Source organism: Balaenoptera musculus, chromosome 3 (genome assembly GCF_009873245.2).
Source record: "Balaenoptera musculus isolate JJ_BM4_2016_0621 chromosome 3, mBalMus1.pri.v3, whole genome shotgun sequence".
NCBI lineage: Eukaryota > Metazoa > Chordata > Mammalia > Artiodactyla > Balaenopteridae > Balaenoptera > Balaenoptera musculus.
In genome coordinates, this window is record NC_045787.1 from 74,024,071 (window position 1) to 74,312,428 (window position 288,358).

At 38.4% G+C, this 288,358-nt stretch overlaps 2 protein-coding genes and 1 long non-coding RNA gene across 6 annotated transcripts in view; 1 reads left to right on the top strand and 2 right to left on the bottom strand.

Moving 5' to 3' along the window:
- Nucleotides 1–41,014: 41,014 nt before the first annotated feature.
- On the bottom strand, nt 41,015–183,697 carry LOC118891796. Of its 2 annotated transcripts, none has more exons than XR_005019171.1 (5): nt 183,540–183,697; nt 168,304–168,425; nt 167,000–167,101; nt 75,066–75,155; nt 41,015–41,264 (listed from the first exon to the last, which is right to left on the bottom strand). It is a non-coding gene; the product is annotated as an uncharacterized LOC118891796 (long non-coding RNA). The 2 variants fall into 2 exon arrangements; XR_005019172.1 differs by lacking the exon at nt 41,015–41,264 and adding an exon at nt 68,594–68,657.
- Nucleotides 183,698–198,623: 14,926 nt separating this feature from the next.
- NR2F1 (nuclear receptor subfamily 2 group F member 1) lies at nt 198,624–208,297 on the top strand. 2 transcript variants are annotated; one of them, XM_036849375.1, is made up of 3 exons: nt 198,624–199,171; nt 201,624–202,151; nt 207,239–208,297. In XM_036849375.1, exons 1-3 carry the CDS (start codon nt 198,712–198,714, stop codon nt 207,517–207,519), a joined length of 1,269 nt encoding a protein of 422 aa, XP_036705270.1. In that variant the 5' UTR covers nt 198,624–198,711; the 3' UTR covers nt 207,520–208,297. The 2 variants fall into 2 exon arrangements, with proteins under 2 accessions (XP_036705270.1, XP_036705271.1); XM_036849376.1 differs by having other exon boundaries at nt 198,643–199,171; nt 201,627–202,151.
- Nucleotides 208,298–228,585: 20,288 nt separating this feature from the next.
- The window catches only part of FAM172A (family with sequence similarity 172 member A), a 421,563-nt gene continuing 361,790 nt past the window's right edge, over nt 228,586–288,358 (bottom strand). For both annotated transcript variants that reach the window (XM_036846745.1, XM_036846746.1), the window contains one exon: nt 228,586–234,622. In XM_036846745.1, the coding sequence (XP_036702640.1) occupies nt 234,480–234,622 (143 nt within the window). In that variant the 3' untranslated portion in view covers nt 228,586–234,479. The remainder of the gene's footprint in view (nt 234,623–288,358) is intronic.

Here is a 288,358-nt window from a genome sequence, read left to right on the forward strand (position 1 = left end):
AACGTACTAGACTCAGAAAGATAAACAATTGAGGTTATACTCTCACCCCACCCAATGCAGCCCCCTGTACCTGAGTCAACAGAAATCTGAGTGATAACACAAAGATCACAGTGTGGGGGATATCTGCATGCGTAGCTGTAGGAGGCCTCTCTTTCCTTTTTCCTGTTTATGTTGTCAATTACGAAATGCTGAGTTGGAATGTTCTTATATTTAAGACCTGTTCAGCGTTTTCTCCTTTTCCTCACATTTACGTTAGCCTTTTCCTTTAATTATCTTGATGTTGCTATTCTTGGCAAGGCTGCTCTTTCCATTATGGTGTGTTTACCTTCCAAACAGTTCCTACTTCCTCCTTATCTTTGTGAGCTTATTAAAATTTCCAGCCCCAACTGCTTACTTCCCCTCTTCAGCGTATCCTCACCTTCACAGCTCCCTTCTCTTTCTCTCTTTTCAACCCTTCTTTCAACTCTCACCCCAACCCACTCACCCCTCTGGAATAACAAGTTATTTCCTCTTTCATTTCCCCTTACAGAAGACGTTTTTGGACCCATTCCCAAAAAGCTTTGGCATGAAACCATACCCATGCCGTCCTGAGTTTCCACTGGGCACACTTCCAGGGTGTTTCATCGGCCTGGAGCCTGTGGCCTTCACACGAAGTTAGGCCTGCCTTTGTCAATCATGTCCATCACTGACCAGCATTCCAGGCACCTGCACTTGTGGTAACAGGACCAGTGGGTCTTGCTCGCTCTGGCAACAGGCTCATGTTTTCATATCATTTTCAAAAAGTCTGTTTGAGGTACGAAAATCTGGACTTCTTTTTTATTGCGGGTGAAAATGTGATTCAATGAAAGGAGGGAATGCTGAGTCAGCAATATTTGCCCAGCTGAGACATGTCTCTCAATTTATGGAATAACTGTATTTTCCAATTACTTTTCATTCTTTGTAGGTCAATCCAGTGGCATCCAAGTCAGAGGAAAAACTCTACCTAAAATTAAATGTTTTCTATTTTAGAGTAAAAAATATTGAGGCAGGGAGAGTCATATTATTATAATTTGTCCTTTAATGGAGAATCAACTGCAATGATTAAATTAAACAGACTAAAAACTTTACCATTCATTACTTGATAGTGTGTTAAAGTTTCATAGCACAGTTTGATATTTGTTCTTAATATTTATGTATCACTAATACGATATATTTAAGCGTTAGAGGACTCTGTCTTGAGATGAAGGTTTTTCTCATGTAATGAAACAAAAAGGCAAGAAGTCAAGACAGTGTCTTGCATCACATAACCCTAAGCAGTCTCTTCCACATTTGATATCTAGTGCTTTGGCAACCATGTAAGTAAATATGCATGAAAGCACACATGCAAATTAATGGCATTGGAATCCGGTACCCATAAAGAGACACACTAAAAGTGAACAAGTAAGTTATTTCTTTCGATTCAAAACATTCTAGATTCAAAACCCAAACCTGGTCTTTTCTGTGAAGTTTGATTGGTTTGGTTTGGTTTGGTTCAAAGGACGAAGGGCAGAGACTGAAGAGTGAAGTTTTATTTTATTTTTTAGTAAATAAGGCTTCAACTGGGTCAAGTTATAAACATTTTCTAAGTCACTCCAGTACATTGTTGTTAATACGATTAAAAGTGCAAAGTCAAAGAGACTTCCAATTAAAAATGACATTGCCAAGCAGTTTCAATAAAGTGTCTCCCTTCAATCTGATGAAAACACTGATGAGGGCCCAGAAGACATCATTTTGCTTGATAGGCATTAGCTCAGCACACAAACCAGCCCACAGGCAGGGAAGGAGGAAGAGAGAACGTTTGTAGATCAGAGGGGCCACTAGTGAGCACCAGTTTGAAGGAGGATGACTCAGTGCCCGTAAATCCACCTCACAGCCTGAGAGCTAAGGAGGAGATCAGACCCCACATGAGGGACAGCGAGCAGGGCCTGGGCCAGTCCACTCATCCTCTCCACTAACAATGTCCAGTCTGCAGAGCTCGCTTCCTGTGTGAGGCCGAACAAAAAAGGGGAGGGAAAAATACTGCAGAACAAGGGAAAGAGAGCAGCTTCCGCAAGACCCAGAGAAGAGAAGCTGGCTTTGAGCTTATCACTTGCTGGCCACCTGAACTTGGACAATGTACTTAAACTCTCTAATCTTCAGTTTTTTGTGAGAAATGATGTATAAAAAGGAGAAACATGTTGTGCCTAAGATATGGTAAGTACTCAATAAATGCTAGTTAATATAATCATTATGATTACCAGATAGTAAGATGTACTTTCAAGTTATTCATTCATTCAGTGAATATTACTGAACGCCTGTTCTATTCTGACATTAAAAAAGACATACCATGTTCCCTTCCCTATAATCCCATGCTGCTTGTATTCTATTATAATAATTAACAATTAAAATAGTTCTGCTCCAAGAATAATAAACTAAATGAAAAGCAATATAATAATATCATCAATTGGGTTCAAGGAGAAGGGTCAAGGAAATCTCCAAATCAAAGTCAGACTTTAACTACTCAAACTATGTTAAAACTGGATTTAATATAAGCTTATGTAATTAGATGTTTACATCCAATATTTAAGAACATAATTTTTACTGTCTACAAAAAATATAAAAATAGTATAAGTGCAACAGTCTCTTAGCATAGACACCACATAAATAGTTTAATGTGGACTATAAAAAATTGAAAGAACTTAAGTTATTCAGATTTGCTATAAAAAAGTACATAACTGATATAACAATATCAATTCTAAGATAATAGCAGTCCTGATGTTCTAATAGCCATTACATTAGAATTGCTTTATCTTCTCCCATGCATAACTCTAATTTTAATATCAGAGGTTTTTGTCATTTCATTTAGTGTTATCAAATTTGTCCTTTTACAATAATTCTGCTAATATTAATATATTTAGATTTTGGGGGGGGAATCACAATAAGAACACAATTTTTCAGCTGACTGTTGGAATATGGTCTAAATTAACTGATCTTTTTTGTCCACGTCAGGGCTGAAGAAGTAAGTTATCCGACCTAAGATGATCATGCATTTGACTCCAAGTAAACCCATTCTTGGGGTTGCTTAAAATGTCATATGCTGCTATTTCTATTCCTAATTTAACAGAACTAGCTGATTTTTTTCCTAAAAATCCTTGAGGATACTTATTTTGTTCTGTTCTCCTCAAGCAGATAGTCACCCTACTAAAGTGCACTGGCATCTTGCAGTCAAAGTGTTCTTGAGGTAAGCCTGCTAAAATAAACTTGGGTTTTCATCCTGACTAGCTCATCTGAAGGGAAAAAATAGGGATTTTACCTGTGAACATTGAAACTACTTCATTTTATGTCCCCTTATAAATTCTGACTAAATAGATATTCATTGAAATGTATCAGACTGTGTAACAATTTCCAAGCCTAACACTGCATCAGATGATGAAATAGAATCCTCCTTTGTTTTCTAAGATGACCTGTTTCTCCTTATTTAGAGAAGCCAAAAAAGAAAAATAACTTTTCACCCCACACTAAGTACCTTTAAACTCATGAAAGGCAAGGCCACCTTAGACCATCTCCTATCTTTCTGGCTCCCTCTCCGCCAGTAAAGGCTTTTAAAAAATGGAAAGGAATATCTTTATGTTCTTCCTAACTGTTCCCCACTGCCTCCTTCTTTTTGATGGGTAGGTTGGTGCTACTGTCAGCAGTCCAATTCTCTATCAGCACATTTTAAACTACACTGAGAAAAAGAAAAAGAAGAGAAGAGGTATGTCAGAATCCAGAAAGCTGACCACACTGGCCTCAACTTTGCTAATTGAAACACGACTCCCTGGAGCCATTTGTCCACAACTTTTATGCCCATAATTGTGTCTGATGAGTTTGGAGAAAGAAAAATAGCAGGAGAAGAAATACCAAATACTCAGATACAAGTAGCTGACCACAAAAAGTTTCCAGATCGGTACCAGCCAACATCCTAGTGATGTATAGACTAGCAGGCAAAAATAATCTTTGGAAGCAAACCATGCTGAGTTGTAACCATGGTTCTATCCCTGGACAAGTGGCTTAGTTTCTCTGAGCCTGTTTCCTCATCCATAGAATACAAATGATAATACCTTGCTATTTCTGTTGTTATATAGGTTAAAGTAAAATATGCAAAGTACTTAGATTGGTAGCGGGCCCAGAGTAAACACTCAAAAAGTATTAGCTGTTAATATCATCATCATGATCATTTCTTTTACTTGTCTCTTTGTTATGCATTTCTTGTTTTCCCAAGTTATGTCAACTATTTCAATAAACATGTTTAAGTACATGCCATGTGCCAGACAAGCACCACAGAGGGAATTGTGACACAAAGAATAACTGAAATGTAGAGTTTCTGGGTACAGAAGCTCACAATCCAGGAGACAGGACAGAGATAAACAGATAAGCACTCTACCTGCTAACAGACACATGATACCACTGTGCCCTTATTTCTGCGTACATCTGCATTTGCTAACAAACTACATACCCCTCAAAGCCAAAGCCACATCTTAGTCTTTCCTATATCCCTAGCGCCTCATCTGGCCCATGAATACATGTTCAATAAATGTTTACAAAACAAACAAATGAATAAATGAATGCTTTGCATTCGGAGCAAAGAGAGTTTACACCACCTGGAGAAAACAGGGTGGCCTCACCAAGAAGGTCACATTTGAGCTGGGTCTTAAAGAATAAACTGAAGTTCAATAGGCAGTGTGTGAAAGCGCTTTCTGGGAAAAAGGAACTATATAAAAATTCAATTCTAAACTCTCAGAAGGTTAGACTCCTAATTTTAAATTCCCTTATAACAGCACATAGGACCTGAAGAAAACTTAACCATAGATTACTGAATATCAACAATAACTAATATATGTAGAGCACCTAAACATGCCTGGCACTGTCCTAAATGTTCTATAGTATGAACTTATCTAATCCTCACCACAGTCATACGAGGTAGGTACCCATTTTACTTAGGCACAGAGACATTAGGTGATTTGCTCAAGGTCACATAGCCAAGAACTAGCAGAGTCAGATTTCAACCTAGATGGTCTGGATCAAGAGCCTACTGGCTTACCCACTGGCTCTCTCTCCCCTGTATTCACTCACTCCGTCTTTGGATAAATGCTGATTATCTTCTTTGAGCTAGGCACTGTTCTAGTGCTCATCCTTGTGAAGCTTTTCATTCTAGTGTGAGAAGACAAACAATAAGCTAAACAAATAAGTAAATGGTATAAAATATGAGGAGGTGATGTGTTATGGCAAAAAACACTAACCAGAAAAGGGGAATACGGAGTGTCCAATAGAGGGGAGGTGTTCAATCTTAGCTACTGGGGTCAGGTAAGGCTAGCTGAGAAGATGGCATTTGAGCAAAGACTTCAAAGAGGTGAAAGAGTGAGTTTGGTGGTTGTCTGGAGGAAGGGAATTCAAGGCAAAGGGCAAAGCGAGTTGAAAGGCACTGAGATAGGAGAGTACCTGGCCAGTCAAGGCCAATGTGATTGAGGTAAAGGAGAGTAGAAGAGATCAGAAAAATAAGAGATGGTGAAAAAAAAATGAAAAAAAAAAAAAGAGATGGTGAGATCATGTAGAGCCTTCTAAGACACTAGCTTTTACTCAGTAGAAAAATATTGTATAGAAGTTTTCTTTGCATCAGTACCTACCCAGCCTTCTTCCCTAGCTCGGGCTAAGAAATGAGACAGATTTTACAACTGGCCTCCACCCATTCTGTTCTAGGCACCCGAATAGAGTGAGTCCACTTTGGAGTGCTCAGAGACCTATCCCACCTTCTTTAGATCCCTTTTTGCATTCAATAAAATAGAACCGTGGACCACACAGAATCATTACTGACATGGAAAAAGTCCCTGGACCTTTGAATAAGATCACTGATCTAATAGATCAGAAGATTAGGGGTAGGATGGGAAAAGGATGCTTATATAAAACAGCTACTCTGAGCCTGTAACCATTTTCACATGACAACTTCCATGACTTCATCCACCCCCTACACAGTACTTGTGGGTTGTAAGTTTCATATAGTTTTTTTTTTAATTCATGTACTTTACAAATGTTCCAAAGAAATACCAATTTTTCAGCTCCAGAACTTAGATTATATTGTTTTATCTTGATTTTCAATTTACAATTTGACACCAGAGTCCCACGTTGGGTGAAAATACTCTCCTATGAAGAACCCCATTCAAGTCTCAAACAAAACAACAAAGATTAAATTTGACAGGGAAACTTCATAATAAGATAAAAGCAGATGTTAGTAACCAAGCAATTACTACTCTTTAAATCTATTTTCTTAATAATTATTACTTATAAGAAATGTGAAATCTTTGAATCAATGAAAGTTTTAATTTTATTTGGTAAAATTTACATAAAATTAAATCCTTAAGTGTATAGTTCAATACATAAATGTAAACACCCAGGTAACCAACTAAATAAAGATATAGAAAATTTCCATCTCCCCATAAAATTTTCTCACATGTCCTCCTACTCTATCCCATCTACCACAAGACAACCACTGTTCTGATTTCAAAATCTCACAATATTGGTTTTACCATTCCTTGAATTTCATATACATGGAATCATACAGCATGCGCTCTTCTGAGTCTGGCATATTTTGCTCCACAAATTGAGATTCAGCCATATACTTAAGCGCTATTAGTTCATTCATTTTTATTGCTAAGTAGTAATATATTGCATGAAAATACCACACTTTATTTATTCTCCTGTTGATAGACATTGGGTCATTTCCAATTTGGGACTACTGTGAATAAAACCACTATGAACTTTCTTGTACAAGTCTTTTGTGGACAGGAGTTTTCATTTCTCTTGGGTAAAAAACAATGGAGTGTAATTATGAAAATATAGGGGTTATTTATGTTTAGCTTTGTAAAAGGTACCAGACAGTTTTCCAACCTGTTATACTATTTTGTTTTTTTTTCAAGGAAACTTTTTTTTTTGTTAACATCTTTATTGGAGTATAATTGCTTTACAATGGTGTGTTAGTTTCTGCCGTATAACAAAGTGAATCAGCTATATGTATACATATACCCCCATATCCCCTCCCTCTTGCGTCTCCCTCCCACCCTCCCTACCCGACCCCTCTAGGTGGTCACAAAGCACTGAGCTGATCTCCCTGTGCTATGCAGCTGCTTCCCACTAGCTATCTATTTTACATTTGATAGTATATATAAGTCCATGCCACTCTCTCACTTCATCCCAGCTTACCCTTCCCCCTCCCCGTGTCCTCAAGTCCATTTTCTATGTCTGCATCTTTATTCCTGTCCTGCCCCTAGGTTCTTCAGAACCTTTTTTTTTTTTTTTTTGATTCCATATATATGTGTTAGGATACGGTATTTGTTTTTCTCCTTCTGACTTACTTCACTCTGTATGACAGACTCTAGGTCCATCCACCTCACTACAAATAACTCAATTTCGTTTCTTCTTATGGCTGAGTAATATTCCACTGTATATATGTGGCATTAAGCATTTTTGGTTTAAACTTTGTTTAATCATTTCAGATGATCTAAAAGAACCCCAGAGACAATAAAAGAAGAGCACATCTGTAATCCTCTCTGTTAGTATAAGTGTCTGATTGTTTCCTGTCCCACAAGGCATATTCCCACATAAAACATGACATGGAGAATGGGTAGTAATGACTGGAGTGCAATGACTGGGCTTGTGAACATCCCACACAATGATCACAGGTTCACTTATGAGATGATGTGCTAACAACACCAAAAATGAGCAACGTCAACCACATAAGACTATTTAACAACAGAGGGGGACATTTCGACCCCAAAGCCTTATTGGAGAGAAGGCATTTACTAAGCTTGTCCCTAGAGGACTCCCAAGGCCTCAGAATATAGTTCACAGCACATTTTTCTCTTCCTCTGTGTGCAGGTTGAGAACACCAATTTCAGGACAACTCTTGAGAGCAGCATGAGAATTTTTAGGTGTACAGTTTTTTGAGATGGAGATATTTTGAAGTTGATTTTAAATAGGTAAAGGAACATTTCTGGATACTGATAGTCTTCACACTGCACAGCAGTATGGGACCATACAAATGACCATGCAAGCTAAAACCATGCAAGTCGTCTTAATAATCAATGAGAAATTATGATTGTTTTGTGACCTCTAGAAGTTTTTGTCAAAACAATAAATCACCTCTTACTGCCAATTATAAATACATAGGGGAATTTAAAAAATAGAAAAATTAATATATATTCTATACACTGTAATTTAAAACATTAGAAACATTGAAAATTAATATGTTAAAAATTTTTGTAAGAATCTCATCAAAAGTTGTTTAAACAGTGCTTGCCTTTTCATTGTGTAATAGGATATGGAGCAAATATCTTTTCTGTCTTACTGCATTATTACACTCTTTTCTAAGTTTGGGTCAGCTTTTAACCTTTTGCTCTTTGTTATTTGATTTAAACATTGTATAATATCTCTAAGAGTTCTTTAATGTGGAGTTTTTTGTTTGGGGTTTTTTTTTTTTTTAACCAGTGTCACTTCCTCTGGGACATCTTCATCCTTTTTTTCATAACCACTTTCCAATTTTACTTCCAGAGTTATCATTTTTTTGTTTCTTTGCTGCACTTCCATTGTTCACCAATTCCCTGTTTCAAGGATCTATTTTTGTAAAAAGTCACGTGAGCTTATCACTGGAAGACAAAGACACAACACCACTATGCACTTTGCTGTCTGTGCATGAACTGAATAAAAGATGCACAGTGAGAGGCACTGAATAAAGTGATGTGATTTTCACTGATCATGATGTGCATCTGTTTCATATATGTATCTGAAACATTATAACTCAACACCTGTATACACTACAAAGTGAACCTCACCAGAAGTCCAGTTATCATCCATCGCCACACACTTGACCCCCGCCACCCATTTTGCCCCCCCCCAACCCCCTTCTCCTCTGGTAACCACTAACCTGATCTCCATATCTATGATTTTTTTGTTTTATTTTGTGTTTTGTTTTGTGAGATTCCACATATGAGTGAAATCATATGGTATTTGTCTTTGTCTGACTTATTTCACTTAGCATAATACCTTGAAGATCCATCCATGTTGTTGCAAATGGCAGGGTTTCCTTCTTTTTGTGGCTGAGTAGTATTGCATTGTGTTTATGCACCACATCTTTATCCATTCATCCATCGAAGGACACTTGGACATTCAGATGGCCAACAAGCACATGAAAAGATGTTCAACATCACTAATTATTAGGGAAATGCAAATCAAAACCACGATAAGCTATTACCTCACAGCTATTAGAATGGCTATTAACAAAAAGACAAGAAATAACAAATGTTGGAGAGAATTTGGAGAAAAGGGAACACTTGTACACTGTTGATTGATAAATTGGTGCAGCCACTATGGAAAACAGGATGGAGATTACTCAAAAAAAAAAAAAAGAATAGAATTGCCACATGACCCAACTATCACTAATTTGAAAAGATATATGCACCTCTATGTTCATTGCAGCATTATTTACAATAGCTAAAGCATGGAAACAACATAAGTGTTCATCAATGGATGAATGGATAAAGAAGATATGACATATATACACAATAGAATATTACTCCTCCATAAAAAAGAGTGCATTTGTTTTTTACGTCATGATTTGTGGGCTGGAGAGCTAGCAGCAAAGTTTGTGCTGTGGAAGATTACTTGAGATTAATACTGAAATTTGAACCATTTTGTTGGAGGGCTGGTGTTATCAAACTAAACTAACAGAAATTCATGCATTCTAAACCATGCAAAATGAGAATTGCCACTATTGGTTTTCCCACTGATTTGATTTGACCTCAATTTAGCCATTGGGTATTTTCCTCCTGCTTTAATGGATTTTATAAAACTTCTAAGCAAAGGGTTTGGTGGGCTTTTTGGAGTTTAGAGGGAGTAAATCTCAGGCAAAACTCAGGTGTATAGGATGTAGGACTGTTCTACTTTTCAGAGAGCTTAATTTCTATTTCAAACTCCTCTCTTACAAAGTGGCAAATCTGAGTATTCTATCAATGGCTCTCATACCCGAATTAAGACTCAATCCAAAAATCCCCTTCTCAGGACCTACCAACATCCCTTTAGCTTCAGCTTGATTCTCTTCTTTTTTATACACAGTCCCTCTCTCACCAGCAAACATTACAAGAGTGGGAGGATCCTGGCTCTGATAAAGAAGTATCCTTAGTACCACTCCACATCATCCCATCCTATGCCTGGATCTTTCTGAAACTCAAAAGCCAAGAAATTGATTCATTTCCCATGGCTACCATGAAGGGTTTTACTATAATGACCCCTTCCCAAGCAGCAAATGCTACAAGATTGCAACTTGAATGGGAGAAGGACCATGGGATAAAAAGAAATGTAAAAAAAAAACAAAAAAAAAAACAGCTAATTTGTTTCCTAAATTTTATCCCACAGCAAGAGAAGAAGCATAGCACGGTGTTTAAACAAAGGTCTGTCAGCTTCCTGAGTTTAAATCTAGGCTTCGCTGCCAAAAATTACTTTATCTCATTGGGCCTCAGTTTCATCATCTGTAAAACTGAGATAGTAAAGGTTCAGACCTCTTAAGATTTTTGTGGAAATTAAACTAACTTTTTCATGAAAAGCATTTAGCATAGTGCCTGGCAGATAGCAACTGCTCAATAAATGTTAACCTTTGTTACTAAGGGAAACAGCCACCAGTGGAGGATGGAAACTCCAATTTTTGAGGTTATATATCCCCCAAATACCCTTAGAATTATGCCACTTATTCTCAGCTGGGTTGTGACTGCCATAAGCTTTTCAAAAATCAATTAGCCTACAATTTTGTTTTAAGCTAAAAAACTAAAACTTGCTTAGAATTTTCCTTACACAAAATTAAAAGAAGAGGATTTGCTGCTTTTTAAAAAGGACTCTATGTGATTACACACTGCATGCATCCTGTGGACCAGGACAGGGTAATGAAGTGTATGAATTCCAGTAAAAAAGCATTTTTTCTTTATCATCAACAACGGAGTCAAAACTGCCAGCAGGGCCAATCATGCTAAATCCATGTGAACTAATCCATTGAGAATGAAGGGTCAAGAATCACAAAAATTCAAATATTTTCCCTCCTATTCTTTGATGATTAATATGCCTGTGGGCACCTGGGAAACAGTCCTAACTGTCATCGCCTTCACTGTTTCCACCATGTGTCTGGAACTACTTCCCAGAAACGTGTGTGTGCACGCACATGTGTAAGTGAATACAAAGGTTGGGCAAGGAAAAAGAAATGGTTTTGAAATGACCAAATAGGTTATTATTTATTGAAGCATTAAGCAAGGTTATTGGCAGCTTTCCTTAGTTTTCTTTACAAAGGTGGCAAATGTCCTGTATACAAAACAAAATCAGATAAAAAAATAATCAGCATCTCCTCAGCAGCTGTACCCACTGAAAAATGTAACACTTGTTAAAGCTGAACACATGAGCAACGCAGTTAAAGAGGCTCAGCCGCAGAGCCCAACGACTAAATTATAGACTCAAATCTATCCTGCGATGGAAAGAATTGAGGAAGAACCGTCTTCTCAGCCCCTGCTTATTCTTTCCAACTTTGTACATCTGTTATTCTTGCCCACTTGACCTCTTTCCTTCTCCAATGGCTGCACCTCAATTTTGTCTTCCCCAAGGCATAAAGTCTTTGGTGCACAAAGTGTCTCCCACCATCTTTAGCTAAGGACATGCTCCCTTTTGCGGGAATTCAATCTTGAGCAGAAGGATGCAAGGAAGGAAGTCAGCTGGGCTCACTTGTTCCAGCAGTGATGCCATGAGACTGCTGCCCAAACCACTAGAGCTGCCCTGCACCTATTCTTTTGCGAGCTTGGGATTTCCAGGCTTACTGTTGAACCTGTGCATCCTCTCACATTTTTCCTATAAATTCCCTGTTGCTCAAATCAGCTAGGGTCAGTTCTGTTGCTTGCAACTAAAGAACCCTAGCTCATAGGCCACTCACCCTGCCTTCTGCCTAGACCCAGCTTAAAACTGTCTGGGGTAAAGAGAGAGTCCTTCCATGATACTTCCTCTGAGTTCCATGCCTCATTTAGGGACAATGTCACCAAGAGAAGAAGGAGGTTAAGCTTCCATTTCACAGGTCAGCCAAGGATGAATGTTAGTAACAGGAAGTAAACCTATATGGTCATAAATATGTATAAGTGAAAATTATAGGTATATTAAAGGTATAACACAAATGCTAACTTTTGTTTAATAAATTTAGGTCATGATATAATTTAAAATCACTTCTTAAAAGTTTGTTATTTTCTGGTCTTTAAATATTACCTGCTATAGATTGAATGTTTGTGTTCTCCCAAAATTTATATGCCAAAACCTAATCTCAAATATGATGGTAGTTGGAGGTGGGGTCTTTGGGCAGTGATTAGGTCATAAGGGTGGAGCCCCCATGAATGGGATTAGTGCTCTATAAAAGAGACCCCAGAACATTCCCTCACCCCTTCTGCCATGTGAGGACACAGCAAGAAGATAGCTGACTATCAACCAGGAAATGGACCCTCACGAGGCACTAAATTTGCTGGTACCTTGATCTTGGACTTCCCAGCCTCCAAAACTGTGAGAAATAAATGTTTATTAAGTCATCCAGTCTATGGTATTTTTGATATACGAGCCCAAACTGACTTTACCAGTTATTAATCTAATATTATGCTTCCTTAAGAAAAATACTTAGGTTTTTTCCACATTAAAACAAACAAAAAATAATACCAACAACAGAAAACACTACCTGTCTAGAGATTGATAGTTTGTGGCAACTTGGTCAACCATCTTGGACTAAGGAACTGTAATAGCAGTTTTTGATTCATACACAGTCACGTAAAGAAAAGAAAGGGCTTGAGGTCCCTGAGTCTTGTCTTAGCTTCCTGGATGGATGTCCCTTTGTGCCTCTTTTTGCACAGACACACTTCTTTCACACAGCTTGACTACCAGCATTTCCCTTTCAACTGGCCAAAGAACATTGTGAGACAATCTTCCACCAACCCCCATGAGCAGCCCAGAACACTGTGAAAACCCAGAGCACCCTCTCTCTCAAACAGCAAGAGGAGCCCCGGACAATAAGTTTTTAATCATTCACTCCACAACCCTTTGAAGCTGTAAAAGTTACTATTATTCCCATAAGAGTAAAGATTACTAATTAACTTCTCTAGAAACTTCTTTTAAGCCTTTTAAAGGGGCTACACCTTTTTCCTAAACTTTCAACAAAATTGAACCAAGCAAAAGTTGAGGTTTTTTTTTTTTTTTTTTTTTTCTTTTTAAACAGAGTTATGCAGTAGTTTTCTCACGTTTTCCAGGGTTACTGCCTTTGGTAACTAATTCTGATATTTAATACCTCTCAACTTGGTTTTTCTCTTCAACATCAAGGACAGTGTGGGCCAGTATTTAACTAACTTTAAACTACAACAATCCCCAAGTCCTGCTGGGTGAGAAGAAGTGAGGCACCATGCCAACCTACCTCTCCCCTGACAGGCAGAATGCTAGCCCTCTTAATGCACAGACCTCACATCCTCATTCAGAATTGTTCCCTAGTGCAAATGATCATTCTTACACCACTGTGGGATTCAGCAACCAAATTCCGTATTAAACACCTCCTATGTGTCTGACACTACTTTAGGCACTCTGGAATATATAAAAATAGTAGAAGGTAAGGTTTGCTCATAAACATTGTGGTGACAGCACCAAATTTGAAAGCAGATATCTGTTTTCCTGTGAAGACCACATCTTTCTCTGAGCTCAGAACCTCCTTGGATCTTGCAGACTGAATTGTCTTCCCAGGCTTTGTAAAAGAAACAAGACATAGAAATGGCAAAGGCACCTGTGTCCCCTGCATTGGCAGGCAGATTCTCAACCACTGCACCACCAGGGAAGCCCTGGTCTGGGAAGATCCCACATGCCACGGAGCAACTAGGCCTGTGAGCCACAACTACTGAGCCTGCGTGTCTGGAGCCTGTGCTCCGCAACAAGAGAGGCCGCGACAGTGAGAGGCCCGCGCACCGCGATGAAGAGTGGCCCCTGCTTGCCGCAACTAGAGAAAGCCCTTGCACAGAAACGAAGACCCAACACAGCCAAATAAATAAATAAATAAATAAATAAATAAATAAATAAATAAATAAATAAATGGCAAAGGCAAAGTAATGGTAATAATAATAGTGAATAATGAGTCTTGGGAGAAAGGAACCACGACGTGGAAGAGCTGGCTCAAAACCCTTGCTGTCCCAAGAGATCATAAATTATAGTGACTTGAGTCTTTACGGTGAGACTCCCGTTTACCTCTGTGATTATTTATTTCATCGTCCCTTCTAACTGACTTCAGTTACCCCCACTTTTTGGATACAGAATACCCTGCAGAGTTTCTGAGATGGGTCGAAGTCACAAAGAGGGACAGAAGTCCACAGTCTTGCTACCCAAAGTGCAGCCCAGGACCATCAGCACTAGCATCACCTGCGACCTGTTAGCAATGCTGAGTCCTAGGCTCCGCCCCAGGCCTACTAAATCAGAATCTGCATTCTAACAAGATCCACTGGGAGATTCCTCCACACTTTAAAACTTGAAAAGCTCTGGTCTATAGCAGTTGATAATTTGAAAGAGCTTTCAAAACTACCTGCAGTTCCTGGTTGTAATTTCTAGAATGTGAAAGAGAATTTAGAATGCATGTACATGTCTTCCCTGCAGTACAGCATGCAGCCTTTTTTATTTGTGACTGAAATAAGACATCTTATAAGATCTGAAAATAAAATTTAAAAAAAAAAGATCTGTCTCTACTGATATGAATTGTCTGACAGTGAAGTTTTTCACGCCATATATGCTTCCACTGAAAGAAAAGAATTTATGTGCTTATCAAATTTAAAATAGTTACATTTATTTTAATAACACTTAACATGAATATGAATTATGCAACCACATTAAGGAAAGAATTAGAAAAGTAAAACCAGTTCCTGTAAAATAACGTTGTCACCTAAATGTGCCCAAAACAAAATCTTGGGCCAACATGACTTTTCTTTTTCTCTTTTCCAAAATATCCCATTAAATAGGTTTAACTTTGTCTTCAAACTGCCCTTACCAAAGAATGATTTTGCCATATGCTTAAATCCATATGGCTCATTCCATTATAAAATGGCCATGAAAAATGAAGGGAAAGAACACAGTTTTCTTCTGAAGAATTTATTTGAGGTGACAAAATAGACTAAAATGAGACTATTGCAAGGGTTAAACTTACATTCCATGTCCTCCAAAAATCTAATGAAATTTGGGCCTTCTGGGAAGGATGGAGAAAATTTTATAGAAAATGAAGACTCTAAGGAAACAATCTCCGTGGGTAGTTCAAGAGGAATGAGAACCTATCTATAGCATTCAGGATTTAGGTTAAAAATGAGGAAAAGTTTCCTGACAATTAAGATTATTAAATGCATAAATTAGCATTATATGGAAATTTAAGAGGACACAATGTTAGTAGCGCTTGCTTCCTTGAAGTCATGAAGTTGATTTATTCTTATTGAGGCTCTTGTTTTAAACATAATAATTGTTGTTGTTGTTGTGATCTTTATTATTATGACAACAGTGACAAAGGAGTACTAACAATATATCAGGCACTGTGCTTTGTACTCTACATGCGTTACAGGTGCTATTATTATACTTATTTTATAGTTGGAAAGAACTGATTCTATGAGAGGTTAAGTGACTTATCCAAGGTCACAAAGGCAGTTTGTGGTAGGACCAGGGTTCATAAAAGGCAGTTTTCCTGCAGAGTCAGCACACTGAGCCTCTATACTATACTATACTGTCTCCTGATACCCATACATAGTGACAAGCCAGACTGGGACCCCAAAGTTGGATTCACTTAGCACTGTGGCAAATAGCCTTTCAGGGGAACTCTCGTCAATATTGGGAAAGGCATTAGGAGTATAAAGATAACATCTAGTTAACCAGGTGGGTGAAATATCTAATTTGCTCCTCGTCTATTTAATGTGTCATCAGTACCAGGCAGAGCCCACCAAGCTGAGAGCTGATTTAGGCTACCTCAGGGTTTCCATATGCCATCCACATGGCTGTCACCATATCAACACCCAGAAACAAAGCAGTTCTGGAGACATTCTGATCCTCACTCCCCATTGCACTAGCCAACCATGATCTGTCAACATATAGGACAACAAACACACCCTCTCCTTCTCTCTCTCAATTACATACAAACCAAATGACAAAATTTTTCATAAGAAGGACCATCAGAAGAGCCTGAAACTGAGCTGATGCCATCATTAGCATAATATAAATGCAGTGGATTTAATGTCTCTAGTCTCTACCTAGATCAAATAAGATAGCATATGTAAAGCCCAGCCAATGTGCAGAACATCAGAGGTACTCAGCAAATGTCAGTTCTTTCCTTTGCCCCCTCCTTAATTACATGGCTCTCACATATTTTATTTTACTTCTGAATTCGAGAATAGAAGGCATGATCCCTTTAGAAAAAGCCAGGTGATATCCCATTGTGAAGGAAACAGATTGGAGTTAGAAGTGACAGGGCAGCAATGGAGATATTTATAAGGTGCCTCCACTTTATAAAAAGTAGCTCAATTCCACAAGAGAAAAGGAAGGTGAGTACACATCAAGACTTAACACAAGATAGCAGAAAAGATCTGAGAGCTAATGCAGAAATTTTACACCTGACTGCTATAAACTGCCTTGTGCTATAGGAAACCATGAATTATTTGAAGACACTAAATGCCTAGGGTTCAGTGTACTGTTACCAGTAGCTTATGACAAATAGAAAATACCAACCTGCCCCAAAGCCATGAAGATGACCCAAGTGTTCACAGGAAGGTCCAAATAGACTAATGATTAAAGCAGGTTCAGATAACATTCTACCTTTGAAGATACCTCACCTGTACTTAGAAGTTTCAAAATGGATTTCTTGGGTATAGGAGAAATTATCAATTTATGTATTAACTTTTAAAATTAAAATTATATTAAAATTAAAATTATATTGTAATTAAAATTATAATTTTTAAAAGTTAATTATAAATTATAATTATAAATATTATATATTAAGTGTTACTATAATAAGTGAGATGCTTGTTTTTCTCAGTAACTCATCCTAGAAGCAAGTCTAACATACATGCCTCTGTACTCTAGTGAGTCAGTAGAAGGCAAGCAATCTAAAAGGAATGGAAAGTTTCTTTAGCAAAGCGTTTTTCAAATTTTTGAAATTCATATCCTCCTTTGATATGTATCAACATCTAATGCTTTCTTTTAATGCTCTATAAAATTCAAAGCAAAATGAACAGTATTGTTTGCATTGAATCAAAACAATGGAAATAGTAATGCTTTGCTTTCAAACCACGTGGTCCGGTGCCACCATCATGACACTGGAGCTGGCAGTATAAGGGAGAGTGTGATACTGCTCACGTCTGCCTGAAGAATCTTTGCTCTCGTACTCATCTGGAAATATTCTCATTGATCAAATTTCAGAGTTCCAATCTGCTTCACTCTCACTGAATACTCATGGTCTTAAAAGAAGACTAAGTAAATTGCGAAAAGAAATATGTAAACTCTTCTAGTTTAAAAATAATTACATCTTAGAAATTGTATCTGCTACTTTTGCAAGTTATTTGTTAGTCATTCTAAGTCGTGAAGCTTTAATAACATCACCCATCTTTTACAAGTTGTTGGAACATTTTATAGGTTGTCATTTTCTGTCATCATCTGGATTTAGCCTTTTATTTTCCTGGAACATACTCAACACATAATGCCTCTTGTGAGCTACCATCATTTGTTTACATGGAGTGAGAAGGCAGCATGGTAATACTTTGGAAGATTCCAAAGGCTTTGACAGTCAGATACACTCACATTCAAATCCTGAATCTGCTGCTGACTATCTAGATGACCTTGAGCACGTTCCTTAACCTGAGCCTCTATTTCCACAGCTGTAAAATGAGCTTAACAATTCCCCTCTGTCAGGACTGTTGTGAGAATTAGAAGAATACATTTAAAGCCCCTTGCAGAGTACCTTGGCACACAGTAAGTACTTAATGTAATTTTTTAGTAACTCTCGAGCTTATGGAAAAGATTTTGTTATTTACATTATGATTTTTAGTACGCATGATATTGGGTATTCCTTTAAAAAAGAGAAAGATTTTGAGTTTTTAAAATGAAAAGTACTATGTGTCTACATTTAATGAAATTTGATCTCTACTATCATAATAGTGATCATTTTGAATAAAATTGAAATATAGTTACCTAGGCAATACCCTAAAGCTAATTCCCCAAGACAGAGTGAAAGGAGATGCAAAAATTACTTCAATAATTACCAATATGTTTCCAAATACTAGTTATCTTGTCACATTATATAAATTAACCATACTGTGCCTGCCACTAGTGTGTCAGATCTTTGTTTTTTTCCAATATACCAACTATGGTTAATTTAGAACAGTTACCTAATATTATCAAGATACCACCAGACTCAGGAACTCTGATTTTCTTTATTTTAGCTTCTCCATTCACAGGGTTTGGACTCTCATTGGTCGTGGGGGAACTAATTCTCCTGGCATGAATCCTTCCCTTCTTACCCTGACCTGCAGGCCATCATGCTCTGCTCAAGAGCAAGGCGGGAAATACCCGCTGAAGGAATTCCTCTGCAACTCCTGCTTACCACACCGTAAAGTACCAGAAACACACAAAGCATGACAAAGATAGAATCTTACTGTTTTAACCAGTGAGAAAATTTTAAGTGACAATGTTGAAACATTTTCCCATCAACCCAGATAAACTACGATTAAGCCCATGTTTACATATTGCTAAATGTCCAGAAGAAAAATGACAAATTCAATCATCTTGATATTTTACTATAGGAAATTAACCATTGTATGGCAAAAACAAAACAAAGCAAAACAAAAACACCTTCGATTCTACTCCACGCTAAAAGACAATACCACACAGGGGATGGGAAAGTATGCTAACGTTTGATTAAAACACAACAGAGAAATAAGTATCAATACAGATTCCCTTAGAATTTAGAATTTCACATATGTGAAAGTTCCTGGCATGGTACCTAGTATAATTGCTTAACAGACAATATTTGAACACCAACCCAAATTTATCTTCAACCTGTTATCCTATGTCTGATGTATTAATTTATGTAATTAATCTTACAACCATCTAAATAGTTTTTTTAACATTCTGGTAAGGACCTATCCATATTCTTGTGCTCTGAAAAGAAAAGAACTCTTAGAACAGGAATACACTGAAGTGTTCACATTTCAGTAAAAACCAGTAACGGATATGCAATTTCTTATGAATGCTCATGGAACCGGAAATGTACCAGGTGCCTTGAACTTTATCTCAGCACAATGATGCATCCAAAATAAAAATCTAAGTATATAAAACACTAAAAAATAATGGTAGTTTTTACTGTAGGTCTGAAGTTAGTAGCATAGGGGAATTGCATTACATAATATTCAGCAAGACCTAATTCCTTAAAAATCTTCTTAACATATCCCAAAGTTGCTCTTAAAGGCAGCTGTCCTCCCCTCCTTTCTCTCCACAAATTCCCCCAAACTACTTTCCCATCTCTCCCCTGTGCTAATTTTCTTCACTTCCTTACTTCTCTCTCTTCTCCTTTACCCTCTTTAGAAGAGAACAAAAGAAGAAAGATTGCAAACACTGGTCTGAGCTCCCTTGTCTGAAATCCTTGGGGCCAGATGTATTCAGAAACTTGTAACTTTTCAAATTTTAAGATTAGTATAATGCATATACTGCATATTACATTCAGGGTCTGGAAAAGCACCCTGCAATCAAGCACATTAATATTTAGGCAGTGAAATATATGAACAGTCATATTAAGTGAGTTAAATAAATATTACACAGAGACTATACAAGCTCAGGTCAGGTTTTGGGCAAATGAATTTGCCAGAAAAGAAGAGAAATTTTTGTTTTCAGAGCTTTGGTGGTTTTAAAATCACAGAAGAGATTGTAAATCTATACTTCTAAACTAACATTTTTCCTTTTATTCCTGACACATTTAATTTTATTAATAGCCAACTAAGGTTATTAAGAATGATGGAATAGTGTTACCAAAGGGAAGGGTGATCCACTGAGCACCTACTGTGTTCCAGGCGCTATTCTGGGTTCTGTACCTAGTGAACAAAATACATAAAAATCCTGCTCTCATGGGTCTTGCTTATATTCTGGAAGGGAGCCTGGGGGTGGGGGGGTGGGGGAGACAAATAACAAACAAACAAGCAAATGAAAATATAATCTAATATTTGATAGCTAAAGGTGAAATTTAAAAAAGTAATAAAGCAAACAAAAGGCATGAAGAGTGAGAAAGGGAGGGTGAGGAGTGGTCCAGGAAAGCCTCTCTGGGAAGTTAGAATTTGAATGGACACTTGAAAGGCATGAATGACTTTCAGGAGGAAGAGTATCCCAGGCTGAAGGGATAGCAAGTGCAAAGTTAAGGCAGGGAGGTGGTAGAGGTGCTGCTTGAGGAAGCAGAGGTAGAGTGCCCCGAGGGATAGGGAGAAACAGGGGAAGTGAGGTCAGAAGAAAAGAATGGGACCTGGAAATGGCTCTTAAAATGAGAGAAGGACAGGCTGGGGCAGGTGATTGGAGCCGTTGTTGACTGCAAGTGATGGGAGGAATACAGCCAGACAATGACTGAGGGCGAGAGGTGCTAGTCAAGCACGGAGAAGAACGAGGTCGGCAAGGGGCCGCCATGCTGCTGGGGAGGTCATGCTGAGACTCTAAACAACCACAGTGGAGCAATGCAGGAGGGCAGGAGCACAGGCAGCAGAGACCAGAGCCCCTGTACTGTGAAGGATGAATGACGGTGGGGGAGAGAAAGTGAACAGACACAGCTTATGGAGCTGTTGAACAAACTGAAGCCTCGGCAATAGGACAAGGCAGAATCCATTGCCCAAAGATGGGTTCTTAGGGAGAACAGGTCTGGCAGCCTGGAGAAAATTAGTACTAAGTTAGCCAAACACTTACTGTCCTCCTAAACAGAACCGGTATCAGCCCTGCTAGCTGGAGCAGGACTCAGGCATGTGGGGAGTGGGATCATTACAAATCTCCTCTCCTGCTTCTGAGTCCAGGGATAGAGTTTCTTAATATGTTGTCCTTTCACATATCCAAACAGTCTGAAAACAGTCATAGAGCCCTGGGAAGACAAGAAAAAGTGCTCTGCGTCCACTAATGAAAAATGCCATTTGACAACAAAGTACGGAAATAGCTGTAGTAGTAATACAGCAGGAAGGATGGATCTTTGGAAAGATAATGCTGGTCCATAATAATATAGGAAAGAAAAAAAACTTGTCAGCCCATAGGAATAATGATGCCCCCATGACCATTGCTAGTAATGATTGCAACTGTGACAATGATCATTATTATTAACTTCCACTTCTTTAATTACCACTATTTGCCAGGCACAGTGCTAAGGCACTTCACATATGATTTCCAAACCTTAAAACTATGGAGAGGTTAGAAGCACAGATAGATGTTATTATTTCTTGGTATTGTTTACTGGCTACTGAGTGTGGACCCAATTAAGAAGTAAGACCCAAGGATCGTACCAATGTAGATTAAAATGTCAGTTTTAATCCTGAAAAATAGAACTAGAAAACATGACTGTCAAAGGGGGTTCTCACTGTGTATCTCCAAAAGGGATGGCTTCTTCCACAAGTGTAAGACCTATTCCTGATGCATTCTACAGAAAGGAGGGAGAGAGAAAGGGAGAGAGATCAATCAAACTACCCAATCAATAAATGATTCCCTCTTCCAACTGGAAACATGAGAAAAGAAAAGTTCCTCCTTCACAATTTTTCCTAGGGAGGGCAAATTCCCTCCTCTGTACAGAAGAGTAGGGAATAATAACCATTTTGGTCTTATTATGCACATTTTATAGACAAGCCAACTGCAGCTCTAAAGTGTAATTAACTTTCCCAAGTCATAAAGCTGGGAGGTAAGAGAGAATTCAGGATTTGAATTCAGGTCAGTCTGACTCAGAAGTCCTAACTCTTTCCATTATGTCACTTAAGAAATTACTTATAGAAAAAACAATCCTAAAATTCATGTGGAACCACAAAAAACCCCAAATAGCCAAAGCAATCCTGAGAAAGAAAAACAAAGCTGGAGGCATCATACTTCCTGATTTCACACTGTATCACAAAGTTATAGTAATCAAAACAGAATTGTACTGGAATAAAAGCAGACACATAGATCAATGGAACAGCATCAAGAGCCCACAAATAAACCCATGCATATACAGTCAACTAATATTTGACAAGGGAGCCAAGAATACTCAATGGAAAAAAACCCAAAAGTCTCTTCAACAAATGGTGCTGGGAAAATTGGATATTCACATATAAAAGAATGAAACTAGACCCCTATTAGACACCAATCACAAAGTTTAAATCAAAAGGAATTAAAAACTTAACTGTAAGACCTGAAACCATAACTCCTAGAAGAAAACATAAGAAAAAATCTCCTTGACATTGGTCTTGGCAATGATTTTTTCGATATGACACCTAAAGCACAAGCAACAAAATAAAAAATAAGTGGCATGATATGAAACTAAAAAGCTTCTGCACAGCAAAAGAACAATCAATAAAATGAAAAGGCAGCCTACAAAATGGGAGAAAATATTTGCAAACCACACATCTGATAAGGGGTTAATATCCAAAACACATAAAGAACCCTTTCTCTGTCTGACAATTCACTAAGCATAATACCCTCCAGGTCCATCCATGGCGTTGCAAATGGCAAAATTTTATTTGTTTACATTGCTGAATAGTATTCCATTATGCACGCACGTGTGTGTGTGTGTGTGTGTGTGTGTGTGTGTGTGTGTGTATCACCTCTTCTTTATCCATTATCTGTTGATGGACACAGGCTGCTTCTATATCTTGGCTCTTGTAAATAATGCTGCTATGAACAATGGAGTGCATGTATCTTTTTGAATTAGTGTTTTTATTTCTTCAGATATATAGCCTGGAGTGGAATTCCTGGATCATATGGTAGTTCTATTTTTACTTTTTATTTAATTTTATTTATTTATTTATTTATTTATTTATTTATTTATTTTTGGCTGCGTTTTGTCTTCATTGCTGTGCGAGGGCTTTCTCTAGTTGTGGTGAGCAGGGGCTACTCTTCGTTGTGGTGCGCAGGCTTCTCATTGCAGTGGCTTCTCTTGTTGCAGAGCACAGGCTCTAGGCACATGGGCTTCAGTATTTGTGGCATGCGGGCTCAGTAGTTGTGGCTCACGGGATCTAGAGCACAGGCTCAGTAGTTGTGGTGTACGGGCTTAGTTGCTTGTGGCATGTGGGACCTTCCAAGACCAGGGCTTGAACCTGTGTCTCCTGCATTGGCAGGCGGATTCTTAACCACTGTGCCACCAGGGAAGTCCCTATTTTTACCTCTTTGAGGAACCTCCATACTGTTTTCCACACTGGCTGCACCAATTTACATTCTCACCAACAGTGTACAAGGGTTCCCGTTTTTCCACATCCTCACAAACATTGGTTTTTTGTGGTCTTTTTGATGATAGCCATTCTAACAGGTGTGAAGTGATATCTCACTGTGGTTTTACTTGCATTTCTCTGATGATTGGTGATGTTGAACACCTTTTCATGTGCCATTGGCCATCTGTATGTCTTCTTTGGAAAAATGTCTATTCAGATCTTCCACTTACTTTTTAATCAGGTTGGTTTTTTTGATATTGAGTTGTATGAACTGTTTATATATTTTGGATATTAACCCCTTATCAGTCATATCATTTTCAAATATTTTCTCCCATTCAGTAGGTTGTCTTTTTGTTTTCTTGATGGTTTCCTTTGCTGTGCAAAAGCTTTTAAGCTTAATTAGGCCCCATTTGTTTATATTTGTTTTTGTTTCCTTTGCTTTAGGAGCAGATCCAAAAAAAATATTGCTATGATTTATGTCAGGCAGTGTTCTGCCGATGTTTTCTTCTAGGAATTTTATGGGTTTTGGTCTTAAATTTAGGTCTTTAATCCATTTTGAGTTTATTTTTGTATATGGTGTTAGAAAATGTTATAATTTCATTCTTAACACATGTAGCTGTCCAGTTTTCCCAGCACCACTTATTGAAGAGACTGTCTTTTCCCCATTGTGTATTCTTGCCTCATTTGTTATAGATTAACTGACCACAGTGCATGTGTTTATTTTTATGCTCTCTATCTTGTTCCACTGACCTATGTGTCTGTTTTTGTTCCAGTACCATGCTGTTTTGATTACAGTACTTTTGTAGTGTAGGCTGAGGTCAGGGAGCATGATTCCTCCAGCTCTGTTCTTCTTTCTCAAGACTGTTTTGGCTATTCAGGGCTTTTTGTATTTCCACATAAACTTAAAATTATTTGTTCTTAGTGATATAAGTCATATAGAGAAAGATAAATATTGTATGTTATCACTTATATTTGGAATCTAAAAAAAACCAACAAATTAATGAATATAACAAAACAGAAACATACTCACAGAAAACAAACTAGTGGTTACCAGTGAGGAGAGAGAAGGAGGGAGGGGCAAGATAGGGGTAGGAGATTAAGAAGTGTAAACTATTACGTATAAAATAAATAACCTACAAGGATATATTGTACAGCACAGGAAATATAGCTAATATTTTATAATAACTTTAAATGGAGCAAAATATATGAAATTTTTGAATCACTAATATGATATTGTAAATCAACTATATCTCAATTAAAAAATAAATTTAAAAAAGAACTCATAGGGACTTCCCTGGTGGCGCAGTGGATAAGAATCTACCTGCCAATGTAGGAGACATGGGTTTGAGGCCTGGTCTGGGAAGATCCCACATGCTGCGGAGCAACTAAGCCCATGCACCACAACTACTGAGCCTGCACTCTAGAGCCCGCGTGCCACAACTACTGAAGCCCGCGCACCTAGAGTCCGTGCTCCGCAACAAGAGAAGCCACCGCAAGGAGAAGCCCATGCACCGCAACAAAGAGTAGCCCTGCTCACCACAACTAGAGAAAGCCCACGTGCAGCAACGAAGACACAACACAGCCAAAATAAATAACTAAATAAAATTTTTTAAAAAAAAGAACTCATATAACTCAACAGCAAAATCATCATTATAATCATCCAGCTTAAAAATGGGCAGAGGATCTGAGTAGACATTTTTTCAAAGAAGAATTCAAATGGACAGCAGGCATATGAAAAGGTACACAACACTAATCATCAGGGAAATGCATATCAAAACCACAATGTGATATCTCCCTCACACCTGTTAGAATGGCTATTATTGAAAAGACAAGAGATAAGAAGTGTTGGTGAGGATGTGGAAAAAAGGGAAACTCTGTGCACTCTTGGTGGAAATGTAAATTGGTGCAGCCACTATGGAAAACAGAATGTCTTTTCTCCATTGTATGTTCTTGCCTCCTTTGTCAAAGATTAATTGACCGTAGGTGTGTGGGACAATTTCTGGGCTCTCTATTCTCTTCCATTGATCCATATATCTGTTATGCCAACAATACCACACTGTTTTTTTTACTGTAGCTTCTGAAGTATTGTCTGAAGTCTGTGTGGGTTATGCCTCCAGCTTTGTTCTTTTTCCTCAGGATTGCTTTGGCAATTCTGGGTCTTCTGTGGTTCTATATAAATTTTAGGATTATTTGTTCTCATTCTGTGAAAAATGTCAAGGGTAATTTGATAGGGATTGCATTAAATCTGTAGATTGCTTTGGGTAGTGTTGCCATTTTAACAACATTAATTCTGTTAATCCAAGAGCATGGTATATCTTCCCATTTCTTTAAATACTCTTCAATTTCCTTTATCAATGTTTTTTAGTTCTCACCATGTAAGTTTTTCACCTCCTAGGTCAGGTTTATTCCTAAGTATTTTATACTTTTTGATGAGATTTTAAAAAGGATTTTGTTTTTTTTACTTTCCCTTTCAGATATTTCATTGTTAGTATAAAGAAATGCAACAGATTTCTGTATGTTAATCTTGTATCATGCTACCTTGCTGAATTTGTTTATTAGTTCTAGTATTTTCTGTGTGGATTCTTTAGGGTTTTCTATATATAGTATCATGTCATCTGCATATCTCTTTGGCAAGTGGTGTTGAGAAAGCTGGACAGCTGCATGTAAACCAATGAAGTCAGAACATTCCCTCACACCATACACAAAAATAAATTCAAAATGGCTTAAATACTTAAATATAAGACAGGACACCATAAAACTCCTAGGAAGAGAGCATAGGCAAAACATTCTCTGACATAAATCACAGCAATGTTTTCTTAGGTCAGTCTCTCAAGGCAATAGAAATAAAAGCAAAACTAAACAAATGGGACCTAATCAAACTTATGTCTTTGCACAGCAAAGAAGACCATAAACAAAATGAAAATACAACATATGGACTGGGACAAAATATCTGAAAACAATGCGACCAACATAGGATTAATTTCCAAAATATACAAATAGCTCACACAACTCAATAACAAAAAAAGCAAAGAACTCAATCAAAAAATAAGCAGAAGACTTAAATAGACATCTCTCCAAAGAAGACATACAGATGGATAATAGGCACATGAAAAGATGCTCAATATTGCTAATTATCAGAGTAATGCAAATCAAAACTACAATGAGGCATCACATCACACCAGTCAGAATGGCCATCATTAAAAAGTCTACAAATAACAAATGCTGGAGAGGGTGTGGAGAAAAGGGAACCCTCCTACACTGTTGGTGGGAATGTAAATTGATGCAGCCATGATGGAAAACAGTATGGAGGTTACTTAAAAAATTAGAGTTATCACAAGATTCAGCAATCCCAATCCTGGGCATATATACAGAGAAAACCCTAATTCAAAAAAATACATGCACCCCAGTGTTCATAGCAGCACTATTTATAATAGCCAAGACATGGAAACAACCTAAATGTCCACTGACAGATGAATGGATAAAGAAGATGTGGTACTTATATACAATGGAATACTATGCAGCAATAAAAAAGAATGAAATAATGCCATTTGCAACAACATGGATGAACTAGAGATTATCATATTAAGTGAAGTCAGACAGAAAAAGACAAATATCATATGATATCGCATATGAGGAATCTAAAATATGATACAAATGAACTTATTTTATTTGCAAAACAGAAACAGAGTCACAGACATAGGAAACAAACATGATTACCAAAGGGGAAAGGGGAGGGGATAAATTGGGATTAGCAGACACAAACATCTATATATAAAATAGACACAAAACAAGGTCCTACTGTATAGCACAGTGAACTACATAAAATATCTTGTAATAGCCTATAATGGAAAAGAATATGAAAAAGATATATATATATATAAAACTGAATCACTTTACTGTACACCAGAAACTAACACAACATTGTAAATCAACAATACTTCAATTTTAAAAAATAGAATATAGAATGGGGTTTTCTCAAAAAATTAAAAACAGAACTACCATATGATCTAGCAATTCCACTATATATCCAAAGGAAATGAAATCACTATCCCAAAGAGATATCTGCACCCTCATGTTCATTGTAGTTTTATTTACAATAACCAAGACATGCAAACAACTTAAGTGTCTATCAACAGATGAATGAATAAAGGAAACATTATGCACACCCACACACACACACACACACACACACACACACACACACACACTGGACTATCATTCAGCCATAAAAAAGAAGGAAATCCTGCCATTTGTGGCAACACGGATGGACCTTGAGGGCATTATGTTAAATGAAATAAGTCAGATGAAGAAGACAAACACCATATAATCTCCCTTATTTGTGGAATATAAAAAACCCAAATTCATAGAAACAGAGAACAGATTGGTGGTTGCCAGAGGTGGGGTTTGGTGGTGGGAAAATTGAGTAAAGATGGCCAAAAGGTACAAACTTCCAATTATAAGATAAATAAGTTCTGGGGATATATTGCACAGCATGGTGACTATTGTTAACAATACTGTATTATATATTAATATTTGAAAGTTGCTAAGAGACTAGATCTTCAAAGTTCTCATCACAAGAGAAAAAATTATAACTAGTGAGGTGTTGGACGTTAACTAAACTCATTGTGCTAATCATTTCACAAAATATACATATACCAAATAATTATGTTGTACATCTTAAACTTATACAATGTTATATGTCAATTAACCTCAATAAAACTGGAAAAATCATTTTATAAAGAAACTTAATTTAATTTCTTAGATTCTTACAAATATAACAAAGGATCACTGTATAGAATACAAATAAGAAATGAGAAGAAAATTAAAAGCACCTATAATCGCCCATAGCCTTTGTGTATATTTTGGCGTAGAGCCTTCCTGCCTTTATATGAGGTGGCCTGTCTGAGAAAGGTTTAAATCAGGTTGTTACTGGGAAATTTCTGAAGGAGTTGGAGGACAAGAACCATCAGGAAAACAGGGCTCAGGGCCCAGAGAAGGAAGCTAGTAAATAGTTCCTGCAGTCTCAGGTACAGCAGTCCTCAACATCTGCCTGCCAGAAGCCAGGTCTCACCTTGGCAAAGCCAGCATCCAATTCCCTCCCTCTTTGCTCCACCTGGGTATCTGACTGAGGTCCCTCCCTTTCTCTGGCACCTGAAGTCAGAAAGCTGCCTCATCCATCATAGTCCTTTCAATTTCCAAAGCCTCACACCTGTGCCCCTGCTTGTTTGGCCATTCCTCTCCAGCTCTCCAGGTGCCGAGTTGCTGGCAATTGCCTCATTTTGGACCTCTCCCTCATTTGGACATCTGGAATGAGAGGCTCCCTTTTTCTTAAACGTCTACGTAGCATCCAGCTCACTGCTTGCTCGGATCCTCATTCTTTTTTGCTTCCACGGATAATTCTAACACCTGGCTTTCAGAACTAGGACATCCCCATGCTAGCCTGCTGATCTCTCAAAACCAGGTTTTACCCAGAGCCGAACCACACCTACCATCTATCCGGACTCTTATCCAGACCTGGATTTCACAGTCCTAATGTTCATTCAACGTCCACAATAAATAGCTATCAATGTCCCCAGGTTGACACAGGTCTTTTCCACTTCTACCAATAGTCTGATTAGAAACTAAGGACCAAAGACATTTCCAAACCCATATATCTTATATAGTAATTTGTTCTTATTGAGAAGTGGTATCTATTGCCTATCACCAGGAGAAGTCAGAACACTGCTGCCCACTGCATCCTGGTATCTAAGTCACCATGGAAAACGCAACTCAGTCAGGCATTGGAAGGAACAACACTTTACTCGCATAAAAAAGAGACAGAGCATAATCAGCTTGAGGAGTGGGCATTGGTCTCCCATGGCCAGTGGCCATTGGCCTACATGAACCCCTCTTGTGCCGCAGAATAAAGGACCCCATCCTCTACGGGGACAGATGAGTAGTGGGGTTAGCCAGGTACCACATGACACACATGCTTAAGCAGAACAAAGGAGCACACATAGAGTCTGAAACAGGGAAAGAGTTGCCCCCCACAAAGTGACCAGTCCAGCACAGGCTGTGAGGACTCTTGCTCTCTTGGTATGGAAGGTTCCAGGCCCAAGGCCCACTCTTATGAGGATGAGTGAGGTCCAAAGACTGCACACAGGAGACTGCCTTTCCCAATAGTTCTACTTTTCAGAGTTACTCTACTTAGAAATATATTATTTATATTGTCTCTAAGTGTGTTATCATTCATCTTCCAATAGCAATATGAATGTATCTCAGCGACTGGAATATTTTTATAAGATATGGATTTAAAGAATTTTTTTCTGAATTTGTTTTCAGCTCCCACTCTGTATCATATAGATTCACTTAAACTTACCTGGGGCCATACCTTCCCCTCTTCCTGAAAATAGACCATCAACTTGTCATGAAACTGTAACCCAAGTGGGCTGTCACTTACAAGATTATAAACACTAAATGAAATAAATCTCATTGGACAAATTAGAATGATTAGAATCAGAATGATTACATTAGAATCAAAACAGTCAAGTTAAAATTACTGATTAAAATTAAAAATTAGCTATGAAAAATGTTCAAATCAGTGCCTGCATTTAGACTTTGACTAAAACATCTACAAGGTTTCTAGATAGAACTTAAAAAATCAGTCCCTAAGCCAACACCATAACTGTGTTCAATGCCATTGCTATAGTAATGAAGAACTCCTCGGCTGGGCATTTCTAGTTACAAGCAGATAGGGAGCCAGTGCATATAAACTGCCCTCCCCTCACTGAGACATGCTCTCGTCCAGATAGTGAGGGAGATTGGACCACAGATCTGAATCCAAGTGGAGGAAGGGGGACGAGTATTGAATTCCTTCACTGTGCAAATGTTCAGATGGCTTTGGGATATTTACCAAAGATCTTAAGAAACCTGGAAAAGATCATCAAACCACTGGAATGCACTCTTTTTTTAAACATCTTTATTGGAGTATAATTGCTTTACAATGGTGTGTTAGTTGCTGCTGTATAACAAAGTGAATCAGCTATATGTATACATATATCCCCATATCCCCTCCCTCTTGCGTCTCCCTCCCACCCTTCCTATCCCACCTCTCTAGGTGGTCACAAGGCACCGACCTGATCTCCCTGTGCTATGCGGTTGCTTCCCACTAGCTATCTATTTTACATTTGGTAGTATATATAAGTCCATGCCACTCTCTCACTTCGTCCCAGCTTACCCTTCCCCCTCCCCGTGTCCTCAGGTCCATTCTCTACGTCTGCGTCTTTATTCCTGTCCTGTCCCTAGGTTCATCAGAACCTTTCTTTCTTTTTTAGATTCCATATATATGCACTCTATTTTAAATTCAATTTTGAAATCACTTCTTGGAACTACACTAGATAGGAGCACCTTCAAACCTACAGTATATGACCACATATAATTAGGTAAGTACCAGATTTGTTTAGGTTGTAGCAGAATAAATTAATAATGTGATTTTACTGAGTTAGTACATCACTTATTAAAGTCTTGGTCCCCCAAACATCACCAGCAGTGTAACCATCTCCAGGGTGGTTACAGGTTAGCAAGGAGCTAAAAACACAAGTTTTTTGAAACCAGTGAAGAATCAGAGATCTTTGCAATCTCTCAGGAGGTTAATTTGTCCTCGGGCACTATTGAATTAAGCTGAAGAAGGACCTCAAGGGATATGTTTATCACTCCTGCAGTGTTCTTTCAGTGCAAAGCCAGTGACCCAAGAGACAGGAGTGGAGCTCTAGAAAATCATATAGTTTTCCTGGCCAGGAAAGTGGCCCTTGTCCCATGATCTAACACCAACAGCACAATATTCACCCACATAGTAGGGACTGATATACAACAGAGGCTTTTCTTTGTGGCACACAAACACACACAAAAAAATAGGTCTGCTTTTCTTTCACCCTGTTCAAATGTGTGGGATTTCATAGTATGGTACTAGACCAGCTCAATACCTGATGGAAATAACTCAAGAGGAGGATGCAGAGGGAAGACTGAATTCAGAATGCTCTGTGAAAGTACATCTGTTTCATATGAGACACACAATCTGTCTCATTCCAACCTGCATTTCTGGGTCACTTGAGACATTTAAACTGCACTTATAATTAACAGCTATTTTTAAACAGAGAAAAAATAGAGCACTTGGTAAGGTACAAAAGCATTAAAATTGCCCCAGTTTCGCTTTTCAATAGGACACACCACCGCAATATGCTTCAAGATCAAAGAGAGCTCAGAAAAAGAGAGAGAGAGAAAGAGAGACAGGCCGATCAGTGGGGATAAATTGTTCCCATTATGATGGTGTAAGAATAGGGTTCTTTCAATTGAAACAATTTAATAACCACATTCATTACATTGGTGTCCACTTGGTTTTATCCGAGCAGTTTTTGCGTAACTGGGGAGTAAGTTCAATTGAGCTTATTCTCTAGAAATTAAGATGTGCAGGGTTTGACATTCAGAAATTAAGCACTAATAGTCGACCAAGAAGTTGTCTCGAGATTGTCCCTGGATGTAGTGAGATCTGCCTACCACTAATTATGGCAAATGCAAATGCATTCTCTAAAAGACCTGCACCAAATTTTCATTAGCTCATTTAAAGGCAGTTAAGGTTATATTAGGGTGATGATGGGATATCAGAGTCTCCCCTTTGGAATATGTTTATAGAATCACTTTGCAAAGCATCACTTGCATAGCATAAGTATAGCATTGCCATCTGTAAACTTGTTTTTCCCTCAGCTATCAACGGAGGAAATCTTTCAGAGCACTCTTCTAATATTCTGTGAGATCAAGACAACCAAACAGAATCACGACAAACACTGGAAGTGCTGATTTAATGAACAAGGGTATCACTGATTTAGGAGGAAAAAAAATCACTAATTTTCCAGGGTTGACTTCAGCTTTGGATATGTATATACTAGAAAAAGTGGTGGATTTTTTGCCAACCAGCTTTCCTGAGAATGGTTACATTGCCAGTTCTCAACTGCACTATGGAGCATAATGTGTCATTTGAAGTGTAGTTTATCCTAAAGTGCTATTTAAAAAAAGATATTAGGAATGGAGCTGTAGAAATGCATGCAGAAGAAAATCCAGGGTTTACATATGATGTATTAGATATACACAGTCCATTCCTGTTTGCTATCCTCACTCGGATCTAAATCGTGCACAGGAAAATTTAAGCGTACACTAAATCCTCCTTTGTTTTCCTATTACTGCCAAACAAGTGGAGAGTAAAGAATTGTTGAAACATATATTGGGTGGCAACTTTGTAATAGCTGCACTTCTTCTTTTGTTCTTTTTTCCAGAAGACAAAGTGTAAAAACTGAGAAGTTACCCTTACCTCTACAAAAGCTTTTAAAAATGGCTTTTCCAGGGGCAACTGCACTTCTCTCACTAGATCATTTCCCCAGATGGAATTTGCAATATAAAACCACCATAGATTGGCTTATTGAGGAAAGAAGACAGACTTGTACAAATCACTGGGAAGATAAATAAGCTATAGCAATCAATAAATAAAAGCCAGGCGGGGAAAAAAAAAATCAAACTCCGGCATTCCAGACCAATTAAGATGTTATTTACTGCCCATGTGATTGTAACTTAGATGCTCTCCTTCCTTGTTTTCACACCATAGGCATCTGTTTTGCTGAGAGAAAGATATATAACTGATGTGTAAATAGAAAATGATATAGATAGATTTTATGTCCCATAAAACTGTTAATCTGTGCTCCACATTAAATATAAAATACAGTTTTTATTTAGACACTGCACTGGTATAATTAAAATAAAGTATGCTAGCTTTATTTTTTCAGTAGTCATTTCCAACCATAGAGATCAAATAACAGTGCAACAGCAGCATGAAATGTGGTTATAATAGCCTGAGACCACATTTCCTGAAACTAAAACACTGGAGATAATAGTGTGAAGGTACAAATTAAATGCAAATAAAACAGATTCCTTATGGTTGCTAATCCCTGGATTGGGTTTCAGTGGGGAAATTTAGCAGTAGTGGTTAACTTCTTTGTACAGTAATCATTGACACGTTAGCAGTTACATTTTGAGATCATGGATGGAAACTATCAGCGAAGGATTTGAGAAGACTACCTGTCCATCTTTCAGGAAGAGAGTGGAAGTGGCCTGGGGCAAATCAAATAAAAATATACTGCCCAGACTGCCTCCGGGACACTTACGGCACTTGGCAAACAGTCATTGATTTGTTTCCTAATTGATGTACATTTTTGTGGCAACCTACTTTCATTCGCCAGCAGAAGCTCTTTTTGATTTCAGAGGTGTGTCAGCATGTCTTAGCAATATCCCATTTTCTAGGCTGACTGTTCTGAGAACATCTCAGAAAATAACACAAGGGGACTTAACATAGTCGGCTTGTGTTACAACTTCTGGTTTTCCTACACTGTAATAAGCCTACATGCCATGGAGATCAAATGTGGCTGGTGTAATAGAGATGTTTTTTAAACTCAAAAATATGATTTAAAGTAAACGTAACAGAATCACCTTTTCCCTCAGCCCAGTTTCATATGGACCTTACTACTATCGTTCAAAACAGTCGTTGAGCAATTACGTTTCTTGGGATTTTCAAGTACACTGACATGAGTAGCTGTTCTGATGAGATATGGCCTTATTCTAAATAAGTAACTAACTCATGTTTTGGAGATTTCTGGTAAACAACCTCTTTCTAGTCTTTTATAAAATAGCATTTGTCTCGTAATTCTATAATTTGCATCTCTCAGCTTTCAGGACAGTTTTGGGCATGTTACATTCTATACTATTACCCTCTGTAACTACAAACAGCAGTAATAGTGTAAGCAAAACAACTCACTTTCTTCCTCACTTCCAAACACTATCAGAGACTACCCAAAATGTCTCTGCAGTCCCTTCCTTCCTTGAAGCCTTATATGTCTGAAAGAGTCAAGAACTACATTTACACAAGCTAATCCAAACTTCATCCTTTTCCCGTCTTCTCCAAAATTAGGTGCACACAGCCCTAGGGGCACACAAGATGATGCACTGGGGTGCAAAGAAACCATTAGAAGATCTGCTTTTATTTATTTATATATTAAAAAGAAATGAAGTTTTACTACTAGTATATACATTATTAATGTAGATAATATTATAGTTTAGAAGGAAATGTACATATATTGAGGTGCATACTCAAAAACTTTAAACTATTTTCATGCATGATTTTTAAGGTTTGGAGACTACTAGGCTGGCAACTGCTATTAATCCTTCAAATATTAGTATGAGAAAGAATTCTGAAACTCCATGTAGTAAGCACACTAATGCCCTGCTCCCTCTCCAAGGATTTCCAGGTCCTCTTCTCCAGAACCTGTGAATATGATACCTTGTGTGGCAAAAGAGACTTTGCAGATGTCACCTAAGGTATGGGCCTTGAAACGGGAAGAGCATCCTGGATTACGCAGATGGGCCCAATCTAATCACATGAGTCCTCAAAGGTGGAGAACATTTTACTGGCTGCAGTGAGAGAGAGAAAGAGATGTGACAATGGAACAGGGTCAGATAGATGCCACATGAGAAGGATTTGACTCATCATTGCTAGTCTTAAAGACAGAGGAAGGGGCCACAAGCCAAGGAAGGCAGACAGTTTCTAGAAGCTAGGAAAGACAAAGAAAAAGATTATCCCCTAGAGCCTCCAGAAGGAATGCAGCTCTGTCAACAAGTTATCTTAGCCCAGTGAGACCTCTGACCTACAGAACTGCAAGATAATAAACTTGTGTTATTTTAAGTCACTAAATTTGTGGTAATATGTTATGGCAGCAATAAGAAACTTACATACTCCATCTGCCCTAATTCTGAATGCTAAAAGATTAAGACAGATCTAAGTACTACACCAAATGGATTCAAGAACATTTTTTGGTCAATGTCTCCTGAGTGTACATCACTAGGGAACAAACAGCAGCAAAGTATGTTATAAGTTGATGAAATATTATTTGCAAAAAAATGGAAATAGAACAAAAACAAGCTATTTGGTCAAGAAGAGGTAAGAGTTTTCAGATATGATTTTTGCCCATTATCTGAACATTATCTACAGTGCCACCAAATATCAAAAAAGAGTAAAAAAGCCGACCTTAGAATAAGTTGCATTTTCCCCAAAACTAAGGCACTTAGAAAAAATTTAAACCCTTTCCTCAATATTTGAACTTCAGAAGGTAAAATTCCCAGGAATGACAGTATCGTGCTGGAAACATTAATGTGCCAGAATGAAATAATATCACCCTGTAGGAGGTAATAAAGGCATAAATTACGTCAAATTGTATTTGGTTCATGGATGTTACTGTGCTTCTTATGGGCAGATAGAGCTAACAGGCAAAGAACACCTTCTTATCTCCCTCAGAAAATTAAAGTCATGTGCACAAACATCAGTCTAAGAAATTAGGGGACCCGTTTGTGGCAAAATGAAAATGTGCCATGTTATAGATACACCTCCTAAAGATATGAAATCTCTTGTTACAGCAGAATATACTTTTTCTCCTGGTCTTGGTCATCATAGAAAGAACCATTAAGTCATTTACATTACAAGTGGTGGTTCCTACTCCTGTTAGGTAATATAATACACTAAATGAACTTGCTGCTAGGCTATATAGTGCTCCATTATGGACTCTAGCTATTAATTGGTTTGGGGTCATTGGCCATCTCGGTTATTGTGAGGAATCTATTCTTCTTTAAGTAAAATGTTCAAGAGCATCTCCTATTGAAATGGGCCGGTTTCAAACAATATGTACCATTAGCCATGTGCCAATGTACATGTGTATGGGATTCCCTGCATTTATTTATTTAGGATAAGAAAACAGAGTCTATTTTGCAAAGTTTAAAGAAAGTAATTACAGATGCCATTGTGTACCAAAGTTGTTTAAAAGTCTGAAAAAAATGTGGCATGAGGAAAATGCAAAACTCTATAAGCCACATTTTGATTTAACCCTTTTGGAGCTAAAGCACTAAGGGGGGAAAGCTGCTTTTCTCTTCTTTGCCCCTGTTTGAAGATGCATATAGATGACACCGCAAACAGAACCATCTCTTTTGCTACAACCTGGGTAATAATGTGCTCAATTAATCTATACAGCATAGAGTCATCCTCTCAAAAAGTAATTTACTTCTTTAAAAACCGGAAGGAAAATAAATATCGTGCAGTAAAATTGTTGAGTAACGGAATCTATCTGGACATTTCACAAAACATTTCATTATGCTGACAATTCCCAGAAGTGCTCTCAAGAGTGCTTTAAGCTGAGGATTACTGCACTGGAGCTGATGGACTTTTTTTGTAGCCCCTTTAAAAGGCAGTGAACCATTTTTCTATTTTATTTAAATAATGCCCCTTAAAATGGATTTTTAGAGGTATAATAACTTCTTAAGAGTCAGTTATGCTAAACAGTTTCTCTTGATAGAAATGTTGTAAAACTCGTTAACTGCACAGTTTCAGATGCCAGCTTGGTGAACACTAACTGACATGTGAATGACCAGAGTTAGTAAGATAAATTGCAATAGTTGTCGTTATCACACAGCTAGCATTGCACAAGCTGGAGGCCACAAGGGTCTCCAACCTGACAGAAAATTACTTCAAGATGAATGAAAAATGCTTGTTTCTCTTTATTAGTTTTTAGAGAACAATGAAAATGTTGAACTGTTTACAGAGGGCTGATTAAATGTGGTCAGCGGGGCCACATCCCTACTGCTAACTGTCGGCCTCACCCTCCCACTCGCCCTAACCTACATACTCACACACCACACCGTTCCAAGCGCCCGTCCCCACCCTTTGCTCCCTGCCACGTGCATCTCCTTAGAGGCTATTACGGCTGCACATCTGTGTGAGAAGTGTGCTCAATCTGACATCTGACATTCCACTGCTGCTCGGTGCTGCAGAGGCCTTTGTTAGGTAAAATACTGTTGTCAAGCCTAACAAGCAGGTCATGCAATTTGCTGGACACTGCGGCAGAGAACAGCCCAGGATGAATTGCTTCAGCTTCAAACAATGCCCAGTTCCATATTGGAATACATATGTACTTCTTTCATTGTGCCGCACTACAAAAAGTCATGACATTCTGGTTTTTTAAGGCTTTAATTAAAAAAAAAAATGTTTCTAGGGTTAGACTACCACAAAATAGCCTTTTTTTGTTGTATTAGGATAACTACTGTCTTATGGCTAAAGGAAACGGCATGAAGTGCTTTAATTGGCATTTGTGGTTTAAATCCCATTTATGTTTTACCAGAAAGCACAGTGAGAGGAAAGGCACTAGCTACTATTTCAGCTGACTGTTTGGTGTACTTAAAGGGGTGGTCAAAACCAGGGCGTTTAGGAGAAAGATTCTCACTTCGTATTTCCACAAAGTAAACAGCCCTTGATGGAAAGAAATATGAGAACTCATTAATAAGCATATGCCAAGCAGGAAGAAAAGTTTTTTTAACCAGACCAAGCCAAATGAATCAGATCCAGAACATGTTTTGGTAAAGTAAAAAATTAAGGAGAAGCAAACCACTGCCATTTCAGCTCAACAAACAGCTTTCCATGGCCCATCACCTTCCTCACTCCTAACCTCTCCCTCTCACACACACACACACATCAGGGAAATAAACAGTAATAGGGAGCAGTTCAAATGCTATTTGTGGCATTCTGACACAATACAGAGTGCACACCCATAATGTGCAAGCAGGATTCTCTTCCCCTCTGTGCAGAACATGCATTCTGAGCCTATTATGTGTATAAACAATGGCATATGTAATTACCTTTCTAGGGTGGCAATTATTCCTCAGAATCAACAACCAGACTTAAAGCATGTTCCCCCAGAAGACATTTGGGGATCAATTCTGCATCAATTACATCTGGCTTTGATTTATCACATGGTGTCAGGCTATGTTAAAAAAGAAAGTTTACCAAAAAAAAAAAAAAAAAAGGATATGAGGTAAAGGCTAAAGGTTTGGCTCAAATTGGTTTGTTTCCAACTTTGCTTTCTCCCAATTGCTCTGCCCTCCCCCACTCTCAAAACAACTGTGATTTGCTGGGTTTTATCCGTTAAGACAGTTTGCTGTTCAGGAATACTAAATGCAATGAATCTAGACTATGTCCAGAGTTGAACTGTCCCCCACCCCCAAGCAGTGGGAATTTCCCCTGGGATGCAGCAGAGGGTAGGGGTTAATAGTTCAGGCTTTGGAATCTAAGAGATCTGGACTTAGATTCCCCATGACTTAAGATACACGCCTGTGCAATGGATAATACCCACTTCAAATGGTTGTTGTGTGGTTTAAATGAGATAATTAAGAGGCTCTGTGAAAAGCACTAAGCTCAGCACCTGGCACATCATGAGTACCCACTGAATAGAATGATTGCTCTTCTATTGATGGACAACCCAGAGGAGGAGAAGCTGAGCAGCCCCGCCCCTGTGCAGGGGAAGCAGAGTGGATGTTGGTATGAATGACAGGGCTGAACTGGTGAATCCAAGACACCAATTAAGAGGACCAGTGGACTAGACAATATACGAAGTATCCAGCTGATCTGGACTCATTCTAAGTACACTGAGGTAAACTACAAACTAATAGAGGTGCTACTCTGTTAGCAAGACCCCTCTGTCCTTTACAGAGCCTTACGAGCCACAGATGAAAAAAGCTACTTTACGTGCCTTGATCACCAAATATTTACTGAACACTTATCTACTGTGCACCAGGCACTGTCCTAGGTACAAGGAATACAGACGTTGTCCCTCTAAAAAATCTCCCAGAACAGTAAATAGATATCTACAATTTAGTACACTACAGGTTCATAACTCAGACTTCCTGGAAGCTACTTCATGCAAACTGAAAGTTTATATGATTCATCCTTAATAGGATGCATTGCCCCACCCCCAAACTCCTGATGGTGATACTGGATATTGGTTAACATAACCAATATCCAGTATCACCATCAGGAGTTTGGGGGTGGGGCAATGCATCCTATTAAGGATGAATCATATAATTAAAGTCATTGGTCAAATTAGAGTTATTCCTTAATGAGGAGCAAAATAAAAGTTTTTAGAAATTAAATAAAAAGGAATGATTTGAAAATTCTCCATAAATTCTTTAGGGAGCCATATAATGCTCCATTCAAAGAACACTTTACATCCATTTTATAGGGAGCAACGTTGTTTATTAAATGAGAGAAACAGCACTGACACAGTTCATTTCTCAAACAGCACATAGTGCTATTGGCAGCTTAATTAAGAAGTCTGTTGATGATGTTAAAAAAAAAAAGCTGGCACATTTTCAATTCAAATGTGGACACTACTCAAGACAAAGACATGTCTATTGTTGGCTCATACATACTAAAATGTGTCACAGACACCATGTCTACAGTCATATTAGCATCTTAACACTGGAAAACTCATGATTTATTCCCAGATCAGAAGTAATTTTTTGGAAAAATTGTATAGTCATCCAACTTATGGAATACAGACAACACAATGAATACTGAAATAGCCAAATTTTCATACAGAGCCTTTGTTCAGGTCTGTCTTGCTCCTTCCCTGCACTTTCTTGGGTCCATGAACAACACCCCCAAGCTTGAGGCAAACCTTTCCCTTCTCCATGCTAATAACTCACTTGGAGAGGCGGGCCCCTAGGGCATTGAAGGCAGAGGCCTATAGAGACAACAGATTTAATTTACCTCCCTACTTTCCAAGAAATGTACAAACACAATATATTTCTCCAATATACAATCTACACCTAAGGGGGAAAAAGGATTTATGCAAATTTGCTCCAACTATAATGTATTAATATCTCTAAAGTCTCCTGAATGTACATGGAATCAATAAAATGGGTCCTAACTATCAGAAGTCAAAAAAAAATGGAATTAAGATGTCCTGACTTGCCCACATTAGGAATTTTGTTTTGTTCTGTTTTGTATTAAAGAGATTTAAAATACTTACAGAATATACTTTTCCATTTGTTTCCTGTTTTAGGGACATGTTGAAGAGCAGAAGAGCAAAAAAAAAAAAACAAACAAACAAAATGTATGCCCTGAAACTGATTGTAAATCCACTGAAGGCAGGGACCACATCTTATTTGTCTCCTCATTTTCCCTCCCCTGTTTTGTACAGTGATTCACACATAGTAAGTACTCAATTAAGTTGAAAAGGCAATGCATGTTTCAATTCACTTTAATTTGGAGGGGTTGCATTGATTTAAGAAAGAGCTGAGACTAAAAGGAGAGGTTCAACCTTTCCTGATTTCTGGCTGGTGAGGCACACTGTCTTGAAAAATTCCTTTGCTGAAGCTTGCATAACGCTGGCATCATTAACTGCTGGTCATTCACTGCGGCATTCTATCTATCTATCTATCTATCTATCTATTTATTTATCTATGGCTACGTTGGGTCTTCGTTGCTGCACATGGGCTTTCTCTAGTTGTGGCGAGCAGGGCTACTCTTCACTGAGGTGCGCGGGCTTCTCATTGCGGTGGCTTCTCTTGTTGCGGAGCACGGGCTCTAGGCGCGCAGGCTCAGTAGTCGTGGTGCATGGGCTTAGTTGCTCCGTGGCATGTGGGATCTCCTGGACCAGGGATTAAACCGTGTCCCCTGCATTGGCAGGTGGATTCTTAACCACTGGGCCACCAGGGAAGTCCTTCACCGTGGCATTCTTAATGTCTTGATTTGTTTCCATTTTTGCTGACGGTAACAAGATGATTCTCCAACAGTTGCCTTTCCAAAAAGAAAATGTGAAAGGTGATCTGAAGCCGGTATTCAGCGAAGCGGGTATTCAGTCTATCTCCATCCTACAGACAGTACACCTGTGAACAAAATGGAAACAAATTATTAACCTAAGCCTTTTGAAGAACAACTTTTCAGAAGTACAATGGTTGGTCTTTTGTTGATCGCTAAAATTATTTAGTTCAACATTTTAAAAACACAACCAGGATCTTTAATGGTGATAATGCTGTTTAAAGTTTTCTTTCTTTACCTTAAATAATGACTTTGAAATCCACACCACCCCCAGGCACAGATCCAAGCCTAATAAAATCAGAAATACCACATATCTGTGCATTTTGAAAACTAAGGTTCCTTCCCTACCCAGGTAAAGATTCTGTGTGTTTTCCCTTGCCTTGATAAACAGGAATAAAACCCCTCATGAGATTCTGAGCCCTACCCCTTCATGAACAGTAAAGTTCCTGCCTACATCCCATCAGGTAGCACCAAAGTGTCTGGCTGGGAAACAACAGCTGCAGATAGAGAAGCCCATTGTGAAGCAATTTGGGCAGGCAGGAGCACACTTTCTTCAGCAAAGGCTCTGAACTAACCAGGTGGGTAAAAGAAGAATGCATGAACACTTCAAAATCAGCTCCATGGCAAATGCCACATGAGAGGAGCCTGGAAGGATCCAGGTAGGTCCCACCTTAGGCTTTTCAGTCATACTCATGCACGTGTATATTAGTAACACAATCTTAGACCAGGAAAGAAAGACATCTTTGCAAGAAACATTTTTACTCATTTACGTGCTCATGGGCTACTGTCTCTCTGAGATGTCCCACTGCAGTGGGATATAAAGCAAACCAATACTCAAGTAAGATTAGCCTTAACACAATTTATTAACTAATTTATTTTATTTATTTGGGTTTCTAAAAATTGGTCAAAAGTAATTGCATATATGTTTAAAACACCTTTCAGCTCATGAGCAAAAATGTCATACTACATGAGCATTTAAAATCCACCTAGAGTCATTTTAGGTTCTTCCTTCTCTATCCATTACATCAAACTTGTCACTGAAGGCTTTTACTTCTTCATTTGAAATGTCTTTTGCAGACCCCTTTTCTTCTGAATTGCTACTAAAAGTTCCCTGCTTTGTCAGGCCCTAGTCTCCTCAGCCTGGACTACGACAGCCTCCCAGCTATGCCAAGGTCTCCTCTACGGCAGTCTCCACTCCTTCCAAGTGATGCTACTTCCGCTGGGCCTCCACTTCAGCCATTCATTCCAAGATCCCTCTGAGCCAGGACCCCTGAAATCTCCACTTAAGAGGTTCAGTGTAGCTGTGACCTTCAGCCCATCATCAAGCAGGCAAAAGAGAAGCAAACTCAGCCCCTTTTTGGCCACAATGCACTGAATTGCAGAGTTTACTCTAAACTGCTTCATCATCATTTTTCCCTTTGTTTCCCTACCAACCCCAGACATGCTGGCCCAATCTTCAAAACTGCTTCTGCCACCTAAAGGGGTGGGATAGGGAGGGTGGGAGGCAGACAGAAGAGGGAGGAGATATGGGGATGTATGTATATGTATAGCTGATTCACTTTGTTATACAGCAGAAACTAACACACCATTGTAAAGCAAATATACTCCAATAAAGATGTTAAAAAAAAAAAAAAAAAAAAAAAAACCTGCTTCTGCACTGACTAGCTTTCCCATTTCCGACAAGGCTTTGTGCCTTGCCCAGAACCCAAATATTCTTGACGAGGACCCTGATACAACTTTTCCCCAGATTCTATTTCAGGACTCCAGCCACTGGCTGGGATCTGGCTGTGAATAAATTGCCCACTGCCATGATACCACTATTCCTGACTCCGAATCTCACCTGCTGTGTACATTCTAGTTGCCCAAATCTCCTGCTGAATTGCATTTCCTCAGATCCAACAGCTTCCCTGAACCAGTCCCAAGGTCATCACATCCTCTTGGTCTCTGAGGACTGGACTGCTAGCTAACCCTAGTGCAGCCAGGCTCCCAGACCCTGATACACCTAGTCTTCACTTCCTGCTATTTCCTGGCAACCTATGTTGCTGAGGTTCTGCATAGGAGCCCCCTTTTCTCAGCCTAGACAAATTAAACACTATAATGTTTTTATAACACCTATCTTTTTATTCATTTATTCAATTAGTCAGTCATTTATTAATTTATACTCACTTCATTCCATAAAAAAATAACAAGGTTAATACTAAGTTTAAAAAAAAAAAAACTTACATGATTACCTGTAGCCTAACCACAGCCTGATTTCTGAAGTTTTCCACTTCATTTCCTAGTCTCCAACATGAAGTCTCTGCTTCAGGCATACAAGTCTACTGACCTCTAAGCTCATTCTGAATCTTTGTTCACCCCCTCTTTTCTTCCTTCTGAATTAGCTCCTTTCATCCTTTGGCATCTCACTCATGACATGATCTAAGAAGCCTTCCCCAAGAAACAAATTCACTTTACCTTTCCCTTATCTGGATTCCTCTGGAATAATCAATATCACACAGTTTAAGTGTTTGGTTTTCACTAAATGTTTCATATACATTAGCTCCCCAGACAGACTGTTAGTCTTTGAGAACTGGGATAAAGGCCATGTCTTGTAGTTGTTATGGTGCCTCCAAAGTACTTGATGTTGACCTCTAACAGGAAGGCAAAGCTCCACTTCCACCCTTACTCCACTCCCCAGCCCCACAGCCATGGAGGAAAAGAGACCAGGTAACTGAATCAAGTTACTGGATTCAACCTTAAAAGGAGGTGGAGCTTTTGGTGTATTGAGAGGAAAATTTAAAGTTTTAACCTGTAGGCTTCTGTGTTTTCTTTGGAGTTGTCTCTTGTGGTTCTCACTCTCTTTGGACTGCTTCTATTTCCATGTGGCCAATGAGGCAAAAGAGGTCCGGAACCACCTCCCACTTCAGACATGCTCCTCAGCTACCACCTACCCCCAACCCAGATAAAGCCTAGGGCAGAATAATTAGACCAGCTCTAACTTAAGCCTTTCCTTTCTTTTTTTCCTTCTGCCTCATATAGCCACTAGTGAAATATGATCTAAAGAGCAGGACCCAGGAGTAAGGGACCAAGGAGGCTTATCTGTGTGCAAGACACAGTATTTCCAAGCAGCTCCATAATGGTAGCTGAGCTCATCAGGAACTGCGTTAGGTTTGAGGGAGAGGTGAGGGCAGGGGGTAGGGCAGCACCCAGGTAATAAATAAGAATATATGGGGGCTTCCCTGGTGGCGCAGTGGTTGAGAGTCTGCCTGCCAGTGCAGGGAACGCGGGTTCGAGCCCTGGTCTGGGAGGATCCCACGTGCCGCGGAGCGACTGGGCCCGTGAGCCACAGCTGCTGAGCCTGAGTGTCTGGAGCCTGTGCTCCGCAACAAGAGAGCCCGCGGTAGTGAGAGGCCCGCGCACCGCGATGAAGAGTGTCCCCCGCTTGCCGCAACTAGAGAAAGCCCTCGCACAGAAACAAAGACCCAACACAGCCATAAATAAATGAATTAATTAAAAAATAATAATAATAATAATAATCTTAAAAAAAAAAAAAAGAATATATGTGTATGTACTTGAGGTCTAACCTATGTTTATCTCCTCCCACTATTGTAGCCCCAGGGGATACCTGGATAAAATTCTGTGGGTCCATCTCAACATAAGTACTAACCTAAGCATATGCTGAATAAATACTTGTTAATTTATTTTTCTATAGTAAATGTCTAAACTTTATCAGGAGAGACCAAGAATTTTAGGAAATTTTGAAGTTCTGGGTCAGAGTTTTTTATGATTTATGTATTAAATACCTGCCTGACTCAAAAGCTTAAAGTAATTTTTTTTTCTATAAATCCATTTCTCTACAAACACAGGTCTTACAACACAGATCTCTGAGTCTGAGATCTTTTTGAGAGTGAGGATGCAAGCAAGACAGATCCTGGGGGTTTTACAAGGCTTTCTGCCAAAGATTAAAGCAAGTGGGCTTCTTCTAGTGTGAAATTTTGAATTAGCACTTAGAGATGACCAAAGTCCACTGTAGAATCATGTAATATTCATATCATGTATTTTGAATATTTAAACATATCACATACACACACTATATATGTGCATATATACATAACCTTGATATATACTACTTGGAAAGAAATGGAAAATGGATGCAGGTGTATTCCAAAGTCATGAGATCACTTGTCACTTGTCCAAGTCTGAAACAATGCTCTTAACTGGCATATGAAACAGAGACTGCCAATTGTCCCCTAATACCCATTCTCCTCTTTTTCCTTTATTAATAGAACTCCTGAATGTTGAAAGGTACATGACCATAAAGGTTATATTTTCAAGCCTTCTTGGCAGCTAGGTATGGCTAGTAGGATGTGAGCAGAAGTTAGGGGTGCAACATCTAAGGAATGCCTTTAAAGAGGATGCTTATAAATCTTCAGACATATGAATGAAGCTAACAAGCAGGGATAGCAGAATAGTAAGATAGAAGTTTATTTCTTCCTTACTCAACAGTCTACACATAAGCAGTCCAAAGCTGATATGGCTGATACGGCACCTCCACTGTGTCAGGGATCTCCTTCTAGCTTGTTTAAGCTACTATATTTCAGTGTAGGTTAGGCTGCTATAACAAATACAGCACTATAATCTATCTCTGCTACTTACTAGCTATCCACCCTCGGACAAATTATGGACTTGTTTCTAACATGAGGGTGTGCCTTTTTTTTTTTCTTCCCATTATATCCCCCGCTTCTAGCACTGTTTGCATACAGTAAGCATTCAATAAAAATTAGTTATTACTGCTGTTCCTGTTGTTATGCCAAATCTAGACAAATAATGCCATACCTTAACAACTAACCATTAGATACTTCCAGTAAAGATCTGAAATAACACAACTAGTCAACATGGCGTACATTACAGTGATCACATTTTCTGACCCAAACTTAGAAAACATGGTCTGACAAAAGGTTTTTTTCTGACTTGTGAATTTAGTATTATGAAAATTTGTATATGCTAAACCATTGGTTGCCAACTTAATAAACTGACTTCACTTTTCTACAATTACCTGCCTAAATTGGTCAGCCCTGGAAAGTCAAGCCATATAGCCCCAAGAGTATTATTGGTTCTGTCCCCTCTAGTTTTTATTACAAAGTTCCACTGCACATGCATATGATGCACAAAAAAAACCTGATTACTCATTTATGGTTGTGAATTTGTATTGTAATAGTTCAGAATCTCCAAAAAATAATTCTTATATTTTTCCCAAGGAAGAAGAACACTTCCTGCTTCTACAAAAATAGCATGGATGAGAGTTTTCAGTAAAATACATTTCTCCTACTGACGAGCATTTAATACACACACACACACACACACACACACACACACGCACCCCTGGCTGCTTGGATTTCACCACAAGTGGTACCATTTGCCAGTCATCGAAGTAATTCAGTCTGATCTGTTGAGGTGATGGATTCTGACAACCTACGTAAGCCTGTCATTAAGGGGAGGATAGATTATAGTCTCCATTCAGGACATTATCGTGCTTACATTTCTCATCCATACAGCCTATGAACCATAAGGGGAAAGCAAGAAGATGGAAATAAAGTTGAACAAGGACTTACTGCTTCTCTCGCCAATGAATGATATGAGCAGATCACCAGTCCACACTTTCTACTACGTATATATAAAGTTCTATTTCTTTCTGGCTAATATAAAGACCTTTTACAAAGAACAAAATGATTATGCACAAAAGTGACTATTCAGTAATTTAAATCTACCTTGAGACCTTGTGCTTCCACTTTTAAAATATTATTTTTTCCTCTTTCACCCTATGTATTTAGCCATTTTGCTTCTCTATAATTTTTTTACTTACATACTTAAAATTCTCATCTAGAATGGAGATTATATCTCGAATGAAATTCATTAATTAGGTGAACTGAAAAAGACAAGTCTGAATTAATGAAAAGTCTACACTATGGACTATTGTCAAAAAGATCATGATAATAGCAACAGCTGATGTTTGAGAGTTTACAACATGAAAATCACTGGGCTGAATACTTTACAAGCATTATCTCATTGAATCCTTACAAAAGTCCTGGAGCAGGTATTACCACCCCATTTTTACAAATTAGAAAACAAAACCTGAGAGATAGTAAGTAACTTGCCTAAGGCCACATAGCTAATGAGTGATAGAACTACTTTCAAACCTTAGTTTGTCTGACTCCAAAGTTCATGTTCTTTACCACCACACCAAACTGCTGGGGTTTCCCTTTAATCAATTATAATAATAAAGCAATATCTCAGATTAGGTTAACAAAACTCTGAAGTGCCGAGGAACCCTGCCTTACTTAAAAAAATAAGAAGTATTTGAAATTAGCTCACCAATTATTTTAGATTGGTAATAATTATCTGCCATTTATGAAGTACATACCAGGCACTTTGTATTAAATCTAACCCTCACAGCAACCCCATAAATTAGATAAATGTCTCCATTTTATAGATGAGGGAAAAGATACTCAGAGAAGCTAAGTAAAATTTGTCTAAGGTCACAAAACTAGTATGTGGCACAGTCTTTGCACTCTGCCATCTCCACACTACCTTATTACCTCTCCAGCAAGGCCTCTCTCTAGAGTGCTAGAAAAGGCTGCTTTAAAAAGTAAGAGTGCCATTCCCCTGTGATTATATGTATACTATTTATTAGCTCAGCAAAGCTTTAGTTCACAGACAAAGCAAAAGTAAACTTTAACCCAGGCCCTGCCCTCATTATCATAAATTCCAAATTTAGTGAGGTCCACGTTAATGGGTTTTACTGTGTATAGAAAAGAGTTTAATAGTCACTTAGCCCTGCTCTATCTCCATTAACAAATCTAAAAAGCCACACAAAGGTGAAGGAAGGAAGAACAATGACCTCAAAACTAAAACAGATAAAAAGTGCCTGTAATTAGCACTCTAGAAAAAAGTCATAATACATAGCATATGCCAACACCACAATACAGTACATATGCCAATATGTAACAACAAGTGCAACCCTACAAGTGTAAGTGCTCTATTCATCAATTAAAGAAAATTAATCCTAATCAGATGTTCATATTAAGGAATACAGCCATAGCAAATCAGCAATAATAATTAAAAGTCCATTTCAAATCTCTTTGGTGAGCAGTGAAATGATCTGACATAGCCAGGCTGCCTGATCCTTTTTGCAGTGTTGTATAAATGTGCAATTAGGTGAAAATTCCTAGCTGTTTAACATGGTCGTCTTTACTACTCACGCTGCAGTTGTTTCTAATGAAGACATGCTTCCATGTGCACTCCAAGTGGGAAAAATGTGTAAGTTGTAACAGTCAAGAACATGTCCGCTCTGAGAGACAAGTCCATAATACACAGGGTTTTGCCACAGAGGTCATCATGGTGTTGCAAAGATTTTAAACAAATCGTACCTGCTTTGGAGTGGGCTACCTGAAACAGTCAGGATCCCACAGCTCTGTCACGTTACATCATGTTTTTTGTTTTTCTTTTCTTTAGGTCAGCTTGTAAATGAGTTGTCACGTGCCTCTCTGCAAGGGAAATAGCCTTGGGACACAAGTGAAATAATCCAGGTGAATGGCAGCCCAACTATGTGTTCAGGTATGATGCACTGTGGGGTAGGTGGTGGAATCAGATTTAAGATCATATGTAGTCTGGCTAGACTCTCAATAGGTCACCTGCTTCCTAGTGATAGAGCCAAGGCTTAAAGTAGGGGCCCGTTAGCTGAGGGCCATCTTAAGGGATAGGTTTGCAGTCTTGGACACCCAGAGTGAACTAACCTCCCATTGCTACTCTACATGAAGTACAAGGTGCTAACTTCCCTACTATATGAATGTTAATTGATCCAACTATCTGAAACTGCCATAACTCTGATAATGCTGCATCTTGTGTTGCTTGACTGGCGTGCAAACCAGGCTCACCAAAGTATATATTACTTTAGGATTCTGTCTTTCACTTTAACTTCCAACTCACTCAGCCACAGCATCATAACTATTACTGTTTCTTTTACAGTTGATTTCAAGTCATTGTAAGGCATTCCTGAAAAAGAGCATGGAGTCTCGTTCTCTGAACTTTTCAACGTCAGAGTGAGAAGAAAACATCCTTCCCTGTGAGCATGGGATAAACTCTGAGTTCTCTCAGAATCCTTCCCAACCTATGAGTCTCTGATTGTTATTAATCAATTAAATCTTAAGAGATAGCCAGCAAGTCCACTTCTAGGAATCTTTCCTACAGAAATACTAGTACAAGTTTATAAAAATAAAAACACTACCATGTTCACTACAACATTGTTTGTAATTGCAAAAATGTGAAATGATCTAAATGGCCAGCAGTTGAAGAATGGTTTATTAAAGACCATCCAAACCAAAGAACACCATGCAGCCATTAAAAATAATAAGATATGTCTTGAGAAAAGGAATATTTCCTGCCATATCAGTAAACAAAGGATGGCACACTCATCAGCGATTGCAGTCCTCCACTGTGAGCCCCCGTGAGCCCTGAGGAAACTCAGGAAGAAAAGAATACCTGCCATCTAGCAGCCATCAGACTGTAGCCACTCCCTACAGTGGGCCCTGAGGAAACTCAGCATGTGAAAACACAGGATACTGGCCCCAGATAGCTGAGGTGCATATCAAAGGAATTATTTCAGTGAGCCCAGACTCTTGCATCTTCCCATACATAGAAAAGCACTAAATTCCTTAACTTGGGATATCTCCTTTTCTTTAATTTACAATAATCTTTTGATGTTCCTGACTACCTGCCCTTTGTTACAAAACTTCTGTATAACCTGGCTCCCCCAACTCGCCTCCTCAGAGCAGTTCTCTCAGGGTTACTGGAAATGCTGTCTCTGGGGCTTGAAGTCCTAAAAATTCCCACTGAATAAAACATAACTCTCAACTTTTAGGTTGTGAACAATTTTTTAAGTCCACAGTCTCTTTTGACATGAAAAGGAGTTCAGTGAATAAAGGAAGATGCAGAACAAAACATATAGTGTGTTACCATTTGGGGGGAAAATACAACTGTGTATGTGTATAAATAAATATATATATGGAGAATGTGGAGATATATGAAACAAAAAGATCTGTTTTAGAGAGCTATAAGTATAAATATATAGCTATGTATATTTGTTATGTGACATTCAGGTAAAAGTATTTCTACTATATACGTATACATACACACATTTGCACATGCATAGAAAAATCAGGAAGAATAAGTCAGCTTGGGCTGCTATAAGAAATACCATGAACTGGGTGACTGAAACAACATTTATTTCTCATAGTTTTGTTGGCTGGGAAGTCCAAGATCAAAGTCCTAGTAGATTTGGTTCTTGGTGAGGACTTGCTTATAGACAGCCACCTTTTTGCTATATCCTTACAAAGTGGGGAAAGAGAGAGAGACAGAGGAACCAAGCCTCTGGAAAGTGAGATCGGGAAAGGAGGACTTTAACTTTTTACTTGTACACATTGTTGTATTTATTTAGATTTCTAAGCAATTCCCCAACATTGAGACACCCTTCCTCTCCTGCATTCCAAACAAGTTTAGAAGTAATACAAAAATAAAACAGATGAGAGGCTAGAATATAACCTTTATTACTTACTGATTGAGACCAGGGTGAAGGAAGTAGCTTAGTGTGAAAGCCAAAACAAGCCTAGCTGTCTAAACTACAGAATCAGGCCATCTCCACAAGCCAAGCCAGTGCTGGGCTGGGGTGGGCTCCCAGCCTCAGGGAGAATGTGGCTCTCAGTAGGCAGGCCCTTCTACAGCTAGAAGGAGGGTGGCAGTAAGCTGAGCTGGCTCACTTATTTACTCCAAATTTACCCATTAGGTAAGTTGCTCTCCTTCTAGAGCAGAGTGAGAAAAGTGGTCTGTTAAGAAGGAGTATAATCTTTGTCTGAGAAAGTAGTAGTGGTGGTGGCTCAATCTACCTTGCAATAGGTTAAAGAGTAAATGGTGAGAAGCCAGAGCAAGAAAGTAGACAAGTCAGGAAGAACTGAAAAGAAAGGAAACAGAGTAGGGAATTTAGGAATGGTTTGTTTTTTTTTTTAAGGATGAAGCAAACAAAATGTCAAATGTGGAAAGTAGAAGACTCAAAATAATTTACAGCAAGAATCTAAGCACAGTGGTGGAATCATGGACACAAGTGAAGTTGGATGCCTCTTACTGAGACATAAGTAAAAGGGAAGAAAGAGGAAAAGCCACAGTGATTTGAGGCAGAGTTGAAGGAAAAAATTGAGTTCATATCACAGGATCAGCTTTATAAAAAGGTAGAGATATTCTAGGGCTACAGCCAGACAACAAAATTAAACTTGCAAAGTGCCACAGGATTGGCTGTACTAAAGTCATGACAAAACTCAGAAGAACCAAGACCTACCTGTAAATGTTTTATCATACTGTGAAACCTTTGAGAAATTATGTGATCTACTATTTATAAGACACTGCTTAGATTACACTGATGTATATATACTCTACATCATTCAACATCATGCATCATAATATTACTGATTCACGTGCTCCTTTGTCCCTGGGAACACTAAGGAATAAGGTTTTGAAGAATAACAATGGTTTAAGCTTGACCAGCCCCGTGCAATTTTTCATTGCAGTTCTGGCTACCATTACACCATATTCCCCAAATCACAGCACAGTATAAAGTAAAATGAAACAGACCAAAGAAACTGGTGGAAAGATTCATAGTCTAAAAGTCTGGCTCCATACTTTTAACTGATAGAGACTAAAATTTCTGCACTGGAAAAAGTTTCTGTTTTCACTGATCTATTTTCATGCCATGGTTTCAATGGCCACAAAGGTCCTTCTGGTAAACAGATTCTTCTGGTAAACAGTTTTCTGTGAGTTTAAAAAAAGATGGAAAAGCTTTATATCTTTCAACAGTCCCCAAAGTTATATCCTTCATCAGGTTTTTAAGTTACATTCCTAGTCTCCATGCCTCAGTGTGGTTTGATTTTACAACCAGCTGCCCTCTCTTAACTAGCAGTTTTGTTTTTTGTTTTTTTTTTTTTTTTAATTTATTTTTGGCTGTGTTGGGTCTTCGTTTCTGTGCGAGGGCTTTCTCTAATTGCGGCAAGCAGGGGCTACTCTTCATTGCGGTGCGCGGGCCTCTCACTGTCGCGGCCTCCCTTGTTGCGGGGCACAGGCTCCAGACGCGCAGGCTCAGTAGTTGTGGCTCACGGGCCTATTTGCTCCGTGGCATGTGGGATCTTCCCAGACCAGGGCTCGAACCCGTGTCCCCTGCATTGGCAGGCAGATTCTCAACCACTGCGCCACCAGGGAAGCCCCTTAACTAGCAGTTTTTGACATCATTCAGGTTTTGTAAAATGTGTGCTACAGCCCTTACTTGGGCTTCTCGGCTGCTACTGAAGTTATAGGGCACTTGGCTAAGTGTGGAGGCTGGCACCAGAGAGGATCCATAATGGTGATTATCATGCAAATCAGCCTGCTGCAACTCCAGCTCCTCCGGAGGACTTCCAGAGCTCGGCTTCCCCCCGTCGCTTCATTGTCTCCAGGATAAAGCGAGCCGTCTTAGCTGCTAACACTGGACGTGACTGAGGTTGGTTCTCCTGACAGAGATTAATGGGCAGCAATGAATCTTTCACTTGGGGTAGAAATACGATTTTATTTAAGAAAATAACCATACATAATTGGGCTGCTGTCATTTTAAATTTTAATGGTGAGAGTAACATGGAGGCTTCTGGAACTTTAAATTACAACTTTCAGAAGCTTCACACTGAATCTTTCAATTATTCTCTGTAAGTGCCTTCTCAAAGCATGTGCCACCATGACACTGATATCACAATTCAAATCTGAATTCAAAACTGACGGCAAGGCTATATGAGCTATGTGCTGGCGTGCTGGCTGCCTCATTTTATCTTCGAACATCTGACGAGGCGAATCAGGAGGCACTCTCCCAGGGCCCAGCCAGCTGTTTCCCAAATATTCAAATACCCTGGCCTGCAGAAGAACCTTTCAGATTTCCCCACATAAAAATTCGTGAAGACCCCCTATTCTTCCCATTAGTCTCTGGCTCACCTACATCCTTTCACACAGGCCCGCCTGACTCACTCAGCTAAGTGGCCGCTCTTGCAAGCTCGTTCGCTCACTCACCTCTCGGGTTCCCCCACTCCAGCAACTGGATCCAGTGTGCTGCAGAACGGCAGCTAGTTCAGACAAAACCATGGGGGAGAGTTTTTCAAGTCTGCATTTCCATTGAAGTGGATCTGAAAGAGGGGCTGAGCTGATATTTGTAGTAGTAGGAAGACAGAGAGCAAAGAGAGTATGTGAATTTTATTTAAAATACATTCATTAGACTGGAGCGAAAATGGAATTGGGAAGACAGTAGCAAGGGAAATGTGAAAAGGCTTCTTCCTCTTACTTTTACTTTGGTGTCTTAACTCCCTTGTTATATACCTATTTTCTTTAATCATTTTAATATTTTTTATCTCCATATTAAAACAAGTGGAAATGAATAATTATTTATAGGTTTAGCTTTAGACTGCTTCAATTATTTTAAAGAGTCCCCTACCTCAGTAAAAACAGTACCAAATTTACAACTGTAAATAACTAAATCCAGCTGCACTAATGAATCCACAGTAAAAGACAACTGTTATTTCACATTTTAAAGGTCCTGAAGCAATTGTCCTCAGCTGGATGACTTAGAATAGAGGCTATGGACAGCATGTGGGAAGCTTGGAAGGAGAAGGGGACTAAGGTGCCACAGACAACAGCCTCTATCCAAACGGCTGGTCAAATTTCCTGGACACCAAAACCCGGGTTTCCAGCTGGGTGAGGGGTTCTCGAGTCCTTCCATAAAACTTGAGTCTTTACTCGTTCGTTTCCTGTGATGCGTTTACACTTGGACAGAAGGGGCACAGCAGGGATGCTTTCAGGGCACATCTAGAGGGAAGCCAATCTCACAGGAGTCATGGATGCCAGATGTCAAACCAGTGTGTACTGCTGAGCGTGCTCTGAGTATCCCGCATCGGCACCAAATCATGGTCTGAGGAAACTGCTGTCCTGATCTGCTAGAAATTTATGTCATTTTAAGAATAATCACAGTCATAAAAGAAGCTGCTATTATGAATGTAAAAATTACCTGAGAGCCAGACAGGCCAATGGCGTTCCTGTTCTGCCAGTCAAGTATATTCACTCCATCAACCCAAACCATCATAAGACAAACAATTTACTCCTGGGAGCCATAGGTGGGAAAGGTTAGGAGACATAAGCGTGGAGTGGCCGTAACAAGGATGCTGACTGACAGTATTTCTTGAAAACAGCCTCAAACATTGTTTTGCACTGAGATCAGGACTATGGTGCCCTAGTGGGCATATATCTAAGTCACTGATCATGGACAGAGAAACAAAATTTTTAAAACCCACATCGATTTTGGAGCCCAAAGCAGTACAAGTACATATCCTGTCTGACTTGAATACTTAAGGCTTGTGAAGTGTTTCAAACACAAAACAGTTCTACACAAATCATTTACCCAAACATTTACTGCTCTCCTATTATATGCCAAGTACTATATACCGTGATAAACCAGTTTTGCGTAAAGAATAATCTTCAAACTACTGGATTTCTCTGCAGAATTTAGTACCATGGCTTGTCCCTTTATCTTAAAGTTCCTTCACGTATGTAAAAGTTCTCTCCCTCTTAGAGGAGTCTACTTCTTAGCCCGCTCTGTCCCTTTTCACTAATTCCTTTTCCACAGCCCTGTCCTCATCTCACACTAAATCAAGGAGGAGTGAAGGGTAGTGTATCAAAATCGTATGGGGGACATTTTTAAAAACTATACAGGTACTTTCCACCCCCGTTTGAGAATCATTACCTATGTGAATCACTATTTCTAGCTGGAGTAAATCACATCCCATAAAAGTTTGGGGATGAAAAAAACAAACAAGAATAAGCTGAAGATCTCTGTACTAAACACTTCCTCTTGATGATATTATCACCTACATGTCGATGATTTCAAAAATAACATTTTAAGGGAATTCCCTGGAGGTCCAGTGGTTAGGACTCGGCACTTTCACTGCAGTGGCCCGGGTTCAATCCCTGGTGGGGAAACTAAGATCCCACAAGCCACATGGCTCAAAAAAACATTTTACATGTGCAAATGCCTGGTGGGCCTCTGTTTTCAAATGACCTATTAACCCAAACTCAGTAAGTGCAACATCAGATCTATTACCTTTATTTTTTTTCTTCTCTTCCCTTTCTTACTAGTACCCACTCAGTGGATACTTCACACTCCCCATTCCCACCCCACATACAACAAATCTGTTTCCAGATACTTCCTCTTCTTCCTCAAGAATACATCTTAGTTTGTCAACCACGTGCCATACCCCATCTGGACCTCTGCAGTAGCCTCTCCACTCCAAATTATTCTCCTCATGATCCTGATTCCTATTGATTATAGCAGGAAATCCTAGAATGCAGCACTCAAAATATACAAGATGATTTTTGATACCAAATAGACCAACTTTTTATATATTTATATTTTTAATAGGTTTAAAAAAGTAGAATTAACACATCGAACTGGGATTTTAAGTTAATATTAAGTTTGCATTTAAAGTAAATTGTTGTATAAAAATTGGACAATTTAAATAAAAATCTAACTAGGAGTATGCAGGCATTTTTAAAAATTTATTTATTTTATTTATTTACTTTTGGCTGCTTTGGTTCTTTGTTGCTGTACGCAGCTTTCTCTAGTTGCGGTGAGTGGGGCTACTCTTCATTGCGGTGCGCGGGTTTCTCATTGCAGTGGCTTCTCTTGTTGCAGAGCAAGGGCTGTAGGCACGCAGGTTTCAGTAGTTGTGGCACGTGGGCTCAGTAGTTGTGGCTCGTGGGCTCTAGAGCACAGGCTCAGTAGTTGTGGTGCACGGGCTTAGTTGCTCCGCAGCATGTGGGATCTTCCCAGACCAGGGCTCGAACCCGTGTCCCCTGCATTGGCAGGCAGATTCTTAACCACTGCGCCACCAGGGAAGCCCCAGACATTTTTTAAAAGATAAAAGTGGTACATGAGTCAGTGAAGTATTGGGAAGCTTAGTCCTACAAAATAGGTCCAAACTTCTTAACGTGATATTGCAAACGTTACACATCATCTTCAGCTACTTCTTCCTACATTCCCTGCACTTTACTCAGACCTTTTGTGGATTAGCTTAGCTGATACAAAACACCCCAAACCTAATGGGTAAAACATTTTATTTAGTTCATAATTGTGCAACTCAGGTGGGTCATCCTGTCCAGGCTGACAACAGATTTCCCCGGGACTCTCCCTGTGTCCATGGTCAATGGTGGATTAGCTGGTAACTAAATAATCCAAGATGATCTCACTCACAGGTCTAGTGCTTAGCAGACTATCAGCCAGAGCCTCTGCTCTCCTGCAGGTGGCTACTTATCCTCCAGGAGGATAACCTGGGCTCATTCACAATATGATCTCAGGGTTCCAAGTACAGAAGCCCCAGTGCATAAGCACTTCTCAAGTCTCTGCTGGTTTCATATTTACTAATGTCCATTGGCCAAAGTCAGTCACATGATCAACCCAAATTCAGTGATGGGGAAACAGATTCCACTTCTTAATGGAAGGATTTTCAGTATCACACTTCCAGGAGTTGGATGCAGGAAAGGGAAGAACTTGTGACCATTTTTACAATCTACCACTCTTACCACAATCCAAACATGCCAGACATATTCACACATGTGCTCATGCTATTGCCATCACCTGAAATGAATTATCAACCTCCTTCTGTCCTTCTGGCAAATTCTTACTTCTTGCCCTTCAAGGTTCTGCTCAAATATAACATTCCCTGACATCTTCCCTCAAATTAATTATACCTTTGTATGCTTCCATGATCCCTTGTATATGCATCTATTATAGCATTCAGTGAATTGTATTATAGTTACTTATAATGTCTCCCTAACTAGACTGTCTTTGTACCATCAGCATAGTACCTGGAAAAGAATAAGCATTCAATAAATATTCACTAAATTGAATTTAATTGAAAAAATTCAAAACAAAGATTAAAGTCTTCCTCAAATAAGACTACATTTAAAGACTTAAGATGCAACTATACAAAACTGACCTTATGAGTTAGGAGGACTAATTAGATCCACCTCATCTAATTTGAAGGGCACTAGGGCAATGCTTCCAGTCAAAAGCATTTTTCCTGTGGAACTGGCACAAAGTCTGAACTTCCAGCATAGATTATCCTAGGTCCTAAAATGTTTTGCTGTAGTGCAAAGAGCACAGGCTTTGGAGTCTGAAACACTAGGATTCAAAACCTAGCTATTTGTGTGATCCTAACAACTTACTTAATATGTTTCTCTGCACCAGTCTTTTACATCCATACAGAGTTATCTGTGTTGCAGTAACATATGTAAAGCACCTAGCACAGTGCTTGCCATACACCTCACACACATCAAACCCCAGAGTCTCCTCTTAGAAAAGCAAATGGCCTGGGATGGAGTAACCTCAAGCCTTTATCATTAACATCTGAGGAGAGTGGGGGAAAAAAGGTAAGAAGAAGAATAGTGTGGAAGTAAAGAAAGGGATAATAGCTTAAAAACTTCACAATTTAACCGAGAGCCAGACCTGCGGCGAGTAATTACACAGTTGCATCAGTATTCAGGGACCCCATGATGGAATAAAAGTACCCCCCCCCCACCCCCAGAGTATACAGTGACTATATCTGGTGAGACAGGACTTAGGAATTTCTGCATAACTTTACCGGGCATCAATATGGAATCAACATTTATACATATACTCAGGCAAGACTACTGGGGAGAGAGTTAAGGAAAAATAGAGTTTTTTAAAATGATGTTACGCTAATCTTTTTAATTCCCTCACGTTTTTCCTTCTACATTTAACAGGGGTAGTTGTGGTAAACAAGATTTTTTTCTCCCTACCTAAGGAAACAATTTTTAAATGAAGAAAATGAAAAGCACATTACAAACACACAATTCTAAGCTTCAAATTATATCACTTCTAAAGAAAATGTTACCATTGAAATCAATATAAAGTGAGTTTAGACACACTGAAGTCCTGTTTCAAAGTTAAGCCAAATTTACTACATTTTAATAGAATCTTTAAACCTCCAAAATCCAAGTAGGAACTTGTCTCCTATAAGAAGTCTCTACAGTCGTCCCTCCTGAGGCTGTTCTCACACCTCAGTGGCAACTCTGGAACACTTCTGCACTTAATGTGCACTAGATCAATCTACATTTGTTGATATCTAGCCCTATAAATGAATCTCCACTATTTTCCTGCTTTCTTTCACCCCAGCTTCACTGTAAACTTCCTGGTACCCAGGATTCTCCTAATCCACCTCTCCCCACTCCCAGCACCCAGACTGTACTCAATAAATATTAATTTATGGCTGGCAAGAAAATGTATAAGTAGCATTTGCTGATGGTAAATTCACTGGTCCATTCAAGTTCAGATTAAGACTTCTAGAGACCCTAAGAACTGAAAAATTACGGTGTCCCACACACACAAATCAAAATCAAAATAATACTAAAGCAGAAAGCACAAAACTTAGACATATGTTCAAATTAAAATAACTTACAGTGGTAAAATTTCAGATAAGCTCATCAAAGGCTGAACTCCTCTCTCATTCTTTCCCCTGTGAGGTGAGTGTACGAGAGAGACAGAGAGAGAGAGAGAGAGAGAGAGAGAGAGAGAGAGAGAGGAGAGGGAGGGAGAGGGAGGGAGAGGGAGGGGGAGGGAGGGAGAGAAAGTTGTTGTCTCTGATTTCCTGGTGCTTGGTCTGCCTTACAATACTCCAATTCTTGGTCCACTTCATAAAACTATGTCAGAATATTAATTATGAATATATATGGCTACAGAGTTAGAAAAAGGAATCAGATAATTGCCTAAATCCATATGTATATTAGCTGTTCCCTTGCAAGTGTCCAAATTCTACTACAGATATGTAGCAGGACAGCTTAAAATAAATAGAAACAACATAACATATTGTTTTGCCTGCTGTTACAACTGTATTGTAGTTGTGTACAGAAAAGGAGGTGTAATAAATGATTCTCAGCAAGGACTCAGAAGCACAAGTACCTTGCATTTTATTTCATTAGACTCCAATATTTGATAAAAGCAATCACAGTAGCTTACAGTGAGATTACAGTAGCTTATAGTGAGATTTATAGTGTCCAAATTATATTTGAATAAACCTTTCATAAATAATGTTTTCACAGTCATCACAAAGTCTAGAATGCAGAGACAAATTGCAAGCCAAAGTAAAACCACGATAGTTTTCTAAAACTATGCAATTAAAACTAAAATATTGTCACTTATACTGTGATTCTCATATTCATAGTAACAGATATTGGTTAATATTTTCATTAAATTTGAACACTTTATGCTTATATATAATTGTTTCAGCTAAACTTTTTCCACTTTTATATTTTAAAATCTGAATGTGTTCGGTGTGAGTTGAATACTTTATTTCAACATAACAAGTAGACCTTTTCTAATGTTTGGATACCTAGGAAAACAGCATAGAGAAATCAGAAAATTCTTGTGAGTGATTATAAAGGTACTTTACTTCTGATTATATAGGTGCCTTAAAACAGGAAGTTTTCAAAACCCTATACTGACAGTAAAATGCAACAAGAATGCAAATTTAGGAATGAAATTAAATAATTTAGTAGCTTGTCATGTGATCAGATATGATTGGTCTTTCCTGTGTCCAATTTTTCTTAATTTTATTTTTTAAACAGCAGGTTATTAGTTATCTCTTTTATACATATTAGTGTATATATGTCAATCCCAATCTCCCAATTCATCCCACCACCACCCCTCGCCCGCTTCCCCCCTTGGTGTCCATAGGTTTATTCTCTACATCTGTGTCTCTATTTCTGCCTTGCAAACCGGTTCATCTGTACCATTTTTCTAGATTCCACATATATGCATTAACATACGATGTTCGTTTCTCTCTTTCTGACTTACTTCAAGCTGTATGACAGTCTCTAGGTCCATCCACATCTCTACAAATGACCCAATTTCATTCCTTTTTATGGCTGAGTAATATTCCATTGTACATATGTACCACATCTTCTTTATCCATTCATCTGTCGATGGGCATTTAGGTTGTGTCCATGACCTGTCTATCGTAAATAGTGCTGCAGTGGACATTGGGGTGTATGTGTCTTTTTGAATTATGGTTTTCTCTGGGTATATGCCATGTAGTGGGATTGCTGGGTCATACGGTAATTCTATTTTTAGTTACTTAAGGAACCTCTATACTGTTCTCCATAGTGGCTGTATCAATTTACATTCCTACCAACAGTGCAAGAGGGTTTCCTTTTCTCCACACCCTCTCCAGCATTTATTGTTTGTAGATTTTCTGATGATGCCCATTCTAACTGGTGTGAGGTGATACCTCATTGTAGTTTTGATTTGCATTTCCCTAATAATTAGTGATGTTGAGAAGCTTTTCATGTGCCTCTTGATCATCTGTATGTCCTCTTCGTTGAAATGTTTATTTAGGTCTTCTGCCCATTTTTTTCATTGGGTTATTTGTTTTTTTAATATTGAGCTGCATGAGCTGTTTATATATTTTGGAGATTAAACCTCTGTCCATTGATTCATTTGCAAATATTTTCTCCCATTCTGAGGGTTGTCTTTTCGTCTTGTTTATAGTTTCCTTTGCTGTGCAAAAGCTTTTAAGTTTCATTAGGTCCCATTTGTTTATTTTTGTTTTCATTTCCATTACTCTAAGAGGTGGGTCAAAAAAGACCTTGCTGTGATTTATGTCAAAGAGTGTTCTGCATATGTTTTCCTCTAAGACATTTATAGTGTCCGGTCTTACATTTAGGTCTTTAATCCATTTGGAGTTTATTTCTGTGTATGGTGTTAGGGAATGTTCTAATTTCATTCGTTTACATGTAGCTGTCCAGTTTTCCCAGCACCACTTATTGAAGAGACTGTCTTTTCTCCATTGTATATCCTCGCCTCCTTTGTCATAGATTGGTTGACCATGGGTGCATGGGTTTATCTCTGGGCTATCTAACTTCTTCCACTGATCTATATTTCTGTTTTTTTGCCAGTATCATATTGTCTTGATTACAGTAGCTTCTTAGTATAGTCTGAAGTTGGGAAGTCTGATTCCTCCAGCTCCACTTTTTTCCCTCAAGATTGCTTTGGCTATTCGGGGCCTTTTGTGTCTCCATACAAATTTTAAGAATTTTTCTTCTAGTTCTATAAAAAATGCCATTGGTAATTTGATAGGGATTGCACTGAATCTGTAGATTGCTTTGGGTAGTATAGTGATTTTCACAGTATTGATTCTTCCAATCCAAGAACATGGTATATCTCTCCATAAATCTGTGTCATCTTTGATTTCTTTCATCAGTGTCTTACGGTTTTCTGAGTACAGGTCTTTGACCTCCTGAGGTAGGTTTATTCCTAGGTACTTTATTCTTTTTGTTGCAATGGTGAATGGGATTGTTTCCTTAATTCCTTTCTGATCTTTCGCTGTTAGTGTATAGGAATTCAAGAGATTTCTGTGCATTAATTTTGTATCCTGCAACTTTACCAAATTCGTTGATTAGCTATAGTAGTTTTCTGGTGGCATCTTTAGGATTCTCTATGTATAGTATCATGTCATCTGCAAACAGTGACAGTTTTACTTCTTCTTTTCCAATTTGGATTCCTTTTATTTCTTTTTCTTCTCTGATTGCCGTGGCTAGGACTTCCAAAACTATGTTGAATAATAGTGGCGAGAGTGGACATTCTTGTCTTGTTCCTGATCTTAGAGGAAATGCTTTCAGTTTTTCACCATTGAGAATGGTGTTTGCTGCGGGTTTGTCGTATATGGCCCTTATTATGTTGAGGTAGGTTCCCTGTATGCCCACTTTCTGGAGACCTTTTATCATAAATGGGTGTTGAATTTTGTGAAAAGCTTTCTCTGCATCTGCTGAGATGATCATATGGTTTTTATTCTTCAACTTGTTAATATGGTGTATCACACTGATTGATTTGTGTATACTGAAGAATCCTTGCATCCCTGGAATAAATCCCACTTTATCATGATGTATGATTCTTTTAATGTGTTGCTGGATCCTGTTTGTTAGTATTTTGTTGAGGATTTTTGCATCTATATTCATCAGTGATATTGGTCTGTAGATTTCATTTTTGGTGGTACCTTTGTCTGGTTTTGGTATCAGGGTGATGGTGGCCCCATAGAATGAGTTTGGGAGTGTACTTCCTCCGCAGTTTTTTGAAAGAGTTTGAGAAGGATGGGTGTTAGCTCTTCTCTAAATATTTGATAGAATTCACCTGTGAAGCCATCTGGTCCTGGACTTTCGTTTGTTGGAAGATTTTTAATCACAGTTTCAATATCGTTACTTGTGATTGGTCTGTTCGTATTTTCTATTTCTTCCTGGTTCAGTCTTGGAAGGTTATACCTTTCTAAGAATTTGTCCATTTCTTCCAGGGTGTCCATTTTACTGGCACAGAGTTGCTTGTAGTAGTCTCTTAGGATGCTTTGTATTTCTGCATTGTCCATTGTAACTTCTCCTTTTTCGTTTCTGATTTTATTGATTTGAGTCCTCTCTCTCTTTTTCTTGATGAGTCTCGCTAGGTTTATCAATTTTGTTTATCTTCTCAAAGAACCAGCTTTTAGTTTTATTGATCTTTGCTATTGTTTTCTTTGTTTCTATTTCATATGTTTCTGTTCTGATCTTTATGATTTCTTTCCTTCTACTAACTTTGGGTTTTGGTTGTTCTTCTTTCTCTAGTTCCTTTAGGTGTAAGGTTAGATTGTTTGAGATTTTTCTTGTTTCTTGAGGTAGTATTGTATTGCTATAAACTTCTCTCTTTGAACTGCTTTAGCTGCATCCCATACGTTTTGGATCATCATGTTTTCATTGTCATTTGTCTCTCGGTATTTTTTATTTCCTCTTTGATTTCTTCAGTGATCGCTTGGTTATTTAGTAACATATTGTTTAGCCTCCATGTGTTTGTGTTTTTTACGTTTTTTTTTCCCTGTAATTCATTTCTAATCTCATAGTGTTGTGGTTGGAAAAGATGTTTGATATGATTTCAATTTTCTTACATTTACTGTGGCTTGATTTGTGACCCAAGATGTGATCTATCCTGGAGAATGTTCTGTGTGTACTTGAGAAGAAAGTGTAATCTGCTGTTTTCAGATGGAATGTCCTATTAATATCAATTAAATCTATCTGGTCTGTTGTGTCATTTAAAGCTTCTGTTTCCTTATTTTCTGTCTGGATGATGTGTCCATTGCTGTAAGTGAGGTGTTAAAGTCCCCCACTATTATTGTGTTACTGTCGATTTCCTCTTTTATAGCTCTTAGCGTTTGCCTTATGTATTCAGGTGCTCCTATGTTGGGTGCATATATAATTGTTACATCTTCTTCTCGGATTGATCCCTTGATCATTATGTAGTGTCCTTCCTTGTCTCTTGTAACATTCTTCAAAGTCTATTTTATCTGATATGAGTATTGCTACTCCAGCTTCCTTTTGATTTCCATTTGCATGGAATACCTTTTTCCACCCCCTCACTTTCACTCTGTATGTGTCCCTAGGTCTGAAGTGGGTCTCTTGTAGATAACATATATATGGGTCTTGTTTTTGTATCCATTCAGCCAGTCTGCATCTTTTGGTTGGAGCATTTAATCCATTCACACTTAAGGTAATTATTGATATGTATGTTCCTATTACCATTTTCTGAATTGTTTTGGGTTTGTTTTTGTAGGTCCTTTTCTTCTCTTGTGTTTTCTACTTAGAGAAGTTCCTTTAGCATTTGTTGTAGAGCTGGTTTGGTGGTGCTGAATTCTCTTAGCTTTTGCTTTTGTCTGTAAAGCTTTTGATTTCTCCATCAAGTCTGAATGAGAGCCTTGGTGCATAGAGTATTCTTGGTTGTAGCGTCTTCCCTTTCATCACTTTAAATATATCATGACACTCCCTTCTGGCTTGCAGAGTTTCTGCTGAGAAATCAGCTGTTAACCTTACGGGAGTTCCCTTGTACGTTATTTGTTGTTTTTCCCTTGTTGCTTTTAATAAATTTTCTTTGTCTTTAATTTTTGTCAGTTTGATTACTGTGTGTCTTGGCATGTTTCTCCTTGGGTTTATCCTGCCTGGGACTCTCTGCACATCCTGGACTTGGGTGGCTATTTCCTTTCCTATGTTAGGGAAGTTTTCAACTATAATCTCCTCAAATATTTTCTTGGGTCCTTTCTCTCTCTCTCTTCTCCTCTGGGACCCCTATAATGCAAATGTTGGGGTGTTTAATGTTGTCCCAGACGTCTCTTAGGCTGTCTTGATTTCTTTTCATTCTTTTTTCTTTATTCTGTTCTACAGCAATGATTTCCACCATTCTGTCTTCCAGGTCACTTATCCATTCTTCTGCCTGAGTTATTCTGCTATTGATTCCTTCTAGTGTATTTTTCATTTCAGTTATTGTATTGTTCATCTGTGTTTGTTTGTTCTTTAATTCTTCTAGGTGTTTGTTCTTTAATTCTTCTAGGTCTTTGTTAAACATTTCTTGCATCTTCTTGATTTTCCTCCATTCTTTTTCCCAGGTCCTGGATCATCTTCACTATCATTATTCTGAATTCTTTTTCTGGAAGTTTGCCTAGCTCCACTTCATTTAATTGTTTTTCTGGGTTTTATCTTGTTCCTTCATCTGGTACATAGCCCTCTGCCTTTTCGTTTTGTCTATCTTTCTGTGAATGTGGTTTTCGTTCCACAGGCTGCAGGATTGTAGTTCTTGCTTCTGCTGTCTGCCCTCTCGTGGATGAGGCTATCTAAGAGACTTGTGCAAGCTTCCTGATGGGAGGGACTGGTGGTGGGTAGAGCCAGGTGTTGCTCTGGTGGGCAGAGCTCAGTAAAACTTTAATCTGCTTGTCTGCTGATGGGTGGAGCTGAGTTCCCTCCCTGTTGGTTGTCTGGCCTGAAGCAACACAGCACTGGAGGCTACAGGCTCTTTGGTGGGGCTAATGGCAGACTCTGGGAGGGCTCACGCCAAAGAGTACTTCCCAGAACTTCTGCTGCCAGTGTCCTTGTCCCCACAGTGAGCCACAGCTACCCCCCACCTCTGCAGGAGGCCCTCCAACACTGGCAGGTAGGTCTGATTCAGTCTCCTATGTGGTCACTGCTCCTTCCCCTGGGACCTGATGTACACACTACTTTGTGTGTGCCCTCCAAGGGTGGAGTCTTTGTTTCCCCCAGTCCTGTTGAAGTCCTGCAATCAAATCCCGCTAGTCTTCAAAGTCTGATTCTCTGGGAATTCCTCCTCCCATTGTCAGACCCCCAGGTTGGGAAGCCTGACATGGGGCTCAGAACCTTCACTCCAGTGGGTGGACTTCTGTGACATAACTGTTCTCCAGTTTGTGAGTCACCCACCCAGCGGTTATGGGATTTTATTTTTTGTGATTGCGCCCCTCCTACCATCTCCTTGCGGCTTCTCCTTTGTCTTTGGATGTGTGGTATCTTTTTTGGTGAGTTCCAGTGTCTTCCTGTCGATGACTGTTCAGCAGTTAGTTGTGATTCCTGTGTTCTCGCAACAGGGAGCGAGAGCACATCCTTCTACTCTGCCATCTTGAACCAATCTGTCTTCCCTGTGTCCAATTTAAAAAAAAGAAAGAAAGAAAGAAAAGAAAAAGATTTCCCTTGGTGGCTTTGGTCTAGGAGTGGATGGTGTATTATGTCCATTAAATAGGAAGCCAAGGATTACATGAACAAATAATATCACAGCTCTGTGGAATGACTGATGGTCTTTGCAAAGGCCTACACTGGTTTCATCTTCCTTGAGATTTTATCACTGATTTGGTCTTAGTCATGTGAAGTCACTAAGGCCAGCAGAGGTAACAAGTGCTTGATATATGATACTTAAGCCACTTTTGCCAGACTGCATTTATTTTAAGCTACACTCATACTTGGTACTCTTATATGTATACATTCTTGGGCTTTACTTTTTTTCTTGTTTCCATTGAGATATGACAATTATAGTAACACTACCCCCTAAAGCTCTACAAAAATAACATATATCTGCTTCTGTGCAAGGGATGCCTTTTCATTAAATAAATGTGTAGAGCAAGCACTTTAATATAAGGACTTACCCTTTGTTCATTGCCTTATTTGCACAGTTTACAACATATCCCTTACCTTTTAGCATATATTATCCATTTCAATTCAATCCATTCTTTACAATCTGCAGCAAGCCACAGAAGTTCTCTTTTAGTTGAAAGGAAATTTCAAGGGAGAAGGGGTGTGGAAAAACACACTTAATTTATCCTATTGAAAAGGGACCATTCTAGATGATGTCTGAGCACTTCTGCATTTTCTTACACACTGCAAATCAGCTCAGATATCTTAATCAGGGGCTAGAAACATATCCTTATCAGTAACATATTCATGAAAGATGGTATGTGTATGAGCTGCAAAATGTTTGGCAGAGACCCAGGAATAAAAAAGAAAGAAAGAATATGTAAAGAGTTGATGGAATAGCTTTGTGTTTCAACCCTATTCATTTGGGGAATTTTCTATCATCTCTGTTTGTTCTGTATGGAAGAATAATAGACCAACCAACAAAATGTCAGATTTCTATTACTTGATTTCACCTATATTTAGATATACTTACTGTACAGTAATCCAGGATAGAAGCATATCTATACACAGTTGTGTATATAAGAACATACATACATTCTCATGTCTCTTTCTAAATTTTCCTATTCATGATACTATCTTATACAAAGCTTATAGCTTTTCTGTTTTGACCAGCTAAGGCACTGTCTAAATAGTATTTCACAAAATCAAGAGTAGTTCCTGACAATTAATTTCTGCAGTCAATGGTCTACTCAAACTGGGCAACTCCCCTTGGAACTTAGAAGCCACAACAGCAGACTGTGTGCATGAAAGAGCAAGACAATTCATTAGCCGATTCTGCAGCAACTCAAAGTGGCGGGGGGATGTCAGCCCCTGTTCTGGTGCTTCAATACTAATGAGAGTCATTGCATATTCATAACCTCAAATACAGTCAGCTTCTTGTAAAAACTTTTGTCACCCAGGCTTCATGGCAAGAGCAAAGCACTGCACAAGTCGTGTCGTGGCACTTCCGCCAAGTGAGTGCAAGAACAAGACTGACTGTTTGCAACGCAGCCTGATGCGGAACTAAAAGATGCTGCCCCAAGGGTCCTAAAACTCTGCTTAGTTTGACTGCAAAGCCCTACATTATCAAAGAAACAAAAAGGAGGCAGTGGTGGTGGATGCGTTTGTCTATATATACATATACCCACATATACACCATACATAAAAAATACAGAAAAGAATACTTCAAACAAGGAATCTGGCTTATTGAGTGCTCAGAGTAATTATCTGTTAGGAATGTAGCACCACTCACATCAATTCTTACCATGTTGAAAGAAGAATGGGGTGCCCCAGTAAACTTGTTGTCAAGTTGCAGAAACACCACAGCATAGCTTAATAGAAATAGATCTCTAAAACTGTTCTGAAGTTTCCTGTCATTATCAATACCAAAGCTTAGTGAACGGAACCTGTCAGCTCTGCCATATCTAGAGCTACCTGGAATCCAATTCCTCAGGCGGCTTTTTATGTTGTTGTCACTGCCTCCCTTGCTTTATCATCATCATTATTATCATTAGTTTCCAGAACTGAGCTGTTCAGTGTGCTTGCCAGGAAATCCTAAGGGCCTGGCACTACACCATTTGACCCCAAAATACCTGTCTGTTTGGGGTAGCTACCAGCATCCCCTGGAGTCAGAGAAAGGAAATGTACGTTTCAGCACCCACTTTGAAAAAGCCTTGAGCACTTTTTCACTCATAATGATGTCTTCAGTGGAAACGCCAGCACAGTTCCACATTTCTCTGACAGGCATACAGTCTATAAACTACCATAAAAATTAAATAAAACAGGACAGTGAAAGAAAAGTTTCTAAATTTGATCACACTTGAGTTGTTAAAAGTTATTTCCAGATGCATAATGTGTATACATATCTGCATAGATAAAGACAGATCAGGAATATTAGGAGGATGGTAGGGTTAGATGACGGGGTGTTGCGGGGAAAGGGACTCACCAAACGGTCTTATATCTTTAGTCACAGACACACAAGCTTCGAAAATAGAAGGATTTGTGTTTATGATTGATTGAGGTAACTGATTATCCCCAGGTATTTTAAGTGTTGAGACATTAAATTGTCAGCTCTATCAGTTTGATTGCAGTAAAACATGAAAACATTGACTTTTGTCTAGTTAGAGAAATTTATTTTTCCCAGAATGACAATCCTTTAAGTAGAAGCCAGGCAGCTTGCCAGCTTTCCATGTCATACACTGAAGTTTGCAAATGCAACCCATATTTTCAAGTGTTTTTCAAGGTTCAATGAATGGTGCATAGGTCTTTTGCAAATAGTCTTGTAATAAACAGATTCCTGCAGTACTCTTCATTCTTTAAACCCGAGAAAAGTATTTACTCATCTAGAAGAAAAAAAAACATTGTAGCTTTGTATTCATGGAAAATATGTTACCAGCGCTCTTCAGTTATTTAAAGTATCTCTCAAAAATAATATAACCCCTCTTTGGACCACCATACTGTGAACTAGTTTGATTAATATGTTTTATAAGCCTGAAATAAATGCTCATCATAACTGCCAGTAAGCTGTCAGCTTTCAAAAGTCTTTGTTCCCAGAATGAGTAATTTGTCTGATCCTCTTTAAGAAACCATATTCCAACCTAAAAGGAAGATGTTACAATCAAGTAAATTCTACTAAAATTTGATTGCCGTTAAACAGCCTTATATTCTAGATTCTTGTGTGTACTATATGTGTCCATACTATTTTACACAATAAAAATACCACATTTTATTTGCTTTTATTGCTTGTCAGAACACCTGTGCTTTTCACTGGGCAGAACTGTAGTTTCAGTGTTTAAAACCTAGTCCATTAAAATAATCAAAAATGTCAGATGTTATATATAGTCAGTCTTTTAAATAAAATCTGTGACGGGGAAATCATTTAAATGATGATTAAAATGAAAACACCAATCAAAAGACAGATGTGGTCATTAATTCCACTGAAGCACCAACATTTCTATATTCTCCAAGCATTTATCATGATCATTAAAATACAGGATGTTCTAAAGACCAGCAAACCATTGAGTCCTCCATGTCTGAGTTCTACAGACAGCAGCAGGTAATACCTGGAGAAAAAAGGGTCCCTGAAGAGCCAAACAAAGGTACACCAACAAGAACAACTTCTTCCCAACTCCTTTAGCCAATCATCTTGTGCCCTGGAGTGCTGGATTTGGTTGCCCTTAACATAACTCAGAGGGTAATAACTATTATTAAGTGGTCATTAAATGATCCATTCTCCTACTCCTTTATTCCAACTACCACTGATGCTGCATTGCACAGAACCATTGCATTGGTGGTTCTATGGCAGAACTTTACAAAGCACCCTGTTTATACACTGCCAAGAGTTACAGTTCCTTTTGTCAACATGCTTTCCTCCTCGGTTTACTTCTAGCTACTTTCATACCATGCCCATAAAGATTAAAATTACAGATAATTCTCCATTTAACATCCCTTTTTAAATTTATATTTCTCCGAAAATCTAAGAAAAAGTCATTTTTATACCAATTGTGTTTTTTTACTTCTATATCACCTTTGTCCATAAGAAGCCATTTTTCATTTTATTATTTTCCAAATTGCCAAGAAACCACAGGTTCTGTATATACAATCATTTGTATACTGTAAGCATTACTGCCCTTCTTCATTTTGATGTATGCATAATTTAACTTTTAACAAAGTTTATTTTCATTCTTTGTCTGCTCTCTATGCCATAACTACCTCTTATAATTTCAATATACTGTGGCAGTTCTAAAAACAATGTTCTTTCATGTCTTATACACTAATTTTCCCTCTTTTGTCATTTCTCATCTCACAAGGTTTTAGTATTTAGCTCACAAATTAGGTCAAAAGTAGATAACTTATTTTGTTCCCCTTTGTTGTTTTTTTTTTCCTTTAAGAAAACTAGAATTCCCTTGTAGACAAATTAAAATGATCTATCTGCTATTCACATCTTATAACAATTCCATAATTTCAGTAGTTCCAAAGTGTTTTCTAGACCTTCAAATTCTGTTCTCCTTGAAGTACTATATACCATAGAAGTTATGTTGTTAACTTTAGTAAACACAGGAAAATAATACCTGGCTCAGGTAGGGTTTCTCTCTGACGTTACAGATGCTATTTACAAGTACCTAGATGGTACTAACTCAGTACCACTGCTGAAGTGGCCACAAGTATGATACTTTTAACACTGCTCCTTTGACTGCTCTCTTATCTACCCTGAATCATTTTTTTCATCATCTGTCCTCAAATTTACAAAGTTCACTATGACCTTGTCATTTTAATGATGGCAGCCCCCCTTACCATGATTATAAACATAAACTAGAATTTCCACGCTCTGAGCCTTCCTAAGCCTCATTTCAGTTGCACATATAAATCTAAAGAAAAGCTAAATTTTATTGCAGCTACCTTAAAAATTTCTTCCTAACTACCTACAGGCAGTCACTCTTAGAATTCCTCGAACCCTTGGGCCAAATATAGACTTTGCTCTATTGCTTAAATTTTTTCCATATGCTCTTTTTTTAAGTGTCCATCAATATTTACCAACAATCTCTGCATGTTAGCAATATTTAAAAGAGCAAGTAGTCTCTTCCTAGAGGTAGTGAAATATTAGATATCTCCTTCCATATATAAAATCATTATTACATGTAAAACTTTCTGCTTTCTCTGTTTTCATAGCTGGAAGGAATGATCATTTTAAGAGCAGTGATTTTCAGATTGTATTCAGGGGTGCCTCAGAGGTTCTGTTTAGAAGAAAATAAGTGAAGGAGCAACACCAAATAGAAAGTGTTGTAGACCTAATTCATCCAGCACACCATCACTTTTTGTGTACAACTTTTTGTTTTGAAATAATTTTAAATATACAGAAAAGTTACAAGCATAGTACAAAGAACTATTTTATGTGTTTAACCCAGATTTTAACATTTTGCCACAACTGCTTTACCATTCTTTCCTACCCTTCCCCTCCTCTCTTTTCCTCCTCTTCTTTCTCTCTTTATACAGTATATCTTTTATTTTCTCAATTGTTTGAAAGTTACAAAACCTTGTTCCATTATCTCTAAATACTTCAGGGTAGATTTCCCAAGAACAAGGATATTCACCTACATTATCACAGTATGATAATCAAAATCAGGAAATTTAATATTGACACAATGCTGTTACCTAATCTATAGAATTTATTTAAATTTTGCCAATTATCTCCAAAATTCCTTCTATAGCAATTTTATTCTCTGGTCCAGATCAGCCTTTCTTTGTCTTTCACAACACTGACATTTACAAATAGTACAAACAATTTCCTTTGTAAAAATCCCTCAATTTGGGTTTGTCTAATATTTCCTCATAATTAGATTTAGGTTATATATTTTTGGCAGAAATATTATATAAATGATATTGTTCTTTTCAGTGTGTATCACATCTGGAAGCAAATACTATTGGGTTTGTCCAGTTATTGGTGATATTGACTTTGATTAATTACTTACATAGTTAAAGTAGTGTCTACCAGGTTACTCCAGTGTAAAATATCTTTTTTTTCCTTTGTAATTAAAGAATAATTCATGGAAAGATACTTTTAAGAGTCTGTAAATATCTTAGCCCTCATCCAACTTGATGATTCTTGCCTGGTGGTTAAAATGGTTGCAAAATGGTGATTTTCTAACATTATCATTCCTCCTACATTTATTAGATGGTATCCTATTCCCTTATTTATTTTTTTGTTTACTATAAGTGTGGACTCATAGATTTTTAAAAATTTAATAGATTAACATTTATTAATCTCATTATTTTGAAGCTCAAATTCTCTCAGATTTGGCCAGTGGGAGTCCCTTTGATCTGACTACTGAGGCTTTTCGACATGTCCCTATCATTTTTTGAGCTGCAACATCACTTTTATTTATTTCATATTTTGGGATTTGTTTCCAAACAATGATTTTAAAAGTTTGAAACCCATTATTCTGCTGTAACATTTTTTTCTCCAATTTTCCTTATTTCAAGTCAGGTTTGTATAAAAAGTATCTAGAATACAGAGAAGACTGAGAATAAATGATGGTAACCCTTTTGTTTCTGTGGCCACACTGGCCACCATGCTGTCCTCCAACCTGCCAGCTATGTTCCTGCATTAAAGGCGTGGCATCCCTTGTGTCCTTGGCCTGGAAACGTCCTCCCAATGCAGCTCCATAGTTGTTCCCACATCTCCTTTAAGCCATAGCTCAAACATCGCTTTCTCAGGGAGGCCTCCCCTGACCACTTTTATTATAACAGAACAATGGTTCTCAAACTTTTTAAAGCACCCTTTGAAAACCCCTTTGATGGTAACCCCTTAATTCCCAAAGCTTCATTTCAAAGCAAGATACAAAATGACAATAGGTTTAACCCATGAATGGTTAAGTCAGAAACATGATCTTAACCCTTACTGATTTATTTCACCATAGAGGGTTGACAAACTTTCTAAAGCGTTTACTGGTACACACACAGTCCTTCTGGGTCATGGAAACAAAATAGATGTTACCTTCTCTGCTGCTTCTGACTGATTCCTTATTCAATTCACTTCCTTATTACACACAGCACATCCACTTCTCTATCACTCTGCCATGAATTAGTCTAATTTTTAAAACTGTTTGTTCCTAAAGAAAAGTATCAATAAACAAGAATAATGTAGAACTACTTGTCTTTTCTCATGGAATACTCTCTAAAAGAACATCTTTTTAACTATGTAACACAACATATGCTTATCCCAAATAAGTCTTTAAAAAACAAACAAAAAACCCTCAACAAACAATCACAGATAATAATCACCATCAGAGATAGCCAAGACTTTACAAGTAATCAAGTGCTTTCACTCACATTCAGCAGAGAAATTCATTTTTCCCTGAGCATGCTGCTTCAATATACAATTCAAGGTGACTGAATTTCATAGATAGGGTTAAAGGTGTCCTTAAAATACACAGCAAGTTCCATGACTTACAGGGCTTTCCCAAAGCAAACTCAGTAAGTCATCATCAGTATGCATCATCAGTTTCTTAGAAGATCTTAAGTTTTTCAAACTACTTAACTAGTCTTTTTCTAAAACTACTAACATACTTCAGACTTTCCAAAGTATATTATTTCCAGCTCCTATACTGAGGTCATATACAGTGGCTGACTTTTCCCCTCAACATCTGTTTTTCATTAAATTACATAACAGACATCTTTTAGGTTTTCAAGATGCTTCTGTACAGCAGGATCAATATATTTGTCAACATGGTAAATAAGTAAATGTTTACAGGCCACAAAATGATGAGGTAACTCACAATATAACAGAAGAAATTCTCCCAACATGCAACTTATTTTCCAAGGGTAAGTCATGTACACTGAATTATACTTTAAAACTCCTGGCTACCTAGTCCATCTAGTGAAATCCTTGAGTGATTTACCAATGATACATCTAAAGACATAACTCACTTTCAAAGGTGCCTATTTTAGGCACTGCGAGAATTAGCTGACTGTAAGTGAAACTCATGATCTCCCCCAAAAATAAAAAATACCATATAAATTCAGTGGCCATTTGTTTTTTCATTATAATGTTAGTTACCCTGTAGTATTCAATTATCTAAGATAAAAGGCATACCATAGTATTTAGTCTTCTAACATACAAAGAAGAACCATATTCATCACATATGATGCAATATAGCTTCTTGTTCTTGAGGTCTAGACCTGAGCTGTCCAATATGGTAGCCAGTAGCTACATGTGGCTATTGAGCACTTGTAATATATCTAGTCCAAATTTAGACACACATAAGTGTAAGCTAACACATTAGATTTCAAAGTTTAGTATGAAAAAAATGTAAAATATCTCACAAATAATTTTATGTTGATTCTATTTTGAAATAATATTTTAACATATTGGATTAAATAAAATTTTATTAAATTCATCTGTTTCTTTTTACTTTGTTTAATGTGACTACTAGAAAATTTTAAATTACACAAGTGGCTCACATTTTATTTCTACTGGAGAGGACTTATTTAGACTAAAGTGGGCAAAAGTCATAATCAGAGGCCAGTTCCATAGTGTGTCATAAATATCCTGCAACCACACTACTTTCTAAGTTTTTGAGGTTATTAGCAGATCATCAAATCCCAAGGGCAACAGAAAACTAAGTCTAGGTGAACTCCGTTTGTAATGAATACAATAATAAATCTTACACGTTAATGACATCATAGTGGTTAATTAGGCAACTTGGTAACCACCTGCTGTAACTGTCTTAAAAATGACTATAAATACTACTATTTTGACATAGCTAAAGTTTATAGATTTTATTTTTCATTACCTCATTTCTATAAATACTATACTGAATATTCTTAGAAACAGTTTACTATCTACTGAATACCTTTATTTAGATATAATGGGCATTTTAGGGACCTCCCTGGTAGTCCAGTGCTTAAGAACCCACCTTCCAATGCAGGGGATGTGGCTTCGATCCCTCTTCGGGGAACTAAGATCCCACATACCGCTCGGCAACTAGGCCCACATGCCGCAACTACAGAGCCCATGCACTCTGGAGCCTGCACGCCTCAACTACTGAGCCTGCGCACTCTGGAGCCCGCGCGCCACATCGAAGAGCCCGCACACTGCAACGCAAGATCCCGCGTGCCGCAACTAAGACCCAATGCAGCCATAGATAAGATACGTAGGTAGGTAGGTAGGTAGGTAGATAGATAGATAGATAGACAGACAGATAGAATGGGCATTTTAAATTCATTATGTAAAAACTGGAATCATTACCTACCTTGCTGTTAGGAGTCAATTCTCCACGGTATTTCTGTGTGTCTCAGACTAGAAATGGTGTATCCCTCCAGGTTACAGGTCATATTGTTCCCTGACAAGGATAATAAAGATAGTGTCATCCTCTGAGGCAAAGGTTGGGCAGGTTTGCTAGCAGGCCCTTACAAGACTGGGAGGACACAGATCCACTGTGTGCACAGCATCTACCTGGGCCTCATTCTGTACTACGGGACTTGGGGAACCTATATGAACATGAAGATCATGCTGCCTACTGTGTTTTGAGCAATAAACTATCTAAATCTATCTGACTGGGCTCATTGTTTCCTTATGACAGGAATCTACAGAAGTGTGGTGAGCCAGCTTAGCAGCTGACTGCTGCTTAGGAAGTGCTTAACACTTCTCCTCCTTTTATGTCCTCAGTCTTCATACAAGTACCACTATCTACTCCACTGCCCAAGTCAGAAACCTGACCATCAACCTTGACTCCTGCCCCTCATTCACTGGCCCCATCATATCCAGTCAAGTCACCATGTCCTACCATCTAAATTTCTCTCAAACCATCACTTCTCTCTTTATTTCCTCTGCCTTTACCCTAGTTCACGTCATTACCCTCTCTCACTCAGATGCCTAATTTGTGTCACTGTCTCTAGTGTTGCCCTACTTCACCCATTCTTCACGTTGCAGCTGTAATCATCATTTTTTGTCATTTCATTGCCTTCAGGATAAAGTCCAAACGTAGGATTACAAGGTATTTTAAGGTCAGAACTTATATCGAATGTTTCTTGAAATTCTATTTGTGATTATATCACGGGGCAGGGTGGGGCGGGGCGGGGATGGGGAGGAAAGAGAAAATGAGAGATTAGACCACGTCTAATATAAAAGACTGTGGAGCAAAACATAAGTTGGGTGGGGTAGACTTCAGTGGATTCATCATAGTTCCTCTCTTCCTTATTCATGAAGAGTTGAACGCAGCTGAACTCTCTGACTTCCCTCTGTTTGAAATGGTAACGAAAAAGGGGGCCAACACAGTCAAGAAGGGCATTATTATTTTATTTATTTCCAGCCACATTTATTCTGATAAAAAGAATGCTCAGGCTGTAAGCAAATATGGCCTTCCTGTTACTAGATTTAGAATAGGTGATTGGTGTCACATCTATCTTTTCTTTTTGGTTCATGGCACTCAAAAAACGGGCCTCTTTTCTTTTTAAATGACACATACTAAGCATGATACATTCAGATGTATCCTGTTGATTGGTCTTGGGAAAATTCAGATAAGCTTTTTCCTGCTTTTTGTCTGGTTTAGTTCCTCTTCTTCAGAACTTAGCTCAGATTTTCTCTCTTTCAGGAAAACTTCTCTGACTCCCAAAGTTGAGTCAGATGTCTTTCCTATGTGTTTACTCATGTTTTAGCATTTAATACACAGTATTAATCTCTGCAACTACACAGTAACCTCCTTGAAGACAGTATGTTTAACTCATTATCTGTATCCTCAAGGCTAGCATAATGCCTGGCACATAGTAGGTACCCAATAAATAACTGTTTAGTTTAAATAAACAAATAATCAGATCACACTTTTAAAAGTCAGAAAGAGAATTGTAATCTTGAAGGGAAAAATAGCAGGAGGAGAGGGATTTAGGTTGTAGAGCTTTTCTTATCTTCTAAAACATAGTCAAACACACATACAAACATACTGACATGCCATATCACTGACGTTTTCCATAATTTCAATAGCCCTCCCACACCTAGGTTTGAAGCTTCAGAGCTATTAGAAGCTTTCATGAGAAAAGAGAAAATGCATTTCTTTTCCAAAGACTTATTCATGTTAAGGCAGTCTTTAATGTAATCTATACATAAATCAAGTCTGCTTCCAGGCCAGGAGCACAAAGATGGTGAAGGTACGATGACAGTTTAACTGGACAATTACTTCATCCAACTTTTTAGGATGAAAGATCCTCACCTTTGCTTACTATCTTCTCCAAAGAGCTGAGGTATTTTTGGCCCCTGGTTTGAATTTTGAGAAGAGAAGCTTAGAATGCTGCTAAGCTTTCTTCCAAGACCTTACACAGAGCAGCCAACATAGCCCCTCAACAAGGAAAAAAAAAGAGAGACCTTTAAGCAACTGGTGCAGCACGGCAGGTTTCAAGAATGCCTATGATCTCACAGTGTGAATAGCTTAGAGAGACACTGGGGTCCTGGTAATCACTAGTTGGTTACCCTAATTTAAATTTTCAGAGTTTTCTTTGGCCAACAGCTGAACCATCAGTTATAAAATGATTTCCAGTAAGATACTGTAGCTCAGCTTTATATTTTATGACCTGGTTCTTTTAGATTATTGAAAGCAAAGTTCTTAAACTCACAGAGCATTTTCCTTCATATAAAGAATAAGTATATTATCGCATTTGGAGATAAATCTGGGTTCTAGTAATGACCCTGCAACTTGCTATATGAACTTGGAGTAATAATTTTAAAACTTCTGAGCCTCAGCTTCCTCTTTGTGGTGAGGATTAACTAAATAACAATACAATGCGCCTATAACATTACCCACTACTCTGTTGATGCACAACAAATGGTAGTCATAATTTTCATAAGATTCTTTATAACATGGGTTAGCAGGCCAAACCTGTCCATCACTGCTTCATAAATAAAGTTTTATTGGAACACAGACACAATCATTTGTTTATGTATCCTCTATGACTACTTCTGCGCTACAATGACAAAGCTGTGCAGACAGAGTAATGACAGTTACAACTGACACCATATGGCCCACAAAACCTAAAATATTTACTATCTGGCCCTTTACAGACAAACTCTGCTGACTCCTAGTCACAACAGGTTTCACTAAAACTTCTAAAATAATATTATTACCTTTTAGACCATTAATAAACCAAATAAGCTTTCCTGGCTTTAATATACTCAAAACTTTGTAATTAAGGGTAGTACATTCAGTCTCACAAAGATAATGGCTGATCTAATGGCTCTGTCTCTTCATCTATCCTCAATAGTGACTGGATGTGGCTGGAAGAAAGTCTGATAGGGATGGCTATACAAAGTAATAAGCAAAATATATAACTCTTTGTAACAACCTGATAGCTTAAGTATACCACTTGCACTTCTATATTCTAGGCTTAATGAAAAAGACAGGAAGGCAGGGTATTAGGGTTCTCCAGAAAAATAGAACATGAGAGAAACAGGAGAGAGAGAGAGATTATATATAAATAGAGTTTATATAATGAATTGTCTTGTGTGATTATGAAGGCCAAGAAGTCCCAAGACCTGCAGTTGCCAACCTAAAGACCCAGGACAGTTGATGGTGTATTTCCAGTTCAAGTCCAAAGGCCTGAGAACGAGGAGAACTGATGGTTGTAGATCTAGTCTGAGTCTGAAGGCTTGAGAACCAGGAAAGCCAATGGTGTTAAGCTCTAGTCTGAAAGCCAGCAGACTTGAGACCCAAGAAGAGCCAACTTCTCAGTTCTGGTCTAAAAAGTAAAAGACCTACTGCCAGCTCAACAGGTCCTTCTTATGCATCCTTTCTGTTCTATTCATATCTTCAATTCATTGGATGAGGCCCATCCACATTAGGGAGGGCAGTCTTCTTTACTCTAGTCTACCAATTCAAATGTTAATCGCATCCAAAAAAGCCTTCACAGACACTCCCAGAACAATGTTTGACCAAACACCTGGGTACCTCCTGGCCCAGTCAAGTTGACACATAAAATTAACCATCACTGCAGGCAGGCAGCTAAAAACCAAATATTTCTATTAGGTAGAAAATACAGGACTCTCATATACACAAGTAATATTCTGTAAGACTTTTTTATTGCTGCTGCATAAACAGATACAAAATGCAGGGTTTTAAAAACTACTTACACAAAATATCTAAGGGAGCAGTTCTACATACTAGAAAATTAGGATTCAATGTTGGAATTAGTATTTCCTGAAGCTACAAAAAACTCTCATTAGATTTGAATAGAGGCTGTTATTTACCAAAATATTCTTTTTCTTTCAACTAACATTCCAAACACTTTGTACAATTGTTACAGCCTAGATACAACAACAATGTAGATCATCTTACTCTTCTATTTTCTCCAAAAACTCAGTAAAAAAAAGTGCTTTAACCCTATAAAATACCAACATCAGACCATTCATTGACTATATTTTCCTAATATTCACCTTCTAATGTGTTTATTAAGCCTAATACTTCTTCACCTGTGAATATTTTGGAGATAATAGTAAGGTACCATGATTATAGAAACTAATCAATTATAGGCAGTTTATTGTAAATCTTACCACTTTATTAAAAAATTCTATTGTAAATCTTACTACTTTATAAAAAGCAAGAGCAAGTGTTTTTTACAGAGTTATCGATACAATATTTTCCGTTCTACTGCTTTGAAACCAACAGAGTAAACACGGGCTAAGAAATCCTATTTGCAGAGGCCTGCTGACATCACTGATTATTGTTTTGCATAAACAAGGAAATACCTATTAGAGCTGAGTGCTAAGACCAAATATCAAATAGTTGGAGTAGGAAGCACCTAATGGAAACAAGAACTTTTTAAAGACCCTTTACCTTATCTATGTCCATCACCAAAAATGAATAAAAGACAAAATATCACGTCTATATTTCTGGGAAGGTAGTGGTACAACCTGGAATTTCTGTAGATAGACTACTGGGAAGGGTTGTGAGTAGACTTCAGTAACCTTAAAAAACTTGCTTACAGCATGTCAAGATCTCTTAAGTACCTTCTAAACGCAAATGTTCATTTTATAACTCTTCTCTGGAATTTTAAATTAGGAATGGGTGACTTTTCTGAGGATCATGCACATCCTAAACTTTTTTAATGTCTGAATTTACCAAAGCCCCAAACACATTTGGTCAAAGTTCATTTTAAGCCCTTTCTCAAATTTTATACACAAGTACATTTCAAAAGCAATTTATTTCGTGTGTTTGATTCATTTACACTTTGCTCATCAAAGGTTTATTTTTTGTTAGAGTTAGTTGTTCTCTATGATTCCTAATAAGGTTTGGTTTTATAACACTTTTAAAACACTCTTGTTTTCAAGAGAGAAAGTTGCTCTAAAAACTTTTACCTCAGAATTACTAATTTGGTTTGAATAGAATCTACACTTGGCAAAATATTTCTATACTCTCAACTAACTTTTCTTTAACATTTCTCATAACTCTATAAGCCGAGACATAGCTACAGTATATAAATCATATATATCACCATCATCTAGGCAGCATTTCCAAAACTGTATCTATAGCATGTTAGTGTCTCAAGAGATGTCAAGAGGTGTTCATGGGTAGAAAGTGGTTAGGAGTGGTAGTCACGTTTAAGTGTTGGAAATCCTGAATTAAACAAAATCAAACCGGTTTCTTTACTATAACATTTCCCAGAACTTTTATGTGCATAATGAATATTCAAGAAAGAGATATAGGAAGCAACGTTTCCCAAACTTAACAATGGAACTCTTTTAACAAGCCTAATATATTGTAGGATACTTATGTTCTATAAAACAATTTGGAAAGCTGATTTGTGTGGTCTCAAACACTAAGGAAGTGATTGCATTTATGATCTCCCGCCTGTATCTGTCACTGTTAATGTGATAATCTACCAAACAGTTTCAGAAAGATAGACCAGCTATTTAAAAAATACTCCTAGATGAGGCAGAATTACTAATAATTCTGTTTTAACAAAATAGGAACAAATTGGAAATCTGAGTTTGAAACAGACTCACAGATATAGAGAACAGACTTGTGGTTGCCAAGGGGGAGGGGAGATGGGGGAGGGATGGATTGGGAGTCTGGGATTAGCAGATGAAAACTACTGGGTTGACCAAAAAGTGCCTTTGGTTTTTCAGTAAAAATAAAAGACAATTTTCATTTTCACCAAGAACTTTATTGAACAACATATTCACCCTTTTGTCCACTACCTTCTGCCATTTTTCAGGCAACTTCATAATTCCATCTTCCCAAAACTTTATCTTTTTGAGCAAAGAACTGTTCCAGGTGCTGTTTACAGTCTTCCAAGGAATTGAAATTTTCCATTAAGAGAATTTTGTAAAGACCAAAATAAATGGAAATCCGAAAGTACCATGTCTGCTGAATACAGCAGATGAATCAGAACTTCCCAGCCAAGCTGTGAAGTTTTTGCCTGGTCGTCAAAGAAACATGCAGTCTTGCATTATCCTGATGGAAGATTATGCATTTTCTGTTGACTAATTCTGGATGCTGTTTGTCAAGAGCTGCTTTCAGGTGGTCTAATTGGGAGCCGTACTTGTTGGAATTAATTGTTTGGTTTTCCAGAAGGAGCTCAATAATAGAGGACTCCCTTCCAATCCTACCACATACACAACATCACCTTCTTTGGATGAAGACTGGCCTTTGGTGTGGTTGGTGGTGGTTCATTTCACTTGCCCCACGATCTCTTCCATTCCACGTTATTGTACAGTATCCACTTTCACCGCCCCTCACAATTTGTTTCAAAAACAGAATGTTTTCATTAAGTTTAAGTAGAGAATCACATGCAGATATATGGTCAAGAAGGGTTTTTTGCTTAACTTATGTGGAACCCAAACATCAAAGCGATTAACATAACCAAGCTGGTGCAAATGATTTTCAGTGCTTGATTTGGATATTTTGAGTATGTCGGCTATCTCCCATGTGGTGTAACATTGATTGTTTTCAATTAATGTTTCAATTTGATCGCTATCAACTTCAATTGGTCTACCCAACCATGGAGCATCATCCACAGAGAAATCTCCAGCATGAAACTTTGCAAACCACTTCTGACATGTTCGATCAGTCACAACACCTTCTCCATACACCACACACATTTTGGTTGCGTTTTTACCTTTCTTGAAATAATAAAGCATAATATGCTGAAAATGTTGATTTTTTTTCTTCCATCTTCAATATTAAAATGGCTACACAAAAATTCACCAATTTTGATGTCTTTTTTTTCATGCATGCTGATATGACAGCTGTCACATATAATCTAACAAAATTGTTTTGAATGAAGTTTAAGACAACTAAGTGTTACTACAGCCACCTTACAGAAAAAAACTGAATGAACCTTTTGGCCCACCCAATATTATATACAGAATGGATAAACAACAAGGTCCTACTGTGTAGCACAGGAAACTATATTCAATATCCTGTGATAAACCATAATGGAAAAGAATATGAAAAAATGTATATATTTACATGTGTATAACTGAATCACTTTGCTGTACAGCAGAAATTAACACAACACTGTAAATCAACTATACTTCAATAAAATAATTTTATTAAAAAAGAGAGGATTTTAAAGGCAGCAAGAGAAAAACAAAGAGTCAGTTACAACAGAACTCCCATAATGCTATCAGCTGATTTCTCTGCAGACACTTTGCAGGCAAGAAGGGAGTGGCAAGATAACATTCAAAGTCCTGAAAGGGAAAAACCTGCAACCTAGGACACTCTACCCAGCAAGATTATCATTTAGAATAGAAGGAGAGATAAAGAATTTCTCAGACAAGTAAAAACTAAAAGAATACAGCAATACTAAACCTATCCTAAAAGAAATATTGAAAGGTCTTCTCTAAATAAAAAAGAAGCAAGAATCTATAGGAAAGGGAAAATCACAATAGGAAAGGTAAATATATAAAAGGATGGAAGATCACTTAAATAAGCCAGTATATAGATTAAAAAACAATCAAAAAATTCTGTGAAAGCGATTATAACTACAATGAAGAGCAAAAGGATAAACATGAAGATGTAAAATAAGGCATCAAAATTACCAAATGTGGGTGAGGGGAGTAAGAAAATGTAGACCTTTTAGAATGTGTTTGAGCTTATATCACTACCAGTCTAAAGCAAGTAGATATAGTTATGGGTTAACGTACTTGAAAACCAGGGTAACCACAAAAACCATAAAGAAAAAAAAAACTCAAACATAATACAAAGAAAACCATCAAACCACAAAAAGAAAAACAAAAAGAAGAAAGGAACAAAGAAGAATACAAAATCAAGTAGAAAATAAGGTTTAAAAGGCAATAAATACATACATAGATATCAATAATTACTTCAAATGTCAAAGCACTAAATGCTCTGATCAAAAGATACAGAGTAGCAGATTGGATAATAAAACAAGAACCTACAATATGCTGCCTACAAGAGACCCACTTTAGGGCGAAAGACATGTATAGATTGAAAGTGAGGGGATAGAAAAAGATATTTCATGCAAATGGAAATGATAAGAAAGTGGGGGTAGCAATACTCGTATCAGACAAAACAGACTTTAAAACAAAGGCTATAAAGAAAAAGGAAGACAGTATATAATGATAACAGGATCAATACAAGAAGAAGAAATCACACTCATTAACATATACACACCCAATTTAGGAGCACCTAAATACATAAAACAAAAACGAATAGACATAAAGGGAGAAATTGATGGAAATACAATAATAGTAGAGACTTTAACTCCCTACTGACATCAATGGACAGATCTTCCAGACAGAAAATCAATGAAGCAACAGAGATTCTAAGTGACACAATAGAACAATTAGTTAATTGATATTTTGAGGACATTACATCCAAAAGAAATAGAATAAACATTCTTTTCAAGAACACATGGAACATTCTCTAGGATAGAACACGTACCAGAACACAAAACAAGCCTCAACAAATTTAAGAGGATGGAAATTATTTCAAACATCTTTTCTGCCCACAATGGCATGAAACCACATGAAATCAACCACAGAAAGAGAAATGCAAAGAAAACGATTACATGGAGACTAAACAACATGCTACCAAAAATCCAATGGGTCAAGGGTGAAATCAAAGAGAAAATAAAATACCTCGAGACAAATGACAACAAAGACACAACCATACAAAATCTATGGGATGCAGCAAAAGCAGTTCTAAGAGGAAAGTTCACAGCAATAGAGACCTTCCTTAAAAAACAAGAAAAATTCCAAATAAACAACCTAACGTACCACCTAAAAGAATTAGAAAAAGAACAACAAACAAAACCAAAAGTCAGCAGAAGGAAGGAAATAATAAAGATCAGAGAGGAAATAAATAAAAGAGAGATAAAATGTACGTATATGTGTGTGTGTGTGTATAAATAAAACCAAGAGCTGGTTTTTTGAAAGGATGAAAAATATCAACAAACCTCTAGCCAAGCTCACCAAGAGGAAGAGAGAGAAGCCAAATAAGCAAAAGAAGAAATGAAAGAGGAGAAATAACAAACAGTACTGCAGAAATACAAAAAACCATAAGAAAGTACTATGAACAATTTCATGCCAAGAAATTGGACAACATAGAAGAAATGGACAAGTTTCTAGAAACAAACAGGCTGCCAAAACTGAATCAAGAAGAAACAGATAACTTGAACAGACCAATCACTAGAAGTGAAATATAATATGTAATTTTAAAAAACTCCATGCAAACAAAAGTCCAGGACCAGATGCTTCACTGGAGAATTCTATCAAACATATAAAGAAGAACGTAAACTGATACTTCTCAAACTCTTCTAAAAGATTAAAGAGGAGGGAACACTCCCAAAGTCATTCTGTCAAGCCACCATCACCCTGACACCAAAACCAGACAAAGCCACTACCAGAAAAGAACGTTAGAGGCCAATATCTTTGATGAATATAGATGCCAAAATCCTCAACAATATATTAGCAAACTAAATCCAACAACACATAAAAAGGATCATACACCATGATCAAGTTGGATTCATTCCAGAATCACAAGGATGGTTCAAAATATGCAAATCAATCAATGTGATACACCACATCAACAAAAGAAAAGACAAAAACCACATGATCATCTCAATAGATGCAGAAAAAGTATTTGATAAAAGGCAACATCCATTCATGATAAAAACTCTTGCCAAAGTGGGTATTGAGGGAACATATCCCAACATAAGAAAAGCCATTTATGACAAACTCACAGCCAACATAATGCTAAATGGTGAAAAGCTGAAAGCCTTCCTACTAAATTCTGGAACAAGACAAGGATGCCCATTCTCACCACTTCTATTCAACACAGTATTGGAAGTCCTAGCCACAGTAATCATACAAGAAAAAGAAATAAAACGTATCCAAATCAGAAGGGAAGAGGTAAAAGTGTCACTATATGCAGATGGCATAATACTCTATATAGAAAACCCTAAAGACTTCACACTAAAACTATTAGAACTGATAAATGAATTCAGCAAGGTAGCAGGATACAAGATTAACATACAGAAATAGTTTGCATTTCTTTCTTTACACTAACAATGAAATATCAGAAAGGGAAAGTAAAAAAAAAAAATCCCGCTTAAAATCATATCAAAAAAAAAAAAACCCCTAGTAATAAGCCTGACCTAGGAGGTGAAAGACGTGTACAACAGAACTATAAAACACTGATAAAGGAAAATGAAGATGATTCAAGGAAATGGAAAGATAGCCCATGCACTTGGATTGGAAGAACTAATATAGTTAAAATGGCCATACTACCCAAAGCAATCTACAGACTCAATGCGATCCTTATCAAATTACCCATGACATTTTTCACAGAATTAGAACAAACAATCCCAAAATTTATATGGAACCACAAAAGACCCAGAACTGCCAGAGCAATCCTGAGGAGAAAAACAAAGCTGGAGGCATAACCCTTAGAACTTCAAACAATGCTACAAGCTACAGTAATCAAAACAGTGTGGTATGCACCACAACTACTGAAGCCCGCGCCCTTAGAGCCCATGCTCTGCAACAAGAGTAGCCACCGCAATGAGAAGCCCATGCAACGCAACAAAGAATAGCCCCCACTCGCTGCAACTAGAGAAAGCCCACGTGCAGCAACAAAGACCAAAAACACAGCCAAAAATAAATAAAATTTTTAAAAAAAGACAAAACAGTGTGGTATTGGTGCAAAAACAGACATAAAGATCAATGGAACTGAATAGAGAGCCCAGAAATAAACCCACACACCTATGGTCAATTATCTTCAACAAATTAGGCAAGAAAATATAATGGAGAAAAGACAGTCTGTTCATTACACATGCTGGGAAAGCTGGACAGCCACATGTAAATCAATGAAGTTAGAACACTCCTTCACAGCATACACAAAAATAAACTCGAAATGGCTTAAAGACTTAAATATAAGACAGGACACCAAAAAACTCCTAGAAAAGAACATAGGCAAAACATTCTCTTTCATAAATCGTAGCAAAACATTCTTAGATCTCCCAAGGCAAAAGAAATAAAAGCAAAAATAAACAAATGGGCAGAAATTAACACAACATTATAAATCAACTATATGTCAATAAAATAAATTTTAAAAAATAAACAAACAAATGGGGCCTAATGGGGCCTAATCAGACTTATAAGCTTCTGCAAAGCAAAGGAAACCATAAGCCAAACGAAAAGAACCTACAGAATGGGAGAAAATATTTGCAAACAATGCAACTGACAAGGGCTTAATTTCCAAAATATACAAACAGCTCACAAAACTCAATAAAAAAAAAAAAATCTGATTATAAAAGGAGCAGAAGACCTGAATAGACATATCTGCAAAGAAGACATACAGATGGCCAACAGGCACATGAAAAGATGCTCAACATCACTAATCATCAGAGAAATGAAAATCAAAACCACAATGCGATATTACCTCACATCAGTCAGAATGGCTATCATCAAAAAGACCACAAATAATAAATGTTGGTGAGGATGTGGAGAAAAGGGAACCTTTGTATGCTACTGGTGAATGTAAATTGGTACAGTCACTGTGGGAAAGGTTCAGTAAGGAGGTGCCTCAAAAAACTAAAAATAGAACTAACATATGATCCAGCAATTCCACTCCTGGGTATATATCCAATGAAAACAAAAACACTCATTTGAAAAGATACCTGCACCCCAATGTTCATAGCAGCATTATTTACAATAGTCAAGATATGGAAGCAACCTAAGTCTCCACTGACAGATGAATGGATAAAGAAGATGTGGTATATAATACAATGGAATACTAATCATGTAAAGAATGAAATTTTGCCATTTGCAACAACACGGATGGACTTGGAATGTATTATGCTTAGTGAAATAAGTCAGAGAAAGACAAAAACTGTATATCACTTATAAATGAAATCTAAAAACAGTAAAACAAACAACTGAATATAACAAAAAAGAAACAGGCTCATGATATAGAGAACAAACTAGTGGTTACCAGAGGGAGAGGAAAGTGGGGAAGGACAAGATACAGATAGGGAATTAAGAGATACAAACTACTATGTATAAAATAAATAAGCTACAATGATATATTTGTACAGTACAGGGAATATAGCCAATATTTTATAATAACTATAAATGGAGTATAACCTTTAAAAATTGTGAATCTCTATGTTGCACACCTGAAACTTATATAGTAGGTACAGCAACTATAACTCAATTTAAAAAAAGCACAATAAGACATGACTAGATACAATCTACCCACTGGAGTGACTAAATTAAAACATTAATAACACCAATGATAACAGGGCTGTGGAGCAACTGAACTTTCATACATGTAAAATGTAAAATGATACAATCACTTTGGAAAACAGTCTGAATTATACATTTAAAATGGGTAAACTTTATCTTGTGGAATTTATACCTCAATAAAGCTGAATTTTAAAAATCAACTTGACAAAACATTTTTAAATTAGTAAAATAAAATTCTGATAATATCTTGCAGTGGCTTAACATTTTTAAAATACTGGCCAATTTTTTTCCCCTATTATTCTTAGAGTCTTCCTCCATTCAAGCAGTAGATAGGCTCAACTTACCTCAGGGAAAGCAGTGACAGCAGAAAGCAGAAACAAGGAGTCTTTTTTCTGACCTATGAATTTCAAAATCCTGGGCCTTGAGAATAATGGAAAGGACTTAGAACATATGCTTACCGAAGCTAGGAAGGTGAATAATACAAAACAAAAGGGAATGTGGAGACTGGAGTGAGCACATCCTGTAAGGAGCCACTATGGAACTCCAGCTGATTTTTACCATATGAAAATGTGGGTCCAGTGTTGCTAGATCATTTTCCCCAAAAGAAATCTGGAGATTCAGATTTTTATATGAATTTTCCAAATTTTTGAAATAATTCCCAAGCAAAAGGCACTGCTGTGAGTCAAATTCAGGCAATGGATTTGCAACATCTGGCACAAAAGACAGATTTAGAACACCTTAAAAACAAAAAATAAACAAAAAACCACAAGACTTCCTCACCTTCCAGACTTGATAGAAATTCCCTGCAATGGGGAAAATAAAAGTCAAAGCAACAATGAATACAGACCTTGTTCTTACAAGAGAATAGAGGCAATCTGCATCCCATTTCTTAGATATGCACTCAAGAAGGCAAGAAGATCCCACAGAACTGGATGGATAATGTGATGGGCAAAAATGGTATTAACCTCATAGAATTTCCCAGGCCCTACAGCCCCAGAGAGACTTAGACAAGTGGCAGTCTCAGAGAATTCTCCAAATGTTAGTGGAGATCACAGAAAGATTACAACTTTATCAATAGCATGGAAGTTGCAGAAAGGCAGAAAGTTTACCAGCTAATACCTTGTGGATGGCAATGAGGAATAAGTCAGCAGTAACCTGTGATGACTGACTAACTTCAGAAACAAAATGAAGGAGAAACATTTCTACAGATGCCACCACTGTGGAAAGGTGAAGATACCTAGTAGGACCCACCATCCCAACCCAAGAATTAGCAGAGCAGGGAAAGGTAGGATAGCTCTAATTTACAGTAAAATTTCAGCCACCTAGGCAGAATAGGGGCTCAAAATAGAAACTGAGCTACAAAATAATTACAAAAAGTATATTCCTTGAATATCTGACATTGTAAACTGAGATGTACGTCTACAGTCAGCTGTAAGCAAGAAAGTTATCAAGAGAAGAGGGGAGCATTTTATTTTGTTTACTTTCTTTAGATGAGTTATGCCAAATAAATACTGGATTTGGTATTAGGCCTTACAGATAGGCCACCAGAGCATAAGACTTTGAAAAACTACTACTCAATATACTATAGAACTTCGCTCTTCAGATGACCTTTGAAATAACTTTACTAGACATATTGAGTTATCAAACAAATAAGTTTCCGAAACTCATTTGCAAGTAATAAACTGTCACAGGGCAAGTCTAAATGACTGGTAACACTGGACCAAGTGAGCAAAACTTACTCATTCTGCAACTATTTAAATAAATACAATAGCAATATGACCAGAATCCACTGGTTTACACTGGTTAAAGTGTTAGTCTGAGGCATTAACAAGGAGGAAGCAGAGAGGTTGTCACAATGTGTATGTGTGTGTGTGTGTGTGTGTGTGTGTGTGTGTGTGTGTGTGTGTGTAAAAACTGTATTTACCAATTTTTCTAAAATGACCACATAGTCCTTTAATTTCCAGAAAACAATTAGAAAGTATGTATTTAAAAACAGAAGACAAGTCTTTTAATTACCCCTTTAATACAGTCTTAGAAATTTAATAGCACACTGCCTGATTAAACATGATTAATACTCAGATCTACACTGTTGCAATTACCCAAGTAACTCAGGCAAAGAGCCTACCTTAGTGAGAATATTCAGATAATTAATCAAGTACTTACAGCAGCTGTGACATAAGAGGGACCTCTGAGCTTCAGTTTTCTTCTCTGTAAAATGGGGACAAATACCTGCACAGCCTAACATTTGCAAGAGCATCTAGAACAGTGTCTGATATATAAAAAGCCCACAGAAATATTTACTGAATTAGCCACCACGGACTTCACTTCCACTGGCCTCTGAAAGTACTAATCAATAAAATCTTTCTAGGAAAATAGTCCCCTACTCCATCATGGTACTGTAGTACTCTTCCAAAGGTAAAACAGACCTTGAGTAGTGTTATTCAGTGCAGGCTATCCCTGAAAAACCACTTCCCATTCCTACTGAAGTATTTATATTAATAAATGCAGCTGGATAAGTGCCTAAAAATTCTCCTGATACCTTGCATCTCTACTTTCATCTGAGAAAATATTCCTCAAGTGAAGTGAGCCCACATTGCCTCCCTGCTCTCAACCCTCTAAGAGTAATGACTTGCCATCACACTTAGAATAAAATCCAAGGACTTTACTGTGGCCTATCAGCTTTTTCATGATCTGCCTCTGCCTAACTCTTAACTTCATTTCCTACCACTCTCCCCCTCCACCCACTGTGCTTCTTACTGATTCTTGCATACATCAAACACAAGCCTTTGCACTTGACTCCTCCCACTTCCAGTTAGACACTTCCCCGAAACTCATATGGTTTGCTCCCTCACTTCAGATTTATGCTCAAATATCACCTCTACAGAGAAAACTTCCTTGACTGCCCTTTCTAAAGTAGGATACTGTTTTTCTCTATCCCCTTAATCTGCTTTTTTTCCCATAGCAAATCAAATATATATTTATTCATCTGTTGTAATGTATGCTCCATGAGGATCGAGACTTCATCTCAACTATTTTATCTCCAGAGCCTAGAACACTGTCTGGTATAAAGCGACAGCAAATTATCATTGACAGTGAATCTGCTGAATTAAGTGGAAGGATCTGAATATTCAAGGAAAGCTTCAGCAAATGCTACTGACAGTGCAAGGAGAAGTAAGAAGACCAGTAACAGTTGTGGTGGCCATATGAACCTAGAATACCTACAGACGGAAAAGGTAAAAGGCTGAAGGAACTGGATCAGCACCAGAATTAGAGTAAGATTTTTAATAGCTGGAGGATAGAAGGCAGGATGGAAGGAAAGAGAATGAGGCCAGGCCTCAGATGGTTGAAGCCTGAGCAAATGGAGAAAAATCTCTTTTTTTGAATCCCATTCACTCCCCCTCATTTTCCTTCCTCTCACGTTTCCTCTAGCAGTACTACCCACTTTTGCTATCTCTCTTCCTCCTCCTCTTTTGCTTCCTCTGTCATAAATTGTTTTTCACTTGTATATTGCCTTCACAGAGTTTTTTTCCTTTGAATCAGTAGCCTCAGTCGAAGAAAAGATCTCTAATGAGAAACTCTTAAGAGTATATTTTATACGCCTTAGATGCCGAGAACGCCACCATCATCACCATCATCATCATCAGTGTCAAGTACTCATCATGAATGCAACACACTGAAGAACAGAATCATGGAGCCATTCCCTTTCACCTGCTACATCAAGAATTCTGAACGCTTTGGGACTTCAACTCTTTAATTTTCTTCTCTTCTTTCTCCAGAATATATCTTTAAAATATAATCATCTTTTTTTAGCTTTATTGAGGTATAATTGATATATATAATTGCACATATTTAATGTACATATTTTGATGAGTTAGTTTGGACATACGCACACACATCACCACAATTAAGGCACTATAAACATATCTATAATCTCCAAAAATTTCCTTGTATTCTTTTGTTTTTTGTTCTGTTGTAAGAGCACTTAACATGAGATTTATCCTCAACAGTTTAAAATGCACAACACCATATTTTTAACTATAGGCACTGTGTTGTACACCAGACAATCAACATCTTTGACTTCTATCCTCACACTCCTTTTAAAAAATTATGACACATCCACTAAAGTATGTTTGCTAAAATCCTAAGCCTAGCATTACCTTTTTTATTAAGTTGATCCTGGTGCTTATTCAAGTTAAAATAAATGAAAACTGACAAGCAGTCTCATCAGTCTCATAAATGATTGTGTATATATGCCTCTCCCCAGCCTCACCAAATGACACTGGGCTTGGTGTTCAACTTGCCTCTTTGAAGAATAATTTCTAATACATTAGCAGAAGCCAACATAATAATATTATTAATTTCAGTCAAATACCTCTCAAAATATTAAATCCGAGAACATCAACTTACTCATTTTAAATTCTTCCATAGGAGTTTACAAATAGAACATGACCTCTGTAATCTGAAATGAGTCTTGAGAAAGTAAACTGTAAATAAAAATTGTAGGAGAAATTCATAATGAAGTTCATGCTTTGCCCATTAATCTTAGAGACCAAAGAAAAATCAAAGCAAGGAGAAATGTTTTTTTTTTTTTAGTATCAAGCATATTTACAAGTGACAAGGCATTAAGATTTATAAACTACATGATGACCTACTTAGAGCTAATCAATATACTCAATAACAAACAAGATACTCCATCTTAAATGATTTATTCCATTATTTTGGTAACTATGCTTAAATTAATTCCAATTACAACCATAAATTCAAGACTTGAGAAAAAAAAAGTTAATTCTACAAATTAAAAATCAAAATCCTAGAGTATTTATTAATCTCCTCTATATATTTCCCTGTTTCATCTTTCCAGCTCCCGACACCCACACTCCCTGTCTCTGTCATTCTACATGCAAGTCCAGAGTACTATCAAGTCTAATAGGGTTAGCGTAAAGTATGTATAGCTAGCAGTGTGACTTTATTATTTGTTTTTCTTAGTTTCAGGACTGAAGAATGCTAATTCCAATGCAAAAAGGTGATCGTTTGTGCATATATGTCTCTCTCCCCACCCCTCACCAAAGCTGTGCCTTCACTGACATTCAAGAGTGCAGAATATAACAACTGTTTGTATTTGTCCATATTAGTACCACAACACATTTACCAACAGTGAAGGAATAGGTCCAAATTTAGGTTAGCAGCCTAATCTGGCTTAAAACAAAATACATCTCCCTAAGGCATTCCCATTCTGAAATAACTCATAACCATAAAAGTTAGGTATTTACAGGATAAAAGTCTGAAACAATAGTAAGAGCAGCAAAATATTCTGCTTTTCATTTTCACTAACTTGGTGTTAACTTAACGAAATGTGACATTGCTTATCAGCATAGTATAATAAACATGAAAAGGTGCCCAATGTACAAAGAAAATATGAAAATCCCTAATGACAACAGCAAAAACAAAACTTGTTCTCTTTTCCTTTCATATGCCCTTTGAGTTAGCTTGAGAGCATATGGCCTTGTTATGTACATACTGTAATAAAGATAAAATTGGTTGCCAGTGTGCCTAGATGGAGGCTTCAAAAATAACTAAGTAAAATTATATTTCCCTGTGCCCCATAAAAGATCCATCATACAGGACTCAGTTCTCATTTCTCTATGTTAGAAGCTATACTACATACAGTTAAACAAGAGAAAAATACCTAAATAACTCTCAGAAGTGGCATATATAGATATTACATCTTTGTTGAAATCTCAAAACTTACATTATCCAAAGGTTTAATTCACCTTTAAAACAGAATTTATTAAAATTCTAAACTCATATTGTGTTTATCTTTTTTGTAAGTGAATATATATTCCTAGCAACATGTTTGTATCCGATGTTACTCATATAAACAAAAGCATACAGTCATTTTAGGGATTAAGAGAAAAACAGACATCTGTATAGAACATTTCCCTCATTAGATACTATCATGTTAGCATATTTTTCCTATTTCTGATTTTACTACAAAATAAAATGAGCTGATTTTTACCCTTAAGTTTCTCTATAATGTATATTGCCAATAATGCAAATACTTTAATTGCACATTAGAAGAATCTCATTTTCCTCTAAAAATTGCTATAGAAATGAGCCCCGAAGAGACCTCATAACACATACAAAAAAATCAAGATATGACTACGTCAAACTGGCATACCAGTTACCACTTAACAACAAATATTACTTTAAACATTACTTTTAAATTAAAAGCTATCTTTCTGAAAATCCCAGGCAAGATCTCATGGGTCATTAGAATGTTATTTGGCCTCTTCCTAAATTAGTGCCAAACTGAATCAATTAGACAAGAATCAATTAGCCAAAAACTATACAGTAATCGACTGTCTTAACTACTAGCCAAACTGTATATTCAAAAAGTAACTCACTTTTTTGTTAGAAAGTCACATTTGGGGTTAGTGGGGGTATAAATTGACACTTTTCTGGAAAGCAATTTGGGGTAACATTTATGAAATATTGATGTTTATTCTCTTTGCCCAGTAACTCTCCTCCTAAGAATTAACCTAAGGAAATAATCAGAAATACGAATAAAGTTTTTATATACAAAGATGTGCATTCCAACATTACTTACTGGAGCAGAAGGAAAAAATGCAAAACTCAAAAAAACTCAGATTTAAAAATGAATACAATGCAGCCATTTAAATCACAATTATGAATAAAATGTAATGACCTAATGAAATTCTCAGCACATATACATAAAAAACACCAAAATATTTATAGTGATTACCTATGGTTGGTATAGTTATAGGTTATTTTTATATATCTTCTTTTGTAGTTTTAGGAGCTAATACTGCTATTCAAGAATATTTTAATATTCTACGTTGAAATATTATAAACTAAGGAGTTTTGTTAGAAGCCATTTCATTGAGTGATAGTCATAAAATATTTCACATGGACAGTGAAGAAAAGATTGCTGGTCAAAAGTAGATGACTGTCATCAGCTAGCTTTTCCTCAAGCACCAAGAACAGTGGTACAGTTCCCCTGTTAATATCCATCAACAATCAAATTAGTAGAGCACTCATGTTAACAATTTATATTTCCATCTAAGGGTGAATTTATTTAACGAATAGCTGCATTTCCCAGAAGGGACAGTTAGTACAACAAAACTGCTTGAAAAAAGGACAGGAACCAATATTTACTGAGTATGTTAATAGACATGATGCTAAACGCTTTACATATTTCATTTAATCCTTACAATACTATAAGGTAGGTATTATTATTTTTCAGAGGAGGGAACTGAAGCTCAGAGAGATTAGGTAACTCACCTAAGTACACAAAGCTAGTAAATAGTGATACTGGAATTTGAACCAAGTTTTTCCCTGTGCAGAACCCCCGAAAGATATCACTGAAGGAAATTAAACTAATAACTGTAATGATGGGATTATTCATCCTCCATAAGATAATGGTCTTGAAAATATTTCAACTGTAAAGCACTAAATAAAAAATTTTGGAAAAGGCAACCATTAATTTACTGATCATTAATAGTTAACAGATTCCACATAGTCAAGGGAAAAGCAAACAAATGTTTTAACTAATGTTCAACAAGATAATGCCTAATATTAACTGTTTCTGGAAATAATAGGTGTTTAACAAATACTTATGGTACTGAACCAAACTAATCTGAGATTGGCTGATGATAATAAAAATAGAAACAAATAAATAAATATCTCCCTATCACTTTCCAAAAGCTATATGAACACCCTCTCGCTCAAGTTACAAAAAATTAAATTTACTAAATTATAATATATAATTAATTAGGTTAGACACCTGTTTATCATTAGGTAGAAAATGGGGGAGGGGGGTCATAAATATACAGAGTAAACACAAATCCCACACTCAGAGTGGTGCATTTAGCCCCTAATAAAATCAATACAACTTGATTAAGGATCTAGAAAGAAGATGAAGTAATTAAGAAAGTTTCCCTTTTAACTCTTAAAATCCAACCACTAAAAATTTTAATCTGAAAGTTACCTCCCTTTAAATGAAGCATCTAGGGACTTTTAGAATATTCCTGTTTAGATAAAACTGTTTGAAATCATAGCTTCTAATAATTTAAATAACCTGTTAAAATTCTGCTAAGCAAATCAGAGTTAAATAGCTATGGTTTTGATTCACAAACACATGATGTGAATAATTTTTGCCCATTTTTAACAATATATGAAACCTCTACCATAAAGATGATTAAACTCAGTTAAGGCCCACATGTCCTATAAATTTCCTAAGGTCAAAATGTTTGTTGCTGGCAAAGGCACCAAGGGTCAACTTTTCATAAGCTAAAAGAGACAAAGGAATTTAAATTGCTACAGACAATCACAGAGCAAATTTGGGACTAAAACAACACATACTAAATATGTAAGTATGCTTAAGTGTGTGTGTGTGTGTGTGTGTGTGTATATATATATATATATATATATAATGCTTATATATTTATTTATATATTTATATATTTATGTGTCTATACATAAATATATATTTATATTTTTATATGTATTTATTTATTTAACAATGTTATAGTACACTCTTAAAGAACAAACACACACACATACACACACACACTAAAAAATACCCCTTTTAAGATACAAAGGAATTAAGACTGGGTGTGTTGGTATTTCTGGAAAGCAGATCTAGCTCAGCCACTGTTCAAACTTAAATCCTGGCACAGCATGGATAACCTATCATGGATGATCCAGAAATTAATTAGCACCCCCACCCAAGATCATTAGCAACAGCTTATTTTGAGTTTAAATGAGACTAATTTATAAAAATCATGTTAGTAGGCTTTGTCTTCTTTGTAAATAATTATAAATTATATAATTTAAATGAATAAACAGAACTAAAAGGTTGGTCAAAATTATGATATTAATGTTACCTGAGGTTATTAACCAAAACAGAATTATAAATAAGATTAAAAGGATTAATAAAATCTGTTGCATTATACTCATAAAATTAATCTCCTCTAATGTTCTAGTAATTATATTTTTCAGGCAATTTTTATGTAAAATTGTCAATCGTATCAGATTGGTAACTTGTACAAGATTTGCAAATACAGATCAAATTTTAAACAGTTCAGAGGGTAAAAAAGGTTAAAAGAAGAATCACATAGTAATGTCTGAAAATGTGCTAATAATTTGTCACACTGACTCAGATGCTCAGGTTTTATCTTACTCATTGTTATACTCCCAAGGCCAAGTATAGTGCCTGCAACACTACAAGTAGTTAATTATATCAAACAGAGGTTACATCCTTCAACGAGTTGTGCCAACTTATTTTTTAAGAAGTTAAGATTTCCAATCCTGAACATTTTAGTGCATGTATGCCTATGTGGATTTTTCTGGGAAGAGGATTAATATCTCTTATCACAGATTCAAATGATGATATGACACCAAAAAGTTAAACACTACAGATCTCAACAAAATATGGACATGCTGAATGTAGGCTGTCACTCAAACACAGAGAGCTAGGGCAGCTCTAGAAATAGTTCAGAAGAGAAAGGTCAGCTCTGGAAGAAAAAGAACGGGGTTTTGGGGGAGCATTTTTTCATCTGTTTATTGCCCTGTTGTTTTGCCTATGTTAACCAAAATTAGAAGATCACTACAGTTCTTCATTTAATTCAACTGGCACAAATGCAGCCACTGATACAGTATAACACGTTTTAGAAAGGCACACTACTGTTATGAAGCTAAATGTACTTACAATAAGATGAACAAGTTGAGGTTACGTAAAATACCTTATGGGATATTTCTCTGTGGAATCTCAAGTTTAGCTTATTAAATATTCTTTTTATTAATTTCTGTAACCCTTGCTTGCTGTAACTCAGTAAAATAGTGACTAAACCTCACATGATACAGTAAGCTAGATTTCATATTAATTCTCTCTTTACATATAACTTAAAATCTTTTTTAAAATTTTGAGCGTACCTATTCTGTAGGTGAACATCACACAGCCCTGCCCCACCAAGCTCACTGTATGCGCCAATCCTCATGCCAACTGTAACTAAAATGCTATAATTCCACATCATTACAACAAGCAAGAGCCAAGCTGCAGATTTTACACTGTCTGATTACTAAGATCACATTAGCTCACTACCAGTGGTTTAGGCACTGTATCAACTATTGGTATTAAATCTTTGGATGCAATGAAAGTTAACAATGCTATTTTTATGTTGGGCAAAAAAAATTCATTCAGTCTGTTTTCCCTTTTTGATTACAGTTCATTTAAGGGAAAAATGTTGCTGTATGGCTTGATAATGTTTTATGTGTCTTCGGCTGATAGAACACACAAAACGTTTGAATAGGCCCATTTATTTGAGCAGACGTATTAAATAATACTTTAAATGTGAACATGCATGTCATAAATTTTGTAGTCTCTTTAAAGTAGGATAAATCTGGTATTTAAAATAGTCTTTGTTCAAAGCCATTTTTTTTCTAACAGTCATAAAGGGACTCTGATTTGTGCTGCATGAACAATGCCAGCATCATCATTTTAATGTTATCCATATGGGCTTCTAATAATAGATAAGAGTCTACATTTGTATTATATGTCTTAGAGACATTTAAAATCTAGATAAGGAAAGGCTGATTTCATTGGCCCCATAGTTAAAGGAAAGCAGACCCTAATTAAAAGAATTCTGTTCTGAATTAACTAGTTTGACATGTGCTAATTGACAGTTCCTGTGAAATGGTTCTAATTAAAGTCAATATGTCTTTTTCAATTAAAAGGAAATTAAGAATATACTAATATACATTAACAACTTAATCTGCCTTCAATATCCCATACATCAGCTGCTTTTTTCCCCCCTAACGTTACTGAAGAACCATCTGACATGAATCATCTACTGTTTGCTTATGGTATCTCATTATTACTTCACACGAGCACAGCAGTAGTATATGTCCCCTTAAGGAAGAGGATAACCTGCACATGCTTTAATTTTCAGATCTCCCAACTCTTAGTTCATTAAAAGTAAACCCACCTTTTTGAATTTAAAAAATGGACATTCTTAATAAGAATCTTTGCTAGCTGAAAACAAAGACAAGTGTTCTCAATTAGTTGGTCTTCTACTATAGGCCTTAGAGGTAATTGCATTCTGCTGGAAAGAAGGCTGGACTATATTTTCAACATTTGGCTTGATTCAATGCAAAGCTTGATTTGAGCAACATACAACAGAAAACATCTTTCAAATCATGTTCTGTTTCCCAAGTGAAACTTTGGGGAAATTTCAGGTGGGAATACTTCGCATTGTAGATATAAGAGGAAAACAGAAAGCAAGATTGCTCAAATGCCAACACTAACAGAAGGCCCATCATAGTCACTGAAAATGTAGCATTAAAGAAGCTGTTTATAGAAACACAATTAAATATTCAAATGTGCATTACCAAAGCTATGGTGTTGGCAATTTTAATACTATTTGTTTCTTAGTAGATGATTATAATTTAGATATTTTAATTATAATTAAAATATTTTCAAAGAAGTTTTTATACTGTCAAGATACTATATGCAGTCCTTTCACATGATATAGCTAATACTTTGACAGGCATTTTATGACAACCCTCTTTTTCCAGAGTTTAAAATTCAACCATAAAATGTGGCTACTTACAGAAATAGGAAACTGTTTCACCTAATTTTACCAAAACTAGCTTACTCATGTTTAATACAAATTAAGAGAAAAGGTAAACAACTCATTTCCACTTTTCCACTTTTATTCACTTACATTTTTAAAGATTAAATTTGCTATTACCTGTAGCATTCTGAGTATGTGTGGAAGAGCTGGACAGACAGTCAAGATCTCTTATTGAAAGTATTTTTTCCCAAATATACTCTATTATCCTCTTCTGAGTAGTTACCAAAAACTCTGATGAGAACCATCATAAGTGGGACTCTAAAAGCAGCTGAAGTCTAGTGAATTTCCAGAATAATTAAATGCATATTAATCCATGTTCAAAAAAGTACCTCCTTACATTATAACCAGATTCAAAAGCCAAAATGCAGTGCTACTTATCACCACGTCAAGCCCCTAGTTTGATTTTCAACCCTAGGATCTTGCTCCTCGAGCTGGCATAGACTGGAAATGCTGCAGTAACAGCATGTACTCAGCTTTCTGAAATGGGAGAGAAGCCAAGGCAGCAACTTTTCTGCCCAATTAAAGAGCATTGTCTATAGCAGGCCTACACAACATAAGGCCTGCAGACTGCACACAGCCATGAAGCAATTGTTCATGACCCACCCACAGATTTGAAAAAGGGGAGCAAGTAGAAAGACAGACAGTATGGCACCCATGTCAGCAACAAGAGATAACGCTGTTCCACATACTCCATGTCTCAGTTCACGTTACAATGGCAATACCCCCATAAATAAACTCACAATGAAAATCAATGTTATCTGTCAAGGCTTCCAACAAAGGTATTCATTCACAGTTCCGATGCTAGACTAGTATAAAAATTTCCTAAAGGGGAGGAACTATATTGAACTGAAACTAGGAAAACCCTGTAGCATTCGTCTGACAGCTTATACTCTGAGCAATCAATATTTATTGATGATCCTCATGGCTTACTTTTTCTGTAAGAACTTGTTTTCATCTTTTCTCTTGTTCCTGTCATTTAATTACCAATGGGTGACAATAAAACTTACTGTTCAAACTGGAACACTTTTAAGAATGAACATGGAAGGGAGTGATATTATGGTAGATGACAGAGTATGAAGCTCTAGAGTCAGTCCCTTCACCAAAACAACTATCGAGCTGGTAAGAACAGTTAGAATTAAGTATTTCAGAACTCTAGGGTCTAGTTGAACACTTGTAGCATCCAGGGAAGTGCTTGACAAAGAAAGAGGCTGGTAAATTTTCATCAGTTTCAACATCATGCAAAGCAGCAACAATCCTCAAGCTCTAATGAAAGTAACCATGGGGATGATGGCCTGAATTCCTGATACAACTTTTAGGCATGAGGGTGAACAATACGGATCTTCCTCCAAAAAAACAGACTTCTGTGTTTTGATCTGCCTGGCAGTTCACTAAGGGGCCAGCACAGAGGCTGGCTATTAGTTCAACCTTAATGTGTTGAACTGCTTTCCTGGCATCATTGAAGGAAGTTAAAGAGACAGAATACCCTTTACATTTTTTTATCTTATTGTATCCAGATACTTAAGGAAATCTCTGTCAGGTCACGGGCTGACCACAGAGATAACAGAACATAGACTTCAGTGACCACACATGACAAGGAATATAGGCTTTGCAAAAAAACAATTTGGAAAAGTCACTAAACAAATGAACTGCAGACTTCATCAAGTAATAACAGTCCTTGGTGTAGTGGGAGAATCTGATTTCCAGAATTACATTACAATATTCAAAATGTCCACATCTCAACAAGAAAATTACAAAGCACACAAAGAAATAGGAATGTATCACTCATTCACAGAAAAAAAAAAAAAAGAAAGAAATTGATGGAAACCATCCTGAGGAAGCCCAGACATTAACTTACTAGACAAACACTTTAAACTTACTGTCTTAAATATGCTAAAAGAGCTAAAGAACATCACAGACAAAGAATTAAAAGAAATCAGGAAAACTATGAACAAATAAGGAATATTAAGAATGAGACTGAAATTGTTAAAAAGATCAAAGTAGAAATTTAGGAATCGAAAAGTACAATAGATAAAATTTTAAAATTCACAAGAGGCATTCAACAACAGATACAAGCAGGAGTCATCAAATCTGAAGGCAGGGCAATTGTATCTGCCCAGTCTGAGGAGTAGAAAGAAAACAAAGAAAAATGAACAAGGCCTCAGAGACTTATGGGACAGCATCAAATATACCAACATATATATAATGGGAGTCCCAGAAGGAAAAGGGAAGGAAAAACAAGGCAGAAAAAAATATTTGAGGAAATAATGTCCAAAAACTTCCCAAATTTGATGAAATACATAAATACACACACCCAAGAATCTCAACAAACTCCAAGCAGGACAAACTCAAAGAAATCCATACCATGACATATTATTATCAAAGTGCTGAAAGACAAAGACAGAGAGAATCTTGAAAGCAGCAAGAGAGAAGTGATTAATCACACAGAAGGCATTCTCAAAAAGAATAACAGCCTATTTCTCATCGAAAACCATAGAGACTAAATGGCAGTAGAGCAATATATTTAAAGAATTGAAAGGAAAAGCATGTCAACCAGGAATTCTGTATTCAGCAAAACAATCCTTCAAATATAAAGGAGAAATTATGACATTCCTAGTCAAACAGAAGCTAAGGGAATTCGTTACTAGTAATCTGCTCTATAAGAAATGATAAAGGGAATCCTTCAGGTTGAAATAAAAGAATACTAGACAGTAATTCAAAGCCACACAGAGAGATAAAGAACAATGGTAAAGGTAACTACACAGATAAATATAACCTAATAATACTGTATTTTTGGTACGTAACTCCTCATTTTATTTCCTATTTCACTTAAAAGACAAATGTATAAAACAATAATTATAAATCTATGTTAATGGGCACACAATGCATAAAGGTTCAATCTATAACAATAACAACATAAAGGGGAAGATGGAGCCAGTCAGGAGTAGAGTTAATGTATGCTATTGAAGCTAAGTTGGTATCAATTCAAACTATAGTTTTATAAATTTAGGATGTTAACTGTAATTTCCATGGTAACCACTAATAACTAAAACTATGTAAAAAGAAAGGGAAAGGGAATCAAAATGGTATACAGAAAAAAAAATCAAACACAAAATAAGTCAGTACCAAAGAAGTTGAGGAACAACAAAAAATGACACAGAAAACAAATAGCACAATTGCAGATACAAGTCCTTCGTTATCAGTAATTACTTTCAATGTAAATGAGTTAAACTCATCAATTAAAAGACAGATATTGAAAAAAAAAAAAAAAAAGACAGATATTGACAGAATAATTTTTTTAAAAATCATGATACAGCTATATGCTGCTTATAAGAGACTCATTTTAGACCCAAAGACACAAATAGGTTGAGAGTCAAGGGATGGAAAAAGATGCTCCATGCAAACAGTAACCAAAAGGAAGCCTGGCTATGTATATTGATATCAGACAAAATTGATTTTACATACAAAACTGTTGCAAGAGACAAAGAAAGACATTTTATACTGACAAGAGGATCAATTCACCAGGAAAATATAACAATTATAAACATATACATACCAAACAACAGAGCCTCAAAGTATATGAAGCAAACAGTGACAGAACTGAACGGAGAAACAGACAGTCTCCAATAATAGTTGGAAACTTCAACAGCCCACTTTCAATAATGTAGAGGACATGTACACAGAAGATCACTAAGGAAATAGAGGACTTGAGCAACACTATAAATCACCTACACCTGACAGACATATACAGAACTTGCCACTTAAAAATGGCAAAACATATATTCTTCTCAACTGCATGCAGATGATTCTACAGAATAGACCATACGTTAGGCCATAAAATAATTCTCGAATTTCAAAATACCTAAATCATACAATGGATGTTTACAGTGGAACTAACCACAATGGAACAAAGCTAGAAATCAATAACAAAAGGAAAACTGGAAAACTCTTAAATACATGGAAAGTAAATAACACACTCTTAAGGAACCAATAAATCAAGGAAAGAATCACTAGGGAAATTAGAAAATATTTTGAGATAAAAAAATAAAACCCCAACACACCAAAACTTATAAGATGCAGCAAAACCAGAGCTCTGAGGGAAATTTATAGCTATAAACACCACCATTAAAAAAAAAGATTTCTGGGCTTCCCTGGTGGCGCAGTGGTTGAGAGTCTGCCTGCCAATGCAGGGGACAAGGGTTCGAGCCCTGGTCTGGGAGGATCCCACATGCCGCGGAGCAGCTGGGCCCGTGAGCCACAATTACTGAGCCTGCGCGTCTGGACCCTGTGCTCCCAACAGGAGAGGGCGCGATGGTGAGAGGCCCGCGCACCGCGATGAAGAGTGGCCCACGCTTGCCACAACTGGAGGAAGCCCTCGCACAGAAACTAAGACCCAACACAGCCAAAGATAAATAAATTAATTAATTAAATTAAAAAAAAAAAAAAGATTTCAGGAAGACCTTCAAGATGGCAGAGGAGTAAGATGTGGAGATGACCTGCCTCCCCACAAATACATCAAAAATACATCTACATGTGGAACAACTCTTACAGAACACCTACTGAATGCTGGCAGAAGACCTCAGACTTCCCAAAGGGCAAGAAACTCCCCACCTACCTGGGTAGGGCAAAAGAAAAAAGAAAAAACAGAGAAAAAAGAATAGGGACGGGACCTGCACCTCTGGAGGGGAGCTGTGAAGGAGGAAAAGTTTCCACACACTAGGAAGCCCCTTCACTGGTGGAAACAGGGAGTGGGCAGGCGGGGAAGCTTCGGAGCCACGGAGGAGAGTGCAGCAACAGCAGTGCAGGGGGGAAAGCGGAGAGATTACCGCACAGAGGATCAGTGCTGACCAGCACTCACCAGCCTGAGAGGCTTGTCTGCTGACCTGCCAGGGCAGGTTGGGGCTGGGAGCTAAGGGTCAGGCTTCGGAGGTCAGATCCCAGGGAGAGGACTGGGGTTGGCTGCGTGAACACAGCCTGAAGGGGGCTAGTGCACCATAGCTAGCCAGGAGGGAGTCGAAGAGAAATTATGAAACTGTCTAAGAGGCAAGAGACCGTTGTTTCAGGGTGAGCAAGGAGAGGGGATTTAGAGCACTGCCTAAATGAGCTCGAGACGGGTGCAAGCCGCGGCTACCAGCGCAGACACCAGAGACGGGCATGAAATGCTAAGGCTGCTGCTGCAGCCACCAAGAAACCTGTGTGCAAGCACAAGTCACTATCCACACACCCCCCAGGAGCCGGTGCAGCCCCACCACTGCCAGGGTCCTGTGATCCAGGGACAACTCTCCCAGGAGAACACACAGCACACCTCAGGCTGCTGCAACGTCATGCTGGCCTCTGCACCTGCAGGCTCATCCCGCATCCAGTACCTCTCCCTCTCCCCAGCCTGGGTGAGCCAGAGCCCCCGATCAGCTGCTACTTTAATCCCCTCCTGTCTGGGCAAGGAACAGATGCCCTCAGGCGACCTACACACAGAAGCAAAGCCAAATCCAAACCTGAACCCCAGGAGCTGTGCGAACAACGAAGAGAAAGGGAAATTTCTCCCAGCAGTCTCAGGAGCAGCGGATTAAATCTCGACAATCAACTTGATGTACCCTGCATCTGTGGAATACCTGAAGAGACAACAAGCCATCCCAAAATTGAGGAGATGGACTTTGGGAGGAAGTATAGACTTGTGGTTTGCTTTCTGCACATAATTTGTTTCTGGTTTTATGTTTATCTTGGTTTAGTATTTAGACCTTATTATCATTGGTAGATTTGTTTATAGATTTCGTTTCTCTCTTCCTTTTTTTATATATATATTTTTTTCCTTTTTCTCTTTTTGTGAGTGTGTATGTGTATGCTTCTTTGTGTAATTATGTCTGTATAGCTTTGCATATACCATTTGTCCTAGGGTTCTGTCTGTCCGTTGTTGTCTTTTTTTTTAAGTATAGTTTTTAAGGCTTGTTATCATTGGTAGATTTCTTTATTGGTTTGGTTGCTCTCTCCTTTCTTTTTTTTTTTAATAATTATTTTATTTTAATAACTTCATTTTATTTTACTTTTCTTTCCTTTCTTTTTTCTCCCTTTTCTTCCAAGCCTTGTGGCTGACAGGGTCTTGGTGCTCCAGCCAGCTGTCAGGCCTGAGCCTCTAAGGTGGGAGAGCCGAGTTCAGGACAATGGCCTACCAGAGACCTCCCAGCCCCACGTAATATCAATCAGCAAGAGCTCTCCGAGAGATCTCCATCTCAACACTAAGATCCAGATCCATTCAACGACCAGCAAATCCAAAGTTGGACACCCCATGCCAAACAACTAGCAAGAGAGGAACACAACCCCATCCATTAGCAGAGAGGCTGCCTACAATCATAATAAGTTCACAGACACCCCAAAACACACCACCGGATGCAGTCCTGCCCACCAGAAAGACAAGATCCAGCCTTATCCACCAGAACACAGGCACCAGTCCCCACCACCAGGAAGCCTACACAACCCACTGAACCAACCTTACCCACTGGGGGTAGACACCAAAAACAATGGGAACTACAAACCTGCAGCCTGCCAAAAGGAGACCCAAACACAGTAAGTTAAGCAAAATGAGAAGACAGAGAAATACGCAGCAGATGAAGAAGCAAAGTAAAAACTGACAAGACCAAAAAATTAAGGGGAAATAGGCAATACACATGAAAAAGAATTCAGAGTAATGATAGTAAAGATGATCCAAAATCTTGCAAATAGAATGGAGAAAATACAAGAAACGTTTAACAAGGACCTAGAAGGACTAAAGAGCAAATAAACAATGATGAACAACACAATAAATGAAATTTAAAATTCTCTAGAAGGAATCAATAGCAGAATAACTGTGGTAGAAGAACAGAAAAGTTACCTGGAAGATAAAATAGTGGAAATAACTACCGCAGAGCAGAATAAAGAAAAAAGAATGAAAAGAATTAAGGACAGTCTCAGAGACCTCTGGGACAACATTAAATGCACCAACATTTGAATTATAGGGGTCCAGAAGAAGAAGAGAAAAAGAAAGGGACTCAGAAAATATTTGAAGAGATCATAGTTGAAAACTTCCCTAATATGGGAAAGGAAATAGTGAATCAAGTCCAGGAAGCACAGAGAGTCCCACATAGGATAAATCCAAGGAGAAACACGCCACGACACATATTAATCAAACTATCAAGAATTAAATACAAAGAAAAAATATTAAAAGCAGCAAGGGAAAAGCAACAAATAACATACAAGGGAATCCCCATAAGGTTAACAGCTGATTTCTCAGCAAAAACTCTACAACCCAGAATGGAGTGGCAGGACATATTTAAAGTGAGGAAAGGAAAAACCTACAACCAAGATTACTCTACCCAGCAAGGATCTCATTCAGATTTGATGGAGAAATTAAAACCTTTACAAACAAGCAAAAGTTAAGAGAATTCAGCACCACCAAACCAGCTTTACAACAAATGCTAAAGGAACTTCTCTAGACAGGAAACACAAGAGAAGGAAAAGACGTACAATAACAAACCCAAAACAATTAAGAAAATGGTAGGGGCTTCCCTGGTGGCGCAGTGGTTGAGAGTCTGCCTGCCAGTGCACGGGACACGGGTTCGAGCCCTGGTCTGGGAAGATCCCACATGCTGTGGAGTAACTAGGCCCGTGAGCCACAATTACTGAGCCTGCGCGTCTGGAGCCTGTGCTCCGCAACAAGAGAGGCCGCGATAATGAGAGGCCCGCGCACCGCTATGAAGAGTGGACCCCACTTGCCACAACTAGAGAAAGCCCTCACACAGAAACGAAGACCCAACACAGCCATAAATAAATTTTTTTAAAAAATTAAACTTAAAAAAAAAAAAAAGAAAATGGTAACAGAGGCATACATATCGATAATTACCTTAAATGTAAATAGATTAAATGCTCCAACCAAAAGAAATCAACTGGCTGAATGGATACAAAAGCAAGACCCGTATATATGCTGTCTACAAGAGTCCCAATTCAGACCTGGGACAGATACAGACTGAAAGTGAGGGGATGGAAAAAGATATTCCATGCAAATGGAAATCAAAAGAAAGCTGGAGTACCAATGTTCATATCAGAAAAAATAGACTTTAAAATAAACACTATTACAAGAGACAAAGAAGGACACTACATAATGATCAAGGGATCAACCCAAGAAGAAGATATAACAATTGTAAATATTTATGCACCCAACATAGGAGCACCTCAATACATAAGGCAAATGCTAACAGCCATAAAAAGGGAAATTGACAGTAACACAATCATAGCAGGGGACTCTAGCACCCCACTTTCACCAATGGACAGATGATCCAAAATGAAAATAAATAAGGAAACACAAGCTTTAAATGATACATTAAACAACATGGACTAAATTGACATTTATAGGACATTCCACTCAAAAACAACAGACTACACTTTCTTCTCAAGCGCTCATGGAACATTCTCCAGGAAAGATCATATCTTGGGTCACAAATCAAGCCTTGGTAAAATTAAGAAAATTGAATTGTATCAAGTATCTTTTCCGACCACAATGCTATCAATTACAGGGAAAAAACTGTAAAAACTACAAACACATGGAGGCTAAACAATACACTACTAAATAACCAAGAGATTACTGAAGAAATCAAAGAGGAAATCAAAAACTTCCTAGAAACAAATGACAATGAAAACACGATGACCCAAAACCTATGGGACGCAGCAAAAGCAGTCCTAAGAGGGAAGTTTATAGCAATACAATCCTACCTTAAGAAACAAGAAACATCTCAAATAAACAACCTAACCTTACACCTAAAGCAATTAGAGAAAGAAGTACAACAACAACAAAAAAACCCTAAAGTTAGGAGAAGGAAAGAAATCATAAAGATCAGATCAGAAATAAATGAAAAAGAAATGAAGGAAACAACAGCAAAGATCAACAAAACTAAAAGCTGGTTCTTTGAGAAGATAAACAAAATTGATAAACAATCAGCCGGAGTCATCAAGAAAAAAAGGGAGAAGACTCAAGTCAACAGAATTAGAAATGAAAGAGGAGAAGTAACAACTGACCCTGCAGAAATACAAAGAATCATGAGGGATTACTACAAGCAACTATATGCCAATAAAATGGACAACCTGGAAAAAATGGACAAATTCTTAGAAAAGCACAACCTTCCAAGACAGAACCAGGAAGAAATAGAAAATATAAACAGACCAATCACAAACACTGAAATTGAAACTGTGATTAAAAATCTTCCAACAAACAGAAGCCCAGGACCAGATGGCTTCATAGGTGAATTCTATCAAACGGTTAGGGAAAAGCTAACACATATCCTTCTAAAGCTGCTCCAAAATATAGCAGAGTGAGGAACACGCCCAAGCTCATTCTATGAGGTCACCATCACCCTGATAACCAAAGCCAGACAAAGATGTCACAAAAAAAGAAAACTACAGACCAATGTCACTGATGAACATAGATGCAAAAAATCCTCAACAAAACACGAGCAAACAGAATCCAACAGCATAGTAAAAGGATCATACACCATGATCAAGTGGGGTTTATCCCAGGGATGCAAAGATTCTTCAATACACACAAATCAGTCAATGTGATACATCATATTAACAAACTGAAGGATAAAAACCATATGATAATCTCAATAGATGCAGAAAAAGCTTTTGACAGAATTCAATACCGATTTATGATAAAAAAAAAAAACTCTCCAGAAAGTAGGCATAGAGGGAACTTACCTCAACATAATAAAGGCCATATATGATAAACCCACAGCCGACATTGTTCTCAGTGGTGAAAAACTGAAACCATTTCCTCTAAAATCAAGCAAAAGATGAGGTTGCCCACTCTCATCACTATGATTCAACATAGTTTTGGAAGTTTTAGCCACAGCAATCAGAGAAGAAGAAGAAATAAAAGGAATTCAAATCAGAAAAGAAGAAGTAAAGCTGTCACTGTTTGCAGATGACATAATACTATACATAGAGAATCCTAAAGATTCTACCAGAGAACTACTAGAGCTAATCAATGAATTTGGTAGAGTAGCAGGATACAAAATTAATGCCCAGAAATCTCTTTCATTCCTATACACTAATGATGAAAAATCTGAAAGTGAAATTTAGGAAACACTCCCATTTACCACTGCAACAAAAAGAATAAAGTACCTAGGAATAAACCTACCTAAGAAGACAAAAGACCTGTATGCAGAAAATTATAAGACACTGATGAAAGAAATTAAAGATGATACAAACAGATGGAGAGATATACCACGTTCTTGGATTGGAAGAATCAACATTGTGAAAATGACTATACTAACTGAAGCAATCTACAGATTCAATGCAATCCCTATCAAACTACCAATGGCATTTTTCACAGAACTAGAAAAAAAATTTCACAATTTGTATGGAAACACAAAAGACCCCAAATAGCCAAAGCAATCTTGAGAAAGAAAAACGGAGCTGGATGAATCAGGCTCCCTGACTTCAGACTATGCTACAAAGCTACAGTAATCAAGACAGTATGGTACTGGCACAAAAACAGAAATATAGATCAATGGAACAGGATAGAAAGCCCAGAGATAAACCCACACACATGTGGTCAACTTATCTTTGATAAAGGAGGCAAGAATATACAAAGGAGAAAAGACAGCCTCTTCAATAAGCGGTGCTGGGAAAACTGGACAGCTACATGTAAAAGAATGAAATTAGAACACTCCCTAACACCATACACAAAAATAAACTCAAAGTGGATTAAAGACCTCAATGTAAGGCCAGACACTATAAAACTCTTAGAGGAAAACACAGGCAGAACACTCTATGACATAAATCACAGCAAGTCCCTTTTTGACCCACCTCCTAGAGAAATGGAGATAAAAACAAAAATAAACAAATGAGATCTAATGAAATTTAAAAGCTTTTGCACAGCAAAGGAAACCACAGACAAGACAAAAAGACAACCCTCAGAATGGGAGAAAATATTTGCAAATGGAGAAACTGACAAAGGATTAATCTCCAAAATTTACAAGCAGCTCATACAGCTCAATATCAAAAAAACAAACAACCCAATCCAAAAATGGGCAGAAGACCTAAATAGACATTTCTCTAAAGAAGATATACAGATTGCCAACAAACACATGAAAGGATGCTCAACATCACTAATCATTAGAGAAATGCAAATCAAAACTACAATGAGGCATCACCTCACACCAGTCAGAATGGCCATCATCAAAAAAATCTACAGACAATAAATGTTGGAGAGGGTGTGGAGAAAAGGGAACCCTCTTGCACTCTTGGTGGGAATGTAAATTGATACAGCCACTATGGAGAGCAGTATGGAGGGTCCTTAAAAACTAAAAATAGAACTACCATATGACCCAGCAATCCCACTACTGGGCATATAACCTCAGAAAACCATAATTCAAAAAGAGTCATGTACCACAATGTTCACTGCAGCTCTATTTACAAGAGCCAGGACATGGAAGCAACCTAAGTGTCCATCAACAGATGAATGGAAAAAGAAGATGTGGCACATATATACAATGGAATATTACTCAGCCATAAAAAGAAACGAAATTGAGTTATTTGTAGTGAGGTGGATGGACCTAGAGTCTGTCATACAGAGTGAAGTAAGTCAGAAAGAGAAAAACAAATACCGTATGCTAACACATATATATGGAATCTAAGAAAGAAAAAAAAAATGGTCATGAAAAACCTAGGGGCAAGACGGGAATAAAGACACAGACCTACTAGAGAATGGACTTGAGGATATGGGGTGGGGGAGGGTAAGCTGTGACAAAGTGAGAGAGTGGCATGGACATATATACACTACCAAACATAAAATAGATAGCTAGTGGGAAGCAGCCACATAGCACAGGGAGATCAGCTCGGTGCTTTGTGACCACCTAGAGGGGTGGGATATGGAGGGTGGGAGGGAGGGAGATGCATGAGGGAAGAGAAATGGGAACATATTGTATATGTATAACTGATTCACTTTGTTATAAAGCAGAAGCTAACACACCATTGTAAGGCAATTATACTCCAATAAAGATGTTAAAAAAAAAAACAACAGATAGCTAGTGGGAAGCAGCCTCATAGCACAGGGAGATCAGCTCAGTGCTTTGTGACCACCTAGAGGTGGGATAAGGAGGGTGGGAGGGAGACGCAAGAGGGACGAGATATGGGGATATATGTATATGTATAGCTGATTCATTTTGTTATAAAGCAGAAACTAACACATCATTGTAAAGCAATTATACTCCAATAAAGCTGTTAAAAAAAAAAAAAAACAAATCAGAATTGGGGACATGGCATGGCTTGGCCCATATAGGAGAAACCCCACCAGCAACTTTGTCAGAGTTGCTTTTATTCAAGTAATTCTGCTATTATTCCTTTCTGTTTCTACCATGTCTCCCTACCTTGAGTATTCCGAAATAGTCAGGCACAGTCTTTTTTTTTTTTTTTTTTTTTTTTTTGGCTGCATTGGGTCTTCGTTGCTGCGTGCAGGCTTTCTTTAGTTGCGGCCAGCCAGGGCTACTCTTCATTGCGGTGCACAGGCTTCTCATTGTGGTGGCTTCTCTTGTTGCAGAGCACGGGCTCTAGGCGTATGGTTTTCAGTAGTTGTGGCTTGCAGGCTTCAGTAGTTGTGGCTCATGGGCTCTAGAGTGCAGGCTCAGTAGTTGTGGTGCACGGGTTTAGCTGCTCCATGGCATGTGGAATCTTCCTGGACCAGGGATCGAACCCATGTCCCCTGCATTGGCAGGAGGATTCTTAACCATTCACCACCAGGGAAGTCCTGGCATCCTCTTTTAATATATGCATTATGGAAACTGTTTGCCCAGCTAAACAGATAAACATGTTTTCTACATTTATTTGTTCATGCGTTGAAAACAGAAAAACACAAGGTGTTTTTTAATGTCTTTCTAGCTTTGCCATATAATAATAATATTATATGGCAATAATAATTGTTCCCAAGCACTCTTAATTTACATATCATGACTTTTGTGATATTTTTTTCTTGTTAATTGAATATTCATCCTTGGTATCTCAAAGCACAACAACTTGTCACCTAATTCTGATCCCTCTAAAGGAGTCAAGATCTCTGGGTGCATGATAAAGAGATGACTGTCTCTTCCTTGCCAGCAAAAGAAAGATATATTATATGCAGGTACATAGGTATCTTCCTAAGTGTTTGCTCTAGTTACCTTCCTCTTTACCATGGATACACATATCAGCATTGAATGGTGCCAATTTTCAATGAGGTAGCTTACATACAGAGAAAACTACCCAAGAAGAAGCTCAATGACTCTGAAATACTCTGCCTAAATGACTGGACTTCTAAAATGTAGCACTTTCTTAAATTTTTGTAATACATTCAGTAGAGCACTTTTTTAAAAGATGTAATTCTTTCACACTGCTTCAGTGATTAGTAGTAGCTCTATCTAGTCATTTCCGTAGACTGTGATAAATGCCAAATAACTCAAAGCCCAGATTTCTGATAGAATTTCTATTACTGCAATGTGTAGAATGTGTGTGAAGAATGCTGAAAAGCAGGAAATGACTTGGATAGCAATGGAGATATTATGCTATATTTGTTTAAGTTGCTGTATGAAAGGCAAACCTTCGCATTCCCCTCATCACTAGGGCTGTGATTAAAACTCCGGCTGCCTAAAACCAAATATAAGGTTGTGTTCTCTTCACTCAGCTGTCAATCTTTCAACTAGTTGGTTTACAGGTTCTGAGAAAAGACACGCTCCTGTTTTAAACATGTGGATGAAAGATCCGGCTTTTGCAAATTCAATTAGACAGAAAATTGAGTTTTTTCTCTTAATTCCACATCACTGTGGAATAGTGACAACTACAGGACCTTGGGTTGTTACTTTGTTGAACTCTGTTTTTCCTTATTAATATTTATTTTACTGTCTCCACCTATAAATTCATATTTAAATGTATACACTATTCTCATGTACATTTAATGTAATACATATTCATAAATCTAAGTTGATGTAACTTTGACACAGATGACATCATGAATATATAAAGAAAATGATGGCGAATGTCATAGCCTGAAGTATCGGGAAAAGCCAATGTTAAGATGCTCATTAAGTTTCTCACATTCCTCATGTTTTCAATAAACATGTCAGTAAATGTCTACACTCCATGATCTTAATTAAGCAAGGGTCAATTAGAAAACATTTCACTTTTAACTTTGCTGATCAATGCACAAGTTCAAACAGCATTACTCCATTTTTGCACTGGATTTTCTAAGTGGTCTTTTAAAAAAATAACTGAAGTTATTATGCTTCAAACTTTCTTTAAAAATAAGACTTATAACAAAAAAGAAAACCATAGTATTAATATCTTTTGGGGTACCTAAGAGTCACTTAAAGTAGTCTAATGAAAGATCTAATTGTGTTTCTTGCACTGTTTTTCTCTCTGGTTAAAACGTTGTACGTAATATGAGATAAAAGCTAACAAAAATAAGTAGGAATAAAATTACTATCATTTTTATCACTTAAGAAACTCAAAAATGGGATTGGAGAGGTACAAGATGATGGTAAAGGAAGACCCTCAGCTCACCTCCCATGGACACATCAAGTCCACACCCACATACTGAGTAATTCCTCTTGAAGAAGACTAAGGGCTGACTGAACAACTATGCACATAGAAGGACCACATAGAAATGTGTAGGAAAGACAGAGACACAGGACCCATGGGAACCCTACCCCTGACAGCAACTTTCAGTAGGGAGGGAAATTGCTTAGGGGTCTGAGCACAGAATCACACACCCTGGGAGACAGTGAAAAAACAGCAGTTTAAAGAGCACCTAGACTACACAGGAAGGAATTCATTTACTAACCCTAGAGCAAAATGGAAAGAGAACTGCTGGAGCTCTCTCTGAGATCAAAGGCACCAGTGAGCGCCATCACTAGAGTCTATCTAGGATTCCCCCACCCACACCTGCTCCAGCTCCAGCTGCCCCACCAAGGCAGCCTTAGCCTAGGGACTGCTCCCAGCCAGGAAACACTTCAGACCTAGCTGCCCCACCAATGTGGCCTTGGGCACAGCACTCCCCAAGGGCAAACCCCAACCTGGCCCTGCTCTAGCCCCAGCTGCCCTGCCAAGTCAGCCTCAGATGCAGTGCTCCCCAGGGACTGCCCCTAGGCCCTAGCCCCTGGCCACTCTAGCTCCAGCAAGCCTGCCAAAGCCGTCAGGTTCTAGTAGTCCACACAGGGGATGCTCCCATACAGGGCCACTCCTTCAAGACCAGGAGAGGTAGCTGTTTCACCTAATTCAGAGAAACAAAAACTTAAATTCAAACAAAATGAGGAGACAGAGGAATATGTTTCAAACAAAAGAACAAAATAAAACCCAAGGGGAAAAAAATGCTACTGAAAATGGAGATAAGTAATTCACCTGATAAAGAATTCAAAGAAACTGTTATAAGGATGCTTACTGAACTCAGGAGACGAGTGGAGGGCCTCAGTGAGAACTTCAACAAAGACTTAGAAAATATAAGAAAGAACCAATCAGAACTAAAGAATACAATAACTGAAATAAAAAATACACTAGAGGGAATAAACAGCAGATTAGATGATACAGAAGAATGAGTAAGTGATCTGGAAGATAGAACAGTGGAAATTACCTAATCAGAACAGCAAAAAGAATTTGTTTTAAATGAGGTGAGTTTAAGGGACCTCTGAGACAACATCAAGCATATTAATATTTGCATTATAGGTGTCTTAGAAGGAGAAAAGAGAAAGAGACAGAAAACTTATTTGAAAAAATAATGGCTGAAAGCTTCCCTAACCCAGGGAAGGATACAGACATCTAGGCATAGGAAGCACAGAGTCCCAAACAAGGTGAACCTAAAGAGACCCACACCAAGACATACAATTAAAATGGCAAAAGTTAAAGAGAGAATCCTAAAGGTAGCAAGAGAAAAACAACTAATCACATACAAGGGAAGACTACCAGATGATTTTTCAGCAGAAACTTTACAGGCCAGAAGAGAGTGGCAGGATATATTTAAAGTGCTGACAGGAAAAAACTTATAACCTAGAATACTTCATCAGGCAAGTTTGTCAGTTAGAACTGAAAGAGAGATAAAGAGTTTCCCAGACAAGCAAAAACTAACGGAGTTCATCCCCACTAAACTGGACTTACAAAAAATGTTAAAGGGTCATCTTTAAGCAGAAAAGGCTACAACTATAAATAAGAATATATGAAATAAAAAAATCTCACTGGTAAAGGCAAATACATAGTAAAGGCAAGTGGATCAGCCACTTAAAAAGCTACTATAAAGAGTAAAACATGAAAGTAGTACAATCAACTATAACTACTAGGTAATTAAGGGACACACAGTCTTTTAAAAAGATGTAAAATATGACATCAAAAAAATAAAATGGGGTGGAGTGGTTAAAAATGTGGTACTTTTAGAATGTCTTTGAACATAAGTGACCATCAGCTTAAAACAGATGGATATATATACAGGTCAATATATATGAACAACATGGTAACCACAAACCAAAAATCTATACAATGGATACACAAAAAATAAAGAGAAAGGAATACAAATATAATACTAAAGGAATCCATCAAACCGCAAGGGAAGAAGCCAAGAGAAGAAGACAGGAACAGAGAAGAACTACAAGAAAACCAGAAAACAATTAACAAAGTAATTATTGATAAGTATGTACTTATTGCCATTTTAAGTGTAAATGGACTAATTGCTCTAATCAAAAGACATAGGGGTAGCTGAATGGATAAAAAACAAGAGACTTCTATATGCTGTGTACAAGACTCACCTCAGATCTAAAACACACATAGACTAAAAGTGAAAGGGTGGAAAAAGTTATTCCATGCAAATGGAAACAAAGAGAAAGCTGGGTAGCCATACTCATATCAGACAAAATAGACTTTAAAACAAAGACTGTAACAAAAGGAAGGGAGGATATTACATAATGATAAAGAATTCAACCCAATAGGAGGATATAACATTTGTAAACACTTATGGCACCCCCAACAGAGGAGCACCTAAATATGTAAAGCAAATATTAACAGAAATAAAGGGAGAAATACACAGCAATACAATAATACTAGGGGACTTTAATACCCCCATTCCATCCAAAAGTAGCAGAATGCACATTCTGTTCAAGTGCACATGGAACTTTCTCTGGGATAGATCACATGTTAGGCCAAAAAACATGTCTCAATAAATTTAAGAAGACTGAAACCATATCAAGCATCTTTTCTGACTATACAGAATGAAACTAGACATCAACTACAAGAAGAAAATTGTAAAAAAAGAACACGAACACATGGAGACTGAACAACATGATACTAAACAACCAATTTCAACAAACAAATCAAAGAGGAATTAAAAAAAATACCTTGAGACAAATGAAAATGGAAACACAACTGTCCAAAATCTACAGGATGCAGCAAAAGCAGTTCTAACAGGCAAGTTCATAGTGATATAGCCCTATCTCAAGAAACAAGAAAAATCTGAAGAAACAATCTAAATGTACATTTAAGGGAACTAGAATCTAAAGAACAAAGTCCACAGTTAGTAGAAGGAAGGAATTAATAAAGATCAGAGCAGAAATAAATAAAAACTAAAAAATCAATAGAAAAGATCAATAAAACTAAGAATTGGTTCTTTGAGAAGACAAACAAAATTGACAAACCTTTAGCCAGACTCATCAAGAAAAAAAGAGAGAGCCCAAATAAATAAAATCAGAAGTGAAAGAGGAGAAATACACCCAACACCACAGGAATACAAAAGATCATAAGAGAATATTATAATCAATTATATGCCAACAAATCAGATAACCCAGAAGATATGGATAAATTCCTAGAAACATACAATCCTTCAAAACTGAATCATGGAGAAACAGAAAATCTGAATAGACTGATTGCAAGTAACAAAATTGAATCAGTGATCAAAAAATTCCCAAAAAACAAAAGTCCAGGTCCAGATAGCTTCACAGGTGAATTCTACCAAACATTTGAAGAAGAGTTAAAATTATTCCATCTTTCTAAGTTATTCCATCTTTCTAAATTATTCTATCTTTCTAAAATTATTCCAAAAAATTGCAAAGGAAAAAATGCTTCCAAACTCAATCTACAAGTTCAGAATCACCCTGATACCAAAACAGATAACCACTTATATGTGGAATCTGAAAAACAAGACAAATGAACAAACAAAACAAAACAGCAACATACTCATAGATACAGAGAACAAACTGGTGGTTGCCAAAGGGGAGGGAGGTGAGGGGAATGGAAAAATAAGTGAAAGGGATTATGAGATACAAGCTTCCAGCTATAAAATAAGTCATGAGGATGTAATGTACACATAGGGAACCTACTCAATAATATTATAACAATTTTGTATGGTCACAGATGGTAACTTTTCTTATTGCAGTGATCATTTCATAATGTATAAAAATATCAAATTGCTATTTTGTTCACCTTAAACCAATACAATACTGTATGTCAATTTTAACTGAATTTAAAAAAATTTTTTAAAGGAAAAGATACCTGAAAATAGTTGAAACAACTTTTCTTATCCTTTGCAAAAGTCTTACCTCTCCTCAAAATTCCAAGTAAATGTGTCATCCCCAAAGGAGAATTTTTATAAAAGCTATAGATCTCTTTGAGGGATCTGAATATTTAACTATAACTTGTACATTTGCAACTTATTTAATTCATATTAATATTGCCTCCAAATTTTAACTTGCAAAAATGCACAGCAAAAGATCTAGTTGAAATGTATTAAATACAAAAGTTCCTCTATGTGACATGCTAACACTAGATATAGTTTTAATGAAACACCTGTCCTACAAATAGAGAAGTGTAAAAGAAAGTTAACAGGGAAGACAAGTTAGAGGGCAGCACAAGTGAAAGACATAATACCAAACAGGAATGAATGTTATTAGATAAAAATTCTTCAAAGACTTAAGAAATACCCTAAACCAATAATCTGCACTAGAGTTCACAAATTATACTTAGGTAATTTTTTCTATTTTACTAAAAAGAATTTATATTCACTATCATGCTGTTGTCTAAAAGCCTTTTGACTTTATTTATTGATCTTTTGAAAAAAGCACTAAGATTAGTTGACTTAGGTTCCCTACACAAATTTTTCTTTGACTAAGAGAAAGAGGAAAATAAACAAGGCAGAGAGGAGAAAAAGGAAGAGAATGTACTAAAAATATCTTAAAATAACCGCAACAGAAGATAAATAATATTTCAAGTGAAAGAAATGGGAAAAGATTTGGTAGGAAATATCATAATTTTAGTTATAAGATATATCTTATAAAATTGTTTAATATGTGTGACTGTACATATTCCTTTAGCCAGCTAATTACAGAAAAGGGATCATAGACATGGATGACAGAAAATAAATGCTGTCGATCTACTTCTGGCAAGATGACAAAGTGAATCACTCCTGTTCCAAACAAAAAGAACGGGTGGATGAAATACAAACAAACAAACAAATACATAGCTTAGAAATACCCAGGCTCCAGAAACAAAGAGAGAACTCAAAGCCACAGTTACAGGAGTATAAGCTGACAGCATGACAATTTAAGAAGTACAGAGTAGAAATAGGGCCTAAGGGCCAACAGCTGAGGTTTTAAGGTCCTTATGTAGGGATAGAATACATGGTTTGGGGCCCACACAAGTAGGAGAGTTAGAAAATAACTAATATACCCAAGTAAAAAGTTCAAATAAAAAGATTGCTTACTCCATAAAAAGGCGTATTAAAAACAAAACACAATCTCTACTCACAGGCCCAGGAGAGCAGCAAGGAAGATGGTTCTCTGCCAAGAGCTCTAAATAAGAAAAAAGTTTCCCATGAAAGAGCAAAACCTAAAGATAGGTTTGGGGTTCAAATTTACTTTACATGCATGGTATGGTAATCCCATGCCAGATAAAAAACAGAGCCTAATAAGAATTTTTGTATACTATACTATACTATTATGGTATGACCTCCAGGAAATATTTTTAAATAGAAGCTGGGTTCTGAACAATGTGAAAAGTATGCATGTGTTTATCTAAGAAAGAAAACACAAATATATAAACACATACATTTGGTTCCATCTTTTTAAAAAAAGAGAGATCAATCAAAGCTAATTAAATTATTTGCCTGTGGGAAAGGAGAGAAGAGGGTGGAAGGGAGAAGAATAGAAGCTAGACTTCTCCAAATTTATCTTTTCTAGATTTGACTTTGAAACTATGTAAACATCTAACATAATTATGAAACAAGACTGAATCAAGAATTTTTAAAGTGATTCCCAAAATGTGAAAGTAAAATGAAACAAACTAATCTATGTATCAAGTTGATAGCATAAACACACAGAGAGCAATTATTTCAAGTGACTTCAAAACAGAGTAATTTGATTGTAAATCCTCAGTAGGATATACAACAAAGACCAAAAGAACTGCAAAGAAATTTTAAACAATTTCAGTAACCATATTATTAGTAATGGCATTGGTCTTGTTATACTGATTAACATAGAGAGAGCAAATAATTTTATTAATGTCACAAGAAACCAATGTTTTCAGCATGTTAAAAACACAAACACAAAAATAAAACAAGTAAAAACCCTGTAATCTCAAATTTGAATTGGAAATATCAGGATAAATTCATGAGATATTTTTCTTAAAAAAAAAAAACCTGACCTTGCCTAGCTCTTCATATTTCCATTAAAAATCCCTAGATACATTAACAAATCCAGAGCACTGAGCACCCCGTCATCCAGATTGTGGTCTCTAAATACCATTTTGCACTAAAAGGAACTAGGGTTTCTTAGAACAGCTGATCTCAGATCTAGGGTAGGAAACATACAAAATGAGCCTGAAATACCTTACTGTACCAGAAAACAAGAAGATAACTAAAAGCTAATGGTATTATGTCAAAAGGGCTCAGAGCTAACTTGAAGAGACAGTAAAAGATGGAACAATTTTAGGAAAAAGATAATATTTCAAAGGATTAAAATACTAAATATGTTGAAAATCCATGTGTTCCTAACAATTTTTAAAAATAAAAACATATTGCCTTTGGAGGATGTGATGGAGCCAACTTATTATTATGAAAATAGGTAAGTAAAAGGAAAGAATCGTGAATTATTTTTATTCTCTTTTCTTTATTAACTGTACCTCAGAGTAATTGAATAGTTGATGAGGACAAGTTCTTTATAGAAATATTCCAGCTAATAAATAAAAAAGAAAGCTAGATTTTACAACTCTGTATGGCATGATGAAATCTGGCCAGATTCATCAACGGGTGCTAAAATCATTAGGTAAACAGCAAATGGGGAATTTTACAAGGTATGGATCAACAGCTGAAACTACTGATCAATCTTTCCACTGCACAAAAAAAAGAGCAACCAGATGTTATATGCCTCCTGATATGATGCAATAGAAAGTATACACCACCACCTATGAAACATTCTTGCAAAAAATAAAATAAAACCAAGCCTGAGTAAGCCTTTACATCTAACTACAGAAACAGGAGACAGAGTAACATATTTAGCACCACCTAGGATGCAATCAGCAAAATCCTGAATGCAGGTGTGCAGAAAAAAGTTAACACAGCAGGCCTGAAATTCCTATCCTTAGAAAAGCCTGTTTGCAAGGTTGGACATTAGCAGGTATCTAGGAACTTGGATTTCAGTAGGGTTCCCACCATTCCCAGAACTGGTAAGGAGGCTCAATGTGCTTAAACTGTTTGTACAATGTGGTTTATGCTGAATGCCTGCTCTCCTGAGAGTCTGGAATTTTGGTACACGCCAGGCAGAAGATACCTACATAACCAGCCTCCAATAAAAACCCTGGTACTGAATCTCTGATGAGCTCTTCTTTTAAGCATTTCATATGTGTTGTCACAACTCATTCCTGAGGGTTAAAATTAAGCACATCCTGTGTGACTCTACTAGAAGACTCTTAGAAGCTTGTACCTGGTTTCCTCCACACTTTGCCCCATTTGTCTTTCCCCTCTACTGGTATTACTTTGTATCCTTTTGCTATAATAAATCATATCCATGAATATAACTATATGCTGAATCCTATGAGTCCTCCTGGTGAGTCACTGAACCTAGGAGTGGTCCTCGGAACCCCCAACACAGTGGGAAATGTAGCAGATTAATAAACTGAATTCATCAACAAATAAACTGCACAAGAAAAAAGGAGGGAACACCTGTAAAGAAATTTAATAATAAATGTTTAATTTTAATATTTTGTTTCAGTTCCAGTCTTTGTTTCAGTTTCAGTCTTGATTAAAGATTAAAAACCCTGACAGGAAAAAAATTTTATTTGTGATTAAAAAACCATAAAACTTAAATTTATATAAACATCTAAGCAATTGTACTAGTCTGTGGCATTTACACTCTTGAAGTCATTCAAGTCATTCAAAATTTAAAACTGCACTAAGGCTTTTGGAATATCCTGTATAAGTAACCTAAATTTGACTCAATAAGAATATCAAAAACCTGAATATATTCATGAACATCAAAAAATTAAATCAGCAGTCAAATATCTATCCACAAGAAAGCATCAACCCAAGACTGTTTATAGACAAGTATTACCAAATCTTAAAGAAAAAGGTAACCCTTATTTTAAATAAGACATTTTAGAGAACAGAAAAATAGAAAAAGCTGTTCAGCTTATTTTATAAGGCTAGTATAATCTTAATGCTCAAAATGACAAAAACCGTAAAAGAAAAAAACTATAGGCTAGTCTCATTTACTAACCTAGATTTTTTAAATTATACACAAAGTATTAGCAAATTTAATCAATTTAATCATGCAGAGTGTATGTCTATGTACATCATCTGGATGTCTATATACATATACACATACACATGTCTACATAACTATGTCATGATCAAGTAAGGTTTATCCCAGGAACTCAAGGATAGACTAACACTTAAAAACCTATTAACATAATTGTCACATCAATATATTAATGAAAAAAATCATATCTTTTAAAAAGATACAGGAAAAAATTCAACATGCACACATTATCTTTTTTAAGAACCTCTTAGCAAGCTAAGAATACAAGGAAATTTCCTTAATTTGATATTTAATAGTAAAACTTTAAAAGTATTTGAAGTCAGAACAAGGTGAAAACGTTTTTTCTTACTTACTGCTTCTATTCAACCTTGTACAGGAAATCCTAGTCAATTTTAAAAGTATTAAAAGCTTAAAGATATTTTAAAAGTCATTATTTGTAGATAATATAATTACATAGAAGATCCAAGAGAATCTAAAAATTGCCAAAACTAATAATGCAGTTCAACAGGTTACTGGATACAAGATCACTATACAAAAAATTAACAGCATTCCTATACACAAGGAATAACCAAGTAAAAATGTAATTAATGATCTTATTCACAATATAAAGAAAATCATAATGTACCTAAGAAAATATCTAACAAAATCTGAGTAAGACCTCTATAAAGGAAATTATAAAACTTTATCATCAGGCATAAATGGAAACAGAGATGAATGGAAAGATATACCATGTTGATGGATGGAAAGACTGAGTTTCATAAAGATGTCTATTCACACTAAATTACTCTATAAATTCAATTCTAATAGAAATCCTATGAGGGTTGTTAACAGATCTTGACAATATGTATGACCCTACAATTCACATGTGAGAGAAGAGACTGAAAATAGGACAATTTTGAAGAAGATGAACAAGGTGGGAAGGCTTACCCTAACAGCCATCATCATATTATAAAGCTTTGATAATTTAGATAGCATGATACTGGCACAGAGATAAAACAAACCTAACCACACAAAATAGAGAACCCAGAAACAGATCCACCTATTTATGGCAAGTTGGAAGATGAAAAAGTTAGGAATACAAGTCACTAAGGAAAGGAGAAATTACTTTTTTAAATGATGCTGAGAAATTAAGTTATACATATGGGGGGAAAAAACTAGATCACTGTCTCACAAAATAAATCCCAGGTGGATTTAAAAAACCTAAATCTAGAAAGCAAAATTATAACACTATTAGAGGAAAAAGCAGGAAATTAACCATATGGCATCAAAATAGGAAAAGTTTGCTTAAACAAGAGCCAAAAAAGTACAAGCATTAAAAGGAAAGGCTAAAAAATTTACACAATAAATTTTAAAACTTCTACACATCAAGACATTGTAAACAAAGTAAAAAGACAAGCCATAAAGTGGAACAAATTTATAATACATATAACCAAAAATGAATTATTATACAGAACTTCTAAATCAAAAAGAAAAAAACATTTTAAAAAAGGAATATGAATACACAATTCACAGAAAAGGAAATCCAAACAGCCAATAAATATATAAAAGGTTGCTCATTCTCACTAAATACTAGGGAAATTTAAATTAAAACAAAATAACATTTGACATTATGGTCTAATATTTTTAAGTATCAGCAAGTATGTGAGAAAAGGAAATCTTATGCTGGTTGAAGCATAAATTGGTATAGCTACTTTAGGGAATGAGTTGGCCACATCATGTAAAGTTGATAATGATTAAAACCAACAAATGCATACCCTAAAGAAACTTTCACACATATGTGTAAGGAAACAGGCATAAGAGGGCTCACTGCAGATTAAACTGGAAATAGTATAAATGTCCATAAATCAGTGTGTCATTATAGATAAATCTCAAAAACACTGGGGTCAGTAAAACAAACAAGCTCCAGAAAATGAATAATACGATACTATTTGTATGAAGTTTAAGAACATGCAAGCAATGGTATAGACCAGAACTTTCTGCCATGATGAAAATGTTCTGTATCTGCACCAATACAGTAGCCTAAAGCCACATGTGAATATTGAACACTTGTAATGTGGCTAGTGCTCCTGAGGAACTTAATGTATTTTATTGTATTTTAATTTTAATTTAAACGGGTAGTGGCCACCATATTGGCAGAGCAGGTATACATAATTTATGGATACACACATACATAGAAATATAAAATCTTGGAGGAAGAATACACACCAACTTCAGGATAGTGGTTACCTCTGGAGAAGTGAAATAGGCTAAAATGGGATGTGGAGGGATTCAACAGTCTCTGTGACCTTTTATTTCTTTAAAACAACAAAAATATATAAAATAAATATGTCAAAATGCTAATATTTGTTAAAATTGATTAGTCTGATTAGTGTTTTTTCGCTGTTTGAAATACTTTCCAATTTAATTTTTCTAATATTTCCTAATTTAAATGTTTCATTTCAGTTTCTTTAAAATATATACTAATTTATATTTTTTTAAAACTTTGAAAGTAAACAATATTTAAATCTTTATCATACCTGGAGAGCAAAAAACCCAGGAGTCCAGTATCATATGTACAGTCTCAATATAACATTGAAAAAAGCAGACAACAGAGCAAAACTGTGACATAATATGTTTGTATAGCTCCTACCTTACATGATTTTTAAAATTAATTTTCAAAGATGGACAAAAATTTTAAAAATGTGTTATTTTACTTAAATTCTAAATGTAACAAATAGAGAAACTCATGTGTTTATCTTATAGATAAATTAGAACTATTATAAATATATTGAATAAAATACTGAAAATAGCACTGGACCAGGGGTGGCCAAGGCAGTTTATATTAACTTTCTAGTACCAGTTTACATTAACTTTCTGTGTTCTATTCACCTAAGTTTCCTCATTTGTACAGGATGAACTAGAGAGTCTCTGAAATCACTGTCAATTTTTTTAAGATTGGAAATTTTAATTGTTTTCTTTCTTCTTTCAAATACATACTTAAGTAATTTAGAATAACCATTCCTCTGTATCAAAGTGTCAAAAATCTGCACATCTGAAACCCAAATTACCTTACTGCTGTCTGATTCTACCTCTTGCTGTCCATAAAACAGAAAAAGAAGAGTAAATACATGATTAGCCAGCCAGTGATCCATGGCTTTCAAAAAACCTCATTTTTCTTTTTTTTTATTGAAGTATAGTTGATTTACAATGTTGTGTTAATTTCGCTGTATACCAAAGTGACTCAGTTATCCATATATACACACTCTTTTTTATATTCTTTTGTAATGTAATAGTTTGCACCTGCTAATCCCCAACTCCCAATCCAAACCTCTCCCAGCCCTCTCCCCCTGGGCAACCACCAGTCTATTCTCTATATTCCTGATTCTGTTTCTGTTTCATAGATAGGTTCATTTGTGTCACCTTTTATATTACACATACAAGTGATATCATATATTTGTCTTTCTGATTTACTTCACTTAGTATGATAATCTCTAGTTGCATCCACGTTGGGGCAAGTGGCATTACATTCTTTTTTATGGCTGAGTAGTATTCCATTATATATATGTATCACATCTTCTTTATCCATTCATCTATCAAAGAACATTTAGGTTGTTTCCATGTCTTAGCTATTGTGAATAGTGCTATGAACATAGGGGTGCATGTGTCTTTTTGAATTATAGTTTTATCTGGATATATGCCCATGAATGGGATTGCTGGATCATATGGTTAATTCTATTTTTAGTTTTCTGAGGAACCTCCATACTGTTCTCCATAGTGGCTGCACCAATTTACATTCCCACCAACAGTGTAGGAGGGTTCCCTTTTCTCCACACCCTCTCCAGCATTTGTTATTTGTAGACTTTTTGATGACGGCCATTCTGACCAGTGTGAGGTGGTACCTCATTGTAGTTTTGATTTGCATTTCTAAAATAATTAGTGACGCTGAGCATCTTTTCATGTGCCTTTGGAGAAGTGTTTATGTCTTCTGCCCATTTTTCGATTGGATTGTTTTTTTTGTTGTTGAGTTGTATGAGCTGTTTGTGTATTTTGGGGAAAAAAACTCATTTTTCAAAGCTGGAAGCTTTTCTACTAGGTGGTTGCTTCTCTTGTGGATGTCCCAATATCCTCAACAGAAAATGTGATTCTCTTTACAAGTTGCATCTTTGCTCGCATGAATTTTCTTCAACTCATAAAAGTTTAAAGCTTATGCCTAGTTCCAGTGTACATTTTGCTTCATTTTACATTAGCCAGAGATCGCAACTCATTCAGTGTCCTCCCCATGTCATCATGCATCCAGAGAATGTGGAAGAATTGGGTCCCTCTATGCTGTTCATCCACACAGCTTTTAGTTACTTCACTAAGTTTGTGACAGAAATGTCCAGACTGGAGCAGAGAAGTTTAACCTGCATGACTGTTTTTAAATGGTGAGGCTCTGGGGTTAAATTATTTTGGATGATGGTACAAATAGCAGGAAATGGTGGTAATTATCTCTTGCTTTTGGATTTATCTTGTGGCAAAATTATTGAGACATTTCTGACCTCTATCACCTTTCGTAAAATATGTATAGAACTTAACAAATGTCTCCTATGATTAACTTCCCAACCATGATGAGGGGAAGGGCAGTATTCTCACTGTACATAAGTACTTTTTTTTAGCCGAAGGGAAAATTCAAGCTTGGAGAGTGCAAGGATTGAGAATTAGGGAACAGAGTGATGTCCCCTACACAAAGAGGGAAAAAGTATTTTATGGTTCGTTAATCCGAATTACAACAGTTGACCCCTCATGGAGACCATTATAACCCAGGAGTTGATAGATAAGATTACAGTGTATTTGAGTATATAACTACAATTTAGTTTGAAACATTCAACTTTTGTTTCATGTTCTACTATATATTCAAAGCCAGAATAACACTGCAGAATGTTGAATACAGGGCTACTTAAAGGAACATTTGTTTTAAATTCAAGGACTGAGAGAGAAGAAAATATTTTCAGTTTGGTATTTCTAGTAACACCCAGTACTGAATATTCTATACCAAAAACTATAAATGCAGTAAATTGCTACTTTTTGATAATCTAAATTGAAAATAGCCAAGCAAGGTGGGGGGATGAACGTAAGTGGCACTGTCCTCATGATTAAAATATACAATCCAAAGGCATAAGTTTCTCTTCTCCCAGCTTCCAACCCACCAAGGGATTTTTACCTCCAGCATCCATTAAAAAATGAAATTCATTCAAGGAGCTTGTGTAATGAAGTGAGAGGTGCTGTCATAAAGTCTGGCCAGCTTCCCTGCAAACAGAGGAAAGACTGACAGTGTATAAACCCTGAGATTATTTGTAAATTACCTACCATTTGGTAATCAATAAGAACTTAAGTATTATTATACCTCTTTTTTTCCATTTAAGCAAGAGAAATATTTTAGTAGGGGCAATTCTTTATGATATATTGAATTAAATATGTAGGGAAGCAGATCTAACATTATACAACAGTGTAACTAGGACTCAAAAATTCTAAATAGTTAATTATAATGAACTTAAGTTTACATTTAGGCTTTGTTTATGAAAAAATAAAGAGAAATTTTTTAAAACTAAAAATCTTTCTTAATTTTTAAAATTTCTTATAAGTTAGGCAATTCAAACAACATTATGAATAGCTCATGTAACAAAGCAAAACTGACAAATTTAAAGTGAAACTAATGGCTTCCCTTTATAAAGTTTCAAAAAAGTTAAAAATCAATGAAAAAGTAATATAAATTTTTACTGCTTCCATTAAAATCTTTAAAAAAGAACTTTATTTGGCTATCTTCATAGTTTCCAAAGTTGTACTTTCCTACTTTTCAAGGCAAAGAAACACTGTGTATAAGAAAATGACGTATGTAAAGAAATAATAATTTAGCATATGAATTTACTGTACCAATTCCAAGCATATAAAATAAAGCCATGGAGTTTTTCTCTAATGGTCCAGTTTTTATATTTAACATCACTTTTATCATCTATTTTATATAGTTCTTTATTACATCAAAATTGTTTAAGTTCACCTAGCCAATGGAAAATTACTCCCACCCATAATTTTATCAAAACTCTTACCACTAGAACTCTCTGATATATAAGATACATGTATAATTGTTCCTGATTACTAAGGGTGGTTTCCTACTTCTTTTTATCATTCAAATATGTACCTATTACTTTTTCTATTTCTCTCAAATGTGTGTTCTCATAAGACCACATACCTCTCCTTAGTAATTAATTTTATTTTTTTTTTAAAGATTTATTTTATTTATTTTTGGCTGTGTCAGGTCTTAGTTGCAGCACATGGGATGTTCGTTGAGGCATGCAGGATCTTTCATTACGGCGCACAGGCTCTTCATTGTGGTGCACGGGCTTCTCTCTAGTTGTGGTGTGTGGGTTTTCTCTTCTCTGGTTGTGGCACACAGGCTCCAGGGCGCATGCGCTCTACAGTTGTGGCATGCAGGTTCCAAAGCACGTGGGCTCTGTAGTTTGTGGCACGCAGGCTCTCTAGTTGAGGTGTGCAAGCTCAGCAGTTGTGGTGTGTGGGCTTAGTTGGCTTGCAGCATGTGGGAATCTTAGTTCCCTGACCAGGGATCGAACACGTGTCCCCTGCATTGTAAGGCAGACTCTTTACCACTGGACCACCAGGGAAGTCCCAGTAAGTAATTTTAAATTTAATTCTGAAGTTATTTGATTCATGTCAATCTCTTCCACTAGATTATAAGCAAGTATAATATATCCTCAGCATCTAGCATAGTGTCTGACTTAGAGTAAATCATAAATAAATATGTGTTAATCAGTGGGTGATATTAACAACAAAATATTGTTTCTTTCACTTTTAGAAAATCTCTCCATCTGCTGTACATAAAATGGACCTCAATAAATAGGTGACTGAATGGAGATAATGCCAGAAGACCTCCCTTGAAGTGCACCTATGTATCCAAGAAATATACCATTTTTATCTCTTTTGCATACCAATTTTGTCTCTTTATATTTAAATTTAAGGTAATAAACTAAAAACAGAATGCACCCTTATTAATATCTACATCCAGTGATTTCTAGGATCTGTTGAAAAGGCACATAATATGAAATCAATAATCATGCCATTAACAAATTGATGAACAAGTTTTCATAATAAATGTCAAATATTAGAGCCCGGGCAATTAACTTGTACCTGACACAAACAGTGCAAAAAAGAATGAAAAAATGAATAAAGTTTTCTCCTCAAAAGGAACTATCTCTTAGTATGCCTACTGCAGTATTTTGGTACACACAGACACAATGTATATACACATTACAGGTAAATATATTGCCACCACAAACAATAATATAAAGTTAGAGACACTTGAAATGCAAGGCAGCAATACTAAGTATTAAACTAGCAGGATACCTCTGTGAAGTTAAGAAACTAGTACAGAATAACCTGAGTCCTTCACATTATCAAAAAAGAGATCTCACTATTTTATTTAGAATTATTACATTTCTTTCCCTATACAATGCACTAGTTAATAAAAGATTCACTAGAACAGCACATATCTACCAAACTACAAAAAGAAACCTGGTAGCAGATTTACTCAATTACACAGTTAATATAAACCATCATGTACTTAGTTTATAAAATACAATGGGAATATTTTCCTAAATCTCTCAATGATAGAATACAATATTTTCAATTCATTCACATTATTATTTGATATATACTTTTCATGAAGTATATTTACTCTTATTTTTCTCCTCCCTAAAACTCCAAGAAGTTTTTTGAAAACTTCTAAAAGTTCTAAAACACAGTAAGCAACTGCTTGATACCTTCTTTCTAACTCCTTATTTTAAAGTGTTGTACAGCTGCTAATGTATGTTTGTGCTGGCATTGCAGAGTGGAGCCTTGGGAATACAAAATCTGATTTCAGAGAAACCAGAGCAAGCTTAAAAGAAAAGAGCAACTCTCTCCAGCTGATAAGATTTTTCCTAAAAGAAAACAACTACCAAGTAAGAAACACACTGATGATATCTCCTGTTAGTCCTCTACAATCCTTCTCAAAACTTTTTTTTTCATTTATTTGATTACATATTTCCGTTTCACGTTTTCTGCTGTGATGGTTTAATATTTTTTAATTAAGAGCCTTTTTATTTTCTTGTTTTATTTTTCTGGCCACGCCACGTGGTTTGCGGGATCTCAGTTCCCGGACCAGCGATTAAACCCAGGCCACCAGACCACCAGGGAACTCCCTGAGAGTTTAATTTTTGTTAGCTTATTTACTTATTGTAGGTTTCAGAGTACAATCCCATTGTTTCAAAGTACAATAAACTGGATATTTAAGGCAAAAAAAATCAGCTATGTAATTGCGGAATATCCTCAAAAAATCTCATGATAAAGCAAAACAAACTTAAGAAATATGAGGTATTTCCTTATAGATTTAGAATGTTACTGGGCAATAATAGGTAACATTTTCATACACTCAAACCATAAAACTTAAATGTCAAAACTGATTAGTTATGATTAAGTTTATATTATTTTCAGAAGAGATGAATGAAATAAACAAATTGGTCACCAAGACTTTTACCCCCTAGTCTGGGAAAGAATGGGTTAAAGCAGGAAGAATGAAACTGTGTGGGTAACCTATTACATAACTTCGTAGTTTACAAATCTGAGTATGTTTGAACTAGGGTTGGGGGGGAAGAAAACAAACATTCATTCAATGGACTTCTATAATATATTATAGACATAAAATGACCTTTGAAGTTTGAACAGGAGTTCTGCAAAACTGAATTTATGATAAATATTAGTAATGTGAAACAGACCTAGTAGTAAGTAGGCCTAGTGTCTCTAGACCTGAAGCTGTGTGGAAGAGTAAAAAGAGCACTGAACTGTTCTTTTCCAACACGTAATTAAACTGATGGATTTACAATTAGCAGTGTAGTAGAATATTGTAATCCTGGCTTCATATTTGCATGGAAACTTACAGTTTAAAACATTTTCACATAGGTGATTTCATTCAATCCTCCCAATAACCCTCAAAACCCCATTTTACAGGTGAAAAAACAGAGACTCAAAAGACAGGTTTTTTCTAAATCCAAACCCACATAATTTCAGAAATGGAATATGAACCCAGATCTTATCATTCCAAGATAATACATTTGTCTTCATCTGTGTTTCTTTATTTTTAAAATGGGAACCATTATTCCATGCAACAGTTTTCATTTACTCCTCAAAAATTTAGTGAGTAACAATTACATGACAGGCAAAATTAAGTGACATGCATGTTGAAAGTACTTTGGACACTGTATAAAAATTGAAACTAAACATCCATACGCAAAATAAAAACTAAACATCCATACACAAATGTATGGTGGTGGCAGTAAAGAAACTGGTCTGGGCTTCAAGGGGATCAGTGTGAGAACTGATCATTTAACCCACAGTATTATGCTTCTTTGGGCTCCCTACAGTATGCATATGAGAAATCACCATGGCAGAGGCTGGCGCAGAAGTCTATTAAAGTAGATTAAAATAGTCTAGTAGACTATTAACAGTTTAAATTAAACCAAAAAATCACTAGTTAAGTGACTCTCTCTCAGGGATTAGGATCTAAAGTCAGCATATAAGGAAAATTTGCATATGGTCAAAATCCTTTAGGGCAATGGCAAACTGAAGATGGACATACTTTCTCTCACAGCCAGTTATCTTTTTTCTTTGATTCGTACCAGCAGAATTAGTTAGCTTGCATTTCATTTTATATTAAAAATATATACATATCTTTAAACCCTAGAACCACACTCAGCCCAGCACACATAAAAGAAATGAGACTGACAGGAAAAGAAGATTTACATCTCACATTCACTCCTAACTCACATTCATTGGGTGGAATATTTTAATTTCTCTTTTTGGCCAAATCTCCATATACGTATTTAAGTAAGGTAAATGTATAATATAACTCCACTGTAGAAGTCATTAAAATAGAAAACATAAAGGTATACATCCACACTAATATTCACATATGTGTGGAAATAATGAGATACTCAAAAAACTGCCCACACTTTATGAGGCTGAGAGGCCCCTTAATTTCTATTTCTACACTGTATATTTTGGTAACAACTTACTTGTTAGTCTATGTGTCATCCCCATTAAAGAATATGGAAGTATTCATAAGTGTATATTAAATATTCCAAAGGAAGACCCTCAAAACAATGCTTTCTGTTTAGACATGCATGTTACAGCCCCATGTCTGTTGCTACTGCCCAATAATTCTTAATGTTTGACATAAAGGAAAATATCCACCTTGATTACAAGAAATGTGTGATCTTTTACAAGAAAGGATTCTACAATAACTTCTACTACATGTTTTGCTCAACATAGCACTTAAATACAATGTGTTTGAAAAACTAGACTAAAATAACATATAAGAAGTCTAAACTAAGCAAAAAAATTTCTAGAATATTACTTATCAGTGATGACTAAGTACAAATTGACATTTCTCCTATCTGAGGTTTTTAAAAATCCTATTTATAGAAAGACAAATATTGAGCATTACTGTATCTAAAGTCTCAATATTAAGACTCATAGGGTTTTTAAGAGACAAATTCACATTCACCATTATTTATAGTAATATATAGATCCTGTTAAACTCCATGTAAATCACATACTTCAAAAAGAAAAATGTGGTCTACCTATTTAAAAACTGAACTACATATATACTTATTATTATATTATTTTCCACATGCTCAAAACTAAAATTGTTTAAAATTTTAGATTTTACAGACTCATAGAGAACAAACTAGTGGTTCCAGTGGGGAGGGGGGAGGGGCAATATAGGTGTGGGGGAGTGGGAGGTGCAAACTACTGAGTGTAAGACAGACTACAAGGATGTATTGTACAACATGGGGAATATAGCCAATATTTTGTAATAACTGTAAATGGAGTAACCTTTAAAAATTGTATAAAAATATATATATAAGGAGGAAAAAAATTAAAATTTTTAGTTTTAGTTGTTTACTTTTGCATCTTTTAAGTTGGAAATAATTTGTTTTGGTTAGTCTCCACTCTTTATGACACTTCCATATTCTTTTTCTGAAGAAAGAATGCCAAATCTACCCTAAAAAGCTGTCAAATCCACAGTATCATTTTCACAGATTTACCACTCAATTATCCAAAGGGAAATTCCTAGACAAGTAGACTAACCACTGAAGTTTTAATAAGATCAAGCAAAAAATAATTTTATTGTATTAATATTCTCCTTTTTCATTCAACAGGAAGAAATATTCAGGTACTACTGAGTGAAGAATACCTTGATCTAAATTACAAAATATTTAATCTAGGTCCAGATTCTCAATCTATTAACTTCAAGAACATTTTCAAGAGTAACACAGCCCATTCTTAAGTGGATTTGCACCAGATGTGATGCAGACTCCAATGAACCCAAATAAGTTCTCATCTTCCATCAAAAACAAAGGAAGTTGTTTACATGAGCAAAATTAGATGATGATCAAGGCTGAAACATCCAAATAATATTCCCCTTACATGGTAAAATAAAGCTTCCACATATTCCTACTCCAAAAAAAGAAAAAAGTTACGGCTTTTATATTTCTTTGACCAAAATAAAAATTTAAATTGCAAAATCAAGCATTTGGAAATGTCACAATACTTCATCAGTAAACACATGAGATGATAATACTTATAAAAATGTTACACATTTTGTATCCTCTAAATACCTGAGAGGAACAATTCAATTATATGAATTTGCAATATTATATAATTTGCTTATTTATGAATTTAAAGAGTGAAGATATAACTAATTCCATCTCTTAAAATATAGCCATTAATAAAAAATGAACAGCATGAAAGGCAACTCTTACTTTTGGCTTAGTAGAATTCAAAACAGAATATGAGTTAAGAAGAAGAAAATTACATGTATGAATGTATGTAGTAATGTATGTGTTTGCATGTGTGTGTGTGTATAATATGTATAGTCTTCTTCAACATATGCTCCCTAGCCTGAATTAGTGATGCTAAAGATTATTTATTTCTCACATAATGCCAATAACAGTTGGGAAAGTTGCTGTTACTAGTGCTAGAGAAATAAGGAAATAAAATTTCCTGAAGCAGTCCCATGTTGAAGGTATAGGGCTCACCAAAGTTACCAGTAACTATACTGATGCTGAAAGGGGACAAATGCCAACACATATATGCTTGAAGAAAGATAAAGGCATCAAAAAGCTTAAAACTGATTAGGACCTACCACTGACTCAGTAACACTTAGATTATGGAAATAGTGAAAAATTTGGCAGTTATCGTAATTGACACAGAATTGTACGAAAAAAATTTTAATCCTCATTTTTTCCTTAATAGTTTATTTATTTCAAAGTAGCTACAATTCTCTAGTTCTCTTTTCTGGTGTAGTCAAAGCCGAAGTGATCATAGGTGAATTCTTTAATCACATGATGCCTCATTTTCAATAACAGAAATTAATTTATATTATGGAGATGTTGAGGATCCAGGAATCCAAGCTTTGAATTTAGAAATAATATTATACTAAAACTCTAACCTCACTTTTATTCTTGTAGATCTGTTAACATAAAATACAAGCAATAAATTGCTATGTTGCAGAAAAAGGGGTAAAGTTATTTTGTACAAATATTCACAACTTTCACACTTAGCAAAAAGCAGTAGGTAACTTTGTAATAAGTTTATAGTTTACAAAGTTCTTAAAAAAAAAAAAATGACTCACTGTATCCTTACATTAGCCCCATATCCATTTTACAAATTAAAAACTGTGACTCAAACATGTTAAATGATTTGCCCAAAAGTAAAGCACAGAGTCATAACTGACAGTCTGAAATTCAGATTCCAATATCTATAATAGATGTACATTTTTTTAACAGTGTTATCAACTATAGTCACCATGTTTTACATTAGATCTTAGGCACTACACATCTTACAGCTGAAAGCTTGTGCCCTTTTACCAACCTCTCCCTATTTCCCTCACCTCCCAGCCCCTGGTAACCACTTTTCTACTCTCCATTTCTATAAGTTTGAAGTTTGTTTGTTTGTTTTATTCCACCTGTGACACTATGCAGTATTTGTCTTTGTCCGGCTTATTTCATTTAGCAGAATACCCTCAAGGTCCATGTTGTCACAAATGGCAGAATTTCCTTCTTTTTCATGGCTAAATAATATTCCATTGTAGATGTGCCTCACTAATGGACACTGAAAAACAAAAAAAGCTGACACATTGAGCTGTGCTACAGAGGAACTGACCTGGCTGGAGCTGGAAACAGGATGGAATACCAGTTATGTATCATGCAGACGATGTCTAGAACCCTTACTTTAAAATTTCTATCAAAACTTGCTTCTGAGTTCCAGTCCAAATGACAACATAGGAGGCTCCTGAACTCACCTTCTCCCATGAGCACACTGAACCCAGTTATACCCAGAGCAATTCCCTCAGAAAGAAATCCAGAAATATATATCAGGCAAACTGATATATCAGGCAAACAAGAAAATATCCACATCAAAACAGGCCCTGGTACATCCTCAAATATTGGGAAGCACTAAGAACAAATAAGGCAGGTTGGACAATCACAAAGGTTTGAGCAACAACCAAGAACTTGCACCAGGCTGAACAATAAGGTTTATCTTCCTATACAAGACCACTCTGTCACTGGGAGGAGATGTTGTTTCATCTAATGCCAGAACCAACACAGAGTCAAAAAATTTGAAGAAACAGGAATATGTTCCAAACAAAATAAGAAAATAAAACTCCAGACAGATGTTAATGAAAGAGATAAGTGATTTACCTAATAGAGTTCAAAATAATGGTCATAAAGATGCTCACCAAGGTCAGAACAATGCATGAACTAAGTGAGAATTTCAACAAAGAGATAGAAGACATAAGAAAGTACCAAACAGAAATCACAGAGCTGAAAAATATAATAGCTGAACTGAAAAATTCAGTAGAGGGGTATAACAGCAGACTAGATGAAATGGAAGAAAGGATCAGAGAACTTGAAAACAGGGCAGTCGGATTCATCCAATCAGAGGAGCAAAAGAAAAAAGAATGAAAAAGAGTGATGATAGCTTAAGGGACATATAGGACACCATAAAGCAGACCAAATAAACAACCTAACTTCATACTTCAAGGAACTAGAAAAAGAACAAACTAAGTCCAAAGTTAGTAGAAGGAAGGAAATAACAAAGATCAGAGCAGAATGAATGAAATAGAGACTAAAAAGGCAACAGAAAAGATCAGAGGACATTTCTCCAAAGATGACATACAGATGGCCAATAGGCACATGAAAAGATGCTCAACATCACTATCAGAGAAATACAAGTCAAAACCACAATAAGGTGTCACCTCACACCAGTCAGAATGGCCATCATTAAAAAGTCCACATATAATAAATGCTGGAGAGGGTGTGGAGAAAAGGGAACCCTCTTGCACTCTTGGTGGGAATGTAAATTGGCGCAGCCACTATGGAGAACACTATGGAGGTTCCTTAAGAAAACAAAAATAGAACTATCATATGACCCAGCAATCCCACTCCTGGGTATATAACTGGAAAAGATGAAAACTCTAATTCAAAAAGATACATGCACCCCCAATGTTCATAACAGCACTATTTACAATAGCCAAGACATGGAAATGACCCAAGTGCCCATCAACAGATGACTGGCTTAATAAGATGTGCTGTATGTGTGCAATGGAATATTAGCCACAAAAAAAGAATGAAATATTGCCATTTGCAGCAACCTGGGTAGACCAAGAGAATATTATACTTAGTGAAGTAAGTCATACAGAGAAAGACAAATATTATATGATATCACTTACATGTAGAACCTAAAAAATAATACAAATAAATCTATACACAAAATAGAAACAGATTCCCAGCCATAGAAAACAAACTTATGGCTGTCAATGGGGAAAGGGAGGGGGAGGAGGGATAAATTAGGTATATGGGATTAACAGATACAAACTACTATACATAAAATAGATAAGCAAAAAGGATTTACTGTATAGAACAGGGAACTATATTCAATATCTTGTAATAACCTATAATGGAAAATAATGTGAAAATATATAAATATATAAATAACTGAATCACTTTCTGTACATCTGAAGCTAACACAACACTGTAAATCAACTATACTTCAATTAAAAAAGGGAAAGATCAGTGGAACTAAGAGCTGGTTTTTTGAAAAGGTAAATAAAATAAACAAACCTTTAGCTAGAATTACTGAGAAAAAAGAAAGAGGACTCAAACAAATAAAATTATAAATGAAAGAGGAAGCATTACAACTGACACCAAATACAAAGGATCATAAGACACTTCTATAGAGGATTATCTGGCAAAAAATTAGACAACCTAGAAGAAATGTATAAATTCCTAGAAACATACAACCTACTGAATCACAAAGAAAGAGAAAATTTGAACAGACCAGAAGACTAAACTAGTAATCAAAACCGCCCCCAAAACAGTATAGGACTGAACAGCTTCACTGGTGAATTCTACCAAACATTTAAAGAATTAATACCAATCCTTCTCAAACTCTTCCAAAAAACAGAAGAGGAAAGAACACTTCCAAACTCATTTTATGAAGCCATCATTACCATGAAACCAAAACCAGACAAGAACACTACAAAAAAAAAAAAAATTACAGGCCAATATCCCTGATGAAAATCCTCAACAAACTACTAGCAAACCAAATCCAACAACACATTAAAAGGATCATATACCATGATTAAGTGGGATTTATTCTGGATACAAGAATGGCTCAATGTCGGCAAATCGATCAATGTGATACACAGCATTAACAAGATGAAGGATAAAAATCATATTATCAAATCAATAGATACAGATAAAGCACCTGAAAAATTTAACATCAATTCATGATAAAAATCCTCACAAACTAGGTATAAAGGGTACATACCTCAAGATAACAAAGGCCATACATGATAAGCCAAAGCTAACATCATACTCAGTGATGAAAAACTGATAGCTTTCCTCTAAGATCAGTAACAAGACAGGGATGCCCACTCTCACCACTTTAATTCAATATAGTACTGGAAGTCCTAGCCGAGCTATTAGGCAAGAATGAGAACAAAAAAGGCATTCAAGTTGGAAAGGAAGTAGTAAAACTCTCTGTTTGCAGATAACATGATATTACATATAGAAAACCTCAAGACTCCTCAAAACAACCTGTTAGGACTAATCAACAAATTTAGTAATGCTGCAGGATAGAAAATCAATATAAAAATAAGTTGCATTTCCATACACTAACTTTTTATATCAGAAAGATAAATTAAGAAAAGAATCCCAATTATAATTGCATCAAAAGACTAAAATACCTAAGAATAAATTGAACTGAGGAGGTGAAAGATTTACACACTGAAAACTATGAGACATTGATGAAATAAACTGAAGAAGACACAAAAATGTAAAGAAATTCTGTGTTCATGGTTTGGAAAAATTAATATTATTAAAATGTCACACTGCTCAAAGCAATCTATAGATTCAGTGCAATCACTATCAAAATACCAATGGCATTTTTCATAGAAATAGAAAAAAAAAAATCCTAAAATTCGTATGGAACCACGAAAGACTCTGAATAGCCAAATCTTGAGAAAAAAGAACAAAGCTGGAAGAATCACACTTCCTGATTTCAAACTATACAATAAAGCTATAGTAATCAAAACAGTATGCTACTGACATTAAGAACATGCAAAGAATGAAACTGGACCCCTATCTTCTACCATACACAAAATCAACTCATAATGGATTAAAGATTTGAACAAAGACCTGAAACCACAAAAGTCCTAGAAGAAAACATAGAAGGTAAACTCACTGACATAAGTCTTGGTAATGATTTTTTGGATTGGACACTAACAGCAAAGGCAAGAAAAGCAACAATAAACAATTGGGGGTACTTCCCTAGTGGGCCAGAGGTTAAGACATCATGCTTCCATTACAGGGGGCATGGGTTTGATCCCTGGTCAGGGAACTAAGATCCCACATGCCACATGGCACAGCCAAAAAAAAACAATTAGGACTGCATCAAACTAAAAAGCTTCTGCTTAGCAAACTATGAACAAAATGAAGAGGAAATCAATCCAAAGGGAAAAAATAGTTTCAAATTAAACATGTCATAAGGGATTAATATCCAAAATATACAAAGAATTCATATAACTCAATAGCCAAAAAATCTGATTTATAAGTGGGCAGAGGAACTGAAGAGACATTTTTACAAAAACATACAAATAGCCAAAAGGTACATGAAAAGGTGCTCAACATTCTAATCACCAGGGAAATGCAAATCAAAACCACAAGATATCACCTCATACCTGTTAAAATAGCTATCATCAAAAACACAGAAAATAAGTGTTGGTGAGGATGTAGGAAAAGGGAACCCTTGTACACTGTTGGTGGGAATGTAAATTGACAGAGCCACTACGAAAAACAGTATGAAGGTTCCTCAAAAAAATTTAAAGTAGAACTACTGTGTGATCCAGTAATCCCACTTCTGGGAATATATCCAAAGGAAATGAAAACAAGGATATCGAAGAAATACTGGCACTCCTGTGTTCTTTGCCGCATTATTCATAATAACCAAGATATGGAAACAACCTAATAGCTGTATTTTTAATTTAGATCAGAGGTCCTACTTGATTTGGAGGTTTTCAAATGGTCATTTCATTCATGACTCTTACAGAGATTTCTGCACCAGAGATCACCTAGCCCTTCCATTTAGGCCCTAGAGAAGTAAGTCCACTTGCTGGCCTCATCAGCTGTCTTTGCCTCTCATCTGAGGCAGCAGCAGCAGGACCAATGCTATTAGCTCCAATAGTAGTAAGAGTGTCAAAGGGAAGCAGGCAAACAAGGGGATACAATGGTAATTGCCTTTTTTTTTTTTTTTTAAGTTTTATTTATTATGTTTATTTTTGGCTGTGTTGGGTCTTCGTTTCTGTGTGAGGGCTTTCTCCAGTTGCGGCGAGTGGGGGCCACTCTTCATCGCGGTGCGTGGGCCTGTCACTATCGCGGCCTCTCTTGTTGCGGAGCAGAGGCTCCAGACGCTCAGGCTCAGTAGTTGTGGCTCACAGGCCCAGTTGCTCCGCAGCATGTGGGATCTTCCCAGACCAGGGCTTGAACCCGTGTCCCCTGCATTGGCAGGCAGATTCTCAACCACTGCGCCACCAGGGAAGCCCGGTAATTGCCTTTTTAAAATGGATTCATAGGGACGTCCCTGGTGGTGCAGTGGTTAAGAATGTGCCTGCCAATGCAGGGGAAATGGGTTTGAGCCCTGGTCCGGGAAGATCCCACATGCCGCGGAGCAACTAAACCCGTGTGCCACAACTACTGAGCCTGTGCCCTAGAGCCCGTGAGCCACAACTACTGAAGCCCATGCTCCTAGAGCCCATGCTCTGGAACAAGAGAAGCCACCGCAATGATAAGTCCGCGCACCACAACGAAGAGTAGCCCCCGCTTGCCGCAACTAGAGAAAGCCCACGCAGCAATGAAGACCCAAAGCCAAAAATAAATAAATAAATAAATAAATTTATTTAAAAATTTAAAAAATAAAATGGATTCATAGCATCTTTCATACTTCAAGGTCCTGATTCACTTTCTCCTTAACATTTTACTCACTGAGAAAAAATGACATAAATACCAAATTTAGCAAGTCAGTTCTTCAGTCCTACAGACATTTGATGAGATGAAACTTAGAGTTGGGAAAAACCTTAAAGATCAAGTTCTAGCCTCCATAACAAAATAGATTCAGAGAGGCTCAGTGACCTGTCCAAGATTACTTTTCTGAAGTTAATTTTTTTAAAAAGAGTAAACATTTTTCAGGTTTTTCTTTGACAACCTTTACATGGGAAAAAGAAGTAAAGATCTGTCCAAACTTTTAAAATACATTCTTTTAAAAGTTGTCATTTTCTAATTTCTCCAACACAGTCTAGTTGGAAGTCATCTGTCGTTCTGTTTAATAAAAAAACAGAGAAGAGAAAGCTGTTTATCAACATATGTAATACCTCATACTGCAGCATGTTCCTGATATCAAGAAATTCAAGGAAAAGAAAATAATGGCAAATGACTTCGCAAACTTCAGGAAAATATTTTTCTTCTAGAATTTTCTGAAGGGAGTAAAAACAAGACCACCTGTGAGTTAAGATATTTTCAGAAAAATTCTGTTTGAGACATAAATGGGTTTGTTTCACTGTTACACAAAGAAGAAAAGAAATTGGACTTTATGAAACACACTGGAAAGTCCCATCCTTTCCATGCCTATCCTCATCAGTACAATAAAGTAATGAAAGCCAAGGTATCACTGGTTATGATCCAAGCTGTATGCTTTGGTTTCTAGTAGAAGTTACACTAAGTTTCCTAATTAAGTGTTTTTATTTTTCCCTTTATCTGGGTGATTTCTTTGTAACTGCTACCATCCCACAGAAGTTTGTTTACAATTAAAATGACATATGGCTCATACTCTGTGTTTGGGAATAGTTCTTTTGCCATCTTTTCACTGTCCCTTGACCTACCTTTTTCTACCTTAATATCTAGTGCCCACATCTTTATTAACAAAGTATTTCAAATCCAAGGATGAAAATAAACCAAAACTGACCAATATAGAAGTTGTAACTCTATAGTATTGCACAAGCAGAAGAAAACAAATAACGCAGACAAATATTATAGCCAAGGAACTGAAAAAAAGCTCTTTAAGCCAAGTTTTAATGACAGAGAAGGTAAATCTAATGATCACTTTGTTTTCTCTATTCCTGGAATGAATTCCTACCCTGAGCAAGAATAACAACAGCAATAAATCTAAAGGGAAGCAAATTTTGAGGAAGCCTAATTATACCTTTTCTTCATAATACACAGCAAATCTTAACATTCAATAGCATAACATATACTAGTAGAAGAGCTCATTAGTTAAAATATCTCACTAGACTGTTTAAAGACTGCCTCTGGTGGCTTAGGTGGAACAGATATTTATTGCTTCTTTAAAAAAGCCTACAACTGCCCCAAGTTTTTCTGTCAATGTTTTAATCTTATCTGTTATTTTGATATACTTACTCTTTTTCTAAAACGTACTTGCAATCCATTTTGCAAGTATTTATCACAATAAATTCAGTTTGTGGACTTCCCTGGTGATCCAGTGGGTAAGATGCCACGCTCCCAATGCAGGGGGTCCGGGTTCGATCCCTGGTTGGGGAACTAGATCCCACGTGCACTCCACAACTAAGAGTTCGCATGCCGACACTAAGAGTCTGCATGCCGTAACTATGAAGTCCGCATGCCACAACTAAGAAGCCCGCATGCTGCAACTAAAAGAAAAAAAAAGATCCCACATGCTGCAACGAAAATCCCACGTGCCACAACTAAGACCCCATGCAGCCTAAATAAATAAATATTAAATAAATAAATAAATTCAGTTTGTGGACCTCTGTCCCTAAGAAATAAAGTCATTCTAGATTTATTTTATGTAAAACATGAATTTATTTAGTTGCCTCATTTATATGCTTACTTTTTAAAAATTCCTTGCATTTTTATAAATTTCAGATGGCAGGATTCAGACAGAAAGAGAGAGTGAGAGAAAGAATTTTGTAATAGAATCCTGCCTGAGCCAACTCTCAGTAGTTTTTTGGCAAAAGGCCTGTGTGTGAACTATTTCCAAGACCTCAGTCTGAAAGGGAGCAAGATTCCACAAAAGAACAGGCCCAAAATGACTTATTACCTTTAACCTTTGACCTTTTACCCAGTTGCCTCATACTCTGTGAACTTGAAATCTTGTGAGAGAATGCTTAGCCATCCTGTTTACAAACAGCCTATTTATTCCACAGGAACAGCTTGGCAGGACATATCCAGGTCACCTGACCTTAGGTTGTCACAGAAACCATGAGACTCAGGCTCTTGTAATTAAGCCAAAACTGCAACATTCTGACTGGCTGAAATCAGTCTTGGACTGTGCCGCCATCATCAAACATTTAATTCACTTGTATATTGTACACTTCACCAAAGTATTAACACACAAAATGTGAAAGCAATCACAAATGAACAAGTAGTATAAGCCATGCCTTCTATGAAGAACAGAAAAAACATACATTTTTAACCTGAATATTACAAGTTAATCTCAACTATTACACTGCCCTAGATCTTGCTAAACTGATCAGCACACAACAAAAATCACACAGTCTTTCAGTTATTCATTTATTTTCAAAACTCTAGTCTCTGTTTTAGTCAGACTTTATATTAGGCATTTACCTGAAGAAATTACTTCATTATATTCATTATTTCCAGCATGTTTTAACTAATCCTTCAAGGCTGCTGCTTCGATCATTTTGGTGATCACTTTAAAACAGATTACATAATTAATTAATTAATTCTCACAAATTATTAGTGCATATAAATGTAGCCAGATTTCCTTTTTTAAGTGAAAATTGGTTTCAAGAATGAATAAAATAGTGAATACTTACATTTCAAAGGGTCCTTTATTATTCAATGGATTTATTTTCAGGAGTTATTTTCTGAATTTCCTTACCATACCCAAAATATAACTAAATTTGCCAAAATACTATATGCACACAACTTACCAGGGATACTACCATTTAAAATAATGTTAATGAGTTTTCTTAACTGAAGAAAACTGTAACATTGTATTTACATATGTATTTACCACTAAGGAAAAATTGAATTAATTGCTTGGATGCGTCACAACAGAGTGGCCACTTGATAAATGGTAATATAGTCTTTAATTTAGGAAAAGAGCTTCTTTTTATAAAATCTAAGAATGATAATGACAATAGGTAACATGTATTGAATGTGCTGAACACTGGTGGAAGTATTTGACATGGATTAGATAATTTAATCTTCACAACAACCCTATGAGATAGACACTATTATCACTCTCATTTTATAGAAGAGGAAAGTGAGACTAAGAGAGGTTAGGCCATACCTCTAGTAAGAGGAAGACTGGGAATTTGAACTTAAGCAATGTGGCTTAACTTTACTGCCTCTCAAACCACGGCCTTTAGAAAGTAACTTACCAAGTATACAAGTAAAATAACATGTTATTACTTGGAATATAAAACTTAAATATCACTTTATAAAGTACCTTCACAAATATTTCATTTGAGTCTCATAATAATCCTGTGAGGTAATATCATTCCTATTTTGCAAATGAAGAAACTAAAGGTAAGAAAGGTAAACTGATTTTTCCAAAGTCACTTGGCTAATAAATAATAGAGTGAGGATGACAATCCAGGTCTTTTAATATTACACCTTATGTTTTTCCAACTATAATGACTCTCCTTATTCCATACTAAGATCTTTTCTAAGGTCTTATTCACTCAATGACAAGTAGAATGAAGAATTTCCAGTAAGAATGATATTAAAAACGAAAGAAAGTAAAGGCTTTCTCAATTTAACATTAAAAGAAAGCAGTATTACAGTAAAACATTTTAGTGAAAATAAATCCCATTTCCATATTTTAAAACCATGTAATTCCTAGTAGCAAGATTTTCATTTTCCTTACTTAGTAGTCATAGATACATTCTTAACCCAAATAATGAGGAAAAAGAGCTAGGAGGGCCTTATACCCAAAGGATACTCCCATGACTCTGCCAAACAAAGAGGATCATCCAGGAAATAACTAAATTAGGGCCAGGCTAGTGTAAAAGCTATACCAAGAGTTTGACCCATGAACATTTTTAAGGGGGTTCACCATCACCTGGATTATCAGCAAGGTTAGGCTAAGCATATTACATGGAAGATCATTTCCCAAGAGGTACTCTCCTAGCTCTTGGTTCTCTATTTGTCTAAAATAGCAATCATAGGTTTTAAAACAGATACCTATACAAGTCAGATAGTATGCAATTTTACAAAGTAATGTCTTTTCCAAAAGACTGAATATGACATCTACAGAGCAGGAAGTACAATAAGGAAAGTTAGCCCACCTGTTACTAGGGTAAGGAGTGTTATGAGGCCATCCTTAGACTAACTGAGAGACCTGTTAGAGAGAAATTGAATGAATAAGTCCTTAACTTTGTTCATCTGTGACAGAGACTCTCTCTTTGGCCATGTCTGTGGCATAGCTGCAGTCATTACAAAAAAAAAAAAGTAAAGGAAAATATAAGAGGGTAGGGAGAAAAGGAAAAAAATAAAATAATGTGAAAACAAATATACTGGGGAAACTTAAAATTTTTAAAAGAATGATAAGAAATAAAGAATTTTAAAGAAAAATTAAAATAGAAGTCCTTAGAGAGTCCCTCCTATGATAAATTAAGTGGAAAACTTTTAAACAATCAGTATACAACATGACAACTTGAAACTTTAAAGCACTGTTAAGAAGCTGATATATACAACAGAATAAATCTGCAAGAATCAAGGGAAAAAAAGAGACAAAGAAAGAGAAAAAGTAAAGCAACTTATTTACAAGCAGGCCAATGTCAAAGGATCTTCAGACCTATATGGATTCGTCTATGATAAGCTCTCTTGGCAATCATGTACAATCAAAAAAGCTTTTAGAATATGCCTCATGACCATGAATGTACTCTGGGCTGCCAATTAACTTCCTAAATTGCTGTGATTAGTTTATCTTCAATGTTTTAAAATCATCACTGGAATTATTTCAAAAATATATATTACAGTTGTCATTGATTTTATATACAGGCAAGAATGGTATTTTGGGAACTGGGGGGTAAATGTGTCAAGAAAAAAAAATGGGACGTCATCAGTGTTGAATATCCTCTTCCACCAAGGAAGAATATGCCTGATGAGTGTGTGTCATCTGTTTAAAAAGAAAAAAAAACGGTAAGATCTTTCACAGTACTGTTGAGACCTATTATGCATCAAGATGTTGCTGGATTCCATTTCTTTTTATTTCAAGGGCTGTAGCCCACTCTGCAGATACTGCTTGCAAAGCCCATCATTCTTTGTAGCTCTGATGCTTTACCAGGCTCAAGGGGCTGTCCTTATGGAATCCTATCTGATTGCTAGCATTCCTTTACTTCTCTGACATTCCAGCACTAAAAATTGCTTTGAAGCCCTCAGTGTTTCCTCTGTAATGCAAACAGACAGTTTTAACATGATTTCTGACACTTAACTCAAAGCGACCTTTTACAGTTTTAGTTCTGTTGTGCTAAAATCTAAAACAAGAACATATCTGAGAAATGAGCACTCATAAAGAAGAAGTTTCCTTTCAGAAACATTTAAAATACACACACTCACAAGTGGACACTTTTTGCCCACTGAAAAAACACAATAAAACTGTTGTGATACAATTGGAATTGAGAGATTCCAGGGGGAAAAGCATGGGAACACCAATTAAGGAAGACAGTCACTACTCTGCTGTACACGTAGGTACATGAGTGATTTGATGACACACAAATGGCTGGTTTAATAAAACAGTTTAGAAATAAATGCTTCAAAACACTTTCCAACATTAGTTCTCACTTCATTTCTCTTGCTTCAGGCTTCCCTAACTCCTAAAAGCGGTTCAACAAGACCCCTCCTCCACCTGCAGGCTCTGTCTCGCCCTGTATCTGGGTTCATTTTGACTAAGGTAAGAAATTCCTAAACTAAAAATATGTTACTAAACAACCAATGGATCACTGAAGAAATCAAAGAGGAAATCAAAAAATACCTAGAGACAAATGACAACAAAAACACAGTGATCCAAAACCTATGGGATGCAGCAAAAGCAGTCCTAAGAGGGAATTTATAGCAATACAATCCTACCTCAAGAAACAAGAAAAATCTCCAATAAACAACCTAACCTTACATCTAAAGCAACCAGAGAAAGAAGAACAAACAAAATCCAAAGTTAGTAGAAGGAAAGAAATCATAAAGATCAGAGCAGAAATAAATGAAATAGAAACGAAGGAAACAATACCAAAGATCAATGAAACTAAAAGCTGGTTCTTTGAGAAGATAAGCAAAATTGATAAACCTTTAGCCAAACTCATCAAGAAAAAAAAGGGAGAGGACTCAAATCAATAAAATTAGAAATAAAAAAGGAGAAGTTACAACAGACACCACAGAAATACAAAGGATCAAAAGAGACTACTACAAGGAACTATACACCAATAATGGACAACATAAAAGAAATGGACAAATTCTTAGAAAAGTACAACCTTCCAAGACTGAACGCAGGAAGAAATAGAAAATATGAACAGATCTATCACAAGTACTGAAATTGAAACTATGATTAAAAATCTTCCAACAAACCAAAGTCCAGGACCAGATGGCTTCACAGGTAAATTCTATGAAACATTTAGAGAAGAGTTAACAACTATCCTTCTGAAAATCTTCCAAAAAATTGCAGAGGAAGGAACACTCCCAAGCTCATTCTACGAGGCCACCATCACACTGATACCAAAACCGGACAAAGATATCACAAAAAAAGAAAATTACAGGCCAATATCACTGATGAACAAAGACACAAAAATCCTCAACAGGGACTTCCCTGGTGGTGCAGTGGTTAAGAATCCACCTGCCAATGCAGGGGACATGAGTTCGAGCTCTGATCCAGGAAGATCTCTCATGCTGTAGAGCAACTAAGCCTGCGTGCCACAACTACTGAGCCTGTGCTCTAGAGCCCACAAGCCACAACTACTGAGCCTGCGTGACACAACTACTAAAGCCCGTGTGCCTAGAGCCCATGCTCTGCAACAAGAGAAGCCACCACAATGAGAAGCCTGTGCACCATAACAAAGAGTAGCCCCGGCTCACCACAATCAGAGAAAGCCACGCACAGCAATTACAACCCAACACAGCCAAAAATAAATTAATTAATTAAATAAATGTTTTAAAAAAGAAAATATAAAAAAATCCTCAACAAAATACTAGCAAACCAAAACCAACAACACATTAAAAGGATCATACACCATGATCAAGTGGGATTTATCCCAGGGATGCAAGGATTCTTCAATGTACGCAAATCAATGTGATACACCATATTAACAAATTGAAGAATAAAAACCATATGATCATCTCAACAGATGTAGAAAAAGCTTTTGACAAAATTCAACACCCATTTATGATAAAAACTCTCCAGAAAGTGGGCATAGAGGGAACATACCTCAACATAATAAAGGCCATGTATGACAAACCCACAGCAAATATCATTCTCAACAGTGAAAAACTGAAAGCATTTCCTCTAAGATCAGGAACAAGACAAGGATGTCCACTCTCACCACTTTTATTCAACATAGTTTTGGAAGTCCTAACCATGGCCATCAGAGAAGAAAAAGAAATAAAAGGAATACATATTGGAAAAGAAGAAGTAAAACTGTCACTGCTTGCAGATGACATGACACTATACATAGAGAATCCTAAAGATGCCACCAGAAAACTACTAGAGCTAATCAATGAATTTGGTAAAGTTGCAGAATACAAAATTAATACACAGAAATCTCTTGCACCCCTATACATTAACAATGAAAGATCAGAAAGAGAAATTAAGGAAACACTCCCATTTACCACTGCAACAAAAAGAATAAAATACCTAGGAATAAATCTACCTAAGGAGGCAAAAGACCTGTACTCAGAAAACTATAAGACACTAATGAAAGAAATCAAAGACGGCACAAACAGATGGAGAGATACACCATGTTCTTGGATTAGAAGAATCAATATTGTCAAAATTACTATACTAGCCAAAGCAATCTACAGATTCAATGCAATCTCTATCAAATTACCAATGGCATTTTCACAGAACTAGAACAAAAAATTTTATAATTTGTATGGAAACACAAAAGACGCTAAATAGCCAAAGCAATCTTGAGAAAGAAAAACAGAGCTGGAGGAATCAGGCTCCCTGACCTCAGACTATACTACAAAGCTACAGTCATCAAAACAGCATGGTACTGGCACAAAAATAGAAATATAGATCAATGGAGCAGGATAGAAAGCCCAAAGATAAACCCATGCAGGTATGGTCAACTAACCTATGACAAAGGAGGCAAGAATATACAATGGGGAAAAGACAGCCTCTTCAATAAGTGGTGCTGGCAAAACTGGACAGCTACACGTAAAAGAATGAAAGTAGAACACTCCCTAACACCATACACAAAAATAAACTCAAAATGGATTAAAGACCTAAATATAAGGCCGGATACTATAAAACTGTTAGAGGAAAACATAGGCAGAACACTCTCTGACATAAATTGAAGCAAGATCTTTTTTGATCCACCTCCTAGAGTAATGAAAATAAAAACAAAAATAAGCAAATGGGACCTAATTAACTTAAAAGCTTTTGCACAGCAAAGGAAACTATAAACAAAATGAAAAGACAACCCACAGAATGGGAGAAAATATTTGCAAACAAAGCGATGGACAAGGGATTAATCTCCAAAATATACAAACAGCTCATGCAGCTCAATTAAAAAAAAAAAAAAGAAGCCAATCAAAAAATGGGTGGAAGATATAAACAGACATTTCGCCAAAGAAGACATACAGATGGCCCAAAAGCACATGAAAAGATGTTCAACATCACTAATTATTAGAGAAATGCAATTCAAAACTACAATGAGGTATCATCTTACACCGGTCAGAATGGCCATCATCCAAAAATCTAGACACAATAAATTCTGGAGAGGGTGTGGAGAAAAGGGAACCCTCCTACATTGTTGGTGGGAGTGTAAATTGGTACAGCCACTATGGAGAACAGTATGGAGGGTCCTTTAAAAACTAAAAACAGAGCTACCACATGATCCAGCAATCCCACTCCTGGGCATATATCCAGAGAAAACCATAATTTGTAAAGATACATGCACCCAAATGTTCATTGCAGCGCTATTTACAATAGCCAGGATGTGGAACCAAACTAAATGTCCATCAGCAGAGGAATGGATAAAGAAGATGTGGTACATATATACAATGGAATATTATTCAGCCATAAAAAAACAAAATAATGCCATTTGCAGTAATATGGATGGTCCTAGAGATTGTTATTCTGAGTGTAGTAAGAGGAAGACAAATATCATATGATATTGCTTATATGTGGAATCTAAAAAAAATGGTACAAATGAACTTATTTACAAAAGAGAAATAGAGTCACAGATGTAGAAAACAAACTTATGGTTACCAGGGGGAAAGGGAGGGAGGGATAAAATGGGAGATTGGGATTGACACATACACACTACTATATATAAAACAGATAACTAATAAGGACCTACTGTATAGCACAGGGAACTCTACTCAATATGACCTATATGGAAAAGAATCTAAAAATGAGTGGATATATGTATATTTATAGCTGATTCACTTTGCTGTACAGCAGAAACTAATACAACATTGTAAATCAACTATACTCCAATAAAATTTTTTTAATAAATAAATAAAAAAAAAATAAAATCCTAAACTGCTTCAGTGCAAACTTAATACCTCTTATCATTTAGTCATTCACCACATTAAGTAGGGGGAGCACAGGAAGTGAGGAAGGTAAAGGCTGACCAACTGGTTTCCATAAGCTTCACTCCTCCCATGTGATAAACAGGGCTACCAAACCCAAGTTTTTGAGGCTTCCCTTGCCTCTAATGTACCCCAGTCAGAAAGAATGACTTCTCATTACCCTTTTTCTATGACTAGCATAGTAAGCCATGAACTTTCAATCTCCCTCAGCAGAAATCACAACCCTAATCGTTACAACTATGGTCTTAAGTCTGGTGGCTATGCCTCCTCTCTTAAAGACACCAATCAACTGCTTCCTATATGTCTGCTCTCTTTTTTTTTTTTGAAATTCACGTTCTTTTATTTATTTATTTATTTATGTATGACTGTGTTGAGTCTTCGTTTCTGTGCGAGGGCTTTCTCCAGTTGCGGTGAGCGGGGGCCACTCTTCATCGCGGTGCGCGGGCCTCTCACCATCGCGGCCTCTCTTGTTGCGGAGAACAGGCTCCAGACGCGCAGGCTCAGTAATTGTGGCTCACGGGCCCAGTTGCTCCGTGGCATGTGGGATCTTCCCAGACCAGGGCTCGAACCCGTGTCCCCTGCATTGGCAGGCAGACTCTCAACCACCGCGCCACCAGGGAAGCCCTGTCTGCTCTCTTATAAGGAATTACCAACTCAGTTTCTTACTGATATGCTTGGTATGCCTATGAGGCCCTTGCAACTTTACCTTGAATCCCCTGAACAAGAATCTTTTTATTCAAAGTATAAGTGAATATTTGAGATTACTAGAGATAACTGAATATTTGAACATTATGCCACTGTTCCTCAAACTGTCCCCCACCCTTATATTAGGACAGTCATCTTAGCACCTGTCCTGCCCTAGAAATAAAGTCTATTGTCAGCCCTGGTCCCTCCATCCTATGTTAGCTACCTAGCCAGAATGTCTCACCAACAAGCAGGGTCAGGACTAAGATGAGAGGAGTAAGGTACCTTGGGTGCAAATTTAAGAAGGTGCAAAAAAACTCAGCAATCAAGATAAATAATATTTTAATGTCTTATTTTAAATAATTAAAATTTATGTTAAAAAACTGATGATGAACAAAATATCAAAATTTTAAATTAATACAGTAAATATTACTGATTTTTCTTTTTGCCTCAGGTTCCAATACAGCACAACATAGTTAATAACTGTCTCTATTTAAAATTTTGATATTTTGTCCACTGTGAATTTTGTGCCTGAAGCAAGTGCATTGCTCACCTCACCCTAGTTTCAACCCTGCCAACAAGTACCAGGATAAAACTTATTTTATTTTATTAAATGTGATCTTAATGGTAATACTCATGAATAAAAATTGGTTTAGGAAATCTTCTGTAGCTGGAATATAAAACTTGATATACATTAGTATGAAATAAAATTTGTGGAAGTATGACAATTTATTCAAACTCCAAATTTTAAAATTATAAAATATCTTCTTGAACTTTTATTTTCAATAATGGAAGCCTAAATTTTTTAGATGTTGGTATTATTGGCATTTGGGGCTGGACAATTCTTTCTTGCAGGAGTGTATCCTATGTATTGTAGAATGTTTAGAAGCATCACTGGTCTCTACTGACTAGATGTCAGTAGCTCCCCCAACCCCAATTATAAGAGCCAAAAATATCTTCAGATGTTGCCAAATGTCCCTCAAGGGGACAAAACCATCCCCAGCTGAGAACTACTAGTTGAGACCATCCCTCCTGCTGAAAATGAAAAATGAAGATTTTTTTTTAAATGCCATCACTTTAAAGCACTGAGCTGACATAATAATGGGGAACTGTCATGCTGAATGCTCAGTGAAATATAAAACCCAATGCTATCTCTCTAATAAGCAGAACATCAAACACCTATGAAGACATCTGCCAATTGGCAAATTTAAGCTTCAATTCTGGAACATCGAAGGCAAAGAGCCCCACCTAAACTGGGGTGGCTAACAGAAAACCCTCGCTTTATTAAGTTGGACCTCAAAGGTAATACCTAGAATGAAACCTGTCTTCCCCATTCCCAACCCCACCCCGACAGTGGGGTGAAGATTGCTTTGGCACTAAGAGGAGCAGGGGAAAAAAGAGAAGGAAAAGAGGGGGGAACCTCTGTTCTCAGATACAAAAGAACATCTATCTCATACCACTCACAAAAATTAACTTGAAATGGGTTAAAACTTAAAATAAGACCTGAAACCATAAACTCTCAGCCTTCCATTACTGAAAATCTTTGGCCATAGGCTGGCCCTTGCGGGGATTAGCTGACCAGGTTCTCATTACCTTGATTGAGTAGGGAACCTCAAACTGTTGGTGAAATGGTCGCAGGTTCTTTAGCAAAAGCAAATGCAAATCTTCCCTATAGGAAAGTAAGTATAGTCTAAGCCTCCAGAACTCTCCAAATAATTTTATGAGGGCAATAAGAAAAATACCCAAGCATACAAGGAAACAAAGCACCATGGTCAAAAGTCTGCATAAATGAAAGACAACTGCAAGAGATCCATTAAGACTCCAAATATTAGAATTATCAGAAACAAATTACAAAACTATGCTTACTACATTAAAAATTAATTAAGAGCATGCTTGAAAATATATGTAGGTACAGGAAATTATAAAAAGTGAAAAAGCAGATTTGAAAAAAAATCAAATAAAATTTCTAGAAATTAAAAATACAATGACTAAAATTTAAAATCCAATATTTGCAAATCACATATATCTGATAAGAGGTTAATACCCAAAATATATAAATAACTAATAAAAACCAATAGCAAAAATAATAATAATAACCTGATTTAAAAATAGGCAAAAGATCTGAATAGACATTTTTCCAAAGAAGACATACAAATTGCCAACAGGTGTATGAAAAGGTGTTCAACACCACTAACCATCAGGGAAATGCAAATCAAAACTAAAAAGAGCTATCATCTCACACCTATTAGGGTGGCTATTATCAAAAAGGCAGGAAATAACAAGTGTTGGAAAGGGTGTGGAGAAGAGAGAACCCTTGTACAATGTTGGTTGGAATATAAATGATACAGCTATTATGGGAAAAAGCATGGAGGTTCCTCAAGAAATTAAAAAATAGAACTACCATATGATCCAGCAATCCTACTTCTGGGTGCATAACCAAAAGAAATAAAATCGCTGTCTCAAAGAGATATCTGCACTCCTGTGTTCACTGCAGCATTATTCACAACAGCCAAGATATGGAAATAACTTGTGTCCATCAATGGATGAACAGATAAGGAAAATGTGGTACACACACACACACGCACACACACACACAGGAATATTATTCAGCCAATTTCCTTCCAAAAGGAAGGAAATTCTGTCATTTTCAACAATATGGATGAATCTGGAGGACACTATGCTAAGTGAAATAAATCAGACAGAGAAAGACAAACACTGTAGATCTCACTTATTATATTTAGAATCTAAAAAAGTCAAACACACAGAACCAGAGAGTAGAACAGTGGTTGCCAGGAGTGGGGGTGAGGGAAATGGGGATATGATGTCCATAGTGTACAAACTTTCAGTTATAATATGAATAATGAGGATCTAATGTACAGCATTATAGTTAAAAATACTGTATTACATACTTAAAATTTGCTAAGAAAGTAGATCTTAAGTGTTCACACTACCAAAAAAAAAAAAAAGTGACTATGTGAGGTAATGGATGCATTAATTAACTTGATTGTAGTAATCATTTCACAATGTATATGTATATTAAATCATCACGTACACCTTGAAAAAGTAAATTTTTAAAAACTATGATTTGCCATTGAGAAGTTATTGCAATGTAAATTATACTTCAGAAAAGTTTTTAAAAGCTATTGTGTTACAGAAAGGCACACGATCAGACATTAGTGAAGCAAATATTCATAACTAAAATAATGACCACAAATGAGTGGTGATTATATTCTTATACTATGGACTAAATATTTGTGTTCCCCACAAAGTTCATGTGTTAAAGTCCTAATCCTAATTTGATGGTATTTAGAGGTAGGACCTTTGGGAGGTAATTAGGTCTTGAGGGTGGAACTTTCATGAATGGAATTAGTGCCCTTGTAAGAAGAAACATGAGAGAGATGATCTCTCTTCCCCACCATGTGGGGAAAATACAGCAAGAAGGCGGCCATCTACAAACCAGGAAGAGGGTCCTCACCACACACAGAATATGCCAGCACCTTGATCTTGGACTTTCCAACCTTCAGAATTGTGGGAGATAAGTGTTTGTTGTTTAAGCCACCCAGTTTATGGTATTTTGTTATAGCAGTCTGAATCGATTTGGACACCTTGCAAAGCAACAACTAATTACTTAGAGAACCTAAGAAAGAAAGATACAAGTATATGAAATTGTGATACGCTTTCTTACAGAGATACATGTAAAAGACTATACATCAAGCAACGCAATTGTGGAGATGTTTGCCAAATCCTTTGAGAAAATGATAAATTTCTAATGGGTCAGTATGACCAATTCATTAATTAAATAATATTATTAAGGTATTAGTAGTAATTTTTTCTCTTTTAGCGGTACCTGAATGGTATATCTTAAAATTGATGGTACTTTAGATTCAATAAAAAAAGATATTTGAATAGATCAACAAAATTTTCCAGAACTAATGAAAGACACCAATTCACATATACAAGAAGCCAAAATTGCCCAAGCAGTATAAATAAAAGGAAATCCACACTTAAACACATCATCATGAAACCATTTAAAACCAAAAGGAAAGAGAAAGACCTTAAAAGCAATCAGGTGCAGCAGAGGGAGGGACAGAGAAAGATTACCTTCAAAAGAAGGTCAAGATACCACGTTTGTGGAGTGGAAAGTTCAAAACTGTTAAGATGGCAATTTCCCCCAGATTGATTCATACATCAATCACTACCAGAATTTCAGCAGCCTTTTGGCAGATATTGGCAAGATGATCCTAAAATGTATTTAGAATTGCAAATTATATAGAATTGCAAAATTTATAGAGAATTTATATAGAATGCCAAAACAATTTTGAAAAAGACAAACAAAGCTGGGTAACATATACTTCCCAATTTCAAAACTTAATATAAAGCTACTTCAGTAGTTATCAACACAATGTAGTACTGGCACAAGGACGGACATGTAGGTCACTAGAAAAGGAACTAATTTTCAGCAAAGGTGCAAAGGAAATTCACTGAGGGAAAAGACAGCCTTTTTAATTAATGGTACTAGGAAAACTGGATATCCATATGCCAAAAGATAAAGTTATACCTTTATTTCACACTATACATAAAAAATAACACAAAACAGATCACACATTTAAATGTTAGAGTCAAATCAAACTTTCAAAAGAAAACATAGGTGATTATCTTCAAGACCTTAGGTTAGGCAAAAATTTCTTAGATATGACACCAAAAACATGGTTCATTTTTAAAAATCTGATAAATCAGACCTCATCAAAATTCAAATCTTTTATACTTCAAAAGATATTACTATGAAAATTCAAAGACAAGCAACAGACTGGGAGAAAATATTTGGGAAACATACATCTTATAAAGGATTTGTGTACAAAATATTCAAAGAACTCTTTGTATACAAGAAGACAAACAACACAATCAAAAATTGGGTAAGGGCTTCCCTGGTGGCACAGTGGTGGAGAGTCTGCCTGCTAATGCGGGGGACGCGGGTTCGAGCCCTGGTCTGGGAGTATCCCACATGCCGCGGAGCGGCTGGACCCGTGAGCCACAACTGCTGAGCCTGCGCGTCTGGAGCCTGTGCTCCACAACGGGAGAGGACGCGGTGGTGAGAGGCCCGCACACCGCGATGAAGGGTGGCCCCCGCTTGCCGCAGCTGGGGGAGGCCCTCGCACAGAAACGAGGACCAAACAGAGCCAAAAAATAAATAAATAAAATTAAAAAAAAAAAAAAAAATTGGGTAAAATTTTTCACAAAGCATTTCACCAAAGAAGATATATGAGTGGCTAATAAGCACACAAAAAGGTATTCAGTATCATTAGTTTAGTAAAATGCAAATTAAAACCACAATGAGAAGCGATTTCACACCCACTAGAACGGCTATAATATTTTTTTTTTAAAAAACAGATAACAGCAAATGTTGGCAAGGATGTGGAAAAACAAGAGTCTTCATACTTTGCTGGTGGGAATATAAAATGATGCAACCACTTTGGACAGTTTGGCAGTCTCATAAAAAGTTAAAAATAAATGTTCCAAACGACTGAACAATTTTACTTTTGGGTATCTACCCAAGAGGAATTAAAACATATATTTACACAAAGACTTACACATGGATTCTCTCAGCAGCATTACTCATATTCATAGTTGAAAACCATATAAACCTAAATATCCATCAACTGATGAATGGACAGACATGATGTAGTATATGCATACAGTGGAATACTACTCATCAATAAAAAGAACAAATTAGTAACACATGCTTTGACATATATGAACCTCAAAAATATTATTCTAGGTGGGAAGGGTTGGGGGGAGGGATAGATTGGGAGTTTGGGATTGACACGTACACACTGCTATATTTAAAATACATAACTGGGCTTCCTTGGTGGCACAGTGGTTAAGAATCTGCCTGCCAATGCAGGAGACATGGGTTTGAGCCCTGGTCCAGGAAGATCCCACATGCCGCGGAGCAACTAAGCCCATGCGCCACAACTACTGAGCCTGCACTCTAGAGCCCACGAGCCACAACTACCTAGAGCCCGTGCTCTGCAACAAGAGAAGCCACTGCAATGGGAAGCCCACGCACCACAATGAAGAGTAGCTCCCGCTCACCGCAACTAGAGAAAGCCCGTGAGCAGCAACAAAGACCCAACGCAGCCAAAAATAAATAAATAAAATAAAAATTAAATTAATTAATTAAATAAAATACATAACCAACAATGACCTACTGTATAGCATAAGGAACTCTGCTCAGTATTCTGTAATAAGCTAAATGGGAAAAGAATTTGAAAAATGAATACATACATGTATATGTATAACTGAATTACTTTGCTGTACACCTGAAACTAACACAACACTGTTAATCAACTATACTCGAATATTAAATGAAAAGTTTAAAAATAAAAATAAAAATAGAAATAAAAATAAAAAATAAAATAAAAAATAAATTAAGGGCTTCCCTGGTGGCGCAGTGGTTGAGAATCTGCCTGCTAATGCAGGGGACACGGGTTCGAGCCCTGGTCTGGGAAGATCCCACATGCCGCGGAGCGGCTGGGCCCGTGAGCCACAACTGCTGAGCGTGCGCGTCTGGAGCCTGTGCCCCGCAACGGGAGGGGCCGCGATAGTGAAAGGCCCGCGCACCGCGATGAAGAGCGGTCCCCGCACCGCGATGAAAGAGTGGCCCCCGCTTGCCGCAACTAGAGAAAGCCCTCGCACGAACCGAAGACCCAGCACAGCCAAAAATAAATAAATAAATAAATAAATAAATAAAGATTTACCTTTAAAAAAAAAATAAATAAATTAATTAAAATGTTAATATTAAACAGTAACATTACACGAGTGAAACACAATAAAGCATCCTAATGAAATTATTATCATATTTAGTAGTATTCTCATGCTTATGCATATCTTAGTATTTCAGAAGCCTCCATAATTTTCATAAATGATTGAAGATAGTAGATGCTTACTGAGTACACCAAAGAGGTTAGACATCAAACACTTTCAGTGTGAAAAAATATATATGTTATTCTAAGTCAAAGAATACTAGCACAAAAGACCACATATTGTATGATTTGATTTATATGAAATTTCCAAGAAAGGAAAATCTACAGAGAAAAAAAATAGATCAGTATTGTCTGGAGTAAAGGAGAAGGGACAGAAGTTACCAAAGGGGAAAAGTGGGGGAGATAAATTAGGAGTTTGGGATTAACAGATACACACTACTATATATAAAATAAATAAACAACAAGGACCTACTACATAGCACAGGGAAATATATTCAATATCTTGTAATAACCTACAATAGAAAAGAATCTGGAAAAGAATATATATATACATATACATATACAACTGAATCACTTTGCTGTACACCTGAAACTAACACAACACTGTAAAGCAACTATACTTCAATTCAGAAAAAAGGAGAGGGGATGGAGATTAACAGTTAATGAACATAAGGAATCTTATTTGGGTGACAGGAATGCCCCAAAACTGATCAATGGTGATGGCTGCACAACTTACTAAATTTACTAAAAAAATCTTTGAATATATACTTGAAATGGGTGAATTAAATTAATATGCAAAATTATATGACATACCCCAAAGCTATATATACACACACATATATGAATATACATACATATGTACATACATGAAAGTCAGACTGGTAACTGGCATCACAAAAACAGTGAAAACCAGAAAACAATGGAATGAGATCTTAAACACAAGGACAAACAAAACTGCCATCCCTGAATTTTATACCCAGCGAAATATGTTTAAAGAATGAACACAAAATAGAGACTTCTTCAGAACAATGAAAATGGAGTGTGTCATCAGCAGATACTCTCTAGAAGAAATGCTAAAGATAAACTACAGGTAGCAGCAATGAGCTCCCAGATAAAAGACCTAACATGCAAGAAAGAACCAAGAGCAAATAAAAGTGACAAATACGTGAGTATATATACATAAATATCAAGTATAAAAATTCATAGTAATAAAGTCTCGTGGGGTTAAAAATAAACATAACACAACAATGTTCAGGAGAGGGGGACTGGGGATAAAGTATTCTGAAGTCTTTATATTATCCAGAAGGAAGTTGAAGGTAATGATTGACTTGATACTTTGATAATTACATTTATTATAATTTCTAGAGTAACCAATAAATGAATAGAAACAGAATGTATAACCTCTATATTATTAGAGGGAAAATGGAATAATAAAAAAATTTTCAATTGTATTAGTCAGTGTTACCCAGAGAAACAGAACCAAAACCAAAAGGGTGGTGTGTGTGTGTGTGTGTGTGTGTGTGTGTGTGTCGAGAGAGAGAGAGAAATATTTATTATGAAAAATTGGCCAATGCAATTTTGGAGGCTGACAAGTCCCAAGATCTGCAGTCAGCAATCAGCAGACTCAGGAGAGCTGATGGTATAGTTCCAGTCCAAGTCCAAAGGCCTAAGAACCAGGAGAGCCAATAGTATGGTCTTAGTCTGAAAGCCAGTAGGCTTGGGGCCCAGGAAGATGTTTCAGGTTGAGTCTGAGGGTGGGGGAAAAAAAAAAACAAAAAAACTGATGTCCCAGCTCAAAGGCAATAAGGCAATAGGAATTCCTTCTTACTCATCTTTTTGTTCTATTCAGATCTTCAAGAGATTGGATGAGGCTCACCCATATTGGGAAGGGCAATCTGCTTTACTCAATCTACCAATTCAAATGTTAATCTCATTCAGAAATACTCTCATGGACACACCACAATGTTTGATGAACTATCTGGGCACCCTGTGGCCTAGTCAAGTTGACACATAAAATTAATCATCACATCAATCCAAAAGAAAGTAAAAAGGGAGAGAAAAACAGAAAAACCATGTCAAATGGAAAGTGAAAAATAGGACAGCAAAGTCTACCACATCAGTAAATGCATTAAATGTAACCAAATTTAAACTCTGCTTGGAATCAACTAGATGTCTGAGAGAAGGGTATATGAATTCAATCTACACATTCACTAACATCTACTATGTGTTATGTATTGTTTTAAGCACATGGACGCATCAGTGAAAAAAACAAAGCAATCAGATTACAAAATAATAAATAAATGTTCTGTATTCATTTTCATCTATCTGTAATCCATACCTCCCTTCTTTAAAAGACTGTGTGGATTTATAATTTAAAACATTTTATACAACAGGTTAATTTAAAACTAAAGATAAAGGACAGCTCAGTAATTAAATGAACAAATGTAGAACATGGTTACACAAGGAACCACAGATGAGGAAATTACTAAAAGCGAGTAGTATTAATATTAAATTTGGGACTTCCCTGGTGGTGCAGTGGTTAAGAATCCGCCTGCCAAAGGGGACACGGGTTCGAGCCCTGGTCCAGGAAGATCCCACATGCCACAGAGCAACTAAGCCCGTGTGCCACAACTACTGAGCCTGCGCTCTAGAGCCCGTGAGCTATAACTACTGAGCCTGCATGCCACAACTACTGAAGCCCACGTGCCTAGAGCCCATGCTCTGCAACAAGAGAAGCCACCACAATGAGAAGCCCTTGCACTGCAACGAAGAGTAGCCCCCGCTCACCACAACTAGAGAAAGCCTGGGTGCAGCAACGAAGACCCACCACAGCCAAAACTAAATAAATGAATAAATAAATTTATTAAAAAATGTTAAACTTGAGCTTATAGGCAGCCAAGGCAAAAAGGGAAATAGCACATTTTAGTCATTTGCCAAAAGTTGTATATTCAGTAGAAGACAGAAACTTTTATTTAGCCCTAAATTATAATGAAAACTAACAGGGATCCTTATAGTCTGAGAAATATATAATTATATAGGCTGTTCCAAGAGATCCAGTAGCCAACCTAAGAAGATTCATACAAAGACAAGTTGGGTAGGAGAGGGAAAAAAACATGGGCTTCAGATCCAGACAGAACTGAGTCTCAGCCATGTTCCATCACCTACAGGTTGTATAACCATGGGCACGTTATTTAACCTCTCTGAACATCGATTTCCTCATCTCTAAAACAGAGCTACGAATGAAGGAATTAGACATTTTATAAAGTATCTAGCATATAATAGTTCTCAGTTTTAAAAGAGTTTTTATTATGATTTTTACAGCACATAATAAATAAACATAAGGGCAATGTAAATTGATACAGAGAGGAGTTTCTACTTACAGATTAAAGGGCATGGTGCTTTAAAAACAGTCAGTTCCACAGTACCAATGAACTAAAATATGAAAATTTTCCAAAATTGTTCTTAGAAATCTCTAAAGAACAATATGGAAGTAATACAAATAATCAAAGGGAAAGCTGACTATTTTACACATTGAGATATCATAAGGTTTGTGTATGTAAATTTACATAAGTCAGAGGAAAACTGGGCTTCTGTCAAGTAGATTCGTTTTTGTGTTAACAACCACTTTTTGCCTTTTTCCTAAGCATCAACATTAATCAGTGAACTACGTGAAAGTAGAGTCCATTCATGGTCTTGCATGCCATTCTTTCCCAGTATAGGCACATACAGAGCAGTCAATTAATATTTGTTAATGAACATATGGATATCAGCTATTATCTCTGGAAATGATAGTTTTCATTTCAAGAAAGTTGCCTAACATGTTCTGTGGTGATAGTTTGACCCTGGGCATTTCTGTGACTTGTGACATAAACAATTTTTTTAATGACCAACTCTAATGGCTAATTCTATGTGTCAACTTGGCTATGCTATCATATCCAGTTATTTAATCAAACACTTGTTAGTGTTACTGTGTTAGGCGTTATCTGTAGATATAGTTACCATCTACAGTCAGCTGACTTTAGGTAACAGAATTACCCTCAATAACTTGGGTGGGCCTCATCCCATGAGCTGAAGGCCTTAAGAGCAAAGTCTCAGACAAGAAATTCTGCCTCCAGACTGCAGCGTTATCTTCTGCCTAAGTTTACAGCCCGCCAGCCTGCCCTACCAGATTTAGACGCGCCAAGTCCCCACGATCATGCGAGCCACTCTCTTAAAATAAATCATAAATGCATGTGTGTATATGTATACGCTATATATATCTTATTGGTTCTGTTTCTCTGGAGAATCCTAACTAATACACCAACTAAAGTGAACGATTTGTTTTGAGGCTTTAAAGCAGAGGTCCCCAACCTCCAGGCCACGGACCGCTACCAGTCCGCGGCCTGTTAGGAACCGGGCCACACAGCAGGAGGTGAGCAGCCAGTGAGCGAGAAAAGCTTCATCTGAGGCTCCCCATCTCTCGCATTACCGCCCGAACCATCCCCTTCCCCCACCCCCGGGTCCATGCAAAAATTGTCCTCCACGAAACTGGTCCCTGGTGCCAAAAAGGTTGGGGACTGCTGCTTTAAAGTACAAAGTTGACATCAAAAGTAGAATACACCAAAAATAATATTATATGTTGCTTTCAACCTTTAGTTTTAACTAAAACAAAATGCCTTTTTTCTGTTCTTCTTTGATATCAATCCTAAATTACTGATTCCAACCAGCATCTATCACCTTCAAAATTCAAGTCCCTTGAATTTTTTTGCATAATAACATACAGACTTCTCAGTATCAAAACCATGTATCATTTTTTAACCATATATCATTAAATCCAACTAAAAAGAGATTCTTTTTTAAGTCTTTATTGAATTTGTTACGATATTGCTTCTGTTTTTTAAGTTTTGGTTTTTTGGCCACGAGGCATACGGGATCTTAGCTCCCCAGCCAGGGATTGAACCCGCACTCCCTGCATTGGAAGGCAAAGTCTTAATCAGGGAAGTCCAAAAGGAGGTTCTTAAAGAATTCTTTTAAAGATTATCCATAACATCAATAGCATACAGGCCTAAAATCATACAGCATGCACTTATACCATATTAGTGTTCACGTAATAAAAAGTAAGATATCATAATTGTGTACTCCACACCTACTAATCTGTAGTTCCACCCTTTAGCATATACCTAAACAAGAGAAATAAAGATCTTATCAAATCTATGCCAAGGAAGGATTTAACCAAAAATACTCAAAAGGGCCATAAATTTTAATATATCGGATGCTACTTAAAAATTCACTTTATATTACCAGGATAGAAACTGCCACTTCCATTGTACAAAACTAGAATAGGGATACCAATGTAATGTTGATATTGAGAAATGCAATATATATTTACGTAATATGAGATGCTTGGACCATGTTACAAAAATGCAAATTTTATTTTCTTGTACATTTAGTGAGAAAAGGGAGGGAGAATAAATGTCAAGGGTTAAAGTGTAAACTCTGGAACACAAGCCTTTGGCAGATTTTATTTATATTGGACATCCTGACCCCTTTAAACATTTACCTAGAAATGCAAATACCAGAAATTTATTCTTGAATATTTTACTTCAGTTTTCCTATAATCTCCAGATACTTCCATCCCCTCTCACAATGACTATACTAATGCTAAATTGTTCAAGGCAATCAATTAATGGAAGCAATCAGGTTGTACATCACAAAATGGAGACAACCTAGAAATCTATTTTATTAAGTCAACATAAACAAATGGTCAAAATAATTCAGTCCATTTCTGTGGCTTAAGAAAATATTTTTGTCTCCTCCTTTCCATCCCAGTCTTCTTCTATTCCCAAGTCTTATGGCCAGGCCACAGCAACAAAAGCCCATTTTACTATATATTGCTTACCTCAATATACCTAAAGAAGTACAATAAATGTTTCTAGATTCCAAATGTACAGCTATGTCACAGAGGTAAAGAGCACTGAGCCAGGCTGGAAAATTGACAGTATTTTACGGCCCCACTTTAGTTTATGGTCATTTCACAAAATCTACCAAAGGCATAAAAGACTTTATGTTTTTTTTTCTATAATTAGTAAATTGTTCCTTTGTCTCTCCAATTCTAATTCCTTAATTCCAATTCTACTAGAATGGTTTATATTGTTAAAAACATCTTTGGAGAATTAATCTTTTGGTCATAATTTTTAAATGAATATAATAACTGATTAAATATATAATTCATTGCCTAATCAGGAATAAAATTTTAATCCCATAAAAGATTTTAATAGCAATTTTAACTACTAGGCACATAATTAATGGTGTTAGGGGATAAAAATGAAATTTCAAGGTGACTAAAGCATAAATTCAAGAACTTTAGACAATTCTAGAGATAACACAACATTAAAATTAAAAGCTTATAGCTGTGTTTATAAAATGATGTGTAATTATAAGTTACTATTCCACCTTTTCATATAAAATAATATAGTAGAAGAATTTTATTCAGAAAAAAGTTTTGTAAAACATTTTTAAGGACAATGAAACAGCAATAAAACAATTTCTGGTTCTAATATAAATAAATCTTATTCATAAAAGAAAGTAAGTTAAAAGGTATTGGAACTCTGAGATATTAATTACTGTGCTTTTACACAGAGGGAAATTATGGCAGTACAATTCTATGATCCTTATATATGCAAAGTTTCCATTAACTGATGATTTTGCATTTATAAGTAACACAGAATTACTTTATCATACACAATATTTTTATTAGTAAGAGGATCTCATAATAATACTGTTAAACAATTGGGCTCTACATTCCCAAGCCTCAGAATTTTCAATGAAGGGACCTCACTTTTACTACGGCAATGACTGAATTTTGTGCAAAATTCTCAAATTTTGAATAAATCACATTATGGAGCACCCATTTATTTTCAATTGCTTTGGTGGATGGGATCAAAGAAAATGCAGTTATACTACAGGAATTTTCTGCCATTCAACTGTCAGTGTAGTTATGCATGAAGAACTCTTAATAAGTCAAAAGAGAATAAAATTCATTTGAAAGCAGAATTGACCCCCTTGATTTGGTTTTACGAATGGAAAGATTCAAGATTCAGGTCACTATGGATCCTTTTCTCTACTCAAAAAGAGACCCTCTCTATTAATAAGCATTAAAATGCTTCACATTTTAAAGTTTGCAACATCATGGCTTCATTATGAATTAGGTATTTAGGGGAAAATGCATTTCCTACAAAGGAAAATGTTAAAAATGTACCATTCCTCCAACATGCATTTTTCAAATACTAAGAAAGAAATGTAACTGTTTTTGCAACCTAAGCTCAGGCAACTGCCCAAGCAGCCTATAGGACTGATATCAATAGGAGTTTTACGCCTGATGGAAAATCATTCTAAAGATTTTTTTTAACTGAAAAATAACGTCACCACTGTGATTTCCACCCTGGGAAACTAAAGCGGGAATTACATTGTGTTGTTAAAATGTTAGCAACATTTCATTTTTTGAAAACGCAATTTAGTTTTCCTGAAATAAAGAGTTGATTATATCTCTTATTTCTGTTACAAGATTTTGATATATCACAAAGTATGAGTTACAGCATGTGCCAACTATCAACCAGGAAAAATGAACCTGATTCATAATTCACTTTGAGAATGTCTAGTTAGTCAATCAAGTGATTTGTAATCATGAAGGCTGCCAGAAATGGAATGAATAATGAGCCACAGTAAAATCCCTGGATTTTTTTTTTAGTATTCTTATTTCATTATGTGACTTTTATTGCCACTTTTGATCACTGTTTCTCAGCAGCACAAATTAAATCACACATATTTACTTAGAAGTTTTTGACTATTAAATAGGCTAAAGGATATACAAGTTGATGACCAGAGTATTTAATGTCTTCCTACGAAATTAAAAGTCTTAGTGTTTATAGTTTCAGCAAAGAAAATTTCATTCCTTCCAACCCCCTCAACACTCGCCTTATTTTATTTAAATTATTTAGTGAATATGCTATTTCAGGATAGCTTATTCTGATTCAGTGTATTTTCTTAAGTTGTTTCTATATAACCTAAAACAAGTAAAATCATTTAACAGAATTTCGTTACTATCAGAAGCATTAAACTTCCTATTAATATCTTCACTGTATACTATTTCCTCAGTTAAAACTATAACATAAGCTGATGGCCAAAGAACATTTGACCTCTAATATATGTTATTAAATAATATATATTTCTTATTAAATATACATAATATAATATTATTAAGTTATTATAGTATATAAGCATTGAATTATATAATAGATATATACTATATACTACAGTTATTAGTATAATCTTATTAAATATAAAAAATATAAACCAACTTAAAGCTTGGCATATTACTAAAGGGGTAATATGATAAGTTAGTGTTTTTCAAAATGTAAAACTACTAAACTATGTAAGAATTTGTCACTCTGATAATACTGGCCATTATTAGCATTTTAATCAGGATGGCATGACATAAGAATTACACAATTTTAAAGCAAATAGAACTTTAAATGTGATAACAAATAGGCTCATTCTTTGACTTACTTTTCATAATTTTCAAGCAAAATAGTCTTTATACAACTTTAGACTGATTATAACACCAGACCACATGTGGCCTTCCCTAAGGAAAGTAATAACTCCTTAAGTCAAGACTTAAGGACTTATTATTGAAATCTAATATTGAAATCATTATCACTCTTGTGATAATATTAAACGTATATATGTAGTCATCCACTGTATCTCTGGGATAGCAAACCTGAGGCAAGCATTAACAATGGCTACCAGCTGAAAGACCAAATAATCTATGTATTTGAAAATGGGAGAGAACCTTTACAATTACACTGCAGTTATTCTGAAATTTCCTGAAATCAGTAATATATTTTAAAATAAGCATATAATACATGTGATTCTGTTCTAGCCAATACTTATTCAAATAAAAGTCATGAATTGTAAGTTAACTAGCATGTGTTATATAGAAATAAGAATAGAGGCGAGAGAGAGAAACTAATCAAACTACTTTTAGGTATATTTCATAAACACCAAATTATTACTTCCATTCCTTTTTACTATTAGGTTGACTTTTATGCAATCCTTTAGACATAAGTAATGAAGCATTATGGTTCAACATCCTAATGATGTCTCACAAAACAAAGTTTAAACCAAATTGTTGTTTGATAACACTGAAAACATGAAATAATACTAGCATGATCTTTCCTGTATGAAGATGACACTGACTCACCATCAATAAAGACAAGCTTCAAGTTGTTTTTCCACGGTGGAGATGGACTTCCTGATACAGCCATTCTCTTGCCAAAGCTCCCTGGTGAATAACAGCTTATACCTGAAAGATAAGTGTTACCAGTTGTCGCAGAAAATAACAAAATAAAATTGTCAATATAGCAATGAAACCCATGCCTTGGTCCCAACCACTGTGTCCTGATGAACTAAAAATAAAGTCACAATAATATATAAATACTGTATAATACTTACATACAAAATTGTACATGTATTTACTCTGATATATTAATTGTATTCTATATATCACTGACCTAAAAATACAAATAATCACAGCCTGACCTCTATCCCTAAGTAAAAATGTTCTCAGCTGTCTTAACTAAAACAAAAATTGCTTCCGACATGTAAAATCCAAAGTGTATAATGAAAATGCTCAAAACATGAATGCGTGCCAACTTTACATCCCTCATCACCAGTAGCAATAACTGAGGAAATTACAGAATATTTTTGTTAATGTTAGCAATATTCTCAATAGCATTAAATGCAGTATGACTACAGCCAAAATTACTTCGACATTTCCCAGAATTCTGAAAAATACTTCTACTTTTTATGAAGAAAAAATAATTTTGTTACTAGCTTCAGTGTTCATTCATGTTAATGCAGAACAGAGGTTTTATAAATAAATACTCCTGATATGGAATTTTATCAGCTGCCAGTTGAATCTCCTTCATAAGAGTTGAGGAGCTAGCTAAACATTGCTGAAGACATAGTTTTTAGTATAAGTAAAATTAATGTTATGTACTTCTTTATTATTTAAGGGAGTAAGAGATTAATATTTGTTAAAAATCGTTAAAAAGCAGGACTTCCCTGATGATCCAGTGGTTAAGACTCCGCACTTCCAATGCAGGGGGTGCAGGTTCAATCCCTGGTCAGGGAACTAAGATCCCACAAGCCAGGTGCTGTGGCCAAAAAAAATTTTTTTCAATTTTTTTTTAATTAAAAAAACAAGAAAAAAAATTCACTAAGAAGCAGCTAACAACTGGATACAATTCAAACAAAATCACAATGCTAAGTACCTATGATGAGCAAGGCAATCACTATTTTTTTAATTTTTATACCTGGGGATTCTATGACAGGTATAAAAATAACAAGGCATAGTACACAATCTCAAAGAAATCACAATATCAATATTATTGAAACATTCCACTTCCATTTCTACATAGTTGCTTACAATAACAAACAGCTAAATTCTACCCCAGATTCTCTGTTAGAACAGGAAGGATGAAGAGGAAGAGCACAGCATCATACCAGAACATGGTAGCTACCACAGGGATGAGGCTCTGGGGCTCCTCTTGCAAACGGAGATGAGGAAATTTCAAGAGAAATGTTGAGAACATCTGCTACAACCTGCGATGCAGGTCTACTGCCACCTGTAAACAAATAAACTTTGTTCATTTTAAGGCACTATAACAAATGTTTCCAGCCACAATTCTGTTTTAAAGGATCATTCTCCTTATCAACCCTTCATTACATTCCTTATCATCATCCCTCACCAACTCATCAAAATTGGGAATTAGGCTGCAAACTCCCAAAGTTCCTCTTCATATTGGTTTCCCATTTCGACAATGCCTAGCAGAGCACCTTACCATTTTTAAATGCTTAATAAACGTTTGATAAGTTGAATTGAACTAGTCGTCTTACTCCTTCACCTGTCACTCCCAAAATAATCACTTATTCTACCTACGGATACCATTCCTGGCAGGACAGTATAAGATGAAAAGACAAGATTATTTATTTATTTATTTATTTATTTATATTTCTTTTTGGCTGCATTGTGTATTCATTGCTGCACGCGGGCTTTCTCTAGTTGCGGCGAGTGGGGGCTACTCTTCGTTGCAGTGCGCAGGCTTCTCATTGCAGAGCACAGGCTCTAGGCACGCAGGCTCAGTAGTTGTGGCGCACAGGCTTAGTTGCTCAGCAGCATGTGGGATCTGCCCGGACTAGGGATTGAACCCGTGCCCCCTGCATTGGCAGGCGGATTCTTAACCACTGCGCCACCAGGGAAGTCCAACATTATTTATTAATTCAATAAATGTTTTGCTCAAACACCTACTAGGTACCATACTAAGTTCCATGGATATTAGTGTAAATAACACATGATCCCTGCCTTTAAATAACTCAGTCTAGTAAGAAAGATAAAGATGGAAAATAGCCATTATAGTACTCTGAAATCAGTTTATAACGAGTTTTATAGAAAGTGCTACAGATACTAAAAGGGAGGGAAACTGTCTTAGAATAAAAGCTTTAGAGAGGAAATGTCATGTGAGATGAATACTAAAGAATGAGTAGCTGCTGAACAGAGGGACAAACAAGAGAAAGGGCATTCTTAGCAGAAGGAAGAGGTGAAAAATTATAGGTATGCAAAAGGGTACACAATATATTGAGAACTTCAAGAAGCTTTTGGGAAGGTAGCAGATGAGGGGGAAAAAAGGCATAAGAAAGATCACAGAGATGCCTTATTATGCTAAAAAGCTGGACCTCTGTCCTGACCAAAGGAGGTAAGCCAAGAGCATGACATGATCATTAAAAAGATCTTGGCAGCAGTGCGAAAGATCGGAGGAAAGACAAGACTAGAGGCATGGGACCAAATCACAAGACAAAGCTGACTTGACTTTAATGGTTTATGGAACTATGGTGACCCAATTCACCAATGACCATTAGGTTTGTTACCCAGCGGATCTTGAATTCAGATATAAATTTAGAGAATACTACAGATTCTAATTTATTTTATAAAACCGTTTATGTGATATAACCTCAAGAAAACAGCATAGCAGGAATTTCATAGAAATTGTATCAAGATACCAAAATATTAATAATGACTAGCTCTGGGTATTGGGGTTACAGGTTATATTTTTCTTCTTCTTCCTAATCTATTTGAAATTTTCCACACGTTAGAATTAAAAATAAATTTTAGGGCAATTCCTTGAAACTTAAAAGCTACAACTGGCATTAACCCTAAAGGGTCAGAGCCAGGATTCCTTGACAACATAATTGGCTCCAAAGGCTCCCTTCACCACCACAGCCCACTATACATAAAATACTCATTCCTACATCAGAACCTAAACCCATGCCATTTCTACTTCTGTAACATCCTCTTACCCTGAATGCCTACCTAAATCCCAACTTCATCATACCGCCAGCTATAATGATCTTATACATACATTACCAATAGCTCATTACCTGCCACACACATTGTGACATACAATCATATTATTTATTGAAATCCTTCCTGAATAGTTCTCCAGTTTGTTCTTCCTACGATTTTCTACAAGAATACTAGTGAATAAAAAAAGAGAATGCTAGTGCAAACTCAGTCCTATTCTAAAAGAAATATTCAGACATGACTCATTTATGGATATATGTGCCTATAATTACACCAATGATTTGATAAACTGCAAATTTATGCATATAACCACTACAAAAGAGTTTTCAAATCTATTATCTCAGAAGAAACTGCCTACTATTATGAGTTGCATTGTGTCCCCCTAAAAGATGTTGAAGTCCTAACCCTCAGTACCTATGAATGTGACCTAATTTGGAAATAGGGTCTTTGCAGATAATGAAGTTAAAATGAGGTCATTAGGGTCCAATGTGACTGATGTCCTTATAAATACAGGAAATTTGGACACAGAGACAATAATACACACAGGGAGGACACTACATGAAGATGAAGGCAAGGGTCAGGGTTATGCATCTACAAGTCAAAGAACACCAAAGACTGCCAGCACACCAGCACAAGCTATGGAAAGAGGCATGGAATAGATTCTCTTCCTCACAGCCCTCAGAAGAACCAACCCTGCCAACATCTTAATCTTGGACTTCTAGCCTACAGAACTGAGAGACAATAAGTTACTGTTGCTTAAGCTACCCCCATTTGTGGTACTTTGTTACAGCAGCCCTAGCAAAATATACACCCACAAAGGGAAACGATTTTTTTTCCCCTGAAAGTCACTAAAGATGAAAACATTCTGAAGAAAGATTGCCAATCAGAAATAAAATTTCTTGCTACTCATTTTTAAATTTTGTAGCAAAAGTGTTATTTAACAGCTAAACCAACTGAATGCCAAAAAACTCTGAAGGGGGTATGAGTCAACCTTCATCCTATATAGTACCACTTATACATACAGCATCACATAATCAAACATTGGAGAATGACAGCATCCTATAGATACTAGGACATGAGCATAACATGAAATTATACAGATTTTCCTATGTTTTTAAGAGAGTTGCTCTATGCATTTTTATGTACCTGTAAGAATACGACTTGACCCATCATAAAATCAAAAAGTAGTATAATGAGTTACTTAATAAGGAGCAATGAAGTCAGCACAGGTCAGAAATGGGTTCTGGAGTGACAAATACTTCAATTCAAATTCTTGTTCTATTACTTATCAGCTATGTGACTTGAGCAAATACTTAACCATGTTTGAGCCTCAAATTCTTCATCAGTAAAATGGGAATAATATATGAAATGTGTTTAGCATATAATGCTAAATAGGGTTGATGATAATAGGGTTTTACTACTTATACATAAAGTAAAATTCATAAATTAAGGTTTTTTTATACTTCTCTTGGGTAAAACAATTAGGCAAGTTTATGTAAGAACAAATGTCTTGATCATATGTACTGTATTTAAAAATATTGCCTTTGACTAGTTTCTTACTAGAAAATGTAGGACTTTCAGAATTTTAAAACTATTTGTCAAAACTCAAAACACATTTAAACTCATTAATATTGGAATGATACAAATAGGATCTTGGTGACTTTGGGCTGTCACAGACATCTTTGGTGTGTGACTTTCAAAGCTGTACAGTACCAATCCCTAATACCCTCAGATCACTAAGTTCTAGCCAGTCCAGAAAAACTACCTTTACAACTTAGACCGACATCAGGTTAACTCTAATAGTATGGCATAATCCGTTATAACCTTCTACCAGGTATTACTGATGTGCTTTCTGCCTCTTCTTAAATATCTTACATATGTAAAATATACATCCCAAAACTGTAACCAATTGAAAAGGGACTCATTTTGGAATTTGTATACTCCTTTTGAGAAATATTTAAATAATGCAAAACCCAACTGATCACCAAAATTCAAAAGAACCTTGTTATATCGTGCAAACACTCTTCATAAGATACAAATTATACCTCCACTGCTCATTGCAATACTTATAAACTGACACTTACACATCTACTTATCAAGAAATAAAAGACAGAATTCCCTGTGGTCCAGTGGTTAGGACTCGGCACTTTCACTGCCGTGGCCCAGGTTCAATCCCTGGTCAGGGAACTAAGATTCCATAGACCACACAGTGTGGCCAAAAAAAAAAAAAAAAGAAAGAAAGAAACTACATAATTAAGGCCAAAAAGACTGCAATTACTATGGAGAGAATGGTGGTATTTTTGTTAACCTTTCCATCTAAAACAGCTATCTACATTGGTCAAATTTGTTAGAAAAATGTATCAAAAAAAAAAAAAAAAAAAAAAAAAGAAAATGTATCAACAACTCACTTCTCCGTGTAAGAAAGCCAAATACTAAATTACTCTTAGTACTCTTAATAAACTTTGGTGAACTGTAAAAACATGTTCAATGCTGTAATGAATTCAATAATATGAGCAGCAAAGCTAACATGGGGTCAAGACCAAACACAGGTATTTTTGTAAATATTTATGAAAACATGTTTTGCCTTCATATTTAGTATATGTCCTAACTGTAACTCAAATAGACTTTGTAATTGAGTTTCTTTAAACAATGAACGTGCTTCTTGCTAAATAAGGAACATAAAGTCCACTTTTCAGAAAACATTATTATGTAATTATTTTTTTATTTACAGAGAGATAACTGGCATACTTAATTTAAACCGAGTATAAAAAATATTCTTGGATCGTATTTTTTTTAAACTTATTTAAAGTTAACAAATGCCATTTTCTATTTATTCAAGATACTATATTAAGAATAACAGTATTTTTTTGAGCTTATTTTTGTGTATGGTGAGAGGGTGTGTTCTAACTTCATTGATTTTACATGCGGCTGTCCAACTTTCCCAACATCACTTGCTGAAGAGACTTCTTCCCATTGTATATTCTTGCCTCCTTTGTCAAAAATTAATTGACCATAGGTGTGTGGGTTTATTTCTGGGCTCTCTGTTCTGTTCCATTGATCCATATGTCTGATTTTGTGACAATACCATGCTGTTTTGATTACTGTAGCCTTGTTGTACTGTGTTGTCTGAAGTCTGAGATGGTTATGCCCCCTGCTTTGTTCTTTTTCTTCAGGATTGCTTTGGCAAAATGGCTTAAAGAATTAAACATAAGACATGACACCATAAAACTCCTAGAAGAGAACATAGGCAAAACATTCTCTGACATAAATCGTACCAATGTTTTCTAAGTCAGTCTCCCAAGGAAACAGAAATAAAAACAAAAATAAATAAATGGGACCTAATCAAACTTACAAGCTTTTGCACAGCAAAGGAAACCATAAACAAAATGAAAAGACAACCTACAGAATGGGAGGAAATATTTGCAAATGATGCGACCAACAAGGGCTTAATTTCCAAAATATACGAACAGTTCATACAACTCGACAACAAAAAAACAAACAACCCAATCAAAAAATGGGCAGAAGACCTAAAGAGACATTTCTCCAAAGAAGAAATACAGATGACCAATAGGCACATGAAAAGATGCTCAACATTGCTAGTTATTAAAGAAATGCAAATCAAAACTGCAATGAGGTATCACTTCACAAGAGTTAGAATGGGCATCATCAGAAAATCTACGAACAACAAATGCTGGAGAGGGTGTGAAGAAAAGGGAACCCTCTTGCACTGCTGGTAGGAATGTAAATTGATACAGCCACTATGGAGAACAGTATGGAGGGTCCTTAATAATACAGAACTACCATATGACCCAGCAATCCCACTACATGGCATATACCCAGGGAAAACTATAATTCAAAAAGACACATGCACGAATGGATAAAGAAGATGTGGTACATATATACAATGGAATATTACTCAGCCATAAAAAGGAATGAAATTGGGTCATTTGTAGAAATGTGGATGGACCTAGAGACTGTCATACAGAGTGAAGTAAGTCAGAAAGAGAAAAACAAATATCATATATTAATGCATATATGTGGAATCTAGAAAAATGGTACAGATGAACCAGTGTACAAGGCAAAAATAGACCCAAATGTAGAGAACAAATGTATGGACACCAAGGGGGGGGAAGCAGGGGATGGGGGGGATGAATTGGGAGATTGGGATTGACATATATACACTAATATGTATAAAATAGATAACTCATTTTAAAAAAATAAAGATGACCTAAATAAATAGAGAGATATTCCAAAAAAAAAAAAAAACAAATGCTGGCGAGGGTGTGGAGAAAAGGGAACCCTCCCACACTGTCGGTGAGAATGTAAGCTGGTGCATCCACTGTGGAAAACAGTATGGAGGTTTCTCAGAAAACTAAAAATAGAATTACCATATGACTCAGCAATCCCACTACTGGCCATATACCCAGACAAAACTATAATTCAAAAAGACACATGTACCCCTATGTTCATAGGAGCACTATTCACAATAGCCAAGACATGGAAACAACCTAAATGTCCTTCGACAGATGTACGGATAAAGAATATGTGGTACACATATACAATGGAATACTAGTCAGCCATAAAAAAGAATGATATAATGCTATTTGCAGCAACATGGATGCAACTAGAGATTATCATACTAAGTGAAGTCAGAAAGAGAAAGACAAATACCATATGATATCACTTACATGTGGAATCTAAACTATGACACAAATGAACCTATCTATGAAACAGAAACAGAATCAAGGATATAGGGAACACACTGCTGGTTGCCAAGGGGGAGGGGGGTGGTAGAAGGGTGGATTGGGATTTAGAGATTAGCAGATGCAAACTGGTATATATAGAATGGATAAACAACAACATCCTACTGTATAGCTCAGGGAAATATATTCAATATCCCGTGAAAAACCATAATTGAAAAGAATATGAAAAAGAATGTGTATACATGTATAACTGAGTCACTTTGCTGTACAGCAGTAATTAATACAACACTGTAATTCATCTATACTTCAATAAAAAATAAATTAAAAAAAGAATAACATGGTACTAAAACAATGTGGAGATCCCTCAAAAAATTAAGAACTACCATATGACCCAGCTGTTCCTCTTCTGGGTATTTATCTGAAGAACATGAAAACACTATTTCTAAAATATGTATGCACCCCTATGCTCATTACAGCATTATTTACAATAGCCAAGATATGGAAGCAACCTAAGTGCCCAATGGTATATGAATGGATAAAAAAGATGTGGGATGTGTGTGTGTGTGTGTGTGTGTGTATAATGAAAATTTACTCAGCCACAAAAAAAGAGTGAAATCCTGCCATTTGCAACAACATGGGTGGTCCTTGATGGTATTATGCTAAGTGAAATAAGTCAGATGGAGAAAGACAAATATCATACTACTTCACTCATATGTAGAATCTAAAAAAAAAAAAAAAAGAACAAACAAAATAAAACAAAAACAAGCTAATAAATACAGAGATCAGATTAGTGGGGAAATGAGTGGGGAGAGGTGGGTAAAATGGATGAAGGGGTCAACTAGACTTGTGGTGGTGATCACTTCGTAGTATATACAAATGTCAAATTATAATGCCATACACTTGAAACTTATATAATAAAAAAGAATACTATAATAACACTTCGGCTGAGCTCAAATTATAATTCTAAGAATTTTTTCAAAAGGTAAAGAACAGCAACAGAAAACTAAGTATATTTTCTTTTTTCCTTTAAAGTCCTAATATAGTAATATTAATAAAATCACACAAATTCATTATATTAAGAAAATACAATCTGTTAAATTATTGGCAAAAGACAATTACATCCCCGAGAGCAGGGGCTCTGCCTTTATCTACTTCACATGCCTTAAGCATGACAAGAACTTTAAGTGTTAACTATACCTCAAGAACAATAAGCACAACTGTAACATAATTCTCCTAAGAATCAAATAATAGGAAAATCCTAAAGAGCTGGAAATTCAAAACAGGACATGGACAAAATTTTACAACGTGCAAATTCTAACATTAGTAGAAGAAAATTCTATCCCTTGTAAGCCACAGACAAATTCCAAGGTCACAGCCCGAAAGTGTATATTGGCTGTGTCAGTAGAAAATATACAGCCAACGCTGGTTTTAAAATAATCTCAACTTGGCCTAAAGTGAAGTCTTTCTCTTTCTGACTTACTTCACTTAGTATGATAATCTCTATGTCCAATCATGTTGCTGCAAATGTCATCAGTCTTTTTTATGGCTAATACCATATGATATCACTTATATGTGGAATCTAAAATATGATACAAACGAACTTATTTACAAAACAGAAACAGAGTCACAGACATAGAAAACAAATTTATGGTTACCAAAGGGGAAATGGGGTGGGGGAGGGATAAACTAGGAGTTTGGGATTAGCAGATACAAATGACTATATATAAAATAAACAACAAAGTACTACTGTAAAGCACAGGGAACTATATTCAATATCCTGTAATAATCCATAATGGAAAAGAATATGAAAAAGAATATATATATGTATAACTGAATTACTTTGCTGTACACCAGAAACTAACACAACATTGTAAATCAACTATACTTCAATAAAAAATTTTTTTAATAAATAAGTAAAGTGAAGTCATTAAGAACTGAGTAGAAACAGTGCAGACATCAAAGGACCTATAATCCTGGTAGTATATATGGCCAAAAGAAAATTATCTTTTTACCATATCTGGTCGTTGTTTCTGCAAACAGCACACTACCTTTCTACAAGAGCTATTATAACTAAGTGAGGTAACATATGTGGTCTATATATACACTATACATTCTTGTGTCTCACTGGGATCTCTCTGATTTAAGCATTGTTGATTTGGTGGTTAAAATTCTGTATACTCACCACCATCATCAAGATTCATATTGTGGTCAGGAAGAAAACAGGTTAGTCAGGGGCTAGTTTCCTTTACCTACACCTTTTCTCTTGAGTTTCACCTACCTGCTACAGCAATATGGGGAAATTTAACCAGTGTAAAAATTCCTTATATTACACACTACAGATGTTCACCAGAACTTTCAACTAGACAAGAACTGCCTTTTGAAATACTTACACACACATATACATATATACCACAGCTTTCTCTCCAGACAGAAATGCTACAGAAATGAAAGAAATCATATTCAGTGAGTGTAAGCAATGGCTAAATAAAAGGGGTACTGGTGTCTGATTACATTGGGTCTCTCCTCCCCAATCTAATATGCTAGGGGAAATTTCCTACTAGAAGCTGCTGAACACATAAGCTAATTGATCTAAAATCAATCAATTAGATTGAGAAAAAAATGTGTTATCTGGTTTATTGTTAAAACACAACTACCTTGAGAATATTTATAGCATTGACAAAGCTACTATTAGTAGCTTCACAGGCCCTAAAAAGAGTAACTACTATTACAAGTTTCCAAGTACGTATTTACAGAAGGAAGCAAACAATTGATTAAATCAACTTTTTTGGTCTAGAAGCAACAGATTTGGGGCAAAATTGGTTTTACAATAGGACACATAACTCCACTTCTAGTTATACTGCTACTTTTTCATACGAGAGGCATGGCACTGTCTGTGTGAATATTATGACTCAAGCTTACTCATCTTAACTAAGCATGAATTAAATTTGTTAGAGTAAAAACCTGAAAGAGAACGAACATGCGTGTAATTCTAAGTTGCCATTTTTAGAATGGGGTTTTGCTCCAAAGGGATTTTAAAAACATGTTTCCACATTATTCTATTTGCACTACTTTCACTTTAGTGCTCTGGTAAGTTGGCTGCTAAATAGAAACAAGAAACAAACTCATTTTCAAAAAGAAAGTCATTTGTGATTTGACCATAGCATAAGCTACATAAAAAAGGAAGAAGTAATTTGTTAAAGACCTGACTGCCAAAAGATTTTGAAATTTAGATACACGTACATGTAAAGAGACACTTATGTTTGTGCCCCTCCCTATTTTCCTGGTCCAGTTACCATGAAAAGATCAGAAAATTAACTGTAGGGTAAGGAGCCTATGGAAAGTCTCATTATATCCAAACTGTCATTCTTTCCAGGAAAGTCTGGAAAATATAGAAGGGAATCACAGGCACTGCAGGACACACGGTCTTCTCACTCTATAAGTAGCTTCCAGGCTGATATGACTTCAATGTTCTTCCCCACAAAAAAAGATATTCTAAGAGAAAAATACCTTTCCTGCATGCACAATCTCAAAATCATACATGCCTGTGGATCGTCTTTAATCACAGGCTAGAGCAGCGGTCAGTGAGCCAGTACCCAAAGATGACAGACAATGTGGACTGAAGAAAAGAGTGTTTGAATGGAAGTAGAAAGAACTGAATTTTATTCCCAGCTCTGTGATTTACCTACATGGTCTTGGGCAAGTTAGTTAACCACTCTGGGCCTCTGTCTTTTGTTTGTTTTATTGTTTCATATGGAAAACAAGAGGTACTCAAAAAACTTTTTTAAATTATGGCTAGAAAAATATCAGAGAACACGTAGAACTATCCCCAACTTCACAGATGAGGACAGTAAAGCAGAGAAGTATACCCAGTCACAGGCGATTAGATTAAAAGGGTTCTAACAGCTGTTGCAGCTCCAACATTTTAAAATTTGTTTAAAATGACAAGTCACTTATGTCAAATTTTTAAACCACGTAAAAAAAAGTACATAAAAGGCAAAAGGGTTGATAATTATCAAATTTAGGAAGATGATCATCTCTTCAAGAAGCCATAAGGGAATATAATCAGGAAGAGCTTCAATTGTTCTGGTAACATTTTATTTCTCAAATTGAGTTTGGAGTACATGGGTGTTTGTTTCTCTTTATATACCATGTTTTGTCTGGAATATTTCCTAATCATTTCTTAAGTAACCACCAAAACATCTTTAACCAAAGTCTGAGTGAAATAAATGAAAACATTTCTCTGGAATTTTAAAGGTCCGTGGAAACAGTGTGTGGTTTCAAACATTCTCCTGTCGAGCTTAAGAGGTAAATATCACTATGTCCCCTAATATAAGGAAAAAAGGGTAAAACAGGCTGTAAGTATATATATATAACTATTTGCTAATCTAATCTCCGGCTTAGTAAAACATTAAAAATACACAAATCGCACAAAACACAAAATGAACTATATTTTTAATAGCATGATTAACCCATTTAAGAATACTGAGAGAAATACCCAATAATTTGTACTCTAAACATATGCCTAAGAGAAATATATTTGAGTCTCACCTGAGAGCCAAGTGTTTAATCATCACAGTTCTTTGTTTATTTGTTTTCAATGAGACAAACAGGAACTGCAGTGGTTTACCAAAAGTAAGCAAAGGCCTTTCTAAACCTCTACATGGAACCTACCTGTAAAAACTAAGTGTCTCTGAAATCTCTGAAATTTTCCAACAAGAAAGTATAGGTCATTCAGCGAAATATATTTACTGTATTCTACCATAATAGCTACTTAACTGTTATCATTATGATGCAGATATATAATGGAAACAGATGTTCCTTTTTCCTTTCACCAAAGCACAGGAAAAGCATAAACTTGCTGATACTGCATGGACTACTACCATAGCACAATAGAGGAAAAAAGACATTAGCACACGACAATATTAGTTTTTACTACACAACTAATTGCATAAAAAGTAGAACTTGAGATCATTAAATCAATATAATTTTCAGCACTACAGAAGGGAAACAAATAGATTTATATAGCCAGCCTATTTCACATCTGCGGTTGGGAAAATACTTCTGAGAGACTAAGTATATGCAAAATGTTACCACTGCTTTCAGAGCACAAGGAAAAGAGTGTTGTTCTGTTTTCTTTCCTCCTGTATCATGCATTAGAATGCTGCCTCTACAGAGAACAGTTTTTAAACAGTATAAGATGGAAGAACCTTTCTGAAAAACAATTTGGCAGTTCATATCAAGACTCTTAAAAAACAGTCTATAGCCTCAATCCAAGTAATTTCTTTTCTAATAATATATTAAGGAAATTAACCAGAGGGATGATAAAAGATTTATTTTAAATGCTATTCTCCATAACTTTATTTATAATAATGGAAAATTAGAAACCTAACTCTCTAACAGTAGAACAATGATTAATTAAATCGTATATGTTAAAACAGTATACAGAGATATAAATGACTTTAATGATAATTTTAATTATATAGGAAAATTTTCATTGTATAATGCCAACTGAAGAAAAGCAGGACACAGTTTATATCTATGGGGTGTGTGTATGTGTGTGTGTGTGTATATACACACACACACATATATATAAAATGTTTGGAGGAAAAAGTCGTAGAAAAACACACAAAATATCATATCTAACTTTTGCAAATTCTCTATTATGAGCAGATACTTTCTTAATCAGAAAAAGATACTTTTTCTTTAAACAGTTAAACAATTCTATTTCCATGCTCTAATACTCTCTGTCCTTGTCCAAAGTGTCTAAAAATTCTTTGGGTCAAATACTCTTATAAATATTTAATGGACTTAAAAGTTATGTTGACATGCTATTTGATCCTAAAATCTGGCATAGAAAGAAAAATATCTGTCACTCACATAGACATCACATTTTTTTTCCTGAGTTAAACATTCTTTTCCTTACAAGTTAGAGAAAACTTTTACGGGACAAACATTACAAATGCTTACTTAAGAGCTATTAATATGAGTTTTAAGTCACAAAGTCAGGCAATTTTTCAATTAAAAATATTTCTAAAGCATATTAAGTAGCCTATTAATTGCTCTCCCAATATGTGAATAAAAAGTTTGCCATAGCTTTTGTAGGATTCCTAGTTTCATGATTCTATTTTTAGGTGAAGGAGCTGATTTGTCTTAGGCTATTACTGTCTATTACTTCTAGAAGTCTTGCGGAAAGGTGGGAAGCAGCAAATTCTGGCAATCTGCCTAAAGAGAAATCAATGAAACAAATTAATCCTTCACAGGCTGCAATGACACAGTAATCCATCATTCAGAGCTGCTTTTATATACCAAATCAGAGAGCAGAGGAAAGAGCCCTGGGGGACATCACAGACAACAACTTACACCAACACTGGGAAAATACTGAGGAATCAGTTTATTTAAAGAGGATAGATTTCAGTTGATTGCCTATTTCATCAAATAAAGATTGTTTTCTTTCACAGTGTGGTGAACCCAAAGCCTGATGACTGTATCTTCAGAATTCAGTACCATGTATGCTGGCTGACGTCAATAAGGGATGGGATGAATGTTTTAAAATAATTAGCATCATTAATCAGTATGAACAAATATCTGGCTAGAGTAATATTACTTTTTCCATTAAATTTCTAGGTGTTAAACACATCCTCTGTTTTCAGTAGGGACTAACTGTAAATTCACCTACTAACCTACAACTTAACTGCCAATTCCTGGTAAACCACATTTGAGGTATAAGATATGTATAACTTCCTAAGTACTGTGTTAAGTTCAAAGACATGAAAACTTTAATTCCATCTCTCATGGTATAAATTCCAACAAGCCAACCAGATTATAAATAAATAACTTGTTTCATCATGATAAATAGCTCTCTGGCTCATAATAGACAATGAAAGATAAATTTAAATGTGGGGGTTTTTTTAAATAAACTTATAATCAATGTACAGTAATACATTTACACTGACTATATTTGTTTATTTATATACAAAAACATATTCATCTAAATTTATTTGTTCTTATGTAGAAATGTACACACCTGAGTATATCTTCCTCGAGTAATGTATTCTGAGTGAAAGTATATTCCCTAGATGAAAACTAATGACAAGAACTATAAAGTCACAGTGTATTACTATTGTTAAATGCATGCATCTGTTTCATGGTTAAATGTGAGAAGTTAGTGAAAGAAAAGAATTTTCAAGAAATAAGTAAACAGAAACAAACCTGTCACAATGGTCCCTAAAATATTAAAAGCCCAAAATATTTAATCACAGATCCAAAACAGAAAAAAAAAAAAAAAAAAAGGTTAAATAAATGCTAACTAGTCAATTTTTGAGTGGCATCTTCGATTCTGAGGTCCATGGCCATATGATTGCAATTCCTAGACCTGCTGATGCATTTTTAATTCAATGCATGGATCTAGTATTTATTGATTTAATAAGGTTAGGGGTATTACATTGTTGCTGCTACTGATGAACTGTCAGCAATTTAATCTAGTGAAATCTAACAGAGGAATATATATTTTAGAGAAGGGGGTGGGTGGGGGGAAGAGAGGGGGAGAGAAAGTGTGAGAGTGAGAGAGGAGGGAGGGAGAGAGAGAGAGAGAGAGAGACAGAGAGACAGAGAGAGAGACAGAGAGAGAGAGAGACAATAGCCAGGTAAATGTAATCCCTTCAATACCCTTGACAGTGGCAAGACCAAAGCCCCTTTTCCCTCAGACTGCTTTGGGCTCCAGACACTTATTAAAGATGTTGGCCACCAACTAGTTGAGGTCACAATGAAGAGACTGCAACAAAGTCTTGCAGGAAAACCTTCAGCATTAGGGAAAGCAATAACTTATCTCCAATATCCACCCTCCGGCCTCTCCTCAAAGGTCCTGAGGTGCATGCATGCACACACGTGCACACACCCCCAAAAAGCTGAGCCCTTACCTTCTCACCTCAGGGTTTAAAGTGGCCCTTCAGCATTGTCCTCTCTCTGGACCCTAACAGTGTCCAGAGCATCATTAGCACGCAAGCGGACAGAAAAGAAAGGAGACAATTCACTTTCTCAAAAGCAGTTCTGCCAAAATACAACCAAAGGAGAGAGGCTTTACAGGGTATGTCAAGAGATGGAGGTGTTACAGGATCCAGAATCAGAGAAGGGGAGAAGAATCCACCAAAGTTGCTGAAGCAAACACTTAGGGAATATTAGAAAGCTTTTTGCGCTGCTGTGCTACCCTGCTTGTGGGTTTATTTCCCCCACCTGGACACCTGGGAAGCATGTTGTGCTCCAGCTTTTCCCTGACTTTGAAGAAATGGATAATCTAAGGAGCAGTGCTGCTGCTGGGGTCAGTAAAACTATGCTAATTGGTGAACCTAATTGCTTCAAGGAGTCCTGCCTCTAAACAGGGAGAGCACAGTTGATGGAGTCAGTCTGTTCCTAATAAAATGAAGAAGCACTGAATTAAATTCCCAAGGAAGGCACTATAAAAGTTTCCACAGTGTAACCAAATGACTTCACCTATGCTATTACCCCTAAGATGACATCTTTGAAAGAAAGCAGACCCCAGTCAGGCTACATATTCATAAATTGGCTGAGTTTAGGCCAGTGAATCTGGATTGATTTAAAAAGGCTTTTTTATCCTTCCAATCAAATGAAGTCACTGTTAATTAGGTGCTTTCTGTTAACAATGTCACTCTTCTCCACGTTACCTGCTCACACTCGCAGCGCCTCTAGTGCAACATCTGGAGCACCAGTTCCCCTGCAATCAGTCCTCACAAGTTTGGCTCGAGGGTGGTGGTATTTCCGTTTCTCAATCCCTGTCTGAAGGAAGATACTATTCAGTGTACCAGTGGCGAGATACACAGCAACTCTGTAAATTGAGAGATTATAAAACAATCTCTGGGAAAACTCTCCAGATACAGTCTTCCAAAAAAATTTTTTTCTTATTGACTACACAGCCGTTTTAAACTGTGCTGTTCCCGCCTTGTGGACGGAGGTTTTCAAAGCTGCCGAAGGCCACGAAGTTAACTCCCACTGACTTTCCAACTTCTTAAAACCAAGCTCCTCGAACTAGAAGTTAGGGTGTGAGGTTTCCCAGCCTTGCCCCAGGCCTTGCTCCCTACCCCTCTCAACCCAACACCTGAAGAGGACCAGCGGGCCCGAGGCGCGGCGACCTGTCGGGCAGCCCCGGAGGCACCAGGCTCAGAGCGCTCCGGCCAAAGAAAGGAGAGAAGCGTAGTAAGTTAGCCTCGCAAAAGCCGTCTCGCTCGACGGTGGGTCTCCGAACCTTACAAAGTTGGGCGGAGGCCGGCTCACTCCCTCCGGGTCCACTCCGAAGAGGTCTGCAGCGCCCACCCGAGGGGGGAACACACAGCCAGCGCCGACCGAGGGCTCGGCCCCGGGGTTCGGGGAGCGTGCGCCACCCCCCGGTCGGGCCTGGCTTCCTTCTTGAATCTCTTCCTCTGCGCGGGCCCGGGGCTCTGTCACTCCGGCCGGCTCGCGGGGTGGGGGCCTTCAGCGTCGGCGCAAGCGCTGCCCCGGAGGACGGCCAGACGCGCCCACCCGCAGTCCAGGTTCCTCGGCCGCACGCGGCACTCCGCTCGCGTCGAGCGCCTGGCCGCCAACGCCGCGAACGAGGCTTCGTGCCCGGATGTGGGCCTCGCTTCCGGGAGCGGCTTCCCCGCCCCACCCCCACCCCCCACCCCAGGCTGAGCTTCGGGCCCGAGCTCCCAGGCCTCAAGGGAAGGAGTGGGAGGGGCTCCGGGGGGTCCCTACAGGGAAAACGGGAGGCCAGAGCGCAGAATTCGTACGCAAGGGAGCGCCCTCATGGGCTGAGGGATGTGAGGAGACGGGGGAGTAAGGGCCCTTAACAGCCGTGGGGACGGCGCGGGCTTCGGGCAGGTGTCTCCGGGCCGCTTTCCTGTTCCGCAGCGCCGAGGGCCACGCTGATCCGAGGGCATCGGCGGACGACGAGTGGCCGCCACAGTCACATCAGGACTCTGGCGTCCCGAAGGCCACAGGCCTTCGGGAAAGCCTCGGAGACCCGCCGCCAGGTCACGCAGTTCATCCCGGGCAGGGAGCTCCTGAGCGGGAGTAGCCGACCAGGACATGGACCTAGACCTGGGACCCTGTCCCTGACTCAGGCGCTCGAGGACCAGACCGCGGCCTTGGAGTCCTCCCCGGCCAGGGCTGCGGACGGGGCGGGAGGCTCGACGGTTAAGAGACCGTGAGTCTCTAATTTCTAGACATCACAGAGGGCAGAACCACAGTAGGTGAGATTAGACAGTGATGGTGGAAGGACAGAACCACCCCGAGACAGGCACACTCTGTTGGGATACTTAATTGCTCTTTTTCAAATCTTGAACCCCAAAGCTTCGCCCTGTGACAACGCACGCCTTCTCCACAAGGAGGTTTGGGGAAATTAACTTTCTTGGGACTCTCTGGTCCCTGTTATGTGGGCTCAGGGAGAAAGGCAGACAATAGCAGCAGCCGAAACACCTGCGATCTCTCAATACAATTAAACATGGACGCTGATTGGAGTCATTTCTCCTTCCGCTTCCAGAGGGAGCTCAAACCTGAAGCATCAGGTTATCCCTCTCCTAAATGTAAAACAGGATACTCGCAAAACCTGCTAGGAACACCGCCAACCGCACCTGGAGGGGGTCCCCCTTTGCAAACAGAAAAGGCGATCTGATTGTTTTCACTTTCGTGTTTGTGTGAACCTGAGTTGGGGGCTTGCGCAGTGTAACACACTCCTGTGACCCTCTGGAGACTAAACTAGAACTGAGCAAAGGGAGATCAGGTGAGGGAAAGGGACGGTGCTGAGGAGAGAGTGGCGGGCAGAAGTCTGGGTGCGTGGTGCGCAAGGGCGGCGGGACCCGCGGCGGGACCCAGCTGCGCGCGGGTAAATCCCAGAACGCCTGGCCACACGGCTCTGCGCAGACCCCGCAGAAATACGGCCACGTGTTGGGCTGCTGCTCTGACTCTGCATTTCGGGGCGATCTACACACACACGCACACGCACACACACACACACACACAGCGGCGCGTGTCTCTCTCTCCCGGAGCTGAGGTCCCTCAGAGGTTGTCCAGACATTGGAACCCCGCGAGTGTCCGCCTGGCACTGCCACTTGACCATTTCGCTCTCGCTGGATGAGGGGTAGCTTAGCCGGGGAGGGAGGGCAGACGAAGGTGCCTGTCTCGTGGGGATCCAGCCCCGCGCCGGGTAAGAGCTGATAGAGTGGCCGAGCCCGGGGAGGGGCGGCGTCCTCCGTGGCTCAAGCCTCCTCCTCGCCCTTCTGTCCGGTCACCTGTCATCCCGAGCTTGCCAGGTCCTCGCCCCGCTCGGCTCTCCGCGGCCACGCGACAACCCCCTGCCAGCCTGAGCTGCGCGCCCTGGTGGTTCCCGGATGCCCCAGCCCTGAGAGCCAGGGCTCACCCCTCACTGTAGCCTCTAGATACAAACAGCACTGGCGTCGCTCTTCCGGCCGCCAGATCCCGGTCTTATCCTCCCACCGAGCAATGACTCGCCGGTGTTTGGGGTGGTGGTTGTTTCTTTTAAAAGTATATTAAAGGATCATTGGCGTCTCCTTGTCCAGTCATTACGCCTTTATCCCTATCAATTAACCACACCTCAGAGGGCTGCTATTAGGAGCTAAATTGAGCTGCAAAAGTAGGTATCCCGTTTCGGACAGATGTTGTCATCTCCCGCTGAGATAAGCGGCCGGCAGGGTCCGACCCGCAGCTTCCGCAGCCGCCCAAGCCGCGCTGGACCAGGCTAAGGACTCTGGGCCAAGGGGCTGGAAGGGAGGTCCCCGCCCAACACTGCGCTGGCGCTCTAGGAGCCGGGGGAATGGGGAGGGCCCTAGTTCTCGGACCTCAACCACTGTGCACGTCAAGGGGAAGTGTCTCCAGAGTTATACCAGGGAAAACGCCAAGAGCAAGCCGTGCGTCTTTACGCAAAAAAGTAGAGTGGAGAGTGTTAGCAAAGACCCAGCTCCACCCCGGAGACCCAGAAGGGGGGCGGCGGAGGTGTGGGAAAAGGGCAAAGTAGTGACTTTGGCTGGCAGCCCTCCGCCGACACACCTCACTTCCTCTTCCCGCCACTCCAGCCTCCCTCCTCCCTGGTAGCAGGCCCCCACCCAGGACACCTTGTGGAGGAAGGTGCGGTGCTATGGAGATGCTAGATATGGAGCTAGGGAATCCTGCACTGAAACGTGGCCTTTAGGACAAAGGAGATTCACTAGGGACCGACGTGGCCTTCCGCCCAGATGTGTCTTTCCACTCTTTCTCACCCCCAATCACTCCTGAGGACTTGGAGCACGGGCGTCGCACGCGGCTGGGAGATCCTGGAGGGCTGAGGGAAGGAGAGAGCAAGGGGACGTGGCCCTCGCTGCAGTTTCTGGACTTTCCTCCCGATAGTGGCCACAATATATTTAGCCAAGGCTAAAGGAGATTAATTTCCCAGCATAATCCAATTAAAAGATTTCTAAAGTAATCTTTTGCGAAAATGAAAAAAAAAAGTGCGCAGCTGAAGAGGGGACTGGTTTTGATGACAGTGATTTATCGCCTCTGCCCAGCATGCGCTGCCGCTCGCTCTCCTGCACGCGATTTGACCAGAACATCCCGTAGGTGCCTCCAGTCCAAACCTTAGCCTTTTTGAAAGACAGCCATCCATCATGCCAACCTGGGCAGGAGAAATAAGTGCAAGGGACTGGGGTTGCTTACAAGCACCACAGACTTTTTAAAGTGCTATTAGATTTACGATCTCTTTTTTTCGACGCCCATCCAGAGTAATTAGCACATATGTTCTAAATAGATGATAGTTTTGTGAGCAATAAAGCAATTACCCATCGTTGGAGCTGACAGTTCCTCCAACTAAACTCCAACCAGCAGCTAATTGGAAAAGGCATTTCAGCTCCATTGTCTGCAATTAGTCCTGCTAAACTACTACACCCCAACTAGCTGGTTTGAGGTTAATTTATTCAGTGTTGTATTTGCACGGACGAACCATTGCCACGAAGGGACTTGCCTTTTGCCCCTACCAGACTGCTCCCTGGGACTACAGGAGCAGGTGGGAGGGAGACGCCGATGTTTTGGGGCCGGGATGATTCCCAGGGAAGGGAGCGCTTGGCCCGGCCTCAGCTTCAAGGTCAGTGTCCAGAGAGCTAAGCGCTGCCGACAGAGAAAGCCATTGTTTCTCCTGCTGGGCAGTCACTGAAAGAAACTGCTCAGTTCTCAGTTTGCGCTACCAAAAGCTTAGTGTTAAAAAAAAAATTAAGCACAGAGGAGGCGACTGGGTTCTGAGTGCATCTTTCCTGCTGCACACCCAGTTGTGACCCTGGGCCACCAAACTGTCCCCAAGGGATAAAAGTAGACTCAGACTCGCCAAAACAGCAAAATTCCAAGCCCTCAGCCAGGAGAGGGATTCTCCAATTCTAGGAGTGGTTGGGGAAAGAAAAGACTAGAAAGGTCAGGAAGCCCCGCTTCTGCCTTCAGCCTCTCTGAGTGCAAAGTCCCCTTGAAACTGGGGGTTTTCTGTGAATTTCTTTCTTCGCTTTTTCTTTTCATTTTTCTTTTTTCCTTCCTCCTTTCCTTATCTTTTTTCTTCTTTCCTTTCTAAAGTTAAGCCCAACAGGTCCAAAATTTGTACACAGTGACTGGAAAAAATGTGTTAAACGTCGGTTTGACGCCCCACCGGAGCTTCCAAATATCCAGCGGCTGGGATTCTTCTACTTAATTTAATCTTTATTGGACAGGGCAGCTCCTACACTCCTATTCACCAGGAAACCCCGGGAAACGGATCCGTTGGGGTTCAGAATTGAGGGCGGGAAGAAGAGGAGTTAAAGAGGGATTAATCCGCTCCCACCCAACTTCGAACTTTGGAACTGCGATCTCCGGTAGGCTGGGAGTAGGAGGGGAGGGGGCCCAAGGTCCCAGCCCTTGACAGCCAAGGGTCTCTGCGATCTGGAGCAGGGGGCAGGGAGGCTGGCGGGTTGAGACGGGAACTTGTAGCCCTGGTAACCGAGTATTCCCTTAAAGGAATTTACAATGAAGTGTCCCAGGCTCTGGGAGCAATGCGAATTTTACTCAGAAGAACATGGGACTGGGGGTGGGGGTGAGAAGAGGCTTCTTAGGAAGTGAAGCCCAGTGCCTTCAGTCCTAGAAATCAAATGTCCTTTTCTGGATAGCCATTCATACCTAACAACCTGAGGGCTGTTTCTCCTTCATGAAGTATATGTAACAATGGCTAAGGAAAACAATTTAAATGATATTGTAGTCAGCATCTGAGACTTACTAAAACAATTCTCATTTCAGAACAAATTATAATCAATTACTCAGCTTCAACCATTTGGAGATATGTATCTATAGCAAAAACAAAACCAAACAAAAAAAACTTAAACTGCCTAATGTCAGGCTCTAGTTTTCCACTTATTTACTGTGTTTTAACCAATTTAATTCCAAGAAAAACCAAAAAGAAAAAATATTGGGGAGAAACTGAAAGTAATGGTCTCATCTTACCCCATCACCTCCCACCTGTCATACAATCTCTACCCTCTAAAGAGAAATCCTCCTGTCAATGTGGCTTCCAGTTGAAAATGGAAAAGAAATAAGATGTCTTCACTAAAAGGCTGTTCATCGTGTTCTCAGTTATTTGCTTTTTTTCAGGACTTAAATATGACATCCCAGAGAGTGAGGGCAAGAAAAAGCTGAAAAAAGAGTCACCTGAAAGTATCACCTGGACTTGGTAGAGAATCCTAATGTGAGTGTGTGTGCATACTTATGTGTAAGGGCAAAATGACCCATCCAATCAAACCTCCAACCCAGAATGTATGGGACACATTTACATAAACATCCATACACCCTGGAAAATCTCTAAGCACATGTGTGCAGAGATGTAGTCCTATGCAAGCTCAGCTAGCTGTCCACATACATGTATTCACTTCTGGAGTAAAGGCATTTTCATTGCTCCCATAGTTTCTTTCCATTTAGGGCGATTAGATGATGTCTATTCAAAGTTGCTGATCCAGAGAGAAAATAAGAGTGGATAAAAGGAGATTTCAAGTGACCTCCTCGTCCCTTTCACACCAACCTGAGCCCTAGAATAGCCAAGGATCAACTAACACAAAAGCCCTTTCCTTTTTCTTTTCAGCTTCAGAAGATTTCATGCAAATGGTTAACAATAAAACACAGAACTATCACCGAGTTTTGTTAGATCACGCATTTGGAATACTTTATTAACTCCTCCCACAGATAGGCTAGGTTTATTATCCACCTCTGAAGTGGGTAAATAAAATATACGTAGCAAAACAGAGGGCATAATTATTTACTGCTCCATGTGGTTTGTATCAGTGGTGCACTATGCTCATTCTTTTTCATTTAGACTTTACCTAAAGCCCCTCTCCCCTACTGATGGAAGACACTGTAATAAACATGTCTTTCCACTGACAGTTTAGAGGGAAATGTTAGGTTTATATTTACATTAAACTTCTGATAGGTAAAATAGGATTGTAGCATGACCATAGTTACCAACAGATCTGCTGGCTTTGTGAGCCAATACTTTTCCACTAGTTTATAGGCAGTGAAGAAAGTGGCATTGAAGACAAACATATTCCAGCAGTTTTTAATCAGTGAATGTCCAACTCAGATCTGCTTCTGATGGGCTAATCCTGTAGTAAAAGAAATAGGTGCTCTGACAGGTGACTATTAAGGGAAAGTATAGAGTATAGTTAATTGTATTGCCAGGGTACTTTAACAAGTTTCAAACTCATTTCAAAACATAACTGTTCTTCCAAACCCAAGTCATTTTCCCTAGGAAGAAGAGCCATGCAATTATTCTTCACTCAAGTTGGACATTTAAAATAAAGAAATACATTTGGTAACACAAAAGTCTTAATTTTTGTGTTCTTAATTTTTGCATAAATGCATTTAGATAGCTAAGGCTTGATTTTTACAGAAAGTAAATATTTGGCTTCACTGGTGTGCTAGGAATCGTTGTCACTTTTCCTCCTACAAAAGGCTTGATTTGCATCCAAAGGTCAGCACTTGCTCTCCTGCCATTTTCCCGTGGCTACTCCTGGGCCCTCTAACTGGGCACCCAAGCAAAAAGGGGAAATGCTTCCCTTATCTCTCTTTTCCAAAACACCTGCTTTAACTGGCCAGTTTGTGATAGAAAACTAAACTGCTTTTTAAGGTAAAGCACTTATCTCTGGGCATTTTGACCCAAAGGTGACAAAGAAGAAATGCCCAGGCCATACCAGAGTGATAGTGAGTACACAAGCCTGCTGGATCCATGGTTCAACGACATAGGCAGGCTGAGAGCAGACAGTCCAGCAGAAGCCTGACTCCCAACTTGGCCTTTCCACCCTTGTCTTCATGTTGACAAAGGCAGAACTTTTTACAGCTGGGCAGCCACAATACAAGAGTTCAGTCTTGCAAGAAGGGGTGGTTTCTGACATAGGGTGTTTGTTTGTTTGTTTGTTTTGGGTTTTGTTTTTAAATAATCACAAAACATTAGGCAGGCATTACTGTGCCTCTCTTCACCCTTTTCTTCAAAAGATCTATGCAAGACCATTTTAAATACATCTTCTTCAATTTCGTTTTTCACAGCCTTAACCTCATACCAAGGGAGACTAATTGATTCGGCACCTTTAAAATAAGCTCTTTGGGAAAGGTCTGCAGTACGAGCCGAAGAACTGACCTTTCTCCCAGCGATCGCAAGCATGTTCATCTCTCCAGATGGGCTTGATAAAACAGGGTTATTTCTGTTCTGTGGTCTCTCAAAACAGAATAATACCATTTTTAACAATTTAGGGGATAGGGAAGAGATACAGGAGAGAATTTTCTACACATATCTGGTCATTTGTAGGGTCTCACAGCTCTTGAACTAAATTTAGAAAACATTTTTACAAAGCCACCTTTTTTTTCAGTGTGATTTACCAAAAAGCCAAAACAAATGATCCGTTGAGTTTGGGGAGAGCAAAATACCAATATCAGAGAGGTCATAGAATTAGTGAAGAATGATTCCAGCCTTAGTGGAAGGGGAGATAGTGGTGAGGGGGTTGTTAATCAGCTAGAAAGGCTGCATGGATCCGGACTCTGGGGCCTGGAATGCAAGTCATGCTGTATATACAGCCACAGACCTCTGCTTCTCTCCTTCTCCCACCAGGTCACAACTGTTTATTGTCTGTCCCACTAGAAGAGAGCAAGTGTTGTCTGGAAGGCTTTTGGAAAGTGATTAAGGCTGAGCTGTGATGCTAGCAATCTGCAAGAGGTATTGTAAGCCTGATTCCTCTCCCCAGGCGGAGGGGTACCTTCTCATGTCTCTTGGGGAACCACACTGGAGACTTGGTGTGCACTGAACTGGCCTATGGGGACCAGGACAGAGGAAGACTTTAGAAGTGAGGCCTGGGAGTCCAGGCCCCGGTGAGGAAACCAGCCGGGTGTCCTGTCTCTACACCAGCCTCGCCGGGAGAGAGAGACCTTGGAGAGGGCCGAATATATATGGCCACCATGCTGGCAGTCTCAAGGAGTGTGCTGAGACAAGGGCCACAGTGGGTTTGGGTCCAAGAGACCCAGTTAGAGGTCCCCGGAAACAAGGGCTTGGTGGAGAAGGGAGGGAGAAAGATCTGGAGAAGAGAGGATGAGTGGAAGGAAGATGGAAATTCCATCTGCTTTTCTGCTTCTGCAGCTGAGCGTTCCTGGACCCGTGTGTGGATTTGCACAGTTTGAGGACCTACGTGCTCCCTCAAAATATGACCACTTTCTATTACGCGCCCTCCCCAACCGCAACAGATATCATTGTCTCCGGGGTTGCGTGTGGGGCGCTTCCGGTAGTGTGCCAAGTTGAACTCGTAACGAACGACAGCCTCGTGGAGAGAAAGCCTCGGCTGCCTCAGGACCTGAGCTGACCCTCAGTCCCTCCACGGAAGCCGTTTGCTGGGGGTGGGGCTTTGAGCCAAAGTGGAGGCGCTCTGCGGGTGTGCAAATGCGATGGGGGAACACAGGGTCCAGAAGAGAAACTGAGCCTAGAGTGATGCTCGGGCTGGAAGGGGAAAGCGCCCCTCCTCGAAAAGCCTCGGTTTCTTCTTGCCCCTCTCACGACAGAAAGTTGGCGCATACGCCCGGCAGGAGCGCGATCTGTTCCCCTGCTTTGAAAAGCCGAGGGTTTCCACTGCTCCGGGCACCACAACCAACAGCCACCCCTCCCTTTCCGAGACTAAGGCCGGGGGCTGCACCCCTCCCTCCCTCCCTTCCTTCCACAGAAGCAGGCAGCTTCGCCTGAGGCCACTCGAGGTCTCCGCTTCTTCCCATACCCGGGGTCACACCAGATCCCAGGGGCCTCTTGCGAGTTTGGAAGCTCAGGGTAGGGGCCGGCAGAAAGAGCCCACAGCGCGGGTGAGCGGGCCCCACCGCTCTCGGGGAGCCTCATCTAGTCCTCCTGCCACGCCTTGCCCCTAGCTTGCAAGGCCGAACCGAGGCCGACGCCGCTTAGCTGGCTCCTTCCCGCGCCCACCCAGCCCTGGGGCGCGGCCCCCGGCGTCGGCTCCCCCGCCCCGCGCGCCCGCCCTGTGCGCCCTCTGACGCAAACGCGCGCCCCTGCCCAGCGCCGAGGAAAGCTTTCTCGTCGGTTTTAATTGAGGCTCTTCCTTTCACACACACTCGCACCGTCCTCACCCCTGGGGAGGTGACCCCTCCCCACCCCCAGCCCTCTTGCTGCTGCGCGAGAAGTCTGGCTGGGCTGCGGCGCTGCGGATCTGGTGCTCTCTCGCTGCTGCCGCTGCCGCCGCCGCCGCCGCCGCCGCCGCCGCCGCGGGTTCTCCGCTGGGGAGAGTGGCGTGGTGTCCCTTTTAATTCGCTGACACTATCACCCACATCAAACAGGCAGTCATCGATCGCGTTACATTAGGGGATCCCGTTACAAACGGCGTCCGCAGGTGGGCGGCAGGAGCCTTGCTCGCCAGGGCCTGGCTGCAGCCTGGCAAGGCGCTGGCTGCAGGGCCAGCCCGGCCGGACTTGGAAGCCGACTCCACCGCGGCTCCGGCTTGGCACCGGAGGGGGGGGGGCGGCGATGGCGGCGCGGGTGCCAAACCTGTGGACCCTCCGCCCCCAGGCTGGAGGCGCCGCAGCATTTTCCCGCCAGTGCGGGAGGAGGGTAGAGAATGGGGGTGGAGGAGACCTGTTTTGAATTTGGACTGATGCTCGGCGGGCACGATCCTCAGCTCCAGGGCGGCGCCGCGGCCGTGATCCCTACCTCCACGCCGCCGCGGGACAGAGGCCGGGTGAGGGCAGCTCCGGAGCAGGCCCCGCGGAAAGTTCTTCTCGACCCGCCCCGGCTGACTGGACTGCGGCCCCGGCCTGCAGAAGCCATGCTAGCAAAGGCTGCCTCCCGGCCTGTCCGCGTTGCCAACCCCGAGCTCAAAAGAAACGATAATCATTGCGTTACTTGCCTGGTGGGGCAGGACTTGGCCGAGTCTCGCTTCTGGTGCCCACGACTCCCGGTCCAGGGTCCGAGGGCGGCTGGGCCCGAGGGCCGGGCGTCCAGGGGGCCTCTGGTTCCCTGGCGCTCGCTCTCGCTTCCTCTTCCACTCGCTCCGTCTCTCTCCACGTTCTCTTTCCTTCTCCCTGTATCCCTCTGTGCCTGCTTCCTCTGCCCTCGACTGCCTGCCTTTGTACTAGATGGGGAGAACAATTTAGAATTTATATGTAGAAAGCTCGTTCTTTATCTTTTTCTTCCTTCTTCCCTTTTTTCTTTCTTTTCTCCTTTCTTTCCTCCTTTCTTTTTCTTTCTTTCTTTCTTTTTCTTTCTTTCTTTTCCTCCTTTCTTTTCTTTCGTCCTGTCTTTTAATCGTGTTCATTTCACCTTTTAACTGACCGGGAGACGTAAGCGCGTTTATTTGGGGAGAAGGGCGAGGGCAAGGAGCCCTCGCCGGCCCCCACCGCCTCCTCTCCATCAGCTGCGTACAATGGGCCGCCGCTTGCGGAGTGCATTGACTGTCTCTTCATTATTCGAGCTGGAGGGGCTGCGGGGCAGACACGGAAAAGCCTTTATTCTGCTCTTTAAAATCGTCGCTCGTCACTAAGCGGTCGCCGACTCCAGACTTGTAGGCTGGAGAGACCGGGAAGCGCAAAACGTACCCCAAACACGCAGCGCTTCCCAAACCCCTCCCTAGTGAAATTTAAAGGGAGAACGTGTATTTAAAAACAAACCCTACCTCTGTCAATACAGCGTGGCCATTTACTCCCACCTTTACCTGAGGGCGTGTTGAGGCTCAGGGTGCTGGAGCTGAGACAAACTTTTACGCTCTCCCGAGTCTAGGGGCGGGCGGGCAAGCGCAGCTCCCACCCCCGGCGGCAGCAGCGGCGGCTTTGTCACTCCGCGCCGCTCCGCGCCCGCCTGAGCCTGCCTAGGGGAGCGATCTCAAAACGAGGGGGGTGCGAGTGTGCGATTGGAGAATATGTAACTAATAGAAGTATCATTTTCCCCCAGTACGATCTTTCAAGGAAAAAAAAATCCATTGAAAGAATTTTCAAAGTGCTGTCTTCGTTTGGAGAAAAGGCACAGGCTGCCTGCCGGGAGGGGAGGAGGGACCCGACTGTGCGCCTCCGGGACGCGGCTCCCGTCCGCTAGGTGGCAGCCGGAGCCAGCGATTCCTGCAGGCCTCGCGGCGGGACCCGCTCCTCCCGCCGGCCCCTCCTCCGGCGACCAATCGCCTTTGGGAATCGGGGTGTCTCTCTCTCTCTCTCCCCCTCTCTCTCCCTCTCCCTCTCCCTCTCCCTCTCTCCCTCCCTCCCTTCCTCCCCCTCTCTCTCCCTCTCTCTCTCTCTCTCTCTCTTCCCCCCTCCCTCTCTCCCCCCCTCACTCTCTCCCCCCTTCTCTCCCCCCTCTCTTCCCCTCTCCCCCTCCCTCCCTCTCCCTCCTGCCTTCCTCTTCCCCTCCCCCCCTCCTCTCCCCATCTCCCATCTCCTTCCGTTCTCGCTCACCCCTTTCCTCTTTTCCTGGGACTCGGACTTGGCCGCACTAACCACCCCGCCCCCAACGATATGAGAACTTACTACTATTTTATTAATAATTACTGGAGCGTTCGTAGGAACTTGGAACAGCCTGAGGATACCAAAAAGGGAAAAGAAAAAAAGAGAGAAGGAGGAAAAATCGGATTGACTGGAAAGTTTATTTTAAAAATCATCTTTGGGATGGAGAGGAACCGTTGGCTCGGATTGATTTTGTGGCAATAGCTGCGAATTCCAGGAGTGCATTTTTGTCATAATTAAACCCTTAATTTTAAAACCAAAATATACGTTGGACCAAAAAACAGGGAGTCCCTACTTTGTTTCTTAAAGGAATATAAAATGAGCAGAATCCACTCTTGGATTGTGCTTATGTGTGAAAGAAGAAAACAATACAAACCCAAAATATTTCACGAATCATTAAAACGGTGAGAGTTTAATTCCCATTTAAAATTTTCCTAACATTTTCAATGACACTCTTTACGCTCATAAAACATAATTCTAAAAACTTTTCGGAAGAAAACAAAATAATGTCTTTCTAATTCTCTTTTTACCCATTGCAAGGCATTCTTCCCCTCGCCATCCCTTCCCCCTCTGGTGTGCGTGTGTGTGTGTGTGTGTGTGTGTGTGTGTGTGTGTGTGACCATAGACGACCCATACTAATCAGGTCTCAGAGTAAATAGCAGCGCAGGGCGATCTCAATGTAAATTGCGCTTGTCAGAAGCACACCCCCCCCCCCCTCACTTTCTCCCCTCCTTCCCTCGCCAACCCGTAAGTAGGTAGCTAAGAGGGAGGGGAAAAAAAAAAAAAAAAGAAAGAAAGAAAAAGAGGAGGGGGGAGGGGCTCTCCAACCAATGGCGTTCGGGAGGCTTGGCTAACCTTAGCCTCCCATTTTCTCTCCCCCCGATTCAGGGCTCTGACCAGTCAGTCGCCTTTGATTATCAGTTGCCAGCAGCCCTTCTCTTGGCTCCTTGACACGAGCTCCATATAAGGCAGCAATCTCCATAGAAACGTGTCAGTTTCAATAGTAGTGTCAAAGTTCACTATATACAGACATTCGCGCAGATCCCCCTTTCGGAAACACTGCTCTGCGAGTCCTCCCGTTTAAACGCATTCAATTTTGGGGTCTCTCTCTCTTTCTCTCTCTCTCTCTTCTCTCTCTCTCTCTCTTTCTCCTCCGCCTCTCTCTCTCAATCTCTCTCTTTCTCTCTTCTCTCCCCCCTCTCCTCTCGCCCCTTTCTCTTTTCTTACATATTCTATTAGTTGTTTCCCCCGTATTCTTCTTCTTTCTCTCCTTTTTCTCCCTCCTCCTTGTCTCTTTTACTCCATTCCTGCAGAAGAGTGAGGGATAAACTTAAAAAAAAAAAAAAAGGAGGAGGAGGAGGCACCCCCTTCGTATTCTTCTTATCGTTATTTTATACATATATGATTTTTTTTGGAGGGAGGGTGTTGGTTCCCGGCTGAAGAGCACTTATTTAAAATACTAAAAAAAGAACATTTTTGGGCGATCTCCAGGGTTTTTTTAACTAGCTCTGTGTGTTATAGCAGAAGAAGCAGAAGAAGGAGCAAGAAAGAGGAAAAGAAGAGGATTATTTATTCGACCTACTTTGGATGTCTCGCTTTTTTTTTTCTTTTTTCTTTTTTTTTTTTTTTTTTTTTTGCAATTCTTTTTCTTCTGATTTTTATATTTTCTGTTTCGCTGTGAATTCGTCGCCGGCGTGAATTATCTCGTGTTTTTCTCCCCCTCCGTCACCTCCCGAAAGAAAAAGGCAGCGAGAGCCCGGCGCCACCGGCACAACAAAAAGAGCAAAGTGTGTGATCCTCCTCGCTGGCTGCCTCCCGCTCTCCAGCTCTGCCTTCCTGAATGGCTGGCTGCGTCCGGCCCTGGACCTGGCCCCCCGACACCAGCGCGCTCTGATCGCCGCCGGCAGCCTCGCCCCGCGCCCTGCTCGGCTCACCGCGCTCCCCTCAATCCCGAGCCCAGCGAGGGCTCCCGCCGGGACAGCGGCGGCGGCGCGGGCGGCCCCGACCCGAGCTCGCGCTCCGGCTGCAGCCCCGACTCCAGCTCGGACTCCGGCCCGGGCCCCGGCTCCTCCAGCGGCGCTCGCTGCTGCAGCTGAGGCAGCGGCTCCAGAGGCGCCTGCAACCTCGACCTCCTCCTCCTCCGCCGCCGCCGCCGCCCTCGCCGGCTTCCTCTATGTCTGCTCTGCCGGCGCACAGCGCGTAGCCCCAGTGGCCGGCGGGCGGGCGGGCGGGCGCCCGGCGCGGGTGAGCGAGTGTGTGTGCGAGTGTGTGTGTGCGCGGGGGTGCGGGCAAGGCGGAGGGTGAGTGTGTGCGCGCGCCGTGGCCCATGCCCGCCGCCCCCGGCGCTGCGCCCCGCGCCGCTACCGGCTGCCGCCTGTGCCATTTCTGATTTTGCAACTTGGTGAAGAAGAAAAAAGCGAGAGAAGGGAGCTTGCTCGCTGGGGGGGGGTGGGGAGGGGGGGGAAGGAGAGCGTGGCCCCCCCAGGATCGGAGCGCGGGGGGAGCGGGCGAGGGGAGCAGGGGTGTTGGGGGGGGAGCCTGAGAGCCTGGGGGGGCTGCAAAAAGAGAGAAAGAAAACAGCAGGAACCACAACAAAACGCCAGCCGGGCGGGCGGGCGCGCAGCAGCAGCGGGGCGGCCGAGGCAGTAGCGGCGGCAGCGGCGGCGGCGGCGGAGGCAGCGGCTGGTGCCCGGCTCGGGCTCGGCTCCCGCGACCCCGGGGCGCCGGGCGGGCCCCCCGCCCCCTCCCCCTCCCCCCTTCCCCTTCCCCTTCCCCTCCCAGCGCGCCCGCGCGCCCCGCGGCCCTCGGCGAGCAGCTCGGCTCCCCCCAGCGCTCCCCGGGCCCAAAGATATGGCAATGGTAGTTAGCAGCTGGCGAGATCCGCAGGACGACGTGGCCGGGGGCAACCCCGGCGGCCCCAACCCCGCAGCGCAGGCGGCCCGCGGCGGCGGCGGCGCCGGCGAGCAGCAGCAGCAGGCGGGCTCGGGCGCGCCGCACACGCCGCAGACCCCGGGCCAGCCCGGAGCGCCCGCCACCCCCGGCACGGCAGGGGACAAGGGCCAGGGCCCGCCCGGCTCGGGCCAGAGCCAGCAGCACATCGAGTGCGTGGTGTGCGGGGACAAGTCGAGCGGCAAGCACTACGGCCAGTTCACCTGCGAGGGCTGCAAAAGTTTCTTCAAGAGGAGCGTCCGCAGGAACTTAACTTACACATGCCGTGCCAACAGGAACTGTCCCATCGACCAGCACCACCGCAACCAGTGCCAATACTGCCGCCTCAAGAAGTGCCTCAAAGTGGGCATGAGGCGGGAAGGTGAATATTTATTCTGTGCTTCTTTCCCTGAGCTTCGCCCGCCTCCCCGGCCCTCTTTCTTTCTCTCTCGCGGGGGTGGCTGCTGTATGGGGCTGGGGTTCCTGCGGTCCCGGCCCGTCCCAGCTTCCCCTGTCCCCGCTACCTTCCTCCCCCGGCGTCTCCCGCCGCCCCCCCCCCACACACCCAGCTCGCTGCCGCTGCCTCCCCCTCCTGGCCTGCGCTCCTCTCCCCGGCTCCTCCACCCCACCCTCTGCCTGCTCAGGATTTTGTCCCTGGGATCGTGAGCTGTGGCTTAAAATCCCCTCCCTCTGTCTTGGATGTGCTCGGTGCGTGTCTCTTTCCCGCGTGTGCGTGAGGATGCTTGGGGCTGGGCTGGCATGAACTTGGGGAGGGGTGCTTATTTCCCCCGGAAAACTCTGTTTCTGTGTTTTTTCATTCCACTTTCCCCTCCACCTCTTCATGCCCTTTATTTAAAATGGGGGAGGGCTGGAGACTGGAGTACTCTGAACCATAGATTCATTACTGCATCATCCTTTTGGAAGCTTAGCTTGGAAAAAGAGGAGTGAGATTTATTGCACTTGTAGGTCTAATTAGGGGGGAAGGGGGGCTTCTGGCCTGTTCACTGGTTCCCTCTCCTCTTCACCGAGCTGGGGCCGCCTCCTCCAGAGCTGTGGCCTTGTTTTCACCCCTCTACTTTCAAAGGAAAGTTTGTGACTGAACCGTGCTTTCATAGTTGTGTCATTTTTTTTTTAAAGCATGATACTCGTTTTATTTCTTCATCAAACTCCACCCTCTGCTTAAATACTGCATACAAATTACAATTTACAGCGGCATTTACCGATCCTTCTGACTTGGCTATAATGCATAGACTGCAGCTGGCATGAGCTTCCACATCATTTAATCCCTGTGTTGTATGGCTTTGGTTTCTTTTAACACAACTTTTGATGTTGTATTTAGATATGCTTCATGTTCATGTGGCAAGAGATGCAGCACTTTTCTTATAAATATATCTAGCCATTTACAATTAAAGTTTATCTCCTGACAATCATTAAAGATGTCTTATAGTCAAATTAGTGAACCAGTCAATTTTATAGAATGCAGATTACTCCTTCTTGTAATTGACTTTAAAATTGTATTTTATATGCCACAAGAAAAGAAATTGAATTCCTTCAGATCTCAAGGAGCAGGCAAATATGACGACTTCATTTCTAGCTCCAGGGAGATTTTATAGGCATCTGAAAAACAAAAAACAAAACAAAACAAAAAAACTTTGAATTGTACTCTCATTTAATTGAAAAATAACTGCCAAGTTCAAAACTATAATTAGAAAAAAGTATTGTAGCCATTATGTTTCAAGAACTTAAATTGCATTGAGGCTTGCATTAAAATTAGAATCAATGCAAACTTAAGAAAATAGTGTATAACCTGAAGTAAGATAGCTACGTGTACATGGGCATATCTATATTAATTTGCTGGGGGGAGAGTTCAGTAGCCCTAACTTTTCCTAAAGTTGTCTTTGTTTACATGGCAATTTAAAACGCTGGCACTGTTGAAGTAAAACATACACATTAAAAAAAAAAAAAAAACTTTGGTCAGCTTTAAGAACTCAAAGCATGCTTACGTTTTGCATTCAGATGGTTAATGAATCCAGTGTTTTTGCAGTTGCAAGCTCGTGCATTCACTGGGCAAAAGCTGGCTGCAGGTTGCAGTGGCACCGCGCAGGACAGACATTAATTATATTTTCCACTTTTTTCAATAATGTTTGGCTACTGTAAGTTCAACTTTTTTCTTGATTTTTTTTCAATTTTTTGTTGCTTTTAACAGTGAGAACCTTGTGTGGGGCGATGGGGAGGAGGGGATAGGGGAGGGGTGCAGGATACTTGTTTTCTCTTCAAAAGTTGTAAGTGGTTAGTAGGGTATGTAACTTGTATCTATTTTAAGGATAATTCCGTAGCATTTTTAGAGAATATGGAAACATTTTGAGCAAAACCAGCTTGCTTGCAAATGAAGAGGCAGCTAGGCATTTGCCTAGAACCACAACCTTTCTCTGGTTTCGCCTGTTTTTGTTTTTGTTTTACCCTGATTTGGTTCCTTCTGGAGGGGTGAGTGGGATTTCATTAATCTGCGTGTGACTTGCTGGTGGTCGAGGGGCTGGGTGGCATTTTCTTGGCCTTACGGGGCTGGGGGCCCGTAAGTCAGGCCTAGTTCTGGCAGGGCTGGGGTGGCCAGGGGCGCAGGAGACGGCTGGGCATACCGAGCCGCGGAGCTGGAGGGCTTCACCCCAGATTGCCTCCGGGTGTGGGCTGTGAGTGAGAGCGAGCGCCAAAGGAGATGCTCCGGGCGCTTGTGGCTGCGGGAAGAACCTCCGCATTGTGTCGGGTGCGCTGCGGCACGGGATGTTCGCAAGCCCCCTGGATGCACATTGCCTCTTTTCTCTCTTTCTTTTCGTCAGCGGTTCAGCGAGGAAGAATGCCTCCAACTCAACCCAATCCAGGCCAGTACGCACTCACCAACGGGGACCCCCTCAACGGCCACTGCTACCTGTCCGGCTACATCTCGCTGCTGCTGCGCGCGGAGCCCTACCCCACGTCGCGCTACGGCAGCCAATGCATGCAGCCCAACAACATCATGGGCATCGAGAACATCTGCGAGCTGGCCGCGCGCCTGCTCTTCAGCGCCGTCGAGTGGGCCCGCAACATCCCCTTCTTCCCGGATCTGCAGATCACCGACCAGGTGTCCCTGCTACGCCTGACCTGGAGCGAGCTGTTCGTGCTCAACGCAGCCCAGTGCTCCATGCCGCTGCACGTGGCGCCGCTGCTGGCCGCCGCCGGCCTGCACGCCTCGCCCATGTCCGCCGACCGCGTCGTGGCCTTCATGGACCACATCCGCATCTTCCAGGAGCAGGTGGAGAAGCTCAAGGCGTTGCACGTCGACTCGGCCGAGTACAGCTGCCTCAAAGCCATCGTGCTGTTCACGTCAGGTGAGGCTGCGGCCGCTGGGAGGGCAGGCCGCGCCGGGAGCGCCCGCAGGCCCCGCTCCGCTCGGGCCCGGCCTCCTGCGCCGCGCCGCCGCGCCCGCCGCGGCCGGGCCCTCGCCGGACCTCGGGCCTGGCCGGGGACCTGCGGCCCCCGCGCGGGGAAGCGGCCGGCGGCGCCGCTGCCATCTTGGGAGCGCCGCGGTGCGGGCGCTGAGGCGGCGCGGGCGCGGGCGGCTAGGTGGCCCGGCCTGGCGGCCTGGAGCCCTGCGCGGGGCCGCGGCGGCGGCGGCGGCGGGCGCGTGTCTGGCGGGGGGTGGGGCGGGGAGGCGGTGCCGTGGATCCGTCTGGCTGCGCGTGTGTGCGGTGTGCATGTGTGTGCGATGTGCGTGTGCGTGTGTGCCGGAGCTCAGCGTTTCTGGGGGAGGAGAGGGAAGGAAGAGAACGTGGGAATGTGGCTTTCTCCTCTGTGTGGCACGCTCTCTGGCTGAGTTTCCCGACACAGTGAGACACAGAGAGGGAGAAAGAGAAGAATACGGGCAAATAAATCATAAATAATCCCGCTTTATTGCATCCTGATTTTCCCTTATCGGAAACCATTCATGTTTGCAGTTGCTGAGGTTATTGAGGGTCGTAAAAAACGGATTCGATCTAAACAAGAAAGATGAAAAACAAAAGCAATACGGTAGAACCCGCAAGTACGGGAGGATTCCCGCCCCGGAGATAAATCTCATAGCCACGCAAAACGCACGAACATTGGAAATTTAACAGAGTGCCTTAAAAATATCAAATTAAATGTAGGCAGTGGTAACATGCATGTTAACAATTTCTCTTATGATAGATGGTTCAAATTAACTTCCAGGAAAGTGCATTAATGTTGCCTTTGAAGGCTCTGGTCCGAGCCTCTGAGAACACTGCCCCCCTTTTATTATTGTAACCTGCAAGAGGGAAACATATAAACACCCAGGACGGCAGGTAATGGGGGGAAATATAAACAAAGCCAGAAAGGACGCTGGTGGGGAAACAGAGCTGCTCAGACTGGGTCTCGGGCCTTGCCCACTGTGAGTAGGGTTAGCTGCCGATTTACCACCATTACTGGCGCTATTGTTTTTAATTCCTCCATTCGGAGAACAAATAAACCATCCTAATAAATCTATCCTAGAGGCAGGACCTCCAAAGGCCAAATTAAAACCACTCTTGAGCAGAGACGGCAAAACCCCTTTCCCAAGGCCTTGTTGAACAGTAAGCAGTGGTATAATCTATCAATATTTCCTGGCTTTCATGCGTGAAGAATCATATTTACATTGTATTAAAATGACTCTTAAATTTGCACAATATTGTAATGTAGCAAATGTAGTATTAATATCGATCTGAACAGCAGATAATTTATTTAGACAAGAGCATCTCATTTGTATGCAGGGTGGCCTGAGCTGTGGACTTGGACTGCCCCCCTTTTACTTTCAGTGCAAATGCAGGTCTGCTAGTGGGAGAGGGAGTTATTCTTTGCAAGAGGATAAAGTGCGAACCTTAAAACAAATGGAAGATTTATTGAATAGCCTCCTCGGTGTTTGAATGCATTTTATCTTAATAAGTCTTCTTGATGGAAACGTGTTTTTCAAAAGTGACAAAGAGCCTGGGAAGCAGCGACCCGGCTGCTTTAGCTCTGGCAGGCCTGGGGCCTGTCTGGCTCTCCACTCCCCAGCTCTTTAGCCAAATTAATCAGGAAGCAAGCCAGTGTCAGGGAAGCTGGGGTTTTAAAATCTCATCCAGTGAGGTGTCTTGAAGCAGAAATGTGACTTGGAGCTGGACAGAGGTCTCTCAAGAAAAGTCTCCCTCCCTTTTTCCTTGTCCCCCCCCCTAAGGTTCTTTGAACCCCCTTGACTTTTCTGATCTCCTGCCCTTTCCCAGAGAGAGGCAAGGGCTGTGCAGGCTGTAGGGAAGACTGTGGAATTATTCATGCTTTCCTTTCAACTTTCCATCCTAAAATGTCCCTGTGAAAAGTGTCCCTTTAAAAAAAAGTTTTCACAAAGATATTTCTTAAACCAAGTCTTCAAGGTGTAAGGGAGGCCGAGAAGTGAACAATAACATTATTTTGTTGGAAAAATTGCAAGAAGAATATCTGAAAATGGAAATAGAGCTGTCAGTAGTAATTCACCCCCCTCCTCCATACAACACATTTCCACTTTTGACTAAACTTGTTTTGATTGCTAGCCAGAAGGGAATTCATGGGAAGCCTTCTCAAAGTCATCCAACTTTTAAGCAAACTTTGAATGATGGAAAAGACAGTTTTAGACATATTGTCCAACGAGGTTTACTCCGGATAAGTATTTGAAGCTGGCACGGGGGTTCCCTGTGGTGGTTTTCACATTTGGCCTCCGGATGGTATGTTTAATCCTTAATATTCTGGACAGCATCCAAGGACTAGGTCATGACCTGAACTTAACTTTTTAAAAAAAATTCATTAATTCATACACCTAAATATTCTCTCAGATAAATGAGACTTTCCCCGAAAGGAGCCATCTAGTTAACATAAATACGAGAAATCCATTTTCAGCACAATAATAACTTTGATTTCTAGTTATGGCAGCTGATTACATCTATATTTCCTGAACACTAAACTCTTCTGAATGCACAACATGAAATACATTCTCTGCACTACAAAGGCTAAGCTGGGAGGGCCTGAGCGGTAATGGTTATTTATTTACATAATTTCTTTTCCATATACTGTAGAAGAAATATTGAGGGTTCCCACATTGACACTACCATATAAAAAGGGAGACATGGGTTTTGCACGTTCTGCCTCCTTTTCTTCTCTGGGTATAACTCATGGAGTGTAAATATGTACTGCATCACACCCCCTGCTCACCTAGTTTTGCTACCACAACCAGACGATTGATCTGAGAGCTCATACTGTCAGTCCACAGTTGGGGGAATTCTGTTGCAGAAATATCCAGCGTAGGAGTGAATATCTAGAGTGGGAAGCCAGGCCCAAATTAGGGCTCCTGCCCGAGGGAGGCCACAGGGCTGGCCGGCTGGCACTTTGCAGCAGGGCCCAGCTACAGGCAATCTGCCTTCAAAGGAGGAAAGAACTCGATGCAGCCAACACAGGGCCCAGGCATGCCTTTCCTGGGCTTCTCTCCCTTGGAGTAGCCTAGCTGGGGGAAGGGTAGTGACCTTGCACCCTGGGGGCCCTAAGTGTAAATATCAGATAAATATTTTACAAACCTGAGGAGATTCCATATGGGTCTTTTTAAAAACCTGCTGGGGTATCAGTGGGTCCCTTTCATACTGCATTCTCTGAGGCTGAGAGGGATCCTGTGGCAGAAGGGGCAGATAATGCATGTCAAGCAAGATATATGTAAATAAGAGTCTGCATGGTGGTCATTCAGCAGGACCAGGTTAGGAAGCAAAGCCAAGGGCAGACCCTCAGGGTCCCCTCTCTAAGCATCGAAGCCCCAAACTGTTCCTGCCCTCATTCTGCTAGCCATAAAATCTCACTGACTTCCCAGGTCAGGCTAGTGTGGATGCACCCAAATGGCTGGCTAGAGTAATTAGACATCTGAGAGGAACCCAATCTGGATCTGGGGTCAAAGGAGACCTGCCTCAGAAGTTCTTGAATTATCACTAGTTTTATTTGTATTTTTGCTCAAGGCCATAGCCTTGTAGATGAAGGTGTTAGAATGCTTTACAAATCCCAGTTCCTGAAACAGAGACATAAAGCTCAGAAACTCAGCAGATCCAGGTTTCGCTTTGAATCATTTGCTGTGTCTTCTTAGGGTCACACTTGCCCATTCACAATTATACAGTGTCCTTTTGGGGGCATTGCCATGCATGAATTTCTTTCCAGATCTATATATTAGCAAACTCTGCCTTTGATCTCTAGTCAACCTCCTGACTGGCTAAGGGCTCCTCTGTGATCTTCCTGTTTTTTAAATATTTATTATTAATACAGGAAACAACATGGGTGTTTGAACTAAGAGAGGAAGCCTTCACTTCATTCCTCTGATTCCACCTTCCCCTCCATTTGCTTGCCTCTAGTTAGTTGATACAGTATAAACTGCCGTCTTGAAATATTTTTAGTAGACCAAGAAGAGCCCTTGGTTGATGTGAGATTAAACACACAGGTTTGGAGATGTTTCCTTGTGTATAGGTCCTGCCACAGGAAGCCTATCTCCCCAAATCCCCCCTCAACTCCCCACCTCCCAGTTCTGAAGCAGAAGCAGCAGCTGCCTCCAGGCCAGCTTTGTGTCTGATCGCTGAAGTTGTCTCCTTGCTGCAGCCTGGAGTAACTGAGCCATATTCCTTCTGATTATCATACAGCTTACAGAGATGTGACCAATTTTCAATTACGTGATCTAAGGCACAGATAGAAGTGTTCCCCCTCACTGAGGATTTGCTGCAGAGTTCTTGCTTGCATAGAGAGTGGATCGCAAATCCTGTATTGCCAAAGCATGAGCTTGATCTGATGCCAGGCACTGCCAGCCTATGATTTCTTACCCCCTCGCATGTGTCTATTCACTATACAATCTAGGTTCTCCTTGAGGTTTCTCCTTGGGGTCATTTAGGTTTGAGAGGGGGACTCCAAGAAGCATTTTAGAACTGCCTCCAGGCTGCATATTTGCTCAGGGCTCCTGAACACCCCAAAACCAGGGGCAAAAGGGGCAGAAATCCTCCCTTTAATGAGCACAACGGAAAAGACGCTCCCCTGAAGGTGGAGGACAGGTTGCTGTGTACAGCCAACATGGCTCCAGCATCGTACATTATTTAATCCAAAGGTGAAAGAGGAGAAACAAAGGGACTGGAGAGGTTGCTGCCTCTTCAAGTGTGTGCCTGTCTCTCCAGCTCCCCAGGCCTGGTGGGAGTTTGATTTATTTTTATTTGTGTTGGGGGCCGGGGGAAGGAAATAGTGAAGAAGGAGTAGGGAGGCATGGCGGGGAGGATTTCTTTTCTTCTTCCTTCTATTTCTATTTTTTCCCCTTTGCTCCATAAAAGAAAAAAGAAAATGAACGGCTTGCTGTTGGTGACTTTGCTGTCCGCTGACCTAACCGTGCGCCCCCTCCCCTTGTCTCTCCTTCCTGTGGCTGCTTGGGCAGATGCCTGTGGCCTGTCGGATGCCGCCCACATCGAGAGCCTGCAGGAGAAGTCGCAGTGCGCGCTGGAGGAGTACGTGAGGAGCCAGTACCCTAACCAGCCCAGCCGCTTCGGCAAACTGCTCCTACGACTGCCCTCGCTGCGCACCGTATCCTCCTCGGTCATCGAGCAGCTCTTCTTCGTCCGTTTGGTAGGTAAAACCCCCATCGAAACTCTCATCCGCGATATGTTACTGTCTGGGAGCAGCTTCAACTGGCCTTACATGTCTATCCAGTGCTCCTAGACCTTGGGCGCTTCCCACCTGCCCCCACCCCCTAGAGACTCACAGGACCGGCGGGGGGCCGTGGACTCCAATGCCGCGGGGACACCAGGCGGCCGATGCAGGGTGCGGTGGGCCGGGCAGCGGGGAGGAGGGCCAGGGCGACAGGAGCAGCCCACCGTGCAGAAATGCAACCCGAGCTGCAAACCAGGAGAAAAAGAGACTCTTTTTAGTGTCAGATCTGTGGACACGTTGGAAAGGAAAGGAAAAAGACCTTGTGTCTGATGAGAAAAAGAAAAAAATTTGGAAGAGAGGACCATGAAAATTTTAATAAAACAGAAGGAGACTAACGGACCTTCCAGGATTTATTGTGGACAGATGTGGATATATTCTGTACAGAAAACAACACACATGGAAGTGGACCGAATCCTATGTAGAAACACACACACACACACACACACACACACACACACACACATTGTTATTCATTTTGTAAAATACTAGTCTTTATTTTCATTTTTTTGTAAAATTTAAACATCGTATGCACATAAAAAAGAAACAAGAATTAGGGGAAAATAACATTTTCCAAATAATTATAAAAAAATTGTCCTGTGTCTATGTATCTATATCTGTTTTGTATTTTTTTCTGGTTCCAAACCAGATTTCCTGTGATTCTATACTAATAATTTTTGATATAACCCTTTGCTTCTTATAATGAGTGCGATATATGTTGTCGAGGCTGTTCTTCAAGAATTAAAATTGAAGTGAAAATTTAAACAAAAAATAAAAGAATTTAGCAAAACCCACGTGTCTGGTTGCTTGACAGATGTCATCAGTGCAAGAGAACCCTCCAATTAATTTCCACTCCAATTATTATTAGAATGGCGGGGCGAGGGGGGAAACTTTTAAGGTCCATTACCAAGTTGGCTAGATTTATTTCCTAAAAGCAAGCAGCTGCTTTGGTTTTGTAAATGCGGAAGGCCAGTCTCTGCATGGGACAGAGTGGGCGGGGGGGTGGGGGGGGTGTCAGGGCACTTCGGTGCCGGCAGCAGCCATTGTGACCTTGTAGGTGGGGGGCAGCCAGCACGCAGCTGGCCAGGAGGCTGGGGCAGGCCCGGTCCCTCGGGGTCGAGCCTCTGCGCTGCCTGCTTCAGTATCAGCAGGTGGGAACTTGCCTGGCTGGAGAGGATGGAGCCCTGACAGTGGGGGGTTCAGCATGGAGAGGGCCACTCTGACACCTCTGCGTCTCGTCTGTGACTGGAGGGTCAGCCTCTTCCCAGCTCTGGGAGAGAGATCTGGGGATTCAGCTGCGAGCCCTGGCTTTGCTCCTCCTGTGGTCCGCTATATCTGGCTACGGTTTGCCCTTCACTCCAGACCTTGTCACCGGCCCTCTAGCTCTTTGGGGCATCTGGAAGGGTCCCCCTGTGGCACTTAGGAGTATGGACCTGGAACCTGGGAGTCCAGGAGCTGGGCTGGAGCAGATTCTTTCCAGAAGCGGTGTTTGAGTCTTAGTGGCCCTTTCAGGGCGGCAACCTCCTGCTGAGGCCTCTCCTTGGGTGTGTGTGTGGGTCTGCTCTCTGTAACAGCTTTCGGAGCATGAATGTTTTATAGGATCCGAGTTGGCACTGTGAGAACACATATTGCCAAGGGAGCTTTTTCTTAACATATTAATAAATCCAGGTCTTTTAAAATAACACCTCTTCACCTCTTCCCTCACCTTCTCCCCCAGCCCCAAACAGGCATGGATGAGGCAAGAGCTTTACTTTCTGAAGTCAGTGGCAAAGTTTTGCTCTCAGTTTGCTGTCTAGAAGTCTCCAGGTGGCCTCACCCCTTTAAAAATGCGTGAACAAGCTCCAATCCACCTAAGGTTTTAATATTCCGGGGGCAGAGCAGCCCGGCAATGCCACCGCTTTCTGTGAAGAAGCCCCTGCAGGTCCGCCTGGGGACTGGCCCAAGCCCTAGGGCAGCTAGACGGATAGGGTATGTGGGGTGTGGAGCTCCTGAGGCCCTCTTCCCTTCCAGCAGGTCCCACCCGGCCCTGGGCCTCATCCTCTGCACCACACCCAGGGGCAATGGTTTTGGGTCTAGGCTGACTTCTTTGCAGGTTGGGCACCCAAGGCAGGAGGAGCGTGGGAAGAACTCGTATTTAACCACTGACCGCCCCCCAGGAAGTCTCGGGGAGCCTTCCCGGGAGTGTGGGGATTAGGGTGGGCTGAGCTGCTGCGGGGGTCTGCTGAGGGGAGCCGAGCTGCCTCCAAGCACTCACCGATCTTTCCTGCCTTTCTTGAAATGAGATGTAAATATATTCATTACAGTGTGATCCCTCTGATGAAAACAGATAAACATTTTCGTAGGTCAGAAACGTATTTTTCAATTAATTTCAATATGGAGGCCCAAGCGTAAGGCACCCAAAGTGGGACTGGCCAGGAAGCCGAGGCCCAGGGTGTAGGAAGCACTTGTTCCAGGGTTCAGAGTTGACAGTGCTAACTTGGCTCTTGCTCGACGGCCTACAGCCTGGGGAATCCCAGTGACCTTTCTAAGCCTGGGCCTAAGCTGGGGGGGGGGGCGGTGGTGACCAGCACAGCATAGGAAGAAGAGCAGGCCTTCCTATGGCCTCACAGACTCCCTCACAGGTTTGGTCTAGGAACCAGGAGGCCCTGGGGACGAGCAAGAGGTGCTCAGAGGCCATTTCTGGGATCTGCGGGCAGTGGGTTTCTCCTCCGCTGTCTCCTTGGTGGCTGGGGTAGTCCCCGCCTGCATTAAACACAGAGAGACAGTCATCTTCAGAGCTCTCTGTGTGTCTCAGCCAGAGAGATGGAGCCTTCCCAGGGACTCAGGGGCCATGTGGGCGCCCCTGCAGAGCAGGACAGGCTGTCCGCAACCCGCGGCTTTCTCGGAGCGCGCAGTTGGGCCCCATGAATCTGCTCGCGCTAAGGGAAGGTTTACGAACTGAGACAGGCATCTAAGCCACTGGGTGAGGCTTCCAACAAACAGGAAGCGTCGTCTCCGCTCCCGGCCATCTAAAATCTCCTCGGCCGGGCTGACCAGTGGCCGTGGCGGGGGAGCTAAGGGCCGAGCGGCCCGGGGGCCCCTCGCAGTGTGGAGCAACAGCCCGCTAGAGGCCGGGGTGCCCCCCTCAGGATCCTGTGCCACCTCAGACCCTTGGAGCCGCTGGGCAGAAGGCCACGTGGAGCAGGTGGGAGTCTCCTCTGCCTGGGTGGCCGCCCGGAGGCCCCTGAGCAGTGAGCCACCTTCGAGCCAAGCGCCAGGGGGAGCCCTGGAACCCAGGTGTGAGGCCGCAGGCAGGTGTAGTCCAGAAAGTCCGCTGGAGGACTCAGGAGAGTGGGGCTGGGCGAACTGGGCGGGGTAGAACCGATGGGCCCCCCCAGGGTCAGAGGAAACCCATGTTAACAGTTGGAGAGTGTCCCACACAAGGTGACTTCCCTCTGGAAATTACCTGTGACATATGAAAGTCAAACGTTGAGAATTTTAGGGGCTTTGAAGTCGGTTTAAACTACTTTAGCCACAGACTTTGCTGAAAGCATCAAAAAAAGCTGTCTTGGGACTTGCTCTCCTCCGGGAATTTCTAGGGAATATAGCTGCGCCTCATCTGCCGCGGAGGGACACGGACTGGCGCAGAGGACTTAAAATATGACCTTTGCCCCGACACGCACATCCCAACCTGCGGCCAGGCCTGGCGGAAGCCCGGGGTGGGGATCGGCCTCCCTCCCGGCCACCAGGACCACCTCGGGCTTCCGGAACTCTGCGCCTCGGTCGGTTCAGGCTCTTGGTCGCTGGCAGCCGCAAAGGGTCTCCGTCAGCTCCTGGAAGCCCCTCCGCCCAGCTTTGCGCTCAGGGGCGCTGGGGATCTAGAGGCCCCTGCACCCAAGCCTACCTGAGCCCGTCTGCTTGGAGTGTGCAAAAGTTTATTTTTAAAAAAATCCTCCTTCTCCTCCTCCGCTCGTAGGCAGTCCTTGTATCTCCTACAGTGGCAGAATCACCTCGTAAGCTCCTCGATTCCTCAGAACAAATCACCTGAATGTCTCTGCGATGGGAAACTGTGAGGGAGCGTGGGGAGGGGATTCAGGGAAACACAAGTGGGAACTAATAAAACTCTTGTTAGAGGGCCTGCTCAGGATTCGTGGCGTCACTGGGCCTTTTACTTGGAAAGCCAAAGAGTTGTATTCCTAAATGAGTTAAAGACCCATTTACCTCTGTCGTGTTCTATTCATCAAGCCACAAGTTGAGAGTTCCTAACATGAAACTATTTGTTTGCTTACACAACCAGCTGGGCGCAATTTCACGTCTGAGATATCTATCTGAAAGCGCCTCTCATTTATTATCTCTCCTTGTCAGCGAATCCATTTTCCAGCTCTCCCTCCCCCCCCCCCCCTTGGACTTTTTATTTATTTATGGTGGGACTTCTTTGCCTGGGAGAACCTGGGTCTGGAAGGCTCCCAGGGGAGCAGCCGCTCCCTACGCGGTTTCCGCTGCGCCCAGGGCGCGTGGACCAGGAGCCGGTGGAGACGAGCTCGCCGCCACCGCTGACCTCCGGCGGCCGGCAGGCCAGGGTGTGGGGCGGGCAGCGGGTGGGCCCGGCCGGATACTGCTGAGCTGCCTTTCTCCCTAGATGTCCTCCCTGCTAGCTCTCCCAGAGTAAGCCACAACCACCTGTGCGAGGAGGGGGTGGGAGGAGGCCGGGAGGGGAGCTCAGGAGCCTCTCCCCGAGTTGGGGGGCCGAGATACGGATTTGAGAGATGCTTTCACAAAGCCTCACCTAGTCCCGCGGGGCCAATCTCTTCTCCTGGGCCGGAGCGCAGAGTGAGTAACCAAGATGTAAATAGTTGTGTGATGGGTTGGGGGAGGGGGCAGCGCATTTATTGTGTGCGCTGAGGGGAGAAGGCTGCACGTGGTTTCAATTTTGAAGCACAAAGAAATAATGTGCAATGCAGAAAATAGGTTTATGAATGTAATTGAGAGGAAAGAAAACAATTAACACGGTGCAAGGTTGCACACTCGATTGGCCACCCCTCGCCTTCTCTTCCACCCCAATTTTGAGAAATCCGGATCATGTGAATAGAGTAGGTCTAGGCAGTTGGATCGGGCTGACAAGGGAACCCCTGATGGAGGTCACAGTGATGGGTGGATAATGTGTCTATCCATCTCCAAGTCTGCTAAGGCCTCCTCCAACCAAGCTGATAGAAAGAGATCAAATCCCCCCCCCCAGTCCAACGTATAAAATAGCCCCAGTTGTAAAGATGGAAAGGAGAAGGGGTGTCTGTAAGGGAGGGGAGGGAGAAAAAGAGAGAGAGCGAGGGATTTCTTTAAGACAGACCAGGCTGGTCTCCGCAAGCTATCCTATTGTGTTGATTTAGGAAGACATTTGCTGTATATAACGCTTAAGGCTGAAAATATCATTGCGCAGCCGGATAAATAAAGCGTTGGCCCAACGGTGGGGTCAGCGATCGATCTCTGGGCTCAGAGGAAAAAGGAGAGAGACAGGGTCGTGCGCAAGCCTCTGTCTGTGTGCTTGTCAGTCGGCATGCATGAGCCTGAGTGTGTGTGAACGTCAGGGTGTACGAGAGAGAACCGAGTCTTCAGCTGGCCAAGAGGCTCATTAGCATTCCTAACCCATGGACCTGCACTGACAACTAACAGAGATATCCCGCTCACCACCAGGCCTCCTCTCCTTTTGTCTTCAGATCTGGAGGAGAAAAAGATTTCTCGGTGGAAGCTGAAGCCTGAACTTCCATGTGGTTGTTGGAGATTCTGGGTATAAAAAAAAAAAAAAAAAAAAAAAAAAAAAGGACGTGCCAGGATCTCGCCTGATCTTTTACTCTGCTTTTAAAAACTTCCCTCCTAAAAAAAGAAACTTTTTTTGCTTTTCTCTCTCAAAGTGTAATATGCTTGTTGAAACTCCAAGCTTAAATGAGACAGAAAATCCTCTGAAAATATTTTGCCTTTTCTCCTTGTTGACACGCAGAGAGGTGGATGTTTATATGTTTGGCTCACATACACATGTAAAGCCGGTACTTTTAGTTAAGGATTTCTAGAATATAGCAACCAGGGGTTGTTTGAGCTTTTTATTTCTCTTCTTTCTTTGCCTTGCTTTTGTTTTTTGTTACGATAAAATTCCTTTTATTTTCTATAATAAACGCCCTGCTTATTACTTTATCACTCTGTTGTTTAAATAAACTACATCTTTCAAAATTAAAGGATCTAGTTTTGTATTAACCACCAGAGATAAGCAGGTTTAGAGACCTCCACTATTCTAAGAAACATTTTAAAATAGTATTCATTCATGCAATTTTAATCACCTTACACCTATCTGGGGGAAAATGTCCTTTCACCATATCTCACAGGGATAAATGTGTATCCACTTTGCTCTCCTAGATCCTGTGCCTTGATCACCATCAAACGAGGCAGATAGTTTTACATTGGAGTGTACAAATTATCCCATGTTGACAGATGTTTGTCACTTAGTAACTTCTTTCCAAGTTTTTCCCCCTCCCCTAAGCCTTCTTTCTAGCTTGCTTTGTTGTTTTAAAATATGCATGTCTCTCACTGGAATGCCAGTCACGAGTGCAAACTTTGTGTCCAACCTCCCACATGAAATGATCCTTTTAGAGGGAACTCGATATGTCTCAATCTGCACTTAACTCAAAGCCTCTGAGTACGGGCCACTCACTCACTGGTCCTGGCTCCTAAATAACTCAGCAGAAACGAGTTTCCACCTAAAAATCCCCTCGAATGTCTCCCAGGGAAGAAATATAGCTCCTATAATTAAAGGAGGCAACGGCCAGAGGGGGAATGCAGCCGGCAGCCAAAAAAAAAAAAGTAAGAGTTTTATTTATTTGCTGATTGAACTTGTGTTGTCATGACCAGCAGGTTTATCCACACTGAAAGTGCTGGAGGTTTGTACTGTGTGTGCACAAGAGGGAGCGGGGGAGAGGAAGGGGAAGGGAAGGATGACATGGAATAGGAAGAATGAAAGTGAGAAGGACAACTTTGGGAAAGAGAAAATGATCTGTGGGACAATGTAGGGAAATTTCTTTGCACAGGATTTGAGTAAAAACTTGTAGTGAGGAATATGGGAGGGGGGGTGCTCAGAGGAGATGAGGGGGTAATTATAGTAAATTCTTGAATGCAGGGTATCATCAGGAAAAGGAGGACTCTCTACTGTTTTCCCTAGAAAAGTAATGTGACAGCAGGAAAATTATTAGCTGTGCCGTGTGTGGCGGTTTGGGTATGTGGGGGGTGGAATTATGAAGAGAGGAACCAGAGGGAAGGGAAGAAGTTCCAGGACTCCAAGCAGAAGTGTCAGGGAGCCAGAAGCCCTCCACCCCCCCTTGGCAAAAGTTGCCTAGTAGGTGTGGATGTGAAATCTTCTCTAGAAGACATCATCTTTGCATCTTATTTTAATTAGTTTCATCTATTTGAGCTGATTCTGGCGTTAGAATCGCTTACAGGATGATTCAGCTCATGAGATGAAGAACACCTCGCAATCCCTTCTACCACCCCCCAAAAGCTTCAAAACAGAAGGACTACTCAGTCTGGGCAGCTCATTTCTATTAAAAAGGCAAAACTTTAGCACTGATGAAAAACAGATGAATTTTTTCTTCCTCTCTCTGAAACAGTTACTCTCTTTTACTGATGTGAAGTGACGTCAGCAATGCTTGTCCTATCCCCTTGGAGAGAAGGGAGAGAGGAGGAGGGGATGGAAGGAGGGAGCTGGGAGAAAGAGCTAGAGAAAAAGAGAGAAAGCAAACCGAGGGGAAGAGGGGAAAGGGACAGGGGTGGGGAGGAGAGAATGGGAATGAATAGTCTACACTTTCTGGCCAAAATTCCACAAACAGTGGGCAAAACAATGTTTTAGAAGCCGGTGATTGATAAGACACCTTTCTCTACTCTCCCTCGATCTGCATATTCTAACATATGGAAAGCTTACAGGCCCTGTGCACTTATAGAAGCCGATAATGCATTAGCTCTCAGCAATATTTACAGCACCACTTTTAATACACACCAGATGGTTCGCGACTGTGCCGCCTCAGCCAGCTCGCTCCTCGATTTCACTCGGCGGCACTTTGTTGCAATTACGCTCCACGCTGAGACCAATTTTATTGGTGACCTATTTTTCATATTTGCAGCATTTTATGTTAAAAAACCTCGTCTCTGGCCTTTTTGTAAAGGGCAGCGCTCAGGAAGGGAGAGCTTAGGAGAACGGCGGGGCTGTCTAGGTGGATATTAATATTTATCATGATGTTACATACCTCGGGTTTAAGTGAGTAAACCGGATAGACATAAGTACTCGGGTCATTATGTTTGTTCACTCACCCCCTGTTTGTCAGACCCCCACGGACTGTCTACACGGCGCGCTCGCTTCAGAGTCAATACATCCGACCATAAATATTGTATTCCATTAATTATCACGCCACTGGCTTAGCCTGGGCGCCGGCGTCCTCGAGCGACGCAGGGCAAATGAGGACGCTTCCTGAGCAGATTTCTAGGCTGGGAACCCCGCTGAAATTTCCGCAGTGCCTGGGAATTCCTAGAGCCGGAGCGCCCGGCTCAACTCGGGCTGGGCCTGGGGCCGGCTGGCGGGGGAGGGGGTGAGGCGGGAGGAGGCCTGACGCCGCCAGGAGCGCTCAGTACCTGTTATCTTGCCACGCAGAAGGCCACAGGGAGAATCCCATTTGGCACGCCGGGAAAGGCTTTCAACTTTATCTCCCGTCATGTAAATATCCCCGAGTGCCCGACTGAGGGACTTTGTTTTGCATCGAACAATATAAATATCCTCTTTGCTGCGACGCAGGTGTGCGCTTCCTAACCGAACTTTTTTTTTTTTTCTCCCTCGTTTATAGTAACTCTTTATACCCTCCTCCCCTGGTTTTCAAAAAAAAAAAATCACAGATGTTTACTTTATTGATATAACCTATACCACGGTTAGGCTGAGGATAATATGCCTCAACTAACAGTCATTTAGCAAATAATAGAGGCGTTCTGGATGCTTTCCAACGTTACACATGTAGTTGGTCATAAAATGATACGTGAAAAAATTAACATCTGCTTTCCTAAAATAAAGTGTGCCAAGTAGCTTTTTATGAATGCTTTCCTCATTTTAAAAAGAAATATGGAGAAATAAACTGGCACCCAGATGTATAGCATATTTATAATGGTTTTAGGATTTAAAGGTAGCGTATTCATCGCACAAGCCATTTAAAAACTGACGGTTTAAAAGCTACTTAACCCCAGACATCTTCGAATCCTTAAGAGTCTTCCAAATTGTATTATTTAAAGAAGAATTTACTGTAATTTAATTGTGTATCAAGGCAGAACTACGTGCAAGTCGGGGCACTGCGGCCTGAGCTCAACAGAAATTCCAACTCGCCTTTTATTTACCTAATTTCTCAGCAAGGTTCCCAGGCCCTTAAGAAGGCATAGCTGGAAAGTTTAGTTGGGCTCTTTTTTGTTGTTGTTTAATTCCACTATTAGGAAATGAGGCCTACCTTTGAATTATTTCATTAGGATTTGGCCTTTTGGGGGAAGGGGTGGGAACCATAATCATTAGTGGCTTTTTATTATTTCTACAATAAATGGCTAGATTCTTTGTTGAATAAGCTGCTTGAATGTTTTGCAGATGTTCCACTTAGACCAAATCTGACCCCCTATTTCCTCCCCAATAAGTCGCATAAACTCTCCCTCCACTGCCTTTACTCGAGAGCATGCTCCCCCATCCCGGCAAGTTTATAAGTGTCGAGCATATTCTTATGAAATTTCCACCTAACTGCACACACACAGACACAAATACATTTACACACACACACACTCCCACCCACTGAGCCTCTGAGCGTGGCAGAGGGTAAGAGAAGAGAAAAAAAGACGAGAAACTGGTGAGGCGGAATGGAAAGGAGGAGGGAAGTCAGCGCAGTGGTTACACTCCTATGAGGAGTGCGCCCTCCCTGGGCCCCTCACCCCCCTTTGTGCCTTGGGTTTGAAACACGGGGGGTGGCCCAGGTCCGTTTCCCCCAAAGTGCCGGGAATCTCGATTTGCCCAGCGTTTGGGGCGTCCGCTCAAGGTGTTTCGGGCCCGTCCCGGCGAGCTGAGGCCGAGCCGGGCCAGCCCCGCGGTCATCCCGGAGCATCCCTCCCGCGGCACCGCCCAGCCGCCGCGGCCGCGCGTGGGCACCGAGGCCGAACAAAGGGCTCCGTGGGGCGTGGGGCGTGGGCATGTGACAGGCCCGGGCGCCGCGTCGCGAGCCCCCGCTGGGAGGGGCGGCCGACCCGGGGGTGCCGGGTGGCTTCTTGACATAAAAAGCGCTGCGGGCCTCGCGCTGGCTGCGCCGGGCCGCGCGCCGCCGGGATGAGAAGTACTTGTCTGGCTCCGCGCTGGAGAAGCCGCACATCTCATCTCTTCAGCTCTTGCTTGAAAAGCACTCGGAAGAAACTGTGTGCGCGGGGAGGGCCTCGGGGTGGGCCGGGGCCAGGCTGCGAGGCTGAGGGGGACCGGCCTGGGGGTGGATGGGGAGGAGGTGGAAGAAGTAGCTCCTTTCTGAGTGACAGGACTCCTTTTCAAAGAGCAAATGGGGAGGGGCGGGTGGGGAGAAGCTCCTCTTACGCACGGGAGAATTTTCAAGGTTTCGAAGTCACTCCCCCTCCCCTCCCTTTAAAGACAGAGATCTCTCTTTTTTCTCTTCTTTTCTTTCCTTTCCTTTTTCTTTCTTTCTTTTTAAGGTAGGAAGTGCGTGTGCCAACGTGTCTTGGTGTATTTCAGGAGAAAGAATGATCCATTAAACTTTAAAAAATCTTCCTGAGTTGGTAAAAATTATTGAAAACATTTTAACATGTTTTTGTGGACTCACTGACCAGAGTGGATAAGTCAAGCTCTCGGACAGAGGTCTTTAGTTAAAGATGATATGTTTGTTAGGGAAAGAAAGTTTCCCCTCACCCCAATAACAAAACCTATCACAGCTTTACTTCTTACTAGAAAAGAGTGTGTCCTTTTTTGAACACCTCTAAGGTGTCAGATGCCTCTGAGAAATCAGGTTGGGCGAGTAAAGCTCATCACGCACGCGCCGATTTTTAAAGCCTGCCTGGATTTATAACTTAACCTTAGAAACACGTTTATTATCTCCATTCTCAATCTCAGGTTTAAAAAAAAAGTAGTGTTGGAGGACCATGCCTTATAGAGGAGAAAACCTTCTTTTAAAAAAAGATTTAAACCCACAGTACCAGTTGTTTGTTGTTGTTATCATGATTATGATGGTTATTATGTCATCCCTCCTTTTTGCACTTGATCTGATGAGAGAACTTTTTAAAAGAGTGTGAAATGAAGGACACAAAGACAGTATATTAATGAAAAGAAGAAAGTGGCCCTTTTAATGAGAACTAAAGAAAACCCAAATGTAGATGAAGTGTACCGTAAAAGCTGCTTCAAAGTCCATCTTAATTCCCTTGGGCTCAGTCATCACAAACATGTGATAATTGGGAGTCCTGCATGGAGGTAAGGCAGCCGTGGGGTGGGGATCATGCGATGCACCTCCCTGCCCTCTAGTTCCAAATGCATTTTAACCAAGAACTTGGAGACCTTACAGAACCCAGGTTTGGCTACTTAACTTTCAAATGCTATTTGCCCATTAAAGTAATTTTTTCCTTCTTGAGTAACTGTGCTCACGAAGGGAGCTTCATCCTCTACCCCACCTCACCCCTCAGCAGGTTGGAATATGCTGGGCCATATTCTAGGTTTTGACTATTATTTCGTGATCAGCTCTGTTTCATTTTCTACTTATTTTCGGACCTCAGCCTTTCTGGATCACAAAAGTCCCCACAAGCAACACAGCAATAAATCTGAACAAAAATAAGACAGATTTCCTCATCGATGTGTAATAAAGTTAAAGGACATTGTTTTGTCAGACAAGCGCTAAGTAGAAAATAAATCTCAGAGTCTGGGGAAACAAAACGGAGCGCTGCTGGCATGTGTGTAAATTTACTTTTAAAAGCAATAAATCAATGTTAAATTAAACAGCTGGGTACCCTGTCTAGGAGAAGTTTCCGTGTTTAAGAAGATCTTGATGGGAGAAATGTGCTATTTAATCAGACACCAATAACAAAAAAAGTTAAATTTTTATTGTGATCCAAGGCAAGACTGGCCTGGGAATGTCTCTGAACTTCAGAGAGGAAGAGGGGAAGAAGAGGCAGTGTGAATTGTATCTACAGTTTCTATCTTCAGATCTTGACATATGTTTTCAGGCATAAGGAGACGAGGAGGTTTCATAGAAATGTTTTAGATGTTTTGTAAATTGTAGCTTAAGCTCCTTATTGGCTTAGGTTTGTTGGGTGGGTTATGATCTTTGTGGGATTTTTCTTCCTGTAACTACTATAACCTGTGGAGATGTTTTACTGAGCATGTTGAGCATATGCTTATCTAACACTTCTTTGATTCTCAATGTGATTGTTTTGCACCGTAAATAGCAGAGCAGAAAATAAAGAGAATTATTTCATATCTATTATGTCTTACCTTTTTTCACTGAGAAGCAAACCTGAGATTGGAGTAGCAGTTAAAACTCAACTGGAATATTTTAATGTTCATTTTTCTAAGGTTTTTTGTTTGTTTGGTTGGTTTATTTTTACAAAACACTTAATTGGGAAAATTTGTATGTGTGGGGTTGGGGCAGGGGACAGAACAATAGAAAACCCAAGCTCTGGCTCTGTATTCTAAGAACAATGTGAATCGATGAGTTATTATAAAGGCAATATTCAATAGCAGGAGATTAGGAGTAGTTTAAGGCTAACATGCACATAACACGGATTCCCCCACCACCAGTCTTAAAATGAAATTCCAGAAAGAATCAACAGAAGTACTTTAGAAAGCAGACATGAGATGAACCCCTTAGTCTTTTGCATTCAGATCAACTAGTTTAAAAGAAAAATGCGGGATTCTTGCCTATACAGAAACCAGCAAATTGTTCTTTACTTTCTTCATATCACAATCTCAGAAGCTGTGTTTTGTTAGCCAAGTTCCACAGAATATTCATATAATTAGGTAACATCATTCAAAACTAAAAGATGGGGAAAGTGCTGTTTTCCCCCTCAAGCTACAAACTAACAGGGATATTTGGCAGCATCTTGGCTACCTTTGACTTTTCTTCAGCCAAAGGAAATATCAAAGACCCGGTTGCCTGGAGAAGAATAAAGTTATGTTATTTATATTTTGAAGGCTGCATTCAGTTTCCATGACCAGTCGTGGCTTGTTAAGGAAATCTGTGTCTTATGCCACTCAGAGATGGCTCGAATTGCCTGTCAGGAGACGTCTGGGCAGCCTTGTAAACTCAGAATGACTTCTCAAATCCTGCTAGGATTTCCCAGCGATGTGCTTTCCTCTGTGCTGAAGCCCTGGGAGTCATGTCAGCCCAAGGTGAGCCTTTCAGGTACCGCTCTTTGTCCCCATCTGGAGAGGAAGGTGCAGAATTAGTTAGATGCTGCGCTGGTTTTGGAGGTGGGGATGGGGGGAACGGAAAGGCCGCTTGTTCTAATTAAAGACAATAAGCAACCCTGTGAGGAGCTGCCCTTTAGCCTTAGCCTGAGGCAGAAAGGGTCTGTCTCACCTCAGTCGTTAAGTCTGTTTGAGCTGGCTTGTGGGCCGAAGAGCAGAAACCTGCAGGTAGCGCTGGGCTCAGGTGAGACTGGGCCAGTGGTTACGTCGCCCCGAGTGCATCTTTACCTCCCAATTCCCTAGTCGCTCTGTGCTCTGCGCTTGACTTTGATTCTAACTTTGCTTGCTAGATGGCGCTCGGTGTCTCAGGACCTTCCATCTCAGAATTAAAGCGGCTTTTTAGTTAGCACCGTTGTTCTCAACTAGTTGTGGGCATTTGATTTGCACAGTGCTGCTAATGTTATTACTGCCCTTTTTGTCACCCTTGTTCACTTTTTGATTAAGGTAGCACCCAGGTGGGAGCTGCCCACCTTAATCCGTATAATAATAAAATTGAGTGAAACTCTCTGCACCTGAATTTAGGGTACATTTATGGCTCAATTATCCGTTCTGATGCATTTCAAAAAGCACTTTTGTAACTTTTCCTCCAGTAATCTGATTGAGGTTTTCAGGAAGAAGATAAATCAGCAGGTTCAGATGGTTATTTACCGTCCTTGAGGTTTACCACCAAGAGTTCACCTCCCGCTCCCACTACTATTACCTATTTCCATTTCAAGATGAGTTAAGCTAATCTTAGGGAACTTATTACTTTCATTTATCATTATGGCATGCCATTCATTGATTTTAAAGTATTATAATTTGTTTAAAGCCCAAATAACTACAATTCATGTCCACAAAGAAATATGTTTTAATACTAGTAATAAAAGCTACCATAAAGCTTGTGAAGGGTTATTTGTGGATTCTAATGTATATTTATTTTAATCACTAGGTGATTCTTCTCAGATATTCAAAACACTTTAAAAAAAAACTTCTTTGTGTTGAAGCACAAAGAGACAAAATCAATAGTTCTAAGTTTCTGATGGAAAAAAATTAAGATGAGCCAAAAGGACCTGTATGTTGTTTTGTCGAATGAAGGTGTCACTTTCACAGCACCGACCGCTCTCAAACCATTGTGTGTCCCTTAAAGAAAAGGTTGCAGGTGAGGAAGAAAATGGAAAAAAAAAAAAACCTTCCATGTAGATATTTTACAAACATTTTAACAAAAGAGAGTTTAACTTGCTACTTGCTTTTAGGATTTAGAGAACTAATTTGTATAGAAATGTTCCATCTTTAGGAAAATCAATAACACTCAGAGCTGGGTGGTTTGGAAACCTTTTGTCAAACCTTGGCTGCTTTGGTGGAGGACCCCGCGGTCTCTCTTTAGGTGTTAGGCTGAAACTAGCAGGCGCTGAAAACCTAAAGCGGAAAATTTACAACTTGATCGGCCCCAGCCACAAACCAAAAAACCTGCTACTGGTGCAAACATATGTTCCAGATTAAGTTAGGCAAATGGCTCTCGTTTTCTCAGGGTTAAAAGTTGGTCATGAAAATTCAAATTTGAGTAAGCTCTGCTTCCAATGGATCACCAGATCCTCAAACACTTATAAATCTCTCCCAACCGTTTACTCAAGAGATTTCATATATTTTATTACCTTCTTGAGAGCTTAGTTTATAATCTCCTGCAAATTTAATCCAATCAGGTATTATTTTCCGGGAACACATCTAGTTTTAAAAGTTGGGTAATTTGAAAACTAGGTGTATTCTCTTCTCTAATGTTAAACTGCTAGATAGCTAATGTGTGACTCAGTTGCTCTAATGCTTTTTCTATTTCTTCACATACAGACTAACTTTAAAAAGCAGAAATTAAACTGCTGGATTTATTTTAAAGTTTCTTTAAAGTTTTATTCACCAGAGGCGTAGGTGATATTTTTCACAGCATGAGACAAAACAAGAGAGTGTTACCCAAGCCTTTAATTATGTCAGGAAAGACTGAAATCATGATGTTTCTTTTAATGGGGATAAATGTATTTTGCAACCTCCCTGTGGTCATACAGCCCTCTCCCAGCTCAGTCATTTGTAGACCAGTCTGGCTATTAAGATGTCTTGTAAGCTAGGTTAGAATTAACTCCCGATTCTCCAAGATGGCTAGCTCCCTGGGCAAGTTGCAGAGGATGGAGCCTGGCGTCAGATATCTTGGGTCCCTTCCTATCTCAGGATAGGAAGACATTCCCTATTACCTACCCGAACTTGCATGATCATCCTGCAGATTTTAACCAATATTGTCATGTTGAAGTTTGATAGTTATTGTTTACATTTCTCCCTTCCCCAAGGGGTCTTGGAAAGTGTTTAAGAGATTATTGATTTCCAAGAAACCAAATAAAGAAGGCTGTTCTTTTATAACATATGAAATACACACTTTTCTTTAACTAAATAGGCAGTGTACATTTGACATTGACAAATGGGCAAGAGACAGGAAACTTATTTTAAAAGACTTTGAGGTAGGAAAAAAGTGGATAGGACAGAAACAACCCTCTAGAAGAGTGGGGTTGGAATTAAAGAAAAAGCTGGGATAAGGTGTGTGTTGCAGGGGGAATGGCCATGTATGCTGTAAAATGGTTTAAAGTTTCATCGAACACATGCAGGTGGTGAGCAAATATCTCTGGAGAACCTCCTTTTCAGGGGGGGCCTAATCAGTATCACTCAGTGTTTTGATTGATTTGTCTTTTTAAAACAAGAAAATCAAGTTTTCCTGCACTTCTTTTCGCCACATTTTTTTCTGGCAAAGTGGTCCTGAAATATCCACCCAGGTCTGGGAGTTTCTGATTAACTTAGAATAACCCAGAAAAATCATTCTGAAACTGTGTCAAGAATACACTTAAAAAAAAAAAAGAAATTCCTGATTAATTAAATAGAGATCTCAGCCACCCTGTCCGCGGGTCGTAAGGGAAATCTCCAGTGAAGGAAGGAGATTCCCAAAGACCCAGATGGAAGGAACAAATGCTAGGCACCCAGGAGTTCAATAACTGCTCTCTATTCCACCCAAATCTCCACAAGTTCCCCACACCAACAGAGGAAAGCTCCACGTCCTTCTCCACACCTGATTCTCTTTCTTGTTCCTGAACCTCTGGAAGGTAAGAATGAAATATTCATTTATCCAAAGATGGAAACCCAGTTCGTAGAATAAATTCCATAAAAATACACCAACCAAAGACATTCAAACATTATGGAGATATTTCTGTTGTAGTTTCACAACTGGGAGGTGGATCCCCAGTCTAGAATATGCGAGTCTCCAAGACACTATTATTCAACAGGTCCCCTTTGTTACCCTGCACACTTCAGCTGCCACAATACATTTCCCTAGTTTTCATAGGAGGGTCATGCGGCCAGTTAAAATAGCTCCCGGTGTGGCCGAGTTTCTCTTGTAGCACGGACTTGTCTTAGAATTTGGGCAAAGCGACTCTTGAGACCACAAGAGTGACTGAACTATGAGAAAAAATTATCTTTGGGGATAACTCAGCAGTGACTTTGCACACTAAAAAAGGGGCAAAAATTTTGTGTAAGCAGCGCTGTGTGAGAAAACAGACTGAATTGTTAACCTATGAAATATTTAATAAAATATTTGTATTCTTATGGCATAGAAAAATAGAGTGTTTTGAAGCTGAATTGCCACTAAGCTGAGGAATTCACAGAAATTTGTCATTGTAATACTATGCTAAAGAATCATTTTATCCTGAAAGGTATTGTAATCCATGTTACTATACAAAAGCAATTTTGTAATCGGTTTGTCGAGGCTATTTTAGAGGAAAGAAACTTCTTACCCTAAGATACCAGAATTCTCTCCCTTTTTCACTTTCCTGGCCCTTTCTCGTAAAGTTCGGATTAAGCTGATTTGAAACGATTTTTGTACAATCGATATTTTAATAGAAATTTGTTTTTGGCTGTCTTGCCTGCTCTAAACGTAATACTTTGGTCCTCAAAGGCGGTTCAAGAGAGTAGATGATTAGAACAGGGTTCCAGAAGGAGGGAAGAGATTTCACTTAAAGTCCAACAAGTGAGGCAAGTTTCAATAAAGGAAGGTGCAATTTGAAATCTTTAAAAACTAGTCTTGTCTTAAGAGTGGTGACTTAAAGGTTGCTAGGGAGATCATGCAATGAAAAAGACACCACATGAAAGTGATCTTCCTTTATTGTATTTTGCTTAACCCGACAGTAAAAAGGAGAGCCAAAGAGGGAGACATGCCGAAATCTGGAGCTTGGAGTCGAGGTCTGAAAGTAGGAAAAGCGGTGGTGGTGGGTACTGAGCCAGACGCGCCCCCTTTTAGTGCTGTCAGAGAAGTTTCTGCCAAGCTCTTTAGCGCGCCGCCGGCCGGGCGCCCGCTGCACAGACACCTGCTACCGGGCGGTAATTAACCAGTACCTGGGCGCACCCGGGTGAGACGGCTCCAGCCACGGACAGAGCCGTGGGACCGAGGGCCCAGTGGGTCTGGACATACAGCTCTCGGTCCACAGGTCTCTCGCGACTGAGATCACCAGCCCAGGGAGAATGGGCTCACAGTACAGAGCTCTTAAACCGGTGCCGGTACAGCTCTGGCCAGCTAAGGGGTGCTTGTGAGAAGTTGGCCAAAGAAAAGTTGTGGATAAGACTTCTGCCACAGAAATGACTGAGAGTGGCGCTGCTTTCATTAGAAAGTAGATGCAAATTCGGGGAGCAGGCAAACGGTGTGTCAAATCTGTGGCACTCTAGTTAACACTGGGCACGGAGCAAACAAGACTCTCCACCCACAAACTGTATACTTTTTAAACCCATTGTCGCTTTGGGCTCAGATCCTAAGATTTCGAGCGCCAGTTTCCTATGGTGAGGGGGTGGTCGGAGAGAAGAATCAGGCGAGCGCCGGAACTTCGGGGTTCTGGCGGAGGGGAGAGGGAAGGGGGCGCGCTGGGTGCTGTCCATGGTGCTGGGAAGAACGCGGCTTCATTTCGCTTCATTTCGCTGCACCCAAACCGAGCTCAGGTGTAAAAGGGGGAAGAGAAACCGAGAACTCCTGTGGCTGGGATTTGTTTTTCTTCCCATGAATGTGGAAAATACGCATATGGATATACAATTTAAACAGCACTCTACGAGGGTTCTCCCCTATTTCTCAGCCTGCACGGCTGAGTCAGACAGCAGCGGTAACTGGTCATTATTGGATGGTTTCCTCCTTAAAGTGTTCCAATATTTCAAAGTAATGTAATTATCAATTCTTGACGTACCAAGTAAAGAGGAAGGCGGAAAGAAAAAAGGTGATTTGAGACTTTAAACATATCCAAAGGCACTTAGCTATTTCCAGGTTTGATACCATATAAAAGCACAGCATGACTTAGCCTGTTAGATGATGAGTTTATCGAGAAAGTATTAAAAACATATAGATCTAATTTCATTTAAATAATTCTCTAAACTTCATGCTGGCCAAATATTGCAGTTATTTTTTTTTGTTAGCAAGAATAAAAGGAGCAATTTATCTATTGTTGTGTGTGTGTGTGTGTGCGAATTTGAAATGGCTGATTTCATTTTAAGTTCCAAAATGGTACTCTAACAACTGCATTCTCTTAAAACAGATTTGATTTCTTAAAAGACAGGTGCCCAGAAAGAAAGCAAGATGCAAATAGAAAGTATTTCAAAATTAGGATAATGAACTAAATAGAAACATAGCTTACCTAGGAAGTAAATCACACTTTTGTTAAAAGAGGTGGGGAGGAGAGGGAGAGAGAAAACATATATAGGTTTTTACATATGTGTAAAATACATGTTTGGTTTTTTTTTTACAAAAAGTTTATGTGTGTGTATATATACGTGAAATTATGTGACAAAATTTCAGGTAGAATATTACTATGTTTTGTCAAACCAGAAATGTGAAAAACAGGAAAACAATTTATCTTAATTATGTTAACCATGAAAAATCTTAGCCTTAGCAACTTGAATCCATGTGACAATGAAGAAGGAAAGGGACAAGAATTCAAACAGCTGACACAATGATCAGCAGCAACTGACAGCATCTCATTTGATATTTGATATCAAGCACTAGATCAATATTTGTGAGATCAATGCATTTTTAATGGTTTTCCTTTGAAACTGTATGAAAGCCAAATTGTTGACACTCTGTACTAGGGTTATTTTTAGAGCTGGCTATTCCAGGGGATGATATTAAGTAATTTATTGAGGCAAAGCAAAAAACCAAAACCAAAACCAAACAAAAGAAAACCACCCACACAAAACCCCCCACAAAACCCCCAAACCAAAATCACCACAACAAACCATCAATATTTCGTCAGTTGATAAATCCTGATTATCTAGGTACCCAGAGAAGGTGGGAACATTTACTGGAAAAAAGCCATTTTATGTAATTACAGTTAAAATAAGACAAAGAAGAAAATAAGGCTTTGGAAAATTATTTGGAGGTGCATGAAGATGAACTGAATCATAGATACCTTTTTCAGGCACAATGGGATTAGGTGGTACTTCAGCAAAAAGAAATGAAAATGATAAAAAGAGAAAGCCCTTTCAGCTATAGGGTCAATCACCTCATGTGTGGAATTCTATAGGAAATAACAGACTTTTCAGTGTCCCAAGCAGAAGAGAAAACCGAGAACTCTATCTGAAACTCATAGCAAGGTCCCCACAAAGGTCAAATAGAGAGAAAAAAAGTAATTAGGTATACGTACTGTCTATTATTTTCCTTTTAAGAGTTTATACACTAAAAATAAAATGCAAATTGATCTCAGAGGCACATAGGTCCCCAACTTATAAATCTTTAAATTGTAATCTAGAAGGGTTCTACTCTTTATTTTTCACTCTTTAATGCTTAGTCAGACAGCAACATTAACTTATTTGCTTACTAACTCATTATGTTTGACAAAAAAGCTAAACTTGTATTTATTTATTTGTTTTTACAGATTCAGTTTTGAGGAATTTTCACCCAGAGGAATCCAAGACAGCAAGCAGCAATTACTGGGGAGGTAGATGATGGGTGGTGCAGAGGCAGTATAACTAGGTGAACATTTTGGAAGGACAGTAACAAGGTGAGATGTGATGATTATGGACAGTGTTCCTGATAAGCAGATGTTCAAGTTTTTGCACTAAAAGAGAAAGAAAGTGTCTTCCACTTGTAATTCAACTTTAGTTAAGAACTTGGGAGAGATTGGTTTCTCTTTTGCTTGAAATAATAGGAACATTTTAGAAAATTTCTGATGCTTGACCTAAAGACCTCTCATCCCTCTCCAAGATAGAGAATAAAATACTTCAAAACCATGCAATTCTTAAATTTTTTAGCTCAATGTTTCCTTTTCTCTAATGTTTTTCTTATGACAGTAAATTACCTGACAAAGAAACTGTTAATATATTATTACTAACAGATAGCTTTAAATAAAACGCTTTGTACTATATGCTTTTAAATGAAAATACAGACCTAAGTCCTTTTGCAGTAGAATTAAATCATGCACTTAGTATATTCCTTAAGAGGCTAGGTAAAAGCATATTTTCCACGATTTTTAATAACTCCATAACGAAGTCACTCTCTGCATGTGTCTCTATGTTCTAGTTTATTTCAAGTCTGGCAGATTGCCTATAAACTAAAAACACCAACAGTCTGAATCAATTTTTCTTTAATGAAATAAAGCCAACCTTAAACACTGATACACATTACATACAGATAATTTACAGATGCAAATGAACTTGAGGCATTCAAAAATATTTATTACAAAGCCCTGCAGAATTTGAACATGAAAAATTTATTTAAAAGAAAATAATTTTACAAACAATCCTGGTGACCAACATATATGGAGTACCTACTATGTTACCAGCACTGAAAAGACATACACACACTGTATATGTTGTCTATCCTGGTGGAATGGTCATATGCACCCCATGGATGGATATGTGTATGCATGTGTGTACACATACACACAGACATCTATGCATATATACATATATACATGTTTTCCTATTAGGTCTTTAAAAAAAACCCCTGAGTATTTCATAGAAGGAAATGAACTTCATATTCAATTGTAGTTAATTTGGGCTTCATTTTGGCTAATCATAATTTGGCCAATAATTTTTTTCCTGATAGCATGAAGGACAGTACTTAGAATTTAAAAGTTTAGTGTTCCAAAAATGCTGCTCTTCTTAAGCCACTTTGAAGTAATGCTAGTGAGCCTAAGATCCAGATCTACATGTTAATCTCTAGTTTTGCCTTCAAACAGAATTCAGTTACAAAGAACTTGGAAAGATTTTGAATCTATTCAGGAGAGGAAAACGCTTTAATTTTCTGAGGAGTAAAAACTCCCCAAGAAACTTCATATAGCTTCTTAGATTTTGCTTAGCATATGTGATAAAACATTGATTGTTGCAGTTTGGTGACCCATGAAATTTGGGGGTTAGTTTTCTCTTCAGACCAGAGCATATAATTATGCAAATAAAGAGCTGTCACTGATCTAGTGAAATACTCACAAACACATGCACTCTGAAATTGGACAGAAAAGTGAAAATGGTTGGTGATGTGATGGTGCCATGGTTTGTTTTCCTGCCAAGTTTCTATCCAAGTTCATTATTCAAATTGTAAACTTTAAAAAGAGACATATCATTCTTGGGGTGTTGGTTGTCTTTTCATTTCAGATTCTTTGTATTGGTACTGCAGGCTGGCTACAGAGTACAGTTCAACATTATTTTACCTATGACAGTCTCCCATATTACCCAATGTATTAGCCAAGGAAGAAAAAGTGGAATGATCTGGAAAGAAAGATGCAGGGCCTCTCTAGATTTCTTTTCTAGAAACATGTTTCAAATAGAACTCAACTCCAACAATACAAAGAATATAGTGAAAGGTTTTTCACAAATCTCAAGGCAAAGGACTGGGAAAAGTTGCCTGGAAGGCCTCATGGATTAAGTCAAATTTCCATTTTCAAGCTTTTTTCCATTCAAGGGGAAAAGACTGGTCACTGCATGATATCCACTTAATGGTCAAACTTTCAGTAGGATTCTCTCCTATCTAGCAATTAAAGCCCACTCCGTAATATTTGGTTACTTTAACCTTTAAGGTTCATTTATAATTACCACTCCTCTAAAACCTTTGTGCTAAGAATTAACAAGAGTTCTTCAATGTAACCATGCTCTTTGGCATCAAGGTCTCCCAATTCCAAAGTTACCATTGCGAAGGCTGTTGCATAATTTCAGATGTCATGGAGAGTCCCACTGATGAAATCTGAGAAGGCTCATGTCAGACCACTGACTGCTAAAGACATCACTACATGAAAGATCAGTGGTGTGAAACTTTAAAAACATCGATCCAAATGAATCAATTAAATCAACATTCATCTCTCCTAAGTGTGAGGTTTAAAACTATCATTGTTGCCTTTTTTTTTTTAATCCTACATAGATTTCGAGATAAACGCTGGAATGCTTTGATGGCTGCTTCTATCTCGAGTCTCTGTTAATCGACTTTGTGCTATTTCCCTCTTTTCAACATCTTCCACTTGGTGTACATTCTTTACTCTTAGTACAGTGCATGACAGTTGCAATGCTTTAAATCTGAAACCGCCTAACAAAGCTGACGCTTTAGGTAGGGTAGCTTTAAGCTCTGTGAAGTGTTGATTAAAAACCCTTTCCCAGACTCAAACTGATCTTTTTGGAGATTAATAGAATATTAGATAAAAGGAAGACGAACAATTCAAGAGACTCCCACTCAGTCACACTATACAAGGAAGGAAGGAAGGAAGGAAAGTATTCAATTTTTGAAAGGGAGTACCTCCTGGAGTCTTTTATTTTATATTATTATACCTCCTAATAAGTAATCATAAAATAACCACTACTATTATCCTTTTTTTTTGCCACCCATATTTCAAAAATGAGAATATATCACATTTATTTAAAGACATTTTTCTCTACAAAGGCATAGGGAAAAATTTTGAGAAAACTTTAACCTTTCTGTAATAGTAATCTTTCTTAAATGAACCAGGATTACAGACACCAAAAGGAACCTGTCAGTCTACAGTTACAAACTATGATTACAACCGGAGACACACATGTGTCTGGATTGCAACCCCGGATAATCCAGAGAAAAATGAAAAAATCTAATTTATTAGCACTGATAATACAGTTAACATATTTTGTCACCCACACTCTCTCAAAAAAGTTACAGGTTTTAAAGAAGGAAAAGCTGTGAAATAAGTATAAACAAGGTATTTTCAGATTAGATGTACTACATCAAGGACCTATATAGGGATTTGGGAGCAATTTAACCTCAACAGAGTCTTTTTGGAAAACACATTTGTTTACCGTATACAGTAAAGTATATTTCATAAAATGATAGTTTAACAACGGGTTCAAATTTCCTTGTAGCCAAGGAGATATTTTAGGTCTTAAAAACAAATATCTTTAAAAAAAAGCTTTGTGAAAGTTCCAAGCTAAACAGGGACTTAACTGAAGTTAAGATATTACCTTACAGCAACAGTAATAGTAATAATAAGTAACTATAAGGTTTAAAATATTGATAAATGCTGTCCCATCATTCTTATTAAGTTTCTGCTTTTATTGACCTCTGTGAGTGATTAAATGAGCTTCTGAACAAGAATAATAAGTCACTGGATATTGGGAAAATTGTTTTTATTTTAAAATATTAAACAGAAATATATAATATATAGGAAACTCCTGTGCTTTAGTTTCCTTTTCTTTTGGTATAAACAATAATGCAATCCAAGTTGAAGCACAAGGCAGAAACTTGAGAAAAGAACAATTATTACAAGAATATTTCTCCCCCCACCTTCAAATATCCATGAAAACTTTTAACGGCTGTATACTTAAGTACCTTTAGAAAGCTCCAAAGCCAGTATCTGGCTTTTAAGTTTTAACAGTTCTATTCTGAACCTTAGATTGATCAACAACTCCTTGTTTCCCATTTCACTTCCTCTAAGAACTCACTATATAATTTAAAAAAAAAAAAAAAAAGCCCACTTCCCAACTTTAAACCTCTACTCTCCTGAAAACTTGTCTTAAAGAAACCAAAGTGGGAGAGCAGAGCAGAAACATTGTTAATCCTTGTCTCGTCCAAGCAGGCGGGCTACTACCAAACTGACTGTTGTTATTCCAGGAAAACTGAGGTGAAAATAATATTATATTTATACCAACAAGCCCATAATCAACAGGTTAAAAAATTGTACATTACAAGGAATCTTATCAGTAATCAGTTGGAGGTCTGGGACGGGTCGCCTAGTTCCCTCTGGGTTGCAACAGCGCAGATCCACAAGTAGAAATTACATTTACACAACTTAAGTTTGCAGATAGCTCTCTATAGATAGTTAAACAAGGCCTAACAACCCAGTAGTTTTAAAGTATTAAAGGCAAATAAGCAGTGATTTACTCTAGTTACAAGTGAAGGTTTTTTAAAAAAGAGGGGTGAGAAAACTGAAGAGAAGAAATAGGAGTGATTTGGTTTATAACCTGAGCGTATTTGCTCTAATTCAGCTGCAGAAGCTTCACAAATTGAGTACTGTACAAGTGCTGATTAAAAAAAATGCAATAAAATTAGTTTCTTGTGAACATTTTCATATACTGAAAACAGCACACAATTTATAACACTTGGAAAAATATATTCAATCCACATCAATTCTCAAATCCTCTCCGTGGAAGGTGCCATTATTTTACACAGTTCACTATTACTTCTAAAACAGAAAAGATTGCAGAGCAACATGCTTGACATTGCTGGGGTTACACGTTTTAAGCCACCCAAGGAATTGGATAAAATGACATTTTGATTTTTCCTCCTATGTTGTTTCTGCTAAAATAACATCGAAAGATATGCATATAAGATTACTGAAAGAAAGATCACCTTAATTTACCATCATTAAAATTATGAGAACTAATTAATGCACTTGTGTACCAAACACAGATACTATCAGTTTTAAAACTTGCTGAAATCGGTTCCTAGTATAAAAACATTTTATCCATGAGGTGGTTATTTTAAGTTATTTTTCTGAGGAGTCAAACAGTTCTAAGTTATTTTGGGTACATTTTATCGTGTCCTCAAATAAGGCAGGCATATTGTTGCGTATGCTTTAAAAAAGGATGAAAAAAATGCTAAATTCAGATCCTCACTTACTAGAAACAGAATCTTCACTAGGTAATTAAATTCTACAAGTAATTAAAAAATTCATAATGTTAAGATTTAACATGTGAATTTAAAAGTCAGCAAAATCTTAACTTATTTTACCTCATATTTCACAGAGTTGGCCAGATCCTAGCTGGATTAAAATACTTAATTGTTGAAACTGTAAGGCAAAACCTTACAGAGGAGGTGGACTACTACAAATTATACCTTTGGATTGAGAGGAGAAAAGTCTTTCACACCAGGTCTTTCCCTTTCTGTTGAAGTAGAAAACTAAAAGAATCATTTTAGCCCCACTAAGCCTTTCAGAAGGAAAAGGTTCAAGCGCACAGATTCCTTTTCCTTACGACGATAAAAAATACTCTCCCTAAAAAGGTCTAACTCTATGAAAGCTCAGAATAGACCACTCTACTTAGGATTAACAACAAACTTCCTCCACATTAAGATTTAAACAAAACTTAAGTATGCTATCTAAATTACAGTGCTACCCAACACACATTATATATTTAAAAAAGTAAATTCTAATGATAAAGTTGGAAATTCCCTTGAAAATGAAACCTTTCCCACATGTACTTAAAAGATTTGCTCATCATTATGTTTTGGCTTAAACAATCTCCTCTGAAATTAGAGACCTGTGTAAAATCTCGTATTCAATTGGCAAGGTTTTCAGCGTGGACTGGGTACTTTATAGATTTTTTTAATGCAGTTTTTCTTCTGGTCTCGAAATGAAAATAGATCGTTAGGGAGAGAACAATTTGCCCTCCCCAAACTACACAGTACATGACGGAATTCACGTTATGAATTTAAATTTGGCTTGGGAGGGGCGGACTTCCTTAAAAGAAAAAAAAAAAGACATAGACGCCCTTAGGGAAAAACCTGCTTAAAATGGGAGTTCTAAGTCTAGAATAAAAGTTTCCTTCGGTTCGGTTCGGGGGGAAAAAGAAATGGACATGATTCAGGGGGAAGGGGGGCCGGGGGAGAGGAGCGGAGCGGCGGCTACGTGGCTGCCGGCGGTAGGACCGCGCAGACGCCCCTCGCCCCGCAGCACCGGCGCGGGCTCCATCAGGGCAATTAGAGGCGCGCCGGCCGCGCCGGGCAGGGCGCTGTCGGCCTTAATCTGCGCGCTGACGGGCAGCGCGAAGCCCGAGCACAGCCCGCAGGAAGCACGACCAGTGAACCCATATTGCTTTGACAGTTGCACTCATCTAGAAATAATGCAAAACGCTATTTAGATGTATATATCACGACCCTGTGCTCTAGGAAGAAAACAATCTAATGAGGGGCTGGGAGTCTGCTCGCCGACAACAGGCGGTGGGGAGACGTGTGGATGCATATGCTCGAGTGTGCTTCCTCGGCTTCCCCTCCCCCGTCTCGCTCGCTCTCCTCTTACAGCTCTTCGTGCTTTATTCGGTGGGAGCGCCGCGTCAGAGTCGGCTTCAGGGAACTGGTCTTTGCCTCAGAGGCTTCGGTAAAGAACTTGAAAATCGACGGGAAGCTCTTCCAGGAAGTTAGCTCGTGACGGTCGGTGCCTGCAAAATGCACAGATTCAGTTACGAGGTGGCCTCGCGTGCTGCCGGCGCAGGTGGGACGGGACTGCCGGGCTCTGCCGAGGCCCAGGCCGCCGGTCCTCTGTCCTCGAGCCCGCGCCCTCTGCGCCGCGCCCCGCCCCGCCCTCGGAGTCCAGCCCCCACCCCCGAGGGCGCGCGACCCCTAGGGACCACACCTGTACCTGAGGGTTCACGTGGCCCCCAGGGCTCGGAGGGAGGCTGCGGCCCACCGACTCCGCGTCTCTGCCGGCGGCGCTCGGGGTGGCGATCCCGGAACTCCGCCGCCTCCGGCCTGAGCCCCTAGCACGTCCCCGACGCGCGGCCGCGGCCGGCACTTCCCCGCGGTCGCCCGAGGCGCGGCCGGCGGCCCCCGGGGCCTCAGCCCCTCCGGGCCAATCGAGGCGCTGGGCGGGAAGGGCCACTCCCTCTCCCGCCTCGAAACCACCCACTTCCCCAGGCTGGGCGCGCGCGGGGATTGGTTTCCCCTGCGCTCGGAATCCGGCTTTTGCACCCTCCGCAGAGCACCCACGTTTCTTTGCTTCCCAAGAGAAAGAAACAAGTTGGATTTTAGTGTCCTAGCAGCCTACATTTTTTTTTTTTTTGAAAACAGGTTTTAGGGGACAGTCTTAGAAAAGCTAAAAAAAAAAAAAATGTTTCAAAGCGGTGACTACTGAAAGAGCATCTAGGCCTCCTATTTAGTCAGCAGGAATTCAACTCACAAAATGCAGGTTAAGTTGTCAATTTCCGGAGTTATTTTATTTTACTACAGTTTCTTTCTGTGGCTTCAATTTAACACTAATGTACAGATTTTTCAAATAAAGTCTTTCTTCAGTTTTAAGACAGGCAAAAAATAACACTGATGTAGACATAAGAACAGATGAGGACATTAGTCTGTTTTTGACTCCCTGTGATAGCTTATATCATTTAACTAATAGTTTTATAACGGAACACTTTTTAAATTAAAAAATAAAAATAATAATAACAAAGACTCTCCCGTAGGAATAATGAGTGAACAGATTTTAAACGGTTTAAATCTCTTCCGAGATCACTCAATTATGCAGAGAGACACTGTCTGGAAGTCTCTGGATTCGGGGCCTCTGTCTGATACTTTAACATTGTTAATGATAATTCTTTAGTCTGTAATAGTAGGTCATTGCTATGGTTACTCTACAATGGTGCAACACTTTGCTTTCCCCTTCAGCTATTCGCTGAGACCTGGTAACCACATTTGTTGCCTAGCAACAGTTTTGTGACAGTATCACAATCTGGGAGTTACAACAATAAGGATGCTATGGCTGCCTCGACCAGAGAGCAGAAAGCTATAGTCTGTGCATGTGACTTAGCTGTGGGAGCTGGCCTTACTAGAGAACCCCTCTTTTAACAGGTGCCCTCAGAAGGATGCACTCTATCCTGCTCTCCTCTGCAGATTGGCCTAATGAACTTGCATTTGGAACAAGATCCAGTACTGAAGTCATATCCTTGAGTTACATCCCCCAACACTACTGTGTTCAGACTAAAAAATGAGGTCCTTTTTCTATTTGCTTACTCATTTTGGGCAAAATTCAATGTTAGTCAGTGGAAGAAAGAGATGAGTGCAGGCTTATCCTGGCAAATCCTAAAGTGCCTGACTGGATTTTGACAAGTCAATAGAATTCTCGGGAAGAAATTATACAAATGCCTGCCTTTATCAATAGATGTGTAAAAATTCAAGTTCTTTAAACTATAATGTAATATCCAGATATTTATTGTTAGTATATAATTTTCACTGATGTATTCAGATAACAGTCTTAAAGACTTCCTTTGAATTTGGAGGCATCTGTATTCTCCAAACACAAAAGAAGTTTGTGAGCAGTTCTAGATAAGCTCAGACATACCTACTTTAAATAATATTTTGTGGGTATATTTAGAAGGGAGCCCAGTTTCTGGACAGGTTTATGAAATGCCCGTCCCTGTTTTCTATAGTGCTTGTAACTCCAGTTTCATTTCAATAATAATTACTAATAGCACTTATAATGAAAAAATATTTTAAAGTCAATGGTATTGACTCTTCTCAGATGCATACTACATGGAAACACCCATCCCCAAACACAATAGGAAAAAAAAAAGGTGTTAATCCTCTCTTTTCCTTCTCATTTCCCAGGCTTCCAGGCTCATTTGGCATTTCCTCCATAGCGATCACACTTACACTTCCTAGTATTACCAAGGCTATGATCAATTTCTAAGCTTTCTCAGGGAGCTCTTCTCATAATTCCTCCCACCCCTTGAAAACCAATTCAATGTATGAATCTAGAGGGACCTAAGGAGTCAATGGTCTGAAGCAATTTTAACTCCTTTATTTTTTTCTTTCCTGGTGACAATCTTTCTGAAGGATGGACAAATTTCCCAGGTGATAAAATCACTACAAAGGCTTTTTAGTTTTAGCTTATGATGACTCTCTGCTTGATTAGTCCTGGGCTGAAAAGACCAAAGTCCCTAAGATAACTGAGGACCTGCACTGGCTCTCAGTATTTACCCCTGCGATTTAAGAGTATAAATAATGAGAATGTGTGCTCTGTCAGAGGAAGGGAAATTGCTAGGAGTAAATTAATAAGCAAGGTGGGTTAGAAACTGAATTATAGAGAATGGAATGGGAGAGGGAGAATCCTCCCTAAACTAAGGAGTGGTAACATAAATATCTTATACAAAAATGGCTTTCTTTTCTAAATTACTGAAAGTAGATTTTTAATAATTTTAAAACAGCATTTGGAAGGTAGTTGCATGTCCATCTGGGGCTGCATGTACACATTTCAAGAACATGTTTGGAGACCATTTTTGAAAACTTGGGGCCAAAGTTCAGTGAAAATATTCACGAATTAATATGACTATCCACCCATAGCAATGATAAGAGAATGGAAACTTCTGACAGCAGCTTTCGAATACTTAAAAGATATACAACTTTAGGGGAATTTCTTCCATCAGGATGGAAACACTAGGCCATTACATTATCTATCCATAAAAGGATATAAAAGGGGAAAGTTTAGGCTAACTAAAAAAGCAGCCATTTATTAATAACCTGCAATGATGTGTAGGTAACATGGAAACTAGTCCATTTAGCACTAACTATGTTATTTGAAGGAGATAAACATGGTAGTCAGGACCTGGTCTTTCCCCTGCCACAACTTTACCCTTATCAAAAGCTCCTCTTCTTAGGGACTGTGATCTTTTTTCTACTTTTCAAACCCCCATTTCCCTAATCTATGTTGTTTCCACAATGTAGGAAATAAAGGGTTTTCCCAGGTTAATTATCTGCCATGTTCTCAGGGAATGATTTTTGTATCCTCTTGGATTGGCAGGCTTGTTCTTACTGGATAATTCACCTTTGGGGCAAAATAAATGTGCACGATCTCAGTTCTTTATTACAAAAAATTGCCTTTGCTCAGTCGTAATCAGTGGTTCTTAATGGGCATGGTAGTGGCCTCTGGGGCATTTTGGAAATTTGTAGGAAAGTTTTTGGAGGTCAGGACAATTGGGAGGAGCTATTGGCATTTAGTGGGAGAAGGCCAGGGAGGTGGACATCCTTCAATTTGCAGGGCATTATAGCATATGAAGAACTGTTCTGCATTGCACATGGTTTTCAAATGTTTCACCAGCTATTCATGTAGTTGAAAAACCTGTTCATGATTATATGGGCTTAGAATATAGATCTGTTTAACAAATAATCTCACAGTACTTTTGGCATGATTTTAATACACACAGAATTTTCCAGGAATCCAGCTACCATGTAAATTGAAGGAATTTTGTACTTTATGTTGTTCAGAATATTACCAAGAATGGACTACCATATGAGAAAATCTCATCACTGATGGCCTCGTTGCCCACAGTACTTGAGCCACCAATAAGCACACCTGCACCAGCCTGCATTTGTAGATGTGGAATTCCTGGTGATTCTATACACAGGACCCATGCAGATTTTCCTGAGCACTTTAAATATTGATATATATATTATTCTTATTATGAGTTATTTTTCTTTTATTTCCTTCATATGTTAACTAGAAGAATATAATAATTTAGCAATCTTGTAAGTAGGTGAATTATGTTATCTCTAGAATTTATTTCAGGATAGTAAAAGCACTGCGTAATATTTATTTATTTTTTATTTTTTAAAAAATATTTATTTATTTACTTGGCTGTGCCGAGTCTTAGTTGCGGCATGTGGGATCTAGTTCCCTGACCAAGGATCGAACCAGGACCCCCTGCATTGGGAGCACGGAGTCATAGCCACTGGACCACCAGGGAAGTCCAATATTTATTAAAATAGTATGTTTTTAGATGATAAGAGTTAGCTTAAATAAAAATGAAGAGTTAATTCTTTTTTATTACATTAGAGATTAATTTATCTATAATCTGAACCCTACTTATAGCTAGCTCTTTTATCCTTATACAGAGTAGAAATGCCTTTTACTTCTCTTAATGTTTCTTCCACAAATTTCTGGAAGAATAACGGACCCAACTTCCCTTCTGACTACAGTCATATTAAACAGATCACATCAACAATAAATGTCACTACTATAAAAACTACTTAATTTGTAAGGAAATTCTGTTTCATAGATCAAAAATAATTGTGGTTGGAGAAGATCTTGGCATTTTTGTCAACGATGTTATTCACTGTGAAATAACCAAAAGGTAGTGGACAGGGGATCTTCCAATTAAAATACTACACTGAATATTTATTCTTTATCTATCAATTGTTTTTAAAAATGAACTACAGCAAATTTCAAAGAGGTAGAGATAGCACAAATGGTCAAAAAGATTAGAAACTTTAAGTATAAAGGATGAAACTATAAATCATATGAGGAAGATCAAATTGCTAAAATGTGTCATATGTTTTCCCAAAAGACTATATATTTAAGAAAAAGTGTCTTGTAATGGAACTGAGAAAGAAGGAGGCTACATTTATGTAACAGCATTTAGAAATTAAACAAAAAATGGTTGGAAATAGCACTGACAGTGGAATGCTCAAAGAATAGGATAAGAGAGAAGAAAACATTGCTATATCTTCTGCCTTGTCTATTCCCCTTACTTCTTCCTGTGATGACTTTAATCCAAGTGTTTCTTCCAAGTCTGCCTTGTCCACACTCCTCTTCACTTGATCTTAGTGCTTGGATTTTTTTTTTTTTTTTTTTTGGCAAAAACTATGCCAAAATATGCTACTGAGTTAGCAGCCAAAACCCTGATGTTTACTTTGGTAGATGTAGACTACTCTGAAGCTGTACCTCATTTTCTGCAGTAGATGTCTTAAAAAGTTATACGTAAATATAATTTCTGTAAATAGAATATTTTTAAAGGAAGAAGTGGGTTATCTACTTCTTCAAAGAATCTTTTAATAAAGTGAAGAATTCTCTGGGAAAGCAAATAATCATTCTCCAAATGATATTACACATACACAATCAGATTTTCCAGAGGTGAGGTTTACTACTATAATATGATGGACAGTCTGAGTAAGGGCTCACTGAAAAGATAATTTAGAAGCATTTCTTGGTCAGCCATTCACTATTCTAATTATTGCTGGTCACCTTATTTTACATGGTCCTAGACCAGAAGGTCATGGAATAATTTCAACAATCTATGCATAATTTACATTTTAGGGTCTCGTTTAGAATAGGGAATATAACTGTTCACAAAGTCACCTCTGAATATGAAATATCATTTAAAAATCTTTATTTCAGGGGAAAAAACTAGTATGGGCCCCTACCCTCTCACTGACACCCGCCTCCCCTGCAAAAGAATTTGGTTTTAAAGAAAAAGGTAATGAGTAAATTTTATACGTTTCCTATGATAAAGGGGGAAAGAAAAAAACCTAGAAAGATATGAAACATATTAACAGGATAACATATCTATGATACTTTCAAACTGACAAGGTTTGATTTTAAAAATTGATCTTTAACAAGAAAAAGAAATATGGGCAATTAGGAAGTAATGAAGACCCTGTCAATATAGCTATGTTGAGAATAACAGGTAAGGGAATTCTTGAGAAAATCTAATATATAAAAATCAGGAGGTCTGTAATATGCATTATTGAGTCCCAGTGGGATTAACTAATGAACTTATGAGCTCACCAGCAGTTATTTTTAGAAAGATATGAAGAATTAGAGAAATACTAGAGCACAGAAAAATAATGTGCCTTCTAAAAAGAAAGAAAATATATATTACTACTAAAATTCATTTAAAAATGAATTGTAGCGCTTCTAAGAAGAACACCGTTAAAAAGAATAAATTTACCAATATTTGAACAGAGAAGGGCTCCTAATGGAGACTCTCCAAGTTAGAAGGCACAAGTGTGAGTTGAGACTCTGTCACACAGCAGGGGTGAGGATGGGGGTTTCGGGGGCGGGGAGGAAGTAAACGAAGTGGGGTGTTCGCTGAGACTGAGGGAGACGCCAGGAGCAGCTCAGTAAACGTGCTGCCTGGCCTGCTTAAACCACCTGTGTAAGATGCAAGCAAGTCTCTTTCCATTGCTAACACTGATGCAAATCTGTTAAAGCCGAGATTGTGTTGAGACCTTAAAGGCAAGTCGTCAAGCTTGACCAGAGATAGGAGGCTGAAACAAAGACATAAACGCAGTGGTAGAAACTTCTGCGTCACGGGTAGCTTCTGGGAAAGCCTGTCCTTTCCTCCAGCTTCTTTTCTATATCTCTCATCTATGAAAGGGGAGTGTAGCGGTTTTGGGCACTGGGCAGCTTAAGACTCAAGGAGACAACTTTGGGAAGTAAACTTACTCTTAGGGAGAGTAGAGAGCCTGCAGTAGCTGTGGGTCTCTGACATTGAACCCGGCAGACCTCTCTAATAAACCTCTCCTAACCAATAAAAAATGGACACATTGTAATTGCTTGAATTGCCTTTCAAACCCAGAGAGCTGGCGCAGAAGTGTTTTCTTTGGTTTTAATTCTTGTCTCACATACTTCTCTTAGTGTTGTCACAAAGCCTGGCCTCCAGGGATAGTTTCCCTTTAAAATTCGAGCCCAGGTGTGGGCAAAAGTTGTCTTTTTCATTTCCCTTCGTCATTTTCAAAAGTAACTTTGCCAAAGGATGGTAAGAGCACAGGGCTCTACACAAGGAATGCAAAGAATCATAAAATAGTTATTTCCATAAGTAAAGGTTTCTGATCCTATTATTCCCAACACAATCAGTGAAGAGCTTTACTGGGCCCCATTCTAAAATAACACTGTCCGAGAGGGCTGGTGCAGCTTTCTAGATAGTTTGTCACGCTTCCCTTTTCTTCCAGATTCTCTGTGTTCCTAGCTAGGTACCTATGGCTTATGGCTGCCAGTTTGACTTCATGAGTGTGTGTGTGTGTGTGTGTGTGTGTGTGTGTGTTTGTGTGTGTGTGTGTAAGAGAGAGGTGGGGAGGAAGGGAGAGAGAGAATGAGAAAGACGGAGAGAGGGAGGGGTGAGATAGAATGGAATGCAAAATACTTTCCTTATTTCAAAACAAAACAAAATCATTTGCTAGTTCAAATATCTGAATCATCTGTGGTCCTCCTCGCTCAATTGTGGATTCTATTCTAAAGGAAATATTTTGTGGGCAGTTTTTCCAGAGGTCCTGTGAGTGATTAATTTATACATTCATACATGGATTTACTGTATGCCAGGCACTATTTCTTTGGGCTGGGGATGTGGTGGTGAGCAAGATATATAAAAACTCTGCTCCTTGTAGCACATGTGCTAGTGGGGATGACAGGCAATAAACAGGTAAACCGATGAACATGATTTCAGAGAGTCCGAAGCACTGTGAAAAAAACACAGTAGAGGGATGTGAAGAGAATGAAGAGGAGAAGAGATGGTCGTCAATTTAGACTGGGTGGACACTTCTGACCTGAGACCAGAATGGAAAGAGGGAGCCAGGTGAAGGTCTGGAGAGAGTGCTGCAGGCAGAGTTCTGAAAGAACAAGGAGAGGGAGGGGGTCTGAGGAGGAAAGAGCTGGTCATAGTCAAGGAACTGGAAAGCACCTGGAGTATGGAGGGTGAGGGGGAACGTGGTAGAAGATGATTCAGAGAGGTGGGCAGCCTCCAAGCCACGTGAGGTCTCTCAGGGCACAGTGAAAGGTTTTAATTTTATTCCAAGTACAATGGAAGAGCTGTCTGCAGAGTTTCAGCAGAGAAGAAATATAATCTGACTTGCATTTAAAGAGTACACTGGTTGGTAAATGGTGAATGGATTATAGGGAGTTGGAATGATGGATTTAACCCTCCCTGATTGCATTTATCAACTCCTCCCACCTCTAGATCATTCTCTGGGGCTCATTCTTCTCCTGCACACTTCAGAGTATAAAACCCACCTCCTGCTGGTTCACATGAAGTGAGTAATAGTAGTAGGCAGTAGTAATACGCAGTAAGAAAGACAGCCTAATAAAATAATATTTCAAAGTAGTAAATTAAAAAATGGACTTGAACTAGAAGCAGCATTTTCCTGATAATTCTGCTCTCGTTATATATGCTGACGCCGCTGGGTTCTCAGCCCTTAGGACTGGTGTGCGTGATGGGAAGGTACTAGGATGGGGACGGCGCTGTCACAGCGTTCCATTTCTGCAAGCCGACCAGAGGCAACTTGAGGACTTATCTCTAGGCAGGCCTTTCCACTTTCTTCATTTCTATAAATCGACACACTATTCTCTTAGCTACTCCAGCTCAAAGCCTCTCAGTCATCTTTGATTTTTGTTTTCGCTTGTTTGCCGACTCCTGATCCATCAGTTACCAAATCCCGACAATCGCACCTCAGCAAAGTTTTTCCAGTCTCTTTTTTGCTTTCCATTCCCCTGTCACCACTCTAGATTTAATGACCTATCATTTAGAATCCAGAAACTTCCTCCTAACTTGTTTCATTGCCTTCAGCCTCTTCTCTTCTATCTCGTACCCTGCTACCAGACAAAAATCCTAAGTATCATTTGTGTCATAGACCTCTTTCTCTGCTCAAACATATCCAATGGTCTCCATAATCTTTCAAATTAAGTAGAAATTCCTCCATGTGGTTTAAAGCCCTCCATTCCCTGGATCTAGCCTTCTTTTCTGGGTTTAATCCCTCAACTGTTCTTCTATAAGTATCCCCTATTCTCCCAGGCCCAGGTCAACTGACAATTTTTAAACCTTTCCAAAATCTCAGGGTCTGGGCATCTGTGACTCTGGTGATTCTGAAGTCCAGTCAGAGAAGAGATTGATTACCACTGTAAAGTTTTTGAAGGCAGAGGTCAAACTTTACTCATCTTCAACACAGATGGATAAACGTACCCTATGTTGAAGTGCATGCTAGCTTTTAGAGTTAAGAAATAAATTCCTCTAAAATGGGAATATAATAACAGTTGGATTCTCTATAACTGAAACTGAAGGAAGTAGAGTGTTTTTCTTGCTCTCTCCAACAAACTGATGAGGTAGATGCAGGTGATCCACAGTCCATTAGCAACTAGGTGATAAGCACTGACAAATACTCAAAGTATCTTCCAGATATGTTTAGCTAAAATGCTGTGCTTATCTAGTAAATACAATTTACTAGCATCAAGACATTTAGGAGAGTGTCAGAACTGAGAACTCTTAGACAGTCAAACTTCAACTGTTCAAGAGCTTGTATTCCCAAAATGTAGTTCAAATACTTGGTTCAAATTTAGATGCAGATAGAAACATATCAAATATAAGATAGCAAAGACGTGGAAAGGACCTGAGATAAAATTTCATCTAACAGTTTCATTTCACGAGTGAGAAATCTAAAGTCCAGAGCGGCTGTGATAGGCCACAGCTACACAGACATTTTGCTGAAATATAATCAATATTTATAAATTGGTTAAGCATTATAATACTAAAAATTTTCAGAAGATATATGTCTAATTGCTTTAAGATTCAGTTCAGGGACTTCCCTGGCGGTGCAGTGGTTAAGAATCCACCTGCCAATGCAAGGGACACGGGTTCGAGCCCTGGTCCAGGAAGATCCCACATGCCGCGGAGCAACTAAGGCTGTGCGCCTAGAGCCCGTGCTCCGCAACAAGAGAAGCCACTGCAATGAGAAGCGCGCACAGCACAACGAAGAGTAGCCCCTGCTCGCTGCAACTAGAGAAAGCCCGTGCGCAGCAACAAAGACCCAACGCAGCCAAAAAACAACAACAACAAAAAAGATTCAGTTCAGTATTTACTTCCTCTAATAAGCTTTCTTTGATTAACTTTACCCCATATCAACTACTTCCTTTTTTCATGTTTCAGTATTTTGTATATAGTGTATACTATATTATCATATACTTGCTTTGCTTAATTAGTCATTTCATGTATGAAAGATACCTTGTCTTATCTCCAAATCTTTTGGGGGTAATGCCTCAAAACTTTTTATTCCAGAAATCATAGCTGAGGCTTAATAGATGTTTGTTGTATAAAAAGCTGTCCAGAACAGAATTCACCAGAAAACTGATGCTTATTGAATGCTATTAAGATATAATAAAACATAGATTCATAGACGTTTTCTATGGTTTTTGCACTATTTTGATGATGGTTCCCATTTTGAAATAAAGGAAATGGAAGCATACAGAAGATCACAGCAGTAAGGACTTGTGAATTTACAAAGCCAAGTGCTACTGGTGTTCTGAATACACAGGTGAATCATAGGAACCTCTGTATCCACAGCATCATTTTATATTGCTTTGTCAGCCTTTCAAAAGCACAGAGCTTTGCTGTGCAGCCAATAGAAGGAGGAAGTGGAGGAAGGTCGAGGTGGTAAAGCAGCCATTAGAGATTGCCCCAGTCACCTAACGATTTGGAATCGTACTAAAGCCTCGATTGGCCAATTTAGGGAGAACTGATATATTTCCAATGCTCAATCTTGTCATCAGTGCATGTGATATATCTTACCATTTATTTAGATCATCTTTAATGTCTCAATGAAGTTTTACCACTTTCTCCATAGAGGATTTGCACTTCATTTTTTGGATTCATTCATTTATAATTACACTTTTTATTTTGAGATAATTTTAAATTCATATGCAGTTGTAAGAAATAACACAAATGGATCCTGGGTCCCTTTTATGATTCTCCTCAACAGGAACACCTTGTAAAACCACAGTACGATATGACAACCAGGATATTAACGTGCTACAGATAAGATACAGAACATTTCCATCACCACAAAGATCACTCATGTTTCCCTTCCAGCCCCTCCTTAACTCCTGGCAACCACTAATCTGTTCTTCATTTCTATAATTTGGTCATTTGAAGAATGTTACATAAATGGAATCATACAGTATATAATCTCATGGGATTGGCTTTTTTCATTCAGCTTAATTCTCTGGAGATATATCCAGGTTTTTGTGTGAATCAATATTTTGTGCCTTTTTATTGCTGAGTAGTGTTCCATGATATGGATATACCACAGTTTAATCATTCCCTTCTCAAAGGATATCTGGGTTGTTTTCAGTTTTTTGGCTATTATAAATAAAGATGCTCTAAACATTCATGTACAAATTTTTGTGTGAAATAATCTTCATTTTTCTGGGATAAATGCCCAAGAGTACAATTGCTGGGCCATATATTACTTGCATGTTTTGTAATATGCAAGAAACTGCCGCACTGTTTTCCAGAGTCATCGTACAATTTTACAATCCTTCTAGCAATGTGTGAGTGATCTAGTTTCTTTGTATCTTTGCCAGTAATGTATTGAAATCAGATAGACTGATTCTTCCCACTTTATTCTTCTTTTTCAAGATTGTTTTGAGTATCCTAGTTCCTTTGCCTTTTTATATAAATTTTAGAATAAACTTGTCTATATCTACTGTATAGTAATGACCTGTCCCCAAAAGGTTTCAGCTGGACCTCTGGAGTATCTGGAGATTAAAGTCAGCCATGCAGGCGGTTAACCATGTGAATGTTAACTGAGTCCTTGGACACCAAGGTTCAAGTGAGTTTCCCCTGTTTGGACTATTCTATGTGTATTCTCACATGTTGCTGGGAGAAGACAGCACTATCCAAGACTTGACTGGAAGAGAACAACTGGAAATTCATCCTTGGAATGTTCCTGGACTCTGCCCTATATGCTTTTCCTTGGCTGATTTTAATCTACACCCTTTTGCTGTTATTAGATTTATAACAGCTTTCAGTGAGCTCTGTGAGTCCTTCTGGCAAATGATGAAACCTGAAGATGGCCTTAGGATACCTACTTGTGTTTGGTATCATAGTGAGGGTGGTCTTGGAAACTTCAGAGGGTTATATCTACAAAAAAATCTTGCTGGAATTTTGACAGGAATTATGTTAAACTTCTGTATCAATTTGGGGAGAAATGACATCTTTACTATGTTGAGTGATTGAATCTATGAACATGATATATCCCTTAACTTAATATTTTTTAATATGACATGTTTGTTGATGCTACTTGTGGATCTTTAACTGCTTGTTAGTGGTATATAGAAATGCAATTTTTTTTGTATAATGATTTTGTATCTAGCAACCTTGGTAAATTACCCTGGTCATACTAAAAATTTATCTGTAGATTTTGAATTTTCTACATAAACAATCATATGTGAATAAGTTCAGGTTTTTTCTTTTCTAACTCTTACAGCTCTTATTTCTTCCGGTCATAAATTTAAGGAAACTGTAAACTATAACCAAAATAGCCTCCAAATGTATTCATAACATTAACTAATGAGATGAATAAAATATCACATAAAGCAAATTATTGTGAACAACATAAATCTGGCATAAAATTACTACATTTTCTATTTTGATTGATTTCTTGATGCACTTAAAAAAAAAAAAAAGAAAAAGTTTTGTCAGGTAATGTCATCTAGTGGCTGACTATGGTCACTTTATGACAGATGCTGAAAGCTGCTGGAGGATCACTTATGCTCCTAACACTGTGATGTCTTTTCATTCTAGTTAAGGTAATGTAGAAATAGATGATTTTTGTTACATTCAGGCTACAAGTCTAGAGTTGCCCTCACCTGTCTGATACTACTTTAATTTCATTCCCAGTTCTCTCCCCCAAGGCGTTTCCTCTATGAATGTCCTTTTCTTTAAAAAAAAAAAAAAATCCCATAATGCAACTGCCTTCTACATGGGAAGAATCCTTAAAGGATCCTGTGTTATTTACACAACACCATTAATACATATAGAATAACATCTCCCATTAAGATAATAATGTACTGATTTTAAATTAAATATATACATTCTCAAATAGGTCATGTAAACATAGTAAATTCCTACTATTGCCTAGTTTAGAAAATGACATGGGAATATATAAGATAGGACTGATTATTTCAATACCAGATAATATTTCAGTATCAGGATAGAGAAAATTCATGAGCACTTAAATTAAGTTCCACTAAGGACTGATTTATGATAAAAACTGAATAGAAGCAGATATGGCTAAACAATTAGTAGAAAGGGTTATGAAAATTATTTACAACTATAATCCTTACTGCATCTGTACTAAACTTTATCCTAAAAAGACATTTTGAAACTCTAACTGGACTTGCCATATAGGCTTTTCTGCAACTGTCTAGAAGACTCACAGGGTGAAATCTTTCAGTATTGCTCAAAGAATTAAATTTTCCTCTCTGGAATTAAATTTACTTCTGGGTTTGTAAATAGTTGCAGTCCTGGGGTATGAGATATTGCAATGGATGTAAAGTTATTTTACAAATAACTTTAAAGTGTTACAAAATTTGGCAAGTACATATTATTCCCTCGTCTTTGCTTTGTATACTGGTTCTAAGCAACATTTTAAAGTTAATTATAGGGCCATAAAGGTCTCTTTTTTCCCCAAGCATTTAAAAATCATTGTCAGAATTATTACTTGGATCTTGTTAAAGTAGCAATGGATGGGAATTACATCCCAAAGAATCTCAGCTATATCCTTTGGGCATTACTGAAAGTGAATGGCATCTATTATTTTATTTCTGTTCCAGAGAGAAAATTTAAAAAGTCACACTGATGGGAAAGCCTATGAATCCACTTATAAGGTTAACTAAGGTGGAGGATTAATCTGCACAGTGAAAAAGGAAGATGTTGGTTACTGAAAATAAGATGCCTTCAGTTAGTCAGATTTCAATGTTTGGGGGGGGCAACAATTTATATGAATAGAATCATGAATTGTCGAAAACTTTCCTACAAAAAGGTAAACGAAGGAAGACCTATATTATCAAGACAAAAGTACTTTAGGAATCCTAATAATAAAGAATGCTATAACCTATTTACTAGAAAAAATATATTTACAAAATGTATAAAAAGGGCTAAAAATTATATCTCTAATAGTGAAAACTTCAATAATATCATATTAAGTAAAAATATAGTAGTAGAGTTACATTTGCTTGTTTAATAGTTATTTATTCATATCATTCATTGAAAAAAGCATTCAAGATGACTTATATATACATTATAGTAGGATAAAAGAGAAATAAGAGTAAAAGGAGTAGAGAAATAGCATAAAGGCAGGGATAGGGTAAGATTAATACATAAGGACAATGAATACAAAAACCTGTACAACTGCCAGATGATGGCCGACAATTTGACTGAGCTTCCTATTGACAAACACAAAGAGGCCAACACAGTTGATTATGACTCACTGCATCTAGGTGGTAAAAGCAAACTGGTTGTGGAAAACAGTTGTTTTTAATAATTGTGTCCTTAATGCAGACTTATGACACATTACTAAAGAGCAACTTGGGAGAAGTAACTAAGAGGACATCAGTGTAATGTGTTTCAGGTGACCTGATAGCCTGTGATATGCTGGCTTGCTCAGGAGATAAAATTAAGCACATCTAAAGGAATGGATGGTCTGTATCTCCTTTAGATAATCGTATTTTTTAAAAGACAGTTGTACTATTGTATTATTTAGATAATTTATCTATCTATCTATCTATCTATCTATCTATCTCATCTATCTATCTCACAACTATAGACTGAACCTTTTAAAATGTTCAGGAAAGTTCATAATTACCTCCTGTTGATCAAAGGAGAATGAGATTGGAACATGTGAATGGTCCAACAAAAAAATTGCCCAAACTGGAAAGCACTTTCCTTCCTGATTGGTAACCAGTATACGGCGGGCAAGAAAGAATACAAACATTAAATGCATTTTTCTATTTAATTTTTGTAGGCTTTCCTTTCTTCTCTTCATTCCCTCATTAATTTCATCTTTTAAAGCCAGATGAAAACCTGTTGTAAGATCCAAGTTTCCTCGTTATGTTTTTAAAGGTGGGCACTAAACACAGAAGTTTTGCACAGTAGTCATGTCACCAAATAAAATGATGACCCATGCCACAGTGATCTGATATGGAAGCAGTTAATGCAATACAGAAAGAAACTATTAATAATGTCACAAATTAGCATGATACTTCTACAAAATCTGCATATTCTTTCTTTATATCCATATCATTATCTTTTTTTTTTCATTATCTTTTTTGCTAATACGGGCACCTTGAATGTGTCTTGAATGTGGGAAGAAGAGTATTTGTTCTCAGCTGACTAAAGATACCAATCTTCCATAAGCCACGAATACAAACCTATTGGAGACTTCAATGTCAATCCTTCTAACTTTAGATAGCCAATCAATAGGTCATTTCCTAAACACGAAGTTTCTGTGTAAGCATTCCGGATTAGTATTTTTAAAAAGAAGAACATTTATTTTTCCAACACAGCACAAGAAACTTGTAGACTTTGACACAGAAAGCAACATTTTCACTTCTATATAACTCACATCTCTTCCTGACATGAAAGAACAGCCGAAAAGATAAGGGGCAGCATGGGTCTCTGTGAAATATATGAATTGTAAAAATCTTGTTTCTTATCTTTAAAAGTGAAATAGAGAAAATGTTAAAAATCTGGGATGATGCAACCCCAAGACACTGAATGTAGCATCTAACATAATTATTAGAGAACATGGTTTGAAATTTGGGGAACAATTTTGGCTTGAATTTTAAACGTCTATTTTATATATGCAAGTCAAAACATTACATTTACTTTATAACTGATGATATTTCACACTTTATTTCAGAATTGCATTTGACCAAAATATAACAGTTCAAGACTTATGACCAGAGAGGAAATATCTAACTTATTCAGAAAAGTGAATCTCTTACAAACTAAAATTATAATTGAAGAAAGCAGTTCCAGAAAAAAGAATTACATTAGAAAGTGAGTTTCAGTACTCATAACTCTGGACTTGAAGCTACTTTCTCATACCACATAGTTGAGAGCAGCCTCGTGGACAGCCATTCTAGTGCCTAATTATATATCTAAAAAGACTATTATTGTACTTAAATTTTCTAATAAGACAAAGAAGATGTATCACTATGAAGTCTCAGTAACTCTTCAGTTTAAAAAATTACCTCTAAAAGAGACTGGAATAATCTCACAAGGCAAATTAAAAATTTCAGATTAAAACTATGTTAGATTTTCACAAGTGGACAAATAAGAATCTCCACATCCTTTAATCTATATAGCCATAGTCACTCTTGTGTTATTCAATAACCTATCATGCCAAAAAAAGGAGAAAAGAAAAAAAGTAAAAAAAAGGAAAAAGTCCTGACTTTCTAAGGAGGTCTCTGGTGAAACCTTTTAAGTGCTGAAGTTTTAGGCCCCAGAGCAAGATTCTACAAATTTAACACCCCTGGAAATATTGACAGATACTTAATTACAGTGTTACATATGGTGGCAAAACATACACAATGTGAGTGGATATTTTTATGAACAATTATAATTTAAAACAACTTTGGAAATAAAATGCATTTGTAACTATGTCATTCTTAATAAAATTGTTGTTTAGTCAGTACTTTTTCTATATTTCTTCGTACCTAAGGGTCATCACACTTTTTGTAAGTAGATGCAAACATGAAGTTTTCTTTTGGCTAGTAGCTCAAGTTCCAAAACTTCTTTAAAAAAAAAATCATAAAATTTAGTGATAAATCGTGTATAGTGATGTGACTCTAATGTTTCAGATTGAGATATGGAAAAAACTGATTTGAATGTATTCTAAGAAAATAAACTCAGAAGTATTAAAAATAAAATTCATTTAAAAATAACTTCAAATTTACAAGGAAGTTGCAAAAACAATGCAGTTAAATCCTGAATATCTTTTACCCAGATTACCAGTTTTTAAAAACATTTGTTATGTTTGTTTTATCATTTACTCTTTCACTTTGTGTACATACACATATACGTATATACCCATATTATTTTTTTCTGAACTATCTGAGTAGGTTACAAATATCACGCCCTTTATAATATATTTCCAAATTCTCTTATGTAACTACACTAATCAAATTCAGAAGATTTTACACTTGTAAGATACTTTTTACCTTACTATTTGTATGCCAGTTTGGTCAGTTGTCCTTATGGGATTTTTACTTTCCAATACAAAATCTAATCCAGGGACTTCCCTGGAGGTCCAGTGGCTAAGACTACGTGCTTCCAATGCAGGGGGTGCAGGTTCAATCCCTGGTTGGGGAACTAAGATCCCACATGCCTAAGATTCCACATGCTGCATGGCGCAGCCAAAAAAATAACAAATTAGAAAATAAAATTCAATCCAGGATCACGTAGCAAAAACTATTAAGATTTAATAATTATTTCTTTTTATTTTCATCCATTTTTGCAGACGTTTAAAAGATAATTTTATTTAGTATCTTTCGTAAGGTAGTTTTATTTGGTTTCATCTTCAGGTTGAAACTTCAGAATGACAACACTAATTCTAACACTAAGTTCTATGACATTTTTAGTGAACAATTTTAGTAAAAACATAAGAAAACGATAAAAATATTCCTGTTTAAGCTTACATATCTATCAGTAAATAACAAATATCTATTTGATTGTATTTTTAAAAGAAGTTTGCAATCTAGGAAAGAAGAAAAATCCTGACTATCTCAATGTGTGCCTTCCTGCCACTTTTGCGTTAGGCTTTGGAAGGTAATCTGAATTAAAATTAAAATCAGTCAAATTCTCAATTTGCTAGGAGCTCTAGTAAAAGATTTGATGAAGAGGAGATTGAAATCAGTGACAAAAGTGAAGTTTCTAAAATATTTGAGGCTTATATTTAACTATGATAATTTTCTTCCATACCCATTAGAAAATGTAGAATTAACTGCATACATTGTTGCTGATGGCTTAGAAATAGTTTGCGCAGCTGAACTGAGGGACTTAAAATTTAAGATCTATTTCTGGCTAGTCTATCAATATGCATGAAATTCTGGGTAAGCCGTTTAACTTTGATTTGTCTCAATTTATTCCTAAAAGCAGAAGGAGTATTGTTTACCATACAGATAGACTACTAGGATTTTATTAAACAGTTAACTTAGTGAAATAATATGAAATGCATTGAAGAAACACAAGTACATCTTATTATAAAGAGTCATCATAAACAAAAAATTTGCCTATAAGAGAAAAGAAAGAACGTAATGTTCAACCTATGCTTGTTGTGGAGAAAAAGAAGAAAATACAGATAAGTAAAAAGAAAAAAATTGAAATCGCCAATAATCCTACCAATCAGAAATAACCTGAAATATATTTTTTCAGACATTTCTTTCCCTCTACATAAACATACACTTTTTGTTTACAAAAATGCAATACTTTAATAATGGATAAATTAACTACATTTCAATGCAATTGCATTTAAAAAAATACTATACTGAAGGCTCTTGTTCTGATAATCAGGTAACCCTCCCACTGGTAGCAATAATAAACTCTGTACAAAATATAACATACAGCTATTTGATGTCATTGGAGAGCAACCAGAAGCAGGTATGAACTGCAGGAGATTAAACCCTTCAAAAAAGGGATCTGCATTGGGTGGCTCTTCACTTGAGAGAATTCTCCTTTTTACATGGTGCAAGGTGGCTAGAACCCAAGCAAAAGGCTGTAATTATTGGTTTGAAGTGTCAAAAAGATGGAGTTCAGGGATGCCAGAACAGCTGGAAACTAGGAAGGAAAATTCCTGAAAAAAAGTAGACAACCACAGAGGGGGAAATTTCCAAATATGTGTAAATTCCTTTCAAGTTTTTAGATGAATTTTGAACTGTGTTTGCATGAAGAAGACTCCAAGGAGTTAGAAGACGGCTACAGATGGAAAGCTGAAAAAGCTGAGCAGAGATTGAAGCTGCTGCCCACCATGGGAGAGACAGTTTTTAGAGTCTGAGTCTTGTCAAGTTATAAAGGCTGGATAAACACCATGGGCTTTCCACTGAAACCCAGAAGGGTGATTCCTTAGGTGTAAAGATGATGTCCCAGGTCTAAGGGTTCACCCTAAAAATAAGGGCAAAACTCACCAATAACAAAGTATAAAACCAAGTCTGAACAAGTTCAAGGTCATCTACCAGTCATTTAAATGCCCACTAAAAGAAAAGCGAGAAGATTAAGACAGAATCCAGAGACAACCATTCATCATCCACAATATCTAACAGATAATAACTTACTAGATACACAAAGAAATAGGAAAATGTGATCCAAAGAAGGAGGAAAAAAAGAAAACAGTAGAAACAAACTTAAAGGTGACCTAGATGTTAGAATTAGCAAACTAAGACTTTAAAGCAACTATTATAAATATGTCCAAGGACTTAAATAGAAGGCCATATTGAGTGAAAGATAGAGTGGTTGAGCAGACAAACTGAAACCTTAAAAAAGGACCAAGTGGAAAAACTAGAACTGTAAAGTATAATATCTGAAAGGAAAATTCACTGGATGTATTTAATTGCCAACTGGAGAAGGCAGAAAAAAGTTCCAGTGAACTTGAAAACTGATCAATAGGAATCAACCAAGTTAAAAAAATAGAAGACTGGGAAAAATATGAACAAAGCTTAAGTGACCTGTGAGACAGTATAAAACCATTTAATTTATATGTAATTGGAGTCCCCGAGGGGGGGAAAAGAGAAAATAGGGCAGCAAAAATATTTGTATAAGTAATATCCATGAATCCCAAATTTGGTGAAAACATTAACTTATGTATCAAAGAAGTCCAGTAAATGTTGAACAGGATAAATACAAAGAAAAGCACACTAGGCACATCATAGTAAGACCACTAAAACCCAGAGACAAAGAAAAAACTTGAAAGTAGCCAGGGGAAAAAGGACATAATACATACAGCAGAACAATGATACAGGTGACAGCCACCTTCTCATCAGAAACAGTGGAAGCAGGGGCTTCCCTGGTGGCGCAGTGGTTAAGAATCCGCCTGCCAATGCAGGGGCCATGGGTTCGAGCCCCGGTCTGGGAAGATCCCACATGCTGCAGAGCAACTAAGCCCGTGTGCCACAACTACTGAGCCTGCACCCTAGAGCCTGCGAGCCACAGCTACTGAGCCTGCGAGCCACAGCTACTGAGCCTGCGTGCCACAATGACCGAAGCCCACGGGCCTAGAGCCCGTGCTCCGCAACAAAAGAAGCCACCACAGTGAGAAGCCCGTGCACCGCAGTGAAAAGTAGCCCCCACTCACCGCAACTAGAGAAAGCCCGCGCGCAGCAACAAAGGCCCAACACAGCAAAAAAAAAAAAAGAATAAATAAAATAAATTATTTATTTTAATAAATAAAATAATTTTTAAAAAGACAATAAAACGATAACTTAAAAAAAAAACAAGGGAACCCCCCCCCCATCAACCCAGAACTCAACTTCCAATCAGAAAATATGCCTTTTAAAAATTAAGGTGAAATAAAGACATTGTCAGATGTCAAAAACTGAGAGAATCTGTTGTCAGCAGACCTGCACTGGGAGACATGCCAGAGGAAGTTCTTTAGGCTGAAGGGAAATGACACCAGATGAAACTTGAGTCTACAAGAAGAAATGCCCAATGGTAAACATAAGGGCAAAAATAAAGACCATTTTTTCTTCTGTTAATTAAAAACAAACAAAACAACTGAACCTTTAATGCAAAAATTGTAACAATGTATTGTGTAGTTTTAGTGTATATGGATTTAAGATATATGACAACAGTAACATAAAGGACAGGCAGATAAATGGAATTATAATGTTGTAAGCACCTTACATTTTGTATGAAATTGTACAATATTAACTCTAAGTAGACTATGATAAGAATGAATAGATCAACCCTTAATCCCCACAGCAGCCATTAATAATATAAAAAGTCATACTAAAATGACTTTAGAGCAATTAAAAAAAAAAAACCCTCAGAAGAAGGTAGAAAAGGAGAAAGAGAAAACCAAAAAACCTGGACGAATAGAAAGCAAATAACACAATCATAGATTTAAACACAATCATATTAATAACTACATAAAAGTTAAATGGACTAGTCATGCCAATTAAAATTAAAAAGACTACAACACAAATGTTGGTGAGAATGTGCAGCAACTCAACTAGAACTCTGGTATATTACTCATAGGAGTGTTAAATGGTACAATCACTTTGGAAAACTTTTTGCAGTTTTTAATAAAACATACATATCTACCCCATGTCTCAGCACTCCTACTACTAACTATTGATCGAACAGAAAACAAATGTTTACAAAAAGGTATGTAAAAAAAATATTCATAGAAGCTTTATTCATAATAGCCAAAAATTGGATACAGCCCAGATGTCCACCAACAAGAGAATGGATACTTTAATATATTCATACAATGGATACTACTTAGTAATTAAAAAGAATGAACTAGTGATACATGTAACAACTTGGAGGAATCTTAAAAACATTATGTTAGGTGAGAGAAGCCAAACACAAAAGAACAGATGCCCTATATGCCATTTATATAAGTTTAGAAGAAGTTTAAAAAAAAATCTGTGGAAATATAACAGAGGTTGCAGGGGTGAGGTGGGGAGGGCAAGAAAAATTGACTGGAAGGATTAAAGAAGAAAATTTTAGAGGTGATGGAAATGTTCTGTATCTTTATAAGGGTAGTGGTTACAATGGATATATACATTTTTCAAAACTCAACAATTTGTACTCTGAAGATCTGATCATTTCACTATGTAAAATTTATGTTTAAAAAAAGAATTCTAAATAAAATTAAATATATTTCAAAGTATACTTCATACATAAATATAATAATAAAAGTACCACACTTCATATACAAATATAAAAATATTTAATTCATATCACTGAATAAAACTTATTGCCTGAGGATATATTTTTTCATCTTTGTGCAAAATCATTAGCCTACCCAGGGATTTAAACCCTCCTGAAAATACTAGCAACTGAGCTAATTGGTCTATACCAGTCCTTGTTCTTCTTCTATAGTCTTCAATGATTTAAAATTTAGGAAAAGAATATGTCTATAATAGTTAGATGGTGTTTGGTACCTCTACCTCAAAAAGATGAACTCATCTAATAAACTGTAGAGACCCCAGTCAAATATTTCTGCTAACAAGATTACAGAATCACCTTATTTGCCTTAAGGTGGTAACGTTCTAATTATGTATCCTTGGTGACTCTTTAAGTAAGGAACTTATCATATCAACATAGTGTTGGGTTCAACATTTACAGGAAACAGTTCTGGTCTTTATGAACTTGTCAGTGATAAAGACAGTGTAAGAGCACTTTATCATTAAAGGATTTGCAAAGCTTCCAGAGAATGTTAAAAACTATAGTCCCAGAAGGACAGTTCAGTAAAAATTCACCAACCCTTTTTATTACATAGACTACTAATATGAATCATCGCATCCCAAGGCAGCAGAACTAATGGGCATATAATAATAATTTAAGCTCTATGACATTTTAACAAAATACACATTTTAACAAAATACAATGAAGTAATGAAAATAGGCAATGTACATGTTTTCCAAGGATAAAAAGAGACAATGTATTATTTTTTGTTTGAGTTGATTCAAAAGTATTTGAAGTTCAAATAAAGTCTGGTACCAAGCTATCCTCACTCAAAAGAAGTTTTAAATGACCCTTAAGTAACTGAAGAATCCTGTCTGACAGAGCTAAGTGAATTAACATTCTTTATTTTCCTCCTGGTTTTAGAAGAGGAAGAAATGGGAAATAGTTCTATCACTGGCTTCTCCTCCAAGTTGAAATGCTTACTCCATTGGTTTAAAATCACTGATTTAAACTAATTTTTGATAATTAGGATACTAATTTTCAGTAACACAGAATAAATCCAACCATCTATTAGGATATAGTTTCTCACATGAAAAAATGATCTGAATTTCTGCCATCTTTTGTTATAGTATCGGTTGCTGTCATAGTTAGGAAAGCATTACATGGAAAAATCTTTAGGAAACTATTGAACACATTTAGGAAAATTATCAGATCAACTGTACATTTACAACTTTACCTATATTTTATGGTGAAGATGGTACACTATGTCTGTTGGTAGAAACTGGCATAATGATTATTGCACTTACTGATTAACTTACTCAATAGTCAACCTTTCCTAAAGTTCATTCCACGGACCTCTCTGGCTTTGTGCGACATCAACAGCTATTGATTTAAGGTTCTGTTCAAAGTTTAGGAAGGCTCCTTACAGCAGCCTTTCTCAGAGGCTTCAATGTGCTAATTAACGTGCACTGTGACACAGAGAAGGGAGGATTCCAATATGTGCCATCTCCCAAACATATCTGACCAATGCGTTTCTCCTCGCACAGTTTCGTGGATTTTATTTCACAAAACACACTTTGGAATATTTTGGACTAGAGGTAATATAGATATGAACTAGAGTTGTAGCAGGGTGAAGAAAAGGAGAGAATAAAAGTGAGAAAGAGCAAATATCGCTTAAGTCACTTATTTCTTAGTGTTAGTTTCCGCAAATGTAAAATGCTATTTCCTAGCTGTAACCTTGAGCAAGTTCTTTAATCTTTCTTTTTTTTTTTTTAATGGAGTATAATTGCTTTACAACGTTGTGTTAGTTTCTGCTGTACAACGAAGTGAATCAGCTATATGTATATATATATCCCCTCCTCTCTTGGACCTCCCTCCCACTCCTCTCCCCCCATCCCACCCACCTAGGTCATCACAGAGCACTGAGCTGAGCTCCCTGTGCTATACAGCAGGTTCCCACTAGCTATCTATTTCACACATGGAAGTGTATGACCCAGCAATCCCACTACTGGGCATATACCCTGAGAAAACCATAATTCCAAAAGACACACGTACCCTCTTTCTTTTTCAACCTGTAAAAATGGGACTAACAGCAATAATACGTACATTTCAGTTTGTGATGAGAACTCAGGTTCATGTACATAAAATGCAAGGACAGTGCCCAGCACATGGCCCTCCTTGAAAAATGAGAGCAACTGTTATTATTTGAGTATTTTGATACAACTTACATGAACTGGACGCTTTCTTTCGGTCTTATAGAAAAAGACATTCGTTCCTATTCCAGCCCATTCTTATACTTTCACAAAGTTAATTTCCAACTGAAAGATTCTAAGAAGACCTGCTCATAAGAAGCCTGTTTACCTTTATTGAACCCAGCATTTAGATTAGACCAAGGAACCTGTCAACCATTGGAGCATCTTGGCACTACTGGTTCCATAGAAAAATACCATTTTTTTGGTAAAGCACTTAATAACTTCTGGTTTATCTTCATATGTATTATCGGATTCTGTCCTTGTAACAAATTAGTGAGCTTATTAGTAAGGCAGAAATCATTATCCCTAAGTCATAGACATGAAAACTGAGGCCCAGAGAGGTTAAATTATGAACTGCCCAAAGTCATAGAACTGGGAAGTGGCAGTGTCTGGACTCAGACTTATGTTCCTGGCTTTAGTGTCAGTATGTTGAGTATCTGAATGAATGAGTGACTCAGATTTTGCATTTTAAAATAATTCAGTTCAGTTCAGTAAACATGGATTGAGTTGCTCCCATATGCTAGACACTGTGATACAAAAATGAATTAGACATTTTTGTCTTTGTCCTTGCAAAGCTTATAATCTAGTGGTATTCAGAAAATCAAAAAACAGGAAAGAAAAAAGAAAACAGGTGATTCTGAGTAGTTTTCTAGGTAATGACCTTGGAATGCTTCTTGGCATCTGGTTCCCCAGAGGTCACCAGAAGACAGTTTATGGTGACCATAGTAAGGGCTTTGTGTAAGAGAGAAAATCTGAAGAACTCCCTCTGTGATGAAGCCTGTGGTCCTCGCTATGCTTATTCATAGTCACTAATATTCTACCACACAGTAATGGAGAATGCTGTGGAAGCATTTGCTAGGGTTTCTATAATTCCAGCTTGAAATACCTTCCTTTCTTTGTGTCTATACTTCCTTCCTCAACAGATCACAGAAATGTATTAATAGTTTGTATTTTAGAATGCTTAGTTGTGAGAAAATCACATAACAATGTATTTTTCCTCTCTTTGATATCTTTATATTTCTATTATATTGTCCTCATTCCTTTCAGCATGCGCATGTTTTCCCAAATTTATTACTTATCTTGACTCTATATTGACTGTTAATACCTGTTTGTTCCTAGAATTACTTGAACACACTCTCGGCATAAGAACCCTACATTAAAAAAAATCAAATCCCTCCTTGATAACTGCAAAACTTTCATCATCACCACTTTGCTGTTTAGAAACTTTCCTTTTAAAAATCACTGATTAGTTTTCTAACTGAATCTGAGATCCATTTTTCTGTTCTTATCCCTGCAGCTTTCTGCTGCTAAAAGACACAGTTGATTACTTTCTCACTGACGTGTTAGCCATAGCTTCAGACTCAAAATCCTATCATCTCTCTGACTCCTTCTTTTTGTGTCTGCTTCCTCTTGAAAATATCTATTTGTAGATGTAGTGTAGTGGAGAACATACCGGACTTGCAGACATAACCCCTGGGTGAGATGTTTAATTCTAACACGTTCTAGCTTTATGATTCTGTGTGAATCACCTTGCTGAGCCTCAGTTTATTCATGTATAAAATGCAGATAATAACAGTACCTATTTTACATCAGTGTTCTTGATGACTCTATGAGATGATGTATGTGAAAGTACTTTATACATTTTAAAGTAATATCCAAATGGAAATATTATCTGCCAGTTTCAGATATACGGGATATTTGTGCTCTTTACTCTCTAGATACATTCCCTCTAAGAGCTTATTTTTTAGTTATATTATCATTTGCATATAAATGATTATGTATATATATATATAAGTGGAGACTGGCTTGAACCAATTTATAGGACAGCTTTACAGTTAAAATATATTAGTAATGGGCTTCCCCGGTGGCGCAGTGGTTGAGAATCCGCCTGCCAATGCAGGGGACACGGGTTCGAGCCCTGGTCTGGGAGGATCCCACATGCCGCGGAGCAACTGGGCCCATGAGCCACAACTACTGAGCCTGCGCGTCTGGAGCCCATGCTCCGCAACAAGAGAGGCCGCGATAGTGAGAGGCCCGCGCACCGCGATGAAGAGCGGCCCCCGCTCGCCGCAACTAGAGAAAGCCCTCGCACAGAAACGAAGACCCAACACAGCCAAAAATAAAAACAAATAAATTTTAAAAATATATATATTAGTAATGGAAAACTTAATGCTTTGCCTCATATCCATCCATTGTTCTCACTTTTCTTACTATGTTCAGTGACTCTATCATTCTAAGTATTTGAGTCTTTAAATCTGGTATCTTCTTCAAATATTCTCTACTTAATGTCTACAGTAGACACTTGTCATTGTTTTTTTGGTGCCCAGCATCTGGTTCTCCTTCCATGCCTTAGGGAACACCACAGTGTGGGAATAGGTGGGAAGTTTCACCTTTTACAACCAGTTAGAAATGTACAAGGGAAGGGGGAGGAAATGTGGTTGACTAGTGTATTTCCATCACTTCTGGAGAAAACAACTCAGTCAGTGATGTCACATTGCTCTGTGGTACAAAGACAGCACATTGTTTTCAAGTAGTTTAATGAAGGGTAGTAGCAGCAGCAGGACTAGGCAGCCTCGAAGTGTGAAAAAAATTAGCTAAAGGAGCATCTCTGCTCCTTTACTTCCTGCCCAGTCACTCCCAACCGTTTATCCTGTTAAATGTGTGTCACAACACTTAGGAGCATCTGGAATCGTTAAGTTTTCCTTTATTTACTAGCTTGTTTTTTGGCTTTTACGTTAATAGTCCATCTGCCTTGACTAAAATGTAAGCTCTTTCAAGGCAGGGACTTTGCTATGTCTGCTGCTGTATCCATCCCAGTGCCTAGACCAGTACCTGGCACACATAAGGAATGCAATAAACATCTGTTGATTGAATGACTGACTGGTAAAGTCTTCTGAATAGTGGGAGCTCAGTAAATGTTGAATTGAATTTTAAAAAATGAAATACAGATATTTCTGAGCTAAGTACTTAACTTCAAATGTTTTCTTTTCCAGAGAAAAAAATATATTATTATGAAAAAATTTTTAAAACTTCAAAAATTCTTTAGATGCTTTTTGAAAAATATAGATGCTAAAGTTCCAAATACTAAAAATGACAAGATAATGTAGGTCTTGCTTCTAACCTGCTGATAAGCCTGTTATTCTCAGTAACCCAATCATTTGAGTAAAATGATCAAAAAAAATATGATTGTTAAAAGCTTCTGGAAGTACAAGAAACATAATTTTAACAGTGTATTTGGTTAAAAATGGGATTCAATACCACTTTACAGCTATGGTATTAACAGGATTCTCACTAAAAAGAGCTATTTCTATTCCACAGAAATAATTTTAAGGAGTCATGTATAATTCACATTCATTTTGGAAAAGTACAGTAAAAAGAAGAAATAAGACACTGTTCATTATTTTGATTTTTAACATATTTTCACATTTGAATAGAAACAAACACAAACATAACACTCTACACATTTTTCTTTTGTTTCCCACCCAAAAAAGAAAGACCAAAACTATCCATAACACTATACGGCAGATTTTGTTTTTTTTCACATCTTCTATGTTTAGTTGTGCTGAGAATTATTGACTTGTATCAATATGGTTTTACACAGTATTTAAAAGATTAAGCAACTCCTTTTCCCACTACTTAGGCTTTAAGCACATATTTCATGTTTTTAATTTAATGAGCAATTTATTCTAATAAGTGGATGTGTTAAGACTTTATCATCTATACTTGATTGTTCAATGTGTGTTTGCATGTGCTAACACATATATATGGAATCTACAAAAAAAAAATGGTTCTGAAGAACCTAGGGGCAGGACGGGAATAAAGATGCAGACGTAGAGAATGGACCTGAGGACACAGGGAGGGGGAAGTGTAAGCTGGGACGAAGTGAGAGAGTGGCATGGACATATATACACTACCAAATGTAAAATAAATAGCTAGTGGGAAGTAGCTGCGTAGCACAGGGAGATCAGCTCTGTGCTTTGTGACCACCTAGAGGGGTGGGATAGGGAGGGTGGGAGGGAGACGCAAGAGGGAGGAGATATGGGGATATATGTATACATATAGCTGATTCACTTTGTTATACAGCAGCAACTAACAGATTTTTGAAATTCATTCAGGGATGCAGCTTTAGGCCCTTGTATAATCACTTACATGGTACAAAGAAAATCTTTAATTTTGGGGGATTCATGTGTTTCAAGAAGGCTTAACAGGGATACATGTTTGGTTAGTTAAAGCTTCTTATGGTCAGGGACCATCCATGTATTTTTCATTTTTTTACGCCGTCCCCACTCCCAACCAGGGGTTAGTTGCTGACTATTTGCATACGTCATGCCTCAGTAAGTGTGAACTGCGGATATGGAAGATGAGCTTCTGTAAAAGGTGTGACTTCCATATGTCAGAGAGAAGACTGAGAATTGGATACAGGAGTAAGTTAACACTCTCCAATATCTGTAGATCTGAGATAAGGTAAATGGAATATCAATACCATAGAAACTGCTGCCTTTCTCAGACCACAGTTAATAGTAGCAATTCCCAACCAATTTGCATCCTTCTGAACTTGTTGGGAGTCTGCTACAATTCTCTGAAAGAATGTGCTAGAAGTGGGAAAACTGGGATATAATTATTGTTGGCAAGATCAATGATGCATTGGGCTACTAACCATCTATGAAGAGAGCTGGAAAGTAAGTTCCCTTGGGCCTTCCTGCCTTTCTTCTAGATGTGTCATATTGGATCTTTCATGACATGTTTTATATTTTGTCAGCAATCAACAGAAAATAATGTAATACAAAGGGAAATGATGATTACTTCCCAATATAGAGATGTTAAATTAAGAAAAAATTAGTACCTTGTAGTCTAAGTACAATGCTGTCTTGAAGAATACAAGTTGAGGAATAACCTTATAAGAGCTCGGTTCATTCTAGCCCAAACATTTCCTAAGTGCCTTGTATACACCGGACACTGATGGGCAGTGGGCATATAAAGAAAAACAAGACACAGGGCTCATCCTTGAGCTTTCAGTTCCAATGTCCCCCTCGAAAGGAATCTAAGACACACATGCCTTATTCCAACTTGTACTTTATGATAAATGGCATTAAAATGAAATTTCAATGTTATATGAGAAGTTATACTTAGATACATAAATTCTGCCTATAATCAAAATGACATTGCGTTACAAACTTCCCAATTGAACCGACAGACTATTTCTACTATACTGTACCTTTAGCAAAGTAAACTAATATAGAGACTCTTCTGCTAAAAACGATAGTAAATACATTTGCTACATAATGTGTACTGTTTTCTTTAAAACAATGCTTATTTTTTCACAGGGTTTTAGTAAATAAATGGTTATTATCTATATTAGGTTAGTATGAGGCTCCATACTACTTTTTCTCTGTGAAGGTTGAATGGCTTTCTATCCAATTTTAGGTTATGTTTCTTCGTGTTTCTAATGGAATACCAACGGTACTACAGCTTGTTTGGCATCTCTTTTAGTCAATAAAAGAAAAATGGCCACCTAAGACTCTCATCACTGGTTTTTGGATTCTCTAACATTCAACTCCTGCCAAAAATGTGTTTGAGACAATGCTATTTAAGAGATATGTTTAGGGCACATTTAAATTATCCATTTTCTAGATTTTTCCATCTTTTGTTATAGTAAAATTATAGTAAGTTATGATAAAAATTAATGTGATCTCCTATAGGAATCTCATCACTGAGTCATGATTTAACGTTATCTTAGAGTTTTATTGTACTGTATTGTATTTCTTTTCTCCTTTCCCTGCTTACAGGATTTTACTGACCATCAATAAAAAAGTTATTATCAAAAAAAAAAGAAATTAAGAAAACAATCCCATTTATAATTGCATCAAAAAAGGATAAAATACTTAGTAATAAATTTAACAAGGAGGTAAAAGATTCATACATTTAAAACTCTAAGACACTGATGAAAGAAACGGAAGAATACACAAATAAATGGAAAGATATTCCACGGTCATGGACTGGAAGAATTAATATTGAAAATGTCCATACCACTCAAAGCAATCTATGGATTCAATGAAATCCCTATCAAAATTTCAATGGCATTTTTCACAGAAATAGAACAAACAATCTTAAAATTTGTATAGAACCACAAAAGACTCTGAATAGCCAAAGAATCTTAAGAAAGAAGAACGAAGCTGGAGGCATCAGACTTCCTGATTTCAAATTACATTACAAACCTATAGTTACCCAAACAGTATGGTATTAGCATAATAACAGACACATCGATCAGTAAAATAGAGACCCCAGAAACAAATCCATGCATATACAGTAAACATTTCTTTTCGACAGAGGAGCTAAGAATGTACAATGGGGAAATGATAGTCTCTTCAATAAATGGTGTTAGGAAAACTGAACAGCCACAAGGAAATAAATGGGATTGGGCCTCTGTTTTACACCATACACAAAAATCAACTCAAATGAATTAAAGACTTGAATGTAAGACCTGAAACTGTAAAACTTCTAGAAGAAAACATAGGCGGTAAGCTCCTTGACACTGGTGTTGGCAATGATTTTTTGGTTTGATGCCGGAAGCAAAAGTTACAAAAGCAAAATCAACAAGTGGGACTACATCAAACTAAAAAGCATCTGCACAGCAAAGGAAACCATCAACAAAATGAAAAGGCAACCTATGGAATGGGAGAAAATACTGGGAAATCATATATCTGATAAAGGGTTAATATTCAAAATACATAAAGAACTCACAAAACTCAGAATAAACAAAAAATCTGAAAAATGCAAAAAACAATCCAATTAAAAAATGTCAGAGGAACATAATAGACATTTTTCCAAAGAAGACATACAAATGCCAAACAGGTACATGACTAATCATCACTAATCATCAAGGAAATGCAAATCAAAACCACAATGAGATATCACCTCACATCTGTTAGAATGGCTATCTAACAGTTCTAAAAATAGAACTATAAATGATCCAAACACAGCCAAAGGAAATGAAAACAGGGTATTGAAGAGTTATCTGCACTTCCATGATCATTGCAGCATTGTTCACAATAACCAAGATATGGAAATAACCTAAGTGTCCGTCAATGAATGAATGAATGAAGGATATGTGGTATATACACTGGAATACTACTTAAGCCATGAGAAAGAAGGAAATCCTACCATTTGTGACAACATGGATGGACCTTTAGGGCATTATGCTAACTGAAATAAGTCAGACAGAGAAAGACAAACACTGCCTGGTATCAATTACATATGGAATCTAAAAAAATCATCTCATAAAAACAGAGAAGAAAAGTGGTTGCCAGGGCTGGGGGGATGGGAGAAATAGAGAAAGGTTGGTAAAAGGGTACAGACTTTTAGGATGAATAGGTAGGATGTATAACATGGTGGCTATAGTTGATAACACTGAATTGTGTAACTGAAATTTGCTAAGAGAGTATAACAAATATTCTCATAAAAAAAGAGAAGAAAAGATAGATATTTAAGGTGATGGATATGTTAATTAACTAGATGGGAGGAATCCTTTCACTATGTATATGTAAATTAAATCATCTCCTTGTACACTTTAAATATCTTATAATTTTATTTGTCAATTATACTTCAATAAAGCTGAAAAAATAAAAATAAAAAATTAACTGTATAAGAAATGCTAACTGTATTTTATACCATACTTTCACGGACTATATGGCTTATTATGTTAGTCAGTGTTTCTTGGATAAGAATCCATATGATTTCATTTCATTTTAATTTCAACCAACATTTTTTTCTAGGAGCTGAGGATATGGTGATTAACAAGACAGATGTGGTCACTGACTTCACGGAACACACAATATAATAGGGAAGTAGACACCAAACAAGTAACTTTACAAATAATTGCTTGTTTACAAATAAATAATATGTGATGATTTCCTTGGTACTTACTGCAAGGCAAATATCTTTTCAGATGGGTGTATATGCTTTTGCTTTTCAAGTGAGGAAGATATAGTTAGCTAGTATTTCCTTTTTTGCCTCGACTATAAGGAAGCTAGAGATAAATTTTATGATAAATTAATCATATCAGATCATAGGCTGATGGACAATTATCTTTATCTCTAAACAGTTTCTGAACTTACAAAAATCTTTAACTATTAAGTCTTATATGTCTTATTTCCTGCAAGCTGACTAAGGAAATAGAGAGGGACAGAGTATGGGGAAGGGACTAAGCTACAGGTCATAAACAGAAATAATCATGTATTTTTGAAGTTTTATTTGAAAACCAGAATTGTTCTATATATCCACTGTTGTATAAAATAGTATAAAATTATTTTAGAAGCTTCAGCTTGGAGTTGTCTCTAAAACCTGTGATGCTACCAAAAAAATAGGGCTATTAATTGCCTTTAGCTCCATTGCAGAAACAAGGGACTGATTAAAATTTCATGGAAGTACCGTAGAACATTTTATGCTAAAAAACCAGAATTTCATAATCTTTTGAAACTCTGCAGTACTTTAATGGTACTTCTAATAGTGCCTAACACTTGGAAGGGTTCCACAGTTTGGCTCCTATAAAGTGGTTTTTGACAGCAAATGTGCAGGAACCAGAATCTATACTGAAACTTGAATCTGAGCCACTTAGACATCATGATGTTGCCCAAATGTGAAGTGGTTTCCATTGGCAATACCATAATATCTTCTCACTGAAGCAAGAAACTGAGTTTGGGGGATATTTAGCTACCAAAAGAAGCAGACATTATCTAAGTCTTGATCAGAGAGAAAAAAAATTTGAAAAAGACTTTCTGGCGTTCATTCAGTGGAAAATGAAGACACGAAGAAGCCAAATAAAGTTAACAGCTCTAAAGAGAGGCTAGAAACTGTGGTGCTCTAGAGTCCTCGTCATCACTGCCATGCTCACTGATGCCAATAAACACTTATTGATCTCTCACTGTGTGCAAAGTGCAATGACAGGGGCTTTAGTTATAATGATCTTGAAGGTCATGGACTTTATATTATGCCTCCTTATAACTCCTTGTGCTTGGTATGGGGTGTTTGAAGATAGCAGATATTCAGCAAATATGTATGAATTTTATGAATGAGACTGCAAGGGGCTTACGGTCTAACAGGGAGATAGAAGAGAGGTGACTTCCTTGCTAGCAGAGGTTTTTACCTTAACCCCTTTATACTGTTCCTATCCAGCACAGTGTGTAGCACATAACAGGTATCTGAAAATAGCCAATTAATCAATAATGTGCAAATATTTTTATAGAAAACATCGAGCACTCATTGTGCTTCAGATGCATTACTACACAGAATTCTCACAACATGGAGGCACTGTTACTATCCCCATCTTAGAGATGACACAGCTAAAGTTTATAGGGGTCAAGTAACTTGCTTAGTTACTCAGAGAGTAACCTGCAGAGGCAGGATTTGAACCTAGGCAGCCCGACTGCAGTTCACGCTCTTCACTATCCTACTGCACATACAAGAAAGAGAAACAATATTATAAGGTAGCATATGTTACAGGCCAGCTGAATGGCAGAGGTAATAAGCCCTCTAACTTTAGAATAAGAAGTGATTACTGAGGACTGGGCAGGAAGGACAGCTTCATGAAGAAAGTGGAATTTGAAGTGGAGTTTGAAAGAAGAATAGGAATAGTTAAGTATTGAGGAAGCAAGAAGATAAGAGAACAAAAAAATGGATAGAAATGCTAATAATGTATTTGGAGATCAGAGTTAGACTTGTTTGGATAGAATGAAAGAGTTCATGTAGGATGGTAGTAGAAAACCTAATTGGAGATTTAGCAGGAACAAGAGAGTGAAGAACTGAAGAGTTTGGATTTCATTCTTTACACAGAAGGGGAGCCAACAAAGTTTTTTTTCATAGAGAAAGAGGTGCGAAAAGCTGCTTTTTAGGAAGCTGTGCAGGATATAATAAAGGGCGAGATTTTAGGAACCACGCGATCAGTCAGGTGGAGGTGAAGAAGACCTGGACTGAAGTGGCAGAGGTAGGAATGAAGAAGAAATTACAGATAAAAGAGAAGGAACCAACAAACATGACTGCCTTGATGATGGAGAGAAGGATGAGTCAGTATCTATGTCACAGATACTGATAATGTCACTGTCAGAAATGGGGACATTTAGGAAGGAGAGTTGGTATTTGGAAGATTACTAAACTTATAATTTGAAACACTGGATTCCTATAGGTTTAAGGCACTTATTAATCAAATAACTTAACAAACATTTGGATGCTGTTATAAGCCAGGAACTGGGCAGGTACAAATGACAGAACAGTGAGCAAGAAAGATATAGTCCCTGTTTTCACAGACCTTAGAGTTTAGGAGAGAGGAGAGGCATTAAATAAGTAATTACAATACAACGAGTTTTATTATGATGACTAAATATAGAGTATTAGGGGAACGTATACTAGGAGCATATATACAGTCTAGTCTGGGACTTCCTTGAGGAAGCGATATTTAAGCAATAGGTCATGTGAATAGTTTGGTGCCCCATTTCAGGGACAGTGATTTGTTTAAGACGGGTTATATACCAAAGATGCCAATCATAATACCTGCCCACCAGCCACTTCTTTTAGTGAAACGACATTACTTATAGGCCTGTTTCAAGGGACAGCAGTAGAGGCCATCTTTTGTACCACAGGATCCTGCACCTCCAGCCCACAGTTGATTGAGCCAGGGACGGACACTGATCTAAGTGCAGCCAATTCACAGGACCCTCATCTATGGTCTGAAGCAAAGAGATGAGAAACAAATAATTTTCTTAAGAATCTGAATGGAAGAAACCAAGAGACTGGTGGAAGACTGTAGCTGAAGTGAGAACTGGAGAGACCTAAAGATCATGCATTTGCCAAGGTTCTGAGTGGGCAGGAAGAGTAAGTAAGAGGAAGAGGTTGGTCACTATACAGTGAATAGATAAATGACAGAGAGAAACAGAGACTCCTCTAGGGAAACGTCTCATGAGAGACAACTGGCCAAGAGTAGCTGTTTCACACAGCAATGTTAATTAATGACTTTCCAATCACAAGGCGACAAGTACCCTCACGGTCACCCATACTCGATTTGTTTCACATTAGAGCAACATTATAACGTCTAAATGGCTCAAATTAAAATGTCAGTATAGAGTTCAGTTCTTATATATCTCCTGTAAAAATCTTTAGGAGACAAACTATAAATTCAATCCAAGTTAGCTGAGCGGGTCTCTATTGCTCATAGACAAAAGGGCTTAATTAAAACACATTATCCCCTCATGGATAAAAACTAAAAAGGAGATACTACATTGAGTTCAGCTACGAGGGTAAATAAATTATTATATATAAAAACAAATCTGTTTGCTACCTTTAAACGTATTTAATTGTCATAATTATAGCATGCCTTTCTCAACACAGATGCATATGATATATTCCTAGGAAAACTGCCACAACTGTTGATACTTATACTCAAGTGTTACATTTGTATGCTGTATACCATACACATATACATGAAATATTTATACATACCTAACTAATGTCCTTAGTAGACATCAATTATACAAATGTGCAAACAAAATTATGTAACTTCCTCATAATTCTGCATGCATCGCAGGAAAACCCTGAGGATGATCTCCAATATAATCATTGTCTCTTCCCCCACAGCCTCCTGAGTGCATCACTGGGTAGACAGATGGGATTAAGCAAGTCTGCTCTTGATAACTGCATCTTTTGAGTTTCACCCACGCTCTCTTCTTATTGTGTCAGCCAGTCTCTGTTTTCCTCAACTGTGCTTTCTCCAGTCCCTCTTCTGGTTGAAACCAAACTATGAACAACTGTAGTCAATCAAGTGATAAAACAGTTGGGTTATCTGGACCAAACAGTTTACACAGGCTAAAAACATGAACTTTATAGAAAGGTTACTATTTGGGACTAAGGGTAAGGTAACTGAGCTAGTGTTTCCCTTCCCCTGAAAGGAGAGCTAGAAGTTTCCTCTTGCTTTTCCTTTTTTCATTTGGGCTAAAGTTAGTGAATTACTTCAGCCTCGGAGGAGATGAGAAAGAAACTTAGGAGGAAATGAGTAAAGAAGTGATTTTAACTGGTCAGGAGAAGAAAGAAGTAGGTTGAATATACACACCAATCTCTCTCCTGTTCCGTGCAAAGACGGCTGTGGGATCGACTGTGCAGGGAAAAACTTGTCCAAGGGCATTTGTGACAACAGAGTGGGACTGTCCTCCTTCCAGATCACAGCTGGGCTTCAGTGGTGGGAAGTGGTAGCAGGGAGGGAAAGTTCAAGCTTTGGTGACAATGAACTAAAGGTAATTTACATGTGCTTACCTACAAGCACAGTCAAAATAAATAGTGGGTTGTTTTCCCACTGGAATATCAAAAGTTGCAATGAAAAATAATACCTTTTTGTCCAAGTGAAAGAAATTTGTTTCCAGACATAATTTCTTCAACAGCGAAGAAAAAGTTTTGAAAGAAATGAAGGAAGATTTTATAATATTAACTGCATTATTTAAAACTCATTTAATTTTACTATAATAAGAGGAAAGCCTACCAAAGGGGTCATGAATCAACAGTGTTCTGATAAACATCAGTTCAGTAAGGTAGGTGTTATACAATATATTCTCTTGGTTTCTAACATGTTTTAAAAATAACATGGATCATAATGTGAAAATATATGCACATAATATGAATTATACAAATAAATAAAAGTTGCAGAAATAGATATGCCAGGTGTACCCTCATGACACATATTATAAAACCTTTACAGTAAAAGTAGACTGAAGGCATTATATCATTTTGGGATTTATTAATGCATTTCTTAGTGGAAGGTGTATATACAGAGATTTACCTTATAAAATCAGATTAGCTATACACCTAAAGAGTTGATGTAATCTACTGAAAAAAAAAAAAGCTAAACCTGTTTACCTCTTTTAGTAGTGTGGATAATAATGAGTGGATGCTAAGTAATTTTACTTTAAAGAAAACCAACTGAGTCACAGATAACAGACTTTGCAGTTTATATAACTATCTGATTTCTGCATAGTACCTAGAAGCTGCTATACATACCCCAAACAGCATTTTACATCTACTTTGATTAATAGGATATGTTACTAACATATTATCTATGGTTCACAACAAACTTGGGCAACTACCAAGTTTGAAAAAAAGAAAACACTAGTAGAAGAAAGACAGTCCCACGCTGTTATACTGGAGTTGAAACACTGATGGTAGAAACATAAAGATACCAGTTCTAACTTCCAGAAAACACAAACTGTTTTTTAGTATTTAAGACGTGAGCTGATAGAACAAAACAGGGACAGGTACATGGTGTCCTATTACTATAGAAACATATCCTGTGTTAGAGTTTATTTTACACAGAAAACTGCAAATAAATAATGATAAGAGATCACAGCATGTCTGATAATCTGTGACAACAATTCTAACGTCATTGTAGCCACCGGAGAAACCTGCACGTCCTGAGCCCTGACCCACAGAGTCTTTATCTGCGTGTGTACTCTCCACAGGCCAAGCATATAAAGGCCAAATGATAATTTACACATGAATCAACTTTCTTTGCAGCATGGGCACCAGAGACATTTCTTTTCTCTGTCACTGAGAGAAAGGCAGCCAGGTCTAAGCTTGTCTCACTTGAAATCATACAAGAGAAACAGTGATTTGCAGGAAAATGGCAGATCAGCAAAGGGAAGCTGTTCTGAATGCATGATAAAAACGGCAGCCACAAAGGACTAGATGAATATTTAGTTTGAAAACAGCCCTGACAGTAACCATGAGTCTTTATCCTATTCAAAACAGGTAGCGTCATACAAACTGAAACAGAGATACAATCCTGATAGAAGATTACACAAGATACCTGGGTGGGTATCTTTAAAGACTTCAATCTTCATTTGAATAAATGTAAGACTCATGGATCCTTTGCATCCAGATCTTATTCAGAGTACACAGTCATTTCACATGAATGACATATGGAGGGCATATTGCCCACTTTGATAATTAAAAATAAATCAGTCGAGATGATTTAAAAAAAGCTTTCTCATGAAAAACTGGATACACATTTTATAACATGAAACTTGTAAAGGAAAAAACATGTATAGTATTTTTCTTCAACCCAGACCCACTGGTGCTTAGGTCAACTTTTAGAAATTCATTAAACTATCACAATATTGCTATAGCCTTTCTTTTTAAAAATTAATTAATGAATGAATTTTTTTGGTTGCGTTGGGTCTTCGTTGCTGCGCACGGGCTTTCTCTAGTTGCGGCGAACGGGGGCTACTCTTTGTTGCGGTGCATGGGCTTCTTATTGCTGTGGCTTCTCTTGTTGTGGAGCACAGGCTCTAGGCGCGTGGGCTTCAGTAGTTGTGGCACGTGTGCTCAGTAGTTGTGGCTCGTGGACTCCAGAGCACAAGCTCAGTAGTTGTGGCACACGGGCTTAGTTGCTCCGCGGCATGTGGGATCTTCCTGGACCAGGGGTCGAACCCATGTCCCGTGCATTGACAGGTGGATTCTAAACCACTGTGCCACCAGGGAAGCCCCATGCTATAGCCTTTCTTATAGGAACATATAATGAATACTTGCTCTGGCTCATTTAATAGAGGAATGCAGATTTATTATTAAATTTGAGTTAATAGGCCATTCCGAAGAAGGTTATGTAATCTTCTAACAAATGACAGGTACTAACTAAATCAATACAATTTTTTATTCCCTTATTACCACTTCTACACTTTTGTGTTTGCCATATTCCGTATGACTCCTGGAATGCTTACCTTCCTACTCAATAACGCATATCCCTGATTTTCTTCAAATTTGGTTCAAAGCTCACTCTTTACCTTAAAGCTCCAGTCATGGTGTGGTGCTTAGATACAGGAGACCATCAGTAAATGCTGTTAACTATGTACATGGACTGTCAACACACAATGATAGGCCAAAATCTTAAAAATAAACTTTATTCATGAGTTGTAAATATAAGAAATGTGGTATAATTTGTGGTTCATAAAAGAAAATTTGGAATTTTTATTCCTTTAGAGTCCAGAAATGGATCTGTAAACTTCATACCACAATCCATGCTCTGAGACAATGCCCAAAATAATGAGTTATGGGATTAAGTCATATCAGTTCCTGGTGATGAGCTATATCTATAAAACTGGCAGTGAACAGGTTTTTGATATTATTTGTTTCTCTCTACCTTTTATGGTAGTTTTTTTAACCCTTTCAACCACTTCTCTTTCCTCTTTTCTCCTTCTTCTGTATTCGTCCTTTAGGTTGAAACTCTATTTTACCCTATCTCTCTTCTCAGTAACCTATTCATTTCCCCACCTTCTGGCTGTTTAGTAGTTTTCAAAGTCAACATTAGAATTTTCCTTAAACTGAAAGCTTCCAATGGGTAAGAAATATACCTACCATTTCTACATATCTAGAACCTCTTATAGTGCCTGAGATAGTGTTAGCTATTCAGAATATTCTTGAGAACTCTCAACAAACTGTTTATAGAGGGAATGTAGTCCAAAATAATAAAGGCCACATATGACAAGCCCACAGCTAACATCATACTCAACGGTGAAATGCTGAAGCCTTTTCCTCTAAGATCGGGAATAAGACAAGGATTTTGATTCTCGCCACTTTTAGTCAGCAGAGTACTAGAAGTCCTAGCTAGAGCTATTAGGCAAGGAAAAGACATCCAAACTGGAAAGGAAGAAGTAAAACTGTCCCTATTTTCAGATGACATGATATTATATATAGAAAAACCTAAAGACTCCACCAAAAAACTGTTAGAACTGGATTTACCTAGTGGCATAGTGGTTAAGAATCCACCTGCCAATGCAGGGGACGTGGGTTCAATCCCTGGTCCAGGAAGATCCCACATGCTGTGGAGCAGCTAAGCCTGTGCGCCACAACTACTGAGCCTGTGCTCTAGAGCCCGCGAGCCACAACTGCTGAGCCCGTGTGCCACAACTACTGAAGCCTGCACGCCTCGAGCCCGTATTCCACAACAAGAGAAGCCACTGCAATGAGAAGCCCGCACACCACAATAAAGAGTAGCCCCCGCTCACTGCAACTACAGAAAGCCCACACGCAGCAACAAAGACCCAATGCAGCCAAAAATAAATAAATAAATAAATTTATTAAAAAAAAAAACTGTTAGAACTAAATCAATGAATTCAGCAATGTTGCAAGATACAAAATCAATATACAAAAATCAGTTGCAATCTTATACACTAACAGTAAACTATCAGAAAAAGAAATTAAGAAAATGATCTCATTTACAATAGCATCAAATAGAATAAAATACCTAGGAATAAATTTAACCAGGGAGGTGAAAGATCTATGTACTAAAAACTATGAGATACTCTGTGAGTTTGTATGTGTGATGTTTGTTAAACAATAAAACTGTAAAAGTGTTTTTTAAAAAAAAAAATGCTCATGTTCAAACTGATTGAATCTTAATATCTTAGAGTAAAGCAGAATAATAAAGGAGGTCATATTGGCTGAAAAAAAACCTATGAGATACTGATGAAAAAAAATAAAAATATTATGTTGAGTTAATGCTATTTTATTTGTAGGGCGTAAAGGACTATAATCTGCAAAAGCAGAGCAGCTACCTGCCCCCATATATAAGGATAACAAAAGAATGGGAATAGGATGTTGGTTGACAGAGCTTTTAAAAAGCAACATGGGGAGGAGAAAATCAGGAGCTTTCCAAAATACTATCAATAGCTAGACAGAAGAAAATGTAAATTTGAATCCATTTAATTCAATGTATTTAAGATGCTATTTAAAAGCGTTCTTTTTTTTTGTTTTTTTTTGAATTTTAGGAACAGGGCACCTGAGTATATAAACCTGGGGATATTCCCCAACTTCATTTCACTCTGTATTTTGTTCTCCTCCATCATTACATTTGTTAAGATCACCTTCTTATCAAAGTCTTCTCTCTTATTCTTATCATCCATCGTGTTCCCTCCTTATTGATCATCAGGCCATGAATGAGACAATGGATATCTTTAATATAGTGGATAGTGTCAATATATAATGCAGACATCGCATCTACTCAATCTACCAGGTCTGTCGATCTGCCATGGGAGAAACTGGGTCGGCCTATAATTTGATGTTCACAAAAGCAAGCTGATAATTACATAGAAATTTGTGTAATGTTTGAATAATGATTTTGGATAATCCTGGTATTCTCTAAAGTATCTAAATTAAGTTGATGGGATCATAACTTTATTTTTTAAAGTTTTATTGGAGTATAGTTGATTTACAATGTTGCGTTAGTTTCAGGTATACAGCAAAGTGAATCAGTTATACATATATCCACTCTTTTTTAGATTCTTTTCTCATATAGGCCATTACAGTGTTGAGTAGAGTTCCCTGTGCTATACAGTAGGTCCTTATTAGTAATCTATTTTAATATATATAGTAGTATGTATATGTCAATCCCAATCTCCCAATTTATCCCTCCCCTCCCCTTTCCCCACTGGTAACCATGTTTGTTTTCTACATCTGTGACTCTATTTCTGTTTTTTTTTGTTGTTTTTTCTTGTTTTTTTTACAAAACCACACTTTTATTTATGTACTTTTCAATAAGTTTAAATCCTTGTCTATTTCTGTTTTGTATATAAGTTTATTTGTACCAGTTTTTTAGATTCCACATATAAGCAGTATCATATGATACTTGTCTTTCTCTGTCTGACTTACTTCACTCAGTATGACAATCTCTAGGTCCATCCATGTTGCTACAAATGGCGATCATAACTTTAAGAGTCACCCCAATTTGTATCTTTGAAGTAAAATACCAAATCTGTCCCTTCCCAATTCTGGTTTTCCTTATTACTGCTGTATTCCCCACCACATAAAAAATAAAAATAAAAATACAAACTAGTCTGCCAAAGCAGATAACCTTGCTCCTTAGATTAGTGAACGCATGAACAATATACCAAGCACACAAACAAGTTTCCTTTTTAAAAGGTGATAACACTCAACAGTTGAAGGGTATGGTGTTCAGACATTTGTACCATAACACTAAAATGGTAAAACTGTTGTTACGGAAATGGGAAGAACTAGGTAGCATCTGGGAACATGTTTTCTAGAGGCTCTTTTTTTCCAAGTTTGAATAGGGCTGACTGGGTTACGATTTTTGCAAAGGGTTACTTGGCCACTGGAAAAAATGTATAAAACCGAATTCCTAAATTTGTAAGGTAACATTAAGCTGTGGATTCTTAATAAAATGTTATCAAAATTCTTTAATAAAGAAATCAAGGGAAAGAGAACTTGCTTTTATTTTTTATTTATTTACTTTTAAATAAATAAATTTATTCATTTATTTATTTATTTTTGGTTGCATTGGGTCTTCGTTGCTGCGCGCGGGCTTTCTCTAGTTGCAGCGAACGGGGTCTACTCTTCGTTGCAGTGTGTGGGCTTCTCATTGCGGTGGCTTCTCTTGTTGCAAAGCACCGGCTCTAGGCGCGCAGGCTTCAGTAGTTGTGGCACACAGGCTCAGTAGTTGTGCCTCGCAGGCTCTAGTCCGCACACTCAATAGTTGTGGCACATGGGCTTAGTTGCTCCGCAGCTTATGGGATCTTCTCAGACCAGGGCTCGAACCCATGTCCCCTGCACTGGCAGGCAGATTCTTAACCACTGAGCCACCAGGGAAGCCCAGAACTTGCTTTTAAAGTTACATGCTTATTGTTATGTTGGGGCTATTGAAAAACTGTCTCCATCACAGTGGCAAACAGTTGATCTGTACAATCTGCATGAAATTTGCACTGGTCAGAAGTGGCTAAATTTGAGGATGCGTACAGCCCATGTTAGTCAATGGTGAGTTTTAAACATTTGTCATACACTGTTAGATGCTCACATTCTCACTAAATAACTTCTAGTTCACTTCTAGTTAGAAGTCTCATGTGCTGGTGAAAGAAAAATGTTAATGTCATGCATTTGCTATTTTTCTTTCTTGCCTTGCAACCTATCTCTGATCTCCAGACTATTTTCTTCAATAAATGTTTAAAGATAAAAAAGAGAGCACGGTTAAATGTCAAAATTTTACTTAGAATTATCATTCCCAAACCTATTCCTCTCCCAGAATTCCTCATCTCAGTAAAGGACATCATCCAGATGTTCAAGCCAAAAATCTAGGAATCACCCTTCATCCCCTCACTTCCCACATCTAAATGATTAAGACATGTTGGACACTTCTTCCTATCTCCACTGCTGCCATCATTCAAGCCACCATTATCTCCTGCCTAGGCTACTGCATTAGCTTCCTAAGTGGTCAGCTGCCTATATTCTTGCTCCCCGACCAGTTCATTTTCTCTCTATAATCAGATACCATCATTCTCCAACTCGAGAACCTCTAGTGGCATGCCACTGTACTCAGAGCAAAACAGAAATGTGGACTCTGGGTTTACAAGTCCCTGAACAATCTGGCCCTTGCCTTTATCCTCTCCTCGCTTTCCATGTTTCAGCAGCGCTAGCCTTCTTTCTGTTTGTTTGTTTCCTTGCTCTGTGTAGAGTAAATCTGTGCATCTTCAAGGCTGAAGTAAATTCAGTAACCTTTCCTGAGGGTAAAGGAAATATACTTAGCATGATTCAAGACCTGTTAGTTCCACTTAGAAATGCCCTCATTGTCATTAAAGAACCAGCAGATTATTTAAATTCCTACAAAATAAATATTCACATAGGAACAATTTAAAGACAATTTCATTATTTATTTGTTGTATTTAGTTATGTATAATGAATAATGGAAGATTATAAGCATAATACGTCTTGTACATTTCTAAATATGTAAAAATTATAACTTTAAAAAGGGACAGACTTTCTCAAGAATTATAGTCAGTCTTCTATTTATATATAAAAATGCAATGGTGATCGAGTACTTTACAATGCTGGAAAGATCCACACTACTTTCATTCACAATTGTACTATTTAAAATAATTGTACTAAATTATTTTCTTACTGGGGATTTTGTAAAAGTGCTTTACAAGAGGAAAGAGACTTTCTTTTGGCTCCTCACAGGAGCATCCGGAATGCCACTGTTTCAGGACTTTCATTGTGATGTACAAAATGCTGACACTGATTATACACTTGAAAATGATGAACTGTTTTCCTCATTAGTATGGGAAGCATTATAAGCCCTTAAAATAAGATATTTTGCATAGATTTTATCCGCCAGGACATTGGTAATTTCAAACCCTCCAGAATCTTGAAGAAGCCAAATTAGTCTGAGAAAATGAATATAGACTGTCATTATTACTGTTATATCAATTGTTACTGGGTAATAATTGTCAATAACAATTTTACTATTAGCTTTTTAATCAACTAAAAAGTGTGGAATACAGAGAATCATAATAGAGAAACAAAAAGCCCAGCATTAAATTTTTGCAATGTGAAGTAAGAATACAGATAAAAATCCAAATGTAAAAAAGTAACTTTGGATGATAAAGTGAACTAAAGTAGAATTTCAGTGTTACTTGAGAATTTGTTCTAAATGGCAAATAATAAGAGCTGAGGACTCATCTCCTTAAAAACCTTTATGTATTTAAAACCATCCCCAACATTTGATTACTAAAAAGTAGGAATTATAGCTCTAATCAGAAAATACCATCTGACTTTATAAGTTATTAAAAAATAAAGCAAAATTTGGTTTATAGAAGAAAATTTTGGATCTGTAGTAGCTGATTCTTTCCAGAATTTTCCAGTAATTTTTCAAACAAGCTCTTAACACTGAATAAGAAACTCAAAGCTCAGGAAAAATACCACTTGCATGTACTGACATTTTGTTTTTAGACTGACTGGCTAGTAGCTAAAATAAATGATCATTTAAACTTTAAATGGGAAGAAAGGAAAGAATTAGCTTAGAAAAGGATCAAGGTAGAAGGCAGTGTGAAGAAAGGTAGAACTGCTATAGATGTACTAATGCTTATTTATTTCAATGGAAAGAACTGGTAAGTATGTAGGCATAGTACTAAACACTGGCTAAGGAGACAGTAACTTTGAGAAGGAGCTGAGTGAGTCTTGCTGACGATCAGTTTATTTTACCATTCCCTTGTACGTTGGGTCTAAGTTGTGTTGAGAATTATCTCCAGATCTTAAGGAAGTATTTTATTACATCGTTATCAATTATTGGTTCTAAATTACAAACATACTTACATGTGAAAAACAAAACAGTTCCAAATCTCTTTATGGATCTGGTTTGGGCATGACAATGTTGAATATTTTTAAAATAATGGAGCTAAGAACAATATGAACTAAAGGGTTAACCACATTTGCACAGTAGTTTTGGAAAAAGGTGTGACAAAAATGTGGTATGCATCACCGATATTCTAGTGCATATAAAGTATTTCTTAATAAGGAAAAGAAGAAAAAACAAGGATGATGGGTAAGGAATACTTAAAACAATAATAACTACAAAATTTAGTCCAGAACTAAACTGTGCTTAAATGTGAAGAAAAGAGAATTTTAAAATCTCCATATTTACATGTAAACTATGGTTTGCAAGTATGAGGTTGGGCATTAGCTACTATTAATCTTTATTTTTTTATTTTCATTTTTTAACATCTTTATTGGAGTATAATTGCTTTACAATGGTGTGTTAGTTGCTGCTGTATAACAAAGTGAATCAGCTATATGTATACATATATCCCCATATCTCCTCCCTCTTGCTTCTCCCTCCCACCCTCCCTATCCCACTCCTCTAGGTGGTCACAAAGCAACGAGCTGATCTCCCTGTGCTATGCGGCTGCTTCCCAGTAGCTATCTGTTTTACATTTGGTAGTATATATAAGTACATGCCACTCTCTCACTTTGCCCTAGCTTACCCTTCCCCCTCCCCATGTCCTCAAGTCCATTCTCTATGTCTGCGTCTTTATTCCTGTCCTGCCCCTAGGTTCTTCAGAACCACTTTTTTTTTCTTTTTTAGATTCCATATATATGTGTTAGCATATTTATTTTTTCTCTTTCTGACTTACTTCACTCTGTATGACAGTCTCTAGGTCCATCCACCTCACTACAAATAACTCAATTTAGTTTCTTTTTATGGCTAATATTCCATTGTATATATGTGCCACATCTTCTTTATCCATTCATCTGTCGATGGACACTTAGGTTGCTTTCATGTCCTGGCTATTGTAAACAGAGCTGCAATGAACATTGTGGTACATGACTCTTTTTGAATTATGGTTTTCTCTGGGTATATGCCCAGTAGTGGGATTGCTGGGTCATATGGTAGTTCTATTTTAAGTTTTTTAAGGAACCTCCATACTGTTCTCCATAGTGGCTGTATCAATTTACATTCCCACCAACAGTACAAGAGGGTTCCCTTTTCTCCACACCCTCTCCAGCATTTACTGTTTGTAGATTTTTTGATGATGGCCATTCTGACTGGTGTGAGGTGATACCTCATTGCAGTTTTTTTTTTTTTTTAAATTTTATAGCTACTTTTTATTTATTTATTTATTTATTTTTGGCTGTGCTGGGTCTTCGGTTCGTGCGAGGGCTTTCTCTAGTTGCGGCAAGTGGGGGCCACTCTTCATCGCGGTGCGGGGACCGCTCTTCATCGCGGTGCGCGGGCCTCTCACTATCGCGGCCTCTCTTGTTGCGGAGCACAGGCTTCAGATGCGCAGGCTCAGTAGCTGTGGCTCACGGGCCCAGCTGCTCCGCGGCATGTGGGATCTTCCCAGACCAGGGCTCGAACCCGTGTGCCCTGCATTAGCAGGCAGATTCTCAACCACTGCGCCACCAGGGAAGCCCGCATTGCAGTTTTGATTTGCATTTCTCTAATGATTAGTGATGTTGAGCATACTTTCATAATCTTTAAATAATTTAGAAAACTATAGAAAATCACAATCTGATTTGCCTTTTTTAATCACACTACCAGAAACTTAATGTTTGACTATGGACATTATCTCAGTCTCCTTCATTTCTACTTGGTCTATTTGCCATTTTAGCCACTGCAGAAACCAAACCAAACCAAAATTCATTTTATTCAGTAATACAAATACACATGAAACATCATTGTTTTTAGATACTGAAATGTGACATTTTTCTAGTATCACTTGATAAAGGCAAGGTTTTCAGAAATAAAATTGTATCTTTCATTTTCGTCTAGTTCCATTAAGTTTTTCTACTTTACAATCTGGATTTTATATACAGCCAGTAGAACCTACATTTCAAGTGTGAGAAAATTTTAAATAAAATAAAGTGGAATGTGTTTAAGCAGCACTGCTCTCTGACACTGATGGTTTTGTTTTGGGATACAGAATATAAAACCATTTCCTCAAGATATTTTGTGTTCAGCATAAAATATTTAAAACGTCTCATTTCCAAGAGATCTGGTGGGAGTTCATGACAGATGTGTTATTTCTTCCTTTTTTTTTAAACAGCATTATTTTGTCTAATTATCACTGATGAGTTACCCATGGCAGTATGAAGTTATTGAAAGAAAAGTAGACCACTTCTTTAGAGAAAAGAACAAACTGGGATAAGATGGAAGAAAGGCACTTATTTATTTATTTTTTGCAAGGTATTCCATAGCAAATGCCCACAAATGGCCCACAGAGAGTTCATTTATTTATGCATCACCATATGATCAGTCCGATTGCCTTTAGTCTCAAACAGAGAAAGCCTTGGTACAAAGCAAAGCATTCTCCAGGTGTTACTTTAGGTTTGTCATTATTTCCTATTTATAGCCTCTGTCTAGTAAAAGAAGACAAATTACTCTAAATGGGGGTAAATGTGATTAAATGAGTGCTCTGAAGATAAGAGGGTACATGGACAAGGGTCATTAACACAAGTGACCTCTCTTTGCCCAGACCATATTTTTATTTTGTGGATTTGAAAAAAACCCTAAAAAACTACAAAGCAATAAGAATTTCTACTACATGTATGCAAAGAGAAATAATCTCTTTTATCCTAATAAGCATTTTCATGCTTTTGCAGTATTTTAATAACACACTGCTAGTGCCAAATTACTCTCAGAATACACTAGAACAATATTGGAGAAATTATTCATCCCAAGGAGACTAATTGGAAACACTGAAGAAACATAGTTATAATCAGACTAGATACAAGGACCAGAATGTAAATTAGTGGATACCAAGATCATCTGAATCAAATGAAAAGTTTAAATTTGTAAAGTTTCAATTAAAACATCTATACTCTTTCTTTCACCTGATTGTAGCCCCATATGGCAAGGTCAGCCCTTTCAGTGAACAAACAGCTCAGTCGCCTCCAGTGTAGCTGTTATCTTCCTCAACAAGGGGAGACATGTGGCACAGCCTAAAGCTGGGGCATGAACCCTGGCTAAGCTTAAGACATTTATCTGACAGCATCAGCTGACACTCCACAAACACATTTGCTCTCCATGACCTCAGAGCATTCGTGATTAATCAAAAATGTATCTTGGATCTTGAGAACAAGCTACAACCAGGCACACACAAAAAAGAATATGCTCTAGATCTTGCTTATCGACTCAAGAGGTATACTGAATTTAGAAATAGCAAATAGAATAAAATGATCAATATGTTCTCACTTGTCCGTGGAAGAGCAAACTTTATCCCTCAAGCAAAAGACATTGATCATGTAAATGTTTCAGAACTGCTTTGGAACTAAAGAATGCAAAATGTACATGGCTTACTGGGGGTGGGGAAGGAGGCCTACCAAAGAGGAGCTTTTGCTTTAACTTTAGAAAAAAATCTACAGCTTAGGGACATAAAGTGTATATTTGTAGTGTGTTATACTTTTAAAAACCTGTGTTCCACTTAAAACCTTTCTTGGTAACATGTTGCCAAATGTTCTTAATAAAACATTATAAAAGAGACTTTAAAACTTAACGTAGGAACATTATTTGTGCAGGGAAAACTTCCTACCCCAATTTAAATGAGACACAGTTATAACATATCCCCTACGCACTGTTTACAATTTATAATTTATAATTTATGTCTCTTGGTTCAAACTCACTATTTTCTGCAGTCATCTGCTAAGTAATAAGATTAGCATGTGAATATTGTAATATTCTGCTTCCCAACACAGTATCATTTAGTATATTTTAATTTTCTTTCGTACTTTTCACTTTCTAATAACAATACTGAACTCTAATTAAAGCAATGGGAAACAGAAGTCATATGCCCCACCCTTGATAATATGAAAATGATTATTATTAAAAAAATATCCACAATTGAAATTATTAAGTCCCCTTCTTGCCTGGTTACCCACTGGTTAGGTTACAGTTGTTCATGAGCCTAGAGCAGATCGTTCCACTAAAGAAAAACTACTTGTCCTGGTCCCTGTTGGCATGGCAAACAAGCTTTCATAGCATGTGCTCACTCTATAAAATGGTGGTACTAATTAGAAGAGATAAACTCATGCTGAGACATGATATGAATAGGCTTTATGTATCTACTAAGCTCACAGCAGTACTAGATTTATACCGTTGTTGCTTTAAACTAACACTAATCAGAAAATTCAACTTCTAACTCTGTATGATAAGAAAGCAAAAGTGATTGAGTTGAAGAAACAGAACCTCAGCCCCTCATTTTTGGTTTCACTTCTAAAATGTTTCCTGTGCACTTAGAGGCTGCCCAGCACTTCTCTCCCATATGTTTACCTAACTTAAATTCTTCAAACATGAACTGCAAGTACCAGATAGCACAGCTGTATGTTTTGACATCCATGGTGAAAATGAGCAGAAAATCTAACTGTTCCATATCAAGAAGTATTTTTACTAGTGCTAATGTGCCTTAAATACCTTGTTCCACAGATGAGTGGCCTGGCACCTGCTGCATGAGAAATAGCCAATTACTGTTCAGTGTCTCTAATTTTCTGATTCAATTAGCATGCTTCAGAGCTTTCCAGTTTAATTGCAAACTACTTCACAGTTAGCTCTCTGATTAATCATTGCCCATCTGCAAGCCATCGGAAAACTTAGTGGAACAAATTTGTGTACTTTGGAATGCTGGGAGCTTAGCAAATCAAACTTGTTTTGGTATATAAAGCTTTAATTTTGTTTGCCCTTTTCAGCTGCACTTGTAAGAAGCTCTGTACTGATTAAACAGGAAGTCCGGACAATAATATGCTACATTATGCATATAATTACTGTAAATACAACCGAGATTGTAGAAACATCATTTAAGGTTAGGCACTAACATGAATGAAGAAGGAGGTCAAGAAAACACATTTGGAATCAATTTCTTTCCATTATGACCAAATGTAAGTATCAAGGGAAAAAAAAAAAAGCTGTGTGACACACAGTGATGTCATTACAGCACCTGTTCCCCCGAAGGCATTTTAAATTCTGGCTTTTCATGTATTCATAAAATCTTTCTTGTTATTTAATTAGTAGAGTACTAAGTTTTATAAGCTTTGTTTACAAAACATATATTAGGGATTTTAAAGCAAACTGGCACCACATTGTTTATGCTTCATTTTCCCAGCTTTCTTGCTGGTCCACTGAATGTATGAATGATAATGTCAGAAAACAAAACTATTTTAATCTAAGTTTGGCTGGAGTTTAGATTACGTCTTAACCCATAATCACGATTTCTTCATTTTTGAACAATGAAACATGAATTGCATATTTTGTTCACTCCTATGAACAAACACCAACCACAGAGGGGATTTTGCATTGTATGAGGAAGGAGGCTCTAAAAATTATCTCTAGAGTCCATTCCAACACTCAGTCTCTCTAGTTCACATTTTACAAAATTTGGAATTACTCTAATGTAATATATTTTATTATATATAATTTTAAAAAGCTTCTAAATACATCTACTATGTAAGAGTTTTCATTTCAAATTATAAATTGTAAACTCAGGAGGGCAGGGGCCATGTATCCAGCTCAGCACTGTATCTCTGGTGCCTCACAGAGGACCTGCACGTTCTTGGTGCTCAGTTAACATTTTGGATGAAGGAAATGGAAGCAGTGTGGGTTCTGAATTTTTCATGTCATGTCACAGTGCCAGGTTGGACACTGTGTTCTCCTTCTGTAACCTCAACAGGATGCAGTCATGTTATCTCATAAAGATGTTGACAAATATCATCATTCTATAAATACTTGGCTGAAAGAATTATACAGAGAGAAGAATGCTTTGCTAATTATGATGTCCTGTAACGCTTTGTTGTTAGCAACAAACAACGAAAAGCAGAATTTTCCTATCTTTTATGACGATCCTTAACATGTTATGAAAACGTCTAAAAACTGAAAGTTAAAACCCAAATGACAGCTCTAAAAATAACATTAAAGTTGGAAACATGGTTTCTGGAAATTGCATGATGAAAAAAGTTCACTTAAAAATTTTTACCAACAGTCAGAGATATTCAGTGTGGAGTGACTTTCTGACTCTCTTAACAGTGGACACGTGTGAGGCCGAGATTCCATGAGCGCTCTAGAAGTTCCTATTCTGTCTCTGTTAAGAGGTATAAAACTGAAGTGGGCTGACTTCAAGCTTCTCTGAACTTCAATGTAGGCAGCCAAAGTAAGAAATGCTGAGAAGGCATAATCTGATCATAGCAGCTTAAGCAAGTGAGCAGGCATGCTGCCACGTTCTGCTGCCCACGAGCAGGGAAGCACGGCTGGAATCCCCACTGAGATCAAATTACAAAATAATCAAGCTTTGTGGCCAGGCAGGCACGAGAGGCTATTGTGAGGTCATGACATAAATCAGGGACTAGCCTGGGCAAAACTGTGCAGTCAAAAAACAACACTTTTTATACCATACTTATAGCGTGGTTGTCTATGGAAAATAAACTGTTAATGATGCTCAGTTTTTTAATTCAGGAAAGGGCAAATGGCTCTCCCCACACAAGCTCCCACCAATTGAGCCTTATGTTTAGAAATAAGCAATTAAACCCCACACATCAAAGAAAAACAATGAGCTGTCCAAAATGGAATTTAGCCAAGGAGAGACCAAACTGGGCCTTGCTCCCTGTCCTGGGGTTTTCAGTCCTACCTCTACCTCATACCTACTGTGTAGCCGAATGTCTATGCATATCAGAGAGTAATGATGGAACAACTGAGCGGATAATGAATGAAAATGATTGTAAAGCACACTGAAAGTGCTTAAAGGACCCAAATATGATTTGAGAGGGTAGCGCATTTTGGGCCAAGAGAGTCATTTCTGGAAATAATCCCATTATGCAAAAAGAGCAGAATATTCTTGGGGAAGCTGGCTGATATAGATGGCTCTAACATGGCACCAAACCCCAGACAGTGATAGTCTATAGAGAAGTGTTAATGTTTGTATATGGTTCCTAAAGCTGAACCTGCTATAGAAATTACATTTTATTTCCTGAGAAGTTTCAACATGATTGTCTGTGTTATACTAAATATAAAAGACAATGAAATTATAGAATATAGTTAGCCTCTCAATAGAAGAAAAATATAAAAATCAGGGTGGAGATTTCAGAGACAATAGCAGAACTCCTAGAGAACTACTGTTTGGCAAACTTTTGCTGGGGTGACCATAATCAACATGGATGGACCAGCTATTTCGAAGCCAACAAACAAGCAAAAACCTAAATGCAGTGTAATCAAGGCTTTTTGGTAAACAATAGAAGCAGGCATACCAACAGATCAATGGCACACCACTTTGTGAGAACTTCCAACAGGGGTTTCAAAGAAACACTTTTAGGTGGTTCAATGTGACCTGAGGGCCATGTGTTGGTTTTTCACTTGTACCCCTGATGTACTGATAATTACCATCAGTGATATCTTTCTGAGACATAAAAGCAATACACCTATTTGCGCACTACAAATTCAAAGAGTGTTTTTAACTTTTAAAAGGAAAAATACAAGCGACTATAAAGTTCACAAGAATTTTTAAAAAATGAAAATAAAGGCAAAAAGTAGTCACTTTTAGATAGGAAATCTTATAAGAGATATGAAATTTAACATCTACTGTACTTTAAGCCTATAACTTATTGATAATTTAAAATTATAATTAGTGTTCTTGGGACCGAATGCTACACAGAAAACTAAATATGCACATATGTATGAGATGTGAGATGCTGCTGCAGAAGAGAAATACCCTATTTTTAAAGCAAAAAAAAAAAAAAAATCCTACTGAAGTCTATCCTTTCATTTATATGTCTCATATAAATTACACATAATTTTAAATCTTCAACACGTTGAAAATGGCCAGGTCTTATGGCACTTCTCCTTTATTATCTCCCATTTTCACTTGGCCATGGCAATGGAGACTTTCTAGAGAATATTAGGGATTAAAAATTATATACTTTGAATTGACCCAAGAAATGACCACTAGAAAAAATTAATTTTTATTTATATAAATCTGGTAAAAATATATGCATAATAATTTTTCTACTCTAAAGGCATTTTCTTATGCAGTAACACCACAAAAATAGCTTAAGTTTAAAATAGTGGATTTCCCATATGGTTAGTCCACAGCAAGATAAAGTTGTAAATGAGGGGACTATGTGAAGAAAACATAAAAATGCCTTAAGGGCACATACAAAAAATGTGATTTTGCATGATTTACATACACAATTTTATTCCCCA

Excerpts from the sequence above, each read along its gene's own strand:
- NR2F1 (XM_036849375.1), top strand. The coding sequence starts at position 198,712 with ATGGCAATGGTAGTTAGCAGCTGGCGAGATCCGCAGGACGACGTGGCC. Across the intron at positions 199,172-201,623 it reads AGTGGGCATGAGGCGGGAAG|CGGTTCAGCGAGGAAGAATG; the intron begins GTGAATATTTAT and ends TCTTTTCGTCAG. Across the intron at positions 202,152-207,238 it reads CATCGTGCTGTTCACGTCAG|ATGCCTGTGGCCTGTCGGAT; the intron begins GTGAGGCTGCGG and ends CTGCTTGGGCAG.